The sequence below is a fragment of the Elephas maximus genome, chromosome 6 (assembly GCF_024166365.1).
Source record: "Elephas maximus indicus isolate mEleMax1 chromosome 6, mEleMax1 primary haplotype, whole genome shotgun sequence".
Classification (NCBI taxonomy): domain Eukaryota; kingdom Metazoa; phylum Chordata; class Mammalia; order Proboscidea; family Elephantidae; genus Elephas; species Elephas maximus.
In genome coordinates this window covers 14,681,356-14,969,713 of record NC_064824.1, presented here as the reverse complement: position 1 = coordinate 14,969,713, position 288,358 = coordinate 14,681,356, and the positions used below count along the sequence as shown (strand labels likewise).

General features: G+C 41.5%; 3 protein-coding genes, 1 long non-coding RNA gene and 1 other non-coding gene across 6 annotated transcripts; 3 read left to right on the top strand and 2 right to left on the bottom strand.

The window, feature by feature from the left end:
• Window positions 1-1,645: 1,645 nt before the first annotated feature.
• PROC (protein C, inactivator of coagulation factors Va and VIIIa) lies at window positions 1,646-19,760 on the bottom strand. Its single transcript, XM_049889106.1, has 9 exons — window positions 19,729-19,760; window positions 17,447-17,530; window positions 15,874-16,040; window positions 14,555-14,579; window positions 14,195-14,379; window positions 13,686-13,890; window positions 4,998-5,116; window positions 4,147-4,264; window positions 1,646-3,079 (listed from the first exon to the last, which is right to left on the bottom strand). The coding sequence occupies exons 2-9, from the start codon at window positions 17,511-17,513 to the stop codon at window positions 2,502-2,504; spliced, it is 1,464 nt and encodes a 487-aa protein (XP_049745063.1). The 5' UTR covers window positions 17,514-17,530; window positions 19,729-19,760; the 3' UTR covers window positions 1,646-2,501.
• Window positions 19,761-60,325: 40,565 nt separating this feature from the next.
• Window positions 60,326-65,470, bottom strand: LOC126078526 (uncharacterized). Its single transcript, XR_007518069.1, has 3 exons — window positions 65,141-65,470; window positions 63,335-63,480; window positions 60,326-60,755 (listed from the first exon to the last, which is right to left on the bottom strand). It is a non-coding gene; the product is annotated as an uncharacterized LOC126078526 (long non-coding RNA).
• A 49-nt stretch (window positions 65,471-65,519) lies between these two features.
• Window positions 65,520-200,648, top strand: MAP3K2 (mitogen-activated protein kinase kinase kinase 2). Of its 2 annotated transcripts, XM_049889099.1 has the most exons (19): window positions 65,520-66,079; window positions 92,467-92,651; window positions 117,942-118,047; window positions 119,729-119,797; window positions 123,234-123,352; window positions 123,971-124,011; window positions 125,609-125,708; window positions 137,517-137,630; window positions 137,997-138,084; window positions 141,248-141,378; window positions 151,267-151,346; window positions 152,584-152,651; window positions 152,802-152,894; window positions 153,563-153,769; window positions 161,192-161,340; window positions 161,689-161,820; window positions 167,155-167,284; window positions 190,072-190,249; window positions 190,946-200,648. In XM_049889099.1, exons 4-19 carry the CDS (start codon window positions 119,791-119,793, stop codon window positions 191,169-191,171), a joined length of 1,863 nt encoding a protein of 620 aa, XP_049745056.1. In that variant the 5' UTR covers window positions 65,520-66,079; window positions 92,467-92,651; window positions 117,942-118,047; window positions 119,729-119,790; the 3' UTR covers window positions 191,172-200,648. The 2 variants fall into 2 exon arrangements, with proteins under 2 accessions (XP_049745056.1, XP_049745055.1); XM_049889098.1 differs by lacking the exon at window positions 117,942-118,047.
• LOC126078621 (U6 spliceosomal RNA) lies at window positions 99,239-99,345 on the top strand. Its single transcript, XR_007518107.1, has one exon. It is a non-coding gene; the product is annotated as a U6 spliceosomal RNA (small nuclear RNA).
• A 6,130-nt stretch (window positions 200,649-206,778) lies between the features above and the next one.
• On the top strand, window positions 206,779-261,091 carry ERCC3 (ERCC excision repair 3, TFIIH core complex helicase subunit). The gene is made up of 15 exons (XM_049889097.1): window positions 206,779-206,888; window positions 207,217-207,422; window positions 208,054-208,290; window positions 209,979-210,028; window positions 210,480-210,615; window positions 210,781-210,945; window positions 211,250-211,454; window positions 212,668-212,982; window positions 215,001-215,185; window positions 236,715-236,917; window positions 251,934-252,030; window positions 253,194-253,311; window positions 256,662-256,780; window positions 258,592-258,744; window positions 260,652-261,091. The coding sequence occupies exons 1-15, from the start codon at window positions 206,861-206,863 to the stop codon at window positions 260,781-260,783; spliced, it is 2,349 nt and encodes a 782-aa protein (XP_049745054.1). The 5' UTR covers window positions 206,779-206,860; the 3' UTR covers window positions 260,784-261,091.
• The last annotated feature ends 27,267 nt before the right edge of the window (window positions 261,092-288,358 follow it).

Here is a 288,358-nt window from a genome sequence, read left to right as displayed (position 1 = left end):
GTCCTTTGATTAAAATGTGTCATCTTTCTATGACTTTTATTATCCAACTGTTGGAATTTCTACTTCTATTAACTGCATTACTTAGCTTTTATTTTTCTTTATCCTTTTCTGATCCCTGTGGTACAGTATCTCAATCTAATCTTCCAACTCACTAATTTGTTCTTCAGTAATATCCACCTTGCTATTTCTTTCTTCTGCTTATTTCAACATTTCAATATCTAAGATTTCCACTCATGTTCTTCATTTTGTCGATGTTCTCCCTTAATTCTTTAAAAATCATTGGTTCATCAGTTCCAATGATTCTACCTCTGATTGGGATTCATCGCTCAGATTGTTCCCTTTTGTAGTGGTTGATACCCTTGGGTGTCTTGTTATTTTGACCTATGAGCTCATTTCTTTTGAGGAGGGGATATCAACTACTCTTTCCGGTGTTGTGCATTGGTAAGGGGTGCAGGTTGGGCCCTAGTCTACATCACTTTTGCTGCATATAAACATGGGGACTAGGAGGTACAGCCCAGGTGGAGTTCCATGGCTCTAGAGGATTGTTTTGAATCATCTTCCGTTGCTTTCCCTTTCTAGGCAGCCCCTCCTGTAAACTCTTAAGAAAAACCAGTATGTGGAAGAGACTGTCTCCCTGTGTTAAGGGTTGGGGATAGAGGCATGAAGGCTTGAAGAAATGGTCAGCTCACACCTATTTTCAATATTCCCTCACCTCACCAGGGCTTTAGCCTTGTCACTTGGCTTGGGCTGTTACTGCCACTTTCTGTAGTGAAGGGGCAACAGTGATACTCCCAGGGCAATGTGGAAGAGAGGCAGAAACAGGACTTAAACTTTCCCTCCAGCCTGTCCTGAGATCTCTCTGGTCACACAGCCCTGGCCGCAGCCATCCAATTGCCACATGCAGCCTGTCAAGGCAGCCTTTTGACACCAAGGCCCTCAAAGTGGGGTGATTATCAGTGCTGTTGTTCCTGGAAATTCGAGCTTCCTCTCACTTCTCTGTTTCTCTCCAGGTGATTTTGGGGAGGGCGCCAGCAACCCATGCTACTTAACCATCTTGACAGGAAGTCTACATAGGGGATCTTTAGTAGGAGAAAAGACCTCTGGCTCTGTCATTCTCTTCATCCACCATCTCCCACTGCAAGTGTGGCGGACACTGGCCCGCTCACTGTCAGCAAGTGATTTCAGCCCTGGGCCTACCTTCCTCCTGCTTCCAGTCAGTCCCCACCTATCCCTAACCCTTCCCCCATGGATTAGGAGATGGCTCCTGCAGGCCTGGTCTGAGGACTGTCTACCTTGTGGCTGCTCATAACTCGTTCAGCGGGTTCTAGTATCCCCTCTGCTCTGTAAGCAGCAGTTGTGTCCGGAAAAGTGAGTGCAATCACAAGTCAAGCCCTCCCTCTCTGACTGAGCTGCGCTGTACTTCCCTGGTTGTTATTCTCATTGTCTTGGTCTCAAAACTAGAGCCTACCATGCAGAAAAGATCCCAAAGACCAACCAACTGGTCCAGGAGCTTTCAACCTCAGCTGCTACAGTCACTCAGGAAATTTTACAAATACCAATGCCTGGGTTCCCCACCCCCCACCCCGCCCAAACCATCAATTAAGAATCTCAGGGTGGGACTGGTCACAGGTTTTTAAAAGCACCCCAGGAAATTAAGATGTGCAGTCCAGGCTGAGAACCACTGCTCTCACCCAGCCCCTTCACTGTATTGACGCCCAGAGAGAACTGATTTTCCTGAGGCCACTGAGCACTTTAGGCCTAATTTCCCTGCTCTGTCTCACCACCATCCCTTTCTATCAGGTACTTAATGATTTCAATTCAGGGATCCTAATTTATTTCTGTCTTATCCAGTTATGCTTACAGGACTGGTTACACCTCTTGCTTACTGCTCATCATTGTTGCGTGACTGTTCTTACACAGCATCTCCAGCCATGCTGTGAACTTCTGGGCTGCAGCCACCTCCCCAGCAGGGCCTTTGGCCCCTGACCCCCACCAATGCCTCAAGCAGCTGCCCTCCAGGGCAAGTGGGGAGCAGAGAGGCACACTCAGGGTTTGCAGTCAGGTCTCGAGACTTGAATCTTGGCTCCACCTTGTAAACTTTCCTGAGTGTGTTTCCTCATCTGCAGTAAGTGATGAAAACATCTACCTCCATAGTATAGCTTATTCTAAAGCTTCTGAAGCTTAAGCTTCAGGAGCCTAACATGCATAGGCCTCTTCCAAGGCCCTGGGATGGGCTCTAGCAATTTTTTATTTTTGATCAGATTGAGACCCCACAAAGCTTGCATCTGCCCTTCCACCCCTCACAGAGGTGCTGTGGCAGTTAAATGAGAATCTCCTCATAAAGTCTGGGGCAGACAGTAGGTGCTCCATGCATGTAACTTCACAATAGCCCAGAAGAGGGATGGAAGGACACAGTAGCAGGCTATGTGCTTCCTGCCTGTTCCACTGAAGGCCATTCAACGGCCCAGCTCCCATTCCATGAGCAGGGAGGAGGGCCAATGCTATGGAGCCTGGCTTTGGAGGGAGGTGTCCTTGGCCCCTATGTGACTGTGGATCCAGTTAAGGTAGCAGCTGACTTTGGTGTAGATGCCAAAGTTGTGCAGGCGCCCGCAGCCCTCACCCCAGCTCACAAGGCCCACCAGGAACCAGGTGTCATGGAAGGAGGTGACCATGGGCCCACCGCTGTCACCCTCGCAAGCGTCCCGCGAGTCCCCGAGGATGCCTGCACACAGCATGTTCTCTGAGACCACATTGTGCATAACCTGAATGCACTTCTCACGCTGGACCAAAGGGATCGTGATGAAGTTGAGGATGTGGGTGCGGTTCTTCCTGGTCTCACTGAGATAGCCCCAGCCTGTCACTACCACCTGCTGGCCAGCCTGGGTGAGCTCGCGCTCCGAGAGACCGTTATCCGGGAGACAGATGGGTACAATGGTCTGTGAGAAAGGGGCGGGATTGGCTAGGCGCAGCAGCGCGATGTCGTTGTCACTGGTGCTCCTGCTGTAGTTGGGATGTATGAGAACCTGCTGGATGTTCAGGTCCACTTCCCACTTCTCCCGGCGCCGCAGGTCGTACTCCCCTGCAGGGGTACGGAGACAGATCAGAGTAGGTAGGGAGAGCCTCCCGCAAGGCCTGCCGTACTCATGCTGGCCCTGCGGTGATGTGTCCTCCCTTGTGTCCCAGCACTGTCCTAGGGCCACACGTCTGCACCCAAGATGCCTGCCAGATGAAGAGGCCCGCCAGTGTCAACCCCTTGGGAGCAGATACTGCTCTGAATTCAAGGCTCCCTTACAGACCCAGTAGTGTGATTACAGCTGGCCAGCACAGCCAGAAAAGTGACTGGCTGTGCTCACGGCAGGGAGGCCCCAGGCTCCCTGGAGACCCACTGACACAGACCAGGGCCACGAGGGGAACATGGAGCAACCGTAGCTGGAGAGCCGAGCAGAGGTGGCCTGAGCACAAGGAAGGGACCCTCCAGAAGGTGGGAGCAGACTGATAGGATGCACCAGGGGAAGAAGACCTGGACCACACAGAGACATGGTTCTCTCAAGCAGGGCTGATGGTTCTACCAGTGAAGGGGAAGACTGACTGAAAATGCCAAAATCCTTCTTTTTCGCATGAAGACTTATGAGGGCCCCTCTAGAAATTGTTATAGGGTGGGGCCTAGGCATGAAGGCCCCTGGCCTACTGCAGGGAAGGCTCTAGCCTAGCATGCACGTGGCAGGGGAAGCTTGCTGTGTGGACTGATGCCAGGCCACCCCAGCACATTCCCTTCCCCCGTGGGTGTGTGGGTATGGGCCTGGTCAGGCAGTATGGCCCTGCAGGCCTCTGCTGCCCAAGGACACAGGTAGTCCACATACAGCCTGCCCTGCGTGGGTGGGAGGAAAGAGGCAACTATGCACACAACCTTCTACTCTAAACACCGGTGTGCACGTGCCTGCACCCAGACTGTGCCCAGATTTGAAAGGGGCCCCAGATAATTCCCTACCTGCAGCATACTGGCTGTCACTGCAGAGGCTGCCCCCCATACCTGTAGAACTCAAGCAGCCTCTTACTTGAGCACTGTGGGGACCAGAGTTCCCCGAACCTGGGCAGCCTGCCTGGCCCCACCCCTTTCTAGGGTCCCTTCCTGGCTATGGCCCACACCGAGCCTGACGATGAGCTTCCTGGCTTCCTCCATGCAGTGAGCCGCGGTCAGCACCCAGGAGGGGTGGATGAGTACCCCTCCGCAGGCCAGCCTCTTCTTGGAGTCCAGCAGGGCAACCTGCAATGAGGGGGAGAATGTCATCACAGCGCGGCCTCTGACAACTCCATGTCCAGGCCCTGGGGTCTCAGACCTTGGTTTTCTAGCCTGGGAGGCTGGCTGCACTATCGTAGGCTTTTCCTGGGTTCCCTGGTCATGTGAGCACAGGCTTATCATCCTTCTCTGGAGCTTCCTAGCTCTTGATGTGTCACGGCTGTGGCCTCTATGCTATTGCTGTGCTCATCCTCAGCCATACCCAGCAGCACCCTCAGAGTTCCTCTTGCCTTGGGGGCTGGAGCCGGGCCAAGCGTCCTCTGTGAAGTCCAGCCCTGGACTCCCCCTCAGGGCTCCCGCAGCTGTGCTGCCTCTGCTGGAGCTCTGGTCCCATTGTCTGTCTGGTGGCTGTCTGTCTACAGGCCCAACACCCCTACAGTGTGTGAGCTGTCCCCGGCAAGGGACTGATGCTGATTTCTGTACCCTCAGGCATGGCGGAGAGTGGGGCTAGCTCTGTGTCAGTTCCCATGCTGAGGCTGGGGACGTGTTCAGAAGCCAACCCTTGCTCCTAGCCCCTCCCTTGTGATGCAGCTTCTGCCAAAACCTCGCCCAGAGCACTCCTGCCTGCACTACTCCTCTTCCCTCAGGCTGCCTCCACCTCCCCCAAACACCACCACCACCCCTGCCCCCCAAGTCAAGCCAGCACCTCACCTCTGGTGTCTGCCTATTGAGCAGGAAGTCCCTGCTGTCTCCCTCTCACCTGCCAGGGACTCTGTCCCCGTTTGGTCGGCTTCCCATTGACAAGACGGGGGTCAACTTGGTCTACATCACGCTTCAAACTGTTGAACTTCTTCGCTGTCCTCCCACAGGGAAACGTCACTAGAGGGAGATGGTAAGGTTGAGGACTCACTGGGCACACTTCTCCCACCTCCTGCCTACAGGTCAGTTTGCTGCATTGCGAGGTTAAAAGGAGAAAATGGAGCAAAATGCTTACGATACTCAGTATCTGCTGCAAATACCCGCAGGTCATTCAGTCAATTAGTCAACAAACAGTGCCGTCTAATGAAAAGAGTCAGACCAAGTAGTCTAGCTGTGTGTCCTTGTGTAGGTTAAACTTCTCTGAGCTTCAGGTTCCTAATTTGTAAGACAGGGCTATTCTCAGCCATGCCCCAGGGCTGTCGGGCATATTCCCTGAGATACACTACAAGGTGGCATACTAGGATGTGGCCAAGCTCCTGAGGAACGTGAAGTGATTTGGGGAGGAGGCAGTAGGCATTCCTACAGAGCCCCAGAGTTGCTCTGAGTATGGCTGGGAGACCTCCCTGTCAGAAGGAGAAAGCACATGATGGAGAACTGAGGGCTAGGAAACCTGCCAGGGCTCGCTCATGGTGGGCACTGCATGTCAAATTGAGAGATTCAGACTGGTCACAGAAGTAATAGGAAGCCATTGAAAGCTCTCCAGCAGCAGAACTGCATAGTGACAGAGAATGGAGAGGAGACAATAGCTACAAAATTCCAGAAGCTAGACAGTAGAGGGGCGTGGGAACTAACTTGGCAGGCTGAGGAAGTGAAAGCCTCAGCCAGTAATGGGGGGTGCCCAGAAGCAGACTGATTCTCAGCACAGAGCCTCAAGGATCTTCAGTGCTTCTGTGGTGGCAGAACAGGTGGGACTGCAAACAGGAAAAGTGGCTAAGAGTTGTAAAAGAACACGTTAAGGCTCTAGACCTCTGCCCAGCCCACATCACTGGGGTGACCACCCTCCTCCTTCCTGCAGAAGTCCATAGGTGAACTCCCTCCAGAGGTGAGCCACAGACTACGACCTGAGGACCCCAGGCACTACTGGGGGAGACGGTGACACATGGGGCTGACCACAAAAAAGACCACAGGAGTCCCTCAAACCTCTGCAGGCTGCAGAGTCCAGCTCCCTTTCCCTACTCTGCTGCAAGGGACTGGAAGGCAGATGGGAACCACCTAACTGGGAGCTCAAAGGATCCCCTCAGGGAATACCTAGATCAATTGGCATAATATATTTTGTAGAGAATATGTTCTACACTTTACTTTGGTGAGTAGCATGTGGGATCTTAAAAGCCTGTGAGCAGCCATTTAGGATACTCTGCTGGTCTCACCCCTTCGGGAACAAGGAAGAATGAAGAAAACTAGAGATATAAGGGAAAGATTAGTCCAAAGGACTAATGGACCACATCTACCACAGCCTCTACCAGACTGAGTCCAGTACAGCTAGATGGTGCTGCCTATCACCACTGACTGCTCTGACAGGGATCACAATAGAGGGTCCCAGACAGAGCTGGAGAAAAATGTAGAACAATATTCTAACTCAAAAAGAAAGACCAGACTTGCTGTCCTGACAGAGACTGGAGAAACTCTGAGAGTATGGCCCCCGACACCCTTTCAGCTTTAGCAATGAGGCCGCTCCTGAGGTTCACCCTTCAGTGAAAGATTGAACAGGCCCATGGAACAAAACAAGACTAAAGGGGCACACCAGCTCTGGGGCAGGGACTGAAAGGCAGGAGGGAACAGGAAACCTGGTAATAGGGAACCCAGGGTTGAGGAGAGAGCGTTGACTTGTTGTGGGGTTGTTAACTAATGTCATAGAACAACACGTATGCTGTTTGATGAGAAACTAGTTTGTTCCATAAACCTTCACCTAAAGTACAATTAAGAAAAAAAAAAAAAATCCCCTCAGAAACTGGGCAAAAAGTAAAGACTGAAGGGTCTGGACAACAGGGGTTCTGCCAGTTCTGACCTTCCACCTGGCCTTGCAGGAAAGCCCACAGGCCTGGATCCACCAGGCACACTCAGGTTTCCAGCGTCTCAGTCTTAGAACAGAGAGCGAGGCTCTCCAAACAACCAAGGAAAGCCTCCAGGAGGGAAGAGAAGGCCCAAAAGAAGAAATAAACAGAGAAGGTACTTGGAGGACAGACAATGGAGGGAGAAGAAACACCTGTAACATTTTCAGGGAGATAAAACAAAATAGTATGTCCATGAAACAAGAGATACAGAGAAAGAGAAGTCAGAAGAACAAAGGAGCTTTTGATTAAAAGTTCATTAGAGAGACTTCTAGTTCAAGAAAAAGATGGTGGACTCCCTTTTCCATTTCTCCGATCTAACTACAACTACCCTGGAAAATCTTCAACAAACAATGGTGAGTTGCCTGGGTTTCCTTCTTATCTCCCATAGACCCTGAAATGGGTGCTGAAGAGGTCTTCAGCCAACAACTGCCGATAGGTATAAACAGAAGAACTCAATAAATGTCTGCTGTCTCCAGCCAAAGGACCAGAAATGGGAAAGCCCAAGGAAGACCTAGTGAGAAGCCGCAAGTCGCACTCCACAGATGGGCACTGGCGGGCAGTCCCATTTGTCTGCAGAAGCGGCAGCAGCAGCGAAGCCTCGTGTCTCTCTTCTCTCTACCCAGTGGCATAAGGAGACCCAGGTCCAGCAGCTCCTGTTCTACAATCCCCTACAGAAGGTGGCCCAAAAGCAACAGAATACACATTCTTTTCAAGCACCCTGGAACATTCATCAAAACAGGTCATATCTTGGGCCATAAAACACACTTTAACAAAATTAAAACCAAAACCAAACTCACTGCTGTGCAGTCGATTCTGACTTACAGCAACCCTGTAGGATAGAGAGGAAATGCCTGTAGGGTTTCCAAGGCTACAAATCTTTACGGAAACAGACTCCCATGTCTTTCTCCCAGCAGCGGCTGGTGCGTTGGAGCCTACAACCTTTCGGTTATCAGCAGCCAAGTGCTTAACCACTGTGCCACCAGGGCTCATTTTAACAAAACTAAAGTATTAAAATCATACAGATTTATACATCTCTCTGAAGAACAGAATCAAACTGGAAATCAATAACAGGAGGACAGCAGGAGAATCTCCAAACACTTGGAAATTAAACAACACACTTCTAAATAATTCATGGGTCGAAGAGCAAGTCAAAAAGGAAATTTTAAAAAATACATACACCTGGATGAAAATGAAAACATATCAAAATGTGTGGGATGCAAGCAAAAGCAGTGCTGAAAGGGAATTATAGCACTAAATGCTTGTATTAGAAAAAAAAGATTCTCAAATCAATAAGTTCCTCCTTTAAGAAACTAGAAAAAGAAGAGAAAATAAACCCAAAGCAATCAGAAGAAAAGAAATAATAAAGATAAGAGAGGAATCAATGTAACTGAAAATGGAAAACAATAGAAAAAATTAATGAGGCAAAAGTTGGTTCTTTGGAAAAAAATTAATAAAATTGCTGATTGATAAACTTCTAGCTAGACTGAAGATAAAGAGAGAAAACACAAATCACCAATAAGAAATGAAACAGGGAACATCACAAGAGATCCTGAAGCCATTAAAACAATAATAAGGAAACATTAGAACAATTTTACACTAATAAATTTGACAATTTAGAAGAAGTGGACCAGTTCCTCGAAAATCACAAGCTACCAAAATTCTTTATTACAAACCAGTATCTCACATTTAGAAATAAACTCAACAGAAGTTTAGCATATTGAATCAAACAAAGTAGAAAAAGAGTAATTCTCCGTGACCAACTGAATTTATTTCAGATACGCAAGGCTGGTTCAATAGTCAAAAATCAATGAATATAGTCATATTAACATGCTAAAGAAGAAAACACATATGACCATATCAAATGACACAGAAAAAGCATTTGACAAAATCTAACTCCCATTCACAATAAAAACTCTCAGAAAATTAGCAACAGAGAACTACCTCAACTTGATTAAGAGCAACTACGAAAAACCTACAGTGACTACATAAACCACAGCCTCCACCAGCCTGAGGCCAGAAGAACCAGATAGTGTCTGGCTACCACCACTGACTGCTCTGACAAGGATTACAACAGAACAAAATTCAAATTCACACACACACAAAAGACCAGACTTACTGATCTGACAGGCTGGAGGAACACCCTGAGACTATGGCCCCTGGACACCCTGATAACTCATAACTGAAGCCACTCCTGAAGTCCACCTTTCAGCCAAAGATTAGACAGGCCTATAAAACAAACAATTACACACATGAAGAATGTACTTCTTAGTTTAATCAAGTATATGAGACCAAATGGGCAGTACTTTGCCCATAAGCAAATATGAGAAGGCAGGAAGGGACAGGAAAACTGGATGAGTGGACACATGGAACCCAGGATGGAAAGGGAAAAGGGGAGAGTGCTGACACAATGCTGGGATTGCAACCGATATCACAAAACAATTTGTATATAAATTTTTGAATAAGAAACTAATTTGCACTATGAAGTTTCACCTAAAGCACAAAATTTTTTAAAAATTTAGAATAAATTAGAATTGTATTGCCCACACACACACACAAAAAAAACCCTACAGCAAACATTGTACTTAATGCTGAAAGAGTAAATGCTTTACCTCTAAGACCAGGAGCAAACAAGGATGCCTGCTCTCATCACTCTTATGCAACATAGTATTGGAGTTTTAACTACTGCAATAAGGCAAGGAAAAAAAAAAAAAAAAAAAAAGCATACAAATTGGAACAAAAGAAATAAAACTGGTCCTGTTTGTAGACGAAATTGTTGCTTGTAGGAAATACTAAGAAAACTACAAAAAAAAAAAAACCTACAACTACTCAGTTCAGCAATCACAGGATACAAAATCAACACAGAAATCAATTGTATTTCTATGTACTGAAAGCAACAACTGAAAACTGAAATATAAAATGCTATACCACTTAAAATTGCACCAAGGAATAAACTTAGGTATAAATATAACAAAACATGTACAGAATCTATATGATGAAAATTACAAAATGCTGATGAAAGAAATCAAAGAAGACCTGAACACAAGGAGAGACATACTGTGTTCATGGGCTGGAAGGCTCAACATGATAAAGAGGTCAGTTCTTCCCAAACTGATGTATAGGAATAATTAAATTCCTATTAAAATCTCAGCAAGGTTTTTTGTAGACATGGACAAGCTTATCCTAAAATTTATATGGGAAGGGAAAGGCCCTAGAAGAGTCAAAACAATATTGAAAAAGAGAAAAATGGGAGGAATTACGCTTCCCAATATTAGATAGATAGCTGCTGTTGAGCTGATTCTAACTCATGGCAACCCCACGCACAAAAGAATGAAACACTGTTGTCTTGCATTATCCTCACAATCATGAGCAAATTCAAGCGGATCCTTGTGGCTATTTCACCAATGGTTTCCCTGGCTCTCATTGGTCCTCTACTTTACCAAACATGATGTCCTCCTCTAGCAATTGATCCCCCCTGATAATGTATCCAAAGCAAGCAAGTTGGACAATTTTCTTTCATGATCCATAAGGTTTTTGTAGGCTAATTTTCAAAAATAGGATCACCAGGCCTTTCTTCCTAGTCTAGGAGTGCCACTGAAACCTTTCCACCACGGGTGACCCTGCTGGTGTCGGAAATACTGGTGCACAGCAATAGGCATGCCACCAAGTACAACAAACTGATAGACAGGTAGTGGGTGTAGGACCCTCAGCCCTGGGCTTCAGCTCCGCCTTCAAGGCCCTCTGGCACAGCAACTCTGCTCCCTTGGCTTTGGGCAGCCCCATTCTCCTAGTCCATCTGAGTGGTGACCCCACCCCCTCAGCCTCGGCAGGCCCCAGTCTTCTGCCCCGCACATCTTAACGGCAGCCCCACACTCCAGAACTGAGTTGGTGAAGATCTGACTCCGAAACCAAGGAGGCTGTGACTCTACTCTTTGACACCCTTTGAGACTGAGGCAGCTCTGCTTCCTATGCTCCTTCCAACAGCTCTGCTGATCTGAGTTGCTCCAGAGATGGTTCTTTCCTTTTCTTGGAGGACAACCGATGTAGCTCCTTTTGACCAGTTTTCTGCCTGTAGAATTCCAAGAGGCAGACAGAGTTCTCTCCTTTCATTCTTACTCTGTCACCCTAGGTCTAAGTTGATGGGTTTTCTGCTGTGGTAGTTGGTTAGATCCATCAGTCACAGACTTAATCTCTTTAACAAAAGATCGTGTAGCCACGTCCTTGGTAAACATTCTAGGACATGTGTCCTTACTATGTCCAACAGAATTTTCCAAATCTTTAAGTTCTGTTTTCATTTTGCACAGTTCATTTTTAAGTCCATCTCTTTCCTCTTGCATTTTACTATAAAGACCAAGGAGAAACCACGTGGCCCCTTTGAGATCCTGCTTAGAAATCTCATCAGCCAGATATCCAAGTTCATCACTTATAAGTTCTGACTTCTACCAAACATCTGAATATAATTCAGAGAAGTTCTTTGCCACTGCATAAAAAAAAAAGCATCGCCCTTCTCCCACTGTCCAATCACACGTCCATCACTTCGTTTTAAAGCCTCACCATTAGTAAATTTAACGTCCACATTTCTAGCAATGTTCTATTGCTGGCACCATAGGTATTCTCTAAGACAATACTTTCTCTATAGTTCTCCTCACTTCCTTCTGAGCCCTCACCAGAATTGCCTTTGATGTCCATAATTCTACCAACAATCTCCTCAAGGCAATCTAGGCTTTTACTATTAAAAAAAAAAAACCATCGCCATTAAGTCAATTCCGACTCATAGCAACCCTATAGGACAGAGCAGAACTGCTCCATAGAGTTTCCAGCGTGCAGCTGGTGGACCTGAACTACCAACCTTTTGGTTAGCTGTCGAATGCTTAACCATTGTCCCACCAGGGCTCCAGTTTTAAAACCCTTCCAGTGTCTACCCATTACCCCAAACCAAAACCACTTCCACATTATAGGTATTTGTTAGAGCAGCAGCCCCACTTCTTGGTACCAAACATCTTAGGCTAGGTTCTCTAGAAGAGCAAAACCAGTAAAGCATATACATATATATACAGAGAAAAAGACAGATTTATTTCAAGGAAATGGCTCACGCAGTTGTGGAGGCTGGCAAGTCCCAAATTCGTGGGTCATGTGTCCGGGTGGAGGCTTCTCCTGACTCACGTGGTTGCAGGAGCAGACAAACCCAAAATCAGCAGGTCAGACAGCAGGCTGCTGGCTCGTGGGGCTGTCAGAGCTGGTGAATCCCAAAATCTGCAGGCCAGGCAGCAGGCTGCTATGTCATGTCCCAAGAACCAGAGGTCAGATGATGACAAGTCAGATTCAGGATCAACAAAGAGAGAGAACTTTGCCAGAACATCCACATATATTGGATGCAGGCCACACCCCCAAGGAAATTCCCCTTATTTATATCATGTCACAAAATGGAGAATAATTACATAATATTGAGCATCACGGCCTAGCCAAGTTGCCATATAACATAACCATCACAGCTCCATAGGCAGGTAATCCAAAAATTAAAAAAAAAAAATTTCCTTTCCTGACAAAATTTTACTTTTCTGAGAAAGCAATCGCAGGGTGTGCTCTAACGCCAGCAACAACAACAAAAATGAGTAACCAAGAAAGAAAGAAGCCACCTGCAGGACCCAAGACATAAAGGATCCAATGCTGGAAGGAAAGCTCCTGGTAGATAAGGACTGGAGTGACTAGGACAACAGTCTAAGAAGGTTCCATTCAAACTGGAGCAAGAGGAAGAAGGATGCAACTGATCAGTTACCTGATGGATTTAAGTATACTCGGAGGAGATTTATTTTCCTAGCAGAGATTCTGAGAATAAATTAATGATAATAACCTAGAAAACTAAAAAAAAAATTCTTAACTACAGGGAAAACAAAAAAATGTATAACAAAGGATATGTTATCAAAATACACTACACAGTTCAGTTAGTATTATATTTACCTATTATCATAATGTGAAAACTGAATTTTATCATCATTGTTTTGGTAGTCCTTAGCTGATCCCTAAAACGGAGAAATCAAGAACCAACAAAGTAAACGGCTAGATAATACAAAAGCAATCTAAAATGAGGGATGAGGGGTGAGTAGGTTTGAGCAAAGAACTGCTATTTTTCATTAAAAGAGTTGCAAAACTGACTTCTTAAACTTTGTACATGTATACATTTTACAGAAATAAAAATGTACAAATAAGAAAATATAACACAAGGCAGAATCATGCACGCTTCTCTTCTAGACAATCAAGCGATGCAGGGGCAATGCGAATTGGACAATGTGTCGGAAGGAAGTAAACCCATCCAAGACAGATCCAGGCGGATGCCTGATGCCTGGCTCCCACCACGGTTCACGCTCCCGGAGCTGTCCCCGAGGGGAGCAGGGGCGCCTAGAGGAAGGCAGCACGAACGCTGACACTCGCGGTGGGGGCGGGGGGTGGTTCTCTCGGTCTTTCAACAAACACTCCCGGCATGCCCCTGTGTTCTCCTTCACCACGTCACCCAGTGCCCCAGGAAGTGGTTTTCGGTCCTGACGTCTGCCGCACACCTCACGCTAACAATGTGATGGGATGCCTGAGCTCGAGGCTCGTGGGAACCGAGCCTGGGGAGAGGCCGGGCGAGGGGGGCCGCTCACCTGTGGGCTCGCACAGCATGAAGTCGTCCCCCAGCCGGTAGCCGGGGGCGCAACTGCAGTGGCGCCCGCCCTCCTCCTCCGAGCAGTAGTGCGCGCAGCCGCCGTTGTCCACCGAGCAGTTGGAGAAGAGCACCTCTGGATGGGGAGAGGAGCGACGACCGGGCGGTGAAGGCCGAGTCCGAAGCCACACGGGCTGCCCCCATCCCTTCACCGCCCTCACAGATCGCGGCCGACGGCAGGACCGGCCCGGCCGGCTTGGGCCAGGGGACGGCGACGTTTCACACGTTGTCTCTTCGTGCAGCCGCGCGAGCCTCGTTCACGGGAATCCACGTGGAAACGTCCCCGCCCCCCGCCCCGGGCGCCCCGCCCCCCGCCCCGGGCGCCCCGCCCCCCGCCCCGGGCGCCCCGCCCCCCGCCCCGGGCGCCCCGCCTCCACCTCGCCCGGGGAGCCCCGCCCCTCACCGTACGCGCGGAGGTGGTCCCACCCCCCCGGACTCCCCGCCTCTCACCGTGCGCGCGGAGGTGGTCCCACCCCCCCGGACGCCCCGCCTCTCACCGTGCGCGCAGAAGCGGCCCTCCCAGCCTACTCTGCAGTCGCAGCGGAAGCTGCCGATGCCGTCGATGCACTCGCCGTTGCCGCAGCATGCGCTATCGCACGCGTGCCCTGCCGGCGGGGACGCGCACTGGTCCTCGTCTGCCATACAGAGGTCAGGAAAGTCACTAGTGCCGCCAGCACCCTTCCTGGCCCACCCAGTACCGCAGACGGCCCCGCCCGTCAACCGAGAGACCAGAGTAGGGGACGGCCGGGGAGGTGGGAGGGGTGGAAGTGGGTGTACAGGCACCGCCCCCGGGGTCCAGAACGCACTCACCGTGGTACTTGGACCAGAAGTCCAGCTGTGGAGAGAAGGGGCAGCGGCAGCCTCTAGGCGGGCAGCGAGTGGGAGAGGATGGGCGGGCTTCCAGACTCAGGGACGAACCCTTGCTTGTCCCCAGCCTCTGGCGCTACTGCACGCCCAGTGAGGCCACGCGCCACCTGCCTCCATGAACAACCCTAGAACCCCCTCTTCCCCTTTGCAGCCTCGTCGCCTCCTCTCACTAATCCAATCTTTCATTAAAGCCAGAGATTTCAGAGTTGCGTGTGCACAGGGTCTCCTTGGTAAAGCATGACTGCCAGTCCTGAGTCTGGGGCAGCAGAGATCTGCGTTTCCACCCGGGTACCAGGTGACCACACTGAGACCCACTGCCTAAACCATCACAAGGGAATGGGGGAGGGGGAAGCACACTGCAGACACAGAGACCGCCAGTGGAGGTGAAGCTGAGGTGGGCAGTGGCCCATGGTGTCCTGACAAGCAGCTCAGGTTCTGTCTCTTGAGGGAAAGGGGACACAGGAGCGGTGTGATGTGCTCAGACTGGTTCAGGAAAAATCATTTTGGCCCCTGCTGAGGAGGCTCTTGGGAAAAGAGGCAGTGGTGATGCAAAGGGGAGTAGATGGGGAGCTAGCTGAGCGAGGGCAGGGGGAGAGATGGAGCAGGCCAAGCTGGGACAGCTTGCAAGGGGACTCCAGGTGGTAGCACAGCTCCAGGTCTGAGTAGTTGAATTGAGCCCTCGGGGTGGGTGTGGGGGAGTCTGCTGGTGACAGGCTGGCCTTGTATGGGGGGCTACATCCCTCACCAAGCCTATCCTTCCACTTCAGAGCCACTCTGACCCTCATTTCAGATCCTCTGAGCAATCAGATTTATTCCCCTAAGAATTTTGATGAAGCACAGAGTGTGTGCACAGACAGTGGGGAGCCTAGGGTCACAGAAACCCTGAGCAGCAGGTGCATGGATAAGAGCAGGGAGGGTGGCCTCTGGCCACAGAGGGGGAGACAGTGGCACAGGGCAGAGATGGGAGGCTGCGGCAGCCAGCTGTGGGTGGAGGGTGGACGAAACTACCTCAGGCTGGATGAGAACCCCAGCCGGGGATTTGCCCACCCTCTTTCCTGGAGCAAACTGCAGAGTTTGTTCTTGCAATCACACAGGATTGACCAAGGCCATAGGGCCAGGGTCCTAGTCCTCCCACTCGCCCACCGCCAATAAGCTGGGCGCAGAAGGGCTGGCACCCACCGCCCCAAAGACTGGTTCTCAGCCCTTGGCCCAGCCTGGCCCCCTGGCCTCCACCTGTGCTGACAGACTGTGGGCAGCCTTACCGTGTTGTCCACGTTTTTGAAAATCTCTTGGACTTCCTCCAGGTCGCAGGTCTCCTCCATGCACTCCCGCTCCAGGCTGCCTGGCATCAGCTCCTCCAGGAAGGTGTTGGCACGCTTGCGGATCCTCAGCACCTGGTGGGCATGCTGGCTGCTGGAGAACACCAAATCTGGGTCTGGAGGATGGGGATGGAGCTTGCTTTGGTGGACAGGCCTGAGGGCGCTGGGGCTGAGAGGGGCTAGGAAAGCCAAGCTGGGAAGAACCTGGGAAGGTTTTTGTCTCAGGCCCCTTGAGGATGATTATGTTCCTAGATAACCATACTGTTCTCTTTCCTCCATGGAGGAAGTGCGTGCTGAGGGCAGGAGACGTGACCTCTAAGGACACCTGCTCCAGAGACAAGCAGACCTCCCGCACACATCCCCAGCTCTCCCTTTGTGTGACTGTGAGCCAGTGTCTTTAGCTCTCTAAACCTCGGTTTACTTATCCAAAGAATGGGGGTGAGATAATCGTGTAAGTTGTTGTTAGTTGCCATCAAGTTGATACCGACTCATGGTGACCCCAGGTGTGCAGAGTAAAACTGCTCCATAGGGGTTTCAAAGCCGTGATGTTTAGGAAGGAGGTCGCCAGGCCTGTCTTCCCAGGCACCTCAGAGTGGGTTTGAACTGCCAGCCTTTCAGTTAGTAGTCAAGTGCTTAACCATTTGCACCACCCAGCTGCCCGGGTGCTGTTGCTCTTGTTGTCGTTATACTGTTACGAGGGCAAAGCTAAACCCTAATCCATCCACTGCTCCCTCCCCTCCCTGGGGAGCCCCTCACCTTCACTTGAGCACTTTCCATGCCCTTCCCCTTGGGCAGCCATACCTAGAAGACAGGCAGACCTATCTTCTGGGAGTAGAACCAGGTGTCCCCTGGGCTCCAGAGGTGGTGTCTTGGGTGCAGTGGGGCGGCAAGGAGGGAGGGGTCAAGTCAGGGGGAGTGAGCAAGAGAGGGGGCTTGAGGGAGAGGGGGATCAAAGGCAGGCCAGAAAAGGCCTCCTGGAGGAAGTCTGGAAAGAGGAACTCAAGCAGGCAGTGGATGGGAAGAGGGAGGAAAGGACACCCCAGGCAGACAAGCAGCTCAAGAAAGGGCATAAATGCAGGACCCAGCCCAGTGGGCTCTGGAGGGCCAGGGGTGTGAGAAGGAGGTGGCTGCAGAATGAGCCACAGATCGTTTCTGCAGGCCTTCCTGAGTCAGGCCTCCTCCTGTTACCCCTGGGGACCAGAGACACGGGGCAGGGGCGGGGCAGCGGCAGGGCAGCGAGCATTTGAGGGAGGAGAGGTGGTGGGGGTGGGGGCCTGTCACAGTTGAGCAAGCGAGTGCGTCCAGTCGGAAGGCTTGGGGCCTCTCTGCGAGTGGGGAGTAGAAGAACTCCAGGGCGTGACCCTCCACAGCTGCCCTGCCTGGGACACTCAGGCAGCTTCCGCACTTGCCTCTCCTTACACCTGGCCCAAGCAGATGGGGAAGCGTGCAGCCTGGGCAGGTGCCAGAGGTCGCTGTGTCCAGGGAAAGCAGGGGAGAGAGAGAAAGGCAGCCTTACCAGTAGATGGTGTGCCAGAGATTTGCCAGGTGGCCATGAACAGTAAGAGGCTTATGAGGTGCCACATCCTGCAGTTGCGTACACCTGTCCGAGAAGGAACTCTGAGCTCCTGGCCACTCTGCCGGCCCCTGACTCTGCCTGTGCCCCCCTGGTAGGAGCCTCAGTGAAAGGGCCTGTTTCCCTGTTGGCTGCTTTCAAGGCTAAAGCTGGGGCTGGGCTTGTTCACTAGGCAGAGGGCTGTGTATCCAGACCACCAGCTGGTGCTGCCCTCTTCTCTGTGTGGTTAAGGTCACACCGCCTGCCCTTCCTCCGAAGGGGGATAAGAGGAAGTGGAAGGGGCAACGCAGAGTCCTCAAGAACACCAGAGACTCAGCGTGTAAAGTGCCTCGCACACGATGGTGCGGCCTGAGTACTTGTGACCCACCTGTGCCCCCATTTCTGGCCAGGGAGGGTGTGTGGCTATGCCTTTGCTGGTTGATGGGCTGAGAATAATAGCTAACATTTACTGGATACATATGGTGTCTTCTGAGCAATTTATATGTGGTTCGGGGGGCAGGCCTTGAAGCCAGACCACTTGGGTTCCAATCCCAGCTCCACCACTTACTGGATGGCAGTGCTAGGCAAGAGACTTAACTGCTCCATGCCTCAGTTTCCTCATTTGTCATAGGGACAGAATAACTGAATTTCTGCCTTATAGGGTTGTTGTAAGAATTAAATGAATCAGCCCACACAAAGCTCTTAAAACAGGGTTTCACATAGTAAATGCTCAATAAACAGTGTTCACTGCTGTCCAGGCAGCCCCCGACTCATGACCCCAGGCACAGCAGAACAAAACACTGCCTGGTCCTGCATCAGTCATCCCCATGATCAGTTGTGGATCAAACTCTTGTGATCCACAGGGTTTTCATTGTCTGGTTTTTAAGAAGTAAGTTGCCAGGCCTTCCTTCCCGGTCCGTGTTAGTATGGGAGCTCTGTTGAAACATGTTCAGGATCATCTTGGTGATGGTGTTAACAGCCAAGTCAATCCTGACTCATGGTGGCCCTGTGTGTGCACAGTAGTACTGTGCTTCATACAGTTTTCAAGGTTGTGACCTTTTGGAAGCAGATTGCTAGGCCTATCTTCCAAGGTGCTTCTGAGTGGGTTCAAACCACCAACCTTTTGGTTAGTAGTTGAGCACTTAACCATTTGCACAAGCCAAAGACCCCTGTTCAGCGTCATAGCAACATGAAAGCCTCCCCTGACAGACAGGCAGTGGCTGCAAATGAGGTGCATTGACTGGGGATCACGTGGAAGGTGAGAATTCTGCCGCCAAATCATCACTGCCCCAAATAAACGTTAAACCAGAAAACCAAATCCGCTGCCATCGAGTCAATTCCAACTTACGGCGACCCTAAAGGACAGAGTAGAACTGCCCCTTAGGGTTTCCAAGGCTGTAAATCTTTTATGGAAGCAGAATGCTGCATCTTTCTCCTGAGCAGTGGCTGGCTGGTGGATTTGAACTGCTGACCTTTTGGTTAGCAGCCAAGCACTTAAGTGCTGCGCCACCAGGGCTCCCACAAAGACATTAGCTATTTCACCCAAAAGGTAGGTATTAATATGGTCACCCACCTACCCACCTCCCCATTTCACAGAAGGAAATTGAGGCTCAGAAGAGTTAAGTTCCTTATTCAAAATCAGTGACAGAATGTGGTGGAGCTGAGACTCAAACCCAGGCCTGTGTGGCTCCAGGCCTGGGACCTTAATCCCCGGCTCCCCACAGGCTATGGAGGTAAGTCTGCTGGCCAGGAACCAAGGAGCTTTCTGTGGACTCCAAGTGGATAAGCCCACCGGCCCCATCTGCACACTCCTGTCTGGCCTCACTTTAAACCTTTGCTCCTTCCCTTTTAGGCTGGTTCTGACATTTGCTTAAATGGGACGCCCCCAGCTTTAGAGGTAGTGGTGGGGGGCAGGGAGAATGGGTGAGCCCAGGCTCCAAGCTTCCTCTGGGAATGGCCAGGACCCTGGAGGCTGTCAGCCAATACCCACTTGTCTGGCGGTTTGTGAAGAAGGGGGCACACAGGGAGAGGGCTCCTTGGGGCTGTGGTGCCCTGGACTGGGAAAATGCCCACCTGTTCCTCGGCCTGGCAAAGCCTCCATTTCCTTACTCTGAGCCCCAGAAAGCCTCCCAAAGCCCGGCTCAAGGGTTCGATCCTCACCAAGTTTCAGCCATCTGCCACCCTTCCTTTGACCCTCCCCACAGAACTGCGTTGAGAGTAAAAACTGTCCCAAGCTGGGGACTTACCACAGTGGGCCTCATGGGACCTGCAAGTTCGCGCTCCGGCCGCCATCAAAGCCTGGGACTCAGGTTAATCCATAACTACAAATATTTGCTTGGCCCTGGCGCCGAGGGCTCCCTCTGCACAGACAAACAAACAAGGGAGCTGACTGTCCTGGTTCCCAGTTCCTGACAACCTGCTTGCCAGAAGCCCACCTTTACCCTGCCAGAGGGCTCTACTGGGAGAGGGAGGTGAGGGTCTGGCCCCTTCAGAAACCTACTTAGCCTCATACGGCCAACTGAGGGAGGGATGTCATCCCCACTTTGCACATGGAGAAATTGAGATTTGCCCAAGATCAGCACAAAGGGCAATAATTCCATATTTTATCAAGTCTGCAATGCCACTATCAGATACCTTATTTCCTATGCCACTGAAAAAAACCCAAAAAACAAAAAAACTGCCAATTATATAATGAGATGGCATGCCAATTTCCCATGTGTGAAAACAGGAGAACTAAGCCTCATAGACTGGACCCTTAGCTCCAATAGCTCACTTAGCCTCCCACACAGCTCTGTTTGCAGGTAAGGATACTCAGAAATCTTGCATGAAAGGCCTGGATCAGAACTCAGGTCTTCCTGGCACTACCCAGACACCTTTGTGAACAAATGAGGAAAAAAAACCGGATTCCAGAAAGGTGCTATGGGTTTATGTCTGGGAACAGTGGGAATAAAGTGTCCATTCAGCCTTTGCTACATCCCGCAATCTAGCAGCAAGCATTTACTAAGCATCTTCCCTGGGACTGGCCTTACCAGAGTTGCCCCCATTTCTTCCCTCCCCTTAAGCTCCTTAGAGAACTTGACCACACTCCTCCTCAGTTCACGCCCCCTGAATGGGTCACATACCTTACCCCTTTCCTTCACCACAGTCCCCAGTAATGGGGTCCCAGGGGCCTTAGAACCCTCAGTGCCTGCCGCACTGACTTGAGGAGATATTGGAGCCAGGGCCTGGGCGTCTGTGTTTAGGCCCAGAGCAGAAAAAGCAGAGGGTAAGGAAGACGCTGACATACAGAGAGGCCGAGACAGGGGCGTGGAGTCAGAGGGTCCAGGTGTCTTGGTTATCTAGTGCTGTTAGAACAGAAATACCACAAGTGGGTGGCTTTAACAAACAGAAATTTGTTCTCTCACAGTCTAGTAGGCTAAAGGTCCAAATTCAGGGCATCAGCTCCAGAGGAAGGCCTTCTCTCACTGTTGGTTATGGAGGAAGGTCCTTGTCATCAATCTTACCTTGATCTAGGAGCTTCTCTGCACAAGAACCCCAGGTCCAAAGGACATGCTGTGCTCCTGTCACTGCTTTCTTGGTGGTATGAGGTCCCCCATCTCGCTGCTCCCTTCTCTCTCTTATATCTCAAAAGAGATTGGTTTAAGTTGTAGATTGGTTTTGTAGATTGAATCTACATAACTGTTACTAATTCCATCTCATTAACATCGTAAAGGTAGGATTTGCAACACATAGGAAAATCACATCAGGTGACAAAACGGTGGACAATCACACAACCCTGGGAATCATGGACTAGCCAAATTGACATATTTTGGGAGACACAATTCAATCCATGACACCAGAGAAGCAGCAAAGTCCCAGCTGGGCCTCAAGATGTTTATGGCACACCGTGGCTTTGGGCTCATGAGGATCCTGGCATCCTCCTAGAAAGCCCCATTTCCTTAAATTGACTGGATTAGCTTCTGTCCTTTGCAACCCGATGCCTCCTTCTGGCCCATCACCATGCAGAGGCTGCAGAGGGTGCAGGGCCCTGGTGCTGCTCGTACAGCCCAAAGGACAGCAAGAGGACAGGGTGAAAACCTGACCAACAATGCAGGCCAGCAGTGTGGGAGCCAGGTGGGAGGTCCAGATGGCGGTCTATGGAATTCAGGGGGCAGAGAAACCAGTATTGCTGGCTTGGTCAGGGAAGGCTGCCTGGAGGAGTAGAGCTTCAATTCAGCTGAACACCCAAGGGTTGTTGTTGGTAGTTGCCAGCTGACTCACGGCAACCTTTCCTGTAATAGAAGGAAACGTTCCGTGTCCTGGGTCATCCTCATTATCTCTGGTATGTTTGAGCCCATTGTTGTAGCTATTATGTCAATCCATCTCATGGGTGATTTTCCTCGCTTTCACTGACCCTCTACGTTACCAATCACAATGTTCTTTTCTAACGATTGGTCTTTCCTGATGGTGTGTCTAAGAAAGTAAGACCAAGTCTTGCCATCCTCACTTCTAAGGAACATTCTGGCTGTACTTCCTCCATAACTGATTTGTTCCTTTTTCTGGCAGTCACAGTATATTCAATATTCTTCCCCAACACCACAACTGCAATTCGTCAATCCTTCTTCCATCTTCCTTTTTCATTGTCTGGCTTTCACATGCATATGAAGCTATTGAAAAGATCTATGGCTTGGGTCAGGCACACCTTAGTCATCAAAGCGGCATCTTTCCTTTTTTACACTTTAAAGAGATCTTTTGCAGCAGATTTGCCCAGTGCAATACATCGTTTGATTTCTTGACTGCTGCTTACATGGGCATTGATTGTTGATTCAAGAAGAATGAAATCTTTGACAACTTCAGTTTCTTCACCAAGGGTCCAAACGCATTGCCATCGAGTTGATTTTGACTCTTTATGGAGGCAGACTGCCACATCGTTTTCCCATGGAGTGGCTGGTGGCTTTGAACTGACAACCTTTTGGTTAACAGCTGAATGTTTAACCGCTGTGCCACCAGGGCTCCTTTCACCAAGAATAGGCAGAACTAAAGTAACACAGGAGGGGCCCCAAGTCGGGGGGGGAGTGGAGGAGGCACAGAAAACAAGCAACCAGGCTGGGGTGGGGAGGGGGTGGGTAGTAGGGTGGTGCTGTAGGGTGAGGTCCAGTGTTTGGATTTGACCCTCTGGGAGGTGGGGAGTCAGTGTCTGGTTGGTGAGGGTCTACAGCACATTGGAAGAGAGAGTGCCCTAAGTTCCTACCCAAAGGTAAGAAAGAACCTGGGACTTCCCAGTGCCCCGTGGTGCCGATGGGGGAAGACTCAGATTGAGGAGGATCAGAGGCAAGTCCCCCACCTAAGCCTCTGGTTATAATAAAGGTGGGAGAGGAAGCTGCATGATTTCTAGTGGATACCAGAGCAACCCACTCTGTCCTGACCCAGAAAAAGACAGCCCCAACAAAATGAACTGTGTCAGACATGGGAGTCTCAGGTAAAAGGGAGAATCCTCCCTTCCTCTAGCCTCTAAACTGCTTCATACAGGAGAAGTCATTAATACATTCTTTTCTCTACATGCCCGACTGTTCCATCCCCTTACTGTGAAGACATTTGTTGTGTGAACTGCAAGCTCAAATATCTTTTAATAAAGGGGTCATGCAGATGCAGGTACCACCAAAAAAAGGATGGTGGCGGCAAATGGCCCTTACCAATGAGTCACCCACCAATTATAGCACAGAATGACACTACCCAGGATTGGTAGGGCCAGACATCAAGGACACAGTAGTCCTGTGAGTATGGGCCAACAAGGTGCCAGGATGCTCTGAAAACCTTCCCCTCGTGGTGGTTGAGCTCCTGCTGGGCATAGTTCTCCCCGCAACTTAAGCAATACCCTATCCCAGCAGAGGTCCGACAGGCACTGAGAAAAATCACCGCCAGATACCTGAAACATGGACTGCTCAGATCGTGTCAGTCACAGTTCAATACCCCCGTCCTGTCGATGAAGAAGAAAAATGGACAATACTCGTTCAAATAGTATCTACGAGCCATCAACCAGGTAACAGTCATGATCCACCCTGTAGTTGCCAACCTGTATACCCTGCTGTTGACCTTGTCACCCGCTTTTTCCAGGTTCACTGTGCTAGACCTCAAGGATGACTTCTTTCACATCTGAGTGGAGGAGAAAAGTCAGGAAACCTTCGCCTTTGAGAGGGAGAACCCAGCAACAGGACAGAACAGCAGCTGTGCTGGCAAGTCCTCCCATAGGGCTTTAAAAACAGTCCTACTCAGTTTGGATCAGCTTTAGCCCAAGAACTGAGACAACTGACCCTGAGCAGTGATGTTCTCCTCCAATACGTGAACGACCTACATATCGCCAGTTGCAGTGAGTACAACTCAATCCAGAACACCACAGAAGTTTTTAACTTTCTGGGAAAAGCAGGGTATTGGGTCTTGGAAGAAAAAGCCAGCTCAACCAAAAGGAGGTGATTTATCTGACTTAAAATCAGACAGGGAGAGTGAGAACTCCTCCCCACCCAAAAAGATGCTATCTGTAGACTGACGGTCCCTACCAACCAGAGACAGCGCCAAGGTTTTTTGGGAATGGCTGGTTTTTGTCGCATCTGGATCCTAAATTTCAGGCTTATTGCCAAGACTTTGTACCGAGTCTTAGAGGGAAAAGACAACCCTTAGAATGGACCAGAACAAAGCAACGGGCTTTTGATACCATTAAAAGAAAGTTGATAGAGGCCTTGGCCTTAGGACTCCCCGATATGACTAAACCTTTTGACCTGTTTGTATGTGAGTTCGCTGTAGTGGTGGCCTGGATGCTTACCCAGACTCTTGGGAGCGGCCGGTGGTGTATCTCTCAAAGCAGTTAGACGTAGTCACCAGAGGATGGCTGGCATGCCTTCGGGCAGTAGCAGCAGCAGTACTAATCATTAAAGAGGCCAAGAAACTCACCCTTGGCCAACCTCTCCGGGTGACCAAGTCCCACTTGGTTCTGACCATCTTAGAGCAGAAAGGGCTGTATGGGATCTCCCCAGGGTGAATGGCCAAGTACCAAGTGGTGCTGTTAGATGACCCAGCCATCACTCTACGAGAAACCGCTGGTCTAAACTCAGCCACTCCACTACCCACCTTGCCAAAGCAAGAAAAGGAACATGATTGCCTAAAGACCATTGACCTGGTGTGTGCCAGTCAGCCTAACCTGACTGACCAGCTGCTCCAAAACCCAGACCTTGAACTGTTCACTGATGAAAGCAGTCACATGGAACAAGGAGAAAAAAAAGCAGGATATACGGTTGTCACTTTGGAGGAGGTTCTAGAGGATAATGCTCTATTTATACTGATTCCAAGTACATATTTGAGGTATCGCATGCACATGGGGCAATCTGGAAGGAAAGAGGGCTCCTAATAGCAGGAAGTAAAGATATTAAGTATTCTCAAGAAATCTTATAACTTTTACAAGCCGTTCTCCTACCCACCCAAGTAGTGGTAATGTACTGAAGAGGGCATCAGAAAGGGGACACCATGGTAGCCAAAGTAATTACAAAACAGATGCAGCAGCAAAGGAAGCTGCAATCCAACAGAAACCTATCATAGTAGCCCTGCTAATTCCCCATTTGGAGTTACGGCAACCTGACCTCTACCAGGACGATTCCCAACAAGACAAAGACATTGCCAAGACCTCGGAGCCTGCTCTAAACAGGATGGATGGCTGTATACCCCCCGCGGAAAGATTTTCATTCCATCAAGACTCTTGTGCCCTATACTACAAAGTCCACCAGTCCACTTACTATGGAGGTGACGGACTATATGATTGGGTTAAAAGACATTAAACTGGACCAAAGTCCACACCACAATTTCGACTATAGTAAAGAGCCACCCCCCCGCACGCCACCTGCGTGAAAAATAATCCCCAAAACACTGCTGAAGTGCCCCCAGGAGTCCAGCAAACTAGGGCAATGCCTGGAGATGACTGGCAGGTAGATTTCACTGAGACGCCTTGAGCTCCCAAGAATTACAAATACTGTTAGTCTTTATCGACACCTTCACTAACTGGGTTGAAGCTTTTCCTTGCAGGATTGAAAAGGCCACCAAGGTTGTGAAACACCTCCTGAATGAAATCATCCCTCGATTTGGGCTTCCTGTCTCCATTGGCAGTGACAACAGGCCCCATTTTGTGGCCTTCGTGGTGCAATCAGTGGCAACTGCCCTAGTCATTAATAGGGATTTACACACAGCCTGGAGACCCCAGCCCAGCAGTAAAGTAGAGTGGACTAACCAGACTCTAAAGAGACACCTAGCAAAGCTGTGCCAAGAGACCAAGTTGGTATGGCTCTCTTGAGAGTTAAGCCCACACCTAGAGGCAAACTAAAACTCAGTCCATTTGAGCTATTATGCGGGTGCCCTTTGTTAGAGAACCCCAATATGATCGACGTAACTTGCCTTAATGATGACCAATCTCCCCTCCTCCACGAGGCTGGAGATGTTCAAGTTACTAAATACTTGCCGTCCCTTTGGGTGACTCTGTCTTCTCTCCACAAATACACTCACCTGAGGAGCCTGCCTGTGCCAAAGGCGCCCCCCCCACCATCAGCTCCAACCTGGTGATTGGGTCCTTCTCAAGGCATGGAAAGCCAACCCTCCTCAGCAGAAGTAGACTGGCCCCTTTGAAGTCCTTTTGGCTACCCCAACAGCTGTCAAAGTCAATGGACTCAAAGCTTGGATCCACCATACTCGAGTAAAGAAAACCATCCAGCAGGATGCCAAGGAACAAACTCACCAGAACTGTGAGAACTGGACTTGTGAGCCAGTGGAGAACCTTAAGTTCTTGTTTTCCCCACATCCTACTGCATGGGTGAGATCTCCCAAAGACTCTTAACACTGCTAATAACCTTGGTGTTAGTATTCTGTTTCCTATACCTGTATACCCTACTTGAACAGGCTAGATTGCTGTAGACCATTAAGTGAGTAGAATCAACCATGAACAGGGTAATGTGGTTATTCCTAGGAGTTGCATAAATGCTGGATGGGATTTCAATGTTCTTAGTAGGTTGCATCGGACAGCTGTAAACCAACTGCATGGGCTAACAATTACGGATTTGTTCACACTCCTGTTCGTATACAGGGCAAGGATTATCCATAATCTCTATACCTCTCCATCCAACTTACTGGCTAAAAGAAGAGGGGGCACAATTAATAAATAAAAACAAAATCCTAAATAGAGTCCAGTACATCACTGTGAGGTCTGACTATCCCACGGCTTGGTGCATACAGCGGCATCCTATCTATAATGCCTCAACAGTGGGACAGTGGCCATAATGCAATACTACCTGAGTCTATGGTAACCAAACATGGAGTAAATTCAATACCAGCATCTCTTTTAAAGGGGACAGCACTAGCACATTTATGTCAGAAAAACTAGGGTACAATGTGACTGATAAAAGCATTATAAAAGCAGTCTTCCAATTTCCCCCTACAGCCTACTCATTAAGACACTGAGGACTTTATTGATTATTTGGGCATTCAGCCTATATGACAAGGTTAGCTAATCACACTGGAACATGTATGCTGGGCTGGATATGGGCAGGAGGCATACATTTACTCCCTTGAGAAGAGGTTCTGTATTCCACCAGAAGTATCCATAGGTTTAAAAGAGAAACTATAGATATTACTAAGAGTGCTTGGGAGAAGGCACAGAGGGTGCTACTCCTAAGGCTTGGGGTTGGGGAGAATTATGATGACATTCATAGCCTATACCAGTTCATTAAGAATGTATCTCTGTGCTCAAGGCAGTAGCCAATACCATCAAAACCTGACGCAGACTTTTGGTATTTAAACTCCATTGAAACCATGGTTCTACATTAGACCTACAGGTTGCCTTAGATCTAATGTTAGCTTCTTATGGAAAGGTTGTATATATATATATATATATATATATATATCAATGCTAACTGCTGCTCTTTAGTCAATGCATCTAGACAGATTGAACATGACCAAGAAAAGCTGAGTCCAGTAGTCAGACAACTACGAGATCGTGCAACCACCAAACAATTACTGAAGGTTTTGGGTCCTGATTTTAGCTGGCTGACATCATGGTTACCCAACCTAGGATAGTTAAAATCATTAGTTACTTCTATAGTGTCAGTAATGGCCATGGGAATATGCTACTGCTGTTACTTACAATGTATCCCTACCTGCATGTCCTGGTTTAAAAGGCCAACTGTTCAAGTCTATGTCCAATGTTTGCTTCCTCCCAGAGAACATGCCAAACAATTCCAAGCCGAGGCTATAGTTCAGAATGGACACTGGTCCTGAGTGACCAATGTCCAAAAAAAGAAAATGAGGAAATAATACAGAGGTCTCTGGGCTGCAGAAAATTCCACTGCAGCTTGCTTGGCCTGCCCCACAATTTATGCATCAGAATTCCAGCCCCATTGCTTGGCTGGCCTTGCCATTTTTACATTAAAATTGCAGTTCCTTTGCTTGGTCTGCCCCTTAAAAATCCTGGCACCTGCATGGTATGATTAAGAATGTTGCTGACAACACAAAAAGAGAGAGTGGAGGGAGAGAGCAGGCTGTCTCATTAGGGGGAGGGTAATAGCGAGTGTGTAGGAAGGTGTATATGGGTTTTTGTGTGAGAGACTGACTTGATTTGTAAACTTTCACTTAAAGCACAATAAAAATTATTAAAAAAAAAAAAAAAGAACTTTGCTGGCATAACTTGTAAACCCCTTAAAAATAACTTTTTTCCCTCACCCTCTCAGAGGAGCCTTGGCAGTAGCAGCCCCTATTGCTCCCTTTCCTTGCACAAAGAAATAAAGGCACTTTTACACTCTCCCCCTCAGTCTCTAGTTTATTGGCCAATACGAGTCACACCGAGCAAAACCTGGGGTTTCCATGCGGTAACACGATCAACCACAATTTCCTCACCTAGCTCCCAAAATATCCTAGAAAGAATGTCAGAAACAAGAAGCTTTGTGGTTGTCAAAGCCCAGTGGCAATAAGTGCTATCCTTCATCAGTGCCTTGTGAAGGTTAGGGAGGGGGGTAGACTCAGAAAGGAAAGAAAAGAAAGGACAAGTGCTATCTATATCACAGTCGAGCTATCACTGGCTCCGAGCATTCAGACCCATCCCTCGTTTCCACCACTCTGGGTTGTGTTCTCACCTAGTATTTGGCCATGTGTTTGGTAATAGGTCCCAGAAACCCAACCTGAGCTACCTTTACTGACCAGAATGGTTAGAAGTGGAGCTGGTTTTCAGGGTTGACAGGACCTGCTGTTCTCTCTTATCCATATGTCTGTTCCTCTGCATGCATTGGTTATTCTCCTCTGGCATGGAAGCAAGGCAGCTAGCAGCCCAGGGCTTGCCCCAGGTCAGGTCTGGATGAATGAAACTAGAGAGGGCCTTGGGGAGCTGCCCATTGAGAAGTGGAGATGAAAGGATAAAGTCCAATGTGAACATCACAACAACACACTGACTCTTTTTTTAAGTCAGGTTTATTGTTGTTGTTGCTGTCAAGTCGGCTGCAACTCATGGTGACCTTATGTATAACAGCAATACATGGCTTAGTCCTGTGCCATCTTGATTGTTGGTATGATTTACATATAATAAAATTCACCTGTTTTTAAATGTACAGTTCTGTTTGTTTTGACAAATGTATATAATACATTTGTGACTACTACCACGATGTGGTATAGATAGAGATGGATAGCTGCCATCAAGTCGACTCCAACTAATGAGAGCCTTACGGACAACAAAATGAAAGGCTGCCCAGTCCAACATTATCCTCATAATCGCTGGCATTTTCAAGTCCATTGTTGCAGCTATTGTCCCAATCCATCTCACCAAGGGTCTTGCTCTCCTTCATTGGCTCTCTACTTCACTAAACACTGGCTCAACTCCTTCAGCGATTGATCCCTCCCGATGATGTGTCCAAAGCAAGTGAGTCAAACAATGTTTTGTTGTGATACATAAGATTTTCATTGGCTAATTTTTGGAAGCAGATCACCAGGCCTTTCTTCATAGTCTGTCTTAGTCTGGAAGCTCTGCTGAAACTTATCCACCATGGGTGACCCTACTGACATTTGAAATACCAGTGGCATAGCTTCCAGCAACACGCAAACCACCACTGTACTACAAACTGATGCGTGGTAGACAATCATGACCCAGAACATTTCTATTACCCCCAAAGTTCTCTGTTTCCCAGCCCCAGCCCCTGGCAACCACTGATCTAATTTTTGTCCCTATATAAACAAAAACAAACCCGTTGCCATCAAGTTGATTCTGACTCATAGCGGCCCTAAAGGATAGAGTAGAATTGCCCCATAGGATTTCCAAGGAGTGCCTGGTGGATTCGAACTGTTGACCTTTTGGTTAGCAGCCATAGCTCTTAACCACTACACCTCCAGGGTTTCCTTTGTCCCTATAGTTTTCCTTTTCTAGAATGGCATATAAATAAAAATCATACAGTATATATAATCTTCTGAGGTGATTCTTTCACTCATCATAAACCTTTTTCTTTTAATAGTACTTCAGATGAAGGTTTACATAACAATCTAGCTTCTCATTAAACAGTAGTACACATATTGTTTTGTGACATTGGTTGCCAAACCCATGACATGTCAATACTCTCCCTTTCTTGACCTTGGGTTCCCTATTACCAGTTTTTTTGTCCCCTCCTGCCTTCTCATCCTTGCCCCTGGGCTGGCGTGCCCCTTTAGTCTCGTTTTGTTTCATGGGCCTGTCTAATCTTCAGCTGAAGGGTGAACCTCAGGAGTAACTTCAGTACTGGGTTAAAATGGTGTCCAGGAGCCATACTCTAGGGGTTTCTCCGGTCTCTGTCAGACTAGTAAGCCTGGTCTTATTTTGTGAGTTGGAATTTTGTTCTCCATTTTTCTCCAGCTCTATCTGGGACCCTCTATTGTGATCCTTGTCAGAGCAGTCAGTGGTGGTAGCCGAACGCCATCTAGTTGTACTGGACTCAGTCTGGTGGAGGCTGTGGTAGTTGTGGTCCATTAATCCTCTGGACTAATCTTTCCCTTGTGTCTTTAGTTGTCTTCATTCTCCATTGCTCCCGAAGAGGTGAGACTGGTGTAATATCTTAGATGGCCATTCACAAGCATTTAAGACCCCAGACACTACTCACCAAAGTAGAATGTAGAACATTTTCTTTATAAGTGTTATGCCAGTTGAGTTAGATGTTCCCTGAGACCACAGACCCCAGTCCCTCAGGGAGTTTGGATGTGTCTATGGAGCATAAAGCTGTTTTTATTGTGGTAAATTCTTGTGTAACAAAGCATTGCCTTTTCATCCCTTTTTACATGTGAATTAATTACATTCATCATGTGTAGCCATAACCACCATCCATTTCCAAATGTTTTTATCACCCTTAACAGAAACTCAGTGGACCTTATGCAATGAACCCTGCTTTCCCCTCCCTCCCACTCCTGATAATCACTGACGAATTTTGGTCTCTATGCATTTGCCTATCATAGATATTTCCTGTAAGTGGTATCATACAATATTTGCCCTTTTTCGACTGATTTCTTTCACTCAGTATAATGTTTTCAAAGTTCATTTATGTCCTAGCATGTATCAGAACTTCGTATCTCTTTATGGCTGAGTAATATTCCTCTGGATGTTGTACCACATTTTGTTTATCCATTCATCTATTGGTGGACATTTAGGCTGTTTCACCTTTGGGAATATTGTGGATAATACTGCAATGAACATTGGTGTACATGTATCTGTTCACATTCCCGCTTTCAATTCTTTTCGGTATATATACTTAGAAGTGGAATTGCTGGGTCATACGGTAATTCTATGTTTAACTTTTTGAGAAATAGCCAAATTGTTTTCCACAGCAGCTGTACCATTTCACAATCTCACCAGCATGGGATGAGGGCTCCAACCTCTTCACATCCTCACCAACACTGGTTGTTTTTTGTTTTGTTTTGTTTTTTGTCTTAGTCATCTTGGGGGGGAGGGGAAGTGATGGTTCATTGTGACTTTGATTTGTATTTCCCTAACAACTAATAAGGAGCCCTTGTGGTGCAGTGTGTAAAGTGCTGGGCTGTTAACAAGAAGTTCAGCGGTTCGAACACGCCAGCCACTCTGTGAGAGAAGGATGTGGCAGTCTGCTTCTGTAGAGATTGGAAACTCTGGTGATGTTGTGGTTAATAGCTATGGCTGCTAATCAAAAAAGTTGGCAGTTCAAATCCACCAGGCACTCCTTGGAAACCCTGTGGGACAGTTCTACTATGTCCTATAGGGTCGTTATGGGTCAGAATCAACTCGACAAGAGTAGGTAAAACTAATGACGTTGAATGTATTTTCATGTCTTTCTTGGCCATTTGTATTTCTTCTTTGGTGAAATGTCTATGCAAATTCTTTGCCCATTTTTTGATTATTTGTCTTTTTGTTTCTAATTTGTAGCTCTTTAAATATTTCTGGATATTAAACCCTTACCAGATATATGAATCCCTGAAATTTTCTCCCAATATGTAGGTTGTTTCTTCACTATGTTGATAAAGTCCTTTGACGAACAAAAAAAAAATTTTTTTAATGAGGTCCAATTTATCTGTTTTGTCTTTTGTTGCTGGTGCTTTCATTGTCATATATAAGAATCCATTGTTAAAAACTAGGTCCTGAAAGATTACCCCTATGTTTTCTCCTAAGAATTTTATGATTTTAGTTCTTATGTTTAGGTCCTTGATCTATTTTGAGTAATTTTGGTATATGGTGTGAGTAATGGGTCCAGGTTCATTCTTCTGCATGTGGAAATCTAGTTGTCCCAGCACCATTTATTACAGAGACTGTTCTTTTTCCGTCAAGTGGAATCAGTACTTGAAAAAAAAAATCAATTGACCATAGATGTACAGGTTTATTTCTGGCCTCTCAGTTCTAGTCCATTGATCTATATGTCTGTCATTATACCAGTAGCATTCTGTTTTGATTACTGTAGCTTTATAGTATACTCTTCAAGAATACTTTGGCTCTTTGGTGCCCCTTGCATTTCCATAAAATTTTGAGGGTTAGTTTTCCAGTCCTCAAGGAGCCTTTCAAAGAAGGGCTGTTGGAATTTTTATGAGAATTGCTTTGAATCTATAGATTGCTTTGGATGCTGCTGACATTTTAGCAGTATTATGTCTTACAATCCATGAACGCAGAATATCCTTCCATTTATGCAGATCTTCTTTATTTTGGTAATGTTTTGTAGTTTTCAGGGTACAAGTCTTTCACTTCCTTGGTTAAATTTATTGCTAGATGTTTTATTCTTTTAGATGCTATTGTAAATGGAATTGTTTCCTTCATTTCCTTCTCAGAATATGCGCTGTTAATGTATAGAAACCCAGTTGATATTTGTGTGTTGATCTTGTTATTTGTTAACCATAGTAGCATAGCTTTATCGCAGATTCTTCGGGATTTTCTTTATATACAATGATGTCACCTACGGCCCTAAGAAAAAGGATAGTTTTACTTCTTCCTTCCAGGTTCGGATACCTTCATATGTTTTTTCTTACCTAACTGCTCTGGCTAGGACTTCCAATATGACATTGAATAGCAGTGGTGAAAGCGGGCATCCTCATCTCGTTCCTATTGTAAAGTGGAAGATCTCAGTCTTTCTCCATTGAGTCTGATGTTAGCTGTGGGTTTTCCATAAATACCCTTTATCATATTGAGAAATTTTCCTTCTGTTCCTAGCTTGTTGAGTGTTACTATCATGAAAGGGTGTTGAATTTTGCAAATGCCTTGTGTGCATGATTGAAATGATGATGTGGTTCTATTAATGTGGGTATTATGTGCTTCTATTAATGTGGGGTATTATGTGGTTCTGTTAATGTGGGGTATTACGTTGATTTTCTAATGTTCAACCACATTTACATTGCTGGCATAAGTCCCACATGATCGTGGTATATAATCCTTTTAATATGCTTTTGGATTTGGCTTCCTAGCATTTTAGTAAAATTTTTGCATTTATATTCATAAAGGATATTGGTTGGTAAGCTTTCTTTCCTTATGGTGTTTGTCTGGTTTTGGTATGAGAATGAGTTAGGAAATGTTCCCTCCTCTTCTAATTTCTGGAAAAGTTTAAGAAGGATTGGGGTCACTCCTCTAAATGTTAGGTGGAATTCTGCAGTGAAGCCATCTGGTTCAGGACTTATCTTTGTTGGAAGGTTTTTGATTACTGATTTTTTTTTTACTTTTTACAGGTCTGTTCAGATCTCCTATTTCTTTTTGAGTTAATGTAGGAAGTTTATGTGTTTCTAGGAATCTGGATTTTCTAATTTGTTGGTGTACAATTGTTCATAGTATTCTCTTATGATCCTTTTTATTTCTGTAGGGTTGGTCGTAATGTTCCCAGTTTCATTTCTGATTTTAGATGTTTGCATCTTCTCTCTTTTTTTTCTTTGTCAATCTAGCTAAAGTTTTGTTGATTTCATTGATCTTTCAAAAAAAAAAAAAACAACTTCTGATTGCACTGACTTTTCTGTATTGTTTTTCTGTTCTCTGTTTCATTTATCTCTGCTTTAATCTTTGTTATCTCTTTCTTTCTGGTTGCTTTGTGTTTGGTTTTCTTTTTTCAGTTCCTCAAGTTGTAAACTTAGGTTATTGATTCTTTCTTCTTTTTTTAATGTACATGTTTGCTATAAATTTCCCTCTGAGCACTACTTTTGCTGTGCCCCATAAGTTTTGATATGTAGTGTTTTCTTTTTAATTCAACTCTAAGTATTTATTGCTCTTTTGATTTCTTCCTTGCTCATTGGTTGTTTCATAGTGTGTTTTTTGATTTCCATATATTTGTGTATTTTTCTGTTTTCTTTCTGTTATTAATTTCTAATTCCACTCCATTTGGTCAAAGATAAAAACTTTGTATGATTTCAATCTTTTTAAATTTATTGAGATTTGGTTTTAGGGACTAACATGTTGTCTATCCTGGAGAATGACCTATGCACACTGGAGAAGAATGTATATTGTGATGTTTTGGGGTAGAGTGTTCTATATATGTCTATTAGGTCTATTTGGTTTATAGTGTTGTTCAGGTTCTCTGTTTCTTTATTGATCTTCATTCTGGGTGTTCTGTCCATTATTGAAAGGGATATTGAAGTTTCCACCTATTACTGTGGAGCTGTCTATTTCTCCCTTCAATTCTATCAGTGTTTGTTTTATTAGTTAGGGACTCTGATGTTAGATGCACACATATTTATGATTGTTATACCTTCTTGGTGAATTGAACTTTTATCATTATATAATGTCTTTTATCTCCTCTAACAGATTTGGACTTAAAGGCTATTTTGTCTGATATAAAAATTGCCAACCCAGCTCTCTTTTGGTTATTATTTGCAAGAAATATTTCTTCCATCTTCTTACGTTAAACCTACTTTTGTCCTTAGGCCTAAGATGTGTCTCTTGTAGACAGCATATAGTTGGATCATAGTTTTTTGTTTTGTTTGTTTGTTTTAGCGCATTCTGATATTGTCTGCCTTTTGATTGGGGCATTTAGTTCATTTACATTCAATGTAATTACCAAAATAGAAAGACTTACTCTGCCATTTTGTTGTGTGTGTGTGTGTCTTATACCTTCTTTGTTCTGTGTTTCCTTTAATACTACCAACTTTTGGTCTTAATTTATTTTTTTGTGGTGAGCCATTTTGATTCCCTTCTCCTTACCTTTGTGTGTGTTTTTTAGATATTATCTTTCTGGTTACCATGAATATTACATTTAACATTTCACAGTTCTAACAACCTGGATTAAACTGATGCCAACTTAACTTCAGTAACATACACTAACTTTATGTCTATACCTTCCTCCCTGCCCCCATTTAGTAGTTGTTGTCATCTATTACTTTTTTTATATATCATGTGCCCTGTAACATAAATTTATACTTATTTTATGCATTTGTCATTATAAAGCGTGAAGGAAATAACAATTAGAAGTATCAGGCAAAAAATACCTTAAAACTTGTCTTTGTGTCTTGTTATTTTTTGCTGACACTGGGACATTAGACTTTTATAGGGTGTTAGTGTTGTCAATTCTCCCCAGTGTTTTTGACAGCACTACTTTCTGCAAGAAGCTCAGGTGGGCAGAGCCCTCAGACCTTGCTTACCACTTCCTCCCCCTGTCTGTGATATCTCCCTCTCCCTCTTTGTTTTAACTAGGATTCAAAAAGTTCAGACTGCTGTTTCCATCTTTCAGCATCTCCCAAACAGAACCAAGAACATGCACTAATTAATCTGTCCACCAAGGGGCAAAGTCTTCTTTCTTTATCATTCACTCCCCTCCCTTTGTGTGGGTGGAATTTCCATAACCACATTTTTTTCAGGCTTGCACTGAGTGAATTCCTGACAAGGCTGGGTGCTGTTGTCTATCTTTCCTGAAGGCTCCTCTCTTCTCCACTCTGTGAGGACCCACCTATCTCGGAGGTGCAGATTGGAGTGAGTACTGGCAGGCTTTCTGAGTAGTGGGAGTGAGAAGAGTGAGCTTTTCCCAGACAGATCCCCAAGGAGATCTGTCTTGATGATTTCAGAGTCAGAGCTCAAGACCTTTCCCTGTGCACAGGCAGGCAGTGTGTTGACTGGGGGAGCAGGGTTCACTGCAAGTGCCACTTCCATATTCCACAGCAGCCAACAGTCCACATGGCTGGGGGGTAGGAGGGAAGGGGATGATAGAAGAAGTGGTATTCCTCATGTGAGACTCATCATTGACTCATTGACTTGTGTCCATCTGCAGGTCCCTATTACTGTCCTTTGCCAACTGATTCAAAGTCCCTCAGAGCTGAACACAGATTTCTTGCTGTATTTCTTGGTGTACATGTGAGGAAGGTTGAAACTGAGACCTGCCCATGCCTCCACCTTCCCAGAATTCCTTGCCAATTACATTTTTATATATCATGTGCCCTGTAACATAAATTTATACTTGTTTTTTATTCATTTGTTGTCATAAAACATGAAGGACATAACAACTAGAATTATCAAGTAAGAATGCCTTAAAACTTGTTCTTATGCTTACCCATGTAATTACCTTTACTGGAGATCTTTCTACACCATGTATAGAAAAAAAAAAATTTTTTTTTTCTATACATGGTTTTGAGTTACTTTCTACTATTATTTTTTTATGTGAAAAATTCCCTTTAGAATTTCTTGTAGAGCTGGTCTAGTGGATATGAACTCTCTCAGCTTTTATTTATCTGGGAATGTTTGTCTGGGAATGCCGTTCTTGAAGGACAGTTTCACCAGGGATAGTATTCTTGCTTGACATTTATTTATTTATTTTTTTTTTTAGCACTTTCAATATGTCATTCCATTGCCTTTGGCCTCCAAGTTTTCTGAGGAGAAATAAACAATCTTAGTGGGGATTCTTCTGTGTGACTATTCACTTTTCTCTTATTGCTTTCAGGATTCTCTTTTTGTCTTTAATTTTTAACAGCTTGATTATAATGTGTCTCGGTGTGGATCTTTTTGGGGTTTACTTTACTTGGAGTTTGTTTAGCTTCTTGGATTTGTAGGTCTTTCATCAGATTTGGAATGTTTTCTGCTATTATTTCTTTTAATATTCTTTCTTTCCCCTTCTCTCATCTTCTGTGTTTTCCATGATGCATATGTTAGTTCACTTGACAGTGTCTCATATTTCCATTAAATTGTGCTCAGCGGTCTTGAGTCTTCTCTCTTGTTGCTCCTCAGACTCAATAATTTCAACTACCTTAAGCTCTAGATTGGAAATCCTGGTGGCATAAGCGCTGCGGCTACTAACCAAAGGATCAGCAATTTGAGTCGACAGGGAGCTCCTTGGAAACTCTACGGGGCAGTTCTACTCTGTCCTATAGGGTCACTATGTGTCAGAATCAACTTGATGGCAATGGGTTTAGTTTTGGTTTTTAACCTCTAGATCATTGGTTCTTTCTTCTGTCTGCTCAAATCTATTGTTCAATTATTCTGATGAGATTATTATTGATGATGAAAATATACGTAACGAAACATGCCATCTCAATAATTTCTACATGTACAATTCAGTGACACTGATTATATTCTTCAAGTTGTGCGATTATTTTTGCTATCCTTTTTCCAAATCATTCCACCACCATTAAAGCAAAACTTCCCCTTTTTCCTTCCCTCCCACCTCTGGTAACCACTAATAATCTTTGGTTTCTATATATTTGCTTCTTTAATTTAAGTACGATCATACAGTGTCCTTTTGTGACTGACTTATTTCACTCAGCGTGATGTTTTCAAGGTTCATCCATGTAGTGGTATGCATTAGGACTTCATTTCTCTTTATGGCTGAGTAGTACTCCATTGTGTATATATACCACATTTTGTTTATGCATTCATCTGTCAATGGACATTTTGTTTGTTTCCAACTTTTGGCTAATGTGAAAAGTGCTGCAATGAACTTTGGTGTACAGGGTTCTATTTGTGTTCCTGCCTTCGCCTCTGGGTATATACCTAGGATTGGGTTTGCTGGGTCATACGGTAATTCTGTTTAACTTTTTGAGGAACTGCCAAACTTTTCCATGGTGGCTGTACTACTTTATATTCCCACCAGCAATGGATGAGGGTTCTAGTTTCTCCATAGTCTCTCCAGTACCTATTCTTTTCTGTTTTTTTTTTAAATCATTGCCTTTATAATGGGGTAAGGTTGTATCTCATTTTAGTTTTGATTTGCACTCTAATGGTTAGTGATGTTACGCATCTTTTCATGTGCTTGTTGGCACAGAGTGTTTTATTTCGATTATTGTATCTTTCAGTTCCAATACTTCCATTTGGTTTAATAGTGTTTATCTTTTTATTTATATTCTCATTCTGTTCATGCATTGTTTTCCAGATGTCCTTTGTCTGTGCTTTCCTTTTGTCCACTGAGTCTGTTTAATATTGCTGTATTATATTCTTCCATTCTGTTCGTTGTATGGGCTTCCATAAGTATGATTTCTTTCCCTTCATCTTAGTCACTTGAATGCCTATCATTTCGTTTGTGTGCCCTGAGTTTTGGTTGTTGTTGTTGAATCCAGGAGATTAGAATTTTTTAAGGTATTAGCTTCTCAATTCCCCCAAATAAAGTATGTTTGGCACTGCTAATTTCTGCAAGAAACTCTTAGATGGGCACAACCCTCAGGCTTTGGTTACCACTCCCTCTCCCTCTCTGTGATATCTCCAGTTTAGGCCTGATCTAGGCTCCAGACTTTCAGCAGCTTCCAGACAGATCAGAAAACACACACTAATCAATCCTTCCTCAGGAGAATGCAGCTTTCAGTTGTTGGTTCTGCTCCCTACCCTGTTCTATGACCCAATTCCAGCTGACCAAGTTTTGGTCCTTTAGTGGCTCAACTGATCAGAAAAAACAACATGCTAATTACACTGTCCTCACATGGGGATAGCCCTCAGTCCTTATTGTTCTTCTCTCCCCGACTCAGTGAGGGTTTCAATTCAGGCCAGATCAAAGTTTCATTCTTTCAGGTTACCTCTAGATGAGGGTCAGAATATACACACCGAATGTGCACTAGCAAGATCTGTTCTATTTATTTTGGAACCAGAGATTGGGGCCCTTCCCAGTGTACAGAAGGGCCATGCTTTGGCTGGGGGTGTGGGTGCAGCTGCAGCTGCAGCTCAGCTACAGCTGTCTCTCTGTCATGCTGGAAGAGAAGCGGAAAGGGCAGGGATAGTGGAAGAAGCACTGGTCTTACCACGTGAGATTCATTCTTGTCTTGATTCAATTTGCATCTCCTTGCTTTAGTACTTTGCCCACCATTTCAGAGTTCTTACAGAGCTGATTGCAGACTTCTAGTTGCTTTTCTTGGTGTTCGTGTGGGGAACGTCAGAATCTCAGACCTGCTCACACCACCATCTTCCCAGAATTTCTAATCGTAAAGCTTTTGATATTCATCTATGTTGATGCATCTATCAGTAGCTCATTCCTTTGTATGGCTGAGTAGGTTCCATTATATGATGTACCACAGTTTGTTTACCCATTCCCCAGTTCTTGGCTATTATTAAATAAAGCAGCAAGAACATTTGTATGGGCATAAGTTTTCATTTCTCTTGGGTAGATACCTAGGAGTGGGATAGCTGGGTCATGCGGTAAATACGTGTTTACCTTTGGGGGAAAAAAAAAGCCAAATGGTTTTCCAAAGTGGCTGTATCATGTTGCATCCCCACCAGCAATTTATGAGGTTTCCAGTTGCTCTGCATCCTTGTTAGTACTTGGTATTACCAGGTTTCTTATGTTTGTTTGTTTTTTGTTTTATCTTTTAGCCATTCTAATAGATGTGTAATAGTATCTCATTGTAGCTTTGATTTTCCTTTCCCTAATCACTAATGATGTTAAGCATCTTTTCAAGTGCTTTTTGTCTTTTATATATTATCTTTGTTGAAATGTCTGTTCAAATCTTTGGCCCATTTCTTTTTTATGGAGTTGTTTATTTTCTTATTGACTTTTGACAAATTTTATGTATTCTTTTGTCAGATAAGTATTTGCAAAAATTTTCTCTCAGTCTGTGGCTCATCTTTTACTACTTAACAATGTCTTTTGATGACACGATATTTTTAATTTTGAAGAAGTCCAATTATCAACATTTGTTTTATGGTTCATGCTTTTCCAGTCCTATCTAAAAAATATTTGCTTAGCTCAAAGTCACAAAGGTTTCCTTTTATGTTTTCTTCTAGAAGTTTTATTGTTGTGGCTTTTACAATTAGATTTCTGCCCATTTTGAATTTATTAGTTTTATAAGGTGTGAGGTAGGGCTCAAGATTCATTCTTTTTCTGCATGGATAACTCTGGTGGCATAGTGGTTAAACGCTACGGCTGCTAACCAAAGGGTCGGCAGTTTGAATCCACCAGGTGCTCCTTGGAAACTCTATGGGCAGTCCTACTCTGTCCTATAGGGTCGCTATGAGTCAGAATTGACTCGATGGCTCTGGGTTTGGTTTTTTTATCTTCCAGCAGTATTTGTTGAAAGTACTATCTTTTCCCCCATTTAATTGCCTTGGCACTTTTTTGAAAATCAATTGACAGTATATGTGTCTGGACTCTCTATTTTGTTCTATTGATCTATCCATCTTTATGCCAATACCATACTGTCTTAATTGCTATAGCTTTAGAGTAAGTTTTGAAATCAGATAGTGTAAGTAAGTCCTCCAATTTTGTTTTTCTTTTTCAAAGTTATTTTGGCTATTTTAGGTCCTTACATTTCCATTTAAATTTTAGAATCAGTTTATCAATTTTTACCCAAAAAATGTCTGCTGAGGTTTTGATTGAAATGAGTTGAATCTTTAGAACACTTTGGAAGAATTGACATCTTAATATTGAGTCTTCCAATCTATTAACATATGATTTCTCTCCATTTATTTAGGTCTTTGTTAATTTCCCTCAGCAGTGTCTGGTAGTTCTCAGTGTACACGTCTTGCACATATTTTGTTAAATTTTGCTGCTGTTGTTAGTTGAGTCGATTCTGACTCATGGCATCCCCATGTGTTAGAGTAGAACTGCTCCATAGGAAATTTATCCCTAATTAATGTTTCAAAAATGCTATTGTAAATGTCATTTAAATTTTTCCAATTTACAATTTTTTGCTGTTAGTATATAGACATGTTATCAGGACGGATCAATCCCTGGAGAAGGACATCATGCTTCGTAGAGTAGAAGGTCAGCAAAAAAGAGGAAGACCATCAACTAGACGGATTGACACAGTGGCTGCAACAATAGGCTCAAGCATAACAACTATTGTGATGATGGTGCAGGACTGGGCAGTGTTTTGTTCTGTTGTACAGAGGGTCGCTGTGAGTCGGAGCTGACTTAACAGCACCTAAAAACAACAGTATACAGAAACACAACTGATTTTTTATATTGAGATTCATTATTTCTTGAGTCTATAAGCATGTGTTAGGTGATCAATCATCCCGGTTTGTATGGAATTGTCCTGGTTTCAGCATTAAAAGTCCTACATCCTGGGAAACTCTCTCAGGGGATCAGAAAAATCCCAGCTTTTAGTGATGGGTACAGAAGGTTGGGGGAAAAGTACAAAACCCAAAAAGCAGAGGCTGAAAGCAGCACTCGTTTTAGTGTGAAATGGATACAGCACCTTCTATAGTCTTCATCACTGCATCTTCCTCTGACCACTTAGGATGGCAACCATGATTTGTGGTTCACAATAAGGAATTGTTCATTGTTACCTCACTCCTAGTGATGCAACTTAAGTGCATTGTAATTGTGAGCATGAACTGTCCATCTGTATCTGTGATTAACTGTTGTGATTTGCATTGAGATAGTGCAAGTTTAATTTTTAACGTGGTGAATATTGTGACCATGTTTTCTAAGAGTTCAGATAATGAAAATGAGAATGATTACAATACCAATGCCAGTCTGACCCAGACATCATGGTCATGTAGAAGGCTAATAGTGCATAATATTCAGAAAATAACCTGGGATTAGACATGGTGGAAAGGGAGTGTGAAAACACATATAGAAACTGAATCTCACAAGTCTGGGATGAAATAAGCAAGCACTTCTGGATTAATCAAAATTTTTTTTGTCTCCCAAAAAGACACCAATGCTCAGTCAAAAACAGCAGCTGCTGAATTAGCTTGGCCATACCACAGGAATGAATGAACTAACTAGTATTATTGTATTGCTCCTCTGATTGCTGTATGAAGCAGAGTAATGCTACAGTTCCTTACTCAGAGGTTGCAACTAAAATATTCTCTGGATGATATCAAAGGGGAAATTTTTGTAACAGATGTGTTGGCCCCTTACAAGATAGAGCTGGTTCTGTCAGATTTTACCAACAATCATGCTTTGTACAGTACATCAAGTGATGCATCCAATTGCAGCAATAAAAAAAATGTTTCCTTAGGTCTTAAGTACTTGAACTTGAAAAATGGAATTTTAACTCCTCTTGATTTCTATGAAGATTTTAATGAAAGTGCAGGAAAAATAAAACAAAAAAAGTTATATTGTCCATATACAAGCTACATTTTGCTCATCTGTCTGCTTATTTGGCAGACAATACAAATATACATATTTTTAAATTCCAGTCTATAAACTCCTGAACAAAGAAAATGAAAAAAAAAAAAAATTACCTGCCAAATTGCCTGCATACCTTGTATACAACACCTGCTTAAAAAAAAAAAGTGAGTTGCTTGCCTATGATGTTGAGACTTAAACAATGAAGGTTTTTGATTACTTTTAAGTTTCCTCAAAACATGCAAAAGCACTTAATGAGATCTTTCACTTTCTGGAAACGGAAGGAGGTGGCCACTTATTTAACAAGTGCCTGCAACATGGCTATCATTGTTGCTGTACACAGAAAAGATGTTAATATGTTGGCCTGCCATAAAATAATATTTTTGAAGTGTGGAACAGAAAGAATGTCCTTCTGTAATTTGGAAGTACACTGGGGATGAGAAGGCAGAAAAGAATTACAGTAAAACAGAAATTTATACACTGTTTCTCCAAAACTGATGATCTTTGGAGAGACCAAAAGGAGTATAAAAAAGGATAAATGACCGACTGCACCTGAGTTATTCGATGTTATGTGTGAGTTGTACAAAGACTCATGTAATGCAAAAAGATCTCATTTTTTTAGACGACTGTTTCAGAACTGAAAAGTCACCAGAAAAGAGCTAATTAAATGAGAACTTTCTCGTTTATTTACTAAAACTGTAACTTATTTGTAATCCAATTTCAATTTCACAAGTTCAAATTTCTTCTGTGTTTTAAAACCATTTCCCTGAGAGAGAGAGAGAGAGAGAGTGTGTGATTGTTAAGGTTGTATGTCAACTTGGCTGGGCCATGATTCTCAGTTATGACGTAGTTTTGCAGTCATATGAGGATATGATCACCCCCATGATGGGATCTGCTGTGAGTAGCCAATCAGTTGAAAGCGAGTTTCCTCAGACGGGCAGCCTGCATCGAATATAAGTGAACTTTCTGGCAAGACTCCTGGGCTTTTCCTCACTCTGGACCATGCAGCTGGCTCCTGTTCATCTGACCTCCAGCTCTTGGGACTTGAGGTAGCAGCTTACCTGCCATCTTGACTGCCCATCTTGGGATTTGTTGATCGTCGATCTTCACAGCCTGTGAGCAAGAGCTCTGCTCTCTGACTTGCTGATCTTGGGTTCACCAGCCCTTGCTGCTATGTGAATCAGGAGAGGCCTCTATCCTGACCCATGGACTTGGGATGTTACAGCCTCTACAATGTCATGAGCCATTTCCTTGATATAAATTTCTCTATATATACATATTTATATTCTTTACTGGTTTTGCTTTTCTAGAGAACCTAACCTAAGACATTTGGTACCAAGAGTGGTTCTAGAGAAACAAAATTGTAAAGATTAGTTTTCTAAATTGGTTCTCAAGTCTGTTTAGTCTTAAAGGTGTTGATGACTCTGCTTCCAGTAGTAAAGACACACTGCTAATCCATGGCATAAGGTGGCAATAGAGATATACCAAATATTACCACCAATAGATCAGGTATTGGTGAAAGGCAAGGTTCTGGGTGATGCCGTGTTTGATACTTTTCTACAATTTTGTCAGAATGAGAAGTATAAGCTGATTGATTGGTCCTACTTTTATGAAATGAAATGGCAAAAGAAAGAGATGCACTCAGGGCTTCAGAGCCAAAGCTCAAGTGCAGCATAAACAACTTTAAAGTTTCTGTTTCTGCCTCGAAAAAAAGCCTTATTTCTTGTAGTAACAGCTGATATTGCTGAAAACCAAACCCAGAGTCTTATTGTTAGAATGGCTGAATTACAACACCAACTCAATTCCCAACCTCAAGCGCTGTATGAAGTTAAAGTGGGGGCATTGATTGTTAAGAAATGGGATCCTGAAACGTGGGATGGGGCTCTCATACCACCAAGAAAGTAGTGCCAGGAGCAGCCTGGCTCCTTTGGACCCAGGGTCCCTAGAGGAAGATTGACACAAGGACCTTTCTCCGGAGCCCACAGAGAGAAAGCCTTCCCCTGGAGGTGGCACCTTGAATTTGGACTTCTAGCCTTCTAGACTGAGAGAATAATTTCTGTTTGTTAAAACCATCCACTTGTGGTATTTCTGTCATAGCAGCCCTAGAGGACTAAGACAGAGAGAGAGAGAGATACAGAGAGACATACATAGCATATACGATAAATTTATAGACGTAAAGGACTCAAGTGACAAACAGCTGGTTTACTAAAACAAACCTGTAGATACAAAGTGGATTGACATTTTTGGAGAGCTAATTCCTACAAGTCTAAACTAATTCCTACAAATCTAAAAACCTGCTGTTGCTAGTAAGTAAAATACTAAGAATTCCACGCTCAAATCCTTTTGTTGAGAGGTTATTTAGCTTGATGCCATCACAATGAACTGACATCAGGAATCAGTGTAATGAGGGCTTGATAAGAGCAGAGCTGCAAGTCAAAGAAAATTCTACATTTGACTGTATACAGTTTTATCAGTACACAAAAGAAGGATTTCCGAAAGGAAAAGAAACAGTAAAAATATTCTACTGTGTCATAGGACAGAAATGTCATGGTTATTTTTTATTAAATACTCGTAATATCTGTTTAATTTGTCCTATTGTATTAGCATTTTCCTTTAAAAAAGTGTTACATTTAATATCTTAATAAAAATTTAAATATTCAATAATGAGTTTAAAACAAATTGCTGTATCAGAAGACAGAAACAGTATAAAATCATTTTTCTCACATATTTGTTCGATTAGTTCTGCTACTAATTACTACTCATTGCCCGCGTTAGTCCTATTGTTTTGTTTAAATAATAGGATTTATGTAACAGAAAAGTAATACAGAATATATAATCACAAATACCTATTTTTCATCTTTTAATAAAATACACATTGTATATAATTTCAAATAAAGATATTTTCCAGTTTTCTGTGTTAAAGTAACAGCACACATGCCGAAGATGCCACAAGAGAGGTTCCCACAGGTGACCCTGATAAAAAAAAGACCAAACCCTTTCCAACTCATGGCGACCCAATAGGACAGAGCGGAATTGCCGCAACTTCCAAGAAGCACCTGGTGGATTCCAACTGCAGACCTTTTGGTTAGCAGCTGTAGCTTTTAATCACTACGCCACCAGCGTTTCCAGGTGACCCTGGGAGGGCCCTAGAGACTTCCTGGAGGGGGCGGCCGCCGCAGGTGTCAGCTGACGGCCAGGCCGGGCTGGAAGTCGGGACGCGTCCGAAGAGGCGGGCCGAGCCCGGCAACCGGCCTCCCTGGGCAGCCAACGGCGGGGCCGAGGCGGAGTCCTAGCAGGCCTTGCTCTGCAAGCTGGGTGCGCGGGTCTGGCCGGATGCCTCCTCCCCGCCCCGGGCCCAGGAAAGGGGGCGCGGTCCTGCGCTGGCGTCTGCGGCGGCCGAGCCCCGCCCCGCCCGCCCCGCCCCCGCCCCCGCGGCCGGCCCTGCCCCGCCCCCGCGGCCGCCGGGCGTCCCACTCTGGACGGCGGAGTCTGCTGGCGGCCGGCCCTGCCCCCGCGGTCACACCGCCCCGCCCCGCGGCCGCCCTGCCCCGCCCCGCGGCCGCCCCGCCCCGCCCCGCCCCCGCGGCTGGCCCTGCCCCGCCCCGCGGCCGCCCGGCGCCCCGCTCTGCGCGGCGGAGTCTGCTGGCGGCCGGCCCTGCCCCCGCGACCACGCCGCCCCGCCCCGAGGCCGCCCCGCCCCTGCCCCGCCCCGCGGCCGGCCCTGCCCCGCCCCGCGGCCGCCGGGCGCCCCACTCTGGACGGCGGCGTCTGCTGGCGGCCGGCCTGCAGCTGAGTCAGCCGGTGAGTCAGCGCCTCCTGACCGCGGCCGCCGCCTCCGGCCGGAGCCCCACGGGCGCGGGGGGGCGGGGGGCAGGACACAGGGGCAGAGATTGACGAAACGCGGAGCTTTCCAAAGCAGGAGTCGGCAGCCACGGCCTGTCCGCCGGCCAAACCCGGCTGTCTTATATTTTTGATGGTTGTTACAACTTTTTTAATAGACTTTGTTTTTTAGAGCAGTTTTAGGCTCTCAGAAAAGTTGTGTAGAAAGCAGAGTTCACCCACACACAGTGCATTGGCGTGGTGCATCTGTTACAGGTGATGACCGACATTGATACATTATTATTGGTCACCACCTGTAACAGATGTACCACACAAACAGTTCGGAGCCTTGCTGGCGCAGTGGTTAAGTGGCTGCTAACCAAAAGGTTACCCAGAGGTCGACAGTTCGAATCTAGCGGCTGCTTCTCGGAAACCCTATGGAGCAGTTCTACTCTGAAATCGACTGGACTGCAGTGGGTTTTTATGGGTTATTTATTGTCTGTGGGTCACCTTAGAGTTCACTGTGTGTTGCCCAGTCCTGTAGGCACCCTCACAGTATCACACAGAAGAGTTTCACTGCACTAAAATACCCTGGGCTCCACCTGTCCATGCCTCTGCTCTCCTCCTCGACCACTGGCAACCACTGATCTTTTCATTGTCTCCGTAGTTTTACTTTTTCCAGACGTTTTTACATTTTTAAATATGTCTGGAAAAGACCAACAGAAAAATAGTATTTCTTGACATGAAAATTTTATAAACTTCACATTACAGTGTCCATAAATAGTTATTGGAACAGCCAGGCTCGTTTGCTTACCTGTTGTCCACAATGCATTGGCATTACAACAGCACAAAGAGCAGTTGTGACAGACAACGTGTGGCCAAAAATAAAGCCTTTTACAGAGGAAGTTCGCTGCCTGTTCCAGAGAAGGCTCCAAGCCCAAGCTGTCAGGGAAGCAGCCCTGCCTCTGGAGGGCTGGGAGCTCTGGCCTGAGCGGTATTCTGGCCTTGGAGACCCATTCCAGTCCTGGTAAGCTACCCTTGGGTTTATCAACTGGTAGGAATGTGCTCACAAAGGTTGCCCCTAGGTCTCCCTTTGAGGTGACTTAATTTGTTGGGCTAAGAGGGAGCCTAAAACCCAGGTTCACCCTGTGCTGTCTCTGGAGGCCTTGCCCTGTGTGCGTCCTCACGGAGCCACAGTGCTCTCAGCCTGGTGCTGCTCCTGGTTACCCATTAACCAGCTAGTGTCTCAGAAAGTTTTGAGGAAGTCAGGCTTGCACATTTATTGCTGGGTCTCAGGAACATGACATGCTCTGTCACCTGAAGCCTGGGGCAAACTGTCTAGGTGATCAGGGTTCTGCCTTCAGGATAGGCTACAGTGTGACTTAAGGTTGTGTTTTCAAACTGTGGTTTTAAATTAACCCTCTGTAAGGAATATGTTTTAAGGAATATGTGTTACAATATAACAAAGTCTCACAAATCTACCCTAAGTATGTGATGCGCTTTTGCCACTATCTATCCTGTTGTTTTTTTTTTTAAATGATGACCTAACAACACCAATTTGATTTCCTGACTTACTAAAAGGTCCCATCTGCAGTTTGAGAAATGCGTTTGCTGGTGCCCAGGCATATCTGTCTTTTCTAATAAAGGCACAGCTGCAGGAAACAGTCTCCTCTGCCTTCACCGCTCAGCCTCCGGGACTGCCTCTGACCTAAGCCGGGCCCCACCTCCGTCAGCTACAAATGCACATGGCACCTTGCTTACGCCTGATGTGCACTGGATCCTGGTGACTGAGCTCCTCTGGGGGAGGAACTGGAGATGGAAAGAGGACATGCTTTTCACTGTGTTGCTTGAATTTTTGTTAAGCAGGTATTACTTAACATTTTTCATTTAAAAATATTTCAGATACACAAAAAGGTGTCAGAAACAAAAGAACAAGCAATCTTTTTTTTTTTTTTGGTATTTCTGTATTTATTTCAGAATTTGTAAAATAAAATACAAATCATGAAAACTACAGTTATTGTATTTCAACCACACACACACACACAAAATTAAACCTATTGTGGAACACCTGTTTGACCACTGCTGGTATTGATGCTTGCTTAGACTTCAGTCTTCTCTGCCCTGGGGGGGTGGGGGGGGCGCAGTCTGAGTGGCCGCAGGGAGATGCTGGGCCCACCTGCTTCGGTGTTTTTCAAGAACACACAATCTTGTACCTGCTACTAGCTGCCTCTCCTCACCCCACCCCACCCCACCCCCACGGTCTGATTTACATCCAGGCATGGACCTGGCAGTATTTTGGTCTTTTGTGGATGGGGTCACCACGAATCAAGGGCTGACTCAACGGCAGCTAACGACAACATCCCCCTCCACATGCGCAGGCTAACCCATGTGCAGCCCCTCTCCCACAGCTCCTGGTGGGGGTTGTGGACCCTCATTCATCTCAAGGTGATCCCATTGCTCTTGCCAATGACTGGTACAGGAAACAAAAACTAAGTCCGTCTGTGTCTGTGCCTGGCATTTCCTGGCCCAAAGATTACTTCAGGGAGGGGGCATGCAATCAAATTAAGGCCAAGGGAATATGAGGATAAGTTTGAGGACTTCTGGGGGAAAAAACGTATTCTAATTCTTTGAAGAGAACACTACCAGAAGAGACCCACTCTCCTCTAGACAGTGTGGTGAGCAGATGTGGAACCTTAAGCTTACGGAGTTATTTGCCTACAAGGAGGGAAACTGCCTGAGGACAAAGACAGCCCCCAGAGGATGGTACAACTAAGAAATCAAAGAGAAACAGAACCAGAATTGCTAGGTCTAACTGATCCTGAAGCCTACATCTCTGATTACAGTCTGCTGTGGTTTGAAGAGGGGTGCACCTTTGAGGACAGACAGAGAAGAAAGCAGTCTCTACATGCGGGCCATCCCAGCAGGGTCTGCACCGGGCACCCCTTGGTGGAATGGCTTCCTGAGCCCCTAGGAGCCTGGGCCTGAGGCACAAGGGGCTCCTATCCTCCGGAAAGACCCCATTCCCAGGCTTGGCTCCAGAATAAGCAGCCCGTGTTAGTCCCTTCAAACGGCCCTGCTCTCCTTCCTGGGTTCCTGAGCTACTCCAGGGGCCACTTCCCTGGGACCTGCCTTCCTGCCAGCTTGGGGATGAGATGGGGCGGAGTTCTCAGTCAGGTTTAATTTTAACTTTTTATTTTGAAATTCTAAACTAATTGTACCCTTCACCCAGGTTCCCCTAATGTTAGTATCTTACATAACCACAATTATAAGTATCAAAACTAGGGAATTAACATTGATATAATACTATTCTTCAGTCTTATTCTGAAGAATTGATGCCTTTGAATTATGGTGTTGGCGAAGAATATTGAATATACCATGGACTGCCAAGAACAAACCTCTTTTGGAAGAAGTACAGCCAGAATGCTCCTTAGAAGGGAGGATGGTGAGACTTCTTTTTACATACTTTGGACATGTTATCAGGAGGGACCAGTCCCTGGAGAAGGACATCATACTTGGTAAATTTGAGGATCAGCAAAAAAGAGGAAGACCCTTGACGAGATGGATTGGCACAGTGGTTGCAACAGTGGGTTCAAACACAGCAATGATTGTGAGGATGGCGCAGGACCACAGCCTTCAACATGGATTACACCTCAACATAAAGAAAACAAAAATCCTCACAACTGGACAGATAAGTAGCGTCATGATAAATGGAGAAAAGAATGAGGTTGTAAAAGATTTAATTTTATTTGGATCCACAATCGACACCCATGGAAGCACAGTCAAGAAATCAAATGACACATTGCATTGGGCAAATCTGCTGCAAAAGACCTCTTTAAAGTGTTGAAAACCAAAGATGTCACCTTGCAGACTAAGGTGCGCCTGACCCAAGCCATGGTGTTTTCAGTTGCCTCATATGCATGGGAAAGCTGGACAACGAATAAGGAAGACCGAAAGAGAATTGACACCTTTGAATTGTGGTGTGGGAGAAGAATATTGAGTATACCACGGACTGCCAAAAGAATGAAAAAAAATCTGTCTTAGAGGAAGTACAACCAGAATGCTCCTTAGAAGTAAGGATGGTGAGACTGCATCTTACATACTTTGAACATGTTATCAGAAGTGGCCAGTCCCTGTAGGAGGACATCATGCTTGGTAAAAAAGAGGTTCAGTGAAAAAGAGGAAGATCCTCAACAAGATGGATTGACGCAGTGGCTGCAACAGTGTGGGCTTAAGCAAAATGATTGCGAGGATGGCGCAGGACAGGGCAGTGTTTTGTTCTGTTGTATACAGGTTCGCTACGAGTTGGAAGCAGCTCTCCGATATTTATCTTATTCAATGGGTTATAACCCATTACTATGATCATTTATTTTTGTGCAAATTATACTATATTTGGCTATTGGGAGCTAACGTTGGCTGTCTTTTTGACTTGTCCCTATCATTTTTTAAAAGACAATATTTTATTGTGTTTTTGGTGAAGGTTTACACAGTAGCTTAGGTTCCCATTCAACAATTTTTACACAAATTGTTCGGTGACATTGGTTACATTCTTCACAAGATGAGTGAATATTTTAATTATTCCATTCTGGTTGTTCTATGTCCATTAATCTAATTTTGCTGCCCCTTACATTCTCATCTTTGTTTTATAGTAATTGTTGACCATTTGGTCTCATATAAGTGACTTTTTAAAGAAATACAGTACTTACAGTTGATATTGATTATTTGAGCCAATTTGTTATTTAGCTACAAGGTGACCTCAGGGGTTGGTTTTGGTTCAATGTTTGAAGAGTATCTCAGAGCAATAGTCTTGGGATGTCCTCCCATCTGAACCAGTCCAATTTAAGTTTTTTTTTCTTTAGGAATTTGAGATTCAGTTCCATTTTCCTCCTATTTTATCAAGGTCCTCCTATTGTGGCCCTGATTAGAATAGTTGGTAGTGCTAGTTGGGCACCATTTAGCTCCTCTGGTCTCAGGGTAGTTTTTGTAGACTATTTGTCCTGTTTCTTCTTTGAGTCTCTGGTTTCCTTCTTTCTTTTTTGCTCTGAACATGTAGAGACCAATAGTTGTATCTTTGTCCCCATCATTTTTGAGCACTTCCTTGGAAACTTTCTGGCACAAGATGTTCCAGGCAAATCTGGTAATTTCCCTGGCCAGCCCTGGAATCAACCATTTCTCTTAAGGAGTCCTGGCTTGTTTTACTGAAGAATGGTATTTAGAAACTAAGATATGGGCATCAGTCAGATTAAATGATTAAATGAGAACCCAGCCCCGGGCTGGCTTTCTCTTAATCCCCAGTATCCTATTTTGGTCTCTGCATAGGAGATGGTTGGATCCCAAGAGAAAGCAAGCCAAAGAGGGCAAAGGCAGCTTGGCCGCTCCGTCCTTGGGTAGACACATGGTGGAAAGTGTGGTCTCCACAGACAAAATGATGACTCTCAGGATTTTAGAGTGCAGCAGTGGGCCCCCAGGCCACTGGCTCCCTGTGGGAGACCTGAGAGGTGCCTGCTTCTGCAGGTGCAGATAGAGTTGGGGGCCAGTGGAGAGGAGGCGTTTTCTCCCTTGCATCAGTACTGTATGGACTATTTGTTGTATAATTTACCATCCCACTTCCCAGTTGCAATAGAGTTGACTCTGAGCAGAACTGTGTTCTGCAGGGTTTTCAATGGCTGATTTTTCAAACCTAGATTGCCAGGCCTTTCTTCCAAGATGCCTCTGGGTGGACTCAAATTTCCAATCTTTTGGTTAGCGGCTGACCACTTAACCATTTGTGCCAACTAGGGACTCCTATTTTACCATAAGCATCTGTATTTAAAAAAATACTACTGCTAATCAAAGCAGAGGCCTGCAGAATTAGGGAAGAGGGAAGCAGCCTAAGGAGAGGTGGAGGCTTTGCAGTGAACCAGCAGGCCTGAGAAGGCCCCAGGAGCTCCAGAGAAGGAGCTTGTTGAGGGTTTGGGGCCTGTAGAGTGTAGGGCGATGGGGATGGCAGAGAGGGGCTGGAGACGTGGAGGCCACAGGGTGAAGTTTACATAGAACCCTATGGGCAGTGGGCAGCCACTGCAGTGCTCTGAGTAGGGAAGTGACAAGCCGGATTGGTATCAAAGACATTAACTAAAACAAGAGGTTCCCATAGCCATAAGGAAATTGGTTTCCAAAATCTGACACTGTGCAGCACCTGGAAGAGACCCCATTTGACAACTCAGGAATGTGGCAGGGAAGGAAGCTGGAGTTTTAAGTTAACGCATGACACTGTGAGCAGGCAGGCTAAGGCAAGAAGGCAGTTGTGGCCTGCCTGGGCCAGAGACCATTCTGGGGCTTTTCTAACCGAGAGACATGTCCTTAGGTTAGAGTGAGTCCTAGAGCTCTCCTTCCCCGGAGGGACTGCCCCTAAGGAGACACATGGGGCTGAGCCCACCAACTCCTGGCTCCTGGTGCATGGCACTGAGTATACAAGGTGGGGCGCTATGGCAAAGAGACATATAGGGATCTGGGACCACACAGACCAGAGTTCAAATCCTGCCTCTTCCACTCACAACATAGGTGTCTTTGGGATAGTGAATGTCTCCCTCAACTGCAGTTTTCCTCATCTGTCAAATGCGGGGAGGAGGTGGGCCAATTAATAGATTAAACCCTCAATAAGGGGTTACTATTTTTTTTTTATTACTGTGATAGGAAACCCTGGTGGCATAGCGGTTAAGTGCTACCGCTGCTAACCAAGAGGTCGGCAGTTCGAATCTGCCAGGTGCTCCTTGGAAACTCTACGGGGCAGTTCTACTCTGTCCTATAGGGTCGCTATGAGTCAGAATCGATTCGAAGGCAGTGGGTTTGGTGGGTTATTACTGTGATGAAAACCCTGGTGGCCTGGTGGTTAAGAGTTCGGTTGCTAACCAAAAGGTTGGCAGTTCGAATTCACCAGGTGCTCCTTGGAAACTCTATGAGGCAGTTCTACTCTGTCCTGTAGAGGCGCTGTGAGTTGGTATTGATTCGACAGCAGTGGTGCTTTTTTTTTTTAAGTACTGTGATCTCATATCCTCCTTTTACAGATCAGGAGACTGGGTCAGGAGGGTTAAGTGATTTCCCCAAGGCTACACTGTTAGGTGGCAAACTATGAACAGGGTGTGGTCTGTCTGTGTAGCCTCTGCTCCCTCCACTACACTCCCGAGGCCAGGTGAGAAGGTGGGCACACAGGTCCTCCCCACAGGGCCACACAGGCACACAGCTGACTCTGCAGCAGTCAGAGAGCCTGTCTGCTGCAGCCAGCCTGAAACAATGTGTGTCCTGTGGACTTCATCCCAGAGGCCAGTGTCACTGATGACTCATCCGACCCACCCCAGCAAGGAGACCTCCTCCTCCTGGCCTGACACACGGTGGAGACCTGGTTGCCAGGCAATAAGACACAACATATATAAATAGAATGTGCTTTCTTGCGGTTAGCATGAGGCCCATTTTGTGGGCTGTGGTCCAGCTCTCGTTTCTCCTCTGGCCCTTGGCCTCCCTTCACGCGTCTCCTCCTGCAGTAGGTTCCATCCAGGCCAGACTGGATGAGAACTGCATAACCAGGAGACGGGTGTCTGGGGGCCGTGGACCCCTTTGCAGGGCGAGGTGGAGCTCTTGTCTCCGGGAAAGAACAGGATGAGGCTGTGCAGGCAATGGTGAAGGGAAATGGGGAGACCGAAGTGTGGGTGGCAGCAGACAGGCTGAACTTTCACCGTTTGGCTGGGTGAGAGAGGTGGGGCCCCGGAACCAGGAGAGCCAACTGGAGCACTTTGATGCCTTGCTGGGACTGAGTCAGGAGGACCTGGGGGAAGACTCTTGCATGGCAGAGCATGTCCATTTCCGAAGGGCAGGGAGGCTCTGCTGCCCTGGGTGCCCTTGAGGGCAGGGGCAGCTTCCTGTGTGGGTCTCCAGGGTACCTGGATGCTCTGGCTTACTCATCTGCTGCCTCTAGGCTGAAGATGTCTTGAGAGGGTGGCTCCCCAGGGGGGCCTCCACTTGCAGCCCCAGGCACACTCACCCTGGTCATACCAAAGGCCGTGGAAATGGTACCAGCTGTCATTTTAGGGTTCCTTTCTTGGCCAGGCAGGTATATCATCCTTTTTTTTTTTTTTTTAACAAGGGCTTTATTGAGGTGTAATATACATATGATTAAATTCATCAGTTTTAGGTGTAAAATTTGATGAGTTTTGATAAGGGTATGCAGTCTGGTGGCGCAGTGGTTAAGCTCTCGGCTGCTAACCAAAGGGTGGCAGTTCAAATCCACCACCGCTCCTTGGAAACCCTATGGGGCAGTTCCAGTGTCTTACAGGAATCGACTCAACGCCAATGGGTTATACAGTCTTGTAACTACCATCACAATGTTCATAGCCTAGAACATTCCCAACACCCCAGAAAGTTTCCAATCTCTTCCTCCATCCCTGGCTGCTGGCAACCAGTGATCACTGTTGTCGTTGTTGGTATGTGCCATCGAGTTGATTCCAACTTATAGCAACCCTACAGGGCAAAGCAGAACTGCCCCATGGGATTTTCAAGGATTGCTTGGTGGATTCAAACTGCCAAACTCTTGGTTAGCAGCCAAGCTCTTAACCATTGCAACACCAGGTCTTGTGATCACTACAGTTTTGCCTTTTCTAGAATTTCATATAAATGGAATTATATTAATGTAGTCTTCTGTCTGGCTTCTTTCACTTTACATAATGCTTTTGAAATTCATTCATGCTACCATTGCTTTTTATTGTTTCCAGTTTTATTCATAAATAAAACAGCTGTGAGGATATATACACAAGTCTCTGTGTTGACATGTTTTCATTTCTCTTGAGGAAATATTAGGAGTGGAGTTGCTAGCTCAATAATTAGGTATTATCCCCACTTCAGAGATGAACAGACTGAGGATCACATAAGTTAAACAGCTTGCTGGAGCTCAGACAGCTAATAGGTGGCAGATATCCAAAACCAAGTCTGTTCTCTACACCAGGTGGTTACCCACAGGAAGCAGATATTTTTTGAGGTCAAGGTACTTCTTTGGTTTCTTCCAGTGCCTGGAATAGTGCAAGCCTCACGGTAGGTAATTAGTGCACATGGGTGGAATCCAGCTGTATTCAGGTTCGCTGCTTACATAATAGACTGATTCACACTGAACACAGCCTGGTTGCTGAGCACACTATGCACACAGGGACTGAGGTCACTGAGGGCATTTCAGCAGGTGACTTCCGGAAACTTAAGCGGCAGGCCTGCAGGGTTCTTGTTCTGTAAAGATGGTGTTTGCCAGGTTTCTCCACTGTAAAATTACTATTTCCCCCTTTGTAATAAATAACTCAAGGTGAGATACTTTGAGCAAGTATCCTGTGCCTCTTCAAGCTTTGACCTGCTAGTTTTGAAGGTCTGTTGTTAATTTCCTAACTCTACCATTTCTTCTGCATTTATTGGTTGGCATTCTTCTGTGAGGGAGAGCTCTCCCTTCCTCCTCATGTATGTATGTATATCAGTATGTACTCATGGACTGTTTTATTCTATTGCTGTTCAAAGGGTCCCAGTATGTCCCAGATTTACACTGACTCCTGTGTCCCTCTGACATGCCCATGTGATTCTTGGAGCACTTTCTCATCCTGGTGCAAGATGCTGCAGACTCACCTTGTACTTTCCTTCCGCGGTCCTGGCTCCTTAGTGGAGAATGACATTTAGTAACCAAGACTGGGGTGCGAGGTGTACTCATTGTTACTGGGATGTCACTGCTTCTGGGTGCTCTCAAGCTGCTCATTTTTAAGACAGCACACCAGATGAAGAGAAGGGCTATGGGGTCTGGTCTGTAAATCAGGGGCTTGGCAACCCAGGCAGAAAGCCATACAGAATCTGTAACAAACGCACTCTGAGTGCAGTTCGCTGCTCCTCTGGGTAGTGGGACCATCCAACCAGGCAGTGTGGCCCCTTTGCTCAGAAATCTCTACAGATTTCACAGATGTATCAAACTCCTGGGGCAAAACCTTTCAGCTTTTCTTGCCCTAGTGTGACTTGTTTCCATGGCAGAAGAAGGGGGTTGCCATGGATATAGGAAAATTGCTCCCCCCGCCCTGCAGTTTCTCTTGGAGGACTCTTTCATGGAGGCCAGAGAAAGCTTCAGGGCTTTCGTGCTGGCCTTGAACCAGTGAGGAAAAGGTCTGAGGAATGGTTTTCAGTGTGGATGCCCTCTGGCTGACCACTGGCCCGTAAGACAGCCTGACCAGTGAACTGAACTCCAGGAACTACACGTGGTGATTCATGTCTGGGGCCCATTTCGGAGTTGATCTCCCTCTCTTCTCAGCCCTGTCAGGAGCCCTCCATTCTGCAGGGCCTGCTGGCTTTGGGGCCCCCTGGGCTAGGGGCAGGGCTGGCTCCTGTGGGCAGCAGTTGGGGACAAGCAGTGCCTCTGCTTCCCTGGCTTTCACATGCCTTCCCTCACTGCCCCTCACCACAGTCCTGGGGGCAGGATGCCTTTTCCTGTCTTAAGATGCTGAGGCTCAGGGCACAAGGCTGAGAACAGGCGCCTGTCTCCTGCCCACTCTCAGGTTCCTCCCAGTCAGCCTGGCCAGAGCCGCAGGCCTGGAGGCCTCAGGGCAGATGCTGTTTGAGGGCATAGATGCCATTTGGGCAGTTCCAAAATCTAGAGGGGCTGAGGGGCCAGTGGTACCGCATCCTCTCAGGGCACTGAGAGGGCACCCTGGGTGTGCACTGACAACAGTCTAAGAACTAGCTAACTAGATTAACTAACGGCTGCAACCCTTGTGGTTTTACTTGTAGAAACTAGCGGTGGAAGGAGCTACATCAGCAGGGGTTATGATGAGCCATCAGGGTGAAAATGACTAGCTTATTACTTGTTTCTGCTGGTGTGAGCCCCTGATGGAGCTCCGAGGGAGCTCCGAGTCATGCCAACCAGCACTGAGGGGAGCTGGGAGGGTATTGGGGTGGAGGTGCCTGGAATGAAGGAAGCCAGGGGTTTCCAGAATCGCAAGGCTGAAGTGAACAGGTAGAGCATCAGGTACCGGGAGGGACAGCTGAAGCTGGCAAGACAGAGAGTGGCTGGTGCCCTGAGGAGTTAGGCCATCAGGGCGGGGTGGAACTGGGCCTTTCAGAGGAATGGTGAGAAAGGCAGCCAGGGAGGGTGCGCTAGTCTACTACATGTCCCAGGGGCCTGGTGACAGCCATCTAACCCTTCTCTGCCACTTTTTCTTCATATGCAAAAAGACAGTAATAATTCTGTTGACCTACTTCTCAGGGTGTTTGTGAGAAAGAATAAAACATGGTAATTTTAAGAGGGTAGGGAAGAGGCAGAGAGAGAAGGGAAAAGAAGAACAGGAAGAGAATAAGATGACAGAAACAGGAGGAAGGGAAGAAGATAATCCTCATTTTGTTGTCAAGATACATGTGTTAGAAGCAAGGGCTGGTCCATTAGAGGGTCTTTTTCCAGGAGCACTGGTAGTGCAGCGTTAAGTGCTCAGCTACTAACTGAAAGGTTGGTGGTTTGAACCCACCAGCTGCTCTGTGGGAGAAAGATATGACAGTCTGCTTCGGTAAAAATTAAAACCTGTTGCCACTGAATCGATTCCGACTCATAGTGACCCTACAGGCCAGAGTAGAATTGCCTCATAGGGTTTCCAAGGAGCGCCCGGTGGATTTGAACTGCCGACTTTTTGATGAGCAGCCATAGCTCTTAACCACTAGGATTTCACTGTGAAGATTACAGCCTTGGAAACCCTATGGGGCAGTTCTACACTGTCCTACAGGGTCACTATGACTTGGAATTGACTCTACAGAATTGGGCTTGGTTTTTAAAAAAATTTTATTTGGATCTTTTTCCTTAATAGGAGTTCTCCCCTAAAGGTAATCCACAATATTGCTTTTGCATTAAAAACAAAAATGCATCATGAAAGTGAGCACACTTGGGTAACGCTGGGACAGGGGCTAAGAGAATGAGAAAGGGTCAGTCAGTGCACGGCAAGTAGGCAAGTACAGAAGCTTCACTTCTCAAACACAAGTGAGTGTTGGTCTCTCAGGTGTTTCTCCCATCTGGCCTCAAACATTTGGGGCAAAAAGAAATCTCCCTGTACACTGAGAAGCTGCCATTAGCTCTATGTTCTTGTTATGAACATTTTTCACTTAAAAAAAAAAGAATAAAGTTAAAATTTAATATACATACCAGCTATTCAAAATTATATTTGTAAGTATGAGGAAAATAAAGTGAAACTACTAGTGCTGTGTTAAGTGAAAAAGTAGGAGACAAAGCTGCACATCTAGTCTAACCATTGTTATCGCTGTGGAGTCCATTTGGACTCATGGCCACTCCATGTGTGCAGAGTAGAGCTGCTCCATACAGTTCTCAAGGCTGCCACCTACAACTACTTAAAAACTACCTAAAAAAAAAAAAAAAAAAAAAAACCCGAACACCAGCATAACCAAAATCTATGCACAGAGATAAGCCTGGAAAGAAATACAGCTGCAGGAAAGTTTTCTTGTCCCCTGTGTTTTCCATGTTTCCTATTATAAATTCATATAACATAATGGAAAATATGGCACAAACTTAACTTTAAAGTAAAAAGTATATGTACTAGAAACCAATGAAAGAAAGAATTACAGAAGACTGAGATCATGGAGAATTCAAGGCAATCTTGTTACAATTCTTGTCACCTTGTGTCTCTCCTCACTCTCAGAAAACTTGGGCAACTCCAAACAGTAGAAACCCCAGCAATGGCTTTTTGTTGGCTGTGGAGGCACTGTGGACTTTTTCTAGATTTACCCTCCTAATGTTTGGCTTTTTGTAACAATGAGGTGGGTTTTCACCCTTAACTGCTCTAGGGATAGTATGAGGAATAGGTTAGGCACAGACCGTTTACATAGAGTATGCCTAAAGTGTCCTCCTCTTTTGTCCCAAATTCTACTTGTACACGTGGGCTTCCGTTCCCACGCCCTTCTCAGGGAAGACACTATTGGCTCTACCCAGCTCCTTTGTTTCTGCTCAGATATGGCCTGGTGGTATGCCTAGCCCTAGGGTAAACCTCCCCTGTGCTGAACTCATCATGGTAATCCTGACTTATGGGCCAGGTACAGCCTGTGACCCAGCCCCAGCCAATGAGATGCTATTTTAGGTTCAGTTCCCAGTGACAGACCTTCATTTGGCTCTCATGTAAAAGTCGGGAGCCCTGTAGTCCAGACTGACAAGGAAGTTCTGCTCCATGAGTCCCCAGATGCCCAGGCCCCTTCCTGCCCATATCCTCAGTCTCCAGGATGGCCTGTAGGTACTCCAAGACGGAGGAAGGGGTGAAGACAGAGGAGCAGAAGCAGTGGCGTCTTAAGGAAGGATCTCTCAGGAAGGTTTCTGGAAGGACAATTCCACTTATTTCCCTTGAGCCAGTGCTTAGTCACGTGCTCTTTAGGCAATCGAATGGACAGCAATGGGTTTAGTTTTATGAGCTTAATAAGAAGCCCTGGTGGTGCTGAAGTTAAACGCTCAGCTGCTAATCGATAGGTTGGAGGTCTCAATCCACCAGCCACTCTGGGGTAGAAAGATGTGGCAGTCTGCTTTTGCAAAGATTACAGCCTTGGAAGCCCTACAGAGCAGTTCTACATTGTCCTGTAGGGTCGCTATGAGTCGGAATTGACTCAGTGGCAATGGGCTTGGGCTTGGATGTGCTCAATACCTGCTGCCGTTGAGTCGATTCTGACTCATAGCGACCCAATAGGACAGAGTAGAACTGCTCCATAGGGTTTCCAAGGCAGTAATCTTTATGGAAGCAGACTACTTCACCTTTCTCCTATGGAGCAGCTGATGGCTTCAAACTGCCAATGTTTTGTTTAGCAGTGGGCAGTTCTCTCTGTCCTGTAGGGTCGCCATGCATTGGAACTGACTTGACGGCAATGGTTTGGGTTTTTTTTTTTTGGTTTTTATGTGCTCATTAAAAATCTGATTACAGTGTAAAGAGAAGAATGTGCTCTTCCTTCCAAAGAATAAAGTATGAAAAAGGAAAAAAAGAGAAGCTTTACAGTGGAGAAACCTATCAGAAATCATAAATCATGTTGACAGATGTACCTTTGATATGTGATCACAATGGCACTTTACCTCTGTGATCTTCCTCCCTAAAACTCGTAACTCCAGTTTAACCATAAAAAAAAAAAATCATAAAAATTCCAATTGAGAGATATTCTACAATACACATGACCAGTCTTCCTCAAAACATCAAAGTCACTAAAAACAAGTCTGAGAAACTGTCACAGCCAAGAGGAGCCTAAGGAGACATGACAACTAAGTGTCATGTGGTGTCCTGGATGGGATCCCAAGTCAGAAAAAGGACATTAGGTAAACACTAAGGAGAGATGAGTACAGCACAGACTTTAATTAGTAATACCAAAACCAAACCAAACCCGATGCCACCGAGTCAATTCCAACACACAGCGACCCTACAGGACAGAGCAGAACTGCAACACAGGGTTTCCAAGGAGCAGCTGGTGGATTCGAACTGACGACCTCTTGGTTAGCAGCAGAGCTCTTAACCACTGTGCCACCAGGGCTCCTATTAATAATAACATAATGATATAGGTTCATTAATTGTAACAAATGTACCACAGCAATGTAAAGTGTTAATAGGAAAAACGGGTGCAGGGTATGTGGAAATTCTCTGTACTATCTTCTACTCTGTAGGAAGACACGATGTTTGAAATTGAAGAAGCCACCTTTTGACTGTAGAAACACCAATTCACAGTCCTGGCATCCTTAAACTACAAAATCAACCAACCTTGGACCCATCCATTTCTGGATTTTCTGTCACGTGAGAAAATAAACTCTGTTGTTTTGGGCCAGGTGTCTTGTTCCTTATAGTGAATGCATCCTAACTGATATGACTCATGCTACGTTCCTGGCCACTGCTCTGATTTGGGCCTTCATCTCCTTACCCTTCTCCTTACTGTTTGGCCTGCTCCACCACTGTTCCCTCCTGATCTCCCTGCTGCTTTCTTCCTACTCTGGCTTTACCTCCTGCTTACATCCCTCCCATCAATGAAAGCTGGGGCATGTTCTCTCAGACTTCCAAGCTTGTGCACACTGTTCTCTCTGCCTGGAATGTGTGCCCCTCCATCCTTATTTCTCCCAGCAAATTACTCCTGATTCAAGTTTCAGTTTACCATATATGGGAGACAGGATTCTAAATCCTCACCCCTGGTATCCATGCCCTGCAGAATCCACAGTGCTGTGAACAGAATGGACTTTACTCCCGTGATTAGGTTAAATTTTATGGCATGGTGCATTTAAGAACGGGAGATTATCTGGGTGGGCCTGACTTAATCACATGAGCCCTTTAAAAGCATATTTTTCCCCAGCTGGTAAGAGAATTAAAAAAGAGACATGAGAAGTGTGAGTGGGATTTGGCAAGTGAGAAATTCCCCATTGCCGGCTTTGAGGGTGAAGGGGATCATGTGGCAAGAAATGTAGGTGGCCTCTAGGAGCTGGAAGCAGTCCCTAGCTGACAAGTCAGCAAGGAAATGGGGACATCAGTCCTACACCAGCAAGGAACTGCATTCTGCCAGTAAGAATGATGCTGGAAGTAGATCTCTCCCCAGAGCCTCTGGGTGAGCACTCAGCTCAGCTGACATCTTGATTTCACCCTTGTGGTGCCCCAAGCAGAGAGCCCAGCCACGCTGAGCTGGACTTCTGACCTGCAGAACTGTGAGCTCACAGATGGGTGTTGTTTCAAGCAACAGAAGCTAATACATTATGCCTGTTCTCTGAAGTCTTCCCTTACTTCCCCAGACATACCTACTACTTCTTTCTGCTCTTTTGGCACTATATACATGTGCCTGTCATACTGTAACACACTCTTTATGGTTATCTGTTGACTTGTCTGCCTTCCTTACAGATTCTGAGTTCTAGGATGGTGGGGGCTGTGTTGCTTTATCATTACAATCCCAGGCACAGAGTAGGCAGGCAAAAAATACTTGTTGAATGAGAGTTTCACCAAGAAAAATAAAAATTCTAAAATCATTAATCTGCAATCACATATACCAAAAGAACCAAAGATTTTGGAGACTTAATATATGTTGTTGTTGTTAGCTGCCGCTAGTATAAAAAGGAAATGGAAAAAAAAAAAAAGCTACTATTAATATACACATGGGGTGTTTCTAAGGAACCCAGAAGTGAATGAAGTCCCCAGGAGTGGCAGGTGAGGGAAGGAGGGGAAGAGTGAGCAGAGGTATGAGGAAGAACCCGTCTCTAGATTACTTAGTAAACAAACAGGTATTTATTGAACGCCTGCTATGTGGTCAGGCCAGGAGCCCTGGAGTTTAAGATTTGAATCCTGTCCTCGGGCATACCAGGCCCTCCTTCCTGTGGCATGTTGATTATTGTGAGCTGCCATTGGGTAAACTACTGATTCATGTGACCCCATGCATAATGGCACAACACAGAACGCTGCTGTCTCGACCATCCCTATGACTGGAGTGACAGGACCACTGTGACCCGTGCAGTTTTCACTGGCTGATTTCCAGAGGTAGATCACCAGACCTTTCTTCCTAGTCTGTTTTAGTCTGGAAGCTCTGCTGAAACCTGTTCAGTATCACTGTAACACCCAATGGGTGGTGGCAGTGCCTGTGGTGCACTGGTCCAGAATTGAACCTGGAACTCCTGCATGGAAGGAGGGAATCCTACTGCTTAACTGCCAATGCCTCTTTTGGTTCTGACATTTTAAGTTCTGTGGCATTCCTTATGAAGTCTCAAAGACGTTCCTGCTTTTATGTGTCCTCCCTTTTCAAACAGGTGGGAGCAAACTGATTTTCCATCGAGCCTTTATTTTGAAGGTCCTTCCTACCAGCCCTTCTTTGTGCAGGCTGCACAGCTCTGTGGAGCTGGTGTACTACCGCTGTTTATCAGACCAGTGTGACAGTCACAGAGGTTGTTTTCAGGCTGTGACTACTATAAACACTGGTGTAATGACTGTCTTGTCCCTGTGCCTTTGATACCTCTGCAGGAGATCTGGAATAAAAGTTCCCAAAAGTAGACCCAGCAATTCTGATATTACAAAACCCCTCTCCCTCAGTCCCTGCCCCACAGGCGCCAGCTCCCTTGACCCACTGGGACTCCTGAGTTCAAGCAGCTCCTTACCTCTGGGCCCCGAGGGTGCCACTCCCATCTCTCTCATTCCAAGTACTGGGGATGAACGGTGTTCTGGAACAGATGGGGAAGGGCACTGAGGGACCAAACAGCAGTGTGGTGGAGAAGAGTTGGGGTGGGAAAGATGCTTTCTGGGTCTGAGAAGAGTGGGGTAAGAACATTGGAAAGCAGGTTAGTCACATTACGTAGGGCCTCTCACACTGGATGATGAATTTGTTTTTTCCTGTGGGCGACAGGGAGCAAAGAGAAGATTCCATGAGAGAGACTCAGGGTTTAGGGTTGTCTCTGGTGGTGGCTTTGGGGATACGGGTTTCAACTCATCTCTCTGACTGATGTTTTCACGACTGCTAACCTAGAGTTACGGCTGTAGCAGTACACTGACAGGGAGCTGCCAGAAATTCAAGCCAGATTCAGAAGAGGACGTGGAACCAGGGATATCATTGCTGATGTCAGATGGATCCTGGCTGAAAGCAGAGAATACCAGAAAAATGTGTACCTGTCTTTTATTGACTACGCAAAGGCATTCAACTGTGTGGATCATAACAAATTATGGATAACATTGCGCAGGATGGGGATTCCAGAATGCTTAATTATGCTCGTGCAGAACGTGTACATAGATCAAGAGGCAGCTATTGGAACAGAACAAGAGGATACTGATTGGTTTAAAGTCAGGAAAGGTGTGTGTCAGGGTTGTATCCTTTCACCATACTTATTCAATCTGTATGCTGAGCAAATAATACGAGAAGCTGGAGTATATGAAGAAGAATGAGGCATCAGGATTAGAGGAAGACTCACTGACAACCTGTGTTATGCAGATAACAAAACCTTCTTGCTAAAAGTGAAGAGGACTTGAAGCACTGATGAAGATCAGACTACAGCCTTCAGTATGGATTACACGTCAACATAAAGAAAACAAAAATCCTCACAACTGGACTAATAAGCAACACCAAGATAAAATGACAAAAGATTGAAGATGTCAAAAAAAAGAAAAAAAAAAAAACCCAAAACCAAGCCCATTGCTATCTAGTCGATTCCGACTCATAGCAATCCTAAAGGACAGAGTAGAACTGCCCCATCGGGTTTCCAAGAAGCGCCTGGTAGATTCTAACTGCCAGCCTTCTGATTAGCAGCTGTATCTCTTAATCATTACTCCACCATGGTTTCTTGATGTTGTCAGGGACTTCATTTTACTTGGATCCACCATCAACACCCATGGAAGCAGCAGTCAAGAAATCAAACGACACATTGCACTGGGCAAATCTGCTGCAAAAGATCTCTTTAAAGTGTTGAAAAGCGAAGATGTCACCCTGAAAATTAAGATGCTTCTTACCCAAACCAAGGTGTTTTCAATCGCCTCATATGTATGTGAAAGCTGGACAATGAATAAGTATTACCAAGAAAGAAGCGATGCCTTTGAATTATGGTGTTGGTGAAAAATACCGAATGGGTGCCAGAATAACGAACAAATCTGCCAGCTACCTCTCACATACTTTGGACATGTTATCAGGAAGGACCAGTCCCTGGAGAAGGACATCATGCTTGGTAAAATAGAGCGTCAGCAAAAAAAGAGAAAGACCCTCAATGAAATGGATTGACACAGTGGCTGCAACAATGGGCTCAAGCATAACAGCGATTGTGAGGATGGCACAGGACCGGGCAGTGTTTCGTTCTGTTGTACATGGGGTCGCTATGAGTCGGAACCGACTCGACGGTACTTAACAACAACAACCTGAAGAAGAAATACTTGCTGGGCCGACCTTCTAGAATGGGGCTACGAATTAAACAGAATGTACGTACATAATACTTGGCGGGTCTCCGGGGTGGGGGCGGGGCGGGTAACCTCTGCAACTAGACCCAAAAGTTAAGAGGCCATTGGGTTTTCGCCTTGCAACAACTTGCCCTGGCTTCGGAACCCGTCGCTGCCTCTCTTCTCTGCCGGCCAGAGGGCCCGCTTTTCGGGGTTCCGGGATCTGCGGCGGCGGGGACAAGATGCAGGTGCGTGTGCGCCGCGAACAGAGCTGCCGACAGCTCGGAGCCGGAGGCGGGCCAGCAGCACCGGCCCGGCCGGGGCTGGAGCCCGGGCGCCCCTAGGGTGGGGCGCGCGGGGGCGCGGCTGGCCACTGCGCAGGCGCGGGCTCGCGGCCTCGGCTCAGCGCGGCGCTGCGAGGCCGGGCGCGCGCCAGCGGAGGGCCGTGACGTGCTCCGCGCTGCGCCTGACGTCAGGGCTCCGGGAGTAGTGGCGGCGGGCTGCCCTCAGCTGCGGCGCCCAGCAGGGTGGTACTGCCGGCCGGCGGTGGCGTTCGGGGTCGCGCGGCCCGCGGCGGCGGCGGCGGGGCTGACGACGATCGGGACTCCCGGCATCTCCGGCCGCAGGGCCGCCGCTCCCTCCCCTTCTCCGGCCTCTGGCGGCGCCCGGCCCGCGGCTTCCTCTTTTCCGGCGGCTCCCCGCTGGCCTCGGGGCCGCGGCGGCTAGAAGCACCGAGGGGCACCGAGAGGCCCCGGCCGGCTGGCGAGGGCCCCCGAGCCCGCCGCTCCGCCCGGCCCGGGCTCCATGTGAGAGGAATCGGCCCGGACCGCCGGCCAGGACCGACTCCTCGCGCGCCCCTCCGGCCCCCGCGGGCCCCGCGGCCTCCCCCGACCGGGGGGCGCGGTGACAGGCCGAGCGGGGGCGGGGGGGCGGGTGCGGCGGCGGCCCCTCCTCGGGCCTCGGCTCCCGACGTCCCGGCGGGGCGGACGGTACGTGCCTGTGTGTGTGTCTGTGTCTGCGGGGGAGGGGGGCGCCAGCGCTGTTCGCCGCTCGGCGGCTGGGGATCGCACCGGTGATCCGCCGTTGCTGGGGGACAGGCCTCGGGTCCCCGAGTGCTGCGCTGAGCCCTGTCGGATGAAGTAGGCGGCGGGGGTCGCGTGGCTGTCACACTCTGCAGGGATTGTACGAGGACGGGTGCTGGGAGAAGCAGAAATGTAGCGTACCGTAACCGAAAAATCGCTTGTCTTTGCACTGTCTCGTGGTGGTAATCTGTCGATTAGGATTGCTTCCTTTCCGTTACGGAGCGTTTAGCTAGCATCAACTGTGCGCCCGGCAGTTAGCAGGCAGTATTTCTTGTCATCTTCCCAGCCCAGTGAAGTGAGCACGTTTCTCCGTATTTTACAGATAAAAAATTGAGGCTTAGAGAGATTAACGGATTTCACAAGGTCATGTAGCTGGGAATCGAGGAAGCCTTGATTCGAATATGCAGATGTCTTTCTGTAGGACTGTATTTCTCCATCTTGCAAAAAAAAAATGAGATAAATGAGAATGGCTGCACAGTTTCTTCCGGAGGTAAATGCTAAACTCGTAGGTAGATATAGTTTACCTTCCCCTAACGTGGGCTGCTCCATGTGTTTTGCTTCGAAAAGGCAAAATCATTTTCTTGGCTTAAAAAAAGTTTTTTTTTTTTTTTTTTTTTTTTTCCCAAAACCGTTAGTAAGCATCTTTACCTTTTTTGCAGTAGGGCTGCAGAGAAAAAATTTCCCCTCCTACAAAAAGAAGAAAAGTATTTGGTGAAAGTGTATATGTCTTGAAAAGTTACAATTTTACTTTTGCAGTTTGTTCTTGATGCGTACAGGGAACTCACAGTAGGTTATTCGAGATTTCCTTATTGCAAAATTTGTTGCTAGATTATGTGGCAATGGCTCCACACTTACCAGTTTGTGCGCTGTATTTTGCAGTATTCCTGAGTTCAGTGTCGATATTTAAAGTATAGAATATCGTAGAAACTTGTCTTGATGAGGTGATTATTTTTTCATTTGTATGTAGTGACATGTTTACTGGCAAAGTGAGAGTTCTCATTTTAGCATTTTGACTTGTACTTTTTTTTTTTGATTGTGGTAAAAAATACGTAACAAAACATTTGCCAGTTGAACAATTTTTTACGTGTGTAATTCAGTGACATTGATTACGTTCTCCATGTTGTGCAGCCGTTATCACTCTCCTTTTCCGAATTATCTCACCATCATTAGCATAAACTCAGTGCCTCCTACGCAATAACTTCCCCTTTTCCCCTCCCTCCCACCCCTGGCTACTGGCTTGTGCTGTTTTTTTAGTTACCGTTAGTGAAAAAGGAAAGAGCCAGAGCTCTTCACAGAAGAAAATGCTGATCGATTCCCGTAGATAACTGAAATTTCAGGCATAGTTAAAAGTGTTTAATAAATCTATTGATACCCAATTATAGTACTCTGTAATTTTCTCTAGTATGCTGTCAGGCTGAAGAAAATCTGTAATTAAATGTCTTTGAAACGTCTGTAGAGGAAAGGTCAAATTACAGAGTTAACAGGTGGGTGGTTTACACATTGATTTGTTGTTGGTTAAAGTATAAACATATGTTGAATATTGCTATGTTGAATATGATATTCTTACAGAATGATTATGTGGTCACACTCTCCATGTGTCTGTTTTGAAAGAACTAGCTGTTAAAGCTTATCAAATAATTGGATTACTTTGCAGACTGAATCTTCTAAGCAGTGTTTTAGGTGGAGCTTTCAATTTACTTTACCTTTTGCTACCAAGGGGGAAAAAAAAAGCCAAACCAGTTGCCATCCAGTTGATTCCGACTCATAGCGACCCTACAGGACGGGGTAGAACTGCCCCAAAGGGTTTCCAAGGAGCACCTGGCGGATTTGATCTGCAGACCTTTTGCTTAGCAGCCATAGCTCTTAACCACTACGCCACCAGGGCTTCCACCAAGGAAGTAGACTATGTTTAATAGGTACTGTATTAAAATGAAGTCAGGTTTGGTGCTTGACATCTCTCACAGCCTTGGTTTCAGGATGATTTTTTTCCTTGTAGAATTGGACCTGTTTAGGCTCCCCCAACTCTAAATTTTTGTTAAGAAACGATTTCAATCATACAGAAAATTGGAAAGAATACCATAGTGAACACCATATGTTGACCTTCTAGGTTCAACATTTGTTGGCATTTGGCATGTTTGCTTTATCTATAGATGTGTGTTTATTATTTTTGGTTGAGCCTCACTCCTAAATATATCAGGGCGTTTTCTTACATTGCCAAAATACCATTACGGTTAATTTCCTTAGGTGTGATAATTCCTTAGTGTAATCTAATACCCATTCATATTAAAATTTTCCCGTTTGTCCTGAAAGATCTTTTATGGCTTTTACACCCCCTCCCTCCAAAAATATTTGGTTGTTAAATCTTTTCTAATTCTAGAACAGCTTTACCCCTTCCCCCCTTTTAAAATACTGATTTTTTGAACCAGTCAATGCAGTTGTTTTATAAAATGACTTAACATTCCGGATTTGCCTGAGGTTTTTTCCCCCTCGTAGTGTCATTTAGCTTGTTCCTCTATCCCCGCATATTAGCTGTAAATTGAAAGCTAAGTTTAAAGGGTTGATTAGTTTTAGATTAAATATTTTTAGCAAGAATACCTAGTAAGCGATGTCATGTACTTCCTATTGCATCCCATGAGGAAACTTTCTGATGCTAAATTTGATCACCTGGTTAAAGGGGTGAAGTTATATTATCTCTTCTGAAATTAGCAAGTAATCTCTGGCATGATAAATTAGCGCTGTCCTGATACCCTGTTTCCCAATAATCTTTCACCTAATAGCTGTAGCATCCATTGGTGGTCCTCGTCAGGCTAACTTGAATTTCAGTGTTAACAATCTTCTGTTAGTTTACAGATGAGTAAAATCACAGGAATTGTGAAGTATGTCGTGCAACTATGTTAATCAGAATCTGATTTTTGGATTTTTAAGATTTTTGATGGTAAATTCAAGGTATCTTGTGTTGTAAATTAAACATAGCAACAGCAAACCCTGATGTGAGAAAAGTGGGAAAAAACTCAATGTCTGTCTTTTCCTGTACTCTCAAGCAGTGTGTTTCTTGTCAGCTTTTCGTAGCCAGCATTTGTTGTACAGGAATAGCCAGAAATATAACATAATGGAAGAGTGGATTTACTCAAAAAATATTTCAAGACAATTATATATATTCTGATGTAATGGAAGAAGTATTGCATTGAGAGTCAGAATATCTGGATTCTAGTCCTAATTCTACCTGTATGTGAAGTTCAAAAATTTTAAGTTTTTAAACTTCATTCCATGTTTTCATTTCATAGTGAGTAAGATAGTAAACATCAGTGGATAAAGAATCAATATCTGGATTTCTGATAGCGAGGAGTGTTGATTACATTTAGAGGTGAGTCTCATTTTAATTAAGCCATATATGAAATCAAATATATATTATATAAAATTGAATTCATTTCCCTACTAATTAAGTAACCCACATTTGTTGTTGTTAGTTGCCATCAAGTCAGCTCTGACTCATGGCCACCCTGTACCCAACACAATGAAATGTTACCTGGTCCAGCTTCATTGTCGTGAACATGGTGTGTTTGAGTCCATTGTTGCAGCCATTGTATAGGGTTTTCCAATTTAGGAAGCTCATCTTCCAGCACTATATTGAACAGTATTCTCTTATGATCCACAGGGTTTTCATTGGCTAATTTTCAGAAGTAGATTGCCAGGCCTCTCTTCCTAGTCTGTTTTAGTTTGAAAACTGCTGAAACCTGTTCACCGTTGGTGATCCTGCTGGTATTTGAAGTACTGGTGGCTTTGCTTCCAGCATCACAGCAACATGCAAGCCACCAGAGTATGACAGACTGACAGAGGGCTAGTGGAACCTACATTTAGTAGGCAGTTATCTTAAGGAAAGATTCCCTTCAGTAATGTGTTCTCTTATTTAAAAAAAATCTCTTTTGTAAATTAGGTGAACCGTATGTATGCAAATAAAATATCACTTCTCTTATTCTAAAGTGTTGTGTAAGATTATCTGTATTTACCCACACATGTGCCCTTATGTTCAGTCTTTTGAGGAACCTCCAAACTGTTTTCCACAATGGCTGTACCATTTTGCATTTCCACCAGCAATGGATAAGGGTTCTGATTTCCCCACGTCCTCTCCAACACCTCGTTTCCTGTTTTTTTGATCACTGCCATTTCTAGTAGGCGTGAGGTGGTATCTCGTTGTGGTTTTGATTTGCATCTTTCTAATTTGTGGAGCCCTGGTGGCACACTGGTTAAGAGCTACAGAGAGCTATGGCTGCTAACCAAAAGTTGGGAGTTCAAATCCCCCAGCCTCTCCTTGGAAACCCTGTGGGGCAGTTCTGCTCTGTCCTGTAGGGCCGCTGTGAGTCGGAATTGACTTGATGGCAATGGGTTTGGTTTGGGTTTAATGACTAATGACTTTAAGCATCTTTTCATGTGTCTGTTGGTCATTTGAGTATCTTCTTTGGTGAAGTGTCTGTTCAAGTCCTTTGTCCGTTTTTGATGGGGTTGCTTGTCTTTTGTTGTTGAGTTGTAGCAGGTTTTTTATGTATATATTTTGAATATTAGACCCTTATCAGATACATGGCCCCCCAAATTTTCTCCCAGTCTGTAGATTATCTCTTCATTTTATTGATGAAGTGCTTTGATGAACTAAAGTATTAATTTTTGTAAGGTCCAGTTACCTGTTTTGTCTTTTGTTGCTGTTGCTTTGTTGTCATAAATGGATCTTTTAAAATATTCTGAGATCACTTAAAAGGTGATGTTTGCCAAATCACTGAAGATTTACAAAAGTTTTTTTCTGAATTTACTGATTGAGTTTTCTCTTTCTTTTTTCTCCCTCACGGTATCATTTTATTTAGAAAACTTAACCATCATTTTCTACGTTCCCAGCACTGATTTAACTAGTACTTTAAATATATTGGAAACCCTGGTGGCATAGTGTTTAAGTGCTACGGCTGCTGACCAAGAGGTCGGCAGTTCGAGTCCTCCAGGCGCTCCTTGGAAACTCTGTGGTGCAGTTCCAGTCAGTCCTATAGGGTTGCTATGAGTTGGAATCGACTCGACGGCAGTGGGTTTAGTGGGTGGGTTAAATATATTAATTTAATCCCTATACCAATCAAATAAGTTAGTTACTGTTAATATACCCGTATTACACTTGAGGGAACTGAAGCACAGAGACAATAAATAACTGGTCCAAATTCTCACAATTTGTGTATGCTAGAGCTGGGATTTCAATGTAGGCAATCTGACTGTAGGATCTTCGGTGGCACAGTAGTTAAGTGTTTGGCCTCTACCAAAATGTTGGCAATTTGAACCCACCAGCCGTTCCATGGGAGAAAGATGTGGCAGTCTGCTTCCGTAAAGATTATAGCCTTGGAAACCCTATGGGGCAGTTCTACTCAGCCCTGTAGGGTCGCTATGAGTCAGAATCAACTTGATGGCAATGGGTTTGGTTTTATTTGGGGGGTAACCTGATTCTAGGATCTGTGCACTTAACAGCCATACCATGTTGCCCTTTTTTATACGAGCATTGAGAAACTTGGATTCACTTTATCTAAGTAACATCATTATTATTTAACAGGTACCTACTATGTACCATGGTGGGGAGGATACTTACAGAAGTCCTTGAAAGAGGAAGCAACAATTGAACTAAATTAGTAAAACCTACCCATTAACTGATTCTGATTATAATATTTACTGTAAAAAATTTAAAATATAGAAAAGATGAAGAAGAAATAAAAGTAGTATAGTAGCTAAGAGTATGAACTTGGGAGTCAGACCTGAATTTGAATCCTGACTCTACTCTCCGACCTCTCTAAGCCTCACTTTCCTTCTCTGTCAAATAGAGATAGTAGTACCAAACTCATAGGTTTGTTATGAAATTTAAATGCAATAGTATATTTAGCATAGTGCATAGCATGTAAGTATTCAAAACTGTTACTTTTAGTTATTATAAAAATCACCCATAATCCAACAGATCACAGAGAATTTCTATTATGATACACATCAAAGCCCCCTTACTGAGCACGATTAAAACTGGTGGTGTTCAGTTTAATAAATGTACTGATTAATGAGAGGAATAAAATGACACATTTTTACTTTAAATATTTTGTTTTAAAAAACATAGATGTAAAGCAGTCTGAGTACAGGATCCTTCTAGATTTGTAGGATTTTTTCCTCTGGTCTTTTATAGTTGATTTACCTATACATGAAGGAGCCCTGGTAGCGCAGTGGTTAAAGCGCTCAGCTGCTAAGTGCAGGGTCGGTGATTCAAACCCACCAGCTGCTCTGCAGGAGAAAGATGCGGCAGTCCTCTTCTGTAAAGATTTACAGCCTTGGAAACCCCATGGAACAGTTTAACTTTGTCACGTAGGATCGCTGAGTTGGAATTGACTCGAGGGCAATGGGTTTGATGTTTCTGGTTTTCACCTATACGTAATTTGACAACAGGTTGTTTTTTTTTTTGACAACTTGTCTTTGAGGTTTCCTAGACATTCAACTGTATTTTCATGGAAACAGCAGCCCTTTTTTTTCACATTTATAACTTTATTGCTTTATGAAATGTTTAATTAAACTATGTAATTATGATAATGAGTACATAAACATGTTTGGGAACAAACAACGAATTCTTGGTAGGTTGATGGGAGCAGAAATGTACTGGTCTGGTAAAAAATAAGCTTAACTAGTGGTGAATGTTCAGTTATTTATGGAAGGAATGGGGAGTGTTGACTATTTTGCCAAATTGGCTTAAGTGAAGGCTGGATAAGAAAAATATTGTTAACATGACTTCTAATATCTCTGAGTATATGGATGTATGTATTATACAGATATTTAAACAAAGCCTTCAAAATTACGCAATCATAATAGCGAAATTTTATTTCAAATTTTTTGAGATTTTTTCATTTGTGCCTTTGGTTTTTCTTTCTATTCTGGTTCCTGGGAACATGTATAGTTTTTAGATTAGATCTATATTCACCGATTCTATCGTTTTTTTCTCAACATTTTCATTTCTTTGTCATTTTACTTTGCATCCCAGGAGAGCTTGTTGAATTTGACCTGCATAGCCACAGTGACAGTTCTGTTCTTTATGCCCTCCAGTATCTACTAAAAAATATTTTTCATCTTGTGGCTATTTTAATTCTGTAGTTAATTATCTTGGTAATCCAGAATCTCACCCATTTCCTTTTTCATCTTATCTTTGTTTTTCACTTCAACCTGATCTCTCCTTTGGGTTTTTGTTCCTGTTTCATAAAGGCATGTCTTCTGGCATTGAGGATGCCACACAATTTCTAATGAATTTCAAACCGTGTCTTGTAATATTTGAATGTCTAGTATGTGCCAGAATCTTTGCACACATTATTTAATTTTCACAGTAACTATAGTAGATATTATCCTGGAACCGTGGTGGCGAAGTGGTTAAGACCTTGGCTGTTAACAAAAAGGTTGGCAGTTCGAATTTACCAGCTGCTCCTTGAAAACCCTACAGGGGCAGTTCTACTCTGTCTTTTAGGGTTGGAATAATAAACAGGCTCAGAAATCCTAAGGACTGGGTTCTCTAGAAGAGCAAAACCATTGAAGTATGTATGTTGTTGTTGTTAAAATGTTGTTGTTGTTCGGTACCGTCAAATTGGTTCTGACTCATAGTAACCTTACGTACAACAGAATGAAGCACTACCCGGTCCTATGCCATCCTCACAATCACTGCTGTATTTGAGCCCATTGTTGCAGTTACTGTGTCAGTCCATCTTGTTGAAGGTCTTCCTCATTTTTGCTGGCCTTCTACTTTACCAAGCATGATGTACTTCTCCAGGGAATGGTCTCTTCTGATAACAGGTCCAGAGTACTTGAAATGAAGTCTTGTCATCCTTGCTGCTAAGGAGTATTCTGGCAGTACTTCTTCCAAGACATATTTGTTCGTTCTTCTGGCAGTCCACAGTATATTCAGTATTCTTTGCCAACACCATAACTCAAGTGCATCAATTCTTCTTCAGTCTTCCTCATTCATCGTCCAGCTTTCGCATGCATATGAGGATATTAAAAATACCGCGGTTTGGGTCAGGTGTACCTTAGTCCTCAAAGTGATATCTTTGCGTTTTAACACTTTAAAAGAGGCCTTTTGCAGCACATTTACCCTATGCAATATGTTGTTTAATTTCTTGACCGCTGCTTCCATGGCTGTTGATTGTGGACCTGAGTATAATGAAATCCTTGACAACTTCAGTCTTTTTCTGTTTATCATGATTTTGCTTATTTGTCCAGTTGTGAGGATTTTTGTTTTATGTTGAGGTATAACCCATACTGAAGGCTGTAGTCTTTGATCATCATCAGTAGGTACTTCAAGTCCTCTGCTTTCAGCGAGCAAAGTTGTGCCATCTGCGTACCACAGGTTGTTAATGAGTCTTTCTCCAATCCTAATGCTGTGTTCTCCTTTACATAGTCTGGTTTCTTGGACTATTTGCTCAGCACACAGATTGAATAAGTATGGTTGAAAGAATACAACCCTCACTCACACCTTTCCTGCAGTATCCACTTGTTCTATTCGAATGACTGCCTCTTGGTCTATGTACAGGTTCCACATGAGCACAAGTAAGTGTTTCTAGAATTCCTGTTCTTTGCAATGTTATTTATAATTTGTTAAGATCCACACAGTCAAATGTCTTTGCATAGTCAACAAAACACAGGTAAATATCTTTCTGGTATTCTCTGCTCTCAGCCAAGATCCATCTGACGTCAGCAGTGATGTCCCTCGGTCCACATACTCTTCTGAATTGGTCTTGAATTTCTGGCAGTTGCCTGTTGATGGACTGCTGCAATTGTTTTTGGATGATCTTCCACAAAATTTTACTTGTGTGTGATATTAGTGATATTGTTGGATAATTTCCACATGCTGTTGGATCACCTTTCTTGGGAATGATCACAAATATGAAATCTCCTCCAATTGGTTGGCCAGGTAGCATAGATGAGTGAGTGCTCCCAGCGTTGCACCTGTTTTTTGAAACATCTCAATTGGTATTCCGTCAATTCCTAGAGACTTGTTTTTCACCAGTGCCTTCAGTGCAGCTTGAACCTCTTGCTTCAGTACCATTAGTTCTTAATCATATGGTGCCTCCTGAAATGGTTGAACGTTGACCAATTCTTTTTGGTACAGTGACTCTTGTATTCTTTCCATCTTCTTTTGATGCTTCCTGTGTCATTCAGTATTTTGCCCATAGAATCCTCCACTATTGCAGCTCAAGGCTTGAAGTTTTCCTTCAGTTATTTCAGCTTGAGAAAATTGAGCATGTTCTTCCCTCTCGGTTTTTAAACTCAAGGTCTTTACACATTTCATTATTTTACTTTGTCTTCTTGAGCCGCCCTTTGAAATCTGCTGTTCGACTGTTTTTCTTCATCATTTCTTCCATTCACTTTAGCTAATCTCTGTTCAAGACCAAGTTTCAGAGCCTCTTCTGACATCCATTTTGATCTTTTCTTTCTTTCCTGTCTTTTTAATGACCTTTTGTTTTCTTCGTGTATGATGTCCATAATGTCATCCCACAGTTTGTCTGGTCTTTGGTCATTTAGTGTTTAGTGTGTCAAATCTGTTCTTGAGATGGTCTCTAAACTCAGGTGGGATATACTTAAGGTTGTACTTTGGCTTTCGTGGACTTGTTTAATTTTCTTCAGCTTCAACTTGAACTTGCGTATGAGCAATTGATGGTCTATTATACCCTTGGCCTCTGGCCTTGTTCTGACTGGTGATATTGAGCTTCTCGATTGTCTCTTTCCACAAATGTGATTGATTTGATTTCTGTTTATTCCATCTGGTGAGGTCTGCATGTATAGTTGCTATGTACGTTGTTGAAAAAATGCATTTCCAACGAATAGGTCGTTGGTCTTGCAGAATTCTATCATGCGATCTCTGGCATCAAGGCCATGTTTTCCCACTACTCATCCTTCTTTGTTTTTAACTTTTGCGTTCCAGTCACCAGTAATTATAAATGTATTTTGATTGCATATTTGATCTATTTCAGATTGCAGAAGTTGGTAAAAATCTTCAGTTTCTTCATCTTTCGCATTGGTGGTTGGTGTGTAAATTTGAATAATAGTTGTTTTAACTCGTCTTCTGTGTTCATGTGTGGATATTATCCTATCACTGACAGCATTGTACCTCAGTATAGATCTTGAAATATTCTTTTACTCAATGGATGCGACTTCATATTTCAGTTTAGATTTATGACTTAAAGATGCTTCATTTTTATTTGATAAGCTTGTGACTACTCTAATTAAATTTAACTGACTTTGCTACAATTTAATGGTATTTGTGGACTTTTAATTGAAAGTATTTTGCTCTTTTGTTTTAATATGGTAAGATAATGAGAACTAAAGTCCCCTGATTCAATTTAAGAAGAGATGGGTTAATATCATGATTTATATGCTGGCTTTAATGTATTTTAAAATCACTTTAGGCTTTCTTAAATAGCCTGTTAACTCCTTTTTTTAAAAATTAGTAATATATCATAACAATGACATTATTATGTATAATAACTAATATGTCAGGGAATATTTACAGAATTTCCAAGTTGCTTAGACACCATAAAGAAACAAAAGAAGTAGAAGGTAGCTTGGCTTTGTTGTTGTTGTTGGGTACCATCGAGTCAGTTCTGACTCACAGTGACCACATGTGATAGAGTAGAACTGCCCCATGGAGTTTTCTTGGCTGTAATGTTTATGGAAGCAGATCTCCAGGTTTTTCTCTCATGGAGCTGCTGGGTGGGTTGGAACAGTGGACCTTTTGGTTAGCAGCTGAGCACTAACCAGGGCTCCTTCACCCTGGCCTTAATGTTGATAAGAATCTACTTTTGGAGACTATGTTCTTGTGTTAACCAACCAGTCTGTGATTGGTACACAGCTGCATTCTGATGACTTCTGTCCTGAACCGCATGTCTCTGCATATATAAACTCTCCGTATGATTGCAAAAGGATAGATTAGTTATGTGTTTCTAATCATGTAACCCACCTACCCAGTGCCATGTATCTTAATTAGCATCACAAAGTTATATTCCGTAGTCATAGACTGTTGCATTCTGCCTTAGAAGTCTTCTCAGGGATGTGCCTGAGGGATTTCTTCCTTAGAGTGTTCCTGAGGGAACTTTCACAATTTTATATTCTATTCTGCTTGTTGAGCACTGATCTGGGAGTTAGGAAGCCTGAGTTCAGGCTTAAATCTGCTGTAATTTAGAAATAGACAGTGACAGAGTGGCTTGAACATTTCTGAATTTGTACAAGTGAGGTGGCATAGATGCTCTCTTCAAGGACCTGTCTGGCCCATGATTCTGTGAGAGATCCACAACTTGATAGAAAATAGTAGTAAAGAGTCAAAAGAAACTGAGTTTTCTTGCTTTGGAGTTCTTTAACATAACAGCAGTCCAAGGAAGATTTGTTACAGGTAGCCTTTGGAAGGGAAGACAGGCAGTTCTGTTTAATGTGATTAATTGATCAGAATGAGCTCTCTTAGCCAGACATCTTATCATTGAATTGTGCTTGACGTATAGTAGGTTCTCAGTAAATACTTGTTTAAAGAGTAAATGAATAACTTCCTGTCTGGTAAAATAGAAATCAGAATCACCTTTGGGACAACTTAGTAATAGAATCCAGAATAGTAAGCATTGAGTCCTAGAAAATAACAGAGAGGAACTGAATTATTCTCATATTACGAACGGGGAACCAAGACTAGTGAAATGTTTTTGGAAATATTTTAGCCAACAAGGGAGGTGGGGTGGGGTGGGAAAATCTTTTTCAGAAAAGAAAAAAAAGTATTGGAAAAATTGTACATGTAGTCTTTTCTTGTGTTCAGAAGAAATTTAAAAATAATTTAGGGACATACTTGGAAAAGTGCAAAATGATTATGTTTTATATATATATATATAAAATAGTAAAGCCAAGCTACCTTCTACTTTTTTAGCTTCCTTATAGTGTCTAAACAACTTGGAAATTTTATAAGTATTGCCTAACATATTAGTTATTATATATAATAATATGTCATGTTATATAATGGTATATTACTAATTTAAAAAAAGAGTTAACAGCCTTGGAAACCCTATTGTTTCTTCCAGATGTTTTTTCCATTGGAAAGTAGGGAAACTTCACTTTATACACAGTGTGGAGCCCTGGTGGTGCAGTGGTTAAGAGCTACAGCGAGCTACAGCTGCTGACCAAAAGGTTGGCAGTTTGAACCCACCAGCCGCTCCTTGGAAACCCTATGAGCAGTTCTACTCTGTCCTATAGGGTTGCTATGAGTTGGAATCGACTCAAAGGCAACAGGTTTTTTTTTTGGTATACACAGTGTGTATATATATAAACACACAGTATATATACTGTATATAAAGTGAAGCTTCGCTACTTCCCAACGGAAAAAACATTTGGGACAACCATATGCATCAACACATATTACCCACTCCGGTGTTCTCTCCATTAAATTTTGCTTGTTTTGCAAATGACGGGGTCAGGTAGGAAGGAATGCTTTGCGATGAGGAATGGTTAAATACATTTGGAAGCAAAGATGGGCAGTACAGAAATAATAAAAGAAGTCTTGATTGGAGGCCATGAAAGGACCAAGTGGCCTAGACTTGATTATGCAAGAAGATTTCAGAAAGAAAAATTGTAGAGATTTCTTGGTCAGTAGAATGGGAGGAGGCGTCAGGGTTCAGAGAAGCAGAACTTTCATGAGTAGTGTGGAATAAGGGATTTATGAAATGAATAAGACCTTACACAATTCTGGGAGAAACTTGGGAAATGAGAATCTGTAAGGGGGAGTTGGCTGAAGTGATCGATAAGGTGGAATTTGGAGGCAAATCTGAAAAGCCAGGTCTGCCCAGGTGCTGGAGTTGGGCCACATAGTGGAGCTGGTCTATGGAAAGCTGTTGTTGCTACCTAGTTATTCTTCTGTAGGTCCTCAGTTAAGCTTTTGGTGGTGGATCTGGGGTTGCTGTTTGGTGAGCAGGATTGGCAATCAGGAAGAAGAGCTGGATGCAGGGGGGCAGGTGCGGGGGGAGCAAAGTCATGGTGGAATCCATTGGTAACTATGCATCTGTCTATCAGCCCTCTTACCGCGATGACCTTTAGTGAGTAGTTTGCTCTCTTGGTCAACTCAAACATGGAACCATATTGGGAGAAGATTCTGGGAAACGTTTGAACTTAACCATGCTGGCATAGTGCAAACTGCCACAACACTTAAGGGGGAAAAAACCGTAATGGGGGATGTTATAGCTGTGGGAGTCCACAGCTGATATTTTATTATCACCTTTGTAAAACAAGAACATGGACTGATGATAGCCAGGTCTAGATTTCTATTAATGTGGTAGAAGACAAGTTGTTTAAGCTTTCCAAGCCTGTTTCCTCCTCTGTGAAATGGAGAGATAATATCTAGCATGTGGATTGTTGTGAGGATTAGATCAAATGTTTGTAAAGCATTTAGCAGAGTGTCACCACATGCAAGCTTTTTACTACTAGTAGTAATTGCAGTAGGAATAAGAAGGGATTGATAAATAAGGATGAATTTTGCAATGAGAGGGAAAAAGGGAGAGAATAGAGAAGATGGGTGACACAATAGGAATAAAATAGAAGACATAGTTCCTATATGAGCTCAGGCTGCTAACCAAAGGTTAGCAGCTCAAATCCTCCAACTGTTCCTTGGACACCCTATGGGGCAGCTCTACTCTATCCGATAGGGCCACTATGAGTTGGAATCAACTTGACGGCAGCATGTTTAGGGATATTGTAGTCCAGTTGTACAGAACACATGTAAACCTATGAAATAGGAAGCTGTATGAGGTAATATGCTTTTATTTTCCATGACGAGTTGAGAGACAGTAAGTGCTGTCATTCCAGTGTAGTTAGGGTTAAGTGTAATATATGTAACTTGTCTAACACACAGTCTGGCAGTCCACAGATGATAATTCTTTTCCACTCGTATCATTTATAGAGGGAAAGATGACCAGCTAGTGGGACAAGGAGGGCTTAAACTGGGTTCTTAAAAGATGGTGGGATTGGATAAGTGGAAAGAAGAGAGGAAGCATTTCAGACAGAACATAGACAAAAGGTAGGCATCAGTAAGGTATGTGCAGCGTTTCCATTAGCACAACTCAGTCCTTATTGACTCTTACTCTTTGCTTCTTTTGGTTATTGATTTATAATTTGTAGAGACTGTGATTGGTTCTGCCTTGGTCAGCTGCCTGCTTCTGGACCATCAGTTATGGCCAACTGTGACCTCACTGTACTAATTTGATGACACTGTCAGTAATCTAGTGGATAGCTGGGAATAGTGGTGTTGGTGGTAGCAGGGACAAGTAAACAATAAGTGCCCACTATGGGTGAACAACTTCAATCACTCCCTTCTATTTTGTGTATCATTGTTCTTCAATATTATCACTTCCTCCCTTTAGTTCTCCAAATTAAGTATTTTATTGTTTTATACAATTAATATTTGTTTAGATTTACCCATGTTTACCAATTTATTGCTCAGCTTTTGTTCTTGCATCTTGAAACTTTTCTTCTAGAGTCGCTTCCCTTTTTCTTGAAGTACGTCCTTTAGAAGTTCCTCAGCTGAGTCCATTGTAGTAAACAGTTTTTGCCTGAAAATCTTTAATTCTTGTTCTTGAATAGGAGGTAATATGCATGAAAATTTAGGTTGGCAGTTGTATTTCCGTTACCATCTGAAGACATTATTCCATTCTTTCTTCTGCTGTATAGAAGAAAGTTGTTTTATTAATAATAATGTTTTTATTGATAATGCAGAGAAGTTTATTAATGATAATGTTTTTTTATTTTGTTATTGGCTTTTGGGTAGAAATATTCATACTGATTTTCCTTTTTCTTACCATCTTACTGGGTTGTCGTTACCAAACTGGAACATATGGTTTACCCTACCCATACTTGCGTTGCAGTCCAGTTGATCCTGACTCAGAGACTCTACAGGACAGAGTAGAACTGCCCCATAGAGTTTCCAAGGAGTGCCAGGTGGATTCGAACTGTTTACCCTACATATATGAAAATAAATATGATACAGTGAAATATGTACAAAGTACCATGGAGATATTATAAACAGATGTAATTCATTTTAAATACAAACATATAAGTAGTATTACAGTGCTCAAATAGTGAAGTTACATTAATTAAGAAGTAATTAATTAAGAAAATGGCAGCAGTACTTCCGATCTTGTAGGAATGAAGTGTCCCTAGATGTCAGCCTAGCCTAACGAAAACAAGAAGTAAACACGACAAAAGCCACAGATTGTCAAATGAGAAATTCCTCATTGGATAGGTCAGAGACCATGCCCAGAAATGGGGGAAATAGGATGCAAAGTATTCTGAGTGGCAGGGCAGTTAATTAGATCTTTCCTGAATACGTTGTTTTGAGATGGATATTAAGAGTAAGGATTACCAAAGGAGGGGAGGATGAGCATTCAGGGGAAGGACAGAAACCAAGGTTCAGGAGTTGGACTCTTATCTAGCAGGTTTTTTGGGAAAGGCAAGTAGGTTGGCGTGCTGGAAATAAATGTGTGCTGTATTATGTTGTGTGTATTATATTGTGGTTGTAATGAGAGTCATATCTGAGATTTGTTTATTAAGGTGTTAATGGGCTAACTGTGCAAAATGCTATTAGGTGTGGAGCCCTGGTGGCTCAGTGGTTAAGCTGTCGGCTGGTACCTGAAAGGTCAGTGGTTCGAACCCACCAGCCACTCTGTGAGAGAAAGATGTGGCAGTCTGCTTTTGTAAGATTAAAAAAAAAAAAACCAAACTCAGTGCTGTCAAGTCAATTCCGACTCATAGCGACCCTATAGGAGCCTTGGAAGTCCTATGGGGCTGTTCTGCCCTGTCCCACAGGGTCGCTATGAGTCAGAATCACCTCGATGGTGCTGTAGGATATACAGCGATATGTAAGTAATGTTTCCAGTCCCCAAGGAGTTTACTGTGTAAGCTGTTATCTCCCCACTGAATAGTCCGAGAACTTTCGTCAAAAATAAGTTGACCGTAGTGGTGATGGTAGCACAATATGGGGAATATAATTAAGTACTGAGTTATATACTTAACAGTGGTTAAAATGACAAACTCTTTGTTATATATATTTCACCACAATAAAATTAAAAAAAAAATGCAAAAACAAAGTTAATTGTTCATATATAATGGTTTTGTTTCTGGATGATCTGTTCTCTTCCTTTGATCCATTTGTCTATTCCAATCCCAGACTATCTTGATTATTATAGCATTATAATAAGTCTTGAAATCAGATAATGTAAGTCCTCCAACTTTGTTCTTTTTCACAGTTTTGTCCATGTTTAGGTCCTTTGCATTTTCATATAAATTTTAGACCCAGCTTCTCAGTTTTTACAGAACAGTCTGCCAGGATTTTTACTCATATTGTATTGAATCTATTCAATAATTTAGAGTGATTTGACATCATAAAAATATTGAGTCTTCTGATTCATGAACGTAGCCTCTCTTTAAATTTATTTGCCTTCTTTAGTATCTCTCAGCAGTGTGTGTGTGTGTGTGTGTGTGTGTGTGTGTGTGTGTACAGGTCTTGGAAATCTTTGGTCAGACTTAACCTTAAGTATTTCATCATTTTGATGAAATATCTTTGTAAAAGATATTTTAAGAATTGATTCTTCTTGCTCATTTATAGATATCCAGTTGATTTTTATATATTGATTTATATCCTCCAACCTTGCAAAATTCACTTAGTAATTTTAGTAGCTTTTTTGGAGATTTCGTAAGATTTTCTACATAGACAATTGTGTCATTTTTACTTTTTCTTTTCAATCTGCATGCCTTTAATTTATTTTTCATGTATTATTGCACTGGCTCGCATTTCCAGTACAATATTGTTGAATAGGAGTGGTAAGAACAAACACCCTAGCCTTATTTTTGTGTTAGCTTTATTGAAATGTACAGTTGATCCCCACTACTTGAGGATTCTGTATTTGCAGACTTGCCTACTCCCTCAAATTTACTGGTGGACAACCCCAAAATCAATACTCACAAGACTTTTGCAGTCATTCACAGACAGATGTGTGTGCAGAGTGGGTAAAAATTTGAGGGGTCTGACATGCACATTCCCAGCTGAGGTCATATAAGGCTGGTTTAGAATTTGCTAACTCAGTGTTCATGGAAACATTATAGAGCATAACTATTATGAATAATGAGAATCAACTCTAATTTACATACCATACAATTCACCCACTTAAAGTGTACAATTCAATGGCTTTTGGTATATTTACAGAGTTGTACAGCCATCCCCACAACTGGAAAACAGTTGGGCAGTGCCTCAAAAGGTTATACATAGTTAACATAAGACCCAGGAATTCTCCTACCTAGGAGAACTGAAAACATGTTTACACAAAAACTTGTACATGAATGTTCATAGCAGCATTATTCGTAATAGTCAAAAAGTGGAAATAATCCAAATTGTTCATCAACTGAAGAATGAATAAACAAAATGGTATATCCATACAATGGAATATTATTCAGCCATTAAAAGGGATGAAGTATTGATGTATGTGACAACATAGATGAGCCTTGAAAACATTACACTAAGTGAAAGAAGCCATTCACAAGAGATCACATAGTATGTGATTCCATTTATATGAGATGTCCAGAAATGGCAAATATATTGAGCCAGAAAATAGAACAGTGGTTGAAGGATGGATAGCTGAAGGATGATGGCTAAAGGGTATGGCGTTTATCTTGTAAGATAAAAGGTGGTGCAGACCACAACCTAGGGAAACTCCCTTTACCCTGGATCAGGGATATGACCTTAGTAAGGGTGTTACAGTCCCAGCTTATTCCTCTTTAATATAAAATTACAATCACAAAATGGAGGACAACTGGGAATCATGGCCTAACCAAACTGACACATATTTTTGGGGGGACACAGTTCAATTCATGACAATATCTATCACACAACTTTTGACTATTCAACTTTTTACAGGTGTACAACTTACACCAATTAATCAACTGTGCAACACTTACCTTTAATCAGTGCAGTTTTTACATCACTATAAACTGAAACTAAGTTCTTTCCTACTCCCTCCCACCCCTAAACCTCTTGCCGTTGAGTTGATTCCGAATCATAGCAACCCTGTGGGACAGAGTAGAACTGCCTCAGAGCGTTTCCAAGGAGCAGCTGGTGGATTTGAACTGCCAACGTTTTTGTCTCGCAGCTGTAGCACACTGTGGCTCCTAACCACTGTGCCACCAGGGCCCCATTAATAATGAGTCCAGCTTCACTCTGCATGTGAAGATCCAGTTGTCCCAGCACCATTTATTAAAGAGATTGTTCTTTCCCCATTGCATGGACTTAACACCCTTGTCAGAAATCAGCTGACTGTAGATTTATGGGTTTATTTGTGGACTTTCAATTCTATTCTATTGGTCTGTGTGTCTGTTACACCTATCAGTCTGTTTTGATTACTGTGGCTTTATTAAGTATTGAAAATACGGAAGTGTGGGTCCTCCTGCTGTGTTTTTCAGGAATACTTAGGCTGTTTGGGGCCCCTTGCAATTCCATGCTAATTTGAGAATTGGCTTCTCCATTTCTGCAAGAAGGCTGTTGGAGTTTTGATTGGGATTGCATCGAATCTAAAGATCACTTAGGATAGTATTGATATTTTAACAATGTTTAGATCTTCCAGTTTGTAAACACAGTAGTCTTTCCATTTATTTAGTTCTTTAATCTCTTTCAGCAGTGCTTTATTGTTTTCATTGTGTAAGCCTTTCACATCCCTGGTTAAATTTATTCCTAGGTATTTTTAGATGCTATTGCAAAGGAAATTTTTGTAATTTTCTTCTCAGATTGCTCATTGCTGTATTCCATCATTTTACTTCTGACCAACCTTCCTCACTATATTTAAAGTGAGTTTCTTGTCATCAATAAACGGTGAAGTACTGCCTTTTAAAAAATCCAATTTGACTATATCTACATTTTAAGTCTAGCTTTTAGACCATTTGTATGATAGTATTATCTCTATGGTTGGGTTCTAATCCATCATTTTGCTTTTTGTGTTTTATATGTAGTAGTTGGTTTTCTTGTTCCCTTTTTTTTTCTGTTTTATTTTGGATTGGATATTTTTTATGATGACATTTGGTTTACTTATTTTGGTTGGCTAATTTGCTATAGCTTTTTTGCCTTTTCAGTGTTTGCTTTAGAGTTTTTAGTATACGTCACCATCTACCTTTTAGTAATACATTCTACAAGAAATTATACCATTTCTTGTAGAATGTAAGAGCCTAACAACAATATATTTTCATTTCTCGCTGTCTTAGTCATCTAGTGCTGCTATAACAGAAGTACCACAAGTGGATGGATTTAACAGACAAATTTATTTTCTGTCAGTTTAGGGGCTAGAGGCCCGAATTTAGGGTGCTGGCTCTAGGGGAAGGCTTTCTCTGTCTCTGTTGGCTCTGGAGGAGGGTCCTTGTCTTTGTCATCTAGTGCTGCCATAACAAAAATACCACAAGTGGATGGCTTTAACAAAGAGAAACTTATTTTCTCACGGACTAGTAGGTTACAAGTCCAAATTCAGGGTATTGGCCCCAGGGAAAGGCTTTCTCTCTCTATCGGCTCTGGAGGAAGGTCTTTGTCCTCAATCTTCCCCTGGTCGAGGAGCTCTTCAGGCACAGGGACCCCGGGTCCAAAGGATGCACTCTGCTCCTGGCCCTGCTTTCTTGGTAGTATGAGGTCCCCAACTCTCTGCTTGCTTCCCTTTCCTTTTTATCTCTTGAGAGATAAAAGGTGGTACAAGCCACACCCAAGGGAAGCTCCCTTTACATCGATCACGGATATGACCTGGGTAAGGGTAGTATTACAATCTCACCCTAAACCTTTTAACATAAAATTACAGTAGCAAAAGGAAAGACAACCACAGAATACTGGAAATCAAGGCCTAACCAAGTTGATACACACATTTTTGGGGGGGGGGGCGCATAATTCAATCTATGACAGTCCTTCTCTCTTTGATCTGCTCCTGAACAGTCTTCATGTGACTTGGCATCTCTCTTTCCCCATCTCTGCTTCTTTTGCTTGCTTGTTTATTGCTTTTATATCTCTAAAGAGATTAATTTAGGGCACATTGTATACTAATCCTGGCTCATTAACATAAAAAAGACAGCCCATTCCCTAAATGGGATTATAGCCACTGGCATAGAAGTTAGGAGTTACTTTTTTGGGGACACAATATAATCCATAACACCCCTGTCCCAGCCGTTTATTGTCATACTTTTCATTTTTATATATATTTCAAACCTCATAATACAAATAATTATCTTTTAAAGAGACTTTAAAAATAAGAAAAATAAACTGTTGTATGCATACTTACTTGTTTGCCGTTCACATGCCTTCGTTCCTTTGCGTTTTACCAGATTTACATTTGGCACCATTTCCCTTGTACCTCAATGACTCTCTTTAGCTTTCTGATCTTCTTGGTGATGGATTCCTTCAGCAGTTTTTTTTTTTTTTCATTTTAAAATCTGGAAAATTCTTTATTTCTATTTCATATTTGAAAGATAATTTTGCAGGATCTGGAGTTCTAGGTCGACAGATTTTTCTTTCAGTACAGGCAGTCCCCAGGTTTGAACATCTGCCTTACAGACAACTCGTTCTTAAGAATGGACTACCATAAAGCTTGTTACAGTAAGTCCCCGGGTTAATACGTCTGACTCACAGGCAACTCGTACTTAAAAACAGACTCCCCAAAAAACCAATTATTTAAAGAATTTGAGTTAAATACAGTGGTTTGTAATAATGAATGTACATACTAGTTTTGGATGCTCATAAAACATTCTGTGGTTTGTAAGTGTTTCTTGTTTTATTTGCACAGAAAGGTAAAACATATACCATATACTAATGCAAGCGTTGACTAATTGATGCTAAACAAGAACTGTATATACCTGTTCAGACTTACTACATACTCATCTTAAAGACAGAGAGGAGTGGCTCTCGTTCATAACCTGGAGACTGCCTGTACAGTAAAGATGCTCTTTTCCTGTGTCTGGCTTTCATTGGTTCCTAAGAAGTCTGTTGTCATCCCTAGTATTTTTCCTTTGTATATAATGTGTCTTTTAAACAACCTGATTGTGATGTACTTTGGCACAGTGTTCTTGATATTTTTTGTGCTTGGAGTTTGTTAAGCATTTTGAATCTGTGGTTTTATCAAATTTGGAAAAATTTTGGCAGTTATTTTTGCAAATAATACCTCCTGTCTCTCTGCTCTTATTTGGAGACTTTAGACACATGCTTATGAGGCTGCTTCAATTTGTTGTACAGTAGTTGACTAATGCTTTGCTCATTTTTTAAAAATAATTTTTATTGTGCTTTAAGTGAAAGTTTACAAATCAAGTCAGCCTCTCACATAAAAACCTGTATACACTTTGCTACATACTCCCAATTACTCTCCCCCTAATGAGACAGCCCGCTGTCTCCCTCCACTCTCTTTTCATGTCCATTTCGTCAGCTTCTAACCCCCTCTACCCTCTCACCTCCCCTCCAGGCAGGAGCTGCCAACATAGTCTCAAGTGTCCACCTGATCCAAGAAGCTCACTCCTCACCAGCATCCCTCTCCAACCCATTGTCCAGTCCAATCCCTGTCTGAAGAGTTGGCTTCGGGAATGGTTCCTGTCCTGGGCCAACAGAAGGCCTGGGGGCTTTCCAGTCTCAGTCAGACCATTAAGTCTTGTATTTTAATGAGAATTTGGGGTCTGCATCCCACTGCTCTCCTGCTCCCTCAGGGGTTCTCTGTTGTGTTCCCTGTCAGGGCAGTCATCAGCTGTAGCTGGGCACCATCTAGTTCTTCTGGTCTCAGGATGATGTAGTCTCTGGTTCATGTGGCCCTTTCTGTCTTTTGGGCTCATAATTACCTTGTGTCCTTGGTGTTCTTCATTCTCCTTTGATCCAGGTGGGTTGAGACCAATTGATGCATCTTAGATGGCTGCTTGGCAGCGTTTAAGACCCTAGACACCACTCTTCAAAGTGGGATTCAGAATGTTTTCTTAATAGATTTTATTATGCCAATTGACTTAGATGTCCCCTGAAATCATGGTCCCGAGACCCCTGCCCCTGCTACACTGGCCTTCAAAACACTCAGTTTATTCAGGAAACTTCTTTGCTTTTGGTTTAGTCCAGTTGTGCTAACCTCCCTGTATTGTGTGTTTCTTTCCCTTCACCTAAAGTAGTTCTTATCTCCCAACAAATAAGTGAATGCCCCTCTCCCACCCTCCCTTCTCTCGTAACCGCAAAAGAATGTTTTCGTCTCTGTTTAAACTATTTCTCAAGTTCTTATAATAGTGGTCTTATAGAATATTTGTCCTTTTGCAACTGACTAATTTCACTCAGCATAATGCCTTCCAGGTTCCTCTATGTTATGAAATGTTTCACAGATTCATCACTGTTCTGTATTGAAGCGTAGTATTCCATTGTGTGAATATACCATAATTTATCCATTCATCTGTTGATGGGCGCCTTGGTTGCTTCCATCTTTCTGCGATTATAAACAGTGCTGCAATAAACATGGGTGTGCATGTATCTGTTTATGTAAAGGCTCTTATTTAGGATACATTCTGAGGAGTGGGGTTGCTGGATCGTATGATAGTTCTATTTCTAGCTTTTTAAGGAAGCACCAAATTGATTTCCAAAGTTGTTGTACATTTTCATTATATAGTGTCCTTCCTTATCTTTTATGATGGCTTTAACTTTAAAGTCTGTTTTGTCAGATATTAATATTGCCACTCCTGTTCTTTTTTGATTGTTGTTTGCTTGATATATTTTTTTCCATCCTTTGAGTTTTAGTTTGTGTCTCTAAGTCTAAGGTGTGTCTCTTGTAGGCAGCATATAGACGGATCTTGTTTTTTAATCCATTCTGCCACTCTGTCTCTTTATTGGTGCATTTAGTCCATTTACATTCAGGGTAATTATGGATAGGTATGAATTTAGTGCTATCATTTTGATGTCTTTTTTTGTGTGTTGTTGACAGTTTCTCTTTCCCACTTAATTTTATGTGCTGAGTAGATTATCTTTATATATTGTCCTTTCCTCATATTTGTTGTTGTTGATTTTGTTTCTGCTGAGTCTCTATTTTTTTCTTGTATTTTATTTTGATGAATAGGATAGTTTGTCTCCTTTGTGGTTACCCTTATTATTTACCCCTATTTTTTAAATTTAGACCTAACTTTTATTTCTTTGTATCCATGTATCTTCCTCTCCATATGGAAGGTGTATGATTACATTACATTTCTTAGTCCTTCTTTATTATTCTAATGTTGTGTTTTTTTATATAATAACATCGCCATTACCCTGTGTTGGGCCTTTTTTTTTTTTTTAATAATCTTGCTTTTTTTTTCTGGATTTCCCTGTCTGGGTTGACTTCTGGTTGCTCTGCCCAGTGTTCTAGTCTTGGGTCGATACCTGATATTACTGATTTTCTAACCAAGGAACTCCCTTTAGTATTTCTTGTAGTTTTGGTTTGGCTTTTACAAATTCCCTCAACTTGTGTTTATCTGGAAATGTCTTAATTTCACTTTCATATTTCAGAGACAGTTTTGCTGGATGTATGATTCTTGGCAGGCAATTTTCTTCCTTCAATTTTTAAAATATGTCATCCCATTGCCTTCTTGCCTGCATGGTTTCTGTCAAGTAGTCCGAGTTTATTCTTATTGGCTCTCCTTTGTAGGTGACTTTTCTTTTATCCCTTGCTGCTCTTATAATTCTCTCTTTATCTTTGGTTTTGGCAAGTTTTATTATAATATGTCTTGGTGACTTTCTTTTAACATCTACCTTATGTGGAGTTCAATGAGCATCTTGGACAGATATCTTCTCATCTTTCACAATATCAGGGAAGTTTTCTGCCAACAAATCTTCAACAATTTTCTCTGTATTTTCTGTTATCCTGCCCTGTTCTGGTACTCCAATCACTCGCAGATTATGTCTCTTGATAGAGTCCCACATGATTCTTAAATTTTCTTCATTTTTAAAAATTCTTTTATCTCATTTTTCTTCAAATATATTAGTGCCAAGTGATTTATCTTCGAGTTCAGAAATTCTAGCTTCTACTTGCTCAATTCTGCTCCTCTGACTTCCTATTGAGTTGTCTAATTCTGTAATTTTATTGTTAATCTTCTGAATTTCTGATTGCTGCCTGTCTGTGGATTTTTCCAGCTCATTAAACTTTTCATTATGTTCCTGAATAATCTCTCTAATTTCTTCAGTTGCTTCATCTGCATGTTCCTTGGCTTGTTCTGCATGTTGTCTCATTTCCTTCCTGATGTCTTGAAGGGTTCTGTATATTAAACTTTTGTATTCTGGCTCTGGTAATTCCAGGAAGGCACTTTCATCTAGAAGATCCCTGGATTCTTTATTCTGAGAGCCTGTTGAAGTGATCATGGTCTGTTTGTTTATGTGACTTGATATTGACTGTTGTCTCTGAGCCATCTGTAAGTTATTTTATTAGTTTATGCTTGCTTACTGTGTCATAGCTTCTTGCTTTGTTTGGTTTTGATATACCCCTATGGGTTGCTTGAGTGAGCTAGCTTGATTATTTTCACCTTTGGAGCTCTGATGCTCTGTCCCCAGATGGCTAGAGCTGTTATCAGGTATATCAGTCTAGGAGTCCATTCATTTTTCTTGTATGAATTCAGCTCAGGTTTCCAGGTAGCTGATCATCAAGTGTGTGGTACAGGCTCTGTCCTACAGTCTTAGAGGGCAGGGGTGATTGGTGTATATACCAGTGTCTGATTGCAGCAGGGGGTCACACTCTGAACAAGGCAGGGGGCTGAGAACTGACCCCCGAGTGTCTCTGAGGAAAGCGCGTCCCTGTTCCCTAGAGCGTGCAGGTGGGTGGGTTCTGCAGAGGGACCGTGGGCACCCATTGTTTTTGGTTGTCAGGACTGGGAGGTACCAGTTATCCTTGGACCCCTGTCACAGGTGGCTGGGTGACCTGAGTGGAGGTACCAGTCCTTAGGTCCCTGATGTGGGTAGGTAGGGACATGGTTTAATAGGCAAAGCAACGTCAAACATCAAACACCCACCTCTCCAAGTGGTTGGAGTCTGCCAACAAGGGGCCTATTCTCCCAAAATAGGCCCACACAGGTCCATGCAGAAGGGAAAGTTGCTCAAAGTCCATGGACAGTTTATGCCTGGATAGGAGCTGCTTCTGTCCTGAGCTCCCCCGGTTAGTGGAGCTAGCAAATTATCTTTTCTCTCAAATGCAAATTTTTTCCTTCCCCAAGGCCAGGAGGATGGCTCTAGGTGCTCAACAGTGCCTATCTCAGGCCCAGGGAATTCAGCTGCTGAAGCCGGTTAGCAGGTCGGGGGGCACGTTAAAATACAAGCAGGTACTTAGCTTTTGCCGAGAGCGCCATCTTCCTCAAGTTCCGGAGGTATGAGTAGTCTGTGTGGCTGGCTGCTTCTCCCTGAGGAAACTGCGGCCGAATGCTACTACTAGCCCGTGGCCACCGCTGCTTCGGGAATGGTGCCTGAGGGCTCCTGGCAATTCAGGTCCAGTAACTCCTCTCCGCTTCTGAATGGTCTCTTCCTCCCCCTGCCCCCCAGTTTGTTTTCTAAGCTTGCCTTTGAAGCTCAGGGCTCCCAGCTTGTCACAAATACAGTTGTTTCACTTGTTTTTTTTTGGGTCTTTGTTGTAAAGAGGGCTCGCCAGAAGCATCTGTCTATTCCGCCATCTTGGCTCCATGTCTATTTCATTTTGTAAAATCATTTTTATTGCTATGTGTTCACGTTTACTAGTAATATCTTAAGCAGTCTTTAATTTACTGTTGTTAATCCCACCCAGCATATATTTCAGTGGACATTTTCTTTTTTACCTATAAAATTTCCATTGTAAAACGTATCTTCCATGCCTGTACCTAACATTTTTTTCTCAGTTGCCCTGAACATATGGAATATGGTTATGACAACTTTATTAATGACCTTGTCTACTAATCTATCATTTGTGTTATTTCTAGGTCTTTTTGTATTGATTGATTTAGCTGCATTTTCTTACATGTTTACATACCTGGTGTGATGGTTAAGGTTGTATGTCAGCTTGGTGGGCCATGATTCTCAGTGGTTTGGCAGCTATGTAATGATGTAATTTGGCAGTTATGTGATGATGTGGTTATCCATTTTGTGATGTAACGTGATCAGCCAATCAGTTATAGGGGAATCTCCTTGGGAATATGACCTACATCCAATATATATGCACGTTCCAGCAACGATCGCTGGCTTTTGCTTGCTGTGGATCTTGCATCTAGCTCATCATCATCTGTCCTCTGGTTCTTAGGACTTGAGCCAGTAGCCTGCCGTATTGCCTGCTGATTGGGGGATCCATCAGCCTCCACCGCCTGTGAGGTAGCAGCCTGCCATCTGACCTGCTGATCTTCAGCCCCTGCAGCTAAGTGAGTTGGGAGCAGCCTCCAGCCTGACACTTGTCCCACTAAGTTGGGACTTGGCAGCCTCTACAACCACGTGAGCCATTTCCTTGAGATAAATCTATCTACCTCTGTCTCTGTTTCTCTCTCTCTCTCTCTATATACACACGCCTTTAAAAGACCGCGTAAAAGATCTCAAAGTTGCCATTTGTGACCCGAAAGAAAGCCTTATTTCTTGTAGTAACAGAGGTGTTATTGCTGAAAATCAAACCCAAGATCTTATCATAAGAGTGGCTGAATTATAACACCAACTGAATTCCCAGCCTTGAATGGTGTCTGAGGTTAAAGTGAGGGCATTGATCGTGATGAAATGGAATCTTGAAACTTGTGGAGGGAACATATGGGCAGATAATAAGAACAGTGAGGACACTGAGCCTCTAAATGTTGTTGAATCACTCCAGCCAACAGAACCAGCCCTCTTACTCCCATCCGAAGAGATTACTCCATCTTTTTCTGCTAAGCTACCCGCCCCAATAAAACCACTAGCCCTTCCAGCCCCATCTGATGAGATTAACCCAGCTGTGTCTGAAAAGCGTTTGTCTGAGATACTGCCTGGGGTGATGTCTTAGTAATTGAATGAGGCAGATGCCTTACAAGAAATTGCTGAATGTCCTCAGAACACATTTCCACCATCCATTTTTTGTTTTAGACCTATAACTAGACTTAAGTCCCAGCAGGCCCCAAAAGGTGAAGTGCAAAGAGTGACCCAGGAGAAGGGATGCTACACTCCAGAACGGCTTAACTTTTCTATTATGTCCAGATAGAAACCTGGGGAATATGTGTGGGAATGGCGATTAAGGGTGCTGGATAATGGTGCACGGAACATAAAGCTGGATCAGTCTGAGTTTGTTGCTAAGCGTCCACTAAGCACAGATTCTTCATTCATTGTTCTAGCTGGAGACGTTAGAAAAGGATCTAATAGTTTATTTGGTTGATTTCCTGAAGTGTGGATTATGCAGTGACCTACACTAAATCGAGTTGAAGTACCAGGCCTGCCTTAGTGTACTGTAGAAGAAGGTATCCAAAGGCTTATGGAAATTTGCATGTTAGAGTGTATTTATCAGGTTAGATCCACAGACCCACACATGGAGTACCAAAAGGACACGCCTTTAACCACAACGTGAGGAACAAATTTGTGAAGGGAGCCCCAGCATCTTTGAAGGCTGCTGTGTTTGCTATTTTATGTAAGTCAGATTTGACAGTGAAAAGTGCCCTAACTGAATTAAGACACCTAACTACAATGGGGCTGTTTGGACTCTGTGGTGGCAGGGACCAAGTGGTGGCACTCAGTTGACAAAGACAAGGTGGGCATGGTTACCATAATGGACAGTGGGGTAAAAGCAGTAATCAGAATAGTCTGACTAGTATGGACTTATGGCTACTTAGTCATGCTGCCTGTAGGAGTGAACTAGATGGGAAATGTACTAAATATTTACTTGATCTGTACACACAGAAGAATTCCAGGTCAAGTGAACAGCAGCCTAACTTGGATCACCAGAATAGAGAGTCACAGCCCCTCAATCAATTCCCAGACTTGAGTGAGTTTACAGACATACAGTCTCTTTTAATGAAGAGGAGGTCAGGTGCCCTTGAGGACAGACCCCACTGTGCTGCGAAAAATTTATACTGTTAATCTTTCTCCCAGCCTTCCCCAAAGGGATCTATGGCCTTTTATGAGAGTGACTGTTCATTGGGGAAAAGGAAATAATCAGACTTTTTGGAGATTACTGAATACTGGCTCTAAAGTGACACCAAAATGTCACTGTGGCCTGTCAGACAGAGTGGGAGCATATGGAGGTCAGGTTATTAATGGAGTGTTAGCTTAGGTTCATCTCACAGTGGGTCCAGTGAGTCCCGGAACCCATCCTGTAGTGATTTCCCCAGTTCCAGAATGCATAATTGGGATAGATGTACACAGCAACATGTATTTCCACTCACCAAGGCTGACTTGGCTACAGCCACTGCTGAGTGCGCAGTCTGCCAGCAGCAGGGACCAACACTGAGTCCCCAATATGGCACAAATCCTTGAGGCAATCAGACAGCAACCTGGTGGCAAGTTGATTACACTGGACCACTTCCTTGGGAAATGGTAGCATTTTGTTCTTATTGGAATAGACATTTACTCTGGATATGGATTTGCCTTCCTTGCATGCAGTGCTTCTGCCAAAACTACGATCTGTGGACTTACAGGGTGCCTTATCCACCATTGCGATATCTCGTCCAGCATCGCCTTGTATCAAGGGACTCACTTCACAGCAAGTGAAGTGCAGTGATGGGCCCATGCTCGTGGAATCCACTGCTCTTACCATATTCCCCTTCATCCTGAAGCAGCTGGCTTGATGAACCAATGAATGGCCTTCTAAAGACACAGTTACGGCACCTGCTAGGTGGCAATTGCTTGCAGGGTTGGGGCATTGTTATCCAAGAGGATGTATATCCTCTAAACTAGTGTCCAATATATGGTGCTGTTTCTTGATAGCCAGGATTCATGGCTCTAGGAATCACGGGGTAGAAATGGGAGTGGCATCACTCACTGTTACCCCTTGTGACCCACTTGCAAAATTCTTGCCTTCTGTCCCTGTGACCCTATGTTCTTTGGGCATAGAGGTCTTACTTCCAAAGGAAGAAATGTTCTCACCAGGAGACATAATACTGATTCCATTGAACTGGAAGTTAAGAATGCCACCCGGCCTTTTGGGCTCCTCACGCCTCTGGATCAAAAGGCAAAGAAGGGAGTTATTGTCTTGGCTGGTGTGACTGATCCAGATTACAAACGGGAAATTGGATTGATATTACATAATTTAATGGAGGTAAAGAAGTGTATGTCTGGAATACAAGAGATCCCTTAGGGCATCTCTTAGTATTACCATGTCCTGAGATTAAAGTCAATGGAAAAGTATAGCAATCCAATTCTGATATGACTACTAATGGCCCAGTCCCTTCGAGAATGAAGGTTTGGGTCACCCCACCAGGCAAAGCAGAGAACCATGAGCAGCTGAGGGAAAAGGGAATATGGAATGAACAGTTAATGAAGGTAGTTCTAAATGCCTGTTACAACCACATGACAAGTTGCAGAAACAAGGACTGTAATGGCTATGAGTATTTCTTCTTTTTATGTGTGTATCAAATATTTTTGTTTTCTTCACTTATATAGGATGTAAATAGTGCTAGTTCATTTTTGGTTGTATTTGTGTTGTGTCATAGGCACAAGTATGACTTTGTAATTGTGTTTATTTAGTGGTTTTTTATGGTTTAAGGAGATCCATACAGGTGCCAAGTTGACAAGGGGTGGACTGCGGTGTTTAAGGTTGTGTGTCAACTTGGCTGGACCATGATTCTCAGTGGTTTGAGAGTTATGTAATGATCAGTTTTTCAGTTATGTACTATAATCTGGCAGTTATGTAATCATGTAGTTATCCTGCAATTTATGATATAATGTAGTTATCTTCATGATGTGATCTGATGTGATTAGCCAGTCAATTGTAAGGGGTTTCTTCAAGTTTTTGACTTGCATCCAGTATATATGGACATTCTGGCAAAGATTGCTAGCTTTTTCTTGCTCTGGATCCTGCATCTGTCTTGTCACTATCTGACCTTCAGTTGTTAGGACTTGAGCCAGTGGCCTGCCACATTGCCTGTTGATCTTGGATTCATCAGCATATGCAGCCTGTGAGCCAGCAGCCTGCCATCTGACCTGCTGATCTGGAGTTTGTCAGCCCCTGTAACTACCTAAGTCAGGAGAAGCCTCCAGCCTGATGCCTGATCTGTGAACTTGGGACTTGCCAGCCTCTATAAATGCATGACCCATTTCCTTGAGATAAATCTCTTCTTTCTCTTTACGTATGTGTGTGTGCGTGTGTGTATGTGTATGTGTGTGTGTGTATATATATATGGGCAAAGGCATTTGACTATGGATCATAACAAATTATGGGTAACATTGCAAAGAACGGGAATTTCAGAACACTTAACTTTTGCTCATGAGGAACCTGTGGATAGATCAAGAGGCAGTCATTCCAACAGAACAAGGTGATACTGCCTGGTTTAATGTCAGGAGAGGTGTGCATCAGGGTTGTATCATTCAATCTGTATGCTGAGCAAATAATCCAAGAAAGTGGACTATGTGAAGTAGAACACGGCATCAGGATTGGAGGAATACTCATTAACGATGTGCAATGTGCAGATGACACAACCTCGCTTGCTGGAAGTGAAGAGGACTTGAAGCACTTACTGTGGAAGATCAAAGACTACAGCCTTCAGTATGGATTACACCTCAACATAAAGAAAACAAAAAAATCATCACAACTGAACCAGTAAGCAACATCATGATAAACAAAAAATATTGAAGTTGTCAAGGATTTCATTTTACTTGGACCCACAATCAACAGCCACGAAGCAGCAGTCAAAAAATCAAATGGCGCATCTCACCGGGCACATCTGCTGCGGAAGACTTCTTTAAAGCGTTAAAAAGCAAAGATGTCACTCTGAGGAAACTCTGGTGGCGTACTGGTTAATGCTACGGCTGCTGACTAAAAGGTCGGCAGTTCGAATCCGCCAGGCGCTCCTTGGAAACTCTATGGGGCAGTTCTGCTCTGTCCTGTAGGGTCGCTATGAGTCGAAATCGACTCAACGGCACTGGGTTTGTTTTTTTTGGTTCGGTCACCTTGAAGACTAAGGTGCGCCAGACCCAAACCATGGTGTTTTCAAACACCTCATGTATGTGTGAAAACTGGGCAACAAATAAGGAAGACAGAAGAAGAATTGATACCTTTGAATTATGGTGTTGGCGAAGGATATTGAATATACCATGGACCGTCAAAAGAACGAGCAAATCTGTCTTGGAAGAAGTACAGCCAGAATGTTCCTTAGAAGCAAGGATGGCAAGACTTCGTCACATACTTTGGACATATTATCAGGAGGGATCAGTCCCTGGAGAAGGACATCATGCTTGGTAAAGCAGAGGGTCAGTGAAAAAGAGCAGTTCCCTCAATGAGATGAATTCACACACTGACTGCAACAGTGGGCTCAAACATAACAACGATTGTGAATATGTCGCAGGATCAGGCAGTGTTTCATTCTGTTGTACACAGAGTCACTGTGAGTTGGAACTGACTCTATGGCACCTAATAACAGCAACGTATACACCTTACTGGTTTTGCTTCTAGAGAACCAAGACTGAGACACTTGGTAATGTTTGATTGGGTACTTTATCTTTTACGTTTTGACTTTTACTTTGTTAAGTGCACGTTATTTTTGTTTTTCTGTAAATTTTCTGAGATGCATTTAAGGTACTTGGAAACAGATCCGTTTCTTTCTTGCCTTTTTAGCTTTGTTAAGTGGAACCAGAGCAGCATTTAGTCTGGGGCAAATTTTTCTCCACTACTGAAGCAAAACTCTTCTGAGTACTTCACCCAGCGCCCTGTGGATTAACAAGGGCTTCCACTCCGACAGTCTGACATTCTTATGTGGAAACCATATAAATAAAAGATATAAAATCAGGGAGTAAATTGCCTACAGCCTCATCTTCTTAGTGTCTCCGTATATTAGGAATTATATTTAGTTGTGTATAACAGTCAAATGCAAGGGATTACCAAGTAAGCGGTTTTATTTTTCACGTAGTAACTCTGGAGACTCATCGAAGTCATCATGAACTCTTTATTAACTCACTCCTTTGCCATCTTTAGTGTGAGGCCTAGAATGTAAGTGTCGAACAAAATGTTTTATATGATTTGAAGTTTGAATGTGAACTCTGGGTTGGAGATACAGTTTTAGGGATTATCAGTCAGTTTATAGGTGGTAGCGGTTGAGATCATAGAAAAGGATGCTCTAGGAGAGTTAATACAATGACAAGGGCAGTAGTGTAAGGATGGAATCCCAAATAACACCAGTGCCAGGCAGAGGAAGAAGAGATTCTGGAGAGTGTGGTGGAAAGAATCATAAGTGTGCATTGCCATGAAATTTGTAGCAGGTATGTATATTTTTGGCTGTCTAGCCCTTAAAGAGTCTTCTTGTTTGGGGGGAATCATTCATTGTATTAGTCCTGGGGAGGAAACAGTGTCCTAACCAAACTTTAGTATGGCTTTTACTGTAGTAGAGCTGTCTTAGGGTGAGTTCTCTAGAGGAGCAAACCAGTAAAGTATATATATAAACATATAGACAGAGATTTATTTCAAGAAAATGGCTCACATAATTGTAGAGGTCGGCAAGTAGCAAATCCTTGGGTCAGGCAGCAGGCTGGAGGCTTCTCCTGACTCATGTGATTGCAGCGGATGACAAACTCAAAAATCTGCTGTTCAGGTGGCAGGCTGCTAGTCACGGGGTTGTGGGAGCTGGCGTATCCAAAATCTGCAGGTCAGGCAGTAGGATGAAGGCTTCTCACATCCCACAAACCAGAGTTCAGAGGATGACGAGACAAACGCAGGATTGGAAAGAGAGAACATCCATATGTATATTGGATGCAGGCCACACCCCCCAGGAAACTCCCTTTCCAGCTGATTGGCTACTTATATCAAAACACAAAATGGATGATGGTTATATAATGTCTGCCAAACCATTGAGAATCCTGGCTCAGCTAAGTTGACATATAACATTAACCGTCACAAGAGCTAATGTCAGGAAATAGGGGAGATGCTCACTTTGCCAGCACATACACTAAAATTGGAATGATACAGAGAAGATTAGCATGGTCCCTCTGCAAGGATGACATGCAAATTTGTGAATCGTTCTGTATGTTTTTAGGAATAATGAGCTGACTCGTCCCTCAAAAATTAAGAAATAAAAAGAGAAGTAGGAGAGGATCAGATCATATATAGCCATGTAAGCCATGGCAGTGACTTTGGATTTTATCCAAGGCGTGATGAGAAACCAGTGAATGATTCTGAGCAGGAGTTAACATGCTCAGACTTTTTTTAAAAGAAAAATCTCATTGCAATATGCAAAATACATTGTATGAGGACTTGGAGTAAAAACAGGCTGGTTTGAAAGGACGCTGTTGCAACATTCCAGGCCTGGAGATGGTCACGACTTGAAGTGGAGTGGTAATGGAGAGGATACGTATTTTTAAGGGAAAGCTAACAGAATTTGCTGATGGGTTGGAATGTAAGGTGAAAGAAAGAGAGGAATCAGGAAAATTCCAAAATTTTTTATTTGAATAGTCAGAAAAGTAGAGATACCCATTTTTTTGTTGTTGAAATGGAGAAGACTGGGAGGAATAAATAAACGTTTTATTTTTGCTTTCGTTTTTAATTTTTTCTGTTTTCTTTGAGAACAATTTTAATGTTCAGAAGTTAGAAGGATGGTATAAACAATTTGCTTTGTCTTATCATTTGAGATTAAGTTGCGAACATTTGTCGTTATCATCCTGGAACACTTTAGTTTGTAGTTACTACTGCTATCAGCAAGGACATTCTCCTACATATCCAGAATGGAAACCTCACAATCAGGAAGTTAACAGTGTCAGAGTTTTATCTTAAGGTTTCAACTTGGTTGGGTCATGATTTTCAGTGGTTTGGCAGTTATGTAATAATATAGTTATCCTCCATTTTGTGATGTAACCACCTCCATGATGTGGTCTGATGTGATCAACTAATCAGTTGTAAGGGAAGTTTCCTTGAGGGTGTTGCCCACATATAATATATATGGACATTCTGGCAAAGCTCACTTGCCTGCTATGGATCCTGCATCTGGCTCATCATCATCTGACCTCCGGTTCTTGGGACAAGAGCCAGCCGCCTGCTGTATTGCCTGCTGATCTTGGGATTTGTTGGCCTCTGCAGCCTGTGAGCCAGCAGTCTGCTGTCTTAAACTTGCTGATCTTGGATTTGCCAGCCTCTGCAGCCCACAAGCCAGCAGCCTACCATTTGACCAGCCGATTTAGGGTTTGTCAGCCCTCGCAGCTATGTGAGTCAGGAGAAACCTCCAGCATGATGCCTGACCTACAGACTTGGGACTTGCCAGCCTCTACAGCAATGTGAGCTATTTCCTTGAGATAAATCTCTCTTTACGTATTTTTTATATATATCAGGTCAGCCCCTCCAGTAACAGAGGTGCTGATTTTCAAGGCTAACTCAGCCCTCTTAAAACTTATGCAGACCAAGTGTAAGTTTTGTCTTGGGGCATCCTTAAGTAAGAAGTCTATAGATTTCTACTGTCCTTACCTGAATTTCTAGCAGTTCTTCATTAAAAAATGTCTCAATTTGTCTTTTGTCAATTTCCATATCCCTGAATGTTATTTTGACAGTCTTGTCCAGTTTTATACTTTTTGTTTTTGAGGGGGGCAGGATTTGCTGACCTCTTCATTTTGCAATAGCTGGAAGTCCTCCCAGCAAGTTCTTTTTATTCCGCCTTCAGAATTTACGTTGAATCCATCATCTTCTCCATCCTCACTGCTGCTGTCTTATTCTACACCATCATCTGCTTTTGTGCTTTTGCAGTAACTTTATAACTAGTCTCTGTGCTTCCTCTATTGCCATCTTAGAATCCATTTTTGTTTTTTTAATACACTTTAAATTTTAGAATAGTTTTGGATTTACAGATTATTGTTAACATCTTACATTAGTGTGAACCATTTATCACAACTAATGAATCCATGTAGATATATTATTATCTAAACTCCTTACTTTATTCTGATTTTATTAACTTTTCTTTAATGTCCTTTTTCTGTTCTAGAATTCTATCCAGGATACCACATTACATTTAGTTTTCAGGATACCACATTGCATTTAGTTTTCATGTCCCCTTAACTTCTGGATTTTGGCTTTTGACAGTTTCTCAGACTTTCCTTATTTTTGATAACCCTTAATAGTTTTGAGGCATATTAGTCAGGTATTTTGTAGAATGTCTCTCAGTTTGGTTCTGCCAGATACGTTTTTCATGGTACTTTGGTTATGGGTTTCTGGGAGGAAGAGCACAAAAGTAAAGTGCCGTTTCGATCATAAAAGGGGTACATATTATCAACATCATTTATCATCGTTGATGTTGACTTTTATCACCTGGCTGAGGCAGTGCCTGTTAAATTTCTCCACTATAAAGTTAAACCCACCCCCTGCTTTTATAAATGAAAATATGCTATAACCATTATCTTGCCACATTTGCCTAACATATATTTCTAATTTTAAACATTCCTTACGCAACATGGATAAGTAGTATCTGTAGTATTGCAAATGAACTAATATTTCGTGTCCGAATTTATATTTACCCATTCTGCTGCTGGTGGACATTTTTGGCTGTTATGTTTATTCAGTACCCAGGGTGACATTTTAAAATATGAATCAAATCATATCTTATCCCTGCTTAAAACTATCCGTTGGTTTTTCATTGAACTACAAGTAAAATCCAAACTTCTTTGACCTTTAAGAACTTAGTTGGTACTCACCCCTGCTTACCTTTACAGCCTAGTGTATCTCTTGCCATTCTCCCTTAGCTTTGTAAAATACTAGCCACACGGACCTTCCTGCAGTTCCTGGAACGTGCTGAGCTTTTTTGGGCACTTGTGTGTGTTGTTCCTTTAAGCTGTAAAGTTACTCCCTTAGTTCTTCACGTGGCTGGTACCTTTTCACATTTTAGAGATCTTACCTAGTCACTTATTCACCGAGCTTGATATCTCTTCAAAAGATTATGCAGTGTTAAGAGTATTTCATTATGAAGTATAGTTTTCATTTTTAGTGTATGTTTTGTGAGTATAGAGTTTCAGAGGGTTGTTTGAAGTATTGTGCTTCAGAAATAGGTTACTTTGTTTTTAACGTGTTTTGATTGAAACCTGGAATGGGAATGATTGACAGAGAAAGGACGTATTTCTGAAAATAAACCCACATATAATCAACATTGTTTTTAAAAATTCACATGCAACAAAGAATGTACGTCGTTTTTGCTTTAGATTGTATTTTTATAGGCTGAAATGTCATGAGATGCTCTCAGTTTTCTGTTGATTTTTCTTAGATGGCTTATTTCAACTTGTACTTTGTGGTTAAATAAAAAGCATGGATGGAGTGTGAAAGTCATGAATACCTTATGAGGAGAGTTATCAAATTTAGATTGAGTGCCAGCTTTGACTATCATTTGTCGGTGAGGACAAAGCTATACAGGCAGTCCCCGGGTTATGAACGAGGTCTGTTCCTGTGACTTTAAGTTGAATTTGTAGCTAAGTCGAAACAGATGAATAAGGTTCTTTTAGGGTTGCAGTGAGTTGGAATCAACTCTGCCAGTGGGTTCGGTTTTTTGGTTTTAGTGCAAGAACAGGTTCGAAGCCTTTTCAGTGATTTAAAAGCTGCACTGCAGTAAGTCAAGGTGATTGTGATGAAGAGTTTATTGTGAATAGGGGTTGGTTCAGTTGTTTCAAAGTGAGGACAAATTTACATAACATTAATTGGCAAGTATCAGTTGTCTTTAAGTCGAATGTTTCTAGCAGAGGGACTGCCTGTAATTAAGATTTGGGATGTTCTCAGTGAATTCACAATCTAGTTGTAGAGGGTTGGGCTTAAATACAATAAAATGCAGTTATTTTAATAAAACAGTTTTAATACAGTATAGCAAATGCCCGCACACAATTGAATTTTTCTTACCTATATTTTAATGACATGATATTCATAACACTGTGCCAGTGTCTTTTTTTTTTTCTTTACTAATCTTCTTAAGTATGGCATGCAAGGACTGTCTTAATAATTTTTTTGCTGTGTGAGCATTTGTAGGGTACTTTTTGTGTGTGTGTGTTTTTTTTTTTAATATTATGTTTTAGGTGAAAGTTTATACAGCAGATTAGTTTCCCATTTAATCATTTTTATACACATGGTTCTATGAATTGGTTACATTTTTCACAATGTGTCAACATTCCCATTGTTTCCATTCTGTTTGTTCTGTTTCCACTAATCTTGCTTCCCTGCCTCTCCTTAGCTTCTCATCTGTTTTAGAGTAAATTTTGACCATTTAGTCTTGTGTAGTTGATTATTTAAAGGGGCATAGTACTCATGGCTGATGTTGTTTATTTTATAAATCTGTCTATTATTTGGATGAAAGGTGACCACTGGGAGTAGTTTAAACTCCAGTTTCAGAGGATATCTTAGGGTAATAGTCTCAGAAATTCCTCTAGTCTCTATTGATGCATTAAGTCTGGCCTTTTTTAGGGATTTGAGTTTTGTTCTACATTTTTCTCGCTTTCTATCCAGGACCTTCTGTTGTGTCCCTGGTCAGAAAGATTGGTGATGGTAGCCAGGCACCATCTAGTTCTTCTGGTCTCAGGATAGATGAGGCTGTAGTTCATGTGAGCAATTAGTCCTGTGGACTAGCTTCTTTGATTTCCTTCATTCTCTTTTGGTCCAGTTATATCTTAAATGGCTGCTCACAAGCTTTTAAGACCCTAATCACTACTCAGCAAACTAGGATGTAGAACATTATCTTTATGAACTGTGTTGTGCCAATTGACTGAGTTGTTCCACAAGACTACGGTCCCAAGCCTTCAAACTCAGTAAACCAATCCCGCAAGATATTTGGTTATGGTTAGGAGGTATCTGTAACTATGCTTCCTATGTGGTTTATTTTATATATGAATATATATGTAGTGTAAACATGTATGTATATATATGCTTATGGATACACCTATACAAAAAAAAAAACCCATTGTTGTCAAGTTGATTAGAGCTAGGTGGGAGGGAGAAAGAAAAGGAAGAAAGGGAAAAAAAAAAAAAAAGGTGCATTAGGACCCAATAGGTGGGGGTGGAACACACCTGGGCTGGTGGCGGCCCAGTGTCTCTCTAGCCAAGGTGTTGTGGTGTAGCCTGGTGGGAAGCGGGTAGAGGCAAGATGTGGGGCTAGGTGGGAGGGAGAAAGAAAAACCAGAGGGAAAAATGGCCCAGCAGTAGCCAGCAGGTGGGGCTGGGGGAGACGAGCTGGTGGCAGGCCAGTAGCTCTGTAGCCAAGGCAATGCAGCATGGCCTGTTGAGAAGGTGTGGTGTACCAGGCAGAAGGGTAAGAGATGTTTCTCTGGTCACTGGTGCTCTGTCTCCTGTTGGGAACTCTGTAAATTTGCCTTCCTGTACTCCCTGTCCAGGGTTGTTGCTGATGTGCTCCAAAATGGCAGCACTGTGCCATGTGAGTTGGCAGGGGACCTCCATTCCGTATCTCTCCTGGCTCTGTTTTCCCTCAGTTTCTTCTTTCATTTGGTGTTTGATTTAGCTCTTTATCCCTTCATTTGGTGCTTAGGGTTCCAGGATTGACATCTGAATCTGTTTTACTTAATTTTTCAAGTTTTTGCTGAAGAGGGATGACATGATACATCTGTCTAGGGTGCCATGTTGGCTTCGGCCTCCTGAACTTGCTTACATGCATATTTGTCAAAGGAGCCTGTTGTTGTTAGGTACCATTGAGTTACGATTCACACAGTCAAATGCCTTTGCTTAGTCCGTAAAACACAGGTAAACATCTTTCTGGGATCCTCTGTTTTCAGCCAGGATCCATCTGAAAGATCAGCAATGATATCCCTTGTTCCATGTCCCCTTCTGAATCCAGCTTGAATTTCTGGCAGTTCCCTGTTGATGTACTGGTGCAACTGCTTTTGAATGATCTTCAGCAAAATTTTACTTGTGTGTGATGTTAATGATACTGTTCGATAATTTCTGTATTCTGTTGGATCACCTTTCTTTGAAATGAGAGTGAATATGAATCTCTTCCATTTGATTGGACAGGAAGCTCTCTTCTAAACTTCATGACATAGACGAGTGAGCACCTATAGCACTGCATCCATTTGTCAAAACATCTCAATTGGTACCCCATCAATTCCTGGAGCCTTGTTTTTCACCATTTCCTTCAGTGCAGCTTGGACTTCTTCCTTCAGTATCATCAGTTCCTGATCATATGCTACCTCCTGAAATGACTGAACGTTGACTCTCATGGATTGAATTATGTCCCCCCAAAAATGTGTGTGTCAATTGGGCTGGGCCATGATTCCCAGTATTGTGTGATTTTCCTATGCTGTAAATCCTGCCTCTACGATGTTAATGAGGGAGGATGGATGACAGTTGTGTTAGTGAGGCAGCACTCAACCTACAGGATTGGATTGTGTCTTGAGCAATCTCTTGAGATATTAAAGATAGCACTAGATGACTAAAACAGTTGAACAATTCTTTTTGGTACAATGACTCTGTTTATTCCTCCCGTCATCTTTTGATGCTTCCTATGTCGTTCAATATTTTCCCCGTAGAATCCCTCAATATTGCACCTCGAGGCTTGAATTTTTTTTCAGTTCGTTCAGACTGAGAAATGCTAAATATGTTCTTCCCTTTTGGTTTTCTAACTCCAGGTCTTTGAACATTTCATTATAATACTTTACTTTGTCTTTTCTATCCACGCTTTTAAATCTTCTGTTCAGTTCTTTTACTTCATAGTCTCTTCCTTTCACTTTAGCGACTGCATGTTCAAGAGCAAGTTTCAGAGTCTCTTCTGACATCCATTTAGGTCATTTCTTTCTTTCCTGTTTTATTAGTGACTGTTTTCTTCATGTATGATTTAATTGGTGTCGTTCCACACCTTATCTAGTCTTTGGTCATTAGTGTTCAGTGTGTCAAACCTGTTCTTGAGATGGTCTCTAAATTCAGGTGGGATATACTCAAAGTTGTATTTTGGCTCATGTGGACTTGTTTTAATTTTCTTCAGCTTCAACTTGATGGTCTTGAGCGATTGATGGTCTGTTCTGCAGTTAGCCACTGGTTTTGTTCTGAATGATGATATTGAGCTTTTCCATTGTCTTTTTCCACAGATGTAGTCAGTTTGATTCTGTGTATTCTGTCTGGCAAAGTCTATGTGAATTCGTTGGTCTTGTAAAATTCTGTCATGCTACCTCCGGTGTCATTTCTATCACCAAGCCCATGTTTTCTAAGTACCAATCCTTCTTTGTTCCAGCTTTCATATTCCAATCACCAGCAAGTATTGATGCATGCTGATTGTGTATTTGATCAATTTCAGACTGCAGAAGTTGGCAAAAATCTTCAGTTTCCACATCTTTGGCATTAGTGGTTGGTGCCTAAATTTGAATAATAGTCATGTTAACTGGTCTTCCTTGTGGGCATATGGATATTATTCCATCACTGACAGCGTTGTAGTTCAGGATAGATCATGAAATGTTCTTTTTGACAATGAACGCATCCCCATTCCTCTTCAAGTTGTCATTCCCGACGTAGTAGACCATATGATTGTCCGATTCAAAATGGCCAATACCAGTCCCTTTCAGCTCTAATGCCTAAGATATCGATTGTTATGTGGTCCATTTCATTTTTGATGATTTCCTAGATTCTTACTTCTTACATTCCATGTTTCAGTTATTGTATGTTTGTAGCTCTTCCCGTTTTGAGTTATGTCGCCTCACCAAATGAAGGTTCCAAAAGCTTCACTCCATCCACATGATTAAGGTTGACTCAACTTTGAGTAGGCAGCCCTTCCCCAATCACACTTTGAGTGCCTTACAACCTGAGGGGCTCAACTTCCGGCACTATACTAGATAACGTTCTGCTGCTGTGTTCATAAGGTTTTCACCGGCCAGTTTTTTTCAGAAGTAGTCCTCCAGGTCCTTCTTCCTACCTATTCTGTCTTAGTCTGGAAGCTCAGCTGAATCCTGTCCACCGTGGGTGACCCTGCTGGTATTTGAAATACCGGTGGCATAGTTTCCAGCATCACAGTGACATGCAAGCCACCGTAGTATAACAAACTGACAGACACTTCGGGAAAGGAACCTAGAGAGAAAAAATGGGCTTTGTGAGAGTTGGAGGGCGGGCCCTGAATGAAGGGCCTTGAAAGCCTGTTCACAGATGAACTTGACTAATTACAAGAAGATGAGGCTGGAAGAGTTGGCAGGAAAGTGACATGAATAAGAATAAGACGTGTTTTAGGAAGTTTACTCTGGAGGCAGTGTGCAGAGTAGGTATCAAAGGTTGTTGGTGACCCCAATGAAAATAGTTTGGTAGATTTATGAGGTGGTAGTTGTCTAAAGTCAGTATCGACTCGATGGCACCTAACAATAACAACAAAGTTGTTTAAAAAGTGAATGTTTTTGATAAAACAGTGCTAAGTATAGGTAGTTTTTTGGTAAGTAGGGTGGTGAAGGGAAAGTGGTACCTAAAAGCAGTGGCATCAGTGAGAGGACATTATTTTTAGTAGGTTTTTTGTAAATTGCCGTTTAATCATATTTTGTGGTACTTAGAAAGGACCTGATAGAGATATTAGAGATAGCATATACATTAAACTTAAATGTTTGAGAAACACACCAAGAAAGCAGTAGGAAAGTGGACAGAGCTTGAATAGATAATGTACTTGTGGGAAATATAAATTAAAAGCATTAATTTGTTCAAATGGTAAAATCAATATAAATTAAAGCAGCATTTGAGATGCTAGTTCATACCTATTATAACAACAGACAGCAACAACAACAAACCCAGACATCCTCAATAAACCACCTGTGAAACTTTCTTACTTTGAATAACTGCTTTGGAAAACAATATGGCAGTACTTAGTAAGAACCGTGTTTGTGTAGAACCCTTTGACATGCTTATATGACTCATAGGAGTTTTTTTTTTCTAGAAAAGTAATTCAATGGGAAGACAGATCGGAAAGAAAACAATCTCTATAATTTGAACCTCTACCCACAGACAAGCAATATCTGTGGGACTGTGCAAATAAGGTAATTGTGGTCCATCAAGGGGATTGGTTAGCTTTGCCTTAAAAGAAGATCCTACCACCACCAAGGAAGAACAGCTGGGAGCGGAGAGCACATCCTTTGGACCTGGGATCCCTGCACTGAGACAGAGAGAAGAGGCAGGAGGCTAGCTGGCTGAGTAGGGTGTCTGCAGGCACTTGGTCGAGCCAGGTTTGCTGATCTATGGAGCTACAGCTGAGCACTGTCAGGCCAAGGCTTACTGGCACAATGGGGTGCCTTTGGATACTTACTAACACAGCTAAAAAGGCTTTGTAACACTTACCTGAGCAGGGCAGATGCCAGAGAGGTGTGCCTACGGGCACAGCCGAAAAGAGACTGTCCTGATGGAAGAACTGTATCTTGAGCATCCCTGAACCTGGATTGTAACCTGTTACTTCTCTGATAAACTCTGTAATTGTGATTATTGTCTGTGAGTTCTGTATGGTCGTTGCAATTAATTATCGAACCCAACAGAGAAGTAGAGTGTGCTGTGGAGGGTGTCAGAATTGGTAAAAATGGCGAAGAGAGGAGGCATGTTTGACCTCCACCTCACGGGAGTCAACCTTGCACTGTTTATCTTGATTCTCCTTCCCCCTGGTAAAGTTAGAGGAGGTGGGATGCTGCCGCCACACCATTTTTACACCATCAGATAATCCACTGTGAAAAATTAGGTCTGCAGCCACGTTCCTGTATTTTTTCCTAAGAATTTTACGGGTTTGGTTTTCAAATTTAGGTCCTTGATCCATTTGAATCTGTTTTTTTTGTATATGATGTGAGGCATGGGTCCTGATCCATTCTTCTGGATGTAGAAATCCAATGTTCCCAGCACCATTTATTGAAGAGATGCTTTTCTCCTCTTTGAATGGACTTAGTACCCTTGGATTTATTTCTGGACTTTTGATTCTGTTCCATGGATTTATGTGTCTATTATTATGCTAGTACCAGGCCATTTGGAGGTCCCTAGGTGGCCCAAATTGTTTGTGCTTGACTGCTAACCTAATGGTTGGCAGTTTGAACTGCCCAGCAGTAGCACAGAAGAAAAGGCCTGGCAACCAGCTTCCAGTAAGGTTACAGCCAAAAAGACTATATAGGAGTTCTACTTTGTTACACATGGGGTCATCTTAAGTCAGAATCAACATGATGGCAACTAACAACAGCCAGGCTTTTAAAATTACTATTGCTTTTTAGTATTTTTGAAATCAGGAAGTGTGATTCATCCTACTTTCTTCTTCTTCAAGATTGCTTTAGGTATTCTGGGTCCCTTGCTCTTCCATAGGAGCCCAAGTGGCACAGTGGTTAAAGTGCTCAGCCAACAGGTTAGCAGTTTGAACTCACCAACCCACTCCATGGAAGAAAGATGTGACAGTCTGCTTCCATAAAGATTATATCCTTCGTAAGTAAAGCATTTTTGAAAAAGAACAAAGTGGGAGGCCTCATGCTATCTGATTTTAGAGCCTATTATACTGCCACAGTAGTCAAAACAGCCTGGTACTGGTACGACAACAGATACATAGACCAATGGAACAGAACGGAGAATCCAGACTTAAATTCATCTACCTATGAGCATCTGATATTTGACAAAGGCCCAAAATCCGTTAAATGGGGAAAAGACAGTCTCTTTAAGAAATGGTGCTGGCATAACTGGATATCCATCTGCAAAAAAAAATGAAACAAGACCCATACCTCACACCATACACAAAAACTAACTCAAAATGGATCAAAGACCTAAATATAAAATCTGAAATGATAAAAATAGCCCTTTTACATGGCATAAACAGTATATAAACCATAACTAACAATGCACAAACAGCAAAAGAGAAACTAGGTAAGTGGAAGCTCCTAAAAATCAAACACTAATGCTCATCCAAAGACTTCACCAAAAGAGTAAAAAGACAACCTACAGACTGGGAAAAAATTTTTGGTTACGACAAATCCAATCAGGGTCTAATCTCTAAAATCTCCGAGATACTGCAAAACCTCAACAACAAAAAGACCAACCCAATTAAAAAATGGGCAAAGGATATGAACAGGCACTTCACCAAAGAAGACATTCAGGTCACTGACAGATACATGAGGAAATGCTCAGTATGATTAGCCATGAGAGAAATGCACATCAAAACTATAGTCAGATACCATCTCACGCCAGCAAGGATGGCATTAATCCAAAAAACACAAAATAGTAAATGTTGGAGAGGTTGTAGAGAGACTGGAACACTTACACACTGCTGGTGGAAATGTAAAATGGTACAACCACTTTGGAAATCGATTTGGCGCTTCTTTAAAAAACTAGAAATAGAACTACTATATGATCCAGTAGTCCCATTCCTTGGAATGTATCCTAGAGAAGTAAGAGCCTTCACACGAATAGTTATGTGCACATCCATGTTCACTGTAGCACTGTTTACAGTAGCAAAAAGATGGAAGGAACCAAGTTGCCCATCAACAGATGATGAATGGATAAACAAATTATGGTTTATTCACACAGTGGAATACTATACGATAAAGAACAATGAATCCATGAAACGTCTCATAACATGGAGGAATCTGGAAGGCATTATGCTGAGTGAAATTAGCTGCAAAAGGACAAATATCGTATGAGACCACTATTATAAGAACTCAAGAAAAGTTTTAAACACAGAAGAAAATATTATTTGATGGTTACAAGGGTGGGAAGGGTGGGAGGGGGTATTCACTAATTAGACAGTAGACAAGAATTATTTTAAGTGAAGGGAAGGACAACACACAAAATAGGGAAAGTCAGTGCAAGTGGACTAATCCAAAAGCTGAGAAGTTTCCTGAATGCAACTAAACACTTCGAGGGACAGAGTAGCAGGGGCAGAGTTCTGGGGACTGTGGTTTCTGGGGGACATCTAGGTCAACTGGTATAACAAAATTAATTAAGAAATGTTCTGCATCCCTCTCTGGTGAGTGGCCCCTGGGGCCTTAAAAGCTAGCAAGTGGGCATCTAAGATGCATCAATTGGCCTCAACCCACCTGGAGCAAAGAGTGAAGAACAACAAAGACACAAAGAAAATATGAGCTCAAGAGACAGAAAGGGCCACATAAGCCAGAGACTCCATCAACCTGAGACCAGAAGAACTAGGCGGTGCCCCACTACAACCGATGACTGCCCTCACAGGGAACACAACAGAGAATCCCTGATGGAGCAGGAGGAAAGTGGGATGCAGACCTCAAATTCTCATTAAAAGACCAGACTTAATAGTCTGACTGGGACTGGAGGGACCCCAGAGGACGTGGCCCCCGGATTCTCTGTTAACCCAGAGCTAAAACCATTTCCGAAGCCAACTATTCAGACAAGGATTACACTGGATTATAACACAGAAAATGATACTGATGAGTAGTGTGCTTCTTAGCTCAAGTAGACACATGAGACTATGTGGGCTGCTCCTGTCTGGAGGCAAGATGAGAAGGCAGAGGGGGAGCTGGTTGAATGGACACGGGAAATACAGGTAGAGAGAAGGAGTATGCTGTCACATTGTAGGGAGAACAACTAGGGTTATATAACAATGTGTGTATAAGTTTTTGTATGAGAAACTGCCTTGAATTGTAAACTTTCACTTAAAGCACAATTAAAAAAAAAAAAAAAAAAAGATTACATCCTTGGAAACCGAATGGGGCAGTTGTACTCTGTCCTGTAGGGTTGCTGTGTGTTGGGATCGACTTGATGGCAATGGGTTCACGTTTTTTTTTCTTTTATGTCCTTCAATAGAAATTTGAGGATCCGCTTTTCCATTTATGCAAAGAAGGTTGTTGGTATTTTGATGGGGTAGCTGTGTGTTTTTTGTTGATGCCATTTATCATGTTGAGGAAGTTCTCTTCCTTTCCTACCCTGTTGAGTGTTTAATACATGTTGGGTTTTGTCAAGTGCATTGATGATCATGTATTTTTTGTCATTTATTCTATTAATATGGTGTATCACGTTGGTTAATTTTTGTATATTGAACCAACTTTGCTTTCTTAGGATGAATTTCACTTAGTAATGGTATATCATCATTTTTATATGTTCTGGACTTGATGTTCTAGTGTTTTGTTGAGGATTTTTGCATCTATATTCAGAAGGGATATTGGTTTGTAGTTTTCTTACGATGTCTGTTCAGGATTGGTATGAGGGTAAAAGTGACCTCAGAATGAGTTGGGAAATGTTTCCTCCTTTTCCAGTTTTTTAAAGAATTTTGGAATGACTGATGTTAATTCATGTTTAAATTAGAAAAATTCTGTTCTTGGCTTTCATATTTGTAGGAGGGTGTTCATTTCTTACTTGATCTTTTTACTTTTTTGTGTGTGTGTGTGTGCTTTAGGTCAAAGTTTACAGCTCAAGTTAGTTTCTCATACACATTGTTATGTGACCCTAGTTGCTATCCCTATATTGAGACATCACACTCCCACTTTCCACCCTGGATTTCCCGTGTCCATTCAACCAGCTCCTATCCCTTTCTGCCTTCTCATCTCGCCTCCAGGCAGGAGCTGCCCACTTAGTCTTGTGTATCTACTTCAACTAAAAAGCACAGTCTTCACGAGTATCATTTTATGTGTTATAGTCCAGTCTAATCTTTGTCTGAAGAGTTGGCTTCAGAAATGGTTTTATTTCTGGGTTAACAGGGAGTCCACGGGCTGTGTCTTCTGGGGTTCCTCCAGTCTCAGACCATTAAATCTGCTCTTTTTACTAGAATTTGAGTTCTGCACCCCACTTTTCTCCTGCTCCATCAGGGACTTTCTGTTGTTCCCTGTCAGGGCAGTCATTGGTGGTAGTGGGGCACCATCTAGTTCTTCTGGTCTCAGGATAATGGAGTCTGTGGTTTATGTGGCCCTTTTTGTCTCTTGGGCTAATATTTTCCTTGTGTCTTTGTTGTTCTTCACTCTCCTTTGCTCCACGTGGGTTGAGACCAATTGATGCATCTTAGATGGCCACTTGCTAGCTTTTAAGACCCCGAGTGCCACTCACCAAAGTGGGATGCAGAACATTTTCTTAATAAACTTTGTTATGCCAATTGACCTTCAATCTCTTTACTTTTTTATAAGCCTACTCAGATTTTCTGTTTCTTCTTGAGCCAGTTTTGATAGTTAGGGACTTTCTAAATATTTGTCCATTTCATCTAGGTAATCTAATTTTCTGGCTTACTGTTATTTATGGTATTTCCTTATAATCTTTTTTATTTCTCCATGGTCGGTATTATGTCCCCTCTTTCAATCTTAATATTATTTGTGTCTTCTTTTTTTTGTTGTTGAATAATTTTCTATTGCTGCTTGTACAGAGCAGAGTTAACACGGCAGCCCTCACTGCTTGCTTATCCTTCGAAAGGCCTGCTTGCAAGATTGGCCCTTGGCAGCCATCTGCAAACTGGAATTTCAGGAGAGGCCCACTCGCCTAACTGAGAAGAATGGCTTACTGAGCCTAAACTGTTTGGACAATAATATTGTTTATGCTGAACACCTGTGTTATGGATTGAATTGAGTCCCCCGAAAATTTGTGTCAACTTGGCCATGTTTCTCAGTATTGTGTGGTTTTCCACCATTTTGTAATACGATGTGATTATCCTATGTGTTGTAAATCCTAACCTCTATGATGTTAATCAGGCAGGATTAGGGGCAGTTATGTTAATTTGTCAGGACTCAATCTACAGAATTCGTTTGGATCTTGAGTCAGTCTCTTTTGAGATATGAAAGAAAGAAGCGAGCAGAGAGGAGAGGACCTCATGCCACCAAGAATGAAGAACCAGGAGAGAAGCGTGCCCTTTTGACCCGGGGTCGCTGCGCTGAGAAGCCCCTAGACTAGGGGGAGATTGATGACAAGGACCTTCCCCCAGAGCCAGCAGAGAGAGAAACCCTTCCCCTGTGCTGGCACTCTGAATTCAGACTCCTAGCATCCTAGACTGTGAGAGAATAAATTTCTGTTTGTTAAAGCCATCCACTTGTGTATTTCTGTTATAGCAGCACTGAATAACTAAGACAATTTTTTTAGTGAGAGTGTAGGGTGCTCCTCTAACGGATATCTAAGATGTGTAAGCAGTTTTGAAGCTGAATGGATAGAGGCTGAAAGAGTTTTAAAGTGCCTAATAGTAAAAGCCTAGATTGCCTTGAAGAGACTGTTGGTGGAATTATGGACATCAAAGACAATTCTGGTGATGACTCAAAAGGAAGGGAGAAGAACTCTTATACTCGAGATGGAGCAGCAGAGAAATGGCAGCACAGAACCAGGAGACCAGCATGCGACAGCACTGGAGCCAGTTCACGGAGTGAGAGAGCTGAGTGCCTTTGCTCAGGAGGCTTCTTGGTGGAGTCCGGTAGGGTATCTCTGGGCACTTATTGGTGGAGCTACGCTTGCCAACCCATGGAGCGAGAGAGCTGAGTGCTTTCCGGCTGAAGTTTACTGGTGGAGTGGGGTGCCTCCAGGCACTTATTGGTGGAGCTAAAGAGCTTTGTAACACTTGCCCCAGAAGGGCAGACATGAGCAGCGAGGCCCAAGGGGCTAAGAGGCCAAGGAACCAGGAAGCAGAAGCTGAAGAGACAGGAACACAGGAAGCAGAACTACCTCAGTTTCAAAGGGTAGGGAGGGCCACGACCTCTGGGTTCTCAAAGAGTGGAGCTGTGGCCTCTGGGGTTTCAGACGGTGGGGCCACAGCTTCCTAGGTTTTGAAGACTTAGACCTTCACCACCTTGGTTCTGGAGTGTGGGGCTGTCTTTCATGAGTGCCATTGGAATGGGGCCAGATCTGCTGCCCACTGCTGATGGGGTAGGGCTTCTGTGCCCAAGGGGCAGAAGAATGGAGCCCTCCCTAACTGAGGGGGTAGGGTCACCACTCAGACAGACTAGGAGAATGGGGCCACCCAAAGCCAAAGGAGCAGAGGCCTCCACTTAGAATCTGGAGAGTGTGGCCAGCACCTAGAGTCTGAGGGGCAAGGCATTGCCTAAATGGTCTTAGAGAACAGAGAGTTATTTTCAAGTCTTGAGAGCTAATGGGTTCTGCTGACTTGCTTAGTGCCTGTTACCCCTTCTTTCCCTCCAATTTCTCCCATTTTAATGAAAATGTCTACCTTGTGCCTGTTGGAGCATTTTACTTTGGAAGCAGATAACATGTGTTCTAAATTTCACAAATGAAATTTTGGATTTTGAACTTGGAGAGTGTTTAAGACTTTTGCTTATGATATGGTGGGGTAAATGTGTTTTACATGTGGCAAGGACATGAATTTTTAGGGGCCAAAGAGTGGAATGTTATGGATTGAATTGTGTCTCTGAAATCTGTATCAACTCAGGTAGGCCATAATTCCCAGTATTGTGTTGTTGTCCACCATTTTGTGATCTGATGTGATCATCCTATGTGTTGTAAATCCTAACCTCTATGATGTTAATGAGGCAGGATTAGAGGCAGTTATGTTAATGAGGCAGGCCTCAATCTACAACCTAATGAGTATTGTATCTTGAATCAGTCTCTTTTGAGATACAAAAGAGAGAAAGGAGTAGAGAGGAGAGGACCTCAGGTCACGAAGAATGAAGAACCAGGAGGGGAAGGCATCCTTTCGACCTGGGGTCTCTGGGCTGAGGAGTTCCTAGACCAGGGGAAGATTGATGACAAAGACCTTCTCTTGGAGCTGGCACTCTGAATTCAGACTTCTAGCCTCGTAGACTGTGAGAGAATAAATTTCTGTTAAGGCCGTCCACTTGTATTTCTGTTATAGCAGCAGTAGATAACTAAGACAACCTGTTCCCCTTTTGGGAGTCTGGAATTTTGGTTTGTGCTAGGCAGAGGATGCCTGCATGATCAGTCTACAATATAAACCCTGGGCACTGTTTCTAATGAGCTTCCCAGGAGGCAGTACTTCACGTGTGTTTTCACAACCTGTTGCTGGGGGAATTAAGCATATTTCCTCTGACTCCACTGGAAGAGAGCCCCTGGAATTTTGTGCCTGGTTTCTCCCAAACTTTGTTTGCTGTTCTTCTTCCCCTTTGCTGATTTTGCTTTTTTTCTTTTCATTGTAATAAATTATAGCAGTTAGTACTGTGAGCCCTCCTAGCAAATCATTGACCTGGAATTATCTTTAAAATTCCCAACACACTGCTGTGACAGATTACCACAAATCTGGTGGCTTAAAACTGTCAATTTATTGTCTTATAGTTTTGACAAGCAGAAGTCCAAATGAGTCTCAGTGGGCTAAAATCAAGGTGTCAGTAGTGCTGTGTTTCTTCTGGTGGCTCTAGGGAAGAATCCATGTTTTTTTGCTTTTTTCCATCTTCTAGCAGCTCCTTGCATTTCTTGGCTCATAGCCTCCTTCCATCTTCAAAGCCAGCAATGGCTCCTTGAGTCTCATACTGCATCATTCTGATACTCACTGCCCTACCTCTGTCTTTCAATTATAAGGACCTCTGTGAGTATGTTGGGCCCACCCAGGTAATCCGGGATAAGCTTCTTATCTCAAATTACTCAGTTATATTTGCAAAGTTGTTTGTGGTTTTTTTGCCATGTTAAGATTCATAGAGTCCAGGAATTAAGATGTGGACATCTTTGAGGGGCCATGGTTTTTGCCTACCACAAACAGATATGAAACAATGTTACAAACAAATAAAACACAACTATATTTGTACTCTTTTGTATTTACTTCTGTAGTTACCCTTACTGGTGCTTTTTATTTCTTTACATGGATTTGAGTTACACTCTAATGTCCTTTCATTTCAGCACAAAGTACTCCTTTTAGTATTTCTTGTAGGGCAAGTCTGGCTGTAACCAATTCTCTCAGTGTTTATCTGGGGTGTCTTAATTTCTCTTTCAGTTTTGGAGGATAGTTGTGCTGAATACAAAATTCTTTAACAATCTTTTTCATTTCAGCACTTGGAATTTGTCATCCTGTTGCCTCTGGCCTTCTTGGGTTCTGATGAAAACTTGGTTGTTAATTTTATTGAGGGTGTCTGGTACATGATGAAAATCACTTCTTTTAACACTTTAAAGACTATTTGTCTTTTAGTAGTTTCATTATGATATGTTTAGGTGTAGATCATACTTAATCATTCTTGGAGTCCATTCAGCCTTTTAGATGTGGAGATTAAGGTTTTTCATCAAATTTGGGGAATTTTCTGCCCCTAATTTTTCAAATATTCTTTCTGCCCTGTTAACTCTTCTCTCCCTCTGGACTCCCACTTAACATATTTGCATGCTTTATGGTTTCAGTTACTACTTTTCAACTCCAGAGTTTGTATTTGTTTCTTTTTTATAATTACTGTTTCTTTATTGATATTTTCTATATGATGAGACATTACCATACTTTTGTTTAGTTCTTTAGATATGATTTCCTTGAGTTTTTTTTTTTTTTTCCAAATGTATTTAAAATAGCTGACTTGAAGTCTTTGTCTAGTAAGTTCAACATTTGGGCTTCCCAGGGTCAGTTTCTGTTAACTGTTTTTTTTTTTTTTTTTTCCTTGTGTATGGGCTATACTTCTTTCTTTGCAAGTCTCTTAATTTTTTGTTCAAAAGTGGACATTTAAAATATTTTATTGTGTCAGCTGTGGAAATCAGATTCTTCCCCCCTCCTTAAGGTTTGTGGTTGTTGTTTGTTTTTTTTTAGTGACTTTTCTGAACCAGTTTTATAAAGTCTGTATTGTTTGTCATGTGTGGCTACTGAACTCTCCGTGTTTTTTGTGTTTTGTTAGATGCTGTCAAGTTGGTTATGGCTCATAGTGACCCTGTAGGACAGAGTGGAGCTGCCCCATAGGGTTTCCAGGGAGCAGCTGGTGGATTCGAACTGCCAACATTTTGGTTAGTATCCGAGCTCTTAACCACTATGCCACCAGGGCTCCAAAAACCAAACCTGTTGTCAATGAGTCGATTCCAACTCATAGCGGCCCTGTGAGTCTCTCTGCTTAGTATTCAGCTAATGACTGGATAGAGGTTTACTTAGATGCCTGACACCAGTAAATCTTTCAGTCTTTGCTGAGTGGTTCTGTATGTGTGTTGGGGCATGCTTTTGACATTCACCCATTCATTTCCGTCTTAGCCCTCATTTTCTGCTTGTGCAAAACCTTAAGGTTAGCTAGAGGTCAGAGCTTTGGCTCTTCTCAGATCTTTCCCTAGAATGTACACAGCCTTGGGCATTTACCTGGTCTTCCAGATTCCCAGGAATCTATAGGGGCTTTTCATAGCCCCCTATAGACATCTTGGAAACCCTGGTGGCATAGTGGTTAAGTGCTATGGCTGCTAACCAAGGGCTCGGCAGTTCGAATCCGCCAGATGCTCCTTGGAAACTCTGGGGAGCAGTTCTACTCTGTCCTATAGGGTTGGTATGAGTCGGAACTGATTTGACGGCACTGGGTTTGGTTTTTTTTTGGTTTTATAGACATCTTGTTCCACAGATTCATTCTTAAAATTTTTTTACTGGTGTATTATTTACCCTAACTGTTCTCTCTTCCATCAGATAGTTGAGATGTGTGGTAATTATACCTGCTTTATTTTCAACTAGGAGTCCCCTGAGTCAAATAAAAACAGACTTTCAAGTAGTGTCTTCCAGATACTACTTGACAGATAGGTGAAATAATGGCAGTTTGGAGGATGTGTGGCTTTGAAGGGGTTCCAGTGCCATTCTGCCCCTTCCAGTGGCTGCCTGACGGCTTGTTTTCATGATGATTGTGGGCTATTGGTTTTTAAGACTGTTTTGGAGCTGCTGAGGAGGGACAATAGGAACAAGGATGGTTATAACCTCCCAAGGCTCGCTCTTTTTACTGAGACTTGTGAATATATGTCCCCTGGATCGCAGCAAACCCATGGTTAATTCTGGAATTCTGAAAGCATTGATTCTGACAATAGTTGCTTTTATGAAAGAATTTTTAGAGGTCTTTATCTTTATTCTGCAGTTTTTATTGACATCTTCCTTATTGTCTCTTAAATATGATGTGTTTCACTCATCTTTATACCTGCCATTGCCCCATAGGAGTTTATTAAATTATCTCTTAGGTAAGGTTCCCGAATCTCAAAAATTGTGTGATTTTTCTAAGACAGGAGGAGCCCTGGTGGCACAGCGGTTAAAGCACTCAGTTGCTAATCGAAAGGTTGGTGGTTCAAACCCACCAGCCAATCCATGGGAGAAAGATGTGACAGTCTGCTTCCATAAAGATTTACAGCCTTGGAAACCCCATGGGGCAGTTCTACGCCATCCTATAGGGTCGCTGTGAGTCAGAATAGACTTGGTGGTAATGGGTTTGGCTTGGTTTTGGTTAGACAGTCAGGAGTCTGAAAAAGACTGAAATAAATTTAATATAAAATAAAATGATCTTTAGTTCATGCTCATCAGCTGAGTATCTGGGAAAAATAAAACACCAGCAAATATGTAAAGTAGTATATTGTATATTTCTCATTAGTGTTACTTTTACTGACTATTTTCTTTTAGTGCCTGCCTCTTCTGTTCCTTCTTATTATTAATGGATTCATCTTTTTACCCCCTAAGGCAACAAAGAATGCTGATGGGAGAACCATTTCCCTAATTTTGAAGTTGTCGAGCTAATTGCCATGATGGGTGAGTTCAAACTAAAAACATTTTTGAGCTATAATTAAAGGATAGAATGGGGCAGGAAGAACTATTATGTGTGTATGGCAACCTTCTTATAAAGACATTTTATGATGTAGTAGATTTTGTAATGTTTTGTGTTTAGTTATTTAATAGATTTTCAGATAAAGCACTTAATTAAGTGGAATGGCGGTTTATGCAGGGCATAGTAGAGAGTTTGAGAAGAAAGTGTCAAGAATAACTGTGATTTTTGTTAGAGTCTGGTAGTAAAAGAGAATACTTGATAAAGAAACCTGACTTGTAAAGACTGAATAAATGCTAAGAAATGAATCTATTATTCACCAACAGTGTAATAATACAGATAGACTAAAGAAAATAGCAACATTATAAATAGTAAAGCAAAAACATTTATAACAGCGTAGAGCAGTAAATCATTTTAACTCTTAGGCATATCCTGTGGTATCAGTCATAATGCTGATGGATAAGGAGAATAAAGTACAGGAATGGGTTGAGTGTGTTCGGTTTACGGATCACCTTGTTTTCTTCTTTTCTTCCTGAGGCTGAGGGTTCCGATGTGAGGCAGGGATTGGTCAGGGAAACACTACGAAGAAATGGAGAAATTTAAAAAGTGTGCTGAGAGATTGGAAGCTGAGTTTTTGAACTCAGACTAATTTTGATACTCTAGCATTTCCTTGACAAAGTCTGTCTTTGTTAAAGCAGTTTTCATACCACTTGCTTAAAAAAATGTATTTTTTATTCTTACATACATGCCACATCGTAGGCTGAAAAGCTTAATATGCCCGTGTTCTTTAGTGGAAGAGCAGTACACTTTCAGCATGCCTACTTGTGGCAAATGTGTAAGCCAAAGCTTCACCTTCTTGCTTTTTAAATTCCTCTTGCCCTCTCTCTTCTGTAACTGTGGCTGTAGTGCCCCCGTGTAGTCCACATTCTTTAGTCAGCCTCACCTCCAGCTTCAGATTAGATAGTCCTTCACTGAACTCCTGTCACCTCTTCATTTTGGGAACTGTCACTTGCACTCTAAGCAATGTATTAATCTAATTGATTTCTGAAATAATACTTCGCTGTTCTAAGTAGCAAAACAAAGAACAGTCATTGCTTAGAAACATACGTGTAGGTAGTCACAGAAAAACATGGATATTTAATAGTGTGAATCACATATTTGATTTTTTTTTTTTTTAATTGTGCTTTAAGGCGTATTTGATTTTTTGATTGAGGATATTCTCCTGCAGTTGTTCTCAAGTGTACTGAGTAAGCACATAAGATGTCTAATTAGTTCAGCATTTCTGGTAAAAGGTTTTGTATGAAATTATTTCTCAAATATTTTCTCTTTTTGCACACAACTAAAAGTCCTTTCAACGTATGTCAGAACTCCAGTGCTGTTTCCGTGCACCCATTGGTCAGGCTCCAGGATCCTCTGGGCATCCTTACTGCCTGTTGGGTCACCTCATGATCCTATGACGTTTATAACCTGCCTAATCTGCCTAGTACCCTGTGACCACCACGCATGTTTCCTAGTTAAGCCATTAAAGGTTCTTCCTAGGATCGTTGGAGCAGTCCTGATAGCGTATGTTCACACTTTCCTTGATCGTATGTGGGTTTGTTAGCATATGCTTTGTCAGCCTCCTCAAAGTAAGTTTCCTGCTGGGTACTTATCTACCATATGATTCTCCTTCAAGACAGAAAAAGAAGGAACTTAATGAAATTGCCCTTTGTTTTGTATGCCATCTCCCTAAGAAGTTACTCTTGCCAAATCACTGTCAGGCATAAACAGCCCTCTTTACTGTTTTTACATCTATGATAGAAAACAGTGGTCATTTTTTTTTTTAATCAGTGAAAATACGTATGTGTAAATGTGATAAGAGATTAAGCTAAAGCCTTCCCAGGCATTTATTTTGGCATTGTGGCACTAAACACATGAAAATGCCTAAGTTCCAAGTGTTTCTAATAAAGAAAATAATTAGAACAACATAGATCCGTTTAAGTATTAGAGTTTCATTCTCCCTAGCATAGAATAAGGATTATCATTAGCAAGAAGGTCATATCAAGTAAGTGTATTCCTGTTGGGATAATTGTGAGTTTATCAAAGCTGAGGGAAGATTTATTTCTATCAATAAATGACATGGTCTGACTTGGTCCAGTGGCAAACACATATGGCGTGAGTACATTGTACCTGAGTGAGTCAATTACTAGTTGGACTAAACTTAAGGTGACAGCATTGTATTTTATAAAGGATACTTTGTATAGGATTATAAAGTTATCTCTAATCTTGGAGTTCATTTCTTAATAGAACCACTGGAGCCATTAATTTTTAACTTTAATGTGCAAGTAATTTCACCACAGAATAGAATATAGGTGGTGTTATTAAATTAAAACATTAGAGACGTCAGCTGTTTGTGAGTTTGAAGGACTGTTAGTATCGTTGAATTGCCAGATTATTTTTAATGATTTCCTTTATAACATAAAACATTTTTAAATTATCACTGCTCTAGAAACATAAATTAGTATTCACCAAAATGGTTACATTGTAAAATATAAGCTATGAAGTCCCTCGATTACCTTATTTACTGTTTATTATCATTAGTAGAATGCATTTACTAGTGAAAGTCAATTAAGTTCTCCCCAAAGTCTTCCAGAGAATTTATAATTTGCATTACTAGGCAGCATATACTTATAGTCTAAGAAAGAAATCTTTGATATATTTGGAAGATACTTAAAAGTTCATAGTTCATGATGTTTTCCCTCAGGTTTGTAATTTAGTACATTTGATAACAAATTGATCTCTCTTACATTGTGACCTTATAAATTGTTATTGGCTGAGATCATTAAATAGTCTGTTATATGTTTGTAGTATTGTCAGACTTTATAGTGAAGGTTTGAGAAAGCACTTCCAAATATCAGTAGGCTGTTACTCACAAATAAAGCTCTTCTTTGTTTCTGACTTTATCAAGTAATCATGGAGAAATCTTTAAAATGAAGTCTGTACTTTGAGTATAAATACTAAATAACGATATTATTTGTAGAAGGCTGCTTGTTTTTTCCCTACTTGTTGTAATGAATATGTTAGATGACTTGGTGATGTTTTACTGAGGAGTCGTGGCAGAAAATTTGTTACAGCTGGATCTGGTTGGACCCTTATCCTAGGACATTACATCATTAGAAGAAAATCAAAATGACTTTATCTTGCCTGTAAATGTTTCGTGTGTGAACCACTGGCCTGGAGCTGGAGTCTAGTGCAATTTTAATGTTATTTATCTTTAATTTTTAAATAATTAAAATTTCATTTCCTTAAAATAGTTGAAGACTATTCATCTAAAAAGGTTCTAGATGTGTTTTTGCATTAAATTCCAAGGTAAAGTTTGTGTTATTGTGTGTGATGAGTATATATTGAAATTACAATTCTGCATGTTATTTTAAAAATACTCAGATGATCAACAAGCTTTGAACTCAATCATGCAAGATTTGGCTGTCCTTCATAAGGCCAGTCGACCAGCATTATCCTTACAGGAAACCAGAAAAACAAAGTCTTTGTCACCAAAAAAACAGGTATTTCTTTCAATAATCCTTTAATCAAATACATGTCATTGCTCTGTGTGTTATTTTCCTTTAATATCCTGATCTTGAAATGTTGTTTGAAATGTTTAGCTTTTACACTTTTGAATCAAACATATTATTGTTGCTTGTTATACTCCCATAAGAATGTGCATTTAAAAAAAGAGTAAAATTGATATTTCATCTCTTTTTAGTGCACTTCATATAAGCAAATTATTTTTATTTCAAGTAGCCTATTCTGGAAGCCTACTATTTACAAATAAGGATGGTTTTGATTCTCATAAATGAAATGAGATTGGCGTGTCCAATATGAAAAGTAGAAATGTAGCATCCTATGCTGTCGCCTGTCACAGGGTTATCACGTATCCCCTACGCATGATGCCGTCACTGATAGATTTTGGTTCTCTTTTCTGTGGAGCCTAGACTTAGCAACATAATTCTCAACTGTTTGGCAAACACTGTTGATTGATTGGAATTGGCACTAAAAACAAAACCACCGTCTCTGTGCTCTACTTTAAATGAGTGGCTAAGAAAAAAAATCAGAAACTCTAGAAATTTTATCTGATTTATTAATGATTTTATTCATATGACTGATTTGTCATTTCATTACAGAATGATGTTCGAGTCAAATTTGAACATAGAGGAGAAAAAAGGTAAGCAAGAAAACATTACAATATCAGTTTATTTATTTAATAAACAATATATCCTAGTTAAGTCATTAAAGGTTCTTTTTAGGTTTTAATGAAAGTTCATGGCTTACAAATTGAGAATAGAAGCTGTCCTTGGCAATGTGTAATAGGTGCTTGAGGTGATTCCAGCTCACAGAGACTCCGTGTACAACAGACCAAAACACTGCCCGGTCCTGCGCTAGCCTTATATTTAAGATAGGCCAAACGTTAGAAGTGATTCATGTTTGTAGTTTGTAACATAGGAAATAAGTAAGATGAGGTTACTATATAATGCAGCCTTTCAGTATTACCACTTCCTTTTAATTTTACTCAATAGAAATTGAATGTATTTCTCTTTATCATTATTACATCATCCCTCCAGATGCTATACAGAATTTATGTATGTGGTCTCAGTGTTTAAAATTTTGATTATGCCTAAGAGACCTAAAGGATATGACGTGTATTAAATTAGTAATGTTGAGGAAGAGTGAGTTGGAGTGGTGGTTATAAGTTACTTAGCAGGAATGTAAACCTAGCCTTCCACTTGGTATCTCTATCTCAAAGTGACAGTGGTGGTGGTTGACAACAAAATTGCTAAGAAGACCTAAAAGGAGTTAGAGACGATGGATTTCGTTTCTGCTGTTTGTTTCTCTTATTAAATTAATTTAATAAAAAACTATCAGTTTTAAGGACTTTAAAAAGACAAATCATATAAATTGAAGATTAAAAAAAAAATTACACAGAGATGCTAAAAAATAGAATCTACCCCAAACCCAGTGCTGTCAAGTCGATTCCGACTCATAGCGACCCTATAGGGCAGCTATACTATATAACTGTTCTCCAGTCTGTTTTTTTTATGGATGTTTTCCCAATTTTTTTTTTTTATTCATTCAGCACTGTTTACTGAGTACTTCCTGTGTGTCAGGCACTGTGCTGGCCCTGAAGAGAGAATGTGAGAAAACAGACATGATCCCTCCACTTGTGGAGTTTACAGTCTGGTAGTCCCCAAGCTTAGGTGCATACTCTCTAGGGTCCATGCGGGCCAATCCTTTGGGGTACAGGAAGAAAACACTAGAATTTTAATTTGTTTTTAAAATCTGATTACTTAAATTTTTTATTTTGGGAGCATGCTTACATGATATATGTGCTCAAAAATGTTGAGTTGATAAGGGGGCAAGATCAAAATTTGAATCTCCAAAGAATAACTTTACTCCTTTTAACAGTTTCATTGAATCCCATTGTGTGGATGTGCCACAGTTAATGTAATTTCTTTCCTCAATGTACATATTACATTGCCCTTTAATATTCATATAACAGTTTCAGCACTAATTAAAAATTGCAGAAAATTTTGAGAATTTTTTTCCTGTTTTTACCAAGATGGAACAAACTTCAGAGTTATTAAACTTTATGTTGAGAATCTGGGAACTTGATCAAAAATAAGTTGTGGTGGTATTCAAATAAAGTGAATGCTTATGCTATTTTTACTTAATTTTGTACCTCTTTAGCCAATAGGTAACTGTTGCAAGTATGTTATTAGACTGTGCCTAAGAAAATAAAATATTTTAAAATTCTGCCTGTATAGAATTCTTCAGTTCTCCAGGCCAGTTAAACTGGAAGATCTGAGGTCTAAAGCTAAAGTCGCCTTTGGACAGTCTATGGATCTACATTATACCAACAATGAGGTAAACAAGTACATTTTAGCTTTTCATAGTTCTTCTTTTAGAAAGTAGTGTGTGCATTTAAGAGATTGTTTTATGACTCTTGTGCTTTTGCGGGGGATTGTCAAGGATATGGTACGTTAGAAGAACAAAGCGTCACGAGTAAATTTGTAAATTTTGACTGATTGATGTGGAATTTTCCATTGTGGAAAATATTAGAAGTTGCTACTGTGCAAATAACTGAATGAAGAACTATTATAGGAGGAAATAACTGTATTACAGGGAACTTTGCTACTTATTCCTATTTTATTTTTATTCTGTGTCCCCAAAATCTTCCAGAGAATTTATAATTTGCATTGCTAGGAAGCACATTCTTAGAGTCTCAGAAAGAAATCTTTGATATATTTGCCGATGGGCTGTCTTTCCCTCTTGTACTCTACGTTTGGCCAAGAGACAGTAGAGCTTTGTAGTCAGACTTAGTTAAAACTTAAAAAGATTATTTTAGTGTTGGTTAGGACATGATTAGATTATTATGTTCAGGTTTCTAATGCAGAAAAATCTTGGCTTGGGAATCATCAAATGTGATGTTAAGGGCTTGCTTTGACACTAATGAGAGCTCTGTGTTATGGGAAAACCTGTTTTTTGTTTGTTTTTTTACCTTCTGTAGAATCAGGGTTAAATGAGATGTTTTCTGAGGTTTCTTCCAGTTCCTGAGATCTTAAATTTTACAGGGACAATTTAATTAGTCCATTAGTTAGTTTATTTTTGGAAGATATTCGTTGAACATCCAACAAACATTATTTACACGCAAACACCGTATACTAGGCTTAATGCTGTGACTTATGAGTTGTAGTCTCTCGTGGAGTTTATAGACTTGTGGTTGAAGCAGACAGTGAATAAATGAGCTGTTTAATATATGAAGTTATTTGAAGGAAGTGCATGATGTATTGTGAAAGAATAAAGGCCCAGGGCAGTAGGTGTCCTACTACAAGCCAAAAGGTTGGCGTTTCAAACTCTACCTCCTCCCCCTCCCCGGCCAAAGGCGCCTTGGAAGACAGGCCTGGTGATCTGCTTCTGAAAAGTCACAGCCTTGAAAACCCTGTGGAGCAATTCTACTCTGTACACATGGGATCACCATGAGTCAGAATCGACTCATTGGCAACGAACAACAACAACAAAGAAGAGCTGACTGGGGCGGTGCTATTTATACTGAGACATGACGTATGAGAAGCCAACCATGCAAAGAATTTCAGAGGAAGGGCATCCCTGGTGGTGAAGACAGCGCGTGCAAAGATTCCAAGATGGAAAAGACTTATGTGTTTCAGGAATAGAAAAAGTACCAGTGAGAATGGAGTGACAGAGGAGATCTTCAATCTGAAATGACATGTGAAAGAGCTTTGCAAGTATTAAAGCATGTGCAAATATAAATATTTGAAAATATTAGATTTTAAAACTAATACAGCTTGTCTAAAGAAACTCCACTTACAGCTCAGAGCTAGAAATATTTTCTTGGTAAAAAATCAGAATTCTAAACAATTAATATCCTTGAACAAAGTGATGGGAACTATATTATAGTAATACAGTAACATTTTATTTTTCAGCCATTTTGGGGGTTTTCATTTAGCTGTGAACACTGTTGTTGGCCAGTCCATTTCTTAGCACTTACTGTCTCTGTCCATGCTGACCTGACTTCCAACCTGAGATTCTTAGAGCATTCTTGCCTCCAGAGCTATGGCCACTAGGTCTGTTGTCTAGGCTGAAGTGCATTGGTGGGGATGGGCCTCAGGATGAGGGAGTAGGAGATGGATGGGCTCCACTTGCCCATAGTTGTAACTTGCTGGATAATACACCTTTTATGGGCTTCCTTCCCTTCCCTGTCTTCTCCCATTCCCCTATCAGAGTTTCCTGGAATCTTTTTCCATATAAATGACTTGAACTTACAGTATGATTCTGGGGGAACCTAGACATATCTTTTTTTGTCTCAAATTGTATCATGAAAAACTTTGAAATGCCAAGATACGTTAAATCTACAACATTGTCTTGATCTTCTATCCTACTACGTCTATCAAGATTTGACATGATTTGTTCATATTGTACCTGTGCCGGCTCCCACAATTGCTCTCTTTTCTGAGTTCTCTCTGTTTATTTATATAGTTTTTTCCTAGGGATTTCTTGAGAATTGACATTAAGCTGACTAATCTGTAGTTTCAGGAACCTACTCCCATTTTCTGAAAAGTGGGAAAATTCCCGTCTCAGTTTCTTTTTATCATGTTTTCTGAAGGAATGCTGGGAGTGGTTCTACCATTATATCCAGGTGGCCCTTTGGCAAAATGTGGTAGAGGTGGCATTAGAGTAAGATTACATTCGCGATTTTGTGCATTAACCATGTCCTGATGCAAATTCTGACAAACCATCGCAAACCAAATATGTGCTCTTGGATAAATGGGTGCTAGGAAATAATGTGACAGGGTGTTAGTTTTGGGGACTTGTGGACAAGTGAAAATCTCATTTATACTGCATATTATTTCAGTTCTATGAAGATTTTGTTTTTGCCCAAGCCTGTTGCCCGTTGCTGTCGAGTCGATTCTGACTCATCGTGACCCTGTAGGACAGAGTAGAACTGCCCCATAGGGTTTCCAGGGAATGCCTGGTGGATTCGAACTGCCAACTTTTTGGTTAGCAGCTATAGCACTTAACCACTACGCCACCAGGGTTTCCATTTTGTTTTTAGCGTAATATAAATTCTCCTGTTCAGAATGAACCATTATTCCATAAACCTCTGAGTTGTGAGAATCAAAACAATAGGGACATTTAAGTTGTGGTTGCCTAGATTTGTTACCTTGGCTTCTCTTTAGTAAGGTACCCTGTGTGTGCACGCGGGTGTGAGTATTCATGCAAGGAGGGGGGTTGGATGTGTAGGCCAAAGAAGTGGATTTTCTAAGATCTTTCCTATCGTAGATGGGTAGAAGAGGAAAATTTTTTTTCATTTCTAGAATCTAATTTATTAACTGTAATTTGTAACTGTTCTTTTCTTTTTTTAATAATTTTTATTGTGCTTTAAGTGAAAGTTTACAAATCAAGCTAGTCTCTCACACAAAAAGCCATATACACCTTGCTACATATTCCCAAATACTGCCCCCGTAATGAGACAGCCTGCTGTCTCCCTCCACTCTCTCTTTTCGTGTCCTTTTTGCCAGCTTCTAACCCCCTCTACCCTCTCATTTCCCCTCCAGGCAGGAGATGCCAACATAGTCTCCAGTGTCCACCTGATCCAAGAAGCTTACTCCTCACTAGCATCCCTCTCCAACCCCTTGTCCAGTCCAATCCCTGTCTGAAGAGTTGGCTTCGGGAATGGTTCCTGTCCTGGGCCAACAGAAGGTCTGGGGGCCATGACCACCGGGGCCCTTGCAGCCTCAGTCAGACCATAAAGTCTGGTCTTACGAGAATTTGGGGTCTGCATCCCACTGCTCTCCTGCTCCCTCAGGGGTTCTCTGTTGTGTTCCCTGTCAGGGCAGTCATCGGTTGTAGCTGGGCACCATCTAGTTCTTCTGGTCTCAGGATGATGTAGTCTCTGGTTCATGTGCCCCTTTCTGTCTCTTGGGCTCATAATTACCTTGTGTCCTTGGTGTTCTTCATTCTCCTTTGATCCAGGTGGGTTGAGACCAATTGATGCATCTTAGATGGCTGCTTGGTAGCGTTTAAGACCCCAGACGCCACTCTTCAAAGTGGGATTCAGAATGTTTTCTTAATATATTTTATTATGCCAGTTGACTTAGATGTCCCCTGAAACCGTGGTCCCCAGACCCCTGCCCTTGCTACGCTGGCCTTCGAAGCATTCAGTTTATTCAGGAAACTTCTGTGCTTTTGGTTTAGTCCAATTGTGCTGACCTCCCCTGTATTGTGTGCTGTCTTTCCCTTCACCTAAAGTAGTTCTTATCTACAATCTAATTAAGGAATACCATTCTCCCACCCTTCCTCCTTCCTCCCTTTCGTAACCACAAAAGAATGTTTTCGTCTCTGTTTAAACTATTTCTCAAGTTCTTATAATAGTGGTCTTATACAATATTTGACCTTTTGCAACTGATTTCACTCAGCATAATGCCTTCCAGGTTCCTCCATGTTATGAAATGTTTCACAGATTCATCACTGTTCTTCATCGATGCATAGTATTCCATTGTGTGCATATAGCATAGTTTATTTATCCATTCATCCATTGATGGGCACCTTGGTTGCTTCCATGTTTTTGCTATTGTAAACAGGGCTGCGATAAACATGGGTGTGCATATATCTGTTCGTGTAAAGGCTCTTATTTCTCTAGGATATATTCCAAGGAGTGGGATTGCTGGATCCTATGGAAGTTCTATTTCTAGCTTTTTAAGGAAGCGCCAAATCGATTTCCAAAGTGGTTGTACCATTTGACATGCCCACCAGCAGTGTAGAAGTGTTCCAAACTCTCCACAGCCTCTCCAACATTTATTATTTTGTGATTTTTGGATTAATGCCAGCGTTGTTGGAGTGAGAAGAAATCTCAGTTTTGATCTGCATTTCTCCAATGGCTGATGATTGTGAACATTTCCTCATATATCTGTTAGCTACCTGAATGTCTTCTTGAGTGAAGTGTCTATTCATATCTTTTGTGCATTTTTTAATTGGGTTATTTGTCTTTTTGCAGTTGAGTTTTTGCAGTATTATGTAGATTTTAGAGATCAGGCACTGATAAGAAACGTCATAGCTAAAAACTTTTTCCCAGTCTGTAGGTAGTCTTTTTTACTCTTTTGGTGAAGTCCTTGGATGAGCTTAAGTGTTTGATTTTTAGGAGCTCCCAGTTAACTAGTTTTTCTTCTGCGTTCTTTATAATGTTTTGTATACTGTTCATGCCATGTATTAGGGCTCCTAACATTGTCCCTAATTTTTCTTCCATGATCTTTATCGTTTTCGATTTTATATTTAGGTCTTTGATCCATTTTGAGTTAGTATATATGCATGGAGTGAGGTTTGGGTCTTGTTTCATTTTTTTGCCGATAGATATCCAGTTATGCCAGCACCATTTGTTAAAAAGACTGTCTTTTCCCCATTTAAGTGTTTTGGGGCCTTTGTCAAATATCAACTGCTCATATGTGGATGGATTTATGTCTGGATTCTGAATTCTGTTCTGTTGGTCCATGCTTCTGTTGTCGTACCAGTACCAGGCTGTTTTGACTACTGTGGCGGTATAATAGGTTCTAAAATCAGGTAAAGTAAGGCCTCCCACTTTGTTTTTCTTTTTCAGTAATGCCTTATTTATCCGGGGCCTCTTTCCCTTCCATGTGAAGTTGGCGATTTGTTTCTCCATCTCATTAGCGAATGTCTTTGGGATTTGGATCAGAATTGCGTTAAATGTATAGATCGCTTTTGGTAGAACAGACATTTTTATAATGTTAAGTCTTCCTATCCACGAGCAAGGTATGTTCTCCCACTTATGTAAGTCTCTTCTGGTTTCTTGCAGAAGTGTACTGTAGTTTTCTTTGTATAAGTCTTTTACATCTCTGGTAGATTTATTCCTAAGTATTTTATCTTCTTGGGGGCTACTGTAAATGGCATTGATTTGGCGATTTCCTCTTCGATGTTCTTTTTGTTGGTGTAGAGGAATCCAACTGATTTTTGTATGTTTATCTTGTATCCCGACACACTGCTGAACTCTTCTATTAGTTTCAGTAGTTTTCTGGAGGATTCCTTAGGGTTTACTGTGTATATAGGATCATGTCAACTGCAAATAGAGATACTTTGACTTCTTCCTTGCCAATCTGGATGCCCTTTATTTCTTTAAGTGGCCTAATTGCTCTGGCTAGGACTTCCAGCACAATGTTGAATAAGAGTGGTGATAAAGGGCATCCTTGTCTGGTTCCCAATCTCAATGGGAATGTGTTCAGGCTCTCTCCCTTTAGGGTGATGTTGGCTTTTGGCTTTGTATAAATGCCCTTTTTTATGTTGAGAAATTTTCCTTCTATTCCTATTTTGCTGAGAGTTTTTATCATGAATGAGTGTTGACCTTTGTCAAATGCCTTTTCTGCATCAATTGATAAAATCATGTGATTCTTGTCTTTTGTTTTATTTATGTGATGGATTACATTAATTGTTTTTCTAATGTTGAACCATCCCTGCATACCTGGGATGAATCCCACTTGGTCATGGTGAATTACTTTTTTTGATATGTTGTTGAATTCTATTGGCTAGAATTTTGTTAAGGATTTTTGCATCTACGTTCATGAGGGATATAGATCTATAATTTTCTTTTCTTGTGGTGTCTTTACCTGGTTTTGGTATCAGGGATATGGTGGCTTCATAGAATGAGTTTGGTAGTATTCCATCCTCCTCTGTGCTCTGAAATACCTTTAGTAGTAGTGGTGTTAACTCTTCTCTGAAAGTTTGGTAGAACTCTGCAGTGAAGCTGTGTGGGCCAGGGCTTTTTTTTGTTGGGAGTTTTTTGATTACCTTTTCAATCTCTTCTTTTGTTATGGGTCTATTTAGTTGTTCTACCTCTGTTTGTGTTAGTTTAGGTAGGTAGTGTGTTTCTAGGAATTCATCCATTTCCTCTAGGTTTTCAAATTTGTTTGAGTATAGTTTTTCATAGTAATCTGATATGATTCTTTTAATTTCAGTTGAGTCTGTTGTAATATCACCCATCTCATTTCTTATTCGGGTTATTTGCTTCCTCTCCTGTTTTTCTTTTGTCAGTTTGGCCAATGGTTTATCAATTTTGTTGAGTTTTTCAAAAAACCAGCTTTTGGTGGTGTTAATTCTTTCAGTTGTTTTTCTGTTTTCTATTTCATTTAGTTCAGCCCTAATTTTTATTATTTGTTTTTTTCTGGTGCCTGTGAGTTTCTTTCGTCGCTCTCTATTTGTTCAAGTTGTAGGGATAATTCTTTGATTTTGGCCCTTTCTTGTTTTTGGATGTGTGGATTTATTGATATAAATTGGCCTCTGAGCACTGCTTTTGCTGTGTCCCGAAGGTTCTGATAGGAAGCGTTTTCATTCTCATTGGACTGTCTGAATTTCTTTATTCCATCCTTAATGTCTTCTATAATCTAGTCTTTTTTGAGCAGGGTATTGTTCAGTTTCCAAGGGTTCGATTTCTTTTCCCTGCTTTTCCTGTTATTGATTTCCACTTTTATGGCCTTATGGTCAGAGAACATGCTTTGTAATATTTCAACATTTTGGATTCTGCTAAGGCTTGCTTTATGACCTAATATGTGGTCTACTCTAGAGAATGTTCCATGTGCACTAGAAAAAAAAAGTATAGTTGGATGCTGTTGGGTGGAGTGTTCTGTATATGTCTACAAGGTCAAGTTGGTTGATTGTGGCATTTAGATCTTCCGTGTCTTTATTGAGCTTCTTTCTGGATGTCCTGTCCTTCACCAAAAGTGGTGTGTTGAAGTCTCCTACTATTATTGTGGAGCTGTCTATCTCACCTTTGAGTGCTGATAGAGTTTGTTTTAGGTATCTTGCAGCCCTGTCATTGGGTGCATAAATATTTAATATGGTTGTATCTTCTTGGTGCATTGTCCCTTTAATCATTATATAGTGTCCTTCCTTATCCTTTCTGATGGCTTTAACTTTAAAGTCTGTTTTGTCAGATATTAATATTGCTACTCCTGTTCTTTTTTGATTGTTGTTTGCTTGATATATTTTTTTCCATCCTTTGAGTTTTAGTTTGTTTGTGTCTCTAAGTCTAAGGTGTGTCTCTTGTAGGCAGCATATAGACAGATCTTGTTTTTTAATCCATTCCGCCACTGTCTGTCTCTTTATTGGTGCATTTAGTCCATTTACATTCAGGGTAATTATGGATAGGTATGAATTTAGTGCTATCATTTTGATGTCTTTTCTTGTGTGTTGTCAGCTTCCTTTTCCCACTTGATTTTATTGCTGAGTAGATTTTCTTTATATATTGTCCATTCCTCATATTTGTTGTTGTTGATTTTGTTTCTGCTGAGTCTTTATTTTTCCCTTGTATTTTATTTTGATGAGTAGGATAGTTTGTCTCCTTTGTGGTTACCTTATTAATTACCTCTGTTTTTCTAAATTTATAACTAACTTTTATTTCTTTGTATCACCCTATCTTCCTCTCCATATGGAAGGTGTTTGATTACATTTCTTAGTCCCTCTTTATTATTTTAATGTTGTCTTCTCTTATATAATAACAACGCTCTTACCCTGTGTTGGGCTTTTTTTTTTTTTTAAATCATTCTTTGTTTCTTTTCTTTTTTGCGGGGGGGATTTCTCTGTCTGGGTTGACTTCTGGTTGCTCTGCCCAGTGTTCTAGTCCTGGGTCGATACCTGATATTACTGATTTTCTAACCAAAGAACTCCCTTTAGTATTTCTTGTAGTTTTGGTTAGGTTTTTACTAATTCCCTCAACTTGTGTTTATCTGGAAATGTCTTAATTTCACCTTCATATTTAAGAGACAGTTTTGATGGATATATGATTCTTGGCAGGCAAGTTTCTTCCTTCAATTTTTAAAATATGTCATCCCATTGCCTTCTTGCCTTCATGGTTTCTGCCGAGTAGTCCGAGCTTATTCTTATTGGCTCTCCCTTTAGGTGACTTTTCTTTTATCCCTTGCTGCTCTTATAATTGTCTCTTTGTCTTTGGTTTTGGCATGCTTGATTATAATATGTCTTGGTGACTTTCTTTTAACATCTACCTTATGTGGAGTTCGATGAGCATCTTGGACAGATATCTTCTCATCTTTCACAATATCAGGGAAGTTTTCTGCCAACAAATCCTTAACAATTTTCTCTGTATTTTCTGTTACCCCTCCCTGTTCTGGTACTCCAATCACTCGCAGATTATTTCTCTTGATAGAGTCCCACTTGATTCTTAAATTTTCTTCATTTTTAAAAATTCTTTTATCTGATTTTTCTTCAAATATATTAGTGCCAAGTGATTTATCTTCGAGTTCAGAAATTCTAGCTTCTACTTGCTCAGTTCTGCTCCTCTGACTTCCTATCATCTAATTCTGTAATTTTATTGTTAATCTTCTGAATTTCTGATTGCTGTCTGTCTGTGGATTTTTACAGCTCATTAAACTTTTCATTATGTCCCTGAATAACCTTTCTGAGTTCTTAGTTGCTTTATCTGCGTGTTCCTTGGCTTGTTCTGCGTATTGCCTCATTCCCTTCCTGATGTCTTGAAGGGTTCTGTATATTTAACTTTCGTATTCTGCATCTGGTAATTCCAGGAATGCACTTTCATCTAAAAGATCCCTGGATTCTTTGTTTTGAGAGCCTGTTGAGGTGATCATGGCCTGTTTCTTTCTTTACGTGGCTTGATATTGACTGTTGTCTCCGAGGCATGTATAAGTTACTGTATTAGTTTTTGCTTGCTTACTATGTCATAGCTGCTTGCTTTGTTTTGTTTTGGTATACCCCTATGGGTTGCTTGAGTGAGCCAGCTTGATTATTTTCGCCTTTGGAGCTCTCGTGTCCTGTCCCCAGCTGGCTAGAGCTGTTATCGGGTATATCAGTATAGGAGTCCATTCAGTTTTCTTGTATGAATTCAGCTCAGGTTTCCAGGCAGGTGATCATCAAGTGTGTGGTACAGGCTCTGTCCTACAGTCTTAAAGGGGCAGGGGTGATTGGCCTATATACCCGTATCTGATTGCATCGGGGGGTCTCGCTCTGAACCAAGTAGGGGGCTGAGAACTGACCCCCATGTGTCTCTGAGGAAAACGCGTCTCTGTTCCCTAAAGCGTGCTGGTGGGTGGGCTCTCTAGAGGGACCATGGGCACCCAAAGTTTTTGTTGTAAGGACTGGGAGGTACCAGTTATCCCTGGGCCCCTGTCGCGGGTGGCTGGGTGACCCAAGTGGAGCCACTAGTCCTTATGTCCCTGTTGTGGGTAGGTGAGGACCTTGTTTAATAGGCAAAGCAATGTCAAATGACAAACACCCACCTCTTCACCGCCCCGCTGAAATGGTTGGAGTTTGCCAACAAGGGCCTATTTTCCCGAAATAGGCCCACACAGGTCTGTGCAGAAGGGAAGGGTGCTCAAGGTCCACGGACCGTTTATGCCTGGGCAGGAGCCGCTTCTGTCCTGAGCTTCCCCAGTTAATGGAGCTAGCAAATTATCTTTTCCCTTCAGTTGCAAATTTTTTCCTTCCCCAAGGCCAGGAGGACGGCTCCAGCTGCTCCCCAGGGTCTGTCTCAGGCCTAGGGAGGAAAATCTTTTTATGGGCTATTTTCATTCTTCACAATCAGGAAGATAATTCACTTATTTCAAATTTAGGTTCTATTTAATGGGTTCTTGGACTCAATTTTTAAGTTTCCTTTCCAGAAAGGATTTATATTAACATAAAACTGACTCATCAAAAATAAGCCAGTGGGAAATAGATTTCATGAATGAAAGCTGAAGTGAGTTCACCAGGCAGGTGAAAAAAACATTCTGTGATTTATTTAGTATGATTTAGGTAAGCTGGGACTTGTTCTTGACGCTTAGTCCTTTTTTTTTTTTTTTTTTTTTTTAATATTGGTGGTTGTCCGTGATCTCAGAGCTTGCGAGGGGTCACATAAGATCCATAGACAGTAGTCCAAGCCCTGTACCAGGTCCTCCTCTGGAGTGCCCGAATTTCACATCGGCAAACTGAAGAAGAGCAGAATCGTTTCCACGAGCACTTTGTTACTGTGCATGAAACTAGTGCTCATTTCCCTAAGAGCAACTGTACTTTGAAGAAGTAAACAATCCTGTTTTAAGTGAACTTATACTAAAAGTATGGAAATCCTGGTGGTGTAGTGGTTAAGTGCTACGGCTGCTAACCAAAAGGTTGGCGGTTTGAATCCATCACGCACTCCTTGGAAACTCAATGGGGCTGTTCTACTCTGCCCCATAGGGTTGCTGTGAGTCAGTTTTGACTCGATGGCAACAAGTTTTTTTTTTTTTTTGGTATAGTGAAAGTAAGCATTCAGATTTTGCCTTACAGTGAAAAACTGGCAGAATAATCTTCACCATTTCCAGTGCTCATAACATAAAAAAAAAAAAATATTGAGGATAAGAGCAAGGTATACCAGTATGGTTTATAATTGGTAGGAAAATGAAGGAATTTTATTAGAGTCTTAGGTTAATACTAAGTTGACATAAGGTGTTTTGATTTTCTTAAGTAAATCACAATTTTTCTGATAGTACTCTCTGGTGCTTGTGTCTGATCCATGAGATGACTAATGAAAGCAGATTTCTACGTTCAGGGTTGCTATAGGATGGCCAACCCATTTAGCTTGTTTGTTTTAGAGTGTATTGTTCAAGTCACCAGGGTCAGAGATAAGAACCCCAGGTGGGCTGTAGACTGCGGATATGTTACTGGTGGCATCCTCCATGGTAGCTGTCAAGGATATCCATGACATTGACATGTTGATATGCACACCAGCTTAGGGTGCAAATTGTGGTTATTATTGGATAAAGAACTAAAAGTTTCATCCATGCAGATGAAAGATGGTACCATTATTTTGTATAATTTTTGTATTTACCCTTAATGCTGTTTTGGGGTGAATATACTAATAGCTAAAGTTTAGCCATATGATATAAAATACCCTAGGAAATTAATCTTTAAATACATTTTCTATAAGAGCTTTATGATGAATAAACCAAATTTTAAAATACTTGTCCGTATTCATTCTGTGATTTTAGTGATGGTAGGATAGAGAGAGCAAAGAAATCTCTATATGTATATTTATCCAGACTTTGAGTTTAGTGACAAAATGAAGAGCAAATTGTTTTGAGGTTTGTAATTTGTAAAGGAGATGCTACTGGAAGGACTTGACCTGATGAAATGGTTGCGTGACTCTTTATGTCCCTTTTTGTTTAGTTGGTAATTCCACTGACTACTCAAGATGACCTGGACAAAGCTGTGGAATTGCTAGATCGTAGCATTCACATGAAGAGCCTCAAGATACTACTTGTAGTAAATGGAAGTACACAGGTAGGAACCATTTTATTCAGTAAGGATTATGGGATTTATGCCTGTGTGAACATAGTTACTGTCTGTAATCATTGATCGTATTTTCAGTGGGATTAAGTCTCAATTTCTATACTGTAATTGCTATATTTTCATATCCTTGTTCCTCAGAAGCACATAGCTGAAACTACAAATAAGTATAGTATATCGTACATATGAAACTAATAGAAACTGAGAACTTGAGGAGAACTGTATTAAAATTTGAAAAAGTAGAAGATTTGGTAAGACCCATAAACAATATAAAATAGCTAGGTTATATTTGGTAGGGGAGAGGATTCTCTTTAGAGCTCTAAGGGGGAGAATAGGATTAACTTTCATTTTCTTTTGCAGGCTACTAATTTAGAACCATTACCATCACTAGAAGACTTGGATAACACAGTATTTGGAGCAGAAAGGAAAAAACGGCTTTCTGTGATAGGTAAGAAAGCTAGTATCTGAATCATGGAATGGGTAATTTCTCCTTCATCCTTTAATGTAGGGCAAACACCTAAACATCCAATATGAAAACCCATTGCTGTTGAGTCAGTTCTAACTCAGAGCAACCCTATAGGACAGAGTAGAACTGCCCCATAGAGTTTCCAAGGCCATAAATCTTTACGGAAACAGACTGCCACATCTTTCTCCTGCGGAGTGGCTGGTGGGTTTGAACTGCCAGCCTTTTGGTTAGCAGCCGAACGTTTTAACCACTATGCCACCAGGGCCCCTTACACCTAAATATACCTCTGATGAATCACAGCCTGTAACTTACCCTTAGTTAACCACTTTCTAGCGTCTGCAGTCCCTTGGAAATTGAGTGAAGTATTAAAGGATTTGTTGTTGTAGTGTGCCGTTGAGTTGATTTCGACTCATAGCGACCCTATATGACTGAGTAGAGTTGCCTCATTCTAGGTTGTAATCTTGTGGAAGAAAATCGCCAGGTTTTTTCTCCTGTGGAGTGGCTGGTGGGTTCAAACCACCAACCTTTCATTTATCAGCTGAATGCTTAAACATTGTGGCACCCACAGAATTAGCAGTCTTTTAAGTATTTTTAAGGTTTGACAAATTCAGATAAAACCTTGAAGAGGTTTTAATTGTACCAATAAACTAAGAGTATGAAAAGAAGTAATTCTAGAATATTAAAATTAACAAGTAGACTACAGTCTAAGTTCATAAGCCTTTCTCTAGGGTTTTAGTTATTGCCAAGAATGTTATCAAAATAGAGATTGCGAAGAATTTACAGATTATACTTTATTAGTATTCAGTTTTTATGTGCCACTAATTATGCATTATGTTCTAATTAAACTCATGGTATAAAGAAATATGGACCCTGTGCTGTCTTTGAGAAGTGACCTGTAGAGAGGCACGGGTTGGGCAGAGGTGCTTACAGTCCCCAGTTCTGTGTATCTTCTTCAATTTGCATAAAACATCAATAATCCATGCACATTTTCATAGGATAAAGCTTCACCATGTTCAAAGACCTACTCGTATAAACAATTAGGCAGTGAATATGGTCATTAAAGATAGCATGAAAACAGGAGGGACAGATTTGAAGCAGAAAACAGGAGAAACAGTTGAATTGGGAAGAAGCTAGAGAGTGGGGCAAAAAAGAAGAGTGGTTGTGAATCTAAGCAACAGCAAAGGCTGGTCACAGAGGAGGATTGTTGAGGATGAAAGAAAACATTAAAATGGCATGTGAACTGCCCAAAAATCTATTATTCATCTTCTCTTTTGTTCCCCAGAAGAAACTATTTTGTAACAATTGCCTTCTAAATGTCTGTCTTAAACCAGCAGTCCTGCTTTTGGTTTCAGCCATGCTGGAAATGTGAGCAGCAGAGATGATTTACGAGTAAAATAAAAATTGCTTGTCCTTCCCATTTGGATGTATTTTGATAAAATTTAAAATTTTGGTGAAAGAATGTTTGAAATACCTGAACTCAAATCCCAGCTCTGAGTAACCTGAGACCAGTGACCGTCAGTCATCATCTTTAAGTCATGGGGTTGTTTTAACAATAAACTGAGAAAACACTTCTAAAGTACATTTTACTTTCCAAACGAGAAAGCATGACTGTTATTAATCACGCATTTCTTTCTTCATCTCTGTTTCTTGTCACATAACACTATCTATCATAATGAAAAAATCAACAATTCACTTTGATGATATTCCAAAAGCCAAAAACCAAACCCAGTGCTGTCGAGTCGATTCCAACTCGTAGTGACCCTATAGGACAGTAGAACTGCCCCATAGGGTTTCCAAGGCTGTAATCTTTATGGGAGGAGACAGCCACATCTTTCTCCCACAGAGTGGCTGGTGGGTTTGAACTGCCAACCTTACAGTTAGCAACTGAGCACTTAACTGCTGCACCACCAGGGCTCCTTTAGGCATGAGGGGCATTTATTTAAAAATCTATACTGTATTATCAGCCTATGATGTAGGTTTTCACTGGCCAATTTTTTCAAACGTAGACTGCCGGGTCCCTTCTTCCTAGTCTGTCTCAGTCTATAAGCTCTGCTGAAACCTGTCCACCAAGGGTGACACTGCTGGTATTTGACATACTGGTGGCCAAGCTTCCAGTATCATAGCAACACACAAGCCACCACAGTATGATAAAGTGACAGACATGTATGAGTTGTCAGCAGTCAGAAAAAAATACCACCTATTAAGTGTAAATGAATACTGTTATGAGATTAATCATTATATATAGTATTATGGGAGTTTAGAAAAGATATAAAAACATTTGAAGTTTTACAAACATGAATATTCTGTTAACTTTTTCTTTTTCCTTCTAAATTGTATTTATTTTGTTGTTATCATTGAGAATATACACAGCAAAACATACACCAACTGCTTCTACATGTATAATTTAGTGACATTTATTATATTCTAGTTGTGTAACCATCCTCACTCTCCTTTTCTGAGTTGTTCCTCCCTCATTAACATAAATTGACTGCCCCCTAAGTTTCCTATCTAATCTTTGGAGTTGCTGTTGTCAATTTGATCCCGTATAGATAGTTCTTAGTAGAACATAATGCTCAAGGCAGACATTTTTCACTAGTTAATCTAAACCATTGTTTGTTTTTAAGATGATTTCAGGGGATATTTTTGTCTTAAGGTTTAAAGATTATCTCAAGTCTGTACTTTTAGGGGTTTGTCTACCCTCCATGGCTCCAGGAAGTCCAGAGTCCATGAGAATTGGAAATTCAGTTCTGGTTTTTAACCCTTTTGATCAGGATTCTCTGGAATCTTTGATCAAAATATTCAGTAATGGTAGCTGGACACCATCCAGTTCTTCTGGTGTCTTGACAAAGGAGGGAATTGTTCATGGAAGGAATTAGCCACACATTCCCTATCTTCCTCCTGTTCCTGACTGCCCTTCTTCCTCTGTAGCTCCAGGTGAATAGAGACTAATTTTTGTGCCTTGGATGGCCGCTTGCATGCTTTTAAGAGCACAGGTACTACGTGTTCTGTTAACTTTTACTAAAAATGGGATTTCAGTTGCTAAAAACTTACGGAGTTATAGTCCATAAATTCTGTGTATATTAGCTAATACAGTTGGTTTTCTTGCTGATATTTATAAAATCATATGATTTTTTTTTCCTTTGAGGTTCTACTAGTAGAGATAGAAGCTCCCCTCCCCCGGGATACATTCCAGATGAATTACATCAGGTTGCTCGGAATGGGTCATTCACTAGTATCAACAGTGAAGGAGAGTTCATTCCAGAGAGCATGGACCAAGTAAGTAAAAGTTTGATGTGGATTTTTATTTACTGACATGAATGTTGTTAGGGTCAGTGTGATTTGGCAGGTACTTGGTATGGGGTATGTGTGTGTATGTGTATTTTTTTTAACCTCTTGTTCAATCCCATATCTTCCTTCTTAGGTGACTAAAACAACAAAAAATATAGGAAAATGCCCACTAATTTCCATTGATGTATAAAGAATACCAGAATAAGGCTGATTTCTTATAATGCTTATCCATAAATGAGTGAATATATTTGTTTGTAATCCTGGGGTTAACATTCAGATTTTTTTAACTTTGTGAAGCCGAGGTTTATAAACTTTCTAAAACAATTAAAAAAAAAAAAGTTTCAAGTATTGAAATATTTTCTTGGAGTTGCTGTTGTTTTCTTAACATTACACTGGATGCCCATGCTACTGTAGAATAATTGACATTTTATGGTAGTGTAGCAGTCACGATGTCATTAGCCATAATTTGTTTGAGGCCATTGTTTAGTTTTGGTAAGGAAAATTCTGTGAAATATTTTCACTTTTAATTATTTAACTAATTCTCTGAAAAAATACAACACTGGAAGTGCTTGCTCATCTGTGTCAAGAAGTTTGGAAGACAGCTACCTGGCCAACTGACTGGAAGGGATCCATGTTTGTGCCGATCCCAAAGAAAGGTGATCCAGCAGAATGCAGAAATTATCGAACAGTATCACTAATAAAACATGCAAGGAAAATTTTGTTGAAGATAATTAAAAAAATGATTGCATCAGTCCATCGGCAGGGAACTGCCAGAAATTCAAGCTGGATTCAAAACAGGTTGTAGAACAAAGAAGATCTTTGCTGATGTCAGATGAATCTTGGCCAAAAGCAGAAAATACCTGTATTTTATTGACTACGCAGAGGCATTAGACTGTGTAGATTATAACAAGTTATGGATAACACTGCAAAGAATGGGAATTCCGGAACACTTAATTGTGCTCATGTGGAACCTGTACGTAGACCAAGAGGCAGTTGTTTGGACAGAACAAGGGGATACTGCGTGGTGTAAAGTCAGGAAAGGTGTGAGTCAGGGTTGTATGCTTTCACCATACCTACTGAATCTGTATGCTGAGCAAGTAATCCGAGAACCCAGACTAGGTGAAGAAGACTGAGCATGAAGCTTGGAGGAAGGCTCTTTAACAACCTGCGTTATGCAGGTGACACAACCTTGCTTGCTAAAAGTGGAGAGAACTCGAAGCACTTACTGTTGAAGATGAACGACTACAGCCTTCAGTATAGATTGCACCCTAACATAAAGAAAACAAAAATCCTCACAACTGGACCGGTAAGCAACATCGTGAGAAATGGAGAAAAGATTGAAGTTGTCAAAGATTTCATTTTACTTGGATCCATAATCAACACTCTTGGAAGTAGCAGTCAAGAAATTAAGGGATGTATTGCATTGGGCAAATTTGTTTAAAAAGATCTCTTTCAAGAATTAAAAAGCAAAGGTGTCCCTTTGAGGACTAAAGTGTGCCTAACTCAAGCCATGCTGTTTTCAGTGGCCTCATATGCATGCAAAAGCGGGATGGTGAATAAGGAAGACCGGAAAAGAATCGACGTCTTTGAATTATGGTGTTGGCGAACAATATTGAATATACCATGGACTGCCAGAAGAATGAACAAGTTTGTCTTGGAGGAAGTAGAGCTGAAATGCTCCTTAAAAGTGAAGATGGCAACCCTAAAACTTGAACAAATAGAAAGAGAGCAACAAAAGAAACCCTCAGGCACCAGAAGAAAACAAATAATAAAAATTAGAGCAGAGCTAAATGAAATAGAAAACAGAAAAACAATTGCAAGAATTAGCAAGACCAAAAGCTGGTTCTTGGAAAAAATCAACAAAATTGATAAACCTTTGGCCAAACTGACAAAAGAAAAACAGGAGAGGAAGCAAATAATCCAAATAAGAAATGAGATGGGCGATATTACAACAGATCCAACTGAAAATTAAAAGAATCATATCAGATTACTATGAAAAATTAGAAGAAATGCGTGAATGCCTAGAAACACACTACCTATCTAAACTAACACAAGCAGAGTTAGAACAACTAAATAGACCCCTAACAAAAGAAGAGATTGAAAAGGTAATAAAAAAACTCCCAACAAAAAAAAGCCCTGGCCCACACAGCTTCACTGCAGAGTTCTACCAAACTTTCAGAGAAGAAGTTAACGCCACTACTACTAAAGGTATTTCAGAGCATAGATAAGGATGGAATACTACCAAACTCATTCTATGAAGCCACCATATCCCTGATACCAAAACCAGGCAAAGACACCACTAAAAAAAGAAAATCATAGACCTATATCCCTCATGAACTTCGATGCAAAAATCCTCATCAAAATTCTAGCCAATAGAATTCAACAACATATCAAAAGAAGTAATTCACCATGACCAAGTGGGATTCATCCCAGGTATGCAGGGATGGTTCAACATTAGAAAAAACAATTAATGTAATCCATCACATAAATAAACAAAAGACAAGAACCACATGATCTTATCAATTGATGCAGAAAAGGCATTTGACCAAGTTCGACACCCATTCATGATAATAACTTTCAGCAAAATAGGAATAGAAGGAAAATTCCTCAACATAATAAAGCCAACAACCAACGTCACCCTAAAGGGAGAGAGCCTGAAAGCGTTCCCCTTGAGATCAGGAACCAGACAAGGATGCCCTTTATCACCACTCTTATTCAACATTGTGCTGGAGGTCCTAGCCAGAGCAGTTAGGCTAGATAAAGAAATAAAGGGCATCCAGATTGGCAAGGAAGAAGTCAAAGTATCTCTATTTGCAGCTAACATGATCTTATACACAGAAAGCACTAAGGAATCCTCAAGAAAACCACTGAAACTAATAGAAGAGTTCAGCAGAGTATCGGGATACAAGATAAACATACGAAAATCAATTGGATTCCTCTACACCAACAAAAAGAACCTCGAAGAGGAAATCACCAAATCAATACCATTTACGGTAGCCCCCAGGAAGATAAAATACTTCAGAATAAATCTTACCAGAGATGTAAAAGACTTATAGAAAGAAAACCATAAAACACTACTGCAAGAAACCAAAAGAGATCTACATACGTGGAAAAACATACCTTGCTCATGGATAGAAAACTCAGCATTGTAAAAATGTCTATTCTACCAAAAGCGATCTATAAATTTAATGCAAGTCCAATTCAGATTCCAACGACATTTTTTAATGAGATGGAGAAACAAATCAACAACTTCATATGGAAGGGAAAGTGGCCCTGGGTATGGAAAACATTACTGAAAATGCAGAACGAAGTGGGAGGCCTTACTCTACCGAATTTTAGAAGCTATTATACTGCCACAGTAGGCAAAACAGCCTGGTACGGTACAACAACAGATACATAGACCAGTGGAACAGAATTCAGAATGCAGACATAAATCCATCCACATATGAGCAGTTGATATCTGACAAAGGCCCCAAAACAGTTAAATGGGGAAAAGACAGTCTTTTTAACAAATGGTGCTGACATAACTGGATATCCATCTGCAAAAAAATAAAACAAGACCCATACCTCACTCCATGCACAAAAATGAGCTCAAAATGGATTAAAGACCTAAATATAAAATCTAAAATGATAAAGATCTTGGAAGAAAAATTGGGACAACGTTAGGAGCCCTAATGCATGGCATAAACAACATGCAAAACTTTACTAACAATGCAGAAGAAAAACTAGGTAACTGGGAGCTCCTAAAAATCAAACACCTGTGCTTATGCAAAAAAAAAAAAAAAAGACTTCATCAAATGAGTAAAAAGATTACCTACAGACTGGGAAAAAGTTTTTAGCTATGACATTTCTGATCACTGCCTGATCTCTAAAATCTACTTGATACTTCAAAAACAATTATAGAAAGACAAATAACCTAATTAAAAAATGGGTAAAAGATATAAACAGACACTTCACTAAAGACATTCAAGTAGGTAACAGATACATGAAGAAATGCTCATCATCTTTAGCCATTAGAGAAATGTAAATGAAAACTACAATGAGATTTCATCTCACTGCAACAAGGCTGGCATTAATCCAAAAAACAGAAAACAAATATTGGAGAGGCTGTGGAGAGACTGGAACACTTATACTGTGCTGGTGCGAATGTCAAATGGTACAACCACTTTGGAAATCGATTTGGTGCTTCCTTAAAAAACTAGAGATAGAAGTACCATATGATCCAGCAATCCCACTCCTTGGTATATATCCTAGAGAAATAAGAGCCTTTATACGAACAGATATATGCACACCCATGTTCATTGCAGCAGCGTTTACAATAGCAAAAACATGGAAGCAACCAAGGTGCCCATTAACGGATGAAGGGATAAATAGATTATGGTATATTCACACAATGGGATACTGCACATCAATAAAGAACAGTGATGAATCTGTGAAAGATTTCATAACTTGGAGGAATCTGGAAGGCATTATGCTGAGTGAAGTTAGTCAGTTGCAAAAGGACAAATACTGTATGAGACCACTATTATAAGAACTTTAGAAATAGTTTAAACAGAGAAGAAAATACTCTTTGATGGTTACGAGAGGGGGAAGGGAGGTTGGGTGGGAGACAGGTACTCACTAATTAGATAAAAAAAAAAAACGGTAGTTTTAGATAAGAATTACTTTAGGTGATGGGAAAGACAACACACAATACAGGTGATGTCAGCACAACTGGAACTAAACCGAAAGCAAAGAAGTTTCCTGAATAAACTGAATGCTTTGAAGGCCAGCACAGCAGGGGTAGGGGTATAGGGACCATGGTTTTAGAGGACATCTAACTCAATTGGCATAATAAATCTATTAAGAAAACCTTCTGCATCCCACTTTCGAGAGTGGCGTCTGCGATCTTAAATGCTAGCAAGCGGCCACCTAAGATGCATCAATTGGTCTCAACCCACCTGGGGCAAGGGAGAATGAAGAACACCAAGGACACAAGGTGTAACTAGGAGCCCAAGAGACAGAAAGGGCCACATAAACCAGAGACTACATCAGCCTGAGACCAGAAGAACTAGATCGTGCCTGGCTACAACCAATGTCTGCCCTGACAGGGAACACAACACAGAACTCCTGAGGGAGCAGGAGAGCATTGGGATGCAGACCCCAAATTCTCCTAAAAAGACCAGACTTAAAGGTCTGACTGAGCGTAGAAGGACCCCGGTGGTCATGTTCCACAGGCCTTCTTTTGGCCCAGGACAGGAACCATTCCTGAAGCCAACTCTTCAGATATGTATTTGACTGGACATTGGGTTATAGAGGGATGCTGGTGAGGAGTGAGCTTCTTGGATCAGGTGGACACTTGAAACTATGTTGGCATCTCCTGCCTGAAGGGGAGCTGAGAGGGTGGAGGGGGTTAGAAGCTGGCGAAATGGACACGAAAAGAGAGACTGGAAGGAGGGAGCGAGCTGTCTCATTAGGGGGAGAGCAATTGGGAGTATGTAGCAAGGTGTATATAAGTGTTTGTGTGAGAGATTGACTTGATTTGTAAACTGTTACTTAAAGCACAATAAAAATGTAAAAAAAGGAAAAGCATACCTTGCTCATGTATAGGAAGACTTAACGTAGTAAAAATGTCTATTTTACCAAAAGCTGTCTATACATACAATGCACTTCTGATCCAAATTCCAATGTCATTTTTTAATGTGATGGAAAAACAAATCACCAGCTTCATATGGAAGGGAAAGAAGCCCCGGATAAGCAAAGCATTACTGAAAAAGAAGAAGAAAGTGGGAGGCCTCACTCTACCTGATTTCAGAACCTATCATACAGCCACAGTAGTCAAAACAGCCGGGTACTGGTACAACAACAGACACATAGACCAATGGAACAGAATTGAGAACCCAGATATAAATCCATCCACATATGAGCAGCTGATATTTGACAAAGGCCCCAAACCACTTAAATGGGGAAAAGACAGTCTTTTTAACAAATGGTGCTGGCATAACTGGATATCCATTTGCACAAAAATGAAACAAGATCCATACCTCACACCATGCACAAAAACTAACTCCAAGTGGATCAAAGACCTAAACATAAAGACTGAAACGATAAAGATCATGGAAGAAAAAATAGGGACAACCTTAGGAGCCCTAATACAAGGCATAAACAGAATACAAAACATTACCAAAAATGACGAAGAGAAACCTGATAACTGGGAGCTCCTAAAAATCAAACACCTATGCTCATCTAAAGACTTCACCAAAAGAGTAAAAAGACCACCTATAGCCTGGGAAAGAATTTTCAGCTATGATATCTCCGACCAGCCCCTGATCTCTAAAATCTATATGATTCTGTCAAGACTCAACCACAAAAAGACAAACAAACCAATCAAGAAGTGGGCAAAGGATATGAACACGCACTTCACTAAAGAAGATATTCAGGCAGCTAACAGATACATGAGAAAATGCTCTCGATCATTATCCATTAGAGAAATGCAAATTAAAACTATGATGAGATTCCATCTCACTCCAACAAGGCTGGCATTAATCCAAAAAACACAAAATAATAAATGTTGGAGAGGCTGCGGAGAGATTGGAACTCTTATACACTGCTGGTGGAAATGTAAAATGGTACAACCACTTTGGAAATCTATCTGGCGTTATCTTAAACAGTTAGAAATAGAACTACCATACAGCCCAGAAATCCCACTCCTTGGAATATACCCTAGAGAAATAAGAGCCTTCATACAAACAGATACATGCACACCCATGTTTATTGCAGCTCTGTTTACAATAGCAAAAAGCTGAAAGCAACCAAGATGTCCATTAATGGATGAATGGTTAAATAAATTGTGGTATATTCACAGAATGGAATACTACGCATCGATAAAGAACAGTGATGAATCTGTGAAACATTTCATAACATGGAGGAACCTGGAAGGCATTATGCTGAGCGAAATTAGTCAGAGGCAAAAGGACAAATATTGTATAAGACCACTATTATAAGATCTTGAGAAATAGTATAAACTGAGAAGAACACATACTTTTGTGGTTACGAGGCGGGGAGGGAGGGAGGGTGGGAGAGGGTTTTTTACTGATTAGTTCATAGATAATAACTGCTTTAGGTGAAGGGAAGGACAATACTCAATACATGGAAGGTCAGCTCAACTGGACTGGACCAAAAGCAAAGAAGTTTCCGGGATAAACTGAATGCTTCAAAGGTCAGCGGAGCAAGAGTGGGGGTTTGGGGACCATGGTTTAAGGGGACTTCTAAGTCAATTGGCATAATAAACTCTATTATGAAAACATTCTGCATCCCACTTTGAAATGTGGCGTCTGGGGTCTTAAATGCTAACAAGTGGCCACCTAAGATGCATCAATTGGTCTGAACCCACCTGGATCAAAGGAGAATGAAGAACACCAAGGTCACATGATAACTAAGCCCAAGAGACAGAAAGGGCGTCATGAACCAGAGACCTACATCATCCTGAGACCAGAAGAACTAGTTGGTGCCCGGCCACAACCGATGACTGCCCCGACAGGGAGCACGACAAAGAAACCCTGAGGGAGCAGGAGAACAGTGGGATGCAGACCCCAAATTCTCACAAAAAGACCATACTTAATGGTCTGACTGAGACTGGAGGAATCCCGGCGGTCATGGTCCCCAAGCCTTCTGTTGGCCCAGGACAGGAACCATTCCCGAAGACAACTCATCAGACTTGAAAGGGACTGGACAGTGGGTAGGAGAAAGATGCTGATGGAGAGTGAGCTCTTTGTATCAGGTGGACACTTGAGACTGTGTTGGCATCTCCTGTCTGGAGGGGGGATGGGAGGATAGAGAAAGTTGGAAGGTGGCAAAATTGTCACGAGAGACTGGAAGGGCTGACTCATTCGGGGGAGAGCAAGTGGGAGTATGGAGTAAGGTATATATAAACTTATATGTGACAGTTTGACTTGATTTCTAAACGTTCACTTGAAGCTCAAAAAAAGTTAATAAAAAAAAAAAAGTTAGAACTACCATACAACCCAGAAATCCCACTCCTCGGAGTATATCCTAGAGAAATAAGAGCCTTTACATGAACAGGCATGTGCACACCCATGTTTATTGCAGCACTGTGTACAATAGCAGAAAGCTGGAAGCAACCAAGGTGTCCATCAACGGATGAATGGGTAAATAAATTGTGGTATATTCACACAATGGAATCTACGCATCGATAAAGAACAGTGACGAATCTGTGAAACATTTCATAACATGGAGGAACCTGGAACGCATTATGCTGAGTGAAATTAGAGACAAAAGGACAAATATTGTATAAGACCACTATTATAAGATCTTGAGAAATAGTATAAACTGAGAAGAACACATACTTTTGTGGTTACAAGGGGGGTGGGGGGGTGGGAGAGGGTTATTTACTGATTAGTTAGTAGATAAGAACTACTTTAGGTGAAGGGAAGGACAATACTCAATACACGGAAGGTCAGCTCGACTGGACCAAAAGCAAAGAAGTTTCCGGGATAAACTGAATGCTTCAAAGGTCAGCGGAGCAAGCGCGGGGGTTTGTGGACTATGGCTTAAGGGGACTTCTAAGTCAATTGGAAAAATAATTCTATTATGAAAACATTCTGCATCCCACTTTGAAATGTGGCATCTGGGGCCTTAAATGCTAACAAGCGGCCATCTAAGATGCATCAATTGGTCTCAACCCACGTGGATCAAAGGAGAATGAAGAACACCGAGGTCACACGATAACTATAAGCCCAAGAGACAGAAAGGGCCACAGGAACCAGAGACTTACATCATCCTGAGACCAGAAGAAGTAGATGGTGACCAGCCACAACCGATGACTGCCCTGACAGGGAGCTCAACAGAGAACCCCTGAGGGAGCAGGAGATCAGTGGGATGCAGACCCCAAATTGTCATAAAAAGACCATACTTAATGGTCTGACTGAGACTAGAGGAATCCCGGCGGTCATGGTCCCCAAACCTGTTGGCCCAGGACAGGAACCATTCCCGAAGACAACTCATCTGACATGGAAGGGACTGGACAAAGGGTTGGAGAGAGATGCTGATGAAGAGTGAGCTACTTGTATCAGGTGGACACTTGAGACTGTGTTGGCATCTCCTGTCTAGAGGGGAGATAGGAGGGTAGAGAGGGTTAGAAACTGGGAAAATTGTCACAAAAGGAGAGAGTGGAAGGGCTGACTCATTAGGGGGAGAGTAAGTGGGAGTATAGAGTAAGGTGTATATAAGCTTATATGTGACAGACTGACTTGATTTTTAAACGTTCACTTAAAGCTCAATAAAAATTTTTAAAAAGTTAAAATGTAAAAAAAAAAAGTGAGCATAGCAAGACTTTATCTTACATACTTTGGACTTGTCAGGAGGGACCATTCCTTGGAGAAGGGCATCATGCTTGGTAAAGTATAGGGTCAGCAAAAAAGAGGAAGACCGTGAACAAGATCTGTTGACACAGTGGTTGCGACAGGGGACTCAAACAGAGCAACAGTTGTGAGGATTGCACATAGGGTTGGTGGAATGATTCAGAACTGACTCGACGGCACCTGATAAAACTATGGAGACGATGTTCTGGGAAATTCTGAAGTGATGGCTTCTCTACAAGACACAGCTACTTTTGAAACATTTGAAAACTGGCAACTTTGGGGAGTGACTGCTGATGGGTATGATATTTCTTTTTGGGCTGATGAAAGTCTTATAAAATTGGGGTGAGGATTGTACGACACTGTGAAGGTACTGAACACGATTGGATTTTATAGTTTAAATGGGTGAATTTTATGATATATGAATTATAGCTCAGTAAAGTTGAAAGAAAAAAAAACCCTAGTAACTTTGGGTTCTATCCCGTGTCATCATAAATGGTACTCTTTTTTATATTTTTAGATGCTGGATCCATTATCTTTAAGCAGCCCTGAAAATTCTGGCTCAGGAAGCTGTCCATCACTTGATAGTCCTTTGGATGGGTAATGTTGATTGTGGCTTTTGTTTCTGAATACATGTGGGTAAATAGCTTGCTGAATTATCAAGAACTCTTCTTTGCTACGTTCAGAGGAAAGTAGTTGATACCTGCCTGTACTTATAACAAATCAGTGTTTTCCCAATTTGAGCAAATCCCTCAACCTCATGCATGGGTCTCAGTATCTTTATTAGTTAAAATCATATCTTCAGGGCTGCTTCTGATTATACTATTCTGAGTATTCCTGCTTGCCAGAATTGTGTGTTTGAAGGTAAATACAAACTTAGAATTCATGTATGTTTATTTTTAAAACTGTGTTGGTGAAACTACTGTCAAAATTTTCATTAATATGTTTATTTTTGGAGGTGTCGGGAATTGTTGGACCTGTTCGAGATTATGCTCATTTTGACACCAGATTAAATTAATTTACATTCTTGATAATTGTGATCTGGTGTGTTAGTTGTCATTTCCAAAATTTAAGCACTTTGGTGAAAGATCTGTTTAGGAATACAACTGGGGTCAAGTTGCAGCTGTGGCTTCTCTGTTAAAAGTGCCCCCTCTCCTGGCCTCAGCAAAACACTGTTCTTTGTTGACACTGTGTAGCACACAAGATTCATTGTCTTCATTAAAATCTTTACCTACTTAGTTTCCTCTTGGATTGCTTTCTAAAAGGAAATTGTGGAAAGATAACTGATATTATGTGAGAATACGTATTTCAGTGTCTCTTACCTGTATACCTGGAACCTCTCTCTGTTAATATTTACTTCAAGTAGACATTCAGAAATTTAGGGAAATATTAATGATGCAGCTATATTTATTGAACAGTTACTATTCGAAGGCACTGTCCCGACCCCCTTACAAAAATACACTTTACATATATACACTTGAAATTATTATCTCCTTTTTGTAGATGAGGAAACAGTCTCAGAAAGGTGATTTGCAAAGATTACACAGCTAGTTTAGTGGCAGGGCTAGGATTGAAACACAGGTTTGTCTGATTCCAAAACTTATCGTTCTTACCGCTACACTGATGACTTTTAAATATCAGGCTTTTTTTCTGCCTGTACCAAATAAATGTCTAAAAGGAAATTTCCCTTTGGTCAGTTATGTTAGCGTTTCAGGGTGAGCTGTAGTATGTGTATTTATATACACACACACATAGACACCGAAATTGTTTTAAGACCTGAAAACATGTCTTATTTACATAGTTTCTCTTAATTTAATGTGGCATTTTCTACTTACAGAGAGAACTATCCAAAATCACGAATGCCCAGGGCACAGAGCTACCCAGATAACCATCAAGAATTTTCAGGTTGGACTGTTCCCAGTCTAAACGTTTATGTCATTGAGTAGTGTTTTGGCTGGGAGGGAGAGGGGAGATTTTTAAAAAATAAAATAAAATTTTGTAAATGTGTTTTTCATCATTAGAAATATTTGAGTTTTTTTCCGTGTGTCTTAACAGACTATGATAACCCTATCTTTGAGAAATTTGGAAAAGGAGGAACATATCCAAGAAGGTATCATGTTTCCTATCACCAGCAAGAGTATAACGATGGTAAGTCTCTGGCAGTTTGACCACAAGTACACTTTGTTAAAAATCTCATGTTTATGTAATATCCTTAGAAATGGGTTTGTTCTAGAATCACTCAGTTTTCCAGTTTTTTTTTAATGTTTTTAAGAAAATTGGATTATAATTAAAACTATAATAACATTTTAGCTTCGTGTTATCTCTTAATACCAGTATTTTTTTTTTTTTTTGAAAAAAGGAGTAATTAAAAAAACGATATTAACTAGCAAATAATTCCTTGATGGTGGAATGCACACTAGCATTGCCCTTTAAGGAAAAACCGTTGGTACCTATCAACTTACAATTTTTGTTTTATATTTTTTGTCATTCTTGGAAATGAGAGTAAAAGTTTTATCTCCCTTGTATTCAGAAGTGACAGGGTTTGACTTTGTGATTTTCTGTGTATGTGTACTTCACCATAAGATATTCTGTGAATTTGCGATCAGATCCTGTTCACACCCCCACTCTTCTCTTCATTTGTTTTCACCTTTTCTCTTTCTTGTGTTTTTTTTTTTAATTGCTGTTAAGTTTAAAACGTATAATCAAATAATCAGTGCTATTTCAATTCTTACCAAGACAGATTTTTCCCTAAATTTCAAATATTAAATATAGTACAATATATTAATAAAAGATGTAATTCTTTTTTCATGTTTCAGGTCGTAAAACTTTTCCCAGAGCTAGAAGGAACCAGGGGACCAGCTTCCGGTCTCCTGTGAGTTTTAGTCCCACTGACCATTCCTTAAGCACTAGTAGTGGAAGCAGTATCTTCACCCCAGAGTGTGACGACAGTCGGATAAGAAGAAGGGGAAGTGACATAGACAACCCTACTCTGACTGTAATGGACATCAGCCCACCCAGCCGGTGTAAGTGATAGAAATTGGCGTAGTAGAACACATAGCAGAACCTTTAGAGAGTTTTATAGTATTTCTCAAAGAAGTCATAGCGGTGTTTCTAAAGGTGGTGGAAAAGTCAAATAGTAAGCATAGTATCACTGCTAAGTACTTTAGAAGATTCTGTCCTTTGTTTTTATTACAAAATTATTACCGATTATTCCATTCATTCATTCCACATATCCTTATTGAGGCCTAGCACTAAGATTTGCAAAATAACCTGTAATACATAGAGGAATAATTATAGTGTAGTAGTGAATCTAGATCTCAAGTAGGAATTCACCAGGTAAGGATGGGACACGTACATATGGGCACGGCATGTTACAAAAATGGGGAGTCATTCATTTGTGGCTTAAGTGGAAGATATATTTCTTAAAATAGCAGAAGTAGGACTGGAATGGTAACTAGGAGCCCCTTGGTGAAATATTTGGACTTTGCCTTATAAGCATTGCGTGCAGAGATTCCTGCCCTAAGATATTTACTGAAACAGTATTTGCATACTCCCAATTACTCCTCTTTGTACTAGTGTTTTCATGTTTTATTTGTACATCTGTAACCCCCTGCTACATTGCTCCTAATTTTGCTTAAGAGCTATTTCTTTTTTAAATTTTTATTGTGCTTTTAAGTGAAAGCTTACAAATCAAAGTCAGTCTCTCATACAAAATTTATATACAACTTGCTATATACTCCCAGTGCTCTCTCCCTAATGAGACAGCACACTCCTTCCCTCCACTCTCTGTTTTTGCATCCATTCAGCCAGCTTCTGACCCCCCTGCCCTCTAGTCTCTTCTATAGACAGGAGCTGCCCACATAGTCTGATGTGTCTACTTGATCCAAGAAGTGCACTCCTCACCAGTATCATTTTCTATCCCATAGTCCAATCCAACCCCTGTCTGAAGAGTTGGCTTTGGGAATGGTTCCTGTCTTGGGCTAACAGGTCTGGGGACCATGACCTCCTGGGTCCTTCTAGTCTCAGCCAGACCATTAAGTCTGGTCTTTTCATGAGAATTTGGGGTCTGCATCCCAGTGCTCTCCTGCTCCCTCAGGGGTTCTCTGTTGTGTTCCCCGTCAGGGCAGTCATCAGTTGTAGCCGGGCACCATCTAGTTCTTCTGGTCTCAGGTTGATGTAGTCTCTGTTTTATGTAGCCCTTTCTGTCTCTTGGGCTCATAATTACCTTGTGTTTTTGATGTTCCTCATTTTCCCTTGCTTCAGGTGGGTTGAGACCAATTGATGCATCTTAGATGGCCGCTTGTTGGTGTTTAAGACCCCAGACGCCAGAGTGGGATACAGAGTGTTTTCTTAATAGATTTTATTATGCCAATTGACCTAGATGTCCCCTGAAACCATGGTCCCCAAACCCCCGCCTCTGCTGCACTGGCCTTCAAAGTGTTCAGTGTATTCAGGAAACTTCTTTGCTTTCGGTTTAGCCCAGTTGTGCTGACCTCTCCTGTATTGTGAGTTGTCTTTCCCTTCACCTAAAATAATTCTTATCTACTACCTAATTAAAGAATACCCTTTCCCTCCCCGCTCCCTACTCTCATAGCCATCAAAGAATATTTTCTTCTCTGTTTAAACTATTCTTGAGTTCTTATAATAGTGGTCTCATACAAAATTTGTCCTTTTGCAACTGACTAATTTCACTCAGCATAATGCCTTCCAGATTCTTCCATGTTATGAAATGTTTCATGGATTCATCATTGTTCTTTATTGATGTGTAGTATTCCATTGTGTGAGTATACCATAATTCATTAATCCATTCATCTGTTGATGGGCACGTTGGTTGCTTCAATCTTTTTGCTATTGTAAACGGTGCTGCAGTGAACGTGGGTATGCATATGTCTGTTCGTGTAAAGGCCTTTAGTTCTCTAGGATATATTCAAAGGAGTGGCATTGCTGGATCATATGGTAGTTCTATTTCTAGCTATTTAAGGAAGTGCCAAATTGATTTCCAAAGTGGTTGTAGCATTTTACATTCCCACCAGCAGTGTATAAGTGTTCCAGTCTCTCCACAACCTCTCCAACATTTATTATTTTGTGATTTTTGGATTAATGCCAGCCTTGTTGGAGTGAGATGGAATCTCATTGTAGTTTTGATTTGCATTTCTCTAATGGTAATGATGGTGAGCATTTCCTCATGTATCTGTTAGGTACCTGAATGTCTTCTTTAGTAAAGTGCCTAGACAGTTATCTTTTAAAGAAGTTAAAATAAGTGAAGAATGCCTTTTATCTATTTCCATTTATCTTTATTTATGTAGATTCAAGTCAGGTATCAAATTTCTTCTTCCTGAAGAACTTGCTTTAACATTTCTTATAATAAAAGTCTGCTTGTGATAAATTCCTTCAGCTTTTGTGTGTTTATAAAGGGCCTTTATTTTTTACTCATTTTTAAAAGTTTTTTTTTTTCTGGACATAGCCTTTTTCTTTGAGCACCTTAAAGATAACCTCTTCATTTTCTTCTGGCTTATATAATTTCTGAGAAGTCTGCTGTATTTCTTAATATAGTTTCTCTATATGTAATATGCTTTTTTTCCCCCCATATGGCAGCTTTTAAGATTTTCTCTTATCTTTGGTTTTTAACGGTTTTAATATGACATGTTTAGGTATATTTTGAAGGGAGGGGTTTCCTCTTGTTCTCTGAGTTTGTTAGGCCTATGATTTGTTTATGAAAAATTGTGAGCCTTTTTCTTTTCAGATATTTCTTCTGCCTCATTTTTTTTTTTTTCTCTCTCTGGGAGTCCAATTATGGTGAAACCTGTGAGAGCTGGAACTCAAGGGGACTGCCTTGTTTTTCTGGATCTTGCAAGTTTTCTGCTTTTGACAGGGTGTAGTCTTACCCCTTACCTAGCATTCTCCGTTAAGAATCCTACCTCATAAACACCCAGAAAGTGTTTATTTTTCGATTTTATAGGGCTAGAAAAGGAACCAGACCATTTGTTACGATTTGCATGTTTATTTGAATTATGCACAGATATGTGCATATATTATTAAAATAAAGGTATGGGTAAAATTCACTTTTTAATAAAAACATCTAATGTCAATTGTTTAGTTTGTTTTGTATTTCGATGAAATTATTGAAAGAAATTTCTAAACTTGTAGCCTTATCAAAAAATTGTTGGTCTCCTTTAACTTTTCCAAATTCCATCAAAGCCTTTATGTAGCTAAAAGCTTGTGTCTGACTTAAAGGCCCAGACTCTCTAATGGCAGGTCCTCGTCATCGTCATAGTTGTCGTCTTTAGATTGTGAGCCCACAGTTTCTTGCAGGTTTAGTTTGTCCACTTCTGTGGCAATTTCTTTGTTATCATCAATGTAAGATGCGACACTGGCCCTGCTTTCTGAAGCACCACGATAAATGTCATTTATTGCATCCTGAAACTGCAGGATGTTACCAAGCTTGACAAGGATTTCATCTGGATCGGTCCCCACTGCCAAAGAAGCAGCAGTGTGTCTCAAAGCGCTTTCAGTGCCATCTCGCACATCTCAGTGTTGGCAATCACTCTCTGAAGCAGTAGGTGCCTGTAGTTGAATACTTTGGCTAATGCTGTGATCCAGAGGTTGTAGGGCCGATGTTAAGAATGGAAGAAAAAAACTTAATATTGGCCAGGGGCAGTGACTGATGACAAGTAGCATTGTCGACACACAAAAAAATGCCTCAATTTTGTTTTTTCATGCTATTGTTGATTTTATTTAAAAACTCTTCATAAATTGCTCCCATCATTTAAGCTTTGTTATTCCATTTCTGTTCTACTGAAAACTCTTTAATTTTTATGTTCGTGAACTACCACAGTCTCTTACTCTTCCCAGTTACCCACGGTTTCTCAAATGTCCCATCTGCGAACATGGTCAAGAGGGTGGTAAGCCACTCTTTCAAAAACTGACCCCGTGGGCGTTTTCCCCTCTCGTCTTCAGGGTCCTGTTAGGCACCCCTATCAGATAGAGAAGCCTCGTATCCCCTTATGATCTCTTTTAATTTTGTGAACCAGTTTTGAAAAACGTCTTTGTCAACCTTGTTTGACTCCCACAAGTTACATTGTAAATGATTCCAAGTTTTGGTTTTTCTTCTAAGCTCTGAAACCACCTTTTAGACACTGAGAATCCATCAGCTTGTAAAAGTTTCACCGTTCCCTTTGCCTTTACTTGCAAGATAGGTCCTGAAATGAGAACATTTATGGTGGAGCGTTGAAGAAAGCACTCAAAAACACATTCGTTGGTTTCTGCATAATTTCCATCCCTTCTTTTCTTGACATTTACGTTGGTGCTCTTCATGTTTTTTTCAATTATTTTATCCTTTTCCTTCACAATTGAGTAAATTCACATTTGGCTGCACTTGAACTCACAGCTTCCTTGACAGCCATTTTCGGTTATCATTTTGACAGTGTTAAACTTTTCTTTCAGAGATAAATTTCTCTTTCTCTTGTCCATGGCTGTGAAGGAATAAACTTTTTCTTTTTCTTTTTTTTTGAAGGAAATAAGTTCCTCTAAAAATTAAGGAATTTATAATCTTATCCTCTCGAAAATGTGAATGTCTCAAACAAAAAGAAATGAAAACTACTAACATCATTATATGCTAAAGTTAGCACACTTCAGTAAAATATTTAAGAAAAAACCCCTGTGAGAAGAATGTTTTTGGTTTTGTACACATATTGAATGTGCTAAGTGAGGAAATGCTTCCCTGTTTTTTTGGCAAAACGAGAAATTTTGAAGAAAAAAATTGCAAGGCAATGAAGGAGTTGATTTTGAAAATTACAGTAACAATCAAAATTACAAATAGCTAAAGTGAAAATTAAAGATAAGGAGAAGAGCAAACCCTGTCAATGCTAAGAAAAAAAGTGCTTTGCTAGGTTTTAATGAAAATAAAGGAATTTAATAGCATATCTCACCTTCTTCCAAACTTATGTATGTTGTTCTTCACTGGAAAAAATGTACAGGCCTGTCATGGATTGAATTATGCCCCCCCAAAAATGTATCAATTTGGCTGGGCCATGAGTCCCAGTATTGTGTGGTTGTCTTCCATTTTGTGATTGTAATTTTATGTTAAAGAGGATTAGGGTGGGTAGGGTGGGATTATAACACCCTTACTAAGGTCACATCCCTGATCCAACATAAAGGGAGTTTCTCTGGGAAACTTGCACTGCCTTTTAGCTTACAAGAGATGAAAGGGAAGTGATCAGAGAAGGGAGTACCTCGTACCACTAAGAAAGCAGTGCTGGGAGCAGAGTGCATCCCTTGGATCTGGGGTCCCTGAGTGGAGAAGCTCCCAGTCTAGGGGAAGAATGATGAGAAGGCCGACAGAGAGAAAAAGCCTTCCCCTGGAGCTGACACCCTGAATTTGGACTTTTAACCCACTTTACTGTGAAGAAATAAATTTCTGTTTGTTAAAGCCATCCACTTGTGGTATTTCTGTTACAGCAGCATTAGATAAATAAGACAAAGGCCAAAAAAAGAAAAAACAAAAAAGGCAAAAATGTAAATAGACGCATCCTGCAAACAGTAGCGATGCACAGTACGCACTCACACACAGTAGCAGTGCAAAAGGAAGTGGAAGACTGGGACTTCATGTCTAACTCTTGTACTTGGAACTATTTCCTGCTTTCGCATCTGTGCTTCTTTGTATTTGGGCTGTAATACCAATGATTTTCTGATTCCATCTGCATCTCACAGATTCCAGCTTTCACAGAATACTTATTAGGATAAGATAATCATTTCAGTGGAAAATATTTGAGTTTTCTTTCTCTGTCAGGTTTCCACCATACACAGGTAATGACTTTTGAAAGTTTTATTGTGCATGTATATTAGACTATTTAATATTGCCCTACAGCTCTGGGTGTTTTTTGTTTTTACTTTTTTTTTTTCCTCCCCCTTCTTTGTGTGTTAGTTTGGAGAATTTCTGTTGATCTATTTTCAGTTTCACTGATTCTTTCCTTGGCCATATCGAATCTATTCGTGAGCCTGTTAAAGACATTCTCCCTTAGTATTTTTTTCTTTCTTTTTTCAATTAATTTCAGCCATTTCCATTTGACTCTTCCTGCAATTTCTATCTTTCTGTTGAAATTTTACATCTGTTCATGTATGTTATCTACCTTTTCCATGAGAGCCATTAACATGTTGATCATAGTTATTTTAAATTTCTTGCCTGACAGCTCATGCATCTTGGTCATCTCTGAGTCTCCTTCTGTTGATTGGTTTGTCTCTTGATGGCTTCTTTTTTTGGCATCTTGTAATTTTATATTGGATTCCAGATACTATGTGTAGGACTATGGAGACTGAGGTAAATAGTATTTATGCTTAGAAATAGAGCTACTTCTTCTACTAGGCTATTATTATAGGAGTTTAGTTAATCTGGTCAGAAGTTGAACTTGGTTTGGATTTTATTGTTGCCATGGTCACTATGTACCACTAACTTCAAATTCTTCTAGAGTCACCTTATGCTTAGGATAAAGGCCACTTCCAGAATGTTTTTCTTAATACTGTATTTTTATGCAAATAACGTGCACCTTCTAAAAGGTTTGTTTCCCGACTGCACTCTGCCCACAAAGTATTTTTATAAGCACCATTATGCCAATATTTTTTTTGACATGTTGCTGTAAAAAATGAGCGTAGAACATTTACAAAAATACCTCGCGGGCGGAGGGTGCAGTTGGCAAACATACGTAGAAGACGCGTGTTATTTGCACAAAAATATGGTAATCCTGCTGCACTCAGCTTTTGGTCTTCCTTGCTTGTGAACTCTTCTCAGAGGGTCTTTCTCTGTGTCCTTGCCCCTCCTCAGAAATACATTGCTGTTATTTGGTAGCCTGGCAGAGGGGAGTGCTCTCTGTTACCCTGATCTAGCTTCAGCCTTGATCAGGCTGGCCCTGTGTCCCGGGTTGTCAGTGATAGGCTTTCTCAGTGATCCTGCCCTTCCGACAGCCTGTCTTTCCTTAGATTTCAGACAAGTTGGTTGTCTCGCAGTCTCAATTTTCTGACAGGTTCAAAAATGGTTAATGATTTTGTGGATTATCCAGCTTTCACTTGTTATTAGGGTGAATGTGATGCTCTTTCCAGCCTTCTTTGTAGGTGGAAGGCAGAAAACTAATTACATGTATTACTGAAGTAAAGATTAGAAATAGTGCATATTATAGTCACTGGCATCTTAGATTCAGTGGTCAGGAAAAAAAATTCATTGGAAAAGTATGAGTCAAGGGGATGTAAACCTTTTTTGGGCTTAGAACTCTTAGAACATTGACTAAAAAAGAATTTTTGAAAGGCGGTAACTGTTGTGCACTCAGATGATCATGATTTTCAGTTATATCCAAATATATTCAGTTTAGAATATCTCCAATGGAATATACTCATTTAGTCCTTAACCATTTGCGTGCCATCTGACTATTCCATTTTAAGAAAGTATTCTTTCTCAGCACCTCGTGCTCCAACCAACTGGAGATTGGGCAAACTGCTGGGCCAGGGAGCCTTTGGCAGGGTCTACCTCTGTTACGACGTCGATACAGGAAGAGAATTGGCTGTTAAACAAGTTCAATTTGACCCTGATAGCCCTGAGACCAGCAAGGTAAGAAACACTGCACAAGCTGCTTTGTTATGTTATAAGAAGTATTTTTACTAAAATAAATATAACATACATATAAATTATTTGAAAAAAACAAATGAATAATTAGGCATGTTTGTCTTTTTTATGCTGTGGATTTTTCTCTTTCTGTATATCAATTAAATTCCTAATCTTTAGGATACTATCAGGAATTGTTGTAAATGTTATTTTAGGGACACTAAAATGTTTATTCCTTAGGAAGTAAAGATTTCAGAATGGTATCACCTTGATGGTTCATGAAGTTGAATTTTTTTTCTTTTGCTACCATTTTACCACTGTTGCAAGGACTTAATAGTGAATTCTGTCTTTCAGGAAGTGAATGCACTTGAGTGTGAAATTCAGTTGTTGAAAAACTTGCTGCATGAACGAATTGTTCAGTATTATGGCTGTCTGAGGGATCCCCAGGAAAAAACACTTTCCATATTTATGGAATATATGCCAGGGGTAAGCTAGCAAATCTGTTGAAAATAGACATATTCTATTTAATGTCTTAATTGAGGAAGGAAAAACAATAAAAACTTTGATTATGAAATGTTAACCGTATTTAATGACATTTTGGAAGAGTTTCGAACTAGAACTGGGTAGTATAATTTTTATTTCCTATCCTCTTCATCTCTTTGTATTTTTTAATCATTTTTAAAAATGCTGAAGTATTCTAAAGTAGGTTACAGACATCATAGCAGCCGATACTCAGGTTTCCTTAAATGTTGTCTTAAAAATGTCCATTATAGCTGGTTTGTTAAAACCAGAATCAGTTCAGGGCCACACATTGCATCTAGTTGATGTGTCTCTCAGTTCTTGTTTCATCTAGAATAGCAAATTTGTATGCGACATTGATTTGACAAAGAGCCTAGTTTTTCTGTTGACAACCTCATGGGTTTGTCTAATGGCATCCTCATGGCGTTGTTTAATTTGTTCCTTTATCCTTGATATTTCCCGTAAACTGCAAGTTAGATTGAAAGTTTGAGTCAGATTCAAATTCACCATGTTTTTATTAGAATACATGATGGATGACGCTGTGTACTTTGTCGCATCACATCAGGAGACATTCAGTTTCTGGTCATCCCACAGTTAACGATGCTACTGAGGTCGATGGCTAGATTGGGACAGTCATCGTCCTGATTCCCCTGTGGTAGACCAGAAAATGGCCTGAGGTATATCCCTGGCACATTTGAATATCCAGTTCCTTTTCAACCATCCGCCTGATGCTTTTAACACAGATCGTTAATACTTGCCCCAATCGCTAAGTTCCTTAGGAGTTGCATAACGCTATTTTCAAATTCTTTCTTTTCCCATGTATTACTTTTAGGATTTGTAAGGTCAGCAGTTCAAATCCAGCAGCCACTCCTGGGAAACCCTTTGGGGCAGTTCTACTCTGTCATATAGGGTCACTATGAGTCGAAATCGACTTGACGAATTTGGGGTTTTGGAGTTTTTTGAGAGTACGTTCTAATACTAATGAATTTCAGGATGGTGTTGTATTTACTATTTAAATATACACGTATTCCTGCAATTTAAGGCAGTTTTATAAAAGGGGTTTAGTTTTGGGGCCTTTAAGGGGATAGCTAAGGAGTCCTGGTGGCACACCGGCTAAGAGCTCAACTGCTAACAGAAAGTTGGCGGTTTGAACTCACCAGTTGCTCTGTGAGAGAACGATGTGGCAGTCTGCTTCCATAAAGATTACAGCCTTGGAAACCCTATGGGGCAGTTGTACTGTCTTAATAGGGTTGCTATGAATTGAAACGGACTGGACGGGAGTGGATTTGGTTTTTTTGGTTTAAGGAAATAGCTTATTAGAATTGAATGTATGAGGTCGGAGTTTCAGTTTATGAATCAGTAAAGCTGTTTGTAGATCAAGATCAACAACAACAACACTGTGATATTAAAAAGCATCTGCAGTTGGATAAGGACAGAAATGTTAAAAAATAAACTACGATGTAATTTAAACATGGGCTTTATTTGAGTAGTTATCGTATAAAAAAAACCAAACCCGTTGCCATCAAGCCGATTCCGACTTATAGTGACCCTATAGGACAGAGTAGAACTGCCCCATAGGGGTTTCAGGGAGCGCCTGGTGGATTCGAACTGCTGACCTTTTGGTTAGCAGCCATAGCTCTTAACCACTCTGCCACCAAGGTTTCCACATATGCATGTAGGGAGACCATTTTGACTCTAAGAAAAAATGACTCAGTGTAGGCCAGCTACAATGAAGCTTATAAAAGGAAAACGAAGGAGAAGAATAGAAAATGAGCCTTTGGCTAATCTTAACATGATTGATTGAACTCTGCCCCCCTTACTGAGGTCAGCTGACGTCAGGTACTAGGTAGTCTCTGGCCTGGAGGGTGGGGAGGCATTCATTTGCACAAATCTTTAGGTGTAGTCTGGAGGTTTTAAAATGATAAAAAGTACTTCATCTCTCAGGAAGCAAGAAAAATTACTAAAAGTTACACTATTTGCATTAGATAAACTCTGCACTAGTTTATGGTTCACAAATGTCTTTGTCGCAAAGGGATTTGCAAAGATTAAATCACTGCGTTAAGCTATTAACACTCCTCAAAGCTGGGAAAAACAAGTTAACAACGCGGCACAGTAGTTTAGCAGATCCTGATGAAAAAAAGAAATTAATAGCTTTGTAGGTTTTTGGGGGGGTCAGACTTTTAATTTTGTGCTAGTGTGTAAGAGAATGGAGCCCTGCTGGCACAGCGTTTGGAGTTCCACTGCTAACCAAAAGACCAGTGGTTTGAATCCCTCAGCCGCTCCGTGGAGACCCAAGGGGCAGCTCTGTTCTGTCCTGTAGGGTCACTGTGAGTCGAAGCCCACTCTACAGCAACAGATTTTGTGTAAGAGAAACCCCTTGAAATCCAAATAAAAGGTCTATTTTTAATTTCATTTCACACACAGATTTTATTAGTTTGTGCAATAGTATTTAAATTAAAAAAATTATTTTAAGTATGAATAGAGATCCAGATTGTTGAAAATAAAATTAAAAAATAGTTGGCCAAAACTGATTTACATTACAGATGAAGATGGGTAATCTATATATTCAGCAGTCTTAAGACTTAGACCACTGGCTACTCAGGAAGAAGGATTAGATTGCGTTTCACGTTAGTTACACTTGATTTTGTAACGCATCTGTCTTCTTCAAATCACAAGTTGTCATTCTTTGAAAAGCATGTTACTAAATTAATAAATGATACAGCTAAATGAATTATTCAACATTCAAATTATTGAATTGCCTATGGCAGTTTCTGGACAACATGTATGTTCCTAAACCTTCCCAAATCCTCCAGTTTGTGAACGATGCTTTATACTTTCCCTCATTAAATTTAATATAATAGACCTCTTTATGCCATAGATTCAAGCTCTGCCAGAATCGATGGTGCACTCTTCAGGTTTCCCAAACAGCATTCTATGCATCCGTTTATCTAGAACTATTTTCAGGCTTAGAGCCATAACTTTGTTCTATTTTCAGTACATTTACTGGCAGTTGGCTTCTCTTACTCTTTTTCACACACAGAAAAAAGAACTTTTTAGCTGGTAGAGTTTCCCAACCCATTCCAGTTGTACACACTGTAGAAGGTAACATTTTAATGGCACCCTGGGGTAGACAGACTACACCTATTGACCTGTGAGCATCCAGAGGCTACTGGCCTGACTCTCCTGAGGCCCCAGACGATCTGTATCTGCACCACCCATTTGCAGCCTCCAAGTATTTTTTGGCCTGTTACTTGGAAAACTCAATTTTAGCAAAGTTATTTTGTGTATTACTACAAGTAGAGACACAATAAGTAGATTGTGAACAAAAAAGTCATGTTGAATTTATGTAGTGTTTGGCTGGGTGCACTGCCAAAGCTAGTCCACATGTGTTTGCAAATTTGGGTAAGCAGAATTGCAAATTGCTGTCCCTTCAGAGATTACTCATGAACAGTGGGAAAAAATGGTTAAATCTGTAAGATCCAAGAATCTGTTTTTATGTGACAAAGTACATGGCTTACCAAAATTCAAGGAAAGACAGTGTTAAAAATAATCAAAACTCACTGAAATTTGAACACAAGGTTTATTCTGAGAAGTTATTCTATATGCATATAAACCCATAGCTGTCAAGTTGATCCTGATTCATGGTGACCCTATAGGACAGAATAGAATTGGCCCATAGGGTTTCCAAGGAGCGGCTGATGGATTTGAACTGCTAACCTTTTGGTTGGCAGCCGAGCTCTTAACCACTGTGCCACCAGGGCTCCGTATAGGGAGACCATTTTGATTCCAGAAAAAGCAAATAGCTCGAAGAAGCTAGATACAATGGGGTTTATAAAGAAGGAAATCCATTGCCTTCGAGTCGATTCTGACTCATAGTGATCCTATAGGACAGAGTAAAACTGCCCCATAGGGTTTCTAAGACTGTAATCTTTGTGGAAGCTGTCAAATCTTTTCCTGCTGAGCAGCTGGTGGATTTTAACTGCCTGTTTCAGTTAGCAACTGAGTGCTTAACTGTTGCACCACCAGGGCTCCTTATAAACAGGTTAAAAAAAAAAAACAAAACAGCCTGTTGCCATAGACTCAATTCTGACTCATAGTGACCCTATAGGACAAAGTAGAACTGCCCCATAGGGTTTCCAAGGAGTCGCTGGTAGATTCAAACTGCTGATGTTCGGTTAGCAGCCAGACTCTTAACCACTATGCCACTAAAAAAAAAAAAAATGCCACTAGGGCTCCATAAAGAGAAGAGGAGGGAAAAATATAGAAAACCAACCACTGGCTAATCTTAAATGATTGATTGAACCTTGCCCTCTTCCTTTTACTGAGATCAGTGGATATGAGTTCACTAGATGGTCCCTGCCCCTCTCTACCTGGCCATGTTGTTTGATGTTCAAATTTAGTAAGCCTAGCTTCCATCAGAAAAGAAGGGGTTTGCAACTTTGGGTGAAAGAAAAGCTCTGGTGGGGTGATTTTGGTCAGGGTTTTCTTTAAAGTGAAATATTTGGTTTGGTGGGTAAGAAAACCCCAAAATCAAAGCAAGATATCTGCAATCAATTTCTCTTTTTGACAGCAGAACCATTTGTATATATTTTCTTGTTTATAAAATTGATTTTGTCCCTCAGGAAGCATTTCATTTTCATCTTTTAAAGTGTAGATTATTAATCAAATTTGCACATCAGAATCACTAGGGAAGCTTTTTCAAAAATTCAAGTCCTTGTGTTTCACCTCAGGCTAATTCAGCATTTGCTGAGATGGTACCTCATCCTGGCTAATAAAAACTTTAAAAATTAGAAATCCCACTTTAATTAATGTTTTCTCATGTCTTGAACTAGATTGTGAGTGTATAAAAGAAAAAAACTTTAAAATCTTATACGTGTTCTGATTTTGTGATCATATTCACCCTTCAGTTAGCAGGTGTCAATAAAACAGTGTTTTAAGCATAGAGTAAGAACAAAACAAATAAAATCAAAGTGAGATTTACATAGAGAAGAGAGAAGGAAAAACAAAAATATATTCAAGGCAAAAAAAAAAAACAACACAAGATAAAAGTACTGGAAAATTTTAAAAACCAGAGCTGCAAGGAACAGGCTTCCTGCAGCTAGAACTCTTCAATAGTTGTAGTCAGGGGGTGTAGAATAGTTTTTTGCTGAATTACATGATATATAATGTCCTCACTAAGAACACTTTGTCTCTGCAATTATGGCCTCACAGTTGTCAACTAGAACTCTTAAAAATAAAGATTTAAAAGTGGTTTTCATTTCAAAGCATAACAGAGTTTTCTTTTGTTGTTTTTTGTCCTAGGGTTCAATTAAGGACCAACTAAAAGCATACGGGGCTCTTACTGAGAACGTGACCAGGAAGTACGCCCGCCAGATTCTGGAGGGTGTCCATTATTTGCACAGTAACATGATTGTCCATAGAGATATCAAAGGTAAGTGACGAGAGTACTGCTGTAGAGAAGGACTTGATCGCCGGTTCAGATTAAAACAGAGGTTTGTTCAGGGTTTGAAACAGTTGCATTTGGGGAACTATATAGCCCATTGAAAGTGCAGTCAGTTAGTTTTGGGGCAGTTTCATTGTCCAAGTATTTTAATGGGGTGAAAAGAGCAATCAAACTATAGGGAGGGTAATTAAAGGAAAATTAATGAATATTGGATAATCACACACTGATTGCTTACTGATTATTAATAGTATGGTTAATGGTTTGCAAGGAACAAGCTTTTTGCTGAATTACGTGACATAGATGTCCTTATGTGAGACGTATATATCAAGTTTCACAGGATGCTTACATTATGTCACAGGATGCTTATATGTATTTTCTTGGTTTGCGTTGTAAAAATATCTTATTGGCAACAGCACCCAGACTTCTTCCTGAGTACGTGTATTTTGAGGGGTGTAGAGGGTCATTTGGTTAAGACCCCTTGGGGCGTATGGTTTCATATCCTGGTTTTGACCGCCGAGGAAAAACATATTTTTCTCAAAAAAAATAGCTGTTAGTCTAGAATCCAGATTAAAATCCAACAGCATGGTTAGCATATTATGTCTCTGTCTCACTGACTACACTGAACGTTGTCTTTTCCTGAGACATTTCCCTCCTTCTGATCAAAGATCTCATAGAGAATCTTTTGATCATTGATAGAATTGAGTAGGCTCTCCCACGTGGGCACACTTGCTGTTGTTTACTCTAGTGGCTACTTGAATTATCAAGCACTTAAGACCTCAGATGCCACACCGCAATTGTGACCAAGCACCACTGAGTGTTTCCCTTTTACCTTGACATAGTGGAGTTCTCCTCTTCAGACTGGGCTGGCTTCATGTCTCTTAAAAAGGAGTAACTCATCTTCTGCAAGGTTTCCTTAGCCTCACTGTGCTTTAAAGGGAGACACTCTGGTGGGCCTCAAAAGGGAGGGGGAAAGAGGTGACAGTGTCAGGTACAATGGATCAGAGGCACAAGGGCTGACTTATTCTTTCAGTCCCTCAAAGCGGGGTTTCATCAAGGCCATCACTGACCTGGATGTTTTTTGTATACATTATCTTTTTCGTGGGTATCATGTTAATTCTTGAGGTCAGAACACGAGTGGTTAATTTTATGTAACATTTAATGGTGATAACATTGACCATTAAAATCATAATTCTAGCAAACAAAATTGTCTCTAAAAGTGGTGTTGATGAAAAGATGTCTGGGTTTACAAGGGAAAAACCAAAATGTCAAAACGGGATTTATGCTAAAATTGCAGTTTGATAATTGTGAAAAGGAAGGTTTGATAACAAAAAGGAAACCCTGAGAATTTAAACAGCGCATATCTGAAATATCCAATTTGTCTAGAAATTTTAAGCAATAGGTATAACTGTCATCGTGGAACATAAAACAAATAAGGTAGCTGGTCTGTTCAATAAACAATAAGCAAATGCACTAGGCAGCACTGACTTCTGTCATTTACATGGAAAAACATTATATCAAACATGGAATAACTTGAAGTTATGGGTTTGAAGTTTTATTTATGGAGTAAAGCAATTAAAAACAATATAGTGAATAAAATAAATAGAAGAGCAAAGAAATTAATATAAATAAATTCCGTCTATGAGTTCGTTTTTTTTGTTTGTTTACTCAGGCCCATGTAGCTTATTTTGATTCTGTGTTATATTGGATCAACTGCGGTCTGTGAACTTGTCATTTTTTATGTAAGAATTCTGGAAATCATGATTTAGTCTAGTCACAGTTCTTTTCATAAGTCTAATATAGTCCATCTTTTTATTGAGGTATTTTGGTCAAATATCTTCAGCAAATCAGCAAAGTAACAACATAATCTGCAGATGACAAAACTTGATATGGCCTTAATTAACTTAGAATAATAATAGTTCTTAAAGGTGAAAAACTTGATAGAGATTAATTTAAAGGCTACGTAAAGCCAAATAAAGTCCGTTTAAAAAACTTTAGACAAAAATATCTCTTAATGTAATGATTAACCTTATTTTCAAAAGAGCTTCAGATATAACACTTAATAATCTTGAGAAGTAATACCATAGTCAGAATATACTAAGAACATACCGAGATGATCAAGTCTTTAAATATGTGAGTAGTAGTTAAAACAAAACAAAACAAAAGACCTTCATGGGAAAACTTTATGAATCCCTCAAACTATTGGTTTTGATGATGCTAAATTAAAAAAAAATAATAGTTACTGCAACTGAGGTAGCAATTGAAATAATAAAATTATAACATAATATTATGTGTTTGCAATCTAGTATCAGGCATATGTATTACTAACATAAATTCTAACTTAAAGAAAATTTGGTATTTTTCCTAATTTGACAACACAGGGGAGAACAGAGGTCTATATACAGAAAACAACTTCCTGTTCTTCTTAAATGCGATAAAATTTTCTTCAAACTGTGGGTGGCAGTTTAATTTAGATCATTTATTCCCTCCTTTTCATGGTGGGATAAAGAATTTGGGCCACCTATGAAATTATCTTGAGAGACCATGAGTATTTGGAGGGTAGATGGAGTTGTATCTAATTAATGACACTCCTTTTTTGTAGTTTCAATGTTATTGAAGGAAAGATCTCTGTTAATTCCCCGGAAGATGGTTATATTCATGGTTGCTGGTCTCCTGTGTGTGGTAGAGAGTTGAATTTGTTCCTGTTCTCTCTCTCTTTTTTTTTTTTTTTTAACTGAAGCCATTTTTTCTAAGATGACCTGGTTTTTACATTAAAAAACCATAGATTTGCAGTCTAAAAGATTGTTGGGTTGTATTTGAAGTTGTTAGAGTTGTAAAGCTCTAAGCTTATCTGGTTGAGTGAGACTTTTTGTTCAATTCGTTCCTCTTTTTGATCTTCAGACATAGTTCTCTCTCTGAACTATCAAGTTTACAAAAGGAGGAGTGTCTCTTTCTGAACGGCAGAAAGAGAACTATGTCTGAGGATCAAAAAGAGGAACTATCCTGGGAAGGCAGAAAGAGCAATTGCAGAGTTCTAACAAGTTTAAACAAATATTGCTTTAATATTTTTTAAAAGTTCTAAAATACCAATTAAAACTATTGAAGTCTCAAGCTTGTTGTTTAGGAGTTTCAGACTCAACAATCCTAGAGGGGACTGCCAATAACGAACCATTAAGCAATCAACCAAACCAGCTAACCAGTTAATATCTTATTATGTTAATCAAGTAATAAATCAGTTGGATTATTTTAATAATTAACAGTCCTGACTGCTTATGGGGTTTGAGATTTCACAAACTCAGAAACTCTCAGGATGGACAATACTTGACTGCTGTAACTCATGAAGATAAGATTTATACAAGTAATACTTGGGGCCATCTCCCCTGGAGAAAACAAAACAGAACAAACACAAATTTCTCAGAGAATTTAAACACAAAATCTGAGAGGTTATTCACCTGTTTGCTGTTTTTGTAGATGAGTTCTTGAAGTTTCTTGACGATGTTAAAATTTGGTTGTAAGATTCAAAAGGCGCATGAAAAAAAATCTTTGTGTACTTAGAGAAATAAAAATAACTTTTTAGCAAGTGACATTAAAAGGACAAGAAGAATTCAGTGTTACAGAGTTTGGATAGAAGAGATTAGTGAAGACCTGTAATAGCCTTTGGGAATGTACTCCAGCAGCTAGGATAGCTCTCAGGAATTTTCCGATATTCTCTTGGTAGAAGAGCAGAAATTAAGGTCTCTGGCAGCTTCTGGCCAGAAAAGAAAAATTGTCTAAACTTTAAAAAGCAGAAGTTAAAAGGGATTTTGGGTGTCAACTGAAAAATTTAGGCATTACCTCTGAAATCTCAGACTTTAGATTCTAAAATTTTCTTATATATCCAGTTCAGCTTAAGTTACTTAAAAGGGTTCTGGAGCCTAATTTGACATATTACAAAACAATAACAACTTTACCAGCATGAATTTGTATTAAATTCTTCAAAGTAGCTCTTAGAAGCCTAGGCACACTAAGCAGTTTCTCCAAGACTTAAGACTTACTTATGAGAAAAGAAAAAAAAAACTGACAACAGCTAGTCATGGCTTTTGAGACGAGACACACAAAAACGTAGACATGAGATGAGACAACTCCTTAATGAGTGCATATGTGCCTAATGGTACTCTCAACCTCACTAAGGCGGCAGCCACACATGTGAAAATGACTCTGGAGCCTTTACCAAAACAAAATGCACTCGAAGAAACCTTAATGGGCATTTAGAGAAAAACACAGCAAGTTCACACAGCCTGAACCAAGCTACAATTACCCAGATAAGAAACTTGTCAAAACGCTCTCGAATGAGCTGAAAATAAAGAGATGAAAGATTGTTAACAAACCTCAGAGGACTTCAAACAGAAAGAAGGCGGAAATCCTTGGTCTAAGAGGTTTTACCTGGAGGCAGCTCTCAAGAGCTGGAAAAGTGGATTGAGCATGCAAAGGGCTTGTATGGGCGCCAGTGTTCCATAGTCCCATTCTGGGGTTGTTTAGCAGGCAAATTGCCTTTGGATCCCACTTCTGACACCAAAACACTGTAGAGAAAAACTTGAACACTGTTTTGAGTTAAAACAGAGAGGTACATTAAGAGTTTGAAACAATTGCAATTGGCGAACTATGTGCCCATTGAAAATGGAACCGGGTAGTTCTGCAGCAGTCTCGGTATACAAGTATTCTTATGGGGTGAAAAGAGGAACCAAACCACAGGGAGGGCAATTACTGGAAAATCAATGGATATTGTAATAATCACACTCTGATTGGTTATTGATTATTAATAGTGTAGGTAGTGAATGCAGATAGTTTCCCAGGGTGCTTAAATCACGGTTACAAGATGCTCACATGTATTTTCTTCATCTAGCTTGCAAAAATGTCTTGTTGGCAACAGCACCAAGACAGTACTCTTCCTGAGTATGTGTATTTTGAGGGGCATAGAGGGTCAGTTGGTTAAGACTCCTCAGGGCATATAGTTTCACATCCTGGTTTGGACCACCGAGGAAAAACATGTTTTTCTCAAAAAACATAGCTGTTAGTCTAGATATCCAGATTAAAAATTAGATAGCATGGTCAGCATATTATGCCTCTGTCTCAATAACTGCACTGAAAGTCATCTTTTCCTGAGACAGTACATAGTTCTTTGTGAGTGTGAATGAAATAAGTGAGATGGTTGAGAAATTTACCGTTTACATTGATACTTCTACCTCTAAAGTACCACAAACAATTCTGTTTTCTCAGTGACTCAGTCAGTGTTCCATTAGACCAGTCCTGATGTTTACATCCCAACAAATGGGTAGCTCCATGATGGGGGCCCATACAATCAATAAAGTTAAAAAGATTATAAAAGTGAGACCATGTTTTTGTACAAATAGCATAGGCATTAAAATATCATGGTTAAAAATAGGGCCTTGCAAAATCAAAGAATTATCCCTAAAACTCAAACAAGTAGAAGGGAGCAGCAAAAGAAGCCCCCAGGCACCAGAAGAAAGCAAAAAATAAAAATCAGAGCAGAATTAAATAAAATAGAGAGCAGAAAAACAATTGAAAGAGTTAACAGGACCAAAAGCTGGTTCTATGCAAAGATCAACAAAATCGATAAACCACTGGCCAAACTGACAAAAGAAAAACAGGAGAGGAAGCAAATAACCCAAATAAGAAATGAGACGAGCGATATCACAACAGACCCAGCTGAAATGAAAAAATTGTAACAGGATACTATGGAAAATAGTACTATAGCAAATTTGTAAACCTAGAGGAAATGGATAAATTTCTAGAGACATACTACCTACCTAAACTAACACAAATGGGGTAGAACAACTAAATAAACCTACAACAAAAGAAGAGTTTGAAAAGGTAATTAAAAAACTCTCCCCACAAAATAGCTCTGGCCCTGACAGCTTTACTGGAGAATTCTACCAAACTTTCAGAGAAGAGTTAATACCACCACTACTAAAGGTAATTCAGAGCATAGAAAAGGATGGAATGCTCCCAAGTTCATTCTATGAAGCCAGCATATTCCTGATACCAAAACAAGATAAAGACACCACAAATAAAGAAAATTACAGACCAATATCCCTCATGAACTTAGATGCAAAAATCCTCAACAAAATTCTAGCCAAAAGAATTCACCAACATATCAAAAAAAAAATTCACCATGACCAAGTGGGATTCTTACCAGCTATGCAGGGATGATTTTGTTGTTGTTGTTGTTAGGTGCCATCGAGTTGGTTCCGACTCATAGTGACCCCACGCACAACAGAACAAAACACTGCCTGGTCCTGACCAATCCTTACAGTTGTTGTTGTGCTTGAGCTCATTGTTGCAGCCACTGTGTCAGTCCACCTCGTTAAGGGTCTTCCTCTTTTCCACTGACCCTGTACTTTGCCAAGCATGATGTCCTACTCTGGGGACTGATCCCTCCTGACAACATGTCCAAAGTATGTAAGACACAGTCTCGCTATCCTTGCTTCTAAGGAGCATTCTGGCTGTACTTCTTCTAACACAGATTTGTTCGTTCTTTTGGCAGTCCATGGTATATTCTTCGTCAACACCACAATTCAGAGGCATCAATTCTTCTTTGGTCTTCCTTACTCATTGTCCAGCTTTCACATGCGATTGAAAATACCATGGCGGGTCAGGCGCACCTAGTCTTCAAGGTGACATCTTTGCTCTTCAACATTTTAAAGAGGTCCTTTGCAGCAGATTTGCCCAATGCAATGCATCTTTTGATTTCCGGACTGCTGCTTCCACGGTTGTTGATTGTGGATCCAAGTAAAATGAAATCCTTGACAACTTCAGTCTTTTCTCCATTTATCATGATGTTGCTCATTGGTCCGGTTGTGAGGGTTTTTGTTTTCTTTATGTTGAGGTGCAATCCATACTGAAGGCTGTGGTCTTTGATCTGAGAGAAATAAGGGCCCTCACACGAATAGATATATGCACACCATGTTCATTGCAGCACTGTTTACAATAGCAAAAAGATGGAAACAAACAAGGTGCCCATTCATGGATGAATGGATAAACAAATTATGGCATAGTCACACAATGGAATACCATGCAACGATAAAGAACAACAGTGAATCAGTGAGACAGCTTGTAACATGAAAGAATCTGGAAGGCATTATGCTGAGTGAAATTAGTTGCAAAAGGGCAAATATCGTATGAGACCATTATTATAAGAACTCAAGAAAAGGTATAAACACAGAAGAAAACATTCTTTGATGGTTACTAGGGTGGGACGGAGGGAGAGGGGTATTCACTAATTAGATAGTAGGCAAGAATTACTTTAGGTGAAGGCGTGAAGGGAAGGACAACACACAATACAGGTGAAGTCAGCACAACTGGACTAAACCAAAAGCTAAGAAGTTTCCTGAATACATCCAAACACTTCGAGGGACAGAGTAGCAGGGGTGGGGGTCTGGGGACCATAGTTTCAGGGAACGTCTTGGTCAATTGACATAACAAAGCATGTTAAGAAAACATTCTGAATCCCCCTTTGGAGAGTGGCATCTGGGGTCTTAAAAGCTAGCAAGAGTTCATCTAAGATGTATCCATTGGTCTCTACTCACCTGGAGCAAAAGAGAATGAAGAACACCAAAGACACAAGGTAAATATGAGCCCAAGAGACCAAGAGACCAAGGGCTACATAAATCAATGACTCCATCAGCCTGAGACCAGAAGAACTAGATGGTACCTGGCTACCAGCAATGACTGCCCAGGGAACACAACAGAGAACCCCTGATGGAGCAGGAGAAAAGTGGGATGCAGATCTCAAATTCTAGTAAAAAGACCAGACTTAATGATATGACTGAGACTGGAGGGACCCCAGAGATCATGGCCCATGGACTCTCTGTTAGCCCAAAAGTGAAACCATTCTCGAAGCCAACTCTTTAGACAAAGATTACGCTGGACTATAAGACATAAAATGATACCGGTCAGGAGTTTGTTTCTTACCTGAAGTAGACAAATGAGACTATGTGGGCAGCTTGTGTCTGGAGGTGAAATGAGAAGGCAGAGGGGACAGGAGCGGGTTGAATGGACATGGAAAATAGAGTGGAGAGAAGGAGTGTGCTGTCACATTGTAGGGAGAGCAACTAGGGTCACATAACAATGTGTGTGTAAGTTTTTGTATGAGAAACTGACTTGAATTGTAAACTTTTCACTTAGAGCACAATTAAAAAAAGAAGAAAAGGAAAAAAAAAAGATGGGGCTGTGGCTATGGACTGCCTGATTCAGATCTGGGTTTTGGCAGTCACTGACTTTTGCAACCTTTGACAGATATTTAATCTCTATCTGTCATTCATAAAATAAAGGTGATGATAGTATCTAAGCAGGACTCTTGTTAGGATTAAATGAGTTAATACATGTAGTGTGCCTAAAAGAGTTCTTGGTGCCTAGAAAACACTCAGACATTAGCCATGATGATGATACACTTTATGTTGAGATCATATTTAAAGCCATGGGAATGGATGTCGTTATCTAGGGAACAGAGAAGGAGAAATGGAGAAGAGAGCCCAAGACTGAGCTTTAATGAACTTTTTTTTTTAGTCCATTTAAATTCACTTGTGTAATCAAAAACTTGATTGTTTTGGGGATCAGATATGTAAATACGAAGTTAGACAATAGTGAGCACCTAACAACAACAACAAGTATGTCTGAAGGCAGGGGACATGGTTTATAATCTAAAGGAAACAGGAGCCTGTCTTTCACCTCAAGATCTTCCCTTTCAGTCAGGTCTCAGCTGCCAGTGACACACCTAATGGCTTAAAGAACCTCATAGTGGAATTATTCAATGGGGAATTATTCTATTAGAAATAATCTTTACTCAAGCCAGCTCCTCCTTTGCCCTTACAATGAGGCAAGGCAAAGGAGCTGGGGCAAGCTACTCCCAAATGGATCCTTCTCTAACCGTGCCAGAAAGAGCGATAAACTATCCTGGTAAAATCAGGAGGTTGGAAGCAAGCTGACTTAAAAGCATTATAGGGAAAATATATTGATAAGGGGAAAAGGTAAGATAAAATTGGGTCTACAGTATGATTTTAAGTTCATAAAATTATACACACAAGGTGTTGGGAGTGGGAGGAGGGGGAACCTAGAAGGAGAATTCCCATATGATTAAAAAGAATGGCAATATGAGTGATACTTCTTTTCTTCTGCAAAAAAAAAAAAAAAAAAAAAAAAAATTTTTTTTTTTACTTTTTCTGTATTTCCCAAAGGAGCCCTAGCGGCGTGGTCGTTAAAGCCCTCGGCGGCTAACCAGAGGGCTGTGGTTGGAACTCACCAGCCATTCTGCAGGAGAAGGATGTGGCAGTCTGCATCTGTAAAGATTTACAGCCTTGGAAACTCTAGGGGACATTTCTACTCCATCTCTATAGGGTCTCTACGAGTCGGAATAGACCTGACAGTAGCGGGCTTGGTTTTGGTCTGGTATTTCCCAAATTTTTATAGTGTGCAGCTTTGTAAATGGGCAGAAAGGAAAGATAGTTGATTGGTTTAACATTTAAACCCATGGGTTCATAATGAAATTTAGGGAAAAACTAACTTGTTACTGTTGAAGAATGCATGGAAACCAAGTCATTTCAAATGCTGGTGCCTTCATTCTGCCTTTCCTTTACAAATTATACCACTGACGACCAAATAGTAGATGAAAGGAAATTTATAGACTAAGAAATGAAGAAGGAATGATAGAGTAACACCATTTTTTTTAACCTATGGTAAGTATATATATATTTTTTCAACATTTTTTTACATGCACAACTCAGTGACATTAATTATGTCCATCGTGTTATGAAACTGTCACTACTGTTCAATCCTGAATTTTTCCATCACCCTTAATAGAAGCTCATTACCTCCTAAGCAATGAGTCCCTCTTTCGCCCTCCCTCCCACCACTAGTAAAAACCACTAGTAGCCACAAATAAACTTTGGTCTCTATATATTTGCTCAGAATAGCACTATTTTGCAACCATGAGTGAACTAATAGATAAATGCACTAAATATTAATAGCCGCTGACATCACTAAAACAGAGACAGTCTAGCATTACATACGTCCTATTGGTATAATACATTCTCACCCAGGAAGTAGTCCCACCCCCCAAAATTGAACCTGTATCTGATCAGGCCTCTAGGTTCATCTACCAAGTTACAGAAAATATATATAGGACAGATGAACATGTTAAGTAACCCCTCATGATGCAGTCAGCAAAACCTAGACCATAAAAATTGCTGGGCAGTCTAGTTTCTTCATAAATGCAAAGGAAAAAAAGAGATTGGAGGGACTTCTAGAAAGTACCTAAAAGATACATCAAGTCTCGGTTGATGGACCTTATTTGGGTTCTGATTAAAAAAAAAAAAAAAACTAAAAAAATTGAACACTTACCATATTTTATAATATCAAGGAATTATTGTTCATCTTCTTAGATGTGATAAGAGTCTTTATCTTTTAGGACTGAAATGGGGGCATTGGTGGTCCAGTGGTAGAATTCTTTCCCTCCGTGAGGGAAACCCAGGTTGGTTCCCAGTAAGTGCACCTCATGGGCAGCCACCACTTTTCTGGAAGTGGAAGCTTGAGTGTCGTATGCTGAACAGGCTTCAGTGGAGCTTCTAGGCTAAGAGACACTAGGACGAAAGACCTGGCTATCTACTTCTGAAGTCAGTCAATGAAAATCCTGTGGCTCACAACAATCAGATAGGCAACAGATCATGGGGAGTGCGTTTTGTTCTGTTGTACATGGGGTTGTCATGAGTCAGGGGCTGACTCGACAGCAACTAAAAACAACAACTGAAATGTTTATCGATTATGATGTTTTGGATTTGCTTCAAAATAATATGAAGGGGGAGTGGGTGGCAGTATGATTAGGGCAGGATTGTAGTTGGGGTAATGGGTACATATACTATTTGATCTACTTTTGTATGTATTTGAAAAGTCTCCTTAATAGCTGACTTTTAAGTTACCCAAATGAATTCTCTTTAACTATCTCAGGAACCTGAGTCCACATTTTCTCCTCAGCCCCTCCTACACGTGGGCATTGAAATGGTCAGCATTGGTGCTTCTTCTTCAGATAGTGCTCCCAGTCTGTGTGTGACCTGCTCAGAATTGTTCTTCTCAGCTTATAGCCAGTAACTAGCTTGTACTCTCCTCTCATGGGCTATATTTTTTGGAGATGGTGGCTTTTTTTTTTTAGCAGAGTTTCTCTTTAAATGTTGGACCACAGGAGATGTTAAATAAGCAGTGCCGTATTAGACAATCACTTGTACCATGAAACACTTAGGCTTATGGCGTGGGGAGAAGGGAACCTGGAGGCTCTCATGAACAATGTCTTTGGAGAGCCATCCTTTAAGGCTGAGGTATTTGCTCTGGAGAACAGAAAGACAAGCGTAGAAGCTCATGGTGGGTGGGATGGAAAGTCTGCATTTCCTCCAGTTTATAATGTAGATGTTCTCCACTATTTACCCTCCTTCTTAAAAACCAAAAAACCAAGCCGGCTGCCATTGAGTCGATTCCAACTCATAGCTCTCCTTTTCAAGGACCATTAAAAAGAAAAAAGGATAAGAAAACAAATAAGGAGTCATTTTTTTAAATACAAAAGATGATTAAGTTTATAGAAGACTTAAAAAATAAGAGGTGAAAAATTAAAAAAATTAAAATTAATAAAATAACTTTTTTTTTTTTTAAAACAGATGGCTTATGGAAAAAGCTAAAAATTAAAAGGGAAATAATTTCTGTAAGACAGAAACTAGACTTATGATCTCTGAAAACATGATAAATAAGGGGGAAAATAGAGAATAAAAAAAAAATGAAACTACTACCTAGATTTTTTTTCTGTGTATGCTTTAGGTAAAATTTCTGTTTACATCCTGGGCTCCCCGTGTCCATTTGTCCAATTTTTCTGGGCTCAGGCTGGTGGAGGCTGTGGTTGCTGTGGTCCATTAGCCCCTTGGACTAATAGTTTCCTTGTGTCTTTGGTTTTCTTCATTCTCCTTTCCTTTGAATGTGATGGGACCAATAGATGTATCTTAGATGGCCACTTGCAAGCTTTTAAGACCCCAGATGCTACTCACTGAAGTAGGATGTAGAACATTTTTTTATGTTATGCTGTTTGACCTAGATGACCCCGGGACCGTGGCCCCTAACCCTGAGCCCTAGTAACTCGGTCCCTCAAGGTGAGTAGATGTATTTAGGAAGATTCTATGACTTTGCCTTGGTCAAATTGTGCTGACTTCCTCTATATTGTGTTGTTTTTCCCTTCACCCAAGTTAACACTTGTCTACTATCTACCCCTCCCCTCCCCCCATAACCACCAAAGATTGTTTTTTCCTGTCTGCAAACCTTTTCTTGGGTTTTTATAATAGTGATCTCACACGATATTTGTCCTTATGTGATTGACTTATTTCACTCAGCTTAAGGCCCTCCGGATACATTCGTGTTGTGAGATGTTTCACGAATTCATCATTGTTCTTTATCATTGCATAGTATTCCATTGTGTGTATGTACCATAGTTTGCTTATACCATTTATAATAGCCCTCCCCCCCAAAAGATAAAATAGCTGTAAAAGACTTATACAATGAAAACTATAACACACTATTGCAAGACACTAAGAGGGACCTACACAAATGGAAGGACATTTCATGCTCATGGAACAAAAGACTTAATATTGTGAGTGTCAATACTACCTGAAGTGATCTATAGATACAATGCAGTCCTGGTCAAAATTCCAATAGCAGTCTTTACTGAAATGGAAAAAGTAATCACCAATTTTATATGGAAGAGAAAGAGGCCTCAAATAGGCAAAACAATATTGAAGAAGAACAAAGTAAGAGGCCTCACACTCCTCGATCTCCAAACATACTGTACAGCTACAGTAATCCAAACAGCCTGGTACTGGTTCAATGATAAGAGCCCTGGTGGCAAAGCAATTAAGAACTCGGCTGCTAACCAAAAGGTCAGCAGTTCGAATCCACCAGCTGCTCCTTGGAAACCCTATGTGGCAGTTCTACTCTTGCCTATAAAGTTGCTATGAGTCAGAATTGACTTGACGGCAGTGGGTTTGGTTCTTTGGCGTGGTGTGTGTGTATATATATACACACACGTATATATGTATGTACACATGCATATATACATACATAATATATATAAATAAAATAAAACAAATAAGGCTCACAGAAATTGATACTTCCTAGACATAACCAATCACTTCACAGGATTAGTTTTCTTGGTTTGAAGACTTAGGGTCATAGTCTTGTGGGGCAATTCATTTAGCATACCATAGTTCGTAAAGTTTATGTTCTACATCCTAGTTTGGCGAGTAGTGGCTGGTGTCTTAAAAGGTTGTGAGTGGCATCTAAGATACAAGTATTGGTCTCTACTCATCTGGAGCAAAAGAGAGAAGGAAACGCAGTATTCAAAGAAGGATCCAGTCTACATGAACCATGGCCTTCTGTACCCTGAGACCAGAAGAACTAGATGGTGCCCAACTGCCATTACAGAATGTTCTGATCAGGGCCACAATAGATGGATCCTGATAGAAAGGGAGAAAAATGTGGAACAGAACTTTAAATTCTCAAAAAATCCAGATTTACATGACCCATTGAGACCAGAGAAATCCCTCAAACTGTTGCCCAGAGATACTCTTTAAACCTTGAACCAAAACTATCACCTCAAGCCACCTTTTAGCTAAATGGCAGTCTAGTTCATAAAGTAATGAGTATCACCCTTGAGTACTCTGGTCTTTTAAAAAGTCATGTATTTGTTGACCAAATGGTCACTAAGTACTCTAAAGCATAGATGAGAAGGTTGTGGGGCTGTGAGTCTAGGTTAATGGGAATGAACAACTAGAATAGAAGTAATGAGAATGCTGATACAATGTGAAGAATGTAACCAATGTCACTGAACAATACATGTAGAAATTGGTGAATGGGAACCTCTTTTGCTGGGTTTACTTCTGCCAAAAATACAATAAAATGTTATTTAAAAAATATATGTCTATACCGATATAGGAAACCCTGGTGGTATAGTGGTTAAGAGCTCCGGCTGCTAACCAAAAGGTCAGCAGTTCGAATTTACCAAGCGCTCCTTGGAAACCCTCTGGGGAAGTTCTGCTCTGTTCTTTAAGGTCACTATGAGTTGGAATCGACTTGACAGCAATGGGTTATACTGATATAAATAAGTGACTGAGTAAATCATTGGGGAGTAGAGATAGATCTCTTACGCAGAAGAACTCTAAGTCATTTATGTAGATCCTCTACCCTTAAGGAAGGGGTGCATGATTCCTACTCAAGTGTGGGCTGCGCATAGTGAATTCCTCCCAAAGAATATGGTATGGAAAGGGGGAAAAAAGAGTAACTCCACAGTAGAGAACCTGACAAACACTACCAGGTGATCAAGGCTAACATCAACATTGATAGGTCATATTGATAGTATATACCCTTGATATGATGTGATAAGAATGGTCCTTTACCTCTAGTCTTTCTCCCCAAAACACAGTATTCCAGTCTACCCCATGAGAAAAACATCACACAAATCTTAGGTAAGGGACATTCTACAAAAACTTGACATTAATCCACAAAACTGTCAAGGTCATCAAAAACAAGGACCGACTGAGAAACTGTCAAGCCTAAGGAGATATGACAAGTAAATGGAATGTGGTATCTTGATCGGGATCCTGAAACATGAGGGAAAAACTAAAAAAAATGAAAAAAAAAAGTATGAACTTTAGTTAATAATAATGTTATCAGTATTGGCTCATTAATTGTGGCAAATGTAAATACTAATGTAAGATGATGATAATGGGGGGACTGGGTGTGGGGTGTATAGGAACTCGCTGTACTATCTTTGCAATAATTTTGTAAATGTAAACCTGTTCTAAAAGAAGATTATTAAAAGTATAAATGAAATTTAAAAGCCGATAGAGGTTTAAAGCTTACTTGGAAGAGGTTTAAAGTATAGGTAGAAATTGAGAAGTAAAGTTAATATAAAACAAAACCCAGTGTTAAGAAAAACATTAACTTTAAGTAATAGCAGGGGAAAAATAGTGCCAGAAGTTGAGTTATGATGGTCCTTCAGGAAGTTCCTGAGGAGAAGCTGGCTTCTCAGCTTCAGCCATAGGTGTCTTATGGTGGAAAAACTGAGGGACAGAGCCCTCCCTGTATTGCTGTCATCATCCTTCCCTAGCTTCCTTCCTAGTCTTTCCCTTTTGTCTTCCTTTGTCATCCTCACCTCCCATCTGCCCCAGCAAACACTTTACTGAGCACTGACTGTGACTAGCATTATGCCAGGTACTGCTTGGAAGATGTAAAGCAGTCTAATTTTGGAGACAGATTTAAGAGCCCACTGAGTAATTCTCTACCATAGTTCTTTTTTTTTTTTTTTTTTCTTTATTAAGCTTCAAGTGAACGTTTACAAATCCAATCAGTCTGTCGCATATAAGTTTACATACATCTCACTCCCTACTCCCACTTACTCTCCCCGTCTTGAGTCAGCCCTTTCAGTCTCTCCTTTCTTGACAATTTTGCCGGCTTCCCTCTCTCTCTATCCTCCCATCCCCCCTCCAGACAAGAGTTGCCAACACAATCTCAAGTGTACACCTGATATAATTAGCTCACTCTTCATCAGCGTCTCTCTCCCACCCGCTGACCAGTCCCTTTCATGTCTGATGAGTTGTCTTCAGGGATGGTTCCTGTCCTGTGTCAACAGAAGGTCTGGAGAGCATGACCGCCGGGATTCCTCCAGTCTCAGTCAGACCATTAAGTTTGGTCTTCTTATGAGAATTTGGGGTCTGCATCCCACTGCTCTCCTGCTCCCTCAGGGGTCCTCTGCTGAGCTCCCTGTCGGGGCAGTCATCGATTGTGGCCGGGCACCAACTAGTTCTTCTGGTCTCAGGATGATGTAGGTCTCTGGTTCATGTGGCCCTTTCTGTCTCTTGGGCTCTTAGTTGTCATGTGGGCTTGGTGTTCTTCATTTTCCTTTGCTCCAGGTGGGTTGAGACCAATTGCTGCATCTTAGATGGCTGCTTGTTAGCATTTAAGACCCCAGACGCCACATTTCAAAGTGGGATGCAGAATGATTTCATAATAGAATTATTTTGCCAATTGACTTAGAAGTCCCCGCAAACCATGTTCCCCAGACCCCCGCGCTTGCTCCGCTGAGCTTTGAAGCATTCATTTTATCCCGGAAACTTCTTTGCTTTTGGTCCAGTCCAATTGAGCTGACCTTCCATGTATTGAGTGTTGTCTTTCCCTTCACCTAAAGCAGTTCTTATCTACTGATTAATCAATAAAAAAACCCTCTCCCACCCTCCCTCCCTCCCCCCCTCGTAACCACAAAAGTATGTGTTCTTCTCAGGTTTACTATTTCTCAAGATCTTATAATAGTGGTCTTATACAGTATTTGTCCTTTTGCCTCTGACTCATTTCGCTCAGCATAATGCCTTCCAGGTTCCTCCATGTTATGAAATGTTTCAGAGATTCGTCACTGTTCTTTATCGATGCGTAGTATTCCATTGTGTGAATATACCACAATTTATTTACCCATTCATCCGTTGATGGACACCTTGGTTGCTTCCAACTTTTTGCTATTGTAAACAGAGCTGCAATAAACATGGGTGTGCATATATCTGTTTGTATGAAGGCTCTTGTATCTCTAGGGTATATTCCGAGGAGTGGGATTTCTGGGTTGTATGGTAGTTCTATTTCTAACTGTTTAAGATAACGCCAGATAGATTTCCAAAGTGGTTGTACCATTTTACATTCCCACCAGCAGTGTATGAGAGTTCCAATCTCTCCGCAGCCTCTCCAACATTTATTATTTTGTGTTTTTTGGATTAATGCCAGCCTTGCTGGTGTGAGATGGAATCTCATCGTAGTTTTAATTTGCATTTCTCTAATGGCTAATGATCGAGAGCATTTTCTCATGTATCTGTTGGCTGTCTGAATATCTTCTTTAGAGAAATGTGTGTTCATATCCTTTGCCCACTTCTTGATTGGGTTGTTTGTCTTTTTGTGGTTGAGTTTTGACAGAATCATGTAGATTTTAGAGATCAGGCGCTGGTCGGAGATGTCATAGCTGAAAATTCTTTCCCAATCTGTAGGTGGTCTTTTTACTCTTTTGGTGAAGTCTTTAGATGAGCATAGGTGTTTGATTTTTAGGAGCTCCCAGTTATCGGGTTTCTCTTCATCATTTTTGGTAATGTTTTGTATTCTGTTTATACCTTGTATTAGGGCTCCTAGGGTTGTCCCAATTTTTTCTTCCATGATCTTTATCGTTTTAGTCTTTATGTTTAGGTCTTTGATCCACTTGGAGTTAGTTTTTGTGCATGGTGTGAGGTATGGGTCCTGTTTCATTTTTTTGCAAATGGATATCCAGTTATGCCAGCACCATTTGTTAAAAAGGCTGTCTTTTCCCCAGTTAATTGACACTGGTCCTTTGTCAAATATCAGCTGCTCATACGTGGATGGATCTATGTCTGGGTTCTCAATTCTGTTCCATTGGTCTATGTGTCTGTTGTTGTACCAATACCAGGCTGTTTTGACTACTGTGGCTGTATAATAGGTTCTGAAGTCAGGTAAGGTGAGGCCTCCCACTTTCTTCTTCTTTTTCAGTAGTGCTTTGCTTATCCGGGGCTTCTTTCCCTTCCATATGAAATTGGTGATTTGTTTCTCTATCCCCTTAAAATATGACATTGGAATTTGGATCGGAAGTGCGTTAAATGTATAGATGGCTTTTGGTAGAATAGACATTTTTACTATGTTAAGTCTTCCTATCCATGAGCAAGGTATGTTTTTCCACTTAAGTATGTCCTTTTGAATTTCTTGTAGTAGAGCTTTGTAGTTTTCTTTGTATAGGTCTTTTACATCCTTGGTAAGATTTATTCCTAAGTATCTTATCTTCTTGGGGGCTACCGTGAATGGTATTGATTTGGTTATTTCCTCTTCGGTGTTCTTTTTGTTGATGTAGAGGAATCCAAGTGATTTTTGTATGTTTATTTTATAACCTGAGACTCTGCCAAACTCTTCTATTAGTTTCAGTAGTTTTCTGGAGGATTCCTTAGGGTTTTCTGTGTATATAATCATGTCATCTGCAAATAGTGATAACTTTACTTCTTCCTTGCCAATCCGGATACCTTTTATTTCTTTGTCTAGCCTGATTGCCCTGGCTAAGACTTCCAACACGATGTTGAATAAGAGCGGTGATAAAGGGCATCCTTGTCTGGTTCCCGTTCTCAAGGGAAATGCTTTCAGGTTCTCTCCATTTAGAGTGATATTGGCTGTTGGCTTTGCATAGATGCCCTTTATTATGTTGAGGAATTTTCCTTCAATTCCTATTTTGGTAAGAGTTTTTATCATAAATGGGTGTTGGACTTTGTCAAATGCCTTTTCTGCATCAATTGATAAGATCATGTGGTTTTTGTCTTTTGTTTTATTTATGTGATGGATTACATTAATGGTTTTTCTGATATTAAACCAGCCTTGCATACCTGGTATAAATCCCACTTGATCAGGGTGAATTATTTTTTTGATGTGTTGTTGGATTCTATTGGCTAGAATTTTGTTGAGGATTTTTGCATCAATGTTCATGAGGGATATAGGTCTATAATTTTCTTTTTTTGTAATGTCTTTACCTGGTTTTGGTATCAGGGAGATGGTGGCTTCATAGAATGAGTTGGGTAGTATTCCGTCATTTTCTATGCTTTGGAATACCTTTAGTAGTAGTGGTGTTAACTCTTCTCTGAAAATTTGGTAGAACTCTGCAGTGAAGCCGTCCGGGCCAGGACTTTTTTTTGTTGGGAGTTTTTTGATTACCGTTTCAATCTCTTTTTTTGTTATGGGTCTATTTAGTTGTTCTGCTTCTGAATGTGTTAGTTTAGGTAGGTAGTGTTTTTCAAGGAATTCATCCATTTCTTCTAGGTTTTCAAATTTGTTAGAGTACAATTTTTCATAATAATCTGAAATGATTCTTTTAATTTCATTTGGTTCTGTTGTGATGTGGTCCTTCTCATTTCTTATTCGGGTTATTTGTTTCCTTTCCTGTATTTCTTTAGTCAGTCTAGCCAATGGTTTATCAATTTTGTTAATTTTTTCAAAGAACCAGCTTTTGGCTTTGTTAATTCTTTCAATTGTTTTTCTGTTCTCTAATTCATTTAGTTCAGCTCTAATTTTTATTATTTGTTTTCTTCTGGTGCCTGATGGATTCTTTTGTTGCTCACTTTCTATTTGTTCAAGTTGTAGGGACAGTTCTCTGATTTTGGCTCTTTCTTCTTTTTGTATGTGTGCATTTATTGATATAAATTGACCTCTGAGCACTGCTTTTGCTGTGTCCCAGAGGTTTTGATAGGAAGTATTTTCATTCTCGTTGCTTTCTATGAATTTCCTTATTCCCTCCTTGATGTCTTCTATAACCCAGTCTTTTTTCAGGAGGGTATTGTTCATTTTCCAAGTATTTGATTTCTTTTCCCTCGTTCTTCTGTTATTGATCTCTAGTTTTATTGCCTTGTGGTCTGAGAAGATGCTTTGTAATATTTCGATGTTTTGGACTCTGCAAAGGTTTGTTTTATGACCTAATATGTGGTCTATTCTAGAGAATGTTCCATGTGCGCTAGAAAAAAAAGTATATTTTGCAGCAGTTGGGTGGAGAGTTCTGTATAAGTCAATGAGGTCAAGTTGGTTGATTGTTGTAATTAGATCTTCCGTGTCTCTGTTGAGCTTCTTACTGGATGTCCTGTCCTTCTCCGAAAGGGGTGTGTTGAAGTCTCCTACTATAATTGTGGAGGTATCTATCTCACTTTTCAGTTCTGTTAAAATTTGATTTATGTATCTTGCAGCCCTGTCATTGGGTGCGTAAATATTTAATATGGTTATGTCTTCCTGATCAATTGTCCCTTTTATCATTATATAGTGTCCTTCTTTATCCTTTGTGGTGGATTTAAGTCTAAAGTCTATTTTGTCAGAAATTAATATTGCTACTCCTCTTCTTTTTTGCTTATTGTTTGCTTGATATACTTTTTTCCATCCTTTGAGTTTTAGTTTGTTTGTGTCTCTAAGTCTAAGGTGTGTCTCTTGTAGGCAGCATATAGATGGATCGTGTTTCTTTATCCAGTCTGTGACTCTCTGTCTCTTTATTGGTGCATTTAGTCCATTTACATTCAGGGTAATTATAGATAAATAAGTTTTTAGTGCTGTCATTTTGATGCCTTTTTATGTGTGTTGTTGACAATTTCATTTTTCCACATACTTTTTTGTGCTGAGGCGTTTTTCTTAGTAAATTGTGAGATCCTCACTTTCATAGTGTTTGACTTTATGTTAGTTGAGTCGTTACGTTTTTCTTGGTTTTTGTCTTGAGTTATAGAGTTGTTATACCTTTTTGTGGTTACCTCATTATATACCCCTATTTTTCTAAGTAAAAACCTAACTTGTATTGTTCTATATCGCCTTGTATCACTCTCCATATGGCAGTTCAATGCCTCCTGTATTTAGTCCCTCTTTTTGATTATTGTGATCTTTTACCTATTGACTTCCATGATTCCCTGTTATGTGTATTTTTTTTTTAATTAATCTTAATTTGTTTGTTTTTGTGATTTCCCTATTTGAGTTGATATCAGGACGTTCTGTTTTGTGACCTTGTGTTGTGCTGATATCTGATATTATTGGTTCTCTGACCAAACAATATCCTTTAGTATTTCTTGTAGCTTTGGTTTGGTTTTTGCAAATTCTCTAAACTTGTGTTTGTCTGTAAATATCTTAATTTCGCCTTCATATTTCAGAGAGAGTTTTGCTGGATATATGATCCTTGGTTGGCAGTTTTTCTCCTTCAGTGTTCTGTATATGTCGTCCCATTCCCTTCTTGCCTGCATGGTTTCTGCTGAGTAGTCTGAACATATTCTTATTGATTCTCCCTTGAAGGAAACCTTTCTTTTCTCCCTGGCTGCTTTTAAAATTTTCTGTTTATCTTTGGTTTTGGTGAGTTTGATGATAATATGTCTTGGTGTTTTTCTTTTTGGATCGATCTTAAATGGGGTTCGATGAGCATCTTGGATAGATATCCTTTCGTCTTTCATGATGTCAGGGAAGTTTTCTGTCAGAAGTTCTTCAACTATTTTCTCTGTGTTTTCTGTCCCCCCTCCCTGTTCTGGGACTCCAATCACCCGCAGGTTATCCTTCTTGATAGAGTCCCACATAATTCTTAGGGTTTCTTCATTTTTTTTAATTCTTTTATCTGATTTTTTTTCAGCTATGTTGGTGTTGATTCCCTGGTCCTCCAGATGTCCCAGTCTGCATTCTAATTGCTCGAGTCTGCTCCTCTGACTTCCTAGTGTGTTGTCTAATTCTGTTATTTTATTGTTAATCTTTTGGATTTCTACATGTTGTCTCTCTATGGATTCTTGCAACTTATTAATTTTTCCAGTATGTTCTTGAATAATCTTTTTGAGTTCTTCAACAGTTTTATCAGTGTGTTCCTTGGCTTTTTCTGCAGATATCCTAATTTCATTTGTGATATCATTAAGCATTCTGTAAATTAGTTTTTTATATTCTGTATCTGATAATTCCAAAATTGTATCTTCATTTGGGAAAGATTTTGATTCTTTTGTTTGGGGAGTTGGAGAAGCTGTCACGGTCTGCTTCTTTAAGTGGTTTGATATGGATTGTTGTCTCCGAGCCATCACTGGGAAACTAGTTTTTCCAGAAAATCCGCTAAAAAAAAACTGCAGTCAGATCCCTATCAGAGTTCTCCCTCTGGCTCAGGCTATTCAGATGTTAATGAAGCCGCCTGGGGAGGGTGGGGGAGGGAACAGAGAGATAGGAGAGTAGCACCTCAGAATATAGCCAGAGTTGCTTGTCTTGCTTGGAATGACTATTATATCTGAGATTCCCGCGGGCGCGTCGCCTATGTGTGCTGTCTGTGTGGAGATTGCCCCCGGGGGGTCTGGCCCGCTGGAGTCACGGTCAGATCCTCCGCTTCCAGCCCCACGCCCAGCGTCAAGGCTCCCCTACTGGGACGGTGCACTCTCGACTCCAAAATCAGTCGCTGCCTCCCGGGGACTTCTCGTCCCTCCAGCCGCGTGGCCGTGCCGCCCCCGTGAACCAGGTGGGCCCCCTCCCGGGGTTAGTTCAGATTGGTGGAGTAGCTCCCCGTGCTTATGCCGCGACCGAGTGTCCCGGCTGGAACGCTGTTCTCCCCGCTCCAATACCAGCCGCTGCCTCCCGGGGACTTCTCCCACCGGCTGCGTCCCACGCCGCCCTCGCGACCCGGATGGTCACCTTCCCGGGGTTAGTTCAGGGGGTGGAGCAACTCTCCGTGTTTATGGCGTACCTGCGTGCAGTCCAAATCCCTGTGGGACGGCTCCCCGGCTCGGACGCTGCTCTTTCTGCTCCAAGATCAGTCACTGCCTCCCGGGGACCTCTCCTAACGGCTGCGTCCCACGCCGCCCGTGGAACCGGCTAGTCCCCCTCCCGGGGTTAGTTCAGGGGGGTGGAGCAGGTCTCTGTGCTTGTGCCGTACCTGACTGGTATGCTGGCTCCAGGCTCTGGAAACAATCGCTGCTTCCCCGTATTAGTTCGTTCTCCGTCTCTAAGTCTGTGTTTGTTGTTCAGGGTTCGTAGATTGTTATGTATGTGATCGATTCACTTGTTTTTCCGTGTCTTTGTTGTAAGAGGGATCCGAGGTAGCGTCTGCCTAGTCCGCCATCTTGGCTCCGCCTACCATAGTTCTTTTATAGTATATTGTAGATTGCCAGTAAAAATAATGAAATGAGGATATTTCTTATTTTCAGGTGCAAATATTTTGCGAGACTCAACAGGCAATGTCAAACTAGGAGATTTTGGGGCCAGCAAACGGCTTCAGACCATCTGTCTCTCAGGGACAGGAATGAAGTCAGTCACAGGCACACCATACTGGATGAGCCCTGAAGTGATCAGTGGAGAAGGCTATGGCAGAAAAGCAGATATCTGGTAGGTTTTGATGCTATCTTTGCCTGAAAACTACCAGCTTTCTTATTTATTTCCACCCAGGATACAAATTACTGAGCCAGATTTAAACTAACTTTTGTACTTTTAGAACTAGAGTATTGGAATTACAAGGAGTAACATTTTAATTATGAGGCATGTCCTTGAACCTGTCTTCCATTCTTTAGGAAGGATTAGTCTTAAACAGACTTCCACAGTAGAAGCTAGCTTCACTTTATTTCCCTGAAGAGTTTTAAAAGTAATTAATCTTTGTTATCAGTCTTTTATAATTCAGTTAATCCTTAATTGCCCAATAATTTTAAGTTAGAACAAAATGGCCATTTCCTGCTTCCTACCCAGAAAAAATTTTAGGAGATGTTCATTTTAGGCACCTGAAGGCAAAAAAGGAATTCCTAATGCTGCTATTCTCTGTGAGATAAAGACAAGAAATTATATTTAATATCAGTTAAGAGAATTATACATAAAATAAAAATTCTAAAATATGTAATGTTCTTGGCCTAACCTTTTGAGTTAAATGACAGTCATGAAATTGTGGTTTATTTTCACTGACTTCTATGTTTAAATTACAATTTTACGTAACTTTAAACTTGAAATCAAATTGTATTTAAATGCATGTGCATTTCACTTTTATTCCTCCTTTTGTAGTTGTTTGTGTAATGTGTGTTACTTGTTTCTTTCTAGGAGTGTAGCCTGCACTGTGGTGGAAATGCTAACGGAAAAGCCCCCTTGGGCTGAGTTTGAAGCAATGGCTGCCATCTTTAAAATCGCTACCCAGCCGACAAACCCAAAGCTGCCACCCCACGTCTCAGACTATACTCGGGATTTCCTCAAACGGATTTTTGTGGAGGCCAAACTGAGACCCTCAGCTGACGAGCTCTTGAGGCACATGTTTGTGCATTATCACTAGCAGCCAATAACCTTTCCTGTGCCTCTACCCTGCTATCATCGATTCATTCACCTTCTCTCTGACTGCACTTTTCTTTTTTTATAAAAAAAGGAGAGATGGGGAAGAAAAAAAGACAAGAGGGAACATATTTCTCTTGATTCTTGGTTAAATTTGTTTAATAATAATAGTAGTCTAAATTTTTTATAGTCTTTTTTTTCCCTTACAAGAAGAACTTGAAACTTTTTTTTTTTTTTTTATAATGTACTGATGTGGTTCAGAGAGATAAAGCACTTTAGTACATAGTCACTCTTTTTAGTGAAAACAAATCATTTGGAATACCTAAAGATTGTAGAGTCTTCCCCTGTATCACTGACATGTGGTGATGGGGGAGAAATGGAAAACAAGGAAAAGAAAATGATAAATAATTTGTAGTTTTTAGTGTTAGTATTTAAAGTAGATCCTCATTTTTTGGAGGTTGACCCTAAACTTGAGTTTAGGGTAGGTACTCAAAGAATATAGATCCCTTCTTCTGTCTGTATTCTTTATATTCGAACCTCTGTCTACCAAGCTTTTTGCTCAGTACAAATCTCGATAGAAAATACGAATTTCTAAGAGGTATCTTTAGTTGTTAATCCTAACCAGTATAATAAGCAAATACACTATAGTAGATTCATGTTACTGGAATCTGTAAACCTTGAGGGATGGTTTTCTGCTTAAAAAAAAAAAAAAAAGTGCTATTTTATTTTAAAGCAGTTACGGGAAGTAAATAGAGCAAATTCAAAATAAGGTACAAAAGGATATTGCTCTCGTTAAATGTTGTGAGCAGTCGAAGAGACCACATTTGCCAGTTAATAGAAATAATGGGGGGAAAAAACTGTGAGTTTAATAAGTTTTAAACTGTGTTTTTTATATGAGGGTGAAAGTTCCAAAATTAAGGGAAAGGAGAAGTAATCAAAATCATGTATACTGTCTTCCTGTTGCTAGGTCCTGATTCCCCATAGATAATATTCTTTAGGAAATAAGAGTTCAGCCCAGAGGATCCATGTTTCAAAGCTAGTGTCATGAAATGGAACCCTTGTCCATGGGATCATAGAATAATAAAACACCTTGAAAACAGAAAATGTTGGTTTTCAGCTCCGGGGAGTGGGAGAGGAGGGGAATAATTTCATTTCCCATTTGGCAATGCCTGCAGACATTTTTGGTTGTCACAGCTGGGGTATTGCTATTGGCATCTAGTGGGTAGAGGTCAGGGATGCTGTTAAATATACTACAGTGCACAAGAACAGCTCCCAAATCAAAGAGCTGTCCTGCCCAAAGTGTCAGTAGTGCCGAGGTTGAGAAAACCTGATGCAAAGACCAGTTCCAGCTATAAACTGAAAACAACCATTTACAGAAGAGGTTCCCAGCAAAAAAAGAAAATTTCAAAGAGAAAGCAATGTAATTCACAATGAGTATTTCACAAGAGCGAATACCACTACTTCAAGTCAAGGGTGAGCGATCTCAGCAAGTAGTAAGTAGCAATCCCTTTCTTACCAGCTGCATATTGTATCCAAATCTTCTGTTTTAGAAACAAAATGAATTTGAACAGTGAGCCTGTTGAACTCAACCACCTATCCTTTCCTCGAGCCGCCAACTTAAAATTGTGGAAAATGAAAAGCATATTTAAAAAAAAAAAAGTATCAACAGGAAGGTCCAAAAACTGCCAGCTATAATGTATCCACTAAGAACAAGGCTGTTAAATGGAGGGAGACAGCTGGAAAAGGTCCCACTGTCCTTAATGGAAATATGCTACTGAAGAATATGAATGATATCAGTAATTTGACCCCTTGCAGTGTTTTCAGCATATTAAAGCAAGTGCTAAGCACTTTAAAGGTATAGAAAAATAATAGTCTTCCTGGAGGCCCTAAATGTGATGTCTTTCATGGGATTTATAAGGGACTTCAAAACCAAACCCATTTTAGTCAAGTTGATTCCAATTCATAGCAACCCTGTAGGACAGAGTAGAACTCCCCCATAGAGTTTCTAAGCCTGTAATCTTTACGGAAGCTGACTGCCACATCTTTCTCCCACAGAGCAGCTGGTGGGTTTGAACTGCCAGCCTTTTGGTTAGCAGCCAAGCGCTTAACCGCTGGCCACTAAGGCTCCTTATAAGGGACTCAGTTATTCTTATTTCTACAAAAAGGTATGCTCTTTTAGGGACTCTTTCAAAATACTTTGTTTCTGAAGTTAAGTGGCTCTTGGTTTACTATATCAGGGTCCAGTATGGCATTCCCCACAGGAATATTTGAAGTTCTGCCAGTAGTCTGAGAAGAAGCCAAAGCACAAATTAGTTGTCAACGTTTCTTTCATACTCTTATAAAGGAAGCAGCTTGCAAGGAAGAGCAAGAAATAGGTGCCTGCCCCTCCCACTTGATAAGCCAACTGCCACATCTTGTACTAAAAACATAATCCCCAAGTGTGTGGGTCTGTTGTAATTTCTTTATCTTTTATCGGTAAGGCATCTCTTCTGCTTAAGGAAGACCGTGTATCTGTACCAGTGGCCTTTTCCTTCTTTAATTGTCTCCTGTGATTACGATTTCTCTCTGGCTCTTTTTTGGTCTTTCAGGGTAACCAGCAGTGTAGAGTAATAAGACAAATGTTCTTTCTGGAGAATTCTTGGGAGACTGTGAAACCCACAGCAAAATTGTTTGCTTTTTTCAGTCTCTTTTTTTCTCTTGTAAATGCTGTAGAAAATAAATGCATATGAAAAGAAACTACTACTTTAATATTGCTGTAGAAGACCTATGCTTTAGGAGAAAGGAAAAAAAAAATATGAACTATGGGCAGGTGATGTTCTTTATGTAAAAAGACTTCAAAATAGGCTAATAGTTTACAGAGTTATATAAAATGTGATCTGAATTTTTTAATTTCAAACATATTGTGATGGTACCAAAAACCACAATAAGAGTTAATATATATAAAAATTACCAGTACAAAAATGCTTGAAGGTGAGGGTGAAAGGTACGAAAGACCAAAAGTAAATTAAAATAGAAAATTTTGAAAGGAAGCACCTTATTTCAGGTGCAGCTAAGTATAACACTCCATTTCTTTTCTTCTTTCTAATAATGGTATGGGTCAACAAATGAACCTTGAGCTTTTTCAGATGACTGTAAATGTATTTTGTTTTTTAAATGTACAGCTGATTCTTCCATACTGTAATGTTTCTTTGCTGAGGCTGGAGAATGGCCAGACTGCTGATGTTGTGCCTTTCAGACACGCTCTGCTTTTGACAGTGGCCAACTTTGGGGTGCTGGAGAAGATTCCCTTGCAGCCTTACATGTGCTTTTCAGGATATACCCTTCTGCCTAGGCCTTGAGAGATTCAGCGTGGCATGACCCAGGCTTGGACCAATATAAGATCTTTTGTTTTGCAAACTAAGTATAGTGAATAAAAGGGTTGAAAAACATGGTAATGATGAGTGGAAATTCTGATGGGTTGGTAATTCTTTAAAACATTTTTAAAACAATGCAGACTGACAATTTCAGTGTGACTATCTTGAAAATTTTCAGCATGGTTCCTCATTTACAAACATGTTTCTAACTTAAATGGTTAAGACTATTGCCTTAGAAAGTTTTAAGAGGTATAGTCAACCTTCATAATGTATATAAGGGATTGAAAGATTAATGCACATGCTGAACTATACAAGAGAAATTAAAAAATTTGATTTCAGAGTAAAGTGGATTGACTTTCACTCAGGGCTTCGAACTGATTCAAACTGGTTCAGCCATCGTTAACGAGGTGAAACCTAAACAGAATTTTTACAATTTGGGTGATCCAGAATGATAATCAGAACAGGAAAAATTACAGGTCAAAGCCCTGGATTGGGAGACTCAAAAGAGGTGTAGTGAGCCCTTTCAGGAGCCTGATGTGTGACACTGGATTGTCGGCAGGAACGTGGAGAAGGACATATTCAGAGTGACGCCATTAGCCACCATCTTTGAGCGGGGCACCTCCGTTTCCGACTCTGCTCAAAATCTGACAGGCAAGGGATTTGGTTGCTATGCAATGCGTGTGCTGCCCTTGTTTTCTAAGAGGGAAACTAGGTTTCTAACAGGGCTTTGACTCGAGATTTTTCCCGTTCTGGTTATCTTTATGGTTCACACAAATTTTAAAAATTTGCTTCTGTTCCAATTTTGCTTCCTTGGCCATGGCTGAACCAGGAAGAACTGATTCAAAGCCCTGCTTTCATGGGAGAAAGAGTTTTTACCTTATTCCTAGTAGAAACTACATGAAACGAAATGATTTCTTTAGAGTATCTCTCTGCTCCTCCAGCTCTGTCTGTTCTGGTCTGCAGCATTTCTGAGATTTGGTTTTATAAGCTCTGTGAAATGCAGTTTATAAGGTACATGAAAGCACATTAAGAAAATAAACCCAAATATTAATAGTTTAGAGGGATGACCACGCTTGACTGCAAAAGCCAAAATACTTGCTAGATGCAAACTTTCTGGCCCATGGCAAAGTTTTGTGCCAATGATTTCATTTGGCATCTAGGAACCAAAAGCTTGGTGTAAAAATCACCTGGTGTCGATCAACTATGGGAATCCTTTTTTTTAATAGGGTGACTTTTTCATTTGCTTATTCAATAATTGTGGCTTATTTGTGTTGGGTGCCAAATTAACTTATCCTTAAGGAGGTCACAGTCTAGGAGAAAACACGGGCAAAGACAGTCACTTATTTTATGGCATACCCTAACCCTGAAGGTTCGGCAGTGATGATTTAAAATTTTATGACTATTTTTTATGAAGTGAGGGGAAAGCAATTTGGGGTAACATTGACTATTAGAAATTTTGTCATTAAAAATGAAATTAAAGTCAAAGTCTCCTCAAATTGGAGGGGTCCCCTTAGGTCAGGCTGCCTTTCTCTCAGGAACACCTCTTAGAATGCCCAGACTGCCCAAACAGTTCCAGTGATAAGGAACATTTATTCCATAACACGAATTATTAAGACAGCCAGAACATTTGTTGGAAGTCGAACTCTGTCAACAGTGTTATTTATGCTAAGATTAGGACAATGTCTTGAGAACACGTTGTTTTTTTCATTAAGTTTGGCCTTTGTTACAAATGCAATGGTCATTTATTTTAATTTTAAGATTATTTAAATGTTAATGAAAAGGAACTTAATTGTTAAATTTAGTAGTGCCTTTTTCTCTATATGCCTTAGCTTTACTTTATATCAGTAATAATTCAATTTGCTCACAAAAATGAAGACATTTTCTAAAATCATTAGGCTTCAAGAGTTCATTTGGCCTTAAGCTGTGTTTTGGCCCATAAATGTTCCTTAATGCCTGCTAACTCCTCCTACCCTTTTCTGCCCCCTCTTTTTTTGTGTGTGTGTTAGGAGAGTAATGTTAGCATGTGCCTGTGACACACTGCAGTCTCCACTAGACAGAGTGTAGAAAGAGGTATTGTGGTTTTAAAGAGACATAGCAAATTGTTTTCCAGATTGATTACTTGATTTTTCAGTCATGTTGGCACTGACCAAGTTAATTGTATATCATGGTTCAGTTATAATTTCTATAGCAAAGCTACAGAGATTTTTTTTTGCCCTAAAGAAGTCATTTAAATGGCTTACAGCTGTTGGGGCAATGAGATGTAGGACAATGAGCAAGAAACCCAGGGAGAATGAATTCTAATCCTTACTTTTTCACTAACATTTTGACTAATACTGTAGCCTATTTTTCTGTGAAGTGTGTGTGTGTGCTTGTGTTTGGAGTTGGGGCAGGGGTGGGAAAGAAGGAAGGAAAGGTAGGAGTGTTTAATATATTAGTCTCCAATCTTGGAGGAACCCCTTAAAAGTATATGTCCTACTGATGATGGATCAGTGTAGTCATTTTCAGGTGGGGAGGCCAGCACATTTCCACGAGTAGCTAGTACAAATAATTGTTTAATCAAGGTATTTATTGTAATTGCCAAACTCTTGATTGCTAAAAGTAGATTAAAATTGAATTTGTATGTGTATGTGTGTGTGTAATAATGAGCTTATGTATAATTCTTAAATAGAAAGTAATTGATTTTACATAGTTCCTAATGAACTCTATGGAATAGAAATTCTGCCAGACATTATCAAAACAAGCTTCCTTAGCTTACTAGGTATTCAAAAGGAAATCCTCTTATACCTCTTTTTGGTTGGCTAGGGAAGGCGTGTTGTGAAGCCACTGTTCTGCTTCATAGTCGTCTGTAGCTTTGCTTTGTGTTCTGCCATGGTCTGGACAGGATGCCATAATAGATGTGGAAAGTACCAGGGCCAACCATGTCTCTACTCCTCTTTGAGACCTGTAGGTGATAATGAGCTCTTCCAGGAGCCCAGAGATTCTTCTCTTGGAGATGGTGAGAGTGGTCAAGATTGAGCTTCACAGAGTTGAGGGAGGAGCCATAGCTGTAATGAAAAGAATAAATTTTATCTGTTTCTTGTGTATAGTCTCGCATAATTTTTTATAATTATGCATTTTAATTGAGAATCATGGTATTTTTGTTTATAACAGCAAATAAATTAAATCAGTAAGTACTATTACTCCGTATACCTGATGACTTCTTGTTTGTATTTACAAAATTTATTATCAGAATAACTTTAAACCAAAGTTTTTATATTCCTTGTGCACATAGCCAAAATAATTAGCACTGTTACTTCTACCCACCTGTAAGCTAATAATGTAAAAATTATGAAGCAAGCACTAGTAGAATTTGTATCTCAATCTGCCCTTCAAGGAAAAGGACAGGTACTCAGTGTTTGCATTTACAAGTAGAATTTACTTCAGCTATTAAGGAACTGTAGACATTATGAACTTGATCTTGTACACGTGCCAATCTTATTACTGTCACTTGACCATACACACAGATACATATCCGTTCACTTAGGATGCCTCAGGTTTGTGGCGTACTTTCTTCTTAGTGTCTTAACACGTATGAACTTGTGTTTGACTTGAGGGGCATTTCAAGAAAGCTGTGAAGAAAGGTAGGTTATGGATGCATGCCCACTTTGTACCATAGACATTTTGGAACGTAAGAAAGAGTTTGCTCTCTAGTATACGTGCAGAATTTGTCCCCAGATAAGGATTTCTGAGTCCCTTAATGCCAATTGAGAACGGTAAAGTTCATGACTATACTGAAAAGCACTTTTGTGTTCACTTATTTATATTTTTTTTAGAATTTATTTTTAAAAAACATGTAACCAGTAATTTTAGCAATAGCATTACTTAGAGGGGAGGGGTGAGATAGGTAACAAAATTCCATCTTAAACTCTGTTAGATACTTAAAGTCTGAATGGATTTGACATATTCTCATTTTTCCAAAATTTTTTTTCCACCTGGAATGAGAAGAGAGCACTAGTGGAGAAATTAAGAAAACATTTGAGCTGGAAAGGCTTATGGTCAAAAGGAAATGGGTCAAACTCTTGCAATATATCCTGTTCCATTCAAAGTACAGTGTCTAAGGATAAGAATACTTCTTTAAAAACAATTGTTTTTAATACAATCTTAACAAGTAAAAGGTTTATAGCATTTTTTCTATTGCTATAGGTTTTAAAATTTGCTACCCTGTGTCTGAAATATATAAGAGTTAATACCAAAAACATTTTTAATGTTGGACATCTCTTCCTTTTCACATGATTCGTTTCATTCAAATATCGTAAATAAAAGTAAATGGATAAATTTGAGAATAAACTTTTAATTGTTGGAAAACTATGATTATCGATTTATAAATTTACCCTTTGACCTGGTGTACATTTTAAAGTGTAGCCATTAATCTTTAATTATTAATTTCTCTCTGTAAATGTTTTTAATCTCAGTTGAACGCTGGGCAGTTTATAATTACGTATGAAGGTGTTTTTTTCCTATCAAGGTTGACTTTTTTGCACATTTTTGGAAATGTTTAATTTGTACACTGATTTACTACTCTGACCAATGATTACTGACGAGTGTGTGTGAGCATCGTGAGTGTGTGCATTGAACTACTGTCTGTCTCCATTTTCACTTCTTTCAAGGTGTAGTCAGTCGTCAGTAACTACACAGCTGTCACTGACATCAGCGGATTGTCTCGCTTTACAGAGTAGACTTACCTATGGTTCTGTCTTTGTTGAAGAACTCAGGAGTTCAGCATTACTTTGTAATTTTATGATGTCTTCTAACATTCATTGCTAAGTTGAAGTATTCTTGTAACTGTGTATCAGGGGATGTATGTTTGTGTGGAGATGTCTTTTTCTCTCTGTAGGTACATGTATAAACAGTAATTTCTTATTTTGTTTCATTTCTACATTTTTATGAACTTGTTTTATAAGGGTACTATTTAGTTAGAGTAATTAAATATATAAAAGCTTTCTGAGAGATTATTTACTATATGAATATATTTTCAGCTGGCTGATCAAAAATATTTTTTTAATTTTGTTTTTAACCATTTGAAATGTATTTGTATTTTCAAAATTGGACACAAATTGTACTTAGATCTCAAAACACTCTTGTAAGGAACAACATTGAGTTTTCTTTTGAGAATTCTGTGAAATGCAAATTAAGAAAATAAAATGTGCTTTAAGCAGTAACAAAAACACACTGTCCACTAAGACAGCTTTGGAATTCTCAGAGCTACGAAAAAATGTGAGAAACTAAATTGCCTTGAAGAGATGCCAAGATTTTTATATCCCAAGTTGCTGTGGGCCTGTCCTACTGTTCCTCTTCAGTATTTCCTTTATTCTAACCTAAAATATTTCAACTTTCTGGTTTTTCTCTTACAGGACAAGGTCAGACTGGGTTTATAAAACAGTGCATTGGCATATTGTGATTCTCTGTAATTGGTTGACTATAAATTGGTTTAGAAATGTCCAAACATACGTTGTTGTGTCTTTATACTGTACTGTGTGTTTTTAGTAACTGGCAGAAAGATTTGGAAATTAAATTTCCAATCTGAATGTTATTGTACTTAAAAAAAAAAAAGCTTGTTTTAAATATGCGGTACCACCTAAAATTACTTGTGTTAGGAATAAAGTATGCTGTTGAGTGTCACTAAGCGTATTATGTTAAAAGGAGCCGGTATGATTAGAAAAACCTACCAGAAGCCAGATAGACTGTGGTTTGGGCCACATTTCATGCACATTTTGACTTTGTGTTCTTCATTCAAAATTGTGCTTGTAAAAATGTATAAAATTTTTGAGTTTTTAATTTCTTGCTGGTAAATAGCTTTTTTTTTTTTTAAATCTAATGTAAAAGAAACCATGTTTATATTTTGTTAGTGATCAATGACTTTGTTTATATGGAAATTTGTATATTGTTGGCACACATCTTTGTTTAGATTTATCGTGCATGAAAGCCTGCAATAATTAGCACAATGAAAATTGCTTTTTCCTACATGCTAGTTCATTTTTTGAAAGATTGTGGTGCAAAGGCTTACTCTAAGTAACCTTCTGGACTATGGAATGGATTTAAATGAATGGCACTTTGAGTCTTAATAAAGCTGATATTTATTTCCACTGTGACTGGTTTGTCGAGGTCTGTTCTTGGACATGGTGTTGTCCTCCCTCTGCCTGCATTAATCACTTTCTAGGAGACCAAGCACAGACTAACCTAGAAACATTGAAACTAAACTGCCTAATCTTACCAGTGTGTAAAAACAAGTCTATGGTGTCCCACCCAGCATGCTCTGGTCTATCTTTTCCTGGACACCTTGACTACCCACACCAGAAACTAGTAGTGAGTAAAAACAAACATTAAAAACAAGGCCTGCTGTCAGAACAGAAGGAATGGACTTTCAGCACTGGAGGCTGTAAAGTAATCCTTTAGGGGGCAATTTAGCAATGCAAATCAAAAACTTCAGAATCTTGTATTTCCTCTGATGGCAACTTATATATAGGAATTAATGTTACTACTGTGGAAATGATTGTGGAGGTGCTAAAGTAGATCTACACAAGCCAAATATTTTAAATCTAAATGTCCAACAATAGGAAATTGGTCAAATACCTTGTATTATATCCGTACAATGGAACTCTTCGCCGTGTGTTACTGACCGAAAGAAGGCAAGTTACACGAGATAATGTTGCATCCCACATTTTGTTTAAAAACAAAAAAGTACTGGACATTATGGCACTCAAATTGTGGTGGAATTATGAGTAGTCATTTTTGCTTGTATTTTCTAAACTTTTATGATAAATGTTTTTGTTTTTTCTTTTAGTACAAAATATTTTTTTTAATTATGAAAACTTTAGGTTAGCCATTCTAACTCATCGTCCAATGCAGTCAGATTAGCCAGGTTGTGTTTTGTTTTGTTGGAAAGGTAATTTCCAGTGTTTTAGTTTGGTTGTAAAGGGTCAAATAAGACAGGCAGCCACAGTGTAGATATGAGTGTAAGTGGTAGAGGATTTCTGGGAAGTCATTTGCAGTAAGAGCTTTACAAAAAGGCCAGGTGTTCACACCAATATTTCCATTTCTCAAAATTTGCCTTAAGAAAACAAGATACAGTTAAAATTTTTCTATAATGATATTCATCACAGAGCTATTTATAATAGTGTACACTCAAATTATCTCAAATGCCTCCAAATTATGATTTGGCTAAATAAATTGATATTGCCATACGATGGAATATTAAAGTCATTAAACAATCATCTTAATTGGGGTGAACAAAGCTTCTTTTAGGAGGATATGGAATCAAGTGTCTAAGTAATAGTTCCTGTGGTGTAAAAATACTCTAGGAAAAATGCTTGGAAGAAAGTCAACCAAATATAGATAGCAGCGTCGGGGTGCGGCCAGCGTTGTTATGCATGATTTAAATAGCCTTTGCTATGCTTTTCTCTATTTTCCATGGTTTTTACAATGTTGTGTATTACTTCAATCGGGGAGAAATAAAAATTGGAAATTCAGTCGGAATCGACGGCAACAGGATGTGATATTGAACCTGTAAAACTGGATGATGTTACCTGGGAATGAATGTAGGTAGAAAAGTGTGAAAGAAATTCATAAAGACTTTTTTTTTTTTAACTAAGACTAGATAATTAAACTCAGTTTTTGCTAAATTAAACTTGTCTTTTTACCTGCCTGCTCAGCGTTCACTATAAACTGAGTCAACCCAGAGTGCTAACAAGTCCTATTATTAAATTATTTTAATTGCTTAGCTACCATGGAAGCATAGGAGAATGTTTTCTCTGGGCCAAGGTCGAGATGTAAAAGCAATGCGCTCGCAAAAGAGAATATTGACATAGGTGCATTTTGTGTACAGTGGGCCCAGAAAATATTTCTTTATGACAAAGATGTAATGATGTTTTGAGAGGGCCTTAGAGTTAGCCTTATCTGAAATCCCCCAAGTAACTTAAACAGATTTTGGTTAAGCAAGCAATTCTGAGAAGAAAAAACCTGGCGCCAAGTGTCCATCACAAATCTGGTTCCTAACCTCCCTTAGAGATACTTTTATTAAACAAAGTTTTGTAGCATGTCATCTTGTGACTACAATTTGTAATCTTTGTAACTCCTGTAATTAACTTTTGTAACTCATTCTTAGTCGCCTTACCTCACTAATCACCAAAATAGTACAAGCCCTGTTCTTTTTCTAAACCCTATAAAAAGACTTGTAATGATTGTGCCTTGGACTCATGGGTTCATCCTTATGTTCCCAGTCCGGCCTGCTTTTAAAACCCTTAATAAGCCTCTCGGTTTAAATTTGAAGCAGAGATGGAGTTTTTCTCTACAACCGAAGTCAGTTTTAAAAGCGTGGCTCCTTCACGTCTTGAGTTCTAAGTGAAATTCATTTCATTTAGGCCAAATCAAAAACCCTTTGCCATTGAGTCGATTCCGACTCAGTGACCCTAAAGGACAGAGTAGAAGTGCCCCACAAGGTTTCCAAGGCTGTGATCTTTACAGAAGCAGACTGCTACATCTTTCCCCCCTTGGAGCGGCTAGTGGGTTCCAACTGATGACATTTTGATTAGCAGCTGAGTGCTTAACAAGTGCACCACCAGCGCTCCCCTCTGGACTTCCAGGGCTCCAGGTTTTCTTGTTTCACTGACCGCTCTTCAGCTGGTTTGCTGAATTCTTCTTTCAGCCTCTTGACTGTGTAACATCCCCAGTCAGTGGTCTTCTCCACCTATGTTCATTCTTAGGCAGCTTTGACCAGTTTTATACCTTCAGTACCACACAGCCGCTGCTGTCAGTGGATTCTGACGCATAGAGACCCGACAGAGCTGGCCCGTAGGGCTTCCGAGCAGTGGCTGGTGGACCCAAACTGCCGACCTTTTGGTTAGCTGCCAAACTCTTAACCACTGTGCTACCAGAGCTCCTGAATATCATTAAAAAAAAAAAAATCATATAGATGTTGACAATTCTCTAGGTCTCTGAACTTCAGACTCATTCTTGAATCTTCATTTAATTGCCTAGCAGGTAACTGTTATGTATGCTTTCTGTATGCTCTCCAATCAAGTCTGATTATGTAATGTTCTTAAAACACATGTGTAAGTCACTATGATGTATGCTTCTATAATGCTTTTTACGCTGTTAGGATGTTTTTATAATGCTTTTAAATATCTATGTATAAGTCACTTATAATGTGAAGTTAGAAATAGAAACATACATATCTATAATGCTCTTTAACCATTAACTGTAAGTCCTTAGAAAGTTGTTCTAACCTTGAAAATAGATAATAGAAGTATGTGAAGTGGGTCGTAAATAACCTCCCTAAATTAGGTGTGCACCTGCATTCTGTGATAATGGACTGTAACATTAATCAAATCTCTATAAATTAACCATAAATATGTGACTAAACAATTCCTGTAATTTTTAATCAACTTGGCCTTGAACATAGGTAGTTAAAAAGATAAATACGTCATATGATAATTCCCTAATTGGTAATCATTCAAATTTCTATAAATTAGCAAAATACAACAATTTCCTAATTGGCGATAAAATGTATAGTTAAACATGACAGTATACGTAGTCCCTGATTTACAACGTATTTGAGTTATGATGAACTGCACTTACGACCGTCTGTGTTTTTGTTTTGTTTTTGTACATCTTATCATTAGCAATACTACATACAGTGTTGTAGCACATAAGTTTCTGAAGGAGAAAAGTTGTCAAAATTTTTACAGTGAAAGGATTAGCTGAAGTTTTTTCTAAACTAAATCCAGGCCTTCAGTTGCTTGAAAACGTGGACCCGAATGCTGATCACTTTGCTAAAGTCAACAGGCAGATTTAGGAAGCACTGAGATGTTACCATGAAATACATGAAGAAAAAAGAAAAGGATCATACAGAGAACTCTAACTTTCTGACTAGAAACGATATCCAAATTCCCAGGGATAATCCAGATGATCTAGAACCTTCCAAAGTGAAGTTGTTACTGTGATTGACAGAACGCAAACAGCATCTAATTCTTTGTCAGAGTGAATTTTTATAATTTGTGTATTTTTTATGAATGTATGTATATATGTATTAAAATATATCTGTAAGTTTATGTTTCCAACCCCCAAAGACAAATAAAGACAGGATTTATAAAGATACTGATAATAAAATACAGTAATAATGAAAACAAAAAAAATGTGATTGAATTTACATTAGAACTGATTTATGATGGAGTCCTTGGAATGGAGCCCCATCGTAAGTCGGGTACTACCTGTATATTGTTGTTGTTGCTGTGTGCCCTCGAGTCAATTCCCACTCATAGTGACCCTACAGGACAGAGTAGAACCGCCCCATAGGGTTTCCAAGGAGCAGCTGGTGGATTGGATCTGCCCACCTTTTGGTTAGCAGCCTGAGCTCTTAACCACTTTGCCACCAGGGCTCCTACCTGTATATAAACCTGTAGATGCCTGCTCATTTTCAGAGAAAGTTCTGATTCGCCAATGTCAAATGAATGTCTTGACGTCTTACTTGCCTGCCTTGCCTTGACTACCTTGTAATAAACTAAATGAGTTTATGCATAATTAACCTGAGCATTACTTATTCTTAAGATAAAGTCCTCCAGGACAGCAAGTCACATTTAATATGTCCAAAACCATTCCTCAAAACTGTACCCTCCCTATCTTTCCTGTCTTCGTTTTTGCAACTCTCCTTTTGCAGTCGCTCAGGTCAAAAATCTTGGAGTTATACTTCACTCCTCTCTCTCACTTCCCACATGTAGTCAGCAAATCTCACTTGCTCTGCATTCAAAATATATTCAGAATGGAGCCACTTCTCACCACCTTTACCCCTACCACCCTGGTCAAGCCAGCCGTATCTCACCTGGACTGCTGCCAAAGCTGCTGTGTGAGGAACTTTTTAAATTTTGAGTTTCCAGTGTGTCTTTTGGGGGGATTTCAGAACTAAAATTAAGCACTCCATTCAGAAATTAAACTGAGTGTTTTACTTCTACACTCATGATAACCATTTGGCTTCAGCTAAAGTTGCCATTTGAAAAACAAAGCTCTGTCGTGCTTGTAATGTTGAGTGTTCCTGAAGCTGGCTTTAAAAAAAGCTTCATTGAATTGTTAAAATAAATTAGAGCCTATAGACAGACATGTGGAGCCCTGGTGGCCCAGTGGTTAAGCATTGCGCTGCTAAACAAAAGGTGGGCAGTTTGAATCCACCAGCCTCTTCTTGGAAACCCTACTGGGCAGTTCTACTCTGTCCTATAGGGTCGCTATGAGTTGGAATCAACTCAATGGCAATGGGTAACTGATGGTCAGTTCTGTATCCAAAGATTCCAATTAAGTTGACCCAGGTACAAACATATCACTAATCCTTCATGTCCAAATTGTTTATACTTTTCATTTGAGAAACATTGCCTTATTTAAATTGTATCAAGTACGAGAGATTTGTGTTAGACTAGAAACTGATGTAAAAAAAGTTTCACAGTTAATTGCCACCCGTGTAAATCTCACCTTCTTTCCTGCCATTGCTTTGATGTGAAACTGTTATCTGCACTCACTCCCCTTGTTAAGTATCTCTTTTGCTCTTCTCAAAGGTGAGCATCAGAATAGTATGGAGGGCAAGATTGTTGGACCTCATTTCGAGAGTTTTATAATATAACAGGTCTGGGATGGGGCCCGATATTTTGCATTTGCCTTTCTAACCAATTTTTGGATGGTGTTGATGGTGCTAGGGACCCCACTTTGAGACCCACGGCTCTACATGTACAACACCATCTCCTCGATCCCTCTCATTTTCCTTCTAAATGCCAAATGTGTCTTCCTCGTGTGAGTTCCTTCCTAGGCCTGGTCTGCTTCTTTATTTACGCGAGACCTGTCTCATTTTCTTCAGATCTTCGGTCAAATAACGCCACTTCAGAGAGGTTTTCCCCATCACTCGGTTTAGAATGGCATTGCCTGTCGCTCTTGGCCCCAGTTTTATTTTTCCTTGCAGCACTTAACACTATATTTATCTGCTTATTGCCCATATCCTTCCGTTAGAATTTAAGTTCCAGGAGGACAAGGACTTTCAACTGTTCGCTGCCCTATTCGTAGAAGCTAAAACAGTCCCCAGCGGATACTCAATAGACGCTCAAGAAATACGTCACGGAACGACTACAAGAGCCGACGAAGAGAAAAGAAGCCGGGGGAAGAGCCGTACCACGTGGGCGCCTAAGCCGCGGCGCATGCTCCGCCCCTCTCGGCGCCAAGGAGCGGAACTTCCTGCCTCGTTGCCGGAAGAGCTTCCGGCGTAGACCGGAAGTGCCTTAAGCCTAATTTCCGCGGTGGCCTGGAAGAGAGGGTTACGGCTGCGGTCGCCGCCATGGGCAAAAGAGACCGAGGGGACCGCGGTGAGACGTGGGCGCGCGCTGTGTCCTCTCCCCACTCGCCATCCCCGTGTCGTAGCAGCTCCCGGGCCTCTAGCCGCGGCCGAGCCCGCAAGCCCGCAGGCTTCGCACACCCAGCTCCTCCAGGTCCTGGGTCACGTAGAGGCCGCGTCCCCGGGGCAAGGGGAGAGCCTTGACGTGTGGGCAGCCCTGCTTCCTGGGCCAGGTGGGGAGCGCTTGAGGGAGAGGATGCCCGGGCGAAATGTGGCTCCTGTGGGGTTCCTCCGGAATGCTTCCGGGCAGTGCTGAGGAAGCCCTAGCCTCTATCCCGTTCATTTCTGTGTATTTGCAGATAAGAAGAAGTCCAAAAAGCGGCATTACGAGGATGAGGAAGTAGAGGAAGACGACGCTCCTGGGAACGACCCTCAGGAAGCAGTTCCCTCTGCGGCCGGGAAGCAAGTGGATGAGTCGGGCACTAAGGTGGATGAATATGGAGCCAAGGACTACAGGCTGCAGATGCCACTGAAGGATGACCACACCTCCAGGCCCCTCTGGGTGGTAAGCAAACCCTCAGCTCAGCCAGGGTAGGTCCCAAGAGTTTGTGAAGCAGCAGTTCAGTCCCAGGCTTTCTCAGAGCTAAAATAGAAATACAGAAGAGGGCCACCCAGAACCAGCTGGGAGAGACAGCTTTCTTGCACAGCCAGAACAGGAAAAGCCTGAGATAGGAATGAGCAGATGTGCACACACAGCCAGCTTTACCTGAGCTTACTATGTCTCTGACTCTTCTTTGTACTTCCTCTATAGCTGAACTCCTTGCTTCGAAATGTTTTTGTCTTACAAGTAAATGACATATAGCAGTTTGTATTTCTCCATTTTTAAGTTAATGCAAGACTTGCGTTTGCTGGCCAGCTTTTGCTCACCTTGAGATAATGTTCTACATTCAGTTGAAACCTCGCCAGAGGGTCAGTTGAAGATTTGCATAGCCAGTAAGTATAGCTCCCTGTGAATAACAGTGGGAAGTAGTGTTTCTGTTCTTATGTATCCGAATGAACTGGCACTTGGCTGAAGGAGTGCTTATAAATATTCCTGGTGTTGCAGCCTACTCTTTTGATAATGATGTGGGAGGAGTCAGATAGTTTTTGCAGCTTAATAGTTGCTTTGTCTGTTGTGTCTGCTTGGTGTTTCTCAGGCTCCTGATGGCCACATCTTCTTAGAAGCCTTCTCTCCAGTTTACAAATATGCTCAAGACTTCCTGGTGGCTATTGCAGAGCCGGTGTGCCGACCAACCCATGTGCACGAGTACAAACTAACGGCCTACTCCCTGTATGCAGCTGTGAGTGTTGGGCTGCAGACTAGTGACATCACTGAGTACCTCAGGAAGCTCAGCAAGACGGGTGTGCCTGATGGGATTATTCAGTTTATTAAGGCAAGTGGGAACTGAGACCAGCCCTTTTTCCTTTGCTGGGAATGGGGAAGTAGTGAGGACGTTTTCAATTGTGGTAGCCATGAAAATGTGCCATTCAGATGATCTACTGTAGGGAGCATAAAAACTAGCTGCTACTCCTCTGGATATATCCTTAAACATTCTTGCCAAGGGCACGTTTCTGTGGAGCTGCTCCCAGCCAATGACAGCGTAGCAGAGATAATAATTTGCGCCCGTTCTAGCTAGGGTTGCTTGAGAATGCAGCCCAAAGTGAGTGGCAGCTTCATCTAAGGCTAAATGCCTGCACAAAACTGATAGTGGACAATTTCCATTAGGTAAAGTTGAAAAGAACGTCAAAGGTTGAAGTGGAGAAGGTTCTGTGTGAACAACAGTTGAACGTGATTTGGTTAGTTCTGAGAAATGGAGATTGCCATTCAGAAGAGATGAGTGATGGCATCCGTTGCCCTTGGCTGATTGAAAGTGGTGGAAGCAGGTGTCCCAAGTACCATAATGCTTCCAATGCTGGAGAAGCTGGCGGGGTCCTTGAGGGAGTTCTCTTGTGATGTTTGAGGGTGCCCTCGAGTGGATTCAGCTAGAGAGAGGGGTTCTGTACCTTGATTGAGGAAGCCGATGCTAGTGCCCCTGCTGTGCTCAGCCTTTGGCAGGGGCTGCGGGAATCAAGGTGTTAGCACAGTGCAGGAATGGATCCAGAGGGACAGCTGGAGCAGGCAGCAGCAGGCGAGGTGAGTGGCATATTTTCATGGCCACTACTTAACCTCTGCAGCATTCCACCTTAAAGATTCTTGGGAACCTAGAGGTTCCATCAAGAGGCTTATATTCTTCTGAAAGAGAAACAGGAACGCTGGCGAGGAGGCCAGGAGCCTCCTGCATTTAACCTGTGCAGCAGGTAGTTATTGAGCACATCAGTCGGTGTCAGAGCTGTGCTGAGAGCTGTAGTAATACTGGTATGGGGTGGACCTCTGGATTAGGGTGGGGCTATGGGAAAGAAAAAAGGAAAGAGGGAAATCTAAGAGATATTTTAAAGCAGTGTTTTGTAATAAATCAAGGGATGGGTATCAGAAGTAGCCAGGCAAGAGGAGGATCTTATTTTCAAAACGTAGAGTCTAATGGGAAAGCTCAGTTTAGGTAGACCTGATCCCTTTTTAGCATTGCACATCAGGTCCTCCTGAAGTCACACTTTTCACATGGGTGGTAGATTTGATCCCTTTAGCATTGCACTTTGGGTCTTCCTAAAGTCGCACTGTTCATGTGGGTGGTAGATCTGATCCCTTTAGCATTGCACACCGGGTCTTCCTAAAGTCAGACTCTTCATGTGGGTGGTAGATTCAATCCCTTTAGCCTTGCACTTTGGGTCTTCCTAAAGTCACACTCTTTATGTGGGTGGTAGACCTGATCCCTTTAGCATTGCACATCGGGCCTTCCTAAAGTCACACTCTTCATGTTGGTGGTAGATCTGATCCCTTTAGCATTGCACATTGGATCTTCCTAAAGTCACACTCTTCACGTGGGTGGTAGATCTGATCCCTTTAGCATTGAACATTGGGTCTTCCTAAAGTCGCATGCACTCTTTACTTGGGTGGTTGGTAGCAAAATGTGGCCAGTGTTTTGAGGCTTTCCTGAAATCTGAGCTGCTTGTTAATTTTCTGTGTTTGCTATTGTCATTCTTATAGTTGTGTACTGTCAGCTATGGAAAAGTCAAGCTAGTCCTGAAGCACAACAGGTAAGAGGCTCCTGGACAGGCCCATCCCGGGGCACTTTCCCTGCTGCCCACGAAGTGGGGAAGGGCTCTGGGAACCTGGAGCTGACATTTGTGAACTGGACTGTCTGCTCTGCACCCACACTTGTGGCCTCTTGAGGCTTGGCTCAGAGGAGCAGGAGAAGTGATACAGCCCAAAATAGAAATCAGCCCACTGGCCATTGTGCTCCCTTCTGCAGCATTATGTCTCAGACGTCTGCTTATCTGACTTCAAAGCAGGGCTTTTCCCATAATACGTATGTGTTGTGGCCTCAGCAGCTCAGAGCTCAAATTGGCAAAGGGTTGTGGGGGAACGAGAGGGTGGGGAGAGGCATTAGGTAGCTGCTGTTTCCAGATCATCTAATTGGATGAGCCGCAGAACCTTCTGGAAATGGTGTACTGGTCATGAGGCATCTCGTTCCCACCCTGCTCATAGGTACTTCGTTGAAAGCTCCCACCCTGATGTCATACAGCATCTTCTCCAGGATCCAGTGATCCGGGAATGCCGCCTAAGGAACTCTGAGGGGGAAGCTACCGAGCTCATCACGGAGACATTTACGAGCAAATCTGCTGTAGGTGAACCTCGGCTGCCCTTGGATTTTGGGGGGATGGTGCCTCTTTAGAATTTCAGCTTTCTCAGGTGCTTCTAGTCCTGCATTTACCACCTATTGGCCCTGCAGCTTTCGTTTCCATGAGGAGAAGGGAACTCACATGCGGACTCTGCATTTCTCCTACAGATTTCCAAAACTTCAGAAGGGAGCAGTGGGCCCTCCACATCCCGAGTGACAGATCTGCAGAATAAGTCTGACATCCCTACTGACTTGTTTGACTTTTATGAACAAATGGACAAGGATGAAGAAGACGAAGAAGAGACACAGACGGTATCTTTTGAAGTCAAGCAGGTTAGTGAGCGTGTGTCCACCTGGTTCAGAGTCCTCAACTGGTTCTTTGTTGGTGTGTGTGGGCCGTAGCATCCTCCCTTCTGATGGAGTTAAGGCCTGAGTGCCTGTTCCTCAGGCTGGTAGGCCAGTCGTCACAAGTTACTGGGGAGATAGGAGAAACAGTGCCTGGTGTAATCAAGATCTGAAATTGCAAAAGTCTAGATAAAATGCTGTGCTTTGACTAGTGGGCCTTCTAGAAAGCTGCCATTTTTGAACAGGTTTTGGAGTTAACAAGGTTATAAAACCTCACTCTGCCCATTCCCAGGAGATGATTGAAGAACTCCAGAAACGTTGCATCCACCTGGAGTACCCTCTTTTGGCAGAATATGACTTCCGGAATGATTCTGTCAATCCTGACATCAACATTGACCTGAAGCCCACAGCTGTCCTTAGGCCATACCAGGAGAAGAGCTTGCGGAAGATGTTTGGAAATGGGCGTGCGCGCTCAGGGGTCATTGTCCTTCCATGTGGTGAGTGCCACTCAGGCGCCTGGGCTACACGTGTCCCCAAATCACACCTTCCCAGGGGACAGCCAAGGCCAGATAACTCCCTGATCCATTCCTTTGACAAGTACTTACTGAGTGCTGCTGTGTGCAGGGTCTTGACCGAGGTATTGGGAGTATACTGGTGGCTAGAACAAAGCTCCTGACCTCAGGGAGCTCCTTCCGGTGTGGGAGGCAGGTGGTAGACATCAGCTAAGCAGTGTATAGAATGTTGGTGTGATGGAGGCAGTGAAGAAAACAGAGTAGGCTGAGGGGCTAGGCAGTGATGCAGGGAGGGTGCTGTTTTACATGTTTCATCCATTATTCTCTGAGGTCAGTCTTGTGAGCTGAGTATATTTGGAGGCTCCTTAGTCCTGAAACTTTGCTTCTTCGTAGACGACTTACTGCATTGTGCGAGTTGGAGAAAGGGCGGTAGCAGCCCCCTTGAGATCTAACATTACTTATTCAGTGTCAGGCTCTGGCCTGGGTTCCTGGCCAGAGGTCCCGACAGACTGACCTGGGAACCCCACCCAGACTGAAGTGGGCAGACTTCCCAGCGGGGCCCTGAGCCGGCAGGTCTTCGGTTATTTTGGTGCACACCCCTGGGAAAGGAAGAACCACTTTTAGAGGAGTAGTTTGATTTTTATCTTTACCTTCCGATGGTGGGTGGTAGTAAATTTGGAAGCTCCTGGTATTTCATGTGGTTTCTCTTCGCTCATACACTTCCTGCATTCCTAAGTCCCAGCCTGATTTGCTCGGTAATAATGGCTGTCTTTTACTGGACCTACTATGCTCAGGCTGCGTGCCAGCAACTGTACCTCAGCGGCATCTCTTTGTTAGGACTTTGGACTAGGTACTGACTTGGCTTCAGTCTTCCTAGCTTTCGAATGATACTAATAGTAGTATTTATTATTGATTTGCTTTGAGATGTCAACATTTAAATGAGATGCATGTAAAGCACTACAATAGGGCCTGGCTCAGGAAAAGTGCTTAAATGTTATCATGGTCGCTTTTAATTCTCACATATCTTTTTGAAGTGGGCATGTCTCCTTTTTATAAAGAAGCAAACAGACTTGGATCAGTAAGTGTCTCACAGATGTCAGCTTGAGGATTATTACAAGTAATCTGCCTGATTTGTGTGCTAATGAGTCCCTCTGTCTGTCCCTGGCCTTGGGTAGGACCACTCTTTGGTTTCTTGTAGGTGCCGGGAAGTCCCTGGTTGGAGTGACGGCAGCATGCACTGTTCATAAACGCTGCCTGGTGCTGGGCAACTCAGCTGTGTCTGTGGAGCAGTGGAAAGCCCAGTTCAAGATGTGGTCCACCATTGATGACAGCCAGATCTGCCGCTTCACCTCTGATGCTAAGGACAAGCCTATAGGCTGCTCTGTTGCCATCAGCACCTACTCCATGCTGGGCCACACCACCAAAAGGTCCTGGGAGGCTGAGCGCGTCATGGAGTGGTTGAAAACTCAGGAGTGGGGCCTCATGATACTGGACGAAGTACACACCATACCAGGTGAGCAGGCTGTGTGATGAGAATTTCCAGTTCTTGGGTGCGAGAGGGACTGCTGTGTGGGCAGTCCCTTCGTTGTAGAAAAACTTGCTGGGTAACCTTTTAATTCTTAAGTGTGTGTAGAGTTGGGGTGGGGGCAGATGGGTGTGCAGTTCACAGCTTTATCACTGACCTACAGTAGTCATTTCTAAATGCTAATTGTAAATACTGGTTTTCTTCCTCCTTCCATCTTTCTTGTTGCGGCATAATGTGCCCTTAGCCCACTTTTCATGGCCCTGTGAAAACTGGACTAGGAGCGTTAAAAAAAATCCTTGCAATGTGTGTTTTATTTAAAGGCTGAAGTATCAGTACTTAATTGGTATGTAATAGAAGCTCTGTTTATGTATTGCAGGCAAACCTTTTCCTTTTTTTAATTGCTGTATTGATATGGTTGATACACCCTAAAGCCTGCCCACTGTAGTGTACAGTTTGGTGATTGTTAGTAAGTTATGGAGCGGTGCAGCAGTACCATGATCTGGTTTTAGAACGTTTCCCTCAGACAGGTTTCCGAGCCCCAGGCAACTGCAGATCTGCTTTCTGTCTCTGGATTTGCCTTTTCTGGAGATTTCATATAAATGGAATCCTACAATGCATATTCTCCTATGTCGCGTAATGGTTTTGAGGTTCACTCATGTTGTACCGTTATCAGTAAGTTGCTACTTTTTATTGCAGAATTGTAATCCAAGCAAACCTTCCTTGAAATCAAGGAGGAGCCTGATAAATACTTCTAAATTAGAGATTACTCTGAGTGAAATGAAACTGGAGGCATTTTTACATATGGCACTCAGAATGTCCAAAGGGATCCTCTTTTCTGCTACTTTCACATCACGCAAATGGATGTCAGATTACAACTGTGACATCACATTGAGTGAAAGAAGCCAGATAAAGTCTGTATGGTGTGATTGCATTTATGTGAAGTTGAGAATGGAGGCAATGCCCCTCTCTGATGACTGAGGTCAGAGCAGTGGTCACCTCCTCTGACTTTGTAGAGGGAGCAAGGAAGCACCAAGCACACTGCCGTCGAGTCGATTCTGACTCAGAGCGACCCTGTAGGTCAGTAGAATTGCCTCATAGGGTTTCCAAGGAGCTGCCAACCTTTTTGGCTAGCAGCCAAATGCTTAACCACTGCACCACCAGGACTCCTACAGAAGGAGAGTTGGGTTGTTTCCTGAGAAGGGCTGGGAGGAGATTTCTAGGGTGCTAAAAATATTCTGTCACTTGATCTGGGTGGTTTCTAAGTTGTACACCTGCATAAAAATTTATTGAACCATACGTTTCAGATTGACCCACTTTATTATATGTGAGCTATATCTCTGCGGGGCGGTTCTACTCTGTTCTATAGGGTCGCTATGAGTCGGAATCGACTCGACGGCGCTGGGTTTCTGGGGTCTGGATACCTCAATTAAAAAAAAATTAGATGATCGATGTTAGGGTTATAAGAATGTAATAAAGGGCTATGACCTGGTTTGCAGGCACAGGCCACAGGAAGGGCTGTTTCTGGCTGCAGAGTAACCAGGTAGGGTCAACTGACTGCTTCCCTTGGGTTGATACTAATCCCTGGGTTTCCTCCCTTAGGGCTGCCTCCTGGGGCCCCATTTGGTCGATGTTCCCATTGACTTGGCTACCATGTCCTTATGGTATGGAGAGCCTGGTCTGGGGTTCTGAGCTACCCTTTTTGGAACCTGTTCTGTTCTTACTTGATAAGCCTAATGCCAGTTTTTTGGCATTAGCCAAGTGTGTGCAAATCCTTTTAAGCTTCAGCATATAAAACTCTGTAAGAACTAGGTATTTATTTATTTAGAGGAAACTGACCTTTGATTTGTGTTTTAACAGAGTCTGGCCTTTTCTCTGATTGTTATACCTGTTTATTTCTCAAGTATCATTAACCATGACAACTAGTGTCGTGGTTAGTGTTAAATCACGGGCTGTGTGTGGTACTTGAGCATTTTCAGAAGTGACAAGTGAGTTCTCTGTCTCCTCAGCCAAGATGTTCCGGCGGGTCCTCACTATTGTGCAGGCCCACTGCAAGCTGGGCTTGACAGCCACTCTTGTCCGGGAAGATGACAAAATTGTTGACTTGAATTTTCTGATTGGGCCCAAGCTCTATGAAGCCAATTGGATGGAGCTTCAGAACAACGGCTATATTGCCAAAGTCCAGTGTGCTGAGGTACCTGCCCCTTCCTGGAGCAAGGGCTGGGTGGGCGTCTCCAGGGGTGAGTCCTCCTGTGGTCCAGGGGAAGCAGAGCATGTTGAGTCCTCCTGGCCGACATGTAGGTCAGGCCCTGTGCAGAGCCACATCATTCGCCCTATGAGGGATACAGTACCATACCTACTTCATGAATGAGTAGCACAGGGTAACTCGTCCAGGGTCACATAGTCCGAAGATAGTCAGGATGGTCATACAGGTTGGCTTGGCTCCAAAGTCCATACACATCCTTCCCCTCTGACGAGGAGCCTTGGAGTGTTCTGCCCACCCTTTCCTTTTAGGAATCCTGGGCAGGTCCTGTGGGGCAGCCCTCAGGCCACAGCATCCCATTGTCAATGCTGTTGGTTTTAAGACCAGTAGACAGAAGCCCCTGGCCTTGATCATTGTATTACTAAGAACACGTTTTCTCGATATTGTTCTATAGTGAATATCTGTGCAGGTATCTAATCAAAGGACATGTTCAAGGGTAAGTCTTCTCAAAAGGAACAAGAAACAATCCCTCAAGCACCTTGAAATGACTGTCACTTGGTAGGGTGGCCTCTTTCCTGAAAGAGCAGAGAGGGGCGTTTTGGCTATTGGTGAGTGTGAGGAGCCTGTGCAGTTATACTTGCTCTACCGCAGATATGTCTTACCACTTAAATCGAGTCTTTGTCATCACTATCCTTTTTAAATAGAGCATTGTCAGAGTCATTGAGGCCCCTGGTTCCACACTAGTTGCATCTCCTTTCTTCTTAGGGAAACTTATGTTTGTTCCTGTCTTGCTTTTCGTACGTATGTTTCCCTAAATATATGTTTAGCTTTGCCTGTTTTGTTGTTTTATCTTGACGTAAATAGAATCAGGTTGTGTGTGTATGTATATATATAAATTTTTTTCTTTTTTTTTAGTTTTATTTTGGTGAAAACATACTCAGCAAAACATGCTCCAATTCTAGTTTCTAGACGTAATGATCAGCGAATTTGGTTACATTTGTCACATTGTGCCAACAGTCTGATTATTTTAGTTGTTTCACTTCCATTTACTTAATCTCCTTGCCCCTCACCTTCTCATTTATGCTTTAAAATAGCTGTCGCCCTGGTGGCATAGTGGGTAAGTGCTACAGCTGCTAACCAAAGAGTCAGCCGTTCAAATCCACCAGGTGCTCCTTGGAAACTCTATGGGGCAGTTCTACTCTGTCCTATAGGGTCGCTATGAGTCGAAATCGACTCGACGGCACTGGGTTTGGTTTTGGGTTGACCCTTAAGTCTTACATGAATTTTTTTTTTTTTTAGGAATGCTCCAGGGTGACAATCTTCACTCTTTGGGCTAAATCGTTACTTAGTGTAAAGGTGACTTCAGGGGATAGTTTCAATTCTAGGTTTGAAAAGCAACTCAGGGCCACAGTCTCGGAGGCTCTTCTAGCCTCAGTAGATCCAGTAAGTCTGAATTCTTTAAAAATTTAAAGTTCTATTCCACTTTTTTCTCTCTTTTTTTTTTTATCGGGACTCATCTATTGTGTTCCTGACCAGAACACTCAGTAGTAGTAGCCAGGCACCATCTAGTTTTTCTGGTCTCAAGGTGGAGGAGGCAGTGGTTTGTGTAGACAGTCCTATAGGCCAGCTCCTTTCTCTTATTCTTGAGCTTCCTTCTTTCTCTTTTGTTCCAGATGAATAAAGACCAGTAGTTCTATCTTAGATGGCCATTCATAAGGTTTTAAGACCTCAACCACTACTCACCATACTGGGAGGTAGAACATAAACTTGTAAGAACTATATTATGCGAATTGGCTGGATTGTCCCATGTGACCATGGCCCAAACCAAGAGAACTAATCCCATGTGGTGACTGGTTATGTGTAAACAGTGTTAGCATCTGTAGCCTCCCCGTCCTCCCCTCTTATTTTGTGGTGGTTGTTATTGTTGCAAAACCATACACAGCCTAGCATTTGCCCATTCATCCCTTTTCCCTGTGTACAGCTTATTGACGTCATTTGCATCAGACCTGCTGTACAGACTTCACCCATATTCGGTGCCACCTTTCCCATTACACTAAACAAAAATTGACTACTACTTAGGGAGTGCTTCTCCCTCTTTGCCCTCCTCCAGCCACCTTGGTAACCACTCACGAACATTAATTTCTGTGTATTTACCTAGTCACATCATTTTATAAAAGTGATAACATACAATTTTTTTTTTTTTTTTTTTGTGTCATTGACTTCTTTCACTCAGTGTTCTCCAGGTTCATCCACATCGTAAGATGTTTCGGGAACTCATTTTTCCGTATCGTCGAGTAGTCCATTTTATGTATGTACCACGTTTGACTTATCTATTCATCTATTGATGGGCACTTAGGTTTGTCTTAGTTATCTAGTGCTGCTATAAGAAATACCACAAGTGGATGGCTTTAACAAAGAAGATTATTCTCAGGGTATCCCCTGTTGCTGTCGAGTCGATTCCGTATAGGAGACTAGAAATCCACATGCAGGGTGCCACCTCCAGGAGAAGGCTTTCTCTCTCTGTCCGCTCTAGAGGAAGGTCCTTGTCATCAATCTTCCCTTGGTCTGAGAGCTTCTCAGTGCAAGTACCCCAGGTCCAAAGGATGCGCTGTTCTCCTTGTTCTTGTTTTTTGTTGGTATGAGGTCCCATGTCTCTCTGCTCTGTTGTCTTTTTTATATTTCAGAAGAGATTGAATTAAGACGCAACCTAATCTTGTAGATTGAGTCCTGCTTTAGGATTTACAGCACATAGGAAAATCGCATCAGATGACAAAATGGTGGACAATCACACAATACTGGGACTCATGGCCTAGCCAAATTGATACACATTTTTGGGGGACACAGTTCGATCCATAACAGGTTGTTTCTATCTTTTTGCCATTATTAATAGTGCTGCAGTTGAACATAGGTGTGCATATGTCTATTCCTGTCACTTCTGTTAGATCCCTAGAGTATACTCGGAGTGGAATTGCTGGGTCATATGGCAGCTCTACCTCATTTTTTGAGGAACTGCCAGACTGTTTTCCACAAAGGCTGTGCCATTTTGCATCCCTACTAGCAGTGGAAGAGGGTTCCAATTTCTGCAAATCCCCTCCAACACTGTTATTTTCTATCTTAAAAAAAAACCAAACCCGTTGCCACCAAGTCAGTTCCGACTCATAGTGGCCCCATAGGACAGAGTAGAACTGCCCCATAGAGTTCGTATCACATTGTGGTTTTGATTTGCATTTCTCCGATGGCTAATGACATTGATCATCTTTTCATGTCTATTGGCCATTTGAATATCCTCTTTGGTGAAGTGTCTGTTCATGCTCTTTGCCCAGTTTTTGATTGAGTTTTTTTGTCTTGTTAAGTTTCAGAAGTTTTATGTATTTTACCTATGAGACCCTTATCAGTTATATCCTTCCCAAAGATTTTTTCCCAATCTGTAGGCTGTCTCTATTCCTGATAAAGTTTTCTAATGAATGTAAGTAATTTTTATGAGGTTCCGGTTATCTACTTTGTTTTCTGTTGCTCCTGCTCGTTGTTGTATTTGGTAATCTATCATCCAAAAAGGTTAGGTCCCAAAGCTTTGCTTCCAAGAACTTTAGGGTTTTGAATTTAATATTTAGGTCCTTGATGCATTTTGAATTAGTTTTTGTGTGTGGTGTGAGGTATGGATCTTGTTTAATTTCTCTGCATGTTGAAATCCAGTTTTGTTGAAGAGACTGTTCTTTCTCCATTGAGTGGATTTGGCTTTCTTGTTGAAAATCAGTTGACCATAGATGTTTGGATTTATTTCTGGGTTTTCAGTTCTATTGCAGTGGTGTCTATCATTAAACTAGTACCGGGCTGTTTTGATTACAGTAGCTGTGTAATATGTTTTGAAGTCAGGAAGTGTGAGGCCTCCTACTTGGTACCTCAGAATTGCTTTGGCTATTTGGGGTCTCTCGCCTTTTCATAGGAAACCCTGGTGGCATAGTGGTTAAGAGCTGCACCTGCTTAAAAGGCGTAAAAAGGATCATAACAGAATATTATGAACAACTGCACTCGAGAAAATTGGTAACACTAATGAAATGGACACATTCCTAGAAGCATAAAAGCTTCTTAAACTCCATCAAAAGGAAGCAGAAAACCTCACTAAACCGGAAACAAGCAGAAAAGACTGAATCAGTAATAAAAACCCTTCCAAAAAAGAAAAGTCCAGGACCAAGTAGCTTTGCTGGGGAATTCTATCGAACATTCACAGAAGAACTGACACAAATCCTGTTCAAACTCTTCTAAAAAGTACAGGAAGAAAGAATACTTCCTCTTTCTATGAAGCCATCATTACTCTGGTACCATGCCAGACAAACACAAGAAAACTACAGACCAATATCCCCTATGAACATAGATGTCAAAATTCTCAAAAAAATACTAGCAAACAGAATCCAATAGCACACTGAAAGAACTGTGTATCGTGATGAAGTGGGATTTATTCCAGGAATACAAGGTTGGTTCATCAGTCAATGTAATAACACCACATTAATAGAACAAAATAAAAAAAAACACATGATCGTTTCAATCAATGCGGAAAAGGTATTTGATAAAATCCAGCACTTTTTAAATAAAAACTCTCAACAAGATAGGAATAAAACTTTTATGAAAAACCAACAGCCAACATTACACTCAATGGAGAAAGACTAAGAACTTTCCCCTGAAAATGGAAACGAGACAAGGATGCCCACTCTCACCACTGCTATTCAATATTGCACTGGAAGTTCTAGCCAGGCAAGAAAAAAATGTTAAGAGGTATCCAAGTTGGAAAAGTAGAGGTAAAAATGCCTCTATTTGCAAATGACATGATCCTATACATAAACAATCCCAAAGAACCTACTAAAAAGCTTCTAGAACTAATGCAGAAAATACAGGATACTAGGTCAATGCACAAAATGCACAAAAGTCCGCTGGGTTTCTACGTGCTAGCAATGAGAAATCTGAAAATCTGAGATCAAGACACCAACTCCATTTACAATAGACTCTAAGAGAATGTAACAGAAAAAAAAAGCTAGAAATAAATTTACCAGGGAGTGAATAACTTATAAAATGAAAATTATAAAGCACTGCTGAAGGAGATTAAAGAAGACCTAAATAGATGGAAAGACATTCTGTGTTCATGGACTGGAAAGCTTAACACAGTCAAGATGGCAGTACTACCCAGACAATCCACAGATAGATACGACACAATCCCAATCAAAATTCCAACAGCATTCTTTATGAAAATGGAAAACTCATTCTCAATTTCATATGGAAAGAAAAAAAAAAACCAAACCTGTTGCCATCAAGTTGATTCCGATTCATAGCAACTCTGTAGGACAGAGTAGAACTACCCCATAGAGTTTCCAAGGAGTACTTTGTGAATTCAAACTGCCACAGCTTTCATTTCTTACTTTGGTTATTTGCATCTTCTTTCTTTGTTTCTTTGTCAGCCAACAAATGGTTTATCAATTTTATTGATCTTTTAGAAGAACCTATTTCTGAATTTGTTGACTCTCTGCCTTTCAGTTCTCTATTTCTTCTGTTTCTGCTCTTATCTTTATTCTCTTCTTTTAGTAGGTTTTAGCTTTAGTTCTTGTTTTTTCTAGTTCCTTAAGCTGTAGAGTTAGACTGTTTGAGACCTTTCTTCTTTTTTTAATGTAGGCATTTATTGCTATAAATTTGCCTCTGAGGACTGCCTTTACTGTACCCCATACATTTTGGTATGATGTGCTTTTACTTTCATTTATTTCCAGGTATTTTTTATTTTACTCGATTTCTTTTTTAACCCAATAGCTTAGTAGTATGTTGTTTAATTTTCTGACTTTTTCTGTGTTCTAGTTTTGCTTCTGCTGTTAATTTCTAATATTATTCCTTTGTGGTCAGAAAAGATACTTTGTATCTTTTAAAATTTGTTGAAACTTACTTTGTGGCCTGGCATATAGTCTATTCTTAAAAATGATCCATGTGCACAGGAGAAAATGTGTATTGTTCTAATGATGTGTGGAGAGTTCTATAAATGTCTATTAGGTCTGGTTGGCTTATGTTATTATTTAAATCCTCTGTGTCCTTACTAATCTTCTTTTTAGATGGTCTGTCCAGAATTGAAAGCGTATCGAAGTCCCTGTTATTGTGGAGTTGTCTGTTATTCCATTCATATCCATTAGTATTTGTTTCTTATATTTTGGAGCATTGATGTTAGGTGCATAAATATTTATAATTGCTGTGTGGTCTTGATGAATTGACCCTATTATTATTACGTAATGTCCTTCTTTATCTCTTAGAATAGATTTTGATTTGAAGTGTATTTTATCTGATGTCAGTATGGCCATCACTGCTCTTTTTTAGTTAATAGCTCCATGTAATATTGTCCATCTTTTTACTTTCAGTCTGTTTGTATCCTTGTGTCTGAGGTGTGCCTCTTATAGGCAGGGTAAGGATGGATCATGTTTTTTTTATCTGTTGTCACACTGCCTTTTGAATGGGGAGTTTAGAGCATTTACGTTTAAGTTAAGTACTGAAAACAAAGTACCTGCTTCATTTTGCTAATTGTTTTTTGTGTGTCTTGTATCTTCTTTGTCCCATTATTCCCATATTATCGTTATTTTTTGTGTTTATCTGCTTTTTTATGTTGTGCATTTTTGATTTCCTTATTCCTTTCTCTGTATCTTTTCTAAGTATTTTCTTACTGGTTACCACAGATGTTACATTGAACAACTTAAAATTGCCGCAGTTTATTTCAGCTTGCTGTCAACGTTTAACATACAGACAGTAAGTAACATACAATATTAAAATATTCCTGTTATGCTCCTCCCATGTTTTTGTTGAGTCTCTGGTTACATCATTATACATCCTGTATTTTTTTTTTTTATCTGATAGGTTTAACTTGTACTTATTCTTTATGCACTTGGTGTGTGTTGCTTGCGGAACTTAACTATTGAGTTTACTCCCTGAAAATACCACGTACTTGGTCCATTACCTTTATTGTATATCTTTTTTCTTTTCTTTCTCATATGCAGATTTGAGTATTTGTCTAGTGTTCTTTCCTTTCCATCTGAAGAACTCACTTAAGTAATACTTACAGAGCAGGTCTCATAGTAACAAATCTCCAGAGCTACTGTTTATTTGGCAATGTCTTGATTTCCTCCCCCCCCACCCATTTTTTTTTTTTGACTGTAAGATTCTATTTATATAAAATTTAAAAATGGCAAACCAGTCTTTGGTGTTAGAAATCAAGATTGTAGTTATGTGGGTGCAGTGGTGAATGGTATGGTGAGTTCTGGGGTGCTGGTAATGTTCTATTTCCTTTTTTTTTTTAACCCTCTATTGTGTTTTAGGTGAAAGTTTACATAGCAAATTAGTTTCCCATTCAACATTTCATGCACAGATTGTTCCGTGACATTGGTTGCTCTCCCTGTAATGTGTCAGTACTCTCCCCATTTTCACCCTGCCTTCCCCATTTCCATCCATCCGGTTTACCTGCTCCTCCTGCCTTTTCATCTCCGCTTTTGGGCAAATGTTGCCTGTTTGGTCTCATAGTTGATTGTTCTAAGGAGGACATTCCTCATGGGTATAATTTATTTTATAAACCAATCAGCTATTTGGCTGAAAAGTTACCTCTGGCAGTGGGTTCAGTTCCACATAAAAAGAATATCTTAGGGCAATAGTCTCAGGGGTTCCTCCAGTCTTCATCAATCCAGGAAGTCTGATCTTTATTATGAATTTGAATTTCGTTCTACATTTTTATCTCATTCTAACCAGGACCTTCTATTATGCCCCTGGTCAGAGCGGTTGGTAGTGGTAGCCAGGGACCATCTAGTTTTCTGGTCTAGGGCTAGAGGAGGCTGTGGTTTGTGTGGGTCATTAGTCCTGGGGACTTATTGTTTCCTTGAATGTTTGATTTCCTTCATTCTCTTTTGCTCCAGACGGAAGGAGACCAATAGCTGTATCTTAGACGGCCTCTCACAAGCTTTTAAGACCCCAGATGCTACTCACCTAACTAGGATGTAGAATATTATCCTGTGTTATGCCAGTTGACTTAGATGTCCCCCAAGACTTTCCCCTCATTTTTGAATGGCAACTTTGCTAGGTAAAGAATTCTTAGTTGGCAGTTGTTTTTATTCAATACTTCATATATGTCACTCCATTGTCTTCTGGCCTCCAGGGCTTCCGAGGAGAAATCCACACTAATCTTATGAAGAACCCTTGCTATGTTGTATTGTGCTTTTTTCTTGCTGCTTTCAGAATTCTTGTCTGTGGTTTTCAAAATTTTTATTATAGTGTGTTGTGGTATAAAAAAAAAAAAAAAACTACTGCCATCGAGTCAGTTCCAACTCACAGTGACCCTATAGGACAGAGTAGAACTGCCCCGTAGAGTTTCCAAGGAGTGCCTGGTGGATTCAAACTGCTGAACTCTTGGTTAGTAGCTGTAGCACTTAACCACTATGCCATCAGGGTTTCCTGTTTTGGTGTAGACCTCTGTATATTCCTTCTGCTTGGAGATTGTATAACTTCTGGATTTGCATGCTCCATTCCTTATTCAGGTCTCGGGAATTCTCAATGATTATCTCTTGGAAAATTCTATGTCTTTTTTACTATACTGTTCTAGAATTCCAGAAATGCTAATGATGGATTTCTAACTTAAATTCTACATTTGCTATTTAGCTTTGATTGTTTTTCTTTGTTCTTTTTTCTCTTGAAACTTGTTAAGTTTAGTTACCCTGTCTTGTAGTTCACTTATTCTTTTGTCTGCTTGAGTTTATTGCTGAATGTTTCTCTTGCATTTTCTAATTCAGTTATTTTATTCTTCAGTTTCAGTATTTTTCTTTGTTTTTATTTAATGTTTTCAGTCTCCTTATTGAGCTACTCTCATTTTGTTTCCTGATCTCTATGTGTGTTCTTGGCTTCTTTGAAGACATTTAACATTGTTGTCTAGATGTCTTCTGTTTTTCCCATTAACCTGGTCTCCTCTGGAAAAATTTCCACTTCTTCATGGTTTTCTTTTGATTGGGCCATCTTCTCCTGTGATCTTATTTGTTTTATAATTTTTTGTTGAATGTGGGATATTTTAATATCTTACTGTGATAATCTGGGACTCAAAATTTTCTGTATTTTCAGAAATTTATTTTTTTATACTTTAATTTCACTTTCCTCCCCTAAGTTCCACCAGGAGGCACTCTGGCCTTTTGATTCTTCCAGTGCTGACTAAAGTATTTTCTTTGTTCCTGTATAGGGTTCTACTGTGGCTCCACAGATTTTAGGCATTTCGTAAAATTTTAAGTTTCTGGGTACCAAATCTGGGTGATTTTCCCCAAGGTGGCTGACGTTACTGGGTTGTGAGGTTCCCTCTGTGGTCTGTACGGTGGGTTGTGGCCTTCCCAAGATGCCTGCAACTCTGGAGTAGGATTCCTTCATGTCTATCTGTGGGTGTGGCTTTCCTTCTGTGGCTGATTGTGCAGGTATGGACACTTTTCTGTTGGCCATGGGTGGAAGGAGTGGGGCATGGCTTTCCTGAGGTGGGGTGGGGTGGGGTGGGGTAGTGTAGTGTTTTGTGTCCTTTCCACAGTGGTGAGCCTGAGCTGGCTTCTCCCATGGTGCCTGGTTGTTAGGTAGGGAGCCAGTTGGTTGCTGCTGGGTTGCTTGTTGGATGTATTTTTCTCACCCTAGCTGATAGATGGGTCCCCTGCTTCTTCTGTGGATCCAGGTCTTAGTACCCTCCCATTTCTAGTCTTAGCAAGACTCAACAGCACTCACCTGAAGCATTTCAGCTTTCCTGTGCCCCTCCCCAAGTGCGCGTTCAGGCTTCCCTGCTCCCTGCTTGTGAGTTCCCAAAGCCAATCTGCACCACTTTAATCGGACTGTGCTTTCCTTAGTTTTCCAGATTTCATTCACATTGTGCCAATATGCCACTGTTTCTCAATTCTACCGTAACCGAGAAGGCATCACCACCCCTTTTGTTGGACCTTTCAAAGGCTATTTACCTAATATGTCTGAGTTAGTCTGTGTCCTCATCGTCAGTCTCTTCTTGGGTTCTTTGTTCGGGGGTGTTGCCTGTCCCAAAATAGCTGCAGTGAACTGAGTAAGCAGGTAAGGTGACAGCAGGCAGCGAATCTCAGTCTTTCTGCTGTCTCTGCTCGCTCTCTCCTGATTTGGGACTCACCTCAGTTTTCTAACACTTCATCTGCTATCTGGAGCTCTGAAATCTCTGTGCTAATTTTTATTTGTTGTTTACTGGCTTAGTTAGTAGGGATATGTAGGAGAACAACTGTTTACACTGCCTCTCCTTAGTATGTGTTCTTGGATGACTTCTGTCTTTTGGTCAGTATTATTCCTCGCATAATGCATTATTCTTTTGATTCATGTAGCTGTAGTTCATTCTTTAGTATTCCATTCTACAAATACACCGGAATTTTACATACTTATGTAATGGAATGCTACACAGCAGTAAAAATAAAACCTTCACTAATGTTTCTAGTGTTGACAGACACTTGGGTTGCTAAGTTGTTTTTTTTAGCAGTTTTATTGAGCTGTAGCTAACATACCATGAAGTTTACCTGTTGTAAGTATACCTTTCTAAGATTTTAGTAAATTTAAAGAATTGTGCACCTATCCTCACAATCCAATACTAGGACATTTCTACCACCCCAGAAAGTTCCCTTGTGCCCATTTACAAGCAATCTCTGCTTCCACTTGCAGTCTTGATTTATTTTCTGTCTATGGATTTGGATTGTTTAGTTTTTTCCTATTATCACACTGTCATTATGAATATTATTGAACATGTTTCCTGGGACAGTTGTGTAAGAGTTTTTCTAAAGCAGCATTATCCGTGTTTTGAGCTGTGACCCCACTAGTGGTGTGGTGAGATCACCTTAGCAAGCTGTTACCAGTATAGAATGGAATTTACTAGAATGTATAATCTCATAACACTGTGTTTGTGGGTGTGAATGTTTGGTTTGTGGTGTAGTGTGCTCCCAATGTGAAAGCCACTGCTCTGGCAGCTGTGCCTGGGGGTAGCAGTGCTGAATTGAAGGAGATGCAGAGGTTTCCTTTCCTAGACATCTCCTCCAGCACCTAATACTGAAGGGGTTTTTCCATTTAATTTTTGCAAACCTCATAGGTATGAAATGATACCTCTTTATGATCTAAATTTAATTCTCCTGACTCTAATGAAGTTGAACATCTTTTCATATGCTTGTGGGCCATTCGAGATGGTCTCTAAATTCAGATGGGATATACTCATGGTCATATTTTGGCTCTTGTGGATTTGTTTAATTTTCTTCAGCGTCAGCTTGAACTTGCATAGGAGCAGTTGATGGTCTGTCCCATAGTCGGCCCCCTGACTTTATTCTAACTGATGATATTGAGCTTCTCAATTGTCTCTTTCCATAGATGTAGTTGATTTGATTCCAATGTATTCCATCCAGTGGGGTCCACATGTTTAGTTGCTGTTTATGTTGTTGAAAAAAGGTATTTCCAATGAATAAGTCATTGGTTTTGCAAACTCCTTTCACCATATTTATTCAGTCTCTATGCTGAGCAAATAATCTGAGAAGCTGGACTGTATGAAGAAGATCGTGGCATCAGAATTGGAGGAAGACTGATTAACAGCTTGTGATACACAGATGACACAGCCTTGCTTGCTGAAAGCAAAGAGGACTTGAAACACTTACTGATGAAGGTCAAAGGCTACAGCCTTCAGGATGAATTTCACCTTAACGTAAAGAAAACAGGAGGCAGAGCCAACATGGTACTATATACAGAAGCACTGTGCTGTCCCTCCATGGCAAAGACCCAAAAAACTAAAAACAAACATCAGTCCTGGAACTGTAAGTGTCAGATGAAGAGATACAGAACTCAGCTAAGCACCGAATGGAATAAGAAACTGACAGAGAACAGAGAGTGAGGAGAGCTATGGAATGGAAGCCCTCTATCAGCTAATGCAGCACGACTTCACCACCTTGGACTCCTGTTGGAGATCAGTGGACAGAGAGTACAGGAAGGCAGCTTCATGGAGCTCCCAGCAGGAGACAGAATACCCGCTGTGCCTGCAGATGAGCAAGCAGCAAAGAGCGCACACCATGTCTGCTCAGACATAACCAAATAAAAAAGCAAGATGAAACGTAAAAATCTACAATCGATAAACGAAGAAAATAACTACTGAATGTCCCAAAGACAGCAGACAATACCAAAACATAAAAAAACAGGACAGGATGTTTCTAGTAGGTGTCCAAAATAAAACACCAGATGACTTTCCAGTAGAAGAAAAGACACTGGAACTGCCTGATAGGGAATTCAAAGCTCTAGTATTCAGAGCTATCCAAGAGTTGAGGGAAAAAGCAGATAAAAATGAGGAAAAAATAGACAAAATCACGGAAAATGTAGACAAAATTGTGGAAAAGACAGACAAAACAAAGAATTCAGGAAAATAATACAGGAACAAAATGTCAGACTCACAACTAGAAATCATAAAACAACTGTTAGAAATTCAAAAGGTAAACAACAAGATCTCAGAAATGGTCAGTGTATAGAAGGTCTGAGGAGCAGGTTTGAAACAATGGAAGACAAGATCAGCAAAATTGAAGACAAATCCTTTAATATACCGCTTTGTTTGAGGAAAAAAATCAAAAAAAGAACGAAGAAAAATGAAGAAATCCTGAGAACAATGTGGGATACAATCAAAAGCAAAAACTTCTGTGTGATCGTAGTTACAGAGCAGGGGGAGAAAATGGAAAACACAGAGAGGATCATTGAACATTTGATGGCAGAAAGCTTCCCTAATATCATGAAAGATGAATAGCTGGCCACCCAAGAAGCTCAGTGAACCCCATATAAGATAGACCCCCAAAAGAAAATCACCAAGGCATATTATATTTACAGTCTCTAAAACCAAAGGCAAAGGATCCTGAGAGCAGCTTGAGAAAAATGAACAATTACATTCAGAGGGGAAACGATAAGACTAAGCTCTGATGACTCGGCAGAAGCAACGTAGGGAAGAAGGCAATGGGATAACATGTAAAACTTTGAAAGAAAAAAATTGCCAACCAAAAATAATATATTCTGCGAAACTTTCACTCAGATATGATGGTGGAGTTAGGACATTTCCAGATAAACAGAAATTAAGGGACTACATAAAAACCAAACTAAACGTAAAAGAATTATTAAAGGGAGTTCCTCTGTTTGAGAACAAACAACATCAGACGATGGCCTGAATCTAGGATGCAAGACTGCACCAGCCATATACCAGCCTAGGTAATGAACTCTCGAGGATTAATCAAAACTAAAAGATTTACAACAGGGAACCAGAGAGGTTAACCTGTAAATGACAACAACGTCAGAACAATAAAAGAGGTAATAAACTGTGTAGGTATAGAACTTTCCTGTGGAGAGGAAGGCAAGGCGATACCAAGTGATAAAAGACTGGTTCAAACTTAGGAAGAAAAGGGTAAATTTCAGGGTGACCACAAAGAAAGTTAACAAATCTACTCATCAAAATGAAGAAGAAAACAGTCTCAGGAAACATAAAATCTACAAAAACAAAAGAAATGACAAAAAGAAAAACCCACAGACAAAAGGAATTCAATACAGGAGAGTGAGAGGAACACAGCACCACAAGAACAAAACTAGAAAAAGAACCAAATCTGTTGCCCCGTAGAGTTTCCAAGGAGTGCCTGGTGAATTCGAAAAAAAAAAACACTACAAGATGACAGCAATAAAAAAAAAAAAATTCATACCTATCAATAATTACACTGAATGTAAATGGCCTACATGTACCCATAAAGAAACAGAGTGACAGAATGGATAAAAAGATAGAATTCCTCAATACGCTGTCTACTAGAGACACACCTTAGAAACAAAGATGTAAATTCATTAAAAATCAGAGGATGGAAAAAAATATATCAAGCAAACAGTTACAAAAAAAAAAAAGGAGCGACAATACTAATCTTAGATAAAATAGACTTTAAAACAAAATTCACCATAAAAAACGAAGAAGGGCATTATGTAATGATTAAAGGGATGCTCTTTCATGAAGACATAACCATAGTAAATATCTGTACACACACTGCAGAGCTCCAAAACACAAAACAAATTCTAACAGCACTGAACAGAGCAGTTGACAGTTTCGCAATAACAGTAGAAGACTTCAACACACTACTGTCGGTAAAGGACGGACCATCTAGAAAGAAACTTAGCAAAGATACAGAAGATGTAAAGGCTGCAATCAATCAACTTGATCTTATAGACATATATAGGACGCTGCACCAAGCAGCTGTAAAGTAACACATTCTTTTCCAACACACATGGAACATTCTCCAGAATAGACCACATCTTAGATCACAAAACAACCCTCAGCAAAATCTGAGACATTGAGATAATACTTTTTCTCTGATCACAACACCATCAAATAGAAATTAATAACAGGAAGAGCAATGGAAAAAACCAAATACATGGAAACTGAATAGTGCCCTCCTTAAAAAACACTGGGTAGTAGAAGAAATCAAAGATGGAATCAGAAAATCCCTAGAATCAAATGGGCAGTGCTCAGAGGTCAATTTATAGCAATAGATGCACATATCAAAAAAGAAGAAAAGGACAAAATCAAAACATTAGCTATACAACTCGAACAAATAGAGAACAAAAGCCCCCAGCCACCAGAAGAAAGGAAATAGTAAAGATCAGAGCAAAAATAAATGAAATAGAGAATAAAAAATAAAAAAAGAATCAACAAAAGTAAAAGTTGGTTTTTTGAAAGGATCAACAAAATCAACAAACTATTGGCCAAATTGACAAAAGAAAAATGGAAGAGGACACAAATAAACCAAATAAATGAAATGGGGCACATTACAACAGACCCAACTGAAATAAAAAGGATCGTAAGAGTACTATGAAAAACTACACTCCAGCAAATTTGAAAACCTAGAAGAAATGGACAAATTTCTAGAAACATACTGCCTACCCAAACTAACACAAAATGATGTTGAAAATCTGAACAGACCCATAACAAGAGAAGAGGTTGAGAAATAATAAAACTCCCAGTAAAAAGAAAGCCCCGGCCTAGATGGCTTCACTGGAGAGTTCTACCAAACATTCAGGAAGAGTTTATACCAGTACTATTCAAGCTATTTCAGAACGTAGAAGAGGAAGGGCTACTGCCGAATTTATCCTCTGCAGCCAGCACAACCCTGATACCAAAACCAGGCAAAGACACTGCAAAAATAAAATAAAACCAACCAATATCTCTCATGAATATAGATGGAAAAATTCTCACCAAAATTCTAGGTAATAGAATTCAGCATCATATTAAAAAAAAAAAAAACACTGTCAAGTGGGATTTATACTAGGTATGCAAGGATGGTTCAGCATTAGAAAATCAATCAATGTAATCCACTACATAAATAAGAGGATCACACGATCGCCTCAATCAAACCAGAAAAGGCATTCGACAAAGTCCAAAACTTAGTCCTGATAAAAACTCTAAATAAAATAGGTATGGAAGGGAAATTCCTCAACATTACAAAGGGCATCTATACAAAACCGACAGCTGACGTCGTATTTAATGGAAAGAGGCCAAAAACATTTCCCTTGAGAAGAGGAACAAGACAAGGATGCCCTTTATCACCACTCCTATTTAACATTATGCTGGAGGTCCTAGCTAGAGCAGTAAGTCAAGAAGAAGAAATAAAGGGCATCCAAATTGGTATTGAAGAAGTAAAACTGTCGCTATTTGCGGATGATATGATATTATACGTAGAAAACCCAAAAGACTGCGCAAGAAAGTAAAATACTTAGGAATAAGTCTAACCAGAGATGTAAAAGACCTGTAAAAAGAAAACTACAAAACACTACTGCAAGAATCCAAAAGAGATCTACATAAATGGAAAGGCAGCTATGCTCATGGATAGGTGCACTCAATGTCGTGAGAATGACAGTTCTACCCAAAGCAATCTACAAATACAGTGCAATATCTATCTAAAATATGTCTTAGTCATCTAGTGCTGCTATAACAGAAATACCACAAGTGGATGGCTTTAATAAAGGGAAATTGATTTTCTCACAGTTTAGTAGGCTAGAAGTACAAACTCAGGGCATCAGCTCCAGGGGAACGCTTTCCCTCTCTGTTGGCTGTGGAGGAAGATCCTTCTCATCAATCTTCCCTGACCAGGAGCTTTTCCAAGCTGGAACCCTGGGTCCAAAGGACGTGCTTTGCTCCTGGTGCTTCTTTTTTGGTGGTTTAACCTCTCTCCCTCTCTGGTCCTCATCTGGTCCCTTCCCTTTCCTTTGATCTCTTGTAAGATAAAAGATGGTGCAGGCCACACCCCAGGGAAACTCCCTTTACATTGGATCAGGATGTGACCTTAATAAGGGTGTTAAAATCCCACCGGAATCATCTTTAACAAAATTAAAACCAGAAAATGGAGAATAGCCACACAATACTGGGAATCATGTCCTAACCAAGTTGACACATATTTTGGGGGCACAATTCAATCCATGACAAAATACCAGCCAACATTGGTTAAAGTGATGGGAAAACTAATCATTAACTTTATATGGAAAGGGAAGAGGCCCTGGATAAGTAAAGCAGTATTGAAGAAGAATAAAGTAGGAGGACTCCCACTACCTGACCTCAGAACCTACTACATAGCTACGGTAGTCAAAACAGCCTGGTAATGGTACACAACAGGTACATTGACCAGTGGAGCAGAATCGGGAGCCCAGATGTAAACCTGTCCACCTATGGTCACCTGATCTTCAGGAAGTGCCCAGAGTCCATCAAATGGGGGAAACTCAGTCTTTCTAGCAAATGATGCTGGCAAAACTGGATGTCTGTCTGCAGAAAAATAAAGTAAGACCCATACTTCACACCATATACAACAATTAATTCAAAATAGATCATAGACCTAAATATAAAACCAAAAACTATAAAGATCATAGAAGAAAAAAGAGTCAACGCTAGAGGCCCTAATATACGACATTAACAGGATACAAACCAAAACTAACAACACACAGACTCCAGAAGATAAGCTAGATAATTGGGATCTTCTAAGAATTATACACTTAAAACGCTCATCAAAGGACTGTACCAAAAGAGTAAAAAGAGAACCTATGGACTGGGAAAAAATGTTTGGCTATGACAAATCCGACAAAGATCTAATCTCTAAAATCTACAAGAAAATCTAACACCTCTACAACAAAAAGACAAATGGGCAAAGGAAATGAACAGACACCAAAGAAGACATTCAGGTGGCTAACAGACACATGAGGAAATGCTCGCAATCACTAGCCATTAGAGCAAAGCAGATGAAAACCACAGTGAGATATTGTCTCACCCCGGCATTACTGGCACGAATCAAAAAAACAGAAAATAACAAATGTTGGAGAGGCTGAGGGGAAATTGGCACTCTTATGCACTGCTGGTGGGAACATAAAATGGTACAACCATTTTGGAAAAAGCTAGACATAGAAATACCATACAATCTAGCAGTCCCAATATCCTAGAGAAAATAAGAGCTGTCACACGAATAGACAGATGCACACCCATGTTCATTGCAGCATTGTTCACAGTAGCAAAAAGATGGAAACACCCTAGATGCCCATCAACAAATGAATGGATAAACAGACTATGGTACATATACAAAATGGAGCACAATGCAAAAAAAAAAAGGATCCTCACAACTAGACCAATAAGAAATGTCATGATAAACAGAGATAATATTTGAAGCTGTGAAGGATTTCATTTCACTTGGAATCACAATCAGTGCCCATGGTAGCAGCAGTCAAGAAATGATTGATTGAGTAAATCTGCTGCAAAAGACGTCTTTAAAGTGTTAAAAAGCAAAGACACTTGACCTAAGTTGTGCCTCACCCACACCCTGGTGTTTTCAGTTGCCTTGTACCCCTGTATAAGCTGGATGAGTAAGGAAGACCAAAGAAGAATTGATGCATTTGAATTATGGTGTTGACAAAGAATGTTGAACATACCATGGACTGCCTGAAGAACTAACAAACCTGTCTTGGAAAAAATATAGCCAGAATGCTTCTTAAAAGTGAGGATGGGAAGACCGGGTCTCATGTACTTTGGACATGTTATCGGGAGGGACCAGACGCTGGAGAAGGACATCGTGCTTGGCAAAGTACAGGGTCAGCAAAAAAAGAGGAAGACCCTCAGAGAGATGGATTGACACAGTGGCTACAGCAGTGGGCTGAAATATAGCAACTATTGTGAGGGTGGTGTAGGAACGGGCACCGTTTTGTTCTCCTACGCATAGATACATTGGGTTACCATGACTTGGAACCAGCTCGATGGTACCTAACAACAGCAGCCATGGGCCATTTGTGTTTTATGTCAGTGAAGTGTAGAATTTTAAACATTTCCTTGTGAAAAAGGGTTGCTGCATCTATAAAAAACTCTCAGAGACTTCAAAGAGACCATCAGAAAGATTACTGTTGTTATTTTTGGAATACTCAGCTTGTCTCGTATTTGACTAGCGTGAGCTCCTTCCAACCAGCTCCTATGTGTTTTTTTTTTTTTTTGTGCGTGTGCTTTCAATGAAAGTTTACAGTGTGACTTAGTTTCTCATTTAGAAATTTATGCACGGATCGTTTCCTCTGTCTTTTCAATATGTCTCTGTCAGTCTTTGAACATTTTCTTGCTCCCTGGCACAGCAGTATGTTCTGTGCTTGTCTTGTGCTTTCCTTGTCCCAGCCTTGGATTCTGTCGTTTTTCCAAGGAGCCCTGGTTTCTTTCAGTAGAGAATGGAATTTAAAAACCATGGTTTGTATGCTAGGGGTGGTCATTGTTACCGTGATGTCCTTGCTAGGCTAACTCAGCTAGGAAATGCGTGTGTGCATATACAGGTGCATGTACGCACACAGGCCAGTTAAAAACCAGTTGCCATAGAGTTCATTCTAACTCATGACCCTGTGTTTGTCAGAGTAGAATTGTGCTCCATAGGGTTTTCAGTGGATGATTTTTTAGAAGTAAATTGCCAGGTCTTTCTTTGCAGGTGCCTTGGGTGGACTTGAATCATCAACCTTTTGATGCACCTGGGTGTGCGCATGTGCGCACACACACACCTACACACCTATATCTGTTTGTTTATACATCTTGCAACCATAAGTTCGTGGTGATAGCTCCAATATAATTCAGTACTGCAGGTTTCATTCTAACCTTTCCATATTTGTAATTTCTTTCCATTATTCACAGCATATTCACTTATTTGCTCAGTGTTGATCAGTTGCCATCAAGTTGACTGACTCATGGCTACGCCATGTGTGTCAGAATAGAACTGTGCTTTATAGGGTTTTCAGTGACTTATTTTTTGGAAATAGAGTGCCAGGCCTTTCTTCCCAGGTGCCTGTGTATGGATTCGAACTACTAACCTTTCAACATATAATCCAACACCACAGATTTCATTCTAACCTGTCCATGTTTGTAATTCCCTTCTCTGACAGAAACTTGGCTTCCATTATTCACAATAAATTTACTTATTTGCTCAACCCCAGAATATACATATAGGAATTTTAGAATTTTAACGCATGCCACTATGAAAAACACACCTACCAGCTAGAAGTCAATGTTTGTTTACAGTTCTGTTTGTTTTTTGGTCTGAGGGTATATAGTTCAAAGTGTGTTCAAAAGTTATTTGGTTTACTTCTTTTCTTCCCCTTCCTTATGTGTGGTTATGATAGTCCTTTGATGTTTAGTCAGGATTGTTTCTTTTTATTCCACTTTGGTCTCACCTCTATCCTTGTTGATGTTATTTATCGTCATTTGAATATGTGAAACCATACAAAATTATACTTAGAGGAGTATCTCTCTTCCCCACCCCTTTTTCACCTTCCCATACTGTCGGCCCTTCTCAGCCGCTCCCTGCAGCCACACTTCTTTTCGTTGTTGTTTGTTTATTCTTTCTATGTTTCTTTTTGCACAAGTGAGCAGCCATGTGTTTGTATGGACTCACACGCACACACGCATTTTATTTCCGCTTCTTTCTTACACAAAAGGTAGCATACTTCAGATACTCTTTTCCATTTTGCTGTTTTAACTTAACAGCTTATCTTGGGAGTCACTATGTATCATTCCATAGAGGTCTTTGTCTTCTCTTTTAAAGCTTCCGAGTACTCCATTGTGTGGACATACCATAGTTCATTTAGCGTCTCTCCTATGCACAGGCATTTCAGTTTCCCACATCTTGCAGTGATGAACAAGGCTGCAATGAATAACCTTTTACGTGTGTTATTTGTTTTATTGTTGGAGGTGCATCTTCAGGGTAAATTGAGAGTGAGCCTTTTTGTCCTCCTCTTTTTTTATTGTTGTAAATATATACGTAACAAAACATTTGCTATTTTAATCTTCTTTACGTGTTCAGTTCAGTGACATTAACTTATGTTCATCATGTTGTCCAACCAGCACCTTTGTTGGTTCCCAATTTTTCCATCAGGCAGTGAGATTTTATATGGGATGGTCAGGGAAGGAAGCCTCTGGGGCAGAGGGACGGCTGGTCTTTGGTGAACGTCACACCACACCACTCCTAAGTGACTGGGCTGGGATTCACAGCAGGCAGACTGGTTGGTTCCAGAACCGCTATGTGTTGTTCTGCCTCTGACTAGAATTTGAGATGATTTTTAGGATATACAAAAGTCTCATTTTGTATGACTGATAGTAAACTTAGGAAAGAGCTCCAGTAGTCCTGGAATGTTAATGAGATGGATAGGTTGATAGGCCTTTGATGACATGTAGTCTGTGACTTCCTGTGGAACATCGACCTGTGTCGTAGCTCATCCCTTGTAGCGGAGGTAGACACCGTTTCCCGGCCCGCCTGGTCAGCTGCTGTAGGCAGCAGCCGAGGGTTGGCTTGATAATCTGGGGCTTCTCTGTGAAATGTCTTGGGTTACTGCTTCCTGCCGCCCAGCGGTGCTTTCTCATGATTTTTGAATAAATGTGCAAATATTTTTTTATTCTGACATATCCCTGAATTTTAAATGATTTTTCTTGACCACTCTCTGGCCTTGTCAGGCCTGATTTTTACTGGTGATAATTGAGATTTAGAGGACAGAGATGAATGAGTGACTGACCCAGTGATGATTGGCTTCGTACCCATGACCCCTGGAGCCTAACTCCTTGCCGTGAGCCAAAAAGTGTGTCTGTGGAGGGAGGCAGAGTACTCAGTAGAGGTGCTGAATTATATGTGGAGGAAATGGTCTAAACGGGGGGACCTGTTTGCACCTCTGTTGAGAATCTGGTTTCCTTCAATTGCAGATGGTGTTAATATAATTTCCTGGGTAACTTTGAAGTGATTAACATGCGAGTGCCCTGATTAAACATCAAGTGTGTTATGTTAGGTTTCGTCTTGTCGAGTGTATTTGGCTAATACGTGCATATTCGTCTGTATATGTATGTCTATAGCTTAACTGAGATTTAATTCACATGCTATTTTATTTTAAATCTAATTCTGCTAACTGAAAGGGCTTCAAAAGTTTCCTGTCTTGAGATATTGCAAAATGATTCCTGATTCTTCTTTTATCACAGGTCTGGTGCCCGATGTCTCCTGAGTTTTATCGGGAGTACGTGGCAATCAAAACCAAGAAGCGAATCTTGCTGTACACCATGAACCCTAATAAATTCAGAGCTTGCCAGTTTCTAATCAAGTTTCATGAAAGGAGGAATGACAAGATTATTGTCTTTGCCGACAACGTGTTTGCCCTGAAGGAGTATGCCATCCGGCTGAACAAGTAAGAATTAAATAGTAGGAGTCACCTCTAGACCAGCTCGTCTCCCCCATGTGAGGGTGTGGAAAGTGTCTGTTTTTCTCTCCATCCTCTCGGGAACTGCTCAGCATCTGTGGACCTCGTCCTAGGAACCAGGCAAAGCAGAAGAGCTGCCAGTCAGAGGTTAGAGCATATAGAAAAGTCTAGTTACCCTGAACCCAGAGAACAGGGGCTACAGAGTCAACTGATCTGGGGCTCATGTCTACGATTTGGGCTCTAGAAGTAGACAGGAGCTGGCATCCGGAGTTTTAGTCCAAATGAATGAGGCCGAGTGAGCACAGTGGGCAGAGACAAACTCAGGTGTGTTATACAAAGGCCAGGAAGGCAAGGCGAGGTGGGCCAGCGTCCCACATCTGGAAACAGTTTCTCAGGAAACACCCAGCCAGCATCCTCACCAGCTCACAGCCTCTCACACATGCCTTTGCTTAAAGCTTGGCTGTTCTAAGTTCCCTGCCAAGTAATGAGGAAGAGGTGTGTGCTTCCCCCTGCAGTGATGCAGGGCTTCAGGAGTTGGAGTGGTACCAGAAGGCAAGGTCCACTGTAAAGACAGGACTTAATTCTTTTTGGGGGGCTGGGAATGGAGAGGGAAGAGGGAATATAGCCGGCTCTGTGCCAGATGCACTATATATAAGTTTTATTTAATCCTTACCTTAGCCACCTGGGGTGATTATATTATTTCCACTTTATAGATAACAAAACTGAGGCACAGAAAGATTAAGCTTCTCAAATTTCTGAAAATTATACTTTATTTTTTAATTTTGAAAGTGTGTTATTTTTCCTAGACATAACACATGGATTATTATGAAGAATGCCCATATCTTCCCACCCACCATTTCTGTTCCCAAGAGTTGCAGCCACTTTCAACTCCTAACTTTTTATTCTGTTTACCTTCATATTTCTAAGTAGTATGTAATGTAACAATTTCTTGATTATCAGTTTTAGAAATAGCCTGTTGACATTCTACTATGGAAGATGACTAGCTCTCATACATACCCGCTTTCTCTCCCATCATCCTCCCAGTATGGTAATAACATATATTTTGGATTAGATTAGTATTCAGTGTTACATTATTTTGATTGTATAAATGTTTAGGCTCAGCCATATTTGTACTATGATTCATTTCCTTTCTTGTAAATATTTGTTTTTCTTTGAGTTTGTAATTGCCTGGTTGCTTTTGCTTAGTATGATTGTTAAGGTTGTGTGTCAGCTTGGGTGGGCCGTGATTCTCAGTAGTTTGGCAGTTACGATGTAGTATGACCGGCGTATGACGATGTAATCACTTCCATGATGAGATTTGATTTAATGTGATCACCTCCACGGTAGGATCTGCTGTGAGTAGCCGGTCAGTTGAAAGGGAGTTTCCTTGGGCCTGTGGACTGCATCGAATAGAAGTGGACTTTCTGGCAGGGCTTGTGGGCTTTTTGCTCACTCTGGATCCTGCAGCTGACTCCTGCTTGTCTGACCTCCAGTTCTTGGGACTTGAGCTAGAAGCTCATCTACCATCTTGCCTGCTTATCTTGGGATGTGTCGGTCTTCGCAGCCTTGAGTAAGAGCCCTGATGTCTGATCTGCCGATTTTGGGTTCGCCAGCCCGTGACTACGTGAATCAGGAGAAGCCTCTATCCTGATCCATGAACTTGGGTGTTGCAGTCTGTACAACCACATGAGCCATTTCCTTGATACAAATCTATATATTTATACACGTTACTGGTTTTGCATCTTTAGAGACTCAAGGCACAGACATTTCGTACCCAGAGTGGTTCTAGAGAAACAAAATTATAAGGGTGAGTTTTCTAAATTGGTTCTCAAGTCTGGTTAGTCTTAAAGATGTTGATGACTCTACTTCCAGTAGTAAAGTGGGCACTGCTATTCCATGATCTGAGGTGGCAATAGAAACACCCACACATCACCACCAATAGATCAGGTATTGGTTAAAGGCAAGGCTCTGGGTGATTGTATGTTTGATACTCTTCTATAATTTTGTCATAATGAGAAATATAAGGAAGCTGGTTGGTTGGTCCTGCTTTCACTAAGCAAAGTGATGAAAGAGATGAGCTCAGGGCTTCAGAGTCAAAGCTCAGGTACCACATAAAAGACCTCAGTTTTCACTTGTGCCTTGAAAGAAAGCCTTATGTTTTGTAGTAACAGAGCTGATATTGCTAGAAACCAAACCCAGCGTTTTATTTTAAGAGTGGCAGAATTACAATGCCAACTCATTCCGAGCCTCGAGTAGTGTGTGAAGTTAAAGTGAGGGCATTGATTGGGAAGAAATGGGATCCCGAAACTTGGGATGGGGATATATGGACAGATAATCAGGAAGCTGGAGACCCTGAGCCTCTAAATTCCATTGACTCACTCCTGCCAACAGAACCAGCCTTCTCACTCCCAAGTGAAGCGATTATTCCATGTTTGTCTGCTAAGCTACCCTCCCCAGTAAAACCATTAGCCACTCCACCCCTATCTAATGAGGTTAATCCAGCTATGTCTAAAGAGCCCGTGTCTGAGTCATTTCTTGGGGCATTGCCTAAGGCAGATGCTGTACCAGACAGTGCTGAATGCTCTCAAAACATATCCCCACCACCAGTTTTGGCTTCTAGACCTGTAACTAGACAAGGTCCCCGTAAGCCCCATGAGGTGAAGTACAAAGTGTGACCAGGAGGAGGTATGCTATATTCCAAAAGAACTACCTGATTTTTCTAATATGTACAAACAGAAACCTGGGAAATATGTGTGGGAATGGTTATTAAGGGTGTGGGGTAATGGTACAAAGAACATAAAGGTGGGCCAGTCTGAGTTTATTGATATGGGTCCACCAAGCACAGATTCTTCATTCAGTGTTTCAGCTCGAGAGGTTGGGAAAGAATCTAAGAGCTTATTTGATTGGATCATTGAAGCTTGGATTATGTGGTGGCCTACACTAAATCAAGTTGAAGTACTAGGCCTGCATTCGTGTACTGTAAAAGAAAGTACTCAAAGTCTTAGGGATATTGGCAAACTAGAGTGGATTTATCAGGTTAGACCTACAGACACATGGGGTGCTCAGAGGATACACTTTTACCACAATGGTGAGGAAGAAATTTGTGGAGGGAGCCCCAGCATCCTTGAAGACTGCTGTGATTGCTATTTTAGGTAAATCCAATTAAAACACCTAACTACAGTGGGGCTGATTGGACCCTGTGGTAGAAGGGGCCAAATGACAGCACTCAATCGACAGAGACAAGGTGGGCGTGGTTACCATAATGGACAGCAGAGTCGAAGCAGTAATCAGAATAGTCTGACTTGTATGGACTTATGACTCATTGGATACTTAGTCATGGTATCCATAGGAGTGAAATAGGTAGGAAATCTACTAAATATTTGCTTGGTCTCTCCAAGTGGATGAATTCTAGATCAAGTGAACAGCAGTCTAACTGGAGTCACCAGAAAAGAAAGTCACAGCCCCTCATCAATTCCAGACTTGAGTGAGTTTACAGACACATAACCCCTTGAATGAAGGGAAGGCCAGGTTCCCTTGAGGAAGAACCTACTACACTGTCAGAAATTTATACTGTTCATCTTTCTCCCAGCCTTCTCCAGTGGGATCTGTGGCCTTATACTAGAGTGACTGTTCCTTGGGCAAAAGGAAATAATCAGACTCCAGGGATTACTGGATACCAGCCCTGAACTGACACTAAATCCAAGAGACCCAAAACATTATTGTGGCCCACCAGTCAGAGTGGGGGCATATGGAAGTAAGGTTATTAATGGAGTTTTAAATTATGTCCATCTCACAGTAGGTCCAGTCGGTCTCTGTACCCATGCTGTAGTTGATTTCCCCAGTTCTGGAATGCATAATTAGAATAGATATACCCAGCAGCTGGTGGAACCCTGACATTGGATCCCTGACAAGTGGAGTAAGGGCTATTATGTTGGAAAAGCCAAGTGGAAGCCATTAGAACTGCCCCTGTCGACGGCACTGGGTACTGGGTCTGCCTAGGAGAATAGTAAACCAAAACCAATACTGCATTCCTGGAGGGATTGGAGAGATTACTGCCACCATCAAGGACTTGAAGGATGCGGTGTGGTGATTCCCACCAAATCCCCATTCAACTTGCCTATTTGGCCTGTGCAAAAAACAGATGGACCTTGGAGAATGACAGTGGATTATTGAAAACTTAACCAGTTGGTGACCCCAATTGCAGCTGCTGTTTCAGATGTAGTTTCATGGCTTGAGCAAGTTAATACATCTCCTGTTACCTGGTATGCAGCTATTGATCTGGCTAATGCCTTTTTCTCCATACCTGTTTTGAAGGACCACCAGAAGCAGTTTGCCTTTAGCTGGCAAGGTCAACAATACACCTTCAGTGTTCTATCTCAGGGCTACATCAGCTCTCCAGTCCTGTGTCATAGTTTAGTCCACTGGGACCTTGATCCCTTTCCCTTCCACAAGATGTCACATCACACTGGTCCATTACATTGATGACATTGTGCTTATTGGACCTTGTAAGGAAGAAGTATCAATAACTCTGGACTTATCGGTAAAACATTTACATGCTAGAGGTAGGAAATTAATCTGACAAAAATTCAGGCACCTTCCACCTCATTGAAATTTCTAGAGGTACAGTGGTGTGGAACATGTCGAGATATTCCTTCTATAGTTAAGAATAAGTTATTGTATCTGGCCCTTCCCACGTCTAAAAAAGAGGCGCAACACCTGGTGGGACTCTGGATTTTGGAAACCCTGGTGGCGTAGTGGTTAAGAGCTACTGGTGCAAACCAAAAGGTCAGCAGTTTGAATCCACCAGTTGTTCCTTGGAAACCATGAGGTAGTTCTCCTCTGTAGTATAGGGTTACCGTGAGATGGAATCGACTGATGGGAGTGAGTTGTTGTTTTTTTTTTTTAATCTCAGGCCTGTTTATCAAGTGACTTGAAAAGCTGCTAGTTTTGAGTGGGGCCTAGGATAAGAGAAGACTCTGCAACAGGTTCAGGTTGCTATACAAGAGGCTCTACCACTTGGGCCATATGATCCAGCTGATCCAATGGTGCTTGAAGTGTCAGTGGCAGATAGAGATGCTCTTTGGAGTCTTTGGCAGGCCCCTATTGGTGAATCACAGCACAGACCCTTGGGCTTTTGGAGCAAAGCCCTGCCACCCTCTGCAGATAACTGTTCTCTTTTTGAGAAACGGCTTTTGGCTTGTTACTGGGCCTTAGTGGGGACTAACGCTCAACCATGGGCCACCGAGACTCCATGTGGCCTGAACTGCCCTCACGCACTGGGTGTTGTTTGACCCCTAGAATCATAAAGTCAGACCTGCGCAGCATCATTAAATGAAAGTGATATATACAAGTCCTGGCCCGAGCGGGACATGAAGAAGTATGTTGCATGAGAAAGTGGCCCAAATGCCCATGGTCTCCACTCCTGTCACATTACCTTCCATCTCTCAGTCTGCACCTATGGCCTCATGGGGAGTTGCTTATGATCAGTTGACCGAAGAAGAGAAAACTTGTGCCTGGTTTACAGGTGGTTCTGTGTGATGTACAGGCTCTGCTTGTAAGTGGACAGCGACAACACTACAGCCCCTTTCTGGGACCTCCCTAAAGGACAGTGGTGAAAGGAAATCCTCCCAATGGGCAGAACTTTGAGCAGTGCACCTGGATGTTCACTTAGCTTGGAAGGAGAAGTGGCCAGATGTGTGACTGTATACTGATTCATGGGCTTTGGTCAGTGGTTTGGCTGGATGGTCAGAGACTTGGAAGGAACACGATTAGGAAATTTGGGAAGAGGTATATGGATAGATCTCTCAGAATGGGCCAAAGAAGTGAAGGTATTTGTATCTCTTGTGAATGATCATCAAAGGGTAACCTCAGCAGAGGAGGATTTTAACAGTCAAGTGTTCTGTGGAAATCAGTTATGCTCTTTCTGCAGATACTGCAATCATTGCCCAATGGGCTCATGAACAAAGTAGCTTTGGTGGTAGGGATGGAGGTTATGCTTGGGCTCAGCAACACGGACTTCCGAGGCTGACTTGGCTACAGCCACTGTTGAGTGTCCAGTCTGCCAGCAGCAGAGACCAACACTGAGTCCCTGATAGGGCACCATCCCTCAACGTGTCAGCCAGCAACCTGATGGCAAGTTGATTACATCAGACTGTTTCTTTTCTGGAAAGGGTTGAGTTTTGTTCTTAATGAAATAAACACTTACTCTGGATATGGATTTATCTTCCCTGCATGCAATGCTTCTGCCAAAGCTACCATCCATAGCCTTACAGAATGCCTTATCCACCATTATGGTATCCCACACAGCATCTCCTTGGATCAAGGGACTCACTTTATAGGAAATGAAGTGTGGCATTGGGCCCATTTTCATGGAATTCACTGGCCTTACCATGTTCCCCATCATCCTGAAGCAGCTGACTTGATGGAATGGTCTTCTGAAGACACAACTAAGGTGTCAGCTAGGTGGCAGTACCTTGCGGGGTTGGGGCAGTGTTCTCCAGGAGGTTGTATATACTCTAAACCAGCATCCAATATATAGTGCTGTTTCTCCCATAGCCAGGATTCATGGGTCCAGGAATCAAGGGGTGGAAATGGGAGTGGCACCACTCACTATTACCTCTGGTGACCTACTCACAAGATTTTTGCTTCATGCCCCTGTGATGCTATGCTTTGCATCTCTAGAGGTCTTAGTTCCAAATGGAGGAATGTTCCCACCTGGAGACACATCGCTCACTCCATTGGACTACAAGTCAGGAGTGCTACCTGGCTGATTTGGGCTCCTTATGCCCCGGATTAACAGGCAGAGAAGGGAGTAACCATACTGGCTGGTGTGATTGATCCTGATTACCAAGAAGAAATAGGATTGATAGTACATAATAGGGACAAAATAGAGTATGTCTGGAATGCAGAAGATCCCATACGGTGTCTTTTGGTACTACCATGCACTGTGGTTAAAGTGAAGGGAAAACTATAACAGCTCAATTCCCACATGAGTACTAATGGCCCAGACCCTTCAGAAATGAAGGTTTGGGCCACCCCACCAGGCAAAAAACCAAGACCAGCAGAGGTGCTTGCTGAGGGCAAAGGGAATATGGAACCAGGTGGTGGACGAAGGTAGTTCTAAATACCAGGTATGGCCACATGACCAGATGTGGAAACGAGGACTGTAATTGTTATGAGTATTTCTGCTTAAATGTATGCATCAAATATTTTTGTTTTTCTCATTTAAAAAATATAAGATGGTACTGGGTTCACAGTTTCCTGGGAATGAGAGGAGCAGGGGAGGGAGGCAGGATAGAAGGATTGCAAAGTGGTAGAAGGGAACTTTTGGCAATGACAGATATTCTCACTATCTTGGTGGAGGTGATGGTTTAATGGATGTATATGGAAATCAAAATTTATCAAATTGTATACTTCAAATATGTGCAAATTTTTCATGTGTGAATTATATTTAAATAAAGCTGTTGGTTGAATTTGTGTTCTATCATATTAGGTGGAAGTATGACTTTATAATTATCTTTATTCATAGATTATGTATGGTTTAAGGAGATGTGTACAGGTGCCAAGTTGACAAGGGACGAACTGTGATCATTAAGGCTATGTGTCAGGTTGGCTGGGCCATGATTCCCAGTGGTTTGGCAATTATGATGTAGTTTTGCAGTCGTATGATGGTGTGATCACTTCCACGATGAGATTTGATAAAATGTGATGACTACCATAATGAAGTCTGATATAATACAATTCATCTCCATGATGGGATCTGCTCTGAGTAGCCACTCAGTTGAAGGGAGTTTCCTTGGGGATGTGGCATGTATCTAATAAATGTGGATTTTCTGGCAAAGCTTCATGGCTTTAGCTCTGCTCTGCATCCTGCATTCGGCTTGTTCGGATCTGAACTCCTGAGACTTGGGCCAGCAGCCTGCCTTCTTACCTGGCGATCTTGGATTCGTCAGCCTTCACGGCTGTGAGCCAGCAGCCTGCCATCTGGTCTGTGGATCTTGGGTTCATCATCCCCTGCAACTATGTAATTCAGCAAAAGCCTCCAGCCTGACACTGACCCATGGACTTGGGACTTGTAAGCCTTGACAACTGCATACTTCTCTAGACAGCCCAGCCTAACAGCTTGCAAGAGTTCTTTATTGATAACTGTAATAGTGGCTATTAAGAGTTTTTGAAGCTTTTATTGTCTACACTTTCTGTTTTCTTCAAGTTATTTTGTTTTGATTGTTTTTACCTCTGTTTTTAGAGTCCTTTAGATTTTTGGTAATCCTTGGCCATATTTTCTTGTTCAAGAGTCAGTCACTGGAAAGCTGATTGAAAGCTTACTCTATAGCTTAGTGGGCTTGTTGACTGTTGGGCCTCACTGTAGAATGATTGTCAAGAGATTGCCAAATGCCAGTGTCTACAGATCTCTTGTGGGCTGGACAGTTTCTCCAGAGAGGAATCTTCCAGTCTCCTGGCCCCTAGTGTGGATTGCTGAGAGGGAGATGGGGGCTGAGGGGTCTTAGTGCTCAGGAAGTACTTCCCCTTGGTCCTTCACTTTCAGTCTCACCTTTGCCCTCAGTTCTGCCTGATGTTCCAGCGGTCAGAGCCTTTGTATTCAGAACTAGGAAGTAAGCCTCCAGTTTTCTGCCAGGTGGGAGGCAGGCTGCTGTTCGCTGCTGGAATTGGGGTCTGACAGTTCCTCAGACCAGTCCTTCTGTCTGCAATCCCGCCTTGCCAACCACCTTCCAGGGCAGCTGGTGAATAACTCCATAAGCCTTCTGTGTTCTGCCTAGAAAATCAGCTTGTTTTGTGTTGGCTTTCCCTCCTGCCAGCCCAGGCTTCTGCTTTCTGTCTGTAGCTCAGTCACCTGGCCAGCTTGCACCTGCTTTTCAGCTCCAGAAATGTTAACTTCTCTTGTCTGCTGTGACTTTTCCTCTTCTCTTTGTCCTTCTGGGTTTGTGTCTGTTCAACACTTTTGTGTCGTATTAGTATTGATTCGAGAGGTCAGGGAGACAGTACTCTTTCTAGATTCTTTTTTAATTTTTATCGTGCTTTAAGTGAAGGTTTACGAATCAAGTCGGACTCTCATACAAAAATTTATGAACTCCTTGCTATATACTTCTAATTGCTCTCCCCGTAATGAGACAGCACACTGCTCTCTACTCTCTCTTTTTGTGTCCATTCGGCCAGTTTCCAACCCTGTCTACCCTCTCATCTCCACTTCAGACAGGAGATGCCAACATAGTCTCATGTGTCTACTTGATCCACAAAGCTCATTCTTCACCATTGTCATTGTCTATCCCATAGTCCAGTCCAATCCCTGTCTGAAGAGTTGACTTTGGGAATTGTTCTTGTCTTGGGCTAACAGGAGGTCTGGGGACCATGACCTCCGGGGCCATTCTAGTCTCAGTCAGACCATTAAGTCTGGTCTTTTTTTACGAGAATTTGGGGTCTGCATCCCACTGCTCTCCTGCTTCCTCAGGGGTTCTCTGTTGTGTTCCCTGTCAAGACAGTTCTTCTGGTCTCAGGCTAATGTAGTCTCTGCTTTATGTGGCCCTTTGTGCCTCTTGGGCTCATAATTACCCTGTGTCTTTGGTATTCTTCATTCTTCTTTGCTCCAGGTGGGTTGAGACCAATTGATGCATCTTAGATGCCGCTCACTAGCATTTAAGGCCCCAGACGTCACTCTCCAGAGTAAGATGCAGAATGTTTTCTTAATAGATTTTATTATGCCAGTTGACTTAGATATCCCATGAAACCATGGTCCCCAAGCCTCTGCCCCTGCTACACTGGCCTTCAAATCGTTCAGTTTATTCAGGAAACTGCTTTTGGTTTATTCCAGTTGTGCTAACCTCTCCTGTATTGTGTGTTGTCTTTTCCTTCACCTAAAATAGTTCAAATAGTTCTTATCTATTGTCTAATTAGTGAAAACTACTACTTCCCCCCCTCATAACCATCAAAGAATATTTTCTACTCTGTTTAAACTAATTCTCCAGTTCTTATAATAGTGGTCTTATACAATATTTGTCCTTTTGCAGCTGACTAATTTCAGCATAATGCCTTCCAGATTCCTCCATGCTATGAAATGTTTCACGGATTCATCATTGTTCTTTATCAATACATAATATTGCATTGTGTGAATATACCATAATTTATCCATCCATCCATTGATGGGCAGCTTTTTTGCTATTGTAAACGGTGCTGCAGTGAACATGGGTGTGCATATATCTGTTTGTGTAAAGGCTCTTATTTTTCTAGGATATATTCCAAGGAGTGGGATTGCAGGATCGTATGGTAGTTCTATTTCTAGTTTTTTAAGGACGCGCCAAATCGATTTCCAAAGTGATTATACCATTTGACATTCCAACCAGTGTATATGTGTTCCAGTCTCTCCACAACCTCTCCAACATTATTTTGTGTTTTTTGGATTAACGCCAGCCTTGTTGAAGTGAGATGGAATCTCATTGTAGTTTTGATTTGCCTTTCTCTAATGGCTAATAATCGTGAGCATTTCCTCATGTATTTGTTAGCTACCTGAATGCCTTCTTTAGTGAAGTGCCTGTTCATATCGTTTGCCCATTTTTTAATTGGGTTATTTATCTTTTTGTAGTATAATGTAGATTTGAGATCAGATGCTGATGGGAAATGTCATAGCTAAAAACTTTTTCCCAGTCTATACGTAGTCTTTTTACTCTTTCGGTGAAGTCTTTGGATGAGCATAGGTGCTTGATTTTTAGGAGCTCCCAGTTATCTAGTTTTTCTTCTACGTTCTTTATAATGTTTTGTGTACTGTTTATGCCGTGTTTTAGGGCTCCTAACATTGTCTCTATTTTTTCTTCCATGATCTTTATCGTTTTAGATTTTATATTTAGACCTTTGATCCATTTTGAGCTCATTTTTGTGCATGGAGTGAGGTATGGGTCTTGTTTCATTTTTTTGCAGATGGATATCCAGTTATGCCAGCACCATTTGTTAAAAAGACTGTCTTTTCCCCATTGAACTGTTTTGGGGCTTTTGTCAAATATCAACTGCTCATATGTGGATGGATTTATGTCTGGATTCTCAATTCTGTTCCATTGGTCTATGTATCTGTGGTTGTACCAGTACCAGCCTGTTTTGACTACTGCGGCAGTATAGTAGGTTCTAAAATCAAGTAGAGTGAGGCCTCCCACTTTGTTCTTCTTTTTCAGTAATGCTTTACTTATCCGGGGCCTCTTTCCCTTCCTCTGAAGTTGGTGATTTGTTTCTCCACCTCATTAAAAAATGTCATTGGAATCTGGATCAGAATTGCATTGTATCTATAGTTCGCTTTTGCTAGAACAGACATTTTTACAATGTTAAGTCTTCCTATCCATGAGCAAGGTATGTTTTTCCACTTACGTAGGTCTCTCTTGGTTTCTTGCACTGGTGTCTTGTAGTTTTCTATGTATAGGTCTTTTATATCTCTGGTAAGATTTATTCCGAAGTATTTTTATCTTCTTGGGGGCTATTGTAAATGGTATTGATTTGGTGATTTCCTCTTCGATGTTCTTTTTGTTCGTGTAGAGGAATCCAACAGATTTTTGTATGTTTATCTTGTATCCTGATATTCTGCTGAACTCTTCTATTAGTTTCAGTAGTTTTCTGGAAGGATTCTTTAGGGCTTTCTGTGTATAAGATCATGTCATCTGCAAATAGAGATACTTTGACTTCTTCCTTACCAATCTGGATGTTCTTTATTTCTTTATGTAGCCTAATTGCTCTGGCTAGGACCTCCAGCACAGTGTTGAATAAGAGTGGTGATAAAGGGCATCCTTGTCTGGTTGCTAATCTCAAGGGGAATGCTTTCAGACTCTCCATTTAGGATGATGTTGCCTATTGGCTTTGTATAAATGCCCTTTATTATGTTGAAGAATTTTCCTTCTATTCCTATTTTGCTGAGAGTTTTTATCATGAATGGGTGTTAAACTTTGTCAAATGCCTTTTCTGCATCAATTGATAAGATCATGTGGTTCTTGTCTTTTGTTTTATTTATATGATGGATTACATTAATTGTTTTTCTAAAGTTGAACCATCCCTGCATACCTGGTATGAACCCCACTTGGTCATGGTGAATTATTTTTTTGATATGTTGTTGAATTCTATTGGCTAGAATTTTGTTGAGGATTTTTGCATCTAAGTTCATGAGGGATATAGGTCTGTTAATTTTCTTTTTTTTGTAGAGTCTTTACCTGGTTTTGGTATCAGGGATATGCTGGCTTCATAGAATGAGTCTGGGAGTATTCCGTCCTTTTCTGTGTTCTGAAATACCTTTAGTAGTAGTGGTGTTAACTGTTCTCTGAATGTTTGGTAGAACTCTGCAGTGAAGCATTCTGGGCCAGGGCTTTTTTTTTGTTAGATGTTTATTGATTACCTTTTCTATCTCTTTTGTTATGGGTCTGTTTAGTTGTTCTACCTCTGTTTGTGTTAGTTTAGGTAGGTAGTATGTTTCTAGGAATTCATCCATTTCTTCTAGGTTTTCAAATTTGTTGGAGTATAGTTTTTGATAGTAATCTGATAAGATTCTTTTAATTTCAGTTGGGTCTGTTGTAATATCGCCCATCTCATTTCTTATTTGGGTTATTTACTTCCTCTCCTGTTTTTCTTTTTTTTTTCCTAGATTCTTAATGGAACCTTTCCTAAATGAACTTTTTTTTTTAATCTCTGGACTTCAAATGTTTGAAGTGTCTTACTGTTTTCTTGCTTTAAGATGCTCCTGTGGAGTAGATTCAGCAGTGGGCATTGGTCTGTTTTATGGCAGGTGAAGCTCTGGTTACTGAAGCGTTTTCCAGGAGAGACGGTCAGGGTTTTCTGGTAGTGTGGTGTAGTGGAAATAGTGTCAACTTGGGAGTCAGATTGATTTGAGTCTCTTATTTGCTGTGTGACCTAGGAGAAGATGTTTCCGTCTCTGAACCTCATTGTACTTTGTGTAAAATGGAGCTAAGGCCACCTACCTCAGGATACTTGTGCCTGGCATCTCATAGGTGTTGAGCAAATACTAGATTCTCTTTCTGGAGGATACTTACCTCCTGTGTTTCATCTTCTGCATGGGGAAAACCTTCCGCTACTGAGGCCGCATTGTCTGAGCACTTCTTCCTGATGGTGGGTACTGAGAGACAGGCTCTTCTGAAGAGTGGAGCTTAGTCATCCAGTGCTGCTGTAACAGAAACATCACAAGTAGGTGGCTTTAACAGATTGATTTTTTCACAGTTTAGGAAGTTAGAAGTCTGAATTCAGGGCACCAGCACCAGAGGAAGGCTTTCTCTCTGTTAGCTCTGGGGGAAGGTCCTTGTCATCGATCTTCACTTGGTCTAGGAGCTTCTCAGCGTAGGAACCCTGAGTCCCAAGGATGTATGCTCCTGGCTCTGCTTTCTTGGTGGTATGAGGTCCCTTACTCTCTGCTCACTTCCCTTTTATCTGTTGTAAGATAAAGGGTGATGCAGACCAAACCCCAGGGAAACTCCGTTTACATTGGATCAGGGATGTGACGTGAGTAAGGGTGTTACATCCCACCCCAATCCTCTTTAACATAACCCAATCTTGCCTTATTAAGCACAGGTAGAGATTAGGGTTTATGACACATAGGAAAACTACATCAGCCACGAAATGGAGGACAACCACACAACACTGGGAATTGTGACCTAACCAAGGTGACACATTTTTGGGAGACATCATTCAATCTATAACACAGTCCCATTGGGCTCATGGGTTACAGAGGATTCTCTTTTTATAGACTCTAAGCTTAGAGATGTTGAAGCAGGGTAGAGCACAGTCCAAAATGTTGTTGTTATTAGGTGCCGTTGAGTCAGTTCCGACTCATACCGACCCTATGCACAACAGAACGAAACACTGCCTGTTCCTGCGCCATCCTTACAATTGTTGTTATGCTTGAGCTCATTGTTGCAGCCACTGTGTTGATCCACCTCGTTGAGGGTCTTCCTCTTTTCCACTGACAATGTACTCTGCCAAGCGTGATGTCCTCGCCCAGGGACTGATCCCTCCTGACAACATGTCCAAAGTATGTAAGACGCAGGCTCACCATCCTTGCCTCTAAGGAGCATTCTGGCTGCACTTCTTCCAAGAAAGATTTGTTCCTTCTTTTGGCAGTCCGTGGTATATTCAGTATTCTTCGCCAACACCACAATTCAAAGGCGTCAGCTCTTCTTCTGTCTTCCTTATTCATTGTCCAGCTTTCACATGCATATGATGTGATTGAAAATACCATGGCTTGGGTCAAGCACACATTAGTCTTCAGGGTGACATCTTTGCTCTTCAACACTTTGAAGAGGTCCTTTGCAGCAGATTTGCCCAATGCAATGCATCTTTTGATTTCTTGACTGCTGCTTCCATGGCTGTTGATTGTGGATCCAAGTAAAATGAAATCCTTGACAATGTCAATCTTTTCTCCGTTTATCATGATGTTGCTCATTGGTCCAGTTGTGAGGATTTTTGTTTTCTTAATGTTGAGGTGTAATCCACACTGAAGGCTGTGTGTGGTCTTTGATCTACATCGGTAAGCGCTTCAAGTCCTCCTCACTTTCAGCAGGCAAGGTTGTGTCATCTGTATAACGCAGGTTGTTAATGAGTCTTCCTCCAATCCTGATGCCCCGTTCTTCTTCATAGAGTCCAGCTTCTCAGATTATTTGTTCAGCATACAGATTGAATAGGTATGGTGAAAGAATACAACCCTGACGCACACCTTTCCTGATTTTAAACCAATCAGTATCCTCTTGTTCTGTCCGAACAACAAAAATGGAGGTTGACCTGAACCTAGAATTAATGGGGGGTGCTGAACATGGCGGGGGGGGGGGGGGGACTCGAGAAGCAGTGGGGGATAGCATCTGTAGTAGCCACTCCTTTTTATAGCTCTCCTGATGTTCTTGCATAATGGAGGGCTTCCCACTAGAGAGTAACCTTTTGAACTCCTTTTTCCTTCTAAGATGCCCTCAGGATTATTGAGTGATTCTGTGATCTTTCTAACACAACTTTATTCTTCTCTTAGACCCTATATTTATGGTCCTACGTCCCAGGGAGAAAGGATGCAGATTCTCCAGAATTTCAAACACAACCCCAAAATCAACACCATCTTCATATCCAAGGTTTGTGTGGTGAGCGGGTGGGTGGTGAGGCCCCTCGAACATGTGTCAGTTGACACCGAGCATCCTGGGGGTGCACTGTGTGATTTCTAGACAGCAAGTCTGTGTTTGTGTAAGGACCGTCATGTTTATGTTTTCATTCCCAATGTCCAGTGTCTGGAGGCAGGTGGCAGAGTATTAGGTTGTAAGAGAAGCAGATTTGAAATGTTAAGTGTACTGTGGATAATCTACAGCGTTTCTTTGCTTGATCAAGATTTCCCTATCTCTTGTTGGGATACAGGAATTTCGAATTGTATTTCCTTTTTAAATGGAAAAAAAAAATGTTCACTTCCTGCTTTGACGAAAGCAGTTATTCAGACTCAGTTCTTTGTGGAGTTGGGGATGTTGTGTGTTGTGGACAGTCTTTGTCCTGCCCCCTGGTGGGCATTGATGGCAGGTGGTGAACATAATAAGCACAGCTCGGGCTCACGTGTACCCAGCCTTATGGTGAGTTTATTTTACAGTTGGAAGCTGTGGCCCGAAAAGTTAGAACATTCAGAGGAGCACAGACCCAAAGCCCCAAAGAAAAGAGATTTACCATAGGAAATGATTGTAGCTGGGTAAGAAAGTAGCAGACTTTCAAGTCTGTGGCTAGTAACTGCAGTGGTTGGAGTCCCCAAGCTGAGGAGGCCACCCCAAATCTGAGTCCAGCCCATTGTGGAACAGTGACGCTGCCAGTTCATGTCCCCCACGTGTTGCCGTCTTAGTGGGTGAGGTGGATAGTTTTGTGCACACCTGTTCTGTAGCTAAAAAAAAAAGTCATTCAGAGTGAGTCTGTGTTGATAGGGACCTCTTATCTTTGGGCCTCTAGCACCCAGCACCATGCGTGTTGCTCAGGTAGATGGTGGTAACTGTAGTCAGTGAGATGGCCTTTACATACACAGGGCACATACGGTCCCTTAGGAGAATTCATGCAAGGCCCTAGAAATGTGGTGCATTTCTGAGACTCACTGCTTCACCGAACCTGCCCGTGTCAGGGTGACCCTGGTATACTGAGAAGAGGATGGTGATTCTTTTTTCTAAATTATCTACGAAGCTTATTTAAATTCTAGGCCAGTTGGTTTTGTTTTTCTTCTTTTTGTCTCATAAATAACCTTTCCAAACTCACAGCTGCTTCATTTCTTCAGGTAGGTGACACATCGTTTGATCTGCCAGAAGCAAATGTGCTCATTCAAATTTCTTCTCATGGTGGTTCCCGGCGGCAGGAGGCCCAGAGGTTGGGGCGGGTGCTCCGAGCCAAAAAAGGTACAGATGGTCTTTCCTGTTCTCCCTTTTCACCATCTGATAGGAAGAGGTAGGGTGTGGTGTGCTCAGGACATCAAGCTGGTGCTTGATGGAGGGAGTCACACGGCAAGGACCGAGGCCTGTTAACATTTCTCATCCTTTGAGGGTGAATCTGTGGGTGTTTTCCATGCCGCTGTCTGGAATTGACATGGGTGTCCTCTCAGCAGATTAGTGTTGGTGGATAGTGAGGTAACGGAGGAGCAGGGGAGTGCTGTGTAGTGAATAGTGTGGGGTAATGTGTGCTATAGACGTGGAAGGGAGAAAGCAGAGCTGGGCCACCAGAGAAAGTGTAGGAGTTGGGTGCTATTCCCTGGACCTTGAGTCAGGAATAAGGGAGGGGCTTGGTGGGAGCACCTTTGGCAGCCTCAGAGTGGACAGGTGACTCGTAACCAGTAAAGATTGCTGCCCGGGGTGGCAGCTTACAGCAGGGATGGCACAGACACGGTGAATGAGGAGGTAAGAGGTGGTTACTGAGGAGGCTGGGAGTCTCCAGGTGCTTATTACCTGTTGCAGTCCAGTTGATCTGACTCATAGCGACCCTGTAGGACGGAGAACTTCCACATAGGGTTTCCGAGGCTATAATCTTTACCGGAGTAGACTGCCACATCTGTGTAGTGGCTGGTGGCTTCGAACCGCAGACCTTTCAGTTAGCAGTTGAGAGTTTAACCACTGTGCCTCCAGGGCCCCTTCTAGGCACTTATTACCTGTAGTCAAAGGGGCCCAGATAGCAGTCATGGACATGGCAGGGGGTGCCGTTGCTCTCCTTCTGGGGCCAGGGCTTGTCTCCTAAGATGAAGAAGACACAGGACCTGTCCTTAAGGGATTCATTTATCTTAGGAGGCAGCTGGACTGCTAGGATGTTTAAAAATGGCAAGATTAGCGGGCATGCGTATGAATGGTATTGTATTCAAATATGTTTAAGAGGCAGCTAATTGTTTGCTTTTAGAATGAAATAGTAGAAATAGCATGGACTTTGGAACCATAGAGTTACTAGCTGTGTGACCTTGGGCAAGTTACTTAGCTCCTCTGAGCCTTGGTTTCGCATCTAAATGGGAGAGACAGTGCTACCTCGCAGGATTGATGAGACGATTGAGACTCAGGCAACATAAGGTAGATTGCTGTATAAACCGTAGTTCCTATAAACTGCCCGTCAGTGATGGCTTCTTGGCATATGAGATTGTAATCTGTAGCATATGTTCAGGTAGGTCATTGTTTATTCCTTACTGTTGACTGTAATAAATTTCTAAAAATTGAAGTTACTTCCCTATTTAAAAAAAAAAAACCAAACCCACTGCCCCCGTAGAGTTTACAAGGAGCGCCTGGCGGATTCGAACTGCCAGCCTCTTGGTTAGCAGCCATAGCACTTAACCACTTCACCACCAGGGTTTCCTACTCCCCTATAGTTAAGAGCAATTAAAATACTAAGATTTCCTGTGTAAAATAAAGAAGTAAATTCAATTTGAAAACCCGTTTGAATTTGATTCGAATTTTGTTTTCTTAAAAATAGTATTTGACTTAAAATATTTGGCTCTATCTTATCTCAGAGCTCTTAGAAGACTAAGAAACAATTGAATACAGTGCACAGATGCTTACTTTACTGGCATTTGAACTGTGAAGCAAAAGCGTTCAATTTTTTCTGTAGAATCTACAGTCTGTGTTTAAAATGGGGCAGTATTCTCATTCCTCCACAAAGAAACACTTATTAACCGTCACGCCGCACTTCCTCTTGACTCCCACCCCCAGCCCTGTTGTTGTTGTTGTGTGCCATAGAGTCGATTCTAACTCCTAGGGACTCTTATGACAGAGTAGAACTGGCCCATAGTGTTCCCTAGGCTGTAATCTTTACAGGAGCAGATTGCCAGGTCTTTTTTCCCCGTGGAACCACTGGTGGGTTCAAGCGTCCAACCTTTTGGCGACCAGCCAACTGCTTAACCATTGCGCTTAACCACGACACCTTTCCCCAGCCCTAGGCAACCACTAATCCATTTTGTCTCTGTAAAGGAGCCTTTTCTGCACATTTTGTGTAAATAGAATCCATACAATATGTGGTCTTCTGTGACTGCCTTCTTTGACTTAGCATGTTTTCAAAGGATTATTCATGTTGTATCATGTATCATAAGTACTTCAGCCCTTTTTAATGATGAACAATACACCATTGTATGTATGGTTATACCACATTTTGTTTATTCATCCATTGATGGATATTTGGATTGTTATGAATAATGTTGTGAGTGTTCATTTATAAATTTTAGTGTGGACATATGTTCCCACCTCTCTTGGGTGCTTACCTCAGAGTGAAAATTGTGAATCATATGGTAACTGTTACGTTTAACATTTTGATGAACTACCAGACTGTTTTCCAAAGCAGCTACACCATTTTACATTTCTACTAGTAATAACATGAGGCTTCAGTTCTCTTCGTCTTTGCTAACATTTGTTATTACTTATCCTTTTGATTCTAAAACCAAAAACCAAACTCATTGCCGTCGAGTTGATTTCGACTCATAGCAACCCTACAGCAGTTCTGTAGGACAGAATAGAACTACCCCATAGGGTTTCCAAGGAGCAGCTGATAGATTCAAACTGCCGACCTTTTGGTTAGCAGCCAAGCTCTTAACCGGTGCGCCACCAGAGCCCCATAGCCATTCTAATGGGTATGAAATGGTACCTCACTGTGGTTTTGATTTGGCTTTCCCTGATAACTAATGATCTTGAGCACCTTTTTGTGAGTTTATGGGTCATTTGCATATTTTTGTAGAAATATCTATTCAAATCCTTTGTTTTATAGTTAGGTCATTTGTCTTTTCATTACTGAATTGTAATCATTGTTGATAAATTCTAGATTATGTCTCTTATCAGGTAAATGATTGGCAAATATTTTCTCTCATTCTGTGGTTGTCTTTCCACTTTATTGATGATGTGTTTTGAAGCACGGTTTTTAATTTTGATGAAGTCCAGTTTATCTGTTTTTTCTTTTGTTGCTTGTGCTTTTGGTGTCAAATATAAGAAACCATTGCCAAATTCAGGGTCGCGAAGATTTACTCTTATGTTTTCTTCTAAGAGTTTTATAGTTTTATCTGATTCACTTTTGAGTTAATTTTTGTTTATGGTGTGAGGTAGGGGCCTGACTTCATTCTTTTGCATTGGATATCCAGTCCCATTGGATGGGGGCTGGGACCATTGAATTGTCATGCCACCCCCACCTGACTCCAAAGCTCTCCCACTGCACTGCTTGCTTTTGAGCCCTGGACCCTTAGCTCCTGCCATTCTAATGGCTAATGCTGTTCTTTATTCTGCCCCTTCCACCCAAGGTATGGTTGCAGAGGAGTACAATGCTTTTTTTTACTCACTGGTATCCCAGGACACGCAGGAAATGGCTTACTCAACCAAGCGGCAGAGGTTCTTGGTAGATCAAGGTTATAGTTTTAAGGTACGTACCCATTTGGTCTCTGGTGAGACTAGAACCAAAGCTTTTGGTAATCCTGGCCTGCAGGAGAAGTGGGGGCCACCATCAGCCAGAGAAAAACCTCTGGCAGGCACCAGACATTAGGACGGGGGGCCTTGCTCCAGTCTCCCTTTGTCTCTGTATCTATTGCTGGGGCCTTGCCGGAAACTACCGTGCAGGGTCCCTCTCCCCTATTTTCCACAGCGCATGGCCAGAGTGCAGGGCCGAGGGAGGCATTTGTCTTCTGTAGAGAGTGCTAGTTGTTGTGGGGGGACTTGTGGCTGGCCTGGAACTCAGCCATCACTGTGTGCATGTGAGCCGCCTGGGGTTGCATTCTCAGGGGTGCCCCTCCAGGAGGCTGGAGAGCTCCTCCTTCAGTCAGCTGGTGAGTCCAGGCCCTCGTGTGCCTCACAGACAACAGCGTCATCCATGCCGAGAGATTTAGGCTGTTCATAAATAACTACAAACCAGGTGTGTGAAGAAGGCGGGGCATTTCAAAGTTGTGGCTGACCTTTATTGGCTCCTATTGACACAAATAGTGGGTTTATGGCCATATTTAGTGTTCTGAAGGGTTTTTATTTGTGTGAGGTGGGGGAGGTGCTAGAAAGCAGGGGAAGGACGTTCCCTTGTAGTCCACAAAGAAGACACACACACAGACTCGTGTTCCAGGCTTTGGATTTGGCAAAGACCATAGGCTGCCTGTCAGGTAATTTTGACTTGTGCCTCTTCTCCAATCGGGAAGCACTCCCGTTACTGTCCTTTGGCAGGAGGACAGGGTTGGCTGCTGTCTGGCCTCTCATTTTAATAGAGGCAGAGGCACTGTTCAGACCTCTGGTGGTGGGCTAGAGGACAGACAATTAGGTTTTGGGCCCAGTTTTTCTAATTTGCATTGTGACCTTTTATCTGTCTATAAAATGTATCACAGTATCCACATCTCCAAACTCCTGAGAAGAGTCATAAGGGTAGGAAGTGACAAGTTCTCTGAAAAGCAAGCTCAGCCCAAAGGCCACTGGCAGGTCGCTGTCTGTATTGGCTGGAGCCGGCTTTGCCTTCTCGCCTCCTGCGTTGCTTACTGAGAGTCTGGGGTTAGCGCTTCCGGAACTGGGGCCTAGGCTTCTGGGAGAGGTGGCCAGCCCAGGGCAGATGTATACTTTGGATCTCTGACCACCTGAAGGATTTCATCAGACCATTACTTCTAAGAATTTTCTTTTAATTAAAATTACAAGAAGAATTAAGGGTGAAAAAGAGTTCCCTTTTCGTAATTAATCAGGCCTTATGTGGGGGACAGGCAAACCTTGTGGTAAGTTGTTCCTGTAGAAATGAGAACCAGATCTCCACCATATGTTAGCTTGGCCAGTTAGAAAACATCTTGTGAACCATACCTGACATCCTGAGGTTTTTGAGGGTTCACTCTTGTGGGGTGCCAAGCCAGCACATGGCAGGACCCTTCTGAAAGGGCAGCAGGTTTGTGCCTTTCAGTCTTTTTGTTCCTTCCTTTACTTGGCGAATGTTTTAAAATTCACCGAGATTCCTGTTCGTCACCCGTAAGAGATCATTTAGTTGCTATCTGTTGAAAGCGGATTTCCCTAATGTTGCCTGTCTCGCAGTCATTGGTCAAGCTCCCTACTAAAGGGGGCCCCTGGAGCCTTGGGAATGGTAAAGATGAACCATCCATACTAGCCAACCTGGGTGGTTCCCTGAGGGAGGGACATGCCCAGAGCTGTGAACCCAAGAGGGCACAGAAGGGCTCCAGAGAGGAAACAAAAGGGAACCTGCCTGATGTGTCTGTTCTGCAGGTGATCACAAAGCTGGCTGGCATGGAGGAGGAAGAGTTGGCATTTTCAACGAAAGAAGAGCAGCAGCAGCTTTTACAGAAAGTTCTGGCAGCCACTGACCTGGATGCTGAGGAAGAGGTGGTGGCGGGAGAATTTGGCTCCAAATCCAGCCAGGTGAGTAGTGGGTGAGGCTCCCGATGCCAGTGACCTGAGGGCAGAGTCCACACACGCACACGCGCACACACACCCCCACCCACCCACTTACACACACACACCCCCACCCACCCATACCCACTCACACCCCCACCCCACACACAGTCTCATATGCATGTGATTTATTTAAAAAAAACTTAGAAGACAGGAACAAGTAGAGAGAAGGACAGTAGAAACAGCTGTGGTTAGCTTTTTGGTGCCTATCCTTCCTCCCACACGTACAGGGGGGCTTAGCTGAGCTCAGGTGGCGACACGGCAGGCCACTGCTGGGTTTCCAGAAAGACAGTCCAGAAAAGCATCTGTCAGTGTCTTGATATTGGATGGCAAAGGAATGGCCCCAGGAGCTCACCAGTGGTTGCTGGAGGGTGCATGATGGGCCTGGGGCTCAGAAGACAGGTGTCACCCCAGGCTGCCTTTCTGAACCTTGGGCAGGTCAGTCTTTTCTGGGCCTGGCTTTCTCCTTGTCAGTAGAGCTGAGCCTTCCAGTCTGGAAGATAGGCCTTGACAGTCAACTCATGGTAGCCTCCAAAGTTATGCTGGGAAATTTAGAGTTCTTTGGAGATACTCATCCTTGCATTTATTCTGGAAATACTTAGAGAATGCCTTCTAAGCACTAAGCACATGTAATATGGTATTATTAATACAAGCATCATTATGGAGAATTTGGTAAGAAGAGTGAGAGTCAGGCCCTTCTAAGGGAGAAGTGCAATTTAGTCAGGTCAGGGCTTCCAACTGGTTTGCGCGGGTCTAACCCCTGCTGAGAATTTACCTCTCTAACAAGTTCCCTGCTGAGAATTTGCATTTCTAACAAGTTTCCAGGGATTTATGCACATAAGAATCAACTGGGGATCTTTTAAAATGTAGTCTCTGATTCAGTATATTAGGGATGGAAATGCAAATTCTCAACAGGGAACTTGTTAGAAATGTGAATTCTCAGCAGGCATTAGAACCTGGAATGACTGGTTTGAAGCCCTGAGTCAGATGCCTTTGAGATTAAGTTGGTATTAGAGCAGGTGAGCAATGGCTGAGACAGGGCAAGAAAGCAGCAGCTGTCACTTGGGGAGGCGCTGCCCTTCCTCGAGCCTGAGGCCTTCCTTCCCACAGATATGGGGTCTGGAAGCTGGATCTCCTCCCTGCCTCTAAGTCCTCAGGTGATGTCTGTTCAGTCCCACCTCACAGGGGTCACCTTTGGTCAGGCCACTGAAGGCATCACTAGTGCTGTCTGTACACGCGTGGCCTGTGTGCTGGTGACAGGGCTGTGCCCCACCCTGGGTCAAACCCTTGACTCGAGGGATCTCTCTCCACAGCCACCTGGGAAGGCAGACAGGGTTAGCCCCAAATTATAGATGAGTTCATTGAGGCACAGAAATTAAGTCACCCAACGAGACGTGGAGTCGGGATTCAAGCCCAGCACTGTTTGGCTTTCCACTTGATTCAAAGCCTCATGATTAAGTCTCAGGAAACCTGGGGTGACTTCTTCCCTCACTGTTAATAAATTCTGTTCAGAAATTGTCATTAAAAGAGGCAGTGTCACATTATGGCTAAGAACAGGGACTCTGAAGCCTGACTGCCTTGGTTCAGGTCTCATCTATCTCCTTAGGAGCTGTGTGAACTTAGACAAGTTACTTAATCACTTTGTGCCTCAGTTTTCTCTCCTATAAAATGAGGATTATAATGGTTGTGAGGAGTAGATGATTTAATACATGTAAACAGATGTAAATTGCTTAGAACAATGTTGAAGACATAGTAAGTCATCAGTAAAACCTGTATAAAATAACAAACATTATTATTTAGGAGGCTATTTAAAAAGGAGCGTCTTTTTCCGCTTGAGAACTGAGAGCAGGCTGGGTTCTCTCCTCCTCACACAGGTATCCCGGCGCTTTGGCACAATGAGCTCCATGTCCGGGGCGGACGACACCGTGTACATGGAGTACCACTCCTCACGGAACAAGGCTTCATCGAAGCACGTGCACCCGCTTTTCAAGCGCTTCAGGAAGTGATGGCCACATGCTGCTGGATGCTTGGTGTCAGCGTGGGATGGGATCTCGAAAAGTTTCTACATCCATGGACTCCCCTAGTGCTGGCCAAACGGGCCTAAATTCAGTGTCTGCGGACCATGTTGAAAGGCATCAAGGGCTTGATTCTGTCTTCATGGGTCATCCAGGGTTTAAATAAAAGTGGAAGACTGTATTTTTTTATCTTTTCAGACCACTTTTTGAACTTGTTGGGGGATGGGTCATTCCTGTACGTAAAAAATTATAATATTTAAAATGTATTTATCTTACTGTTCTCTGAATAAAAAGAAATGGAATGCTTCTTCCTCTTCATTAAAGATGTGCTTTTAGGTCTTGTCACAGGCATGGGTTAGGTCTAGATGACAAACCTCGATCAAGGCTCCATGTGGCAGCAGGCACAGAGGAGTAAGATGGAGCTCAGCCCTAGGAGCTGCTGGGGAGACACACATGCCCCTGGGCGTTGAAGAATTGACAGGTGAAAGGTCCTGGGGAATTCAGGAGGGTCTTCAGGAAATCTCAGCGTTCACTGTTTAGCTTGGGTAGTGTTGGGGTGTGATGCTAGTGGATTTAGGCTGGGGAGCCAGCCCCTGCGGGGCCCTTCCTGTCCAGTGACTGGCTGTCCTCACCAGGCTTAACCCATGGTGGGTACGCAACAGGCTAGGTGCTCCAGATCACCTCAAGACCATCCCTTCCCAGGAAGCCACTCTGCACGCAGCTCCTGAAGTTGGTCTCTAAATGACCCTGTGTTTCCTCCAAAATACATTTTAGGTGTTATCGGTAGGGTGGATTCCTCATCTAACAGTGGTCATTAATGACTAGCTCTTTTATTCTTAAAACGTCATGGGCTTTTTCTCTCTTGTTGCTCCTGGTATGAAAGAAAAGATGTAGAGGAAAAGGTAGACAAGGAGGGTTGCTCCATAGAAGAAAGATACAGCCTAGGCCACAGAGGAAAAAGTGTCATTTTGAGAAGGAGGCTTGTTCTAATGGGCAACAGTGTTCATACCTAGGGAATATGAAACCCTGTGCTAAATAAGTCCTCAGAATTAAATTTGGAGCGGCCCCTCAGCCTCCAGCTCAGCTGCAGTGTTTCATTTCCTGAGTCAGCAGACCCAGCATTTATACTGCTGCTCTACGAAGCAGCTGCAGACGACACCAGGGAGAAGACAGGATCCCCTTTGTTAGTGGTTTGAAGCAAACCACCTTCCCCAAATTCTACTTCTCTAAGCTGACATTTTGGGGACAAATGGTTTCCTCCTAGTCTAGGCAGCGGGTGGGGCCAGTGGGCAGCTTGCCCCTCTGTCAGTGCAACCCCCCTGTCAGCCACACCCAAGGCCTGAACTCATGCAGGCATGCACACCTGCCCAACAGCCTTGGTAGGATGGCACCCACTCGTCTCAGGCTTGGTGTAACTGTTGATACATTCAGACACTCATCTGTCACAACTCTGTACTTGACATACTCAGGCTGTACCGAATACATTTTTTTAAATTGTGCTTTAAGTGAAAGTTAACAAATCAAGTCAGTCTCTCATACAAAAACTTAAATATACCTTGCTGCATAATCCTGGTTGTTCTCCCTGTAATGAGACAGCACACTCCTCTCCACCTTGTATTCCTGTGTCCATTCAGCCAGCTCCTGGCCCCCTCTGCCCTCTCATCTCCCCTCCAGACAGGAGCTGCCCACATAGTCTCATGTGTCTACTTGAACCAAGAAGCTCACTCCTCACCAATATTGTTTTCTATCTTATAGTCCAGTCCAATCCCTGTCTGAAGAGTTGGCTTTGAAAATGGTTCCAGTCTTGGGCTAACAGAAGGCCTGGGGACCATGACCTCCAGGTTCCTTCTAGTCTCAGACCATTAAGTCTGGTCTTTTTTATGAGAATTTGAGGTCTGCATCCCACTATTCTCCTCCTCCGTTACGGATTCTCTGATGTGCTGAACACTTCCTGTATGTTCACATTCCTGTCCCCCTTGCTGTTTCCTGTTCCCTACCCTGGCCATGTCACAAACTCCTACTTGTTTATCCTTTAAGACGTAGTTGAGGTGCCACTTCCAGGAAGCCCAACTCCTGCTCCTACCTCCCAAATTCGTTATTTCCTCTCCTGTGCTCTGGCACTTACGGTGTCCTTTTTTTTTTTTTTTTTTTTACATTTATGGCACTGGGTTTTGATTGTAAGTCTGAGTTCTATTTGTGGACCAGTATCTGGCAAATAATAGATGCCCAGGGACTTTTTTTTTCTTCAGAACCTTTTTTATTCATTACCTAACCAACAGAGAAGGTCAGCTTCAATCAAAGCAAGCTAAAATAGTCTCAAAAGGGCTGCCTTATTCCAACACAACAGGGCAAAACCGGAACTGGGGGCAGAGTTTAGCCTCAGTTCTTTTCAGAGATGATCAATCATGTATTTATACACAGTGCTCCATTAAAAACTGTCTAGCATTACACCACCACCACAAACAGCGTGTGCAGACACCCTTGGGGCTCTCCACACACATCATTGCTATAGTCTGCCTCTTGCTCAGCCACAAACGAGTTCTTGCTCTTTTGGGGGAAGGGTGGTCTGTGTGTATCTTGAGTCATGACACCATCTGTTTACTCCAGAGATTTGACGGGGAGGTGACTCAACTTATTTTCTTCCCCGAATCTGTTTGAATATCTAAAAAGTGTCCTGATGAACCTGTCAACTGATAGGTCCTTGTCCAGCAGGCTAGCGAATTGAAGTCAGCCAGACAAGGGGTTGGAAGAACAGAAAGGTTTATTCACAGTGTGCAAACTGGGAGACAGGCAGGGTCTTGTGACCTAAGGCTATCAGCTCCCTGAACCAGGGCAGATATGCTCCTTTTATAGGGAGTGACATACGTATGCATGAACAGTCCTGCAATGTGTGTGCAGTCCGCATAATTTTTGTGAATGACTTTTTGCGCAAGGCTCTAAAAATATTGTGCACAGCCCTAAAAAAATGGCAACAGCTGGCTACTGCAACCCCAGGAAGGTCATAGTCAGCGCACTTGCGCCTCAGTCTCCTGCCAGGAGAAGAGAAGAAACCTTGAGAATGAACCAATCATGGTGAGGTGTTGTAAAAAAAAACGTAGCAAGAGTAGACTTTTCTGAAAAATGACTATTATGGGATGGTCAGTGACCCTCTCATGACTGCCCACTTCACTGAGAGATAGGTGGTGGCTCCTTAACAAAGAGTGTACGGGCTGATTATGTAGGGCTCTTTAAGTACTTAATCCTGTTGTTTTTGCACCTGGGCTCCCAAGACACAAGCAAGGCAAGATGAACACCCAACAGGCCTGTGAGTGAAGTGCTGCTCAGAGCAGTCACCCAGGGAGAGGAAGGGGGCAAGGTGGAGACATAGGGGTTAGAATCTTCAAAGTTTGTATATTTAAAGGAACACAATAATCCTGCCTGCTGATGCCTTGGGATTTGTGAGTGAACTGCTCGTTAGTAACCCTCTACCATAGAATCCCTCCCCGCTTTTTCCTGAACTGCCCCACCACGGCACATAGAACTTGCAGGAGGGCATACCAGAGACAAGAACTGTGCAAAACTACAGAGATTTGCATAGGGCCCCTCTTGAGTCTTCAATTGAGTACTGATCAGCACATGCATTTAGGGAAAGTACCTGAGGCTGGGGAAGGAACCACAGGAAAGAATTACAGCGGACAATCTCTTGAGCTCACACAGGGCCGGGAATATTGCTGTTCCCACCAGCCAGAGTGGAAAACCTCATAACTCACAGAGCATCTGGTAGAGTACCTAGCAGGGTTTTTGCTGCACAGTGGGGAAAATTAGCCTAACTCTGCTTTGGTCCTGTCTAACAAAGTTTAAAAGCAAGACTTACGGATCAAACTATGTCTAAGTAACCAGGCCTCATCCCAGAACAAAGCTTACTAATGTTTACTGAAATACAAAAATATTCATCAACCAAAATGGTAAAACACAACATTTGGCATCCAATCAGAAATTCTCAGGCAAGCGAAGAACCAGGAAAATATGACTCAATGAAAAATCAAATTGACCCAAAAGTGACACATATGATAGAATTAGTAGACAAGGGCATTAAAAGTTACTATAAGCTGTATTCCATATGTTTGCGAAGTTAGAGGAAAGATTTCACATGTTGACACATGGAAGACGTTAATCAAACCTCTAGAGATAAACTACGATGTCTAAGATGGGTGTCCTGGGCAGCTTCTGAAATGGTGCCCAGGGATCCTGCCTCCTAGTATTTATACCCTTGTATTCTCCCTTTCCTTTGAGCATGAGCGTGAGCTAGAACTAGGGACTGGAAAATAACCCATTAACAGTGGTGGGGTATCGCTTCTGAGCTGTGTGAGCTGCATGGAGAGGCCCATATGGCAAGGGACTGACGTGGCCTCAGTCCAACAGCCCATGGGGACCTGAATCCTGCCAACAACCATGTGAGTGAGCTAGGGAACAGATCCTTCTCTAACTTATCCTTGAGATAACTGCAGTCTTAACCCACACCTTGATTGCAGGCTCATGAGAGATCCTGAGCCCAAGGACCTACCTAAGCTACACCTGAATTCCTGACCGACAGAAATTGTAAGATAATTTTAAGCCACTGAATTTTAAGCTAATTGGTTACATGGCTGTTGTAGGGTAATGCTATTTAGCTATATGCATCCCCTCCCTAATGGAACCAGCTTTGGTCTTCCCTGAAGCATGCTGGGGCTGAATTTGGGACGGACACGGGCTAAGGTACAAGGCGGGAAGTGGCATGACTGGGCCAGTGGCCAAGGCAGAGGAATACCTTAACAACAGGAAAGAAAATATCTGTGCCTGGAGGTGAAGTCCCTGGGAACACTGACTGCCCAAGGACGTGAGAGACAATGAGCCTTGGTCCCAGCTAGAATGGTATATAAGCTTGGGTCCCTTGCTAGGTGGTTGTGGAAAATACTTCAGCTGGCCGCCACTGGAGGGCAGTTGCTTGCCCATGTCAGTAAATTTCCCTGAATAAACTCATGAATCTGGAAAGGGCTATGTGTGTTAGTTCTTCAGATTATCAGCCAGGATGCACAGTGAGGGTCTTTCCTTGCTGGGGCTGTCCCCTGACAACGGTAGATAACTAATACAAATTTGGATACCAAGAGTGAAATGCTGCTGTAACGAATACAATAACAAAGGTGGGTGTGTCTTTGGAAGTGGGCAGAGGTTAGAAGAATTTTGAGAATCATGTTAGAGAAAGCCTAAATTGCCTTATGTAACAGTGGCATAGTGGTTAAGTGCTATGCCTGCTAACCAAGAGTTTGGCAGTTTGAACCCATCAGGTGCTCCTTGGAAACTCTATGGTGCAGTTCTGCTCTGTCCTATAGGGTCGCTGTGAGTTGGAATTGACTCGACGGCAGTGAGTTTGGTTTTTGGGTTTTTAACACACTATTAGTAAAAATCTGGACTTTAAGGACACTGCCAGGGATAGGTTAAAATGAAGTGGGGAAAGGGGATCCCTGTTACATAATGGCAGAAAACTTAGTGGCACTATCACTTGCTGTTATGTGGAAAATAGAGCATGCAGATAATGAACTTTGTGGTTTAGCTAAGGAGATCCCCAAGCAAGGCGTTGAAGGGGCTGCCTGCATTCTTCGTGCTACTTATATAGTAAAATACGAAACAAGGTGGGTGCATTGAGGGTAGAGCTGTTAAAAAGGAGCCAGGTATGGATGGTTTTTACAACTCTCAACTTCTCGACTTGATATGTAAACTTTCAGTTAAAGCACACACACACACAAAAAAACCCTCAGCCTCTCCCAATGCAACTGGTAACTAAAACAGTGAGATTCTTGGAGACTAGACATTGCAGAAGGAAAGATCAGTGAATTCAAAGATACAACAACATAAATGTGCAAAATGAGATGGAAAAAAGACCACACAAAATGAACAGAGCATCAGTGAGCCACAGGACAACTTCGAGCAGACTAATACATGTACTTGGAATTCTTGGAGATGGGGATAGAAAAAAATGTTGAAGAACTAATAGCCAAAAGTTCTCCAAACTTGAAGAAAACTAAACCCCCCAGACCCGAAGAACTCTGAGCACAAGAAATATGAAGGGAACTACACCAAAAAAAAAAAAAAAAAGCACATCATAATCAAATTGTTTAAAACCAGTGATAAAGAGAACATCTTAAAAACAGGCAGAGAAAGAAGACAGAGGAATAAAATGAGTTTAACAGCAGGCAAGTCTGAATACAGTGCAGCAACATATTTAAAGTACCGAAAGAAAGAAAAAACACCCTAGAATTCTATACCCAGTGAAAAGATCTTTCAAAAATGAAACACAAATTCTTTTTTTTCTTTCTAAATTTTGTTGTTGTTTAGAACATATACAGTTAGACGTATATTGATTCAACGCTGTCTACATGTACAATTTAGCGACATCGGTTACATCCTTTCGAGTTGTACAACCATTTTCACCCTCCTTTTCTGAGTTGTCCCTCTTTCATTAATGTAAATTCACTGCCCACTAAGGTTCCTATCTAATCGTTTGAGTTGCTAATGTCAGTCGGATCCCATATAGATAATTCTTAAAACAACATAATGCTCAAATAAGACATTTTTTACTATTTAAGATAAATTATTGCTTGATTTTAAGGTGACTTCAGGGAATATTTTTGGTTTAAAGATTAAGATTGTCTTGGGGCAATAATTTCAGAGGTTCATCCACCCTCCATGGCTCCAGAAAGTCCAGAGTCTATGAAAATTTGAAATTCTGTTCTGCCTTTTCCCCTTTTTAATCAGGATTCTGCTATAGAATCTTTGATTAAAATGTTCAATGACGGTAGCCGGGTGCAATCCAGTTCTGGTCTCAGGGCAAAGGAAGCAGTTGCTCATGGATGCAACTAGCCATACATTCCATATCCTTCTCGTATTCCTGACTCTCCTTCTTCCTGTGTCGCTCCAGGTGAATAGAGACCAACTGTTGTGCCTTGGATGACTTCTTGCAAGCTTTTAAGACCGCAGGCACTATGCAACAAAGTAGGAGGTAGAACAGAAGCACCAAACATGTTATTAGGCCATTTGACTGAGATGTCCCATGAAACCATGACCCTAAACCTCCAAACCAAGAAACAAAATCTCATGAGGTGTTTGTACATAAGCAGCCTCAGCAGCTACTCTTTTTTTGGTCATTTTTGTAAATATATCTATTACAGAACTTTTGCCAATTCAACTTTTTACAGGTGTACAACTTATTGATAGCAATTACAACAATATGCTGTGCAACCTTACCCTTAATACAATTTTGCCGTCACTGTTAATTCCCTCCCCCCACCCTTTCCTACTCCTGGTAACCACTAATAAACTTTGTTCTCTATTCATTTGTCTTTTCTTGTCTTTTTATATAAGTGAGGTCATACAATATTTGTCCTTTTGTGATTGACTTATTTCACTCAGCATGATGTCTTCCAGATCCACCCATATTATAGCATGTATCAAAACGTCATTTATCTTACTGGGTCAGTAGTATTGCATTGTATGTATGTACCACACTTTTTTAATCCATTCATCTGTTCATGGACATTTATGTTGTTTTCACATTTTGGCTATTGTGAATATTTCTGCAATGAACATTGGTATACAAGTCTCTGTTTGAGTCTCTGCTTTCAAGTCTTTTGGATATATACCTAGGAGTGGAATTGCTGGGTCATATGGTAGTCCTAGTTTTAGTTTTCTGAGGGATCGCCACATTGATTTTCACAATGGCTATACCATTTTTCATCCCTACCACTGATGGAAAAGGGTTCCAGTTTCCCCACATCCTAGCCAACATTTGTTATTTTCAGTTTTTTAATCTGGCCATCCTAGTGGGAGTGAAATGGTATCTCATTGTGGTTTTGATTAGCATCTATCTGATGGCTGACAACACTGAGCATCTGTTCATCTGTTTGGTAGCCATTGGAATGTCCTCTTTGGTGAAATGTCTATTCAGGTTCTTCGCCCATTTTGTGATTGGGTTATTTGTCTTTTTGTTGTTAAGTTGTCAAAAGCCATATATATATATTTATTGTTGTTAGGTGCCTTTGAGTCCGTTCCGACTCATAGCGACACTATGTACGACAGAGTGAAACACTCACTGCCCAGTCCTGCTCCATCCTCACAATAGTTCTTTATCCTTAAGCCCATTTTTTGCAGCCACTGCGTCAATCCATCTCATTGAGGGTCTTCCTCTTTTTTGCTGACTGTCTACTTTACCAAGCATTATGTCCTTCTCCAGGGACTGATTCCTTCTGACAACATGTCCAAAGTATGTGAGACATAGTCTTGCCATCCTTGCTTCTAAGTAGCATTCTGGTTGTACTTCTTCCAGGACAGATTTGTTCATTCTTTTCACAGTCCATGGTATATTCAATATTCTTTTCCAACACCACAATTCGAAGATGTCAATCCTTCTTTGGGCTTCCTTATTCATTGTCCAGGTTTCACATGCGTAGGAGACGATTGAAAACACCATGCATTCCCACCTGCAGTGCATAAGTGTTCCAATCTCCCTGTAACCTCTCCAGCATTTGTTATTATCTGTTTTTTTGATTCGTGCCAGTAATGTCAGGGTAAGATGATATCTCATAGTAGTTTTGATTTGCATTTCTCTAATGGCTAATGATTGTGAGATTTCCTCATATGTCTGTTAGCCACTTGAATGTCTTCTGTGGTGACATGTCTGTTCATTTCCTTTGCCCATTTTTTAATTGGATTATTTGTCTTTTTTTTGTAAAGATGTTGGATTTTCCCATAGATTTTGAAAATTAGACCTTTTTTTTTTAGTCTGTGGCTATCAGTTCTGATTTTTTCCTTTTTTTTTTTTCCTAAATATGCTTTAGGTGAAAGCTTACAGCTCAAGTTAATTTCTCATACTAAAACTTATACACATATTGTTATGTGACATTAGTTGCAATCCCTACAATGTGACAGCATACTTCCCTTTTCTAACCTGGGTTTCTTGTGTCCATTCAACCAGTTCCTATTCCTTCCTGCCTTCTTATCCTGCCTTCAGACAGGAGCTGCCCATTTGGTCCGATGTATCTGATTGAACTAAGAAGCACACTCCTCACAAGTATTATTTTTTTCTTTTATAGTTCAGTCTAGTCTTTGTCTGAAGAGTGGGCTTTAGGAATGGTTTTAGTTCTAGGTTAACAGTCCACTGGCCGCAGTTTCAGAGGTTCCTCCAGTCTCTGTCAGACCATTAAGTCTGGCCTTTTTAAGTGAATTTGAGTTCTGCTCTGCTCCTTGCTCTGTCTAGGACTCTCCGTTGTGTTCTCTGTCAGGGCAGTCATTGGTGGTAGCCAGGCACCATCTAGTTCTTCTGGTCTCAGGCTGATGGAGTCTCTGCTTTATGTGGCCCTTTTGTCTCTTGGGCTAATATTTTCCTTGCGTCTTTGGTGTTCTTCATTCTCCCTTGCTCCAGGTGGGTTGGAACCAATTGATGCATGTCAGATGGCCACTTGCAAGCTTTTAAGACCCCAGACGCCACTCACCAAAGTAGGATGAAGAACATTTTCTTTTCTTTTTATTGTGTTTGAAGTGAAAGTTTACAATTCAAGTCAGTTTCATCTACAAAAACTTATATACACATTGTTATGTGACCCTAACTGTTCTCCCTATAAGGTGACAGCACGCTCCTCCTCTCCACCCCATATTTCCTGTGTCTACTCAATCAGCTCCTGTCCCCCTCTGCCTTCTCATCTTGCCTCCAGACAGGAGCTGCCCACTTAGTCTCATGTGTCTACTTGAGCTAAGAACATGCTCCTCACAAGTATCATTTTATGGAAGAACATTTTCTTAATAAACATTGTTATGCCAATTGACCTAGATGTTCCCCAAAACTATGGTCCCCAGGCCCCAGCCTCAGCTACTCTGTCCCTCAAAGTGTTTGGTTGTGATCAGGAAACTTCTTAGCTTTTGCTTCGGTCCAGTTGTGCTGACTTCTCCTATATTGTGCATTGTCCTTCCCTTCACCTAAGATTATTCTTGTCTATTTTTTACTATCTAGTCAGTGAATTCCCCTTCTTCTGCCTCCCTATCCTTTTAATGATCAAAGAATGATTTCTTCTGTGTTTAAACTTTCCTGAGTTCTTATAATAGTGGTGTCATACAGTATTTGTCCTTTTGTGATTGACTAATTTCACTCAGCATAAGGCCCTCCAGATTCATCCATGTTGTGAGATCTTTCGTGCATTCATCATTATTCTTTATAGTTATGTAGTATTCCATTATGTGTATGTACCATAGTTTGTTTATCCATTTGTCTGTTGATGGGTACCTAGTTTGTTTCCATCTTTTTGTTACTGTGAACATGCAATGGACATGGGTGTACATATATCTATTCCTGTGACGGGTCTTATTTCTGTAGGATATATTCCAAGGAGTGGGATTGCTTGATCGTATGGTAGTTCTATTTCTAGCTTTTTAAGAAAGTGCCAAATAAGCTTCCAAAGTGGTTGTACCATTTTACATTCCCACCAGAAGTGTGTAAGTGTTCTAGTCTCTCCAAAACCTCTCCAACATTTATTATTTTGTGTTTTTTGTACTAGTGCCAGCCTTGTTGGGGTGAGATGGTATCTCATTGTAGTTTTGGTTTGCATTTCTCTAATGGCTAACGATAGTGAGCATTTCCTCATGTATCTGTTAGCTGTCTGAATGTCTTCTTCAATGAAGTGTCTGTTCATATCCTTTGCCCATTTTTTGATTGAGTTGTCTTTTTGTTGTTGAGGTGTTGCAGTATCTTGTAGATTTGAGAGATTAGACCGTTATTGGATACGTCATAGCCAAAAATTTTCTCCTAGTCTGTAGGTTCTTTTTTACTCTTTTGATGAAGTCTTTTGATGAGCAAATATTTGATTTTTAGGAGCTCCCAGGTATCTAGTTTCTCTTCTTGTGTTTGTGCATTGTTAGCTATGGTTCGTATACTATTTATGCCATGTATTAGGGCTCCTAGTGTTGTCCCTATTTTTTCTTCCATGATTTTTATGGTTTTAGATTTTATATTTAGGTCTTTGATCCATTTTGAGTTAGTTTTTGTGTATGGTGTGAGGTGTGGGTATTGTTTCATTTTTTTGCAGATGGATACCCAGTTATGCCAGCACCATTTGTTAAAGAGACTGTCTTTTTCCCATTTAACAGATGTCAGACCTTTGTCAAATATCAGCTGCTCATGGGTGGATGAATTTATGTCTGTGTTCTGAATTCTGTTCCATTGGCCTATGTATCTACGGTTGTACCAGTACCAGGCTGTTTTGACTACGGTGGCAGTATAATATGTTCTAAAATCAGGTAGTGTGATGCCTCCCACATTGTTCTTCTTTTTCAGTAAAGCTTTACTTATCTGGGACCTCTTCTCTTTCCATATAAAGTTGGTGATTTGTTTCTCTATCTTGTTAAAAAAATGCTGTTGGAATATGGATTGATATTGCATTGCATCTGTAAATTTCTCTGGGTAGTATTGACATTTTCACAATTTTGGGTATTCCTATCCATGAGCATTAGGATTGGAGGAAGACTCATTAACAACCTGCGTTATGCAGATGACACAGCCTTGCTTGCCAAAAGTGAAGAGGACTTGAAGCACTTACTAATGAAGATCAAAAACCACAGCCTTCAGTATGGATTACACCTCAACATAAAAAAAAAAAAAAAAAAAATCCTCACAACTGGACCAATGAGCAACATCATGATAAACAAAGAAAAGATTGAAGTTGTCAAGGATTTCATTTTACTTGGATCCATAATCAACAGCCATGGAAGCAGCAGTCAAGAAATCAAAAGACGCATTGCATTGGGCAAATCTGCTGCACAGGACCTCTTCAAAGTATTGAAGAGCAAAGATGTCACCCTGAAGACTAAGGTGTGCCTGACCCAAGCCATGGTATTTTCAATCACATCATATGCATGTGAAAGCTGGACAATGAATAAGGAAGACGGAAGAAGAGATGACACCTTTGAATTGTGCTGTTGGAGAAGAATATTGAATATACCATGGACTGCCAAAAGAAAGAACAAATCTGTCTTGGAAGAAGTGCGGCCAGAATGCTACTTAGAGGCAAGGATGGCGAAACTGCGCTTTACATACTATGGACGTGTTGTCAGGAGGGATCAGTCCCTGGAGAAGGACATCATGCTTGGCAGAGTACAGGGTCAGCGGAAAAGAGGAAGACCCTCAACAAGGTGGATTGACACACTGGCTGCAACAATGAGCTCAAGCATAGCAATGATTGTAAGGATGGTGCAAGGCTGGGCAGTGTTTCATTCTGTTGTGCATAGGGTCGCTATGAGTCTGAACCGACTCAACGGCACCTAACAGCAACAACAACATCCATGAGCATGGTGTGTTTTTCCACTTACATAGTTCTCTTTTGGTTTCTTGCAGTAGTGTCTTGTAGTTTTCTTTGTTTAGGTCTTTTTTGTCTCTACTTAGATTTATTCCTAAGTACTGTATCTTCTTGGGGGCTATTGTAAATAGTATTGATTTGGCGATTTCCTTTTCAAAGTTCTTTTTTGTTGGTGTAGAAGAACTGATTTTTGTATGCTTATTTTATGTCTTTGTAATCTAGTGCTGCTGTAACAGAAATACCACAAGTGGTTGGCTTTAACAAAAGGGAGTTTATTCTCTCACAGTCCAGTAGGCTAGAAGCTGGAATTCAGGGTGCCAGCTCCAGGAGAAGGCTTTGTCTCTCAGCTCTGGAGGAAGGTCCTTGTCATCAGTCTTCCCTTGGTCTGGGAGCATGTCAGTTCAGGAACCTCAGGTCTGAAGACATGCTGTACTCCCAGCACTGCTTTCTTGGTGGTAGGAATTCCCCAACTCTGCTTACTTCCTTTTCCTTTTGTCTTTTTTTTTTTTATAAGATAAAAGGTGATGCAGGCCACACTCCTGGGAAACTCCCTTTACATTGGATCAGGGCTGTAACCTGAGCAAGGGTGTTACATTCCACCCTAATCCTCTTTAACCAGAGGCAGAGATTGTGATTTGTAACACATAGGAAAATCACAAAATGGAGGACAACCACACAATACTGGGAATCATGGCCTGAGGAACTTGACACATATATTTTGGGGACATGATCCAATCCATGGCATCTTGTATCCTGATACTTTGTGGAAATCTATTAGTTCTGGTAGTTTTCTTGTGAATTCTTTGCGATTTTTTGTGTATAAGATCAAATCATCTGTGAATAAGGATACTTTTACTTCTTCCTTACTAATTTGGATGCTCTTTATTTATCTAGCCTAATTGCTCAGGCTAGGACTTCCATTACAATGTTGAATAAGAGTGGTGATAAAGGGCAGCCTTGCCTGGTTCCTGTTTTCAAGAGGAATGCTTTCAGGCTCTCTCCATTTAGGATGATGCTGGCTGTTGGCTTTGTATAAATGCCCTTTATTATGTTCAGGAATTTCCCTTCCATTCCTATTTTGCTGAGAGTTTTTTTTTTTTTTTAATCAGGAATGGACATTGGACTCTGTCAAATCCCTTTTCTGCATCAATTGATAAGATCATGTGGTTCTTATCTTTTGTTTTATTTATATGATCAATTACCTTGATTGTTTCTCTAATGTGCATACCTGGTATGAATCCCACTTGGTGAATTATTTTTTAGATATGTTGTTGAATTCTATTGGCTATAATTTTGTTGAGGATTTTTGCATCTAAGTTCATGAGGGATATAGGTCTGTAATTTTCTTTTTTTGTGGTGTTTTTTTCCTGGCTTTGGTATTGGAGTTATGCTGGCTTCATAGAATGAGTTTGGGAGTATTCCATCCTTTTCTATGCTCTGAAATACCTGTAGTAGTAGTGGTGTTAACTCTTCTCTGAACATTTTGTAGCATTCTCCAGTGAAGGCATCAGGTCCAGGGCTTTTTTTTTTTGTTGGGAATTTTTAAATAACCTTTTCAATCTCTTCTCGTGCTATAGATTTATTTAGTTTTTCTATCTCGGTTTTGTGTTAGTTTAAGTAGATAATGTATTTCTAGAAAATTTTCCATTTCCTCTGCGTTTTCAAATTTGTTGGAGTACAATTTTTCATAGTATTCTCTTATGATCCTTTTTATTTCAGTTGGGTCTGTTGTAATATAGTCCATTTCATTTATTATTTGGGTTATTTGCACCCTCTCCTGTTTTTCTTTTGTCAGTTTGGCCAGTTGTTTATGAACTTTGTTGATCTTTTCAACCCTGCTTTTGGTCTTGTTGACTCTTTCAATTGTTTTTCTGTTTCATTTATTTCTGCTCTAATTTTTATAGTTTCCTTTCTTCTGGTGCCCAAAGTCTCCTTTTGCTGTTCTCTTTCTATTTGTTCAAGTTGTAGGATTAATGTTTTGATTTTGGCCCTTTCTTCTTTTTGTATGTGTGCATTTATTGCTATAAATTGGTCTCTGAACACTGCTTTTGCTGTGTCCCAAAGGTTCTGGTAGGATGTGTTTTCATTCTTATTTGATTCTATGAATTTCTTTATCCCATCTTTGATTTATTTTATAACCCAGTAGTTTTTGAGCAAGGCGTTGTTCAGTTTCCATGTATTTGACTTTTTTCCCTTGGTTTCTGTTATTGATTTCTACTTTTATGGCTTTATGGTCAGAAAAGATGCTTTGTAATATTCTGATGATTTGGATTCTGTTAAGGCTTGCTTTGTGGCCTAATACATGGTCTATTCTGGAGAAGGTTCTACGTGCATTGGAATAGAAATTATGCCTGTCTGCTGTTGGGTGGAGTGTTCTGCATATGTCTATGAGGTCAAGTTGATTGATTGTGGCATTTAGATTTTCTGTGTCTTTATTGAGTTTCTTTCTAGATGTTCTGTCCTTCACCAACAGTGGTATGTTAAAGTCTCTGTCTTAGTCATCTACTGCTGCTATAACAGAAATACCACAAATTGATGGCTTTAACAAAGAGAAGTTTATTTTCTCACAGTCGAGTAGGCTACAAGTCCAAATTCAGGGCCTCAACTCCAGGGGAAGGCTTTCTCTCTCTGTCGGCTCTGGAGGAAAGTCCTTGTGATGCACCAGTGGTCTGGGAGCATCTCAACACCTGAACCTCAGGTCCAAATGCAGCATGAGGTCCCCATGTCTCTCTGCTCACTTCTCTCTTTTATATGTCAAAAGAGATTGGCTTAGGACATTCACACAAAATGGTGGACAATCACACAATGCTGCGAATCATGGCCCAGCGAAGTTGACAGATATTTTGAGGGGACACAATTCAACCCATGTCAGTCTTTTACTATTATTGTGGAGCTTTCTATTTCTCTTTTCAGTGTTGTTAGAGTTTGTTTTCTGTATTTTGGAGCCCTGTTGTTGGGTGCATATATTTTTCATGGTTATGTCCTCCTGAGGTATTGACCTTTTAACCATTATATAGCGTCCTTTCTTATCCTTTGTGGTGGATTTTGCTTTACAGTCTATTTTGTCAGAGATTAATATCTCCACTCCTGCTCTTTTTTGGTTGTTGTTTGCTTGGTATATTTTTTTCCATCCTTTGAGTTTTAGTTCATTTTTGGCTTTGAGTCGAAGGTGTGTCTTTTGTAGGCAGCATACAGACGGATTGTGTTTTTTTATACATTCTGCCAGTCTCTGACTCTTTATTGGTGCATTTAGTCCATTTACATTCAGTATAATTATTGATAGGTATGAGTTTAGTGTTGTCATTTTGATGTTTTTTGTGTGTGTGTGTGTGTGTGGTGATATCAGTTTCTTCGTTCCACTTAATTTTCTGTGTCGAATCACTTTTCTTTATGTATTTCTTTTCATCTTTATCATTGTTGATTTTGTTTGCTGAGTCTTTATGTTTTTCTTCTTTTTATTTTTATTGTTAGATTTGTTAGGTTCCTTTGTGGTTACCTTAAAATTTACTTGTAGTTTTTTAAGTTTAAACCAATCTTTTTTTTTTTTCTTGACATTGCCTTGACTTCCTCTCCATATGAAAGTTCTATTATTACACTATCTAATCCCTCTTTTTTGTTAATAATATTGTCGTTGTTTATATATTGATGTCTCTGTTATTTTTGTGACTTCCCTATCTGGGTTGATATCTGGTTGTTCTGTCCTGTGTTCTAGTCTTGCTTTGTTGTCTGATATTGTTAGTTCTTTAGCTGGAGGACATCTTTTAATATTTCTTGTAATTATGGTTCGGTTTTTACAAATTCCCTTAACTTCTGTTTATTTTGCCATATTTGAGAGACAGTTTTGCTGAATATATAATTCTTGGATGGCATTTGTTTTCCTTCAAGGCTTTGTATATGTCATCCCATTGCCTTCTTCCTGCATGGTTTCCGCTGAGTAGTCAGAGCTTAGTCTTATTGACTCTCCTTTGTAGGTGACTTTTTGTTTATCCCTAGCTGCTCTTAAGATTCTATCTTTATCTTTGGTTTTGGCAAGTTTGATTGTAATATGTCTTGGTGAATTCCTTATGGGATCTACCCTGTGTGGGGTTTGATAACTTCTTGAATAGATATCATCTCATCTTTCACTATATCAGGGAAGTTTTCTGCCAACAAATCTTCAACAATTCTCTATTTTCTGTTATCCCTCCCTGTTCTGGTACTCCAATCACTCGTAGGTTTTTCCTCTTGGTAGAGTCCCACATTATTCTTAGAGTTACTTCATTCTTTTTAGTTCTTTTTTTCTGATTTTTTCTCACATAAATTTGTGTCAAGGGGTTTATCTTCGATCTCAGTAATCCTGACTTCCATTGCCTCAATTCTGTTCCTGTAACAGTCTATTGAGTTGTCTAATTCTGAAATTTTGTTGTTAATCTTTTGGATTTCTAGTTGCTGTCTCCCTATGGTTTCTAGCAGCCTGTTGAACTTGTTATTCTCTTCTTGTATTGTTTTCTTGAATTCCTCCATTGCTTTGTCTGTTGTTCCTTGGTTTTGGTCTTAGTTTTGCCTGATCTTCCTCCTGATCTCTTGAAGAGCTCTGTATATTAATCTTTTGAATTCTAACTCCAGTAATTCCAAGAATTTATCTTCCTCCAGAACGTTTCCTGGTTCTTTGTTTTGGTCACTTGCTGGAGCCATCTTGACCTGCTTCTTTATTTTATTTGATATTGACTGTTGTCTCTGGGCCATCAATAAATTATTATATTTATATAGTGTATGTTTGCTTACTGTCCTAGCTTTTTGTTTTGTTTTGCTATGTCCAGGTAAGCTAGGTGTGTGAGCTACTTTGACTATTGGCATCTTTGGAGCCATCATGTCCTGCCACCAGGTGGTTAGAGCTGCTGCTAGGTGTGTGAGCCCAGGAGTCTGTTCACTTTTCTTGTGCAGATTCAGCTCATGTGTCCAGGTTGTCAGTCACTGTGTCTGTGGTGCATACTCTCACCTACAGTCTTAGATGGGCAGGGCTGTGTAGGGTTGATTGGAGCAGGCACAGGTATCTGGATGCAGTAGGGCCCTATGTGCTGAGCAAGGCAGGGGGCTGACAACTGCCCCTGAATGCCTGGGTGCAAGATGTATTCCTGTCCCCTAGAGTGTGTAGGTAGGTGAGTTTTCTTAGCTGGACTTTGGGCACCCATTGCTGTTGGCTGTAAGGACTGGAGACATCACTTATCCTTGAATCTGTGTTGTGGGTGGCTAGGTAGAATGTGTTAAACCACCAGCCCTCAGGCCCTTGATGTGGGTAGGTGAAGACCCTGCTTAATGTGTAGCGTGGTGTCAAATGTCATGAATCTGCAACTCCCCTTGACTGCTGCAGTTGAAAATAGGCTTCAGGTATATACGCTGCTGTTCTATGGTAATGAGGGTCTATGCTGTTGAATTGGCCCACACAGGTCTAGCCAGGGGTGAAGGGCTTTAGAAGTAAGTGGGCCCCTTATGCCAGTACCTAGGCAAGGGACAGTGCCTGCCCTGAGTTCTCGACTTAGGAGGAATGGTGATTTTTTGAAGCCGTGAGAGTCGTTTGGGTGAGGATAGCCTTGAGTTCCTGGATTAGGGAACTTGATTTTTTTTTTTTTCCCTAAATCCATGAGATTGGTTTGGGTTCCATAGCCCTTAGTTCCAGCTTAGGGGGCATGACAATTTTTGAATACTGCCAGGCTGGTGTCAGAGCAGAGCAAGGAGTGGGATGGGTGAGGGGCAAGTGGCAGTTCTCCACTGAGAAAGTCCTGGATAGGGAGGGGTTATTTGGATACTGCAATGTAGGTTAGATGCTTGCACTTGACTTTCGCAGAGCCAGTGCTGCTTCCCGTCTTAATTATCTAGTGCTGCTATAATAGAAATACCACAAGTGGATGGTTTTAACAAAGAGAAATTTATTTCTTCACAGTAAGGAAGGCTAAAAGTCCAAATTCAGGGTGTCAGCTCCAGGGAAAGTTTTGCCTTTCTGTTGGCCGCCTCATCAGTCTTCCCCCAGACTAGGAGGTTCTCTGTGCGGGTCCAAAGGTCATGTTCTGCTCCTGGCACTGCTTTCTTGGTGGTGTGAGGTCCCCAAGTCTGCTTGCTTCCCTTTCATTTTTATCTCTTGAGAGATAAAAGGTGGAGCAGACCATGCCCCAGGGAAACTCCCTTTACATTGGATCAGGAATGTGACCTGGGTAAGGGTATTACAACCCCACCCTAATGCTCTTTAACATAAAATTAGAATCACAAAATGGAAGACAATCACACAATACTGGAAATTATGGCCCAGCCAAATTGACACACACATTTTTTGCAGTTGGGTTTGGTGCCCAGAACTCTCCACCCTGAGCCCTCCCATGTCCACATTTGGACGTCTAGATGGATATTGAATCATGTTGGTGACGCTCAGGTCCAAGGACAGATTGAGGGCACAGCTCTTCAGGTTCTGCTCATGCTTCAAAATCCTGGTTCGCGCATGCATGGGATTCTGGCACTAAATTCAAACTGTGGTTAGGGCACAGTGTGTCTGGCCAAACTGCAGTTAGATGCCGTGGCTTGGTGGGCTGTGAGGGTGGGGGGAACCACAGCAGAGCGAAGGGGGGGAGGTCTCAGTGAAGGCTTCAACCCTGACATTCCCTAGCATATTTTCTCCTATTTTCAAAATGGGCGACTGAGAGCTTGACATAACTAACACCATGATGAGCCTGTAAGTTTTTCTCCTTCCTCTGCCTGCCTCCTCCTTCACATACTTCTGTTAATGACTTTGTTCTTTGTTTTAATCTGATGCAAATAACTTTGTTTTGTTCTGTCTGACCACCTGTAACTTACAACCCCCCACAGGAAAATCAGAGCCCAGGTGTCTCATACGTATGTCTTTAGCTTGATAAAGAGATGTCCTGCATGTATCTCTTTAGTCTGATAAAGAGTCTTTTGTCACTATTCTGTAATGAATAACTCCTCTGGCCAGGCACAAAGGCACTTCTAACCCTCATAAGATTCTATATAAGCTCTAATGTAAAATTGCTCTTTGGGACTCCATAGAGACAGCCTGTGTTGCTGTCAGGTCCCTGGTGATATACTCATCTCCTTAATAAGCTTTCTCACTCTTTAAGACTTGGAGTATGTTTCATTGGCTCTACTACTCCAGGGCACAGACCCTAATCGGGTAGCAGCTTCATACACTTTTTTCACCATGGAATCTTTTTGCGCATTCCTCTGAACACTCCTGGACAAAGCTATATTAGGAGTCACAGAGGTTCTTGCAAAAATTTTTAGTTAAAATTGTACTATGTGTTACTAATTTTTAGAATTTTAAATGGGAATGACAATATATACAGATTTTAAAATGCTTGATAAACCATTTTAAAAGTCATCACTGCCATACCTGTTCCCATCGGCATCTTTCCAGGCTGTTTCCAGAGCTGCTGAGAAATGGCAGCAACCCAGGAAGACCTGGTTATTGACAGGTATCTGATTCCCAGGGGGGTGAGTGTGGTTGACACTGGGGTGGGGAGTTGGGCTGCACAGTGGTTGTTGAATGGAAATCTGTTTCCATGTTTAGGAACGCTTTGAACCTAAGCAAAGATCAATAGGTTTCCTTTACTTCTGTGTATATTTTATAAGGAAAATGGGGCTTTAGGAGCGAGGAGGTGAATTGTGTGATTTTACTGCTTTGGCAAAGACAAACTACAACTCACAGGCCTGTTCCCCCTGGGAGTTCTGGAAGCAGCAACTCCTTCTCAGTGGCTCCACTGACGTTCAGGGTGGGTGGGCTGTGAACTGGGTCAGGGGAGGTGGGCTCATCCGCATGGCCTCCTGGGGGACGGTTTCCGGGAGGGCTCTTGTGCTAGCTCTGTTCCTGTGCAACGTTGCTCTTTAGTCCTTTCTGTTATAAATGGTTTCCTCAGACCCAGCTGGCCCTTTGTCACTATGCCACACCCTATGAGGATGAGGACTTTCCTAGGCCCAGAGAGTTTTGGCCAGAGCACTGGCTGTGGTAGGGAAACACGGATAGAGTTGACAATTTAGTTTCATCGTGTTTGGCTACTGGGTTCGCAGCTGGTTGGGGGAGTGGGGAGGATTGCAGAACTAGAGCTCCACCTCGTCTTGATCCAGGTAGGAGACATGGGAGCAGACTTTGGCCTGTGGGATTTGACCTCTTTTACTGGGCTCCACTGCATCAAGACTTGTAGGTGACAAAAGAGAACATGATTTTGAAAAGCTAAAAGCAAGAGCTTTGTATTAAATCCCTTTTATATTTTAAAACACCACCCCTGGCAGTAGCCATTGTTAGACCCATGGCCGCCTGCCCTCTGGCCTCCTCCTTGGAATTGTGTGGGCAGAAGCTAGAGATGTTAGAGGTCTGAGGAACTAAGAGGTGTGTGTGTGAGTGTGTGTGCGTGTGTGTTTGTGTGTGTGTGTGTGCATGTGCACACGCTATGTGGGGAATGCACAAGGGCTCAAGAAAACTCTCTTCTTTACATGAGGAGTTCTGGAGAGTGGTGAGTATGGGAAGGTATCAAATGAAAAAAAAAAGGTGTCTGAAAATCACAGGAGAGCCTCTTCTTCTTCTTCTTTTTTTTTTACTTTATTTATTGTGTTTTAAGTGAAAATTTACAAATCAAGTCAGTCTCTCATACAAAAACTTATACATAAATTGCTGTGTACTCCTAGCTGCTCTCCCTGTAATGAGACAGCACACTTCTCCTCTCCACCCTGTATTCCCCATGTCCATCCAACCAGCTCCTGTCCCCCTCTGTCTTCTCATCTCGCCTCCGGACAGGAGCTGCCCACATAGTCTCTTGTGTCACCTTGAGCCAAGAAGCTCACTCCTCACCAGTATCATTTTCTGTCTTATATTCCAGTCCAATCCCTGTCCGAAGAGTTGGCTTTGGGAATGGTTCCAGTCTTGGGCTAACAGAGGGTCCGCGGATCATGACCTCCGGGGTCCCTCTAGTCTCAGGCAGACCATTAAGTCCGGTCTTTTATACAAGAATTTGAGGTCTCCATCCCCCCTGTTTTCCTGCTCCCTCAGGGGTTCTCTGTTGTGTTCCCTGTCAGGGCAGTCATCAGTTGTGGCCATCTAGTTCTTCTGGTCGCAGGCTGATGTAGTCTCTGCTTTATGTGGCCCTTTCTGTCTCTTGGGCTCATATTTACCTTGTGTCTTTGGTGTTCTTCATTCTCCTTTGCTCCAGGTGGGTTGAGACCTATTGATGCATCTTAGATGGCTACTTGCTAGTGTTTAAGACCCCAGACACCGCTCACCAAAATGGGACACAGAATATTTTCTTAATACATTTTGTTATGCCAATTGACCTAGATGCCCCCTGAAACCATGGTCCCCAGACCTCTGTCCCTGCTACTCTGGCCTTCAAAGCATTTGGTTGTATTCAGGAAACTTCTTAGCTTTTGATTTAGTCCAGTTGTACTGATCTCCCCTGTATTGTGTGTTGTCTTTCCCTTCACCTAAATTGTTGGTTTGGTCAGTGGTTTATTGACTTTGTTGATCTTTTCAGAAAACCAGCTTTTGGTCTTGCTAACTCCTTCAGTTGTTTTTCTGTTCTCTATTTCATTTAATTCTGCTCTCATTTTTATTATTTGCTTTCTTCTGGTGACTGAGGGTTTCTTTTATTGCTCTCTATTTGTTCAAGTTGTAGGGATAATTCTTTGATTTTGGCGCTTTCTTCTTTTTGGATGTGTGCATTTATTGTTATAAATTGACCTCTGAGCACTGCTTTAGCTGTGTCCCAAAGGTTCTGATAGGAAATGTTTTCATTCTCATTGGATTCTATAAATTTCTGTATTCCATCCTTAATTTCTTCTATAACCCAGTTTTTTTGAGCAAGGCGTTGTTCAGCTTCCATGTGTTTGAATTTTTTCCCTGCTTTTTCTGTTATTGATTTCTACTTTTATGGCTTTATGGTCAGAGAAGATGCTTTGTAATATTTCAATGTTTTGCATTCTGTTAAGGCTTGCTTTATGACTTAATAAATGGTCGATTCTTGAGAACATCCCATGTGCGTTGGAAAAGAAAGTATAGTTGGCTGCTGTTGGGTGGAGTGTTCTGCATGTGTCTATGAGATCAAGTTGGTTGATTGTAGAATTTAGATCTTCTGTGTCTTTATTGAGCTTCTTTCTGGATGTTCTGTCCTTCACCAAAAGTGGTGTGTTGAAGACTCCTACTATTATTGTGGAGCTGTCTATCTTCCTTTTCAGTGCTGTTAGAGTTTGTTTTATGTATCCTGAAGTCTTGTTGTTGGGTGTGTAGATATTTAATATGGTTATATCCTCCTGGTATATTGTCCCTTTAATCATTATATAGTGTTCTTCCTTATCCTTTGGGGTGGATTTAACTTTAAAGACTATATTGTCAGAAATTAATTTTGCCACTCCTGCTCTTTTTAGATTGCTGTTTTCTTGATATATTTTTTCCATCCTTTGAGTTTTAGTTTATTTGTGTCTCTGAGTCTAAGGTGTGTCTCCTGTAGGCAGCATACAGATGGATTTTTTTTTTTTATCCATTCTGCCACTCTCTTTTTATTGGTGCATTTAGTCCATTTACATTCAGTGTAATTATGGATAGGTACAAGTTTAGTGCTATCATTTTGATGTCTTTTTTTGTGTGCTGTTGACAGTTTCTATTTTTCCACTTAATTTTTTGTGCTAAATAGTTTTTCTTTATATATTGTCATGGATTGAATTACATCCCCCCCTCAAAATGTCTGTATCAACTTGGTTAGGCCATGTGTGGTTGTCCTCCATTTTGTGATTGTAAGTTTATGTTGAGAGGATTGGGGTGGGATTGTAACACCACCCTTATTCAGGTAACCTCCCTTATCCAAGGTAAAGAGAGTTTCCCTGGGGTGTGGCCTGCACCACTGTTTATCTTTCAAGAGATAAAATCAAAAGGAAGAAAGCATAGCGTTGGGGACCTCATACCACCAAGAAAGCAGCACCAGGAGCAGAGCACATCCTTTGGACGTGGGGTCCCTGGGCCTAAGAAGCTCCTCAACCAGGGAAAGATTGAGGACAAGGACTTTTCTTCAGAGCTGACAGAAAGAGAAAACCTTCCTCTGGAGCTGAAGCCTTGAATTTGAACTTTTAGCCTACTTTACTGTAAGGAAAGCCATCCACTTGTGGTATTTCTGTTATAGCAGCACTAGATGACTAAGACAATTGTGATTTCCTCTTTTTCATTGTTGTTGATTTTGTTTTTGCTGAGTCTTTGTTTTTCTTGTAATTTATTTTGATGTGTAGGATTGTTAGTCTCCTTTGTAGTTACTTTAATATTTACCCCTATTTTTCTAAGTCTAAACCAAACCTTTATTTCTTTATATCACCTTGACTTCCTCTCCACATGAAAGATCTATGACTGCATTTTTTTAGTTCCTCTTTATTGATTTAATGTTGTCATCTTTTACATAATAACATCTCTTTCCCTGTTTTGAGTATTTTTTTTTTATCTTGATTTGTTTTTGTGATTTCCCTACTTGGGTTGATATCTGATTGCTTTGCCCTGTGTTCCAGTCTTGGGTTATTATCTGATGTTATTGATTTTCTAACCAGAGGACTCTCTTTAGTATTTCTTGTAGTTTTGGTTTCATTTTTGAAAATTCCCTAAACTTCTGTTTATCTGGAAATGTCCTAATTTCACATCCATATTTGAGAGACAGTTTTGCTGGTTGTATGATTCTTGGTTAGCAATTTTTTTCCTTCAAGGCTTTATGTCATCCCATTGCCTTCTTGCCTTCATGGTTTCTGCTGGGTAGTCTGAGCTTATTCTTATTGACTCTCCTTTGTAGGTGACTTTTTGTTTATTCCCTAGCTGCTTTTAAAATTCTCTCTTTATCTTGGTTTTGGCCAGTTTAATCATAATATGTCTTGGCGACTTTCTTTTGGGATCTGCTTGTGTGGGGTTCAATGAGCATCTTGGGTTGATATCTTCTCATCTTTCACGATATCAGGGGAGTTTTCTGCTGACAAGTTTTCAACAATTCTCTGTTTTCTGTTATCCCTCCCTATTCTGCTACTCCAGTCACACGTAGGTTATTTCTCTTGATAGTGTCCCACATGATTCTTAGGTTTTCTTCATTTTTAAAAGTTCTTTTATTTGATCTTTCTTTGAATATATTGGTGCCGAGTGTTTTGTCTTCAGTCTCACTAGTTCTGACTTCTGTTTCCTCAATTCTGCTCCTCTAACTTTCTATCGAGTTGTCTAAATCTGAAATTTTATTGTCAATCTTCTGAATTTCTGATTTTCGTCTCTCTTGCAGCCTATTAAATTTGGTATTATGCTCTTGAATAACCTTTTTAATTTCCTTGACTGCTTTATCTGTGTGTTCCTTGGCTTATTCTGCATTTTCTCTGATTTCCTTTCTGATCTTTTGAAGAGTTCTGTATATTATTAGCCTTTTGTATTCTACATCTGGTAATTCCAGGAATATTTCTTTGTCTGGAAGATTCCTTGAATCTTTGTTTTGGGAGCTTGTTGAAGTGATCATGGTCTGCTTCTTTATGTGATTTGATATCGACTGTTGTCTCCAAGCCATCTAAAGTTATTGTATTAATTTGTTTCATGTTTGCTTACCATGTCCTAGCTTCTTACTTTGTTTTGTTTTGATATGCCCAAATAAGCTGCTCAAGTGAGCTAGCTTGATTACTGGCACCTTTGAAGCTCTAATGTCCTGTCACCAGATGGATAGGTATGTTACCAGGTATATGAGCCTAGAAGTCACTTTACTTTTCTTCTATGGATTCAGCTCAGGTGTCCAGGTAGTCAGTCATCAAGTGTGTTATGCAGGCTTTCACCTGCAGTCTTAGAGGAGCAGGGGTGATTGGTGTAGGCACAGATATCTGGTTGAGGCAGGGAGTCACACTTTGAGCAAGGCAGGGGGCTGACAACTGTCCTTGGAGTGTCTGTGAGGAAAGTGTATTCCTCTTCCCTAAAGTGCATGGGTGCGTGGGCTCTGCAGTGGGACCATGGGCACCCAATGCTTTTGGCTGTAAGGACTGGGAGGCACCACTTATCCTTACATCTCTGTTATGGGTGGCTAGGTGGTGTGGGTGGAACCACTAGTCCTCATGCCCCTGATGTGGGTAGGTGAGGACTCTGCTTAACAGGCAGAGTGGTGTCAAATGTCAAAAACTTGTCTGTCCACTGCACAGCTGAAACAGTGGAAGTCAGACCTCCAGTGTATATACCATTTCACTGTGCCAACAAGGGCCTAAGCTGCTGAAATTGCCCGCACATGTCCACGCAGGGGTGAAAGACATTCAAAGTCTGTGGACCACTTGTGCCTGGACAGGAGCCACTTCTGCCCTGAGTTCCCAGCTTAGGGGAGTTAGCAGATTATTTTTTCCCCATTTGTTAATTTGTTCCTTCTCCAAGGCCAGGAGAATGGCTCAGGGAGTGCTTCAAGACCTATCTCAGGCCCAGAGAAAGTGATGGCCACTGGAGCCAGCTCAGGGGCTGGGGCACAAGGAGAAGGGATCAGATAAATGGGAGAGAATTCTTTCAAAAGGGGTGCTTTTTGATCTGCAGGGTAAATTAGATGCAAGTACTTATCTTTTGTCAGGAGTGCTGTTTTTCACTGATTCCTGAGGCGTGAGTAGACTCTGTGCTGTTTGCTCTCTCTCACTGAAAATGCATCGTGAACTCTACTGCCAGCTTGGCTGCAGTTGTGCCAGAGTATCAGCCCTGCAAGGCACCAGTTCCCACAGAGTAAGGTCTAACAACTCCTCACTGCTTCTGAACCATCTCTCCTTTCCCTCGCCTTTCAGTCTGATTACTTAACTTTGCCTTTGATGTTGAGGGCTCCTAGCTTGTCATATATATAATAGATTCACTTGTTTTTTTTGGTCTTTGTTGTAAGAGGGACCACTGGAAGCATCTGGCTACTCTGCCATTTTGGCCCCACCTCCTTATTTATTTATAGAGCTAAGTGCATATACACTTTTCAAATTTTGAAGAAGTCCTTTATCAGTTTTTAATGGTAGTGTAATATTTTCCAAGAAATTTCGAAGAGAGCTACCTGGCCAACCTACTGGAAGAGATACATACTTACGCCTATTCACAATAAAGATGATCCCACCAAATGCAGAAATTATTGAACAATATCATATGCAAGTAAAATTTTGCTGAAGATCATCCAGAAGTGGCTGCAGCGGTACATCGACAGGGAACTGCCAAAAATTCAAGCTGGATTCAGAAGAGAACATGGAACCAGGAATACCTTTGCTGATGTCAGATGAATCATAGCTGAAAGAAGAGAATACCAGAAAGATGTTTACTTGTGTTTTATTAACTATGCAAAGGCATTTGACTGTGTGGATCATAACAAATTATTGATAACATTGCAAAGAATGGGAATTCCAGAACACTTTATTGTGCTCATGAGGAACCTGTACCTAGTTCAAGAGGCAGTCATTTGAACTGAACAAGGGGATATTGTGTGGTTTAAAGTCAGGAAAGGTGTGTGTCAGGGTTGTATCCTTTCATCATACCTATTCAATCTGTATTGTGAGCAAATAATCTGAGAAGCTGGACTATATGAAGAAGAATGGGGCATCAGGATTGGAGGAAGACTCATTAAGAACCTGTATTATGCAGTTGACACAACCTTGTTTGCTGAAGGTGAAGAGGACTTGAAGCACTTACTGAAGAAGATCGAAGACCACAGCCTTCAGTATGGATGACACCTCAACATAAAGAACAAAAATCCTCACAACTGGACCAATAAGCAAACTCATGATAAATGGAGAAAACATTGAAGTCATCAAGGATTTTGTTTTACTTAAATCTACAATCAATACCCATGGTAGCAGCAGTCAGGAAATCAAAAGACTCATTGTATTGCACAGATCTGCTGCAAAAGACCTCTTTAAAGTGTTGAAAAGCAAAGGTAACACCTTGAAGACTAAGGTGTACCTGACCCAAGCCATGGTGTTTTCAGTCGACTCATATGCATGCGAAAGCTGCACAGTGAATAAGAAAGGCTGAAGATTTGATGCCCTTGAATTGTGGTGTTGATGAAGAACAGTGAATATACCATGGACTGCCAAAAGAATGAGCAAATCTTTCTCAGAATTACAACTGGAATGCTCCTTAGAAGCAAAGATGGTGAGACTATGTCCAGGTGTCCTAACATTCTTTCCTGCATGTTTCCCACATGTCACAGAGGTGCTTTCCTCCAGACTCTCAGGGAGCTTAGAACAGAGCAC

Coding starts and splice junctions, on each gene's coding strand:
- PROC (XM_049889106.1), bottom strand. CDS start 17,513: ATGTGGCACCTCATAAGCCTCTTACTGTTCATGGCCACCTGGCAAATC. Junction 14,380..14,554: donor CTTCTGGTCCAAGTACCACG/GTGAGTGCGTTC, acceptor TCTGTATGGCAG/ACGAGGACCAGTGCGCGTCC. Junction 4,265..4,997: donor GGGGACAGAGTCCCTGGCAG/GTGAGAGGGAGA, acceptor CCCTCATTGCAG/GTTGCCCTGCTGGACTCCAA.
- ERCC3 (XM_049889097.1), top strand. CDS start 206,861: ATGGGCAAAAGAGACCGAGGGGACCGCG. Junction 208,291..209,978: donor GGATTATTCAGTTTATTAAG/GCAAGTGGGAAC, acceptor TCATTCTTATAG/TTGTGTACTGTCAGCTATGG. Junction 210,616..210,780: donor CATTTACGAGCAAATCTGCT/GTAGGTGAACCT, acceptor TTTCTCCTACAG/ATTTCCAAAACTTCAGAAGG.
- MAP3K2 (XM_049889098.1), top strand. Junction 138,085..141,247: donor AAAACGGCTTTCTGTGATAG/GTAAGAAAGCTA, acceptor TTTTCCTTTGAG/GTTCTACTAGTAGAGATAGA. Junction 167,285..190,071: donor TGTCCATAGAGATATCAAAG/GTAAGTGACGAG, acceptor TCTTATTTTCAG/GTGCAAATATTTTGCGAGAC.